The 249711-nt window shown below is 36.0% G+C and overlaps 1 protein-coding gene and 1 pseudogene across 1 annotated transcript; one reads left to right on the top strand and one right to left on the bottom strand.

The window, feature by feature from the left end:
• Positions 1-15563: 15563 nt before the first annotated feature.
• On the bottom strand, positions 15564-249214 carry WDR70 (WD repeat domain 70). The gene is made up of 18 exons (XM_074357233.1): positions 249068-249214; positions 248906-248971; positions 245756-245839; positions 239374-239494; positions 232455-232650; positions 205956-206015; positions 200340-200473; positions 177228-177381; positions 161360-161436; positions 107597-107771; positions 59948-60047; positions 57042-57126; positions 55453-55591; positions 37489-37589; positions 35801-35880; positions 33948-34064; positions 31773-31935; positions 15564-15738 (listed from the first exon to the last, which is right to left on the bottom strand). The coding sequence occupies exons 1-18, from the start codon at positions 249090-249092 to the stop codon at positions 15651-15653; spliced, it is 1965 nt and encodes a 654-aa protein (XP_074213334.1). The 5' UTR covers positions 249093-249214; the 3' UTR covers positions 15564-15650.
• Positions 200956-204698, top strand: LOC123617507 (nucleotide triphosphate diphosphatase NUDT15 pseudogene; annotated as a pseudogene).
• Positions 249215-249711: the final 497 nt, after the last annotated feature.

Below are 249711 nucleotides of genomic sequence, written 5' to 3'. Positions count from 1 at the left end.
CAGCAAATGAATATGAGATCTTGTGATGCAGCAGGGAGCTGGAGGCCCTTAATGCCAGGTGGAACTTCTTCATAGCCAGATTGTAGGGAAGTGGGCTTGGGGGTTCTCTGGGAGAATGTGCCCCCTGGAGGAAGGGGAGCTCAGGAAAGCATTTACCAAGAGAACAGGCAGATTTCCCCAGTGTAACAACTGGGTCAGGTATCCCAGTACACACCCACTAAGTATTAAAAATTTGTATTTTATTTTGGCAAGTAACACACATTAAAAAATAAAGCTTTTATAAATATTTTGCAAACAAAATCTTCTTAGGATTGCCAGAAAGCTCTAAATATCATTGATTTAATTTTATGGTAGGTTGATTGCAATTTGTGTTTGGGTTTGGTCATGATAAAGTATACAGAAATTCCCCGCATAGATGAGTGAGTTGCCATTGGGCAGAGGTGATCTAAAAATTTTCCACTTTTGGTTTCTCTTCTGATTTCTGGTTCCATATTTGGTGGTTTTAAATGAATATGGTACTACTCTATTCAAACAATTTTCCTTTTAGCAGGTTAGGAATCTAAGTCACTTATGGTCTAATTAAATTGTTCTTGGAAATGTGAAATTCATACCTGAAGATAAGGGAACAGATTTAAAATTGAAATATTATAATAGGGGACTAACAGTTGAAAATAAATGGACCATTACACATTAGAAATAATAATAATAATAGTAATGCTGTGTGAGGCACATGAAAAAATACTCAGTATCGCTAATTACCAGAGAAATGCAAATCAAAACTGTAATGAGGTATCACCTCATACCAGTCAAAATGGCCATCATTCAAAAGTCTACAAACCATAAATGCTTGAGAGGCTGTGGAGAAAAGGGAACCCTCCTACACTGTTTGTGGGAATGTAGTTTGGTGTAGCCATTATGGAGATTCCTTAAAAAATTAAAAATAGACCTACCATATGATCCAACAATCCTAATCCTGGGCATATATCCAGAGGGAACTCAAATTCAAAAAGATACATGCATCCCAATGTTCATAGCAGCACTATTTACAATAGCCAAGACAGAAACAACCTAAATGTCCATCAGCAGATGACTGGATAAAGCAGCTGTGGTATATTTATCCAATGGAATACTACTCAGCCATAAAAAGAATGAAATAATGCCATTTGCAGCAACATGGATAGATCTGGAGATTGTCATTCTAAGTGAAGTAAGCCAGAAAGAGAAAGAAAAATACCATCTGATGTCACTCATATGTGAAATCTAAAAAGAAAAGAAAAAAGAAGACACTAATGAACTTATCCACAAACAGAAATAGACTCATAGACATAGTAAACAAACTTATGGTTACCAGGGGAAAGATGGTGGGAAGGGATAAATTGGGAGTTCAAGATGTGCAAATACTAACTACTATATATAAAGTAAATTAAAAAAACAAATGTCTTCTGTATAACACAAGGAACTATATTCAATATCTTACAGTAACCTATAATGAGAAAGAATATGAAAACAAATATATGTATATATGACTGAAACATGCTGTACCCCAGAAATTGACACATTGTAACTGACTACACTTCAATAATAATAATAATAATAATAATAATAATAATAATAATAATAATAATAATAATAATACTGTGTGAACCAAACCAAATAGATTGGTATGTGAACATTTTACAACACCTGCTGGACAGTGATCAGGGGGGTTAGGGCCACCTGGATCCATGGCCTCCACAGAAACACGAATCCACCAAGTTGTTCCAAAAGCCAAAATCTCTCGCCATCCTCAAAGCCCTGGTTCAGGCCACCTCACATCTCACCTGCATTACCACAACAGACCCAACTGGTCCTCCAGCATCATGGACATTCCCCTCTTCCAAACCTACCACCTCCTATTGTAATGACTTGTCTGTCTCAACCAGAGACTTTGTCTTATTTTTTGCTGTATCTGCAGGGCCCTGCATAGAGTTTGGCACCCAGTAGGCAGAAATAGGGAGAGAAAGGAGGAAGGGAAGTTTTCTTCAGCTATTTTTCACTCTTTAGTATCATGTCAAACAGTAGCATATAATTGTGATATGTGGTACAGCAACCTAGCTTTATTTAACTCAGAAGATGCTCACTTAAGCAAAGAGGAAATAAGAATGTGATACCTAAAGATTTCGTATCATAAGAGAAAGTCCAAAATTGAAAGATGCAGCAAATGCATTTATAATAGTCATGGCCACCATGTTATCTCTTTCTTTTAGACTCAACTATTGAAGGATTTTTTAATCATAAAAGCATAGCATCAATTGTCTAATAATGTATTAGAAAATTAAATATAAACTTTAGAAAGCCAGTCTGTAGCCATTTCTCCTATAATATCTCATTTCTGAAAATTTATGTATCTTTCAGGTCTCAGGAGTTTCTCTTAAAAAGAGATAGACCTTGATATCCAACAATGTGAATATACTTAATATAACTGAACTGTACACTTAAAAATGGTTAAGATGGTAAATTTTATGTTACATGTTTTTTATTGTAATAAAATAAATGTCAAAATAAGTATATAGAAAAAGATAGATGGTCCTCAACCACCTTCCTTCTTCAGAGGTCCTTGTAATGGAGAAAGCTGGTGCCAACACAAGATAAAGAATTACAAGGGGAGAAATTGAGATGGAGCCCATACCCTTGATCCTGGCACTCCATTGTCTGGTCTTGGAACAGCTGTTCCCAGGGGTAAGTAGTTTCTCTCTAGTTGTTATGATCCTATACTGCCAGGATATTCATTCATTCAGTAGACATGTATTGAGTGCCTACTATGGAAGCTCTGAGGATATCATTAAAACATAGTCCGCTCTTGACTTACTCTAAATCCAGACTCTGGTGAGTGTACTGCCAATATACTTGGAGTTGTAGGTGAAGCAGGTGCTTGCTAAGGCACAGCATGTCTGTGATCCACCAGTCCTTAGCAACATTCCGTCACCTGGCCATGAGGTTAGGGTGGCCCCAGGGGTGCCCACGCCTGCCCGCAGCTAGAAATGCCCACCTCTTTCTTATTCACTTCCAGGTATGACAGCATCCAACGCCTCCTTGTTAGTTTCCTCCTTGCCATATCGTGCTCTCACTGCAAGAGATCCTGGGCTTCCTTCAGGAAACAAAACAAAAGCTGTAGGCAAAATGAATAGTGGAGGTGAAGAGCATCTGTATATGCCCAGAAGGCAAGGGAATGTAAACATACGCCACTGCTGTGTTTCCCTAAGCCCTGAGTCTTCTACTTTCTGTACCCCTGAAAATTCACCAAAAAGCAGTATTTTCTTATCCTCAGGCTGGCTCCTGGGAAAGGCACTTATTCATGTATCCCTAGCATTCCCAGTGGATTGGTGGGAGTTAGATTAAAGGATATTAGACCCAAAAGCCAGCTTAGAGTCAAGAAATCTCACTATACAGTCAAAGAAATGGAGATTAAAACAGATTAGCAAATTTTCTAAGCTCACAGCAAATTATTGGCCAAGTCTAGACCGGAATTCAAGTCTCCTGACTCCCACCATAATCTATGCCCAGCGTGAGATTGCTGCATTAAGAGAACAGAAGTAGACTATTCAGTTATAGCTGATCCAATTTCAGACTTTGGTCACATAAAAGTCATAAAAGGTTTTCCTGGTCATTTTAAACTTCTTTTTCTGATAACTCTGGATTAAGGTAATATTGGCAACACATAATACTCCATGGATTTAATATAGAAAGGTGGGAGGGGCTACCAGGAAGACCACCACCCTGGTGATTGAATCATATTCCAGTTCCAGGTCTAGTTCTGCCTGGGCCATCGAGAGCAAAGAAATGGAGAATGTCAGCACCCAATTCAAGAGACCCCTATGGGCAGGCACCACAACCAGTCTCCTTGGTGAGGTCAATCAACCACGTAGATTATGCAGCGGCCAGTTTGAAAAGCAGGACCCCAACCTTAAGTTCAGTTCTCCAGGTAATGGAATGAAGTCGCTGTTGGCTCTAGAAGACATCTCTGCATCTCAGCATCTTCATGAATGAAATAATTTTTTGTGAAAATCAAAAGATAAAGTGACAGCTATTATTACATTGTATCTAAGTTTAAGTTAGCACACTTTTTATCTATATTACTGCTGTCATACAGTACCTTTCCTCTTAAGAACTCAAAATACAGAGTGCTCCTGTATGACACCACTTATATGTGGAATCTAGAAAACAAAACACTCTAGTGAAAATAACAAAAAAGAAGCAGACTCAGATAAAGAGAACAAACTAGTGGTTACCAGCGGGGAGAGGGAAGCGGGGAGGGGCAAAATAGTGGTAGAGGATTAAGAGGTACAGACTATTATGCATAAAATAAATAAGTTACAAGGATGTATTGCACAACATAGGGAATGTTTGTAGTACTTTGTATTAATTATAAATGAAATATAACCTTTAAAAACTGAAATCACTATGTTGTGCACTTGCTAACTTATGTAATATTGTAAATCAACTGTACTTCAATTTAAAAAAATGGAAAAAATGGGGTGCTTCATTTTGCAGTTAGAAGAATAGAGTATCAAAAGGTTGCAGTGGGGCCAAGACTGAAACCCTCCTTGGGTCTTCTCAGATCAAGTCAGCCATTCTCTCTACTCAGTAATGCCATCAAGGTCTTATGGGCACTTGAGGTTCCAGGTTTCCCAAACGTACTCAAGTTCATCATCTGAAGGAACATGAGGTGTTCCTTCTTCAATTGTGTTTCATGAGGCTGAGTCCATGACCTCCTGACCTCCTGTTTCAGAGTCACTCAGGACACTGGTTACAAATGCAGATTCCCGGGCCCTGCCTCGTCTAACGTTTTAGATTCAGTTTCTTCTGATAGTGGATCACTCTTTTATGGAGAGAACATATACCGGAAGTCAGGTCTTAACCCAGAGAACCTCCCTCCAGGCAACATTCTTTCAGCAGCTTGTAAGATACCACAAGCTGTCAGAATGGGCAGCATGGAGAAGGATATATCCCCGATGGCATTTTGGATTCTAGAAGGGGCAAGGGTCCAACCCCTATTTCCCAGAGAATGACTGCTTCGACAAAGGGCTGAGCGAGAGGTTAGCAATGCAGCAATGGCCACAAGTATGTTCCACCCAGACAGACGCTGCCCCAAGCACATGACTTACACCCCAGTCATGGGTTTGACTTTTGCGGGATCTCTGGTCTGGCATTTTCTGAGACCAGATCACTCTCCCTGTATCTGAGGGTTAATAGGATATTTATCAATAATGCCCATAAAATGCCACCTTGGGGGTAGAGAAACTCCTGACCCCAGGGTCAGCTTAGCCACACCTTATGTCTAGTTTAAGTCTAGTTTAAGTCCCTGTCCTTCGGTTTCTTTAGAAACAAAACAAACACTCTCGCTGCCCTGCCTCCAAGGGGCACGGCCAGGAGAAACAGGCAGGACTTGCAGAAAGCTGAGTGCTGCAGAGGAGAAGCCTCAGCCCACCCTTGGATGCCCCTGTGGCGTCCACGCTCTGGAATTTAGGTGCCACCCTCTCCTGAAAATCAAAATGGTTCATACCGTGGGCCTTGCCAAGCAGCATGCCCAGGAATAGAACTGATGGGAAGCCAGCTGCCCCTTCTGATCCCATACAAGGCCTTCTGGCACGTGAGCACTTGGCCCCTCAGTGCTCTTCCTTCAGCACACTCCAGTTCGGCACCCTACTCCCCACCCGGGGCCTGGAGCCCATGCGGCGCACTGCCAACACTGTTGGAACCCACAGGAGCCTCTGCACACCGCCCTCAAGGCAGCCGGCGGGCCGGGCCCTTCTTCCCACCTTCTGCATCTCCCCATCAGGCGGTCCCGGGATGTGTCTTCATCTCTCCTTTACTCTTTTCAAAGCAGGCTTAAAATTCTCGGTGGTTTAAAAAAAGAGCGCGGGAAGGGGGGGGGTGGGTTGGAGATCGGGAAGACTAGATTCAAGAGTGATTACACTCAAAATCCTCAAAATCTAAAGTCTTTAGTGAGGCTTCCAAATATTTGGATTCTCCAATGCCTGTTTCTAAAAGAACAATCTGAATTTTAATTGCATGCTTCAGTTAATGAAAAGACTCCAATATGACTAATTATAGCTGAGAAAGTTAGTAAAGTAAAATGGAGAAACTCATTTGTTTTTCTGGATTGCATTTGAAAGACATGGGTAGGATAATCCAGATCTACCTCTGAAAGCCACTCAGAGGCCGACAGAAGGCCAACCAAGCTGAGAGAAGATTAGTCTAGAGCTGATGGGAAACTCATTTCAGTTAGGCCAAATTTATGTCACAGTAGAGTGATTTATGCAAACTCAATGGTGTATCGGCCCCCTGCACAACCAGAATAACTGTCACATACTGAGCCTTGTCTTAGCCATTGGTTAAGTCTTTGTTCTTACATTAATTATCTTATTTAATCTTGACAACAAGATTAAGTTAAGTATTAATGTCTCAGTTTTATAGATGGGGCTCAAAGAAGTGAAATAACTTGCCCAAGGTCACAATACATGGCAGAGCTGGGGTTCTAGGATAGGTCTGTCTCATTCCAATTAGTGACCTCCAAGAACAGTGGAGCCGAAGGAACACTGGGCTGCCTGCAGAGATCTTTGTTATGGTCCCAGCTCTGCCGTTAGCAAACAGTGTGTCCTGGCACAAACGGCTGCCCCTCAGGGCTCCAGTTTTCTCACCTGTAAAATCTGGGGCTCACAGTAGATGGTCTTTTACATCCTTTCTAAGTCTAACAGCCTCTAATTACAGCTTGGCTCTGTCACATTATCCTAGTGACCTTCTGTCCTTTTCTCTGAATTTTATGACACATGGCTGGTCATAACTATAACTTACAGGATGCTCAGTCCTTGATCTCCTTGGCCTCCCACTTACAACATTGTTCTTGTGGGTAAAATACAATCTGCCTGACAAGTGTCTGCTTTGCTACAGCCCAGGCTAGGACGCAGTCCCCAAGGCACATTGAGGCAAAGGTGCGGGACTGCTTGTCAGATGTCTCCAGAGATAAAAGCAGTAACATCTGCTCATTGTGCTGTTCTGTCTTATTATTTACAGTCCTATGACCCTCAATAAAGGGGAAAGCTGACTATACATAAATTAAAAGAATATTATTGATTGCTGTTGACTGTTTATAATGACAAGATCTTGGAAGATGCAAGTAAATCCAGGCACAGCTAGGTTAGGACCCCACATCTGGCCCTGAGTAGATTCATGAGTCTCACCTCCAGGCCACACATTGTCTGGCGAAAGAGAGGTTCCTCACGCACGACACTTTTGGGGTTCAGCCAGCCTTGGAGCTGGATGAAATAAAGAATGTGGCCACTGGGGCAGACCAACAGGAGGAAGCCTCGGGTCCTAGTCTAGTTTCCAGCTTCCAGGTGGGCTATGACTGTTGATGGGCACTGAGCAGGTAGGGATTTCCAAAGTACGTTACACATTTTTGAGGTGAAGAAACAGATCTGCAACATGTTCTTCAGGACTTCTTTTCTCCAGATCAAATAATATGTATGGCAGGATACAGCATTTCCGAGAAATATCCCGAACCAGAATATCTGAAAAGTCTGCCTGCTTCTGCTAGGACGCTGCTGAAAAGAGAAGTGATAAGAACACTCGTGCAGCATATCGTTGTTTGCAGAGTGCTTTCTCACTTTGATCCTCATAACAAGAGTCACCGAGGCTCCAAAGAGCTTCTGTAACTTGCTCAGTCTGGGATTTGAACCCAGGTCTCCCGACTCCAGAGCTTTTCTCTATGCTATGTGTCTCTGAATAATATGATATTTCCCCCAAAAGAAAAATACCTCATTATTTTTAAAACAAAATGAGGAGAAGAAAAAAGTCTATGTACTTTAGAGGCAAGATTGCCGCTGGCCACTTGTCACAGCTGACCTGCTGTTTCTCATAAAAAAGAGGCAGCAGGGTCAGAGGGAAAGACCGCATGACACCCAAAGAAACGAACATGGTACTTTCAATGCTTTGGAAAAACAGGGCAAACAAGAAAAAAGGGAATATCAAAATAGTATATGAGAGACGCAAAAGAGAACTTTCCCATTTTTCTAAATTTGGAGGTTTTGCACATACTGTTACGACCAGCACCATGAGGGTCATTGAGTCGAACGTGGCCAACAGTGAGGCCAATAGGAGGTTGATCAGGGTCCCTGTTGGCATCATGGGAAGCTGAATCAGACAGGACCAGGGCCACCCAAGACAATTCTAGCCAGATCTTGGGGAACTTCCACAGTCAATGACAACCCCTCAAATATGCAGAATCAAATTCTTCTTGATTGTGGGGCTGATACGGATTTGGGCTTGTTTTCTAGGAATGTGCCCGTCATGTGCATTCAGTGAAATACTAGTCATAGATAAACACAAAAGCCAACAACTATATTACCATTTCATGGTTTGCAAAGCCCCTTCCTCTCATTTGAGCCATAAAACACCCCTCTGGATACAGGCTGGGTGATTAATATCGTCCCCATTCCACTGATGAAGAACCTGAGGCTTACCGTTTATATGACTTCCCTAAACTTCACAAAATTACTGAATAGCAAAGGAGAAACATGAACCTAAAACTTCTGACTTCATATTTCATGCAATTTCCTAGATACCAGCCATACCACTGGTTAAGACTCCTTGACTAATGTAGTAAATATTCTTCCATCATATGTTTATCTTTTGCCATGGCTGATCAACTTCAGAGATCTGAGGAGAGGCACCAGACATCTGGTCTTAACTCTGTCGGGCAGATCTGAGGAGAGAGTCCAGTTGTCAGCCACCCAGGCTTCAAAGTGACTCATGAACAGCAAAACCATCACTGTTTATTCAGCCATTGGTGTCTCAGAATACAGAAGGAAGGCTGTGAGGAAGACTTACTCACAGGCTCACAACCTCATGAAGACTTTGCATTAGGAGGCTACGGTGCTGGACATCTGTCTGTCTCAAGGATCCACGTGTGGAAGCCACAGCAGCTCAAGGAAACCCTGCCAGCAAAGTCAACTGAGGAGAAAACAACTGAGGAAGGAACAGCTCTGCTAACTCAAGTTTATTACAATTATTACAATTATTTCCTTTGGCTAAGATCTCTGGGCTTGTCCCAAGCAGTTCCTGACAGTCTTCCCATCCTAGAGAATAAAATGTCCCCTCACTCCCATTCCATCAAGAAAAACCAAAGTGGGGAGGGTATAGCTGAAGTGGTAAAGTGCATGCTTAGCATGCACGAGGTTCTGGGTTCAGTCCCCAGTACCTCCTCTAAAAATAAAATAAATAAATAAAACTAATTATCTACCCCACCCCTCCCCCAAAAATAGAAAAAGAAAAGGAAAAGCCAAGTGACTTCACTGCCTTAAAACATATTCTTAATAAGTCTACCCAATATACTCAAAATATAAAATGAATTAGCTGCATTAGAAATCAAATTAGTTGTCTATTGCTGTTACAAATTACCCCCAAACTTAGTGGCTTAAAATGACAACCATAAGTCCATACTGATGGTTGAGGCCTTGACAGGGATGGGGTAAGGTGAGGGGAAGATGAAAAGATTCCAAACTTTGATGTTGAACCTTGAGAGTCCTGCGAATTCGTTCTCTCTTCCTGGGCCCTTAATGAGTTGTGATAAGGAGCCTTGTAAAGCCATCACCTGGAACCAAGCATAGCTTACATCTTGCTGCTAGGCATATTCATTTCCTAGGGCTGCCTTAGCCAATTTCCACGAACTGGGGGGCTTAAAACAACAGAAATTAAGTTCCTCACAGTTCTGGAGGCTAGCAGTCCAAAATCAAGGTGTCAGCAGGGCCATGTCCCCTCTGACGGCTCTAGGGAAGGATCCTTTCCTTGCCTCTTCCTAGCCTCGTGGTTGCCAGCAGTCCTTGGGGTTCCTTGACTTGTGGCCACATCACTCCAGTAACTGCCTCCATCCTCACATGGTCTTTTTCCCTCCATGTGTGTCTCTCTGAGTCTCTACATGACCTTCTTATCAGGACAACAGCCATTGGATTTATGGTCCATCCTAATCCACCGTGACTTCATCTTAATTTAACTAATTACATCTACAAAGACTATTGCTAAATAAGGTCACATTCTGAGATTCTGGGTATGTATGAATTTTGGGGGGACACCATTCAACCCAGTGTACTAGGAATATTTCCCAGAATCATCTTTAGCATCTCCAATTGGGTATCCACAGATAAGAAAACTACCAAGGTTGCAGTGAGTCATTCTCATAGCAAAAACAAGTCATTCTTTTGACCTCCCCCCCGCCCCATAATTCCACTTTGGTAACCAACTCTACGAAAAGAATCCTAGGTATATAAAGAAACTCTAGGTATGGAGCTAAAGGCAAAGCAGCATTGCTTATAATAGCAAATTTGAAAACAACCTATATTTCCAATAATAGTAGAAGAAACATCTGTATAATGGACAACTAAGTAGCCTCTAAAATTATATATGAGGTTGGTAATAATGTAGAAAATTTATGTTTATTTAAAAAGTGAAAGACATACCATATTTTAGTAAATATTATTACAATAATGTGTTCAGAAGAGAAAATAAATCTCAAAATCGTTCATAAAAGAAAAAATGGAAAGAAATTCATCAAAATATTAGCACTATTTGTATCTGAATGGCTGAATATCTTTTTTCTTTTAAGTTGTTCCAATTATGCTTTTGCAAAACAAACAAACTGACAACTTATTGCTTAAAATGATAATAATCATTCACTTTTCTCATTAATCTGCAACTTAGACAGGGCTCAGTAGAGGCTGGCTCATCGCTGCTTCATGCAACAATAGCACTTGTGATTCAACTGGGACTGAAGGATCTGCTTTTTAAGATGACTCAATAACTTGCTGGTGCTGACTGTCAGCTGGGAGTTCAGTTGGGATTCTTGGCCGGGGGCCTCAGTTCTCCAAGTGGGCCTCTCCATGGGACTACTTGGGCTTCCTAACAGCCCGGCAGCCAGTTTCAAGAACAAGCATTCCAAGAGAAAGGAAGGAGAGACTGCAAGTTTCTTAGTGCCTGGGCCTGGTGACCAGCACAGCACCACTTCTGCCATGTTCTCTGGGTCACGCCAATAGAACACAGAGCATGCTCAGATTTAAGGGGAGGGGATCTCCTTGATGGGAGGAACACCGAAGAACTCGTGGCCACCTTTAATCACCATTACAGATCAGTTTTGACCCCTAATACAGTCTCCGGTAATTCAGGAAACTACTTACAATAGGAAACTTCTCTTCTGTTTGCCCTTAAAGGCCCTTCTCTACCTACAGACCTCTAGAGACACACGCACACACACAATCTCATCTTTAGGCACTTTGCTCCTTGTCTGTTCTTCTCTCTGTTCTTTGGTGAGGGTGGTAAGTAAAAACACAGTACTGTCCTGGTGGCTTGGACTACGCCCCATTCCAGACAGATACTTTTCAGTGGTGTCAGCAACCGTCCATTTCCTGATCTCCTTGAGGACACACAAGAAGACTGGTAAATGGATGACGTATATCCCCTCTAAAGGACTCCTGACCCTGGCTCTGTGTATACATCTAAGCAGGCATCTCTTCCTCTTACCGTATCTGACTCTTGGGTTATCAAACACAGAAGACCTCACAGTTGCCTGAAATAGTCATATCGATTCTTAAAATCTTTCCCAGATTGGCACAAGTCTCATAATATGTGCTCTTATATCACATAAAGAAGGGCTCACCTATAAACAACAAAGTCCTAATGTATAGCACAGGGAACTATATCCAGTGATATGTAGCGACCTGTAATGAAAAAGAGTAAGAATATATATACATATATATACTTCAATTTGAAAAAAGTTAAAAAAAAAAAAAAAGCACTCACCTTTGGATGCTGCATACATGTAACTGTGAGACTGATATCTAGTTTTTAATGGGACAGAAGGCTAATAATCTTTCAAAGAATGAATATAGGATCTGACTTCAAAGCAGTAAGATTAACTGCCGAAGATTAAATGTGAGCCAGTGTGTTAAAAGCTTTTAGTTTAGCTTCTTTTGCATGGTATTGGGTGTGTTGGTATGAATGTGTTCTGGTTTTCAGGGCTAAATGGCCCAATTCTACACAGTCCTCTTGAGAGATGAAGGAGCTGCTAGCAACACCTAACATTCCAGAATTTAATTAGTGCTAGAGATCTTCTCTACAGAAAGCTGTATATGAACATAAGCAAAGTGTGCTTTGTACTCTGAGGGGGTTCGCAGCCACCCTGTCCAGGTTAAAACCCTCATGCTATCAATGCCTCAGATCTTTCGTGACTCAGGACAGATGAGTGCATAAAGATGTCAGGGTGGCTTAGGTCTTGTTGGGCCACGCCAACAACAGCACAGACACCTATTTACAATCCTGCTTCTTCCTCGAGCCAACCAGTTACCTGTGAATACCGCAGTTGCCTGTGTAAATCCCAACAGAGAAAGGCAAAGCAGCCTGGACAGGGACCAAGCTTCGGTATTAATAATCCTCCTTCCCGTCTGCAAGGCAGAAGCAATTCTCACGCTTCATTCTCTTCCCATCACTTCTTCTCCCTTTCCTCTGCCAAATATTCAATGAGCACCTTTTTAACCCCTTTCACCAGGCTAAGATCTAGGAATACAAATGTGCATATGGCTGCTCTCAATTTATTAAACAAATTCATTGAATATTCACAGAAACCAATGTGCTTTAGTTTTTACGATTTACATCCCCTTGGAGGAAACAGACACACTCAGGCCCACAAGCCATGCACACGTACACACTTGCAATGCAACATAAAAGAAGGCTTTAGTGGAGAGATACATAAGCAACTCTTGAGGCAGAGGAGGGCGGAAACAGTTGTCGGCCTGGGGGGTCATGGAAGCTGCTCGGGGAAGGTGGTATGGTCTCCATGTTCAAAAACCAACAGGCAGACCAGGAAGGAAGATGTGACAACATAGTCAAGGGCATTCAGGTGCCCCCGAACATGGTACTCTCCAAGTTCAATGTGGCTGCACCTCAGAAGTATGTGGGAGACAGTAGGAGTTAAAGGAAGAAAGACCAGGAGAGACCGAAACCTGGGTGTCCTAAGTGCCACCCAAATGGGTCAGATACTGACATGGAGATTCTGGAAGGCTCTAAGCAGAGGAATGGAATGATAGGTTTGGGTTTTAAAAAGCTAATTCTGACAGCAGAATAAAAAAAAGATGAATTAGACGAGGGCCAAGTGAACCACAGAGTTGGGAGTGAGGCTCCTGAGAGGTCCTGGTGAGGATGAAAGAGGGCCTCAGTTCCAGTAGGGGTGGTCAGCAAAGAGATGGAGGTCAAATATGAGAGATTCAGAAGACAGTGTGGATGGATGGGAACTGACAAATGATTTGGATGGGAACTGGAAAATGATTAAAAGAGGTGGGAGCAGGGGTGATGGAGGAGTCATTATTATAACTTTCAGGTTCTTTATTTGAGCAAACAGAAATGTAGTTGACCAGGATTAGGGATACAAGGTTGTAAAGGGTCAGAGAATTGAAGCCTGAGGGGCACGAGGAGTGGGAGGCCTGCAGAATCACCATCCTGGCAATAAGATGACGGTCAAACACGCTCCTGCTCTTTGTCCAGTCCTGGATCTAAGGTCCTTGCTCACCAAAATCAGGATTGGAAATCCTTATGTGTATTCTGACAATCTTGTGTGGAAAAAAATAATTTTTCACAAAACTCTCTCGAATGAGACAGATCATCTCAAGCATGAAAATGGCCACTTGTGGGTAACAATGAGAAAATCATCTTCGTGCTAAACTTGCCTTTCTCTCCCCTTACATCATAGCAGACTCCGCCAAGACCACTATGATCAAGTGTTCGTTCCTCCCTCCAACCCTCCATGGCAACGTCTGGCTGTGCAAGACGAATACTTCCATATGGTGTGATATTTAAGATGGGAAAAAACATGAAATGCTTTCAGTAAATTTTATCCAAGAAGTAATAAATTTACAAATCCTAAGCAGCTGGAACAAAATATTGGCCTGTAATTGATTTTGGAGGAACTGTATTTCACCAAGAATAGGAAATTGGGGACAGTAATTTGTTAATTACTGTTGTTCAGAGAGACCTTGGGTGTCTTCATACATTCCCCCCAAACTATCATCTCTGACAGATTATGTGATGTGTTGGACTTCTTTCGCCTCCTCTGTAAAATGGGGTTAGCAATTTTACCTATTCATGGGGTTTCTGAGAGGATTAAACGAGCTAATGTAGGTAGAGTTTAGAACAGTAGTCGTCAGACAGTAGGCACCCAACCCACGTCAGTTCTTCCTCTTATTACCTATTAAGCTCAGTGACAAGGGGAGGGGAACGGGAGAAGGAAAGGACAGAAAATAGTTGACAAGAAGGAAGATTTTTAGGATTTATCAATGAAGAATGCCCACTGTCACCTCAGAACCATAGAGGCAAAAAATGCTGTGTGAATTCAACTGGTTGTTAGAAAAGATTCTGGGGGAAGGGCGTGGGGTAGTGTGTGAAGTCTGTAGAACCAGGAGCTTTCTGACATATTTTGGATCATCATTCTCTTTTATAACTATTTAATTCACTGGGACAGATGAGAGCAGGAGGGCAGAGGGCAAGCGTATTAAAATACCTGACTCGTCCAGCGGGGACTATTTGACATGCAAAACCTCCCCCAGGTGTATGTGAAATCAGGGAAGGGAAAGGCAAATTAAGCACGAAGACGGTTTTCTCATTGTTACCCACAATACAAGTGGCCCTTTTCATGCTTGAGAATGAAATAGGATTTTATCCTATTGACTCATTATTACTTTGGACAAACAGCCAACTTTTGTTTCAGTTTTCGAGTCACAAAAGGACAAGGATCTTTTAGAATGATTTTTAACGTCTTCTACTTACGTCGCTTTTACGTTCACAAAGCATTTCTATACCTTTCTAATTTAATACTGTAAAAGTCAGGCAAAGTTGGTATCATTACCTCTATTTTAAAAGAGGAAATATTTAGTGTATATTTACTGTCTCAGGTACTACACTAAGTGCTCTACAAGGATATTTATCTAATCCTTCTGACAAACCTACGAGGGTGTCCCTATGATCATCTGAGTCTAGAAGACAGAAGCTTAACTCTCCCAAGGCGACCCAGACAGTAACGAGCAGACCCAGGATTTGAACCCACATCAGCCTGCCTTTAAAGTCTTCCTCCTAAATCCTAATTACTGTTTTCTGCTGTTGAAGGATAATCAGATACACGTTCTTTCCTAGTATGGCAATGCTTTCAGTCTGAACTCAGCCTAATTGTTTACAGTCGTGTAAACAGCTGTTGTGAAACTATACAGAAATATTAACCGTTTTGATGCCTATTTCCTAGAAAAACACTCGAGACAGATGTACGTCTCAATGTGCATCCCCCTCCCCTAAGGTTGTAAGACTGTACAAGACCAGTAACTGTTGAATAAAGTTTCAAAATACCTTAAATACTTGGTAATAGGCCAAGAATCTGCTTCTTATTTACTTATAATACAGTTTAATAGTTGTAGGTAAGAAAATGTAAGCACAATTTTAGTGGAAGGTAGCTGCCAATCTTTTGAATGGTTCGATAATGCAAAGAGCAAAACCTGTTCATAAAAATGTATTTTTATTTCATTAAAAAAAAAAAAACTTCAATATCCCTCCCCCTCATGCAAATAACTCTCATATGAGAGTCTTCAAATTTTACGTTTTTTCCATTCTGGCTCATTCTTTGTTTCTTCGTCATCAGATTCAACTTGGGCAAACATGGTTTTGGGCTGAGTCCTGAAAGAAAGTTAAGGGAAAGAGGAAAAACTTAGTCGGCAAGTGTTTATCAGGCTTCGCTTCTCTCAGCAAGTGGAAGCACATTTGGGGACTCAATTATACCTCAATTATTAGGTATTATTAAACTTCTGGCAAAGAAAAGGATAATGCACATTTAATTATGTTCAAGTTCTTTTAAAGGTTTTCCTTCTGCGGCAGACTATGTATGTTGTCCTTTCCTTAAACAAAATGAAAATGTATCAAATTCAGTGGAATCTTATACATCCATAACCACCCTCCACCCGAACTCAGGTTAACCAGGACCGTGTGGGAGGCTAAACTATAGTCACCAAGCAAGAATCTACATGATCTCTATTTATAACTCTCCGAATGTTCCTAGACTTAAGTAGCCCCAATACACATGATTATGGTGCACATGGATAGGAGAATATGAGTCAACAGTTTTCTTATCTAATGAGATTAAAATAATAGATACTATATATAGCAATTTGGGCACTGCCAACAAAAATAAAAAACAAAACAGACAAATGAACATTCCCTCCACCCAACACCCAGATCAATGCTTGGAAACGTCAAGCATTTTAGGACATACAACTGAGTATGACTGCAGTAATACTGGCACACAGGACACCAAGCAATCTTTGTATTAGGGCCTGCTGTGCTTTGTAAACATACTTGGTTCAATGATATTCCTTTTTACACTGTTCACACAGAAAATAATTCCAAGAAAATGTCAAATGGTTATAATTTACTTTTGGTCATGATTTCCTTTTGAAAACAGCTCCATTACATTATGAGAAAACATCCAAAACATTATATCTGAAGATGATACATGTTAGCTTACATCTTCATTTAGAGTTCAATTCATTATATCAAAGTAATTCCAGAATGGTAAAAATAATGAAAATAATTTCTTTTATTTAGCAAGTGAAATAGGGTTAAAGCCTTATATTACTAACCAGGTGGTTGCCGGCGGTGGGGGTGGGGGTTGGGGGAAGAAAAGAAATACGTGAGGAAGATGAAGAGGTACAAACCTTCAGGTACAGAATTAATGAGTGATGGGTATAAAATATACAGTGTGGGGAACAGGGTCAATTATGTAATATCTCTGTATGATAACCGCTGGTAACTAGGCTTATCATGATGATTACTGTGAAATGTACAGAAATAGCAAATCACTATGTTTTGTACCAGAAACTAACATAGTACTATTTTAGGTCAATTATACTTCAAAAACAAAGAAACAAATAAATTCACAGAAAAAGAGATCATATTTGTGGTTACCAGAGGCAGGGGATGGCGGGGAGGGGGAACTGGATGAAGGCATAAAAGGTACAGACTTCAAGTTATAGACAAATAAGTACTAGGGACAAATGTACAACATGATAAATATAATTAACACTTCTTTATGTTATGTATGAAAGTTGTTGAGAGAAAAAAATTCCTGAGGGTTTTCATCATAAGGAAAAAATTGTTTTTCTAGTTCTTTAATTTTGTGTCTATACGAGGTGATGGATGTTCATTAAACTTACTGTGGTGATCGTTTCATGATGGATGTAAGTCAAATCATTATGCTGTACCCCTCAAACTTACACAGTGCTGTGTGCCAATTATAACTCAGTAAAACTGGAGGGAACAAAACCTTTGTATTACTTCTTGCTGTTTCTCTATTATCCTGGAGAAGAAGTATAAACCACCCACAGTCCATGCTGATGTTGTTGTGCTGATGCAAGCCATGTACTAGAATTCCTCAAGCACAAGTTAGTCACAATTCCTGTCTCTCCAGTTACCTACCTAGAGAGCCCAACCTGTCCCCATTTACAATTCAGTTGGTTAAATTTCTTTTTGTCACTTCAAGACACTGTTATGACATCTGTAAACAAGTCATAGCTCTAACATTTCCAAAGCCAGCTGCAGAGTTTCATAGGTCATGAATTGCTGAATTACTAGAAAGCAGGACCGCTGGTCTCTCACATGCTGCAAGGCAATCAGTGCGCATGACGTCTTTCATCTTCTTGCAAAGGTACTGACCACTTGGGTACAGACCAACCCGCACAGGAACAAATTTGTCTGGTTTAAAAATCCTTTGAAAGCCTGAAGCTGTGAGGAGTCTCTGAGCTAAGCCTCAGGTTGGGGATCCATTCCCAGTTTGGCACTGATTTGCTCTGTCACCTGGAACAGGTGTTTCCCCTCAGGGGCTTGGTTTCCTCCTCTATCAAATGTGGGGGTTGAATTTGATTAGTGGGTCCCGAAGGACTAAAGGCTCAGAGCAGACAATGCTGAAGTATGTGTTTTTAACATTAATTCAAGTATAATACAGACAGAAAAGTGCATGTTTTGTAAATGTACAGGTCTCTGGATTTTCACAAACTGGACATGCCATGAAACCAGATGAAGAAACAGAGCATGACTGGTAGCTCCAAAGCCCCTCATACTCCCCTCCAGTTACTAAACCCCCACCCAGAGTAACCATATCCTGACTTCTGGCCACAAAGGTCAGGCTTGCCTGCGTTTGTCCTGTCTCTGGGTGACGCCTACAGTGTGCACTATTTTGTGCCTGGTTTCCTCCATTTAGCATCATTCATGGTGCTGTGTGTAATGAGCATGTTTGCAACAATACATTCCAAAAAATACAAAAAAATGAAGGCAATACTGTGCATTTTACCGTGAGTTAAAATGTGTTTAACTTAAATTACTATCCTTTATTCTGAGATAATGTTCTTTTATTTTGTAATAAAATGTCTTGAAAGTTAAGCATCCGTAGAATTAACTACTTAATTTCTAAGGGGATAAAAAGAACACAGTCTTCTAAAGATACCTGGTAATGCTTCATAAGACACCAGCTTATCAACTTGAGTTGCAATGAGACTTAAGTACTAAGAAGGTGTAGTGCTGCTTTTTTGAGAGTATAAAAAAAGAAATTGAATGACAGGTCACAGGAAGAAAACCTAGAGCTTGAAAAGGCTATTTCATTTATGGAGTTACTTTTTTTATAATCCACCTACTTCCAAAAGTATTTTTAGTAAGTTGGTGGCTAACACTGAAGGGCAGGGAATCAATGGAACCATTTAACAAGGGGCAAAAAGGAGTGATGATTGCAAAAAGGCAGGGGGGAACATTTTGGGGGAATGGAAATACTCCATTATCTTGATTGAAGTGGTGATTACACAGGTGTATATATTTGCCAGGACTTGACATGGGTGCATGTATTTTATTACATGTAAATTACAGCTCAATAAAACTGACTTATAATAAAGAAAATCAAAACAAAACAAATGAGTAGAAGGTCGAGAACAAAGGAATGAAAAGGTATGTAACTGAGTATAAAATTTAGCACTAAATTTCCTAGCAGCCAAGACTAAAGAAAAAAGGAAAAAGATTAGTTTTTCAAAGGAAATACCTTTATCCCCCCAGCACTGAATTCAGCAAAATCCACTGAATAAATTTTTACATCAGGGTCACTCAGACTGTCACTTTCAATTACCAGACCACAACAGTTTCCTTTTCCTCTCCAGATATTTTAACTTAAGATATATCAACTTGTTTGGAAGGCAGAATGGTCTTCGTTGTGAAGCTCCATGAAATTTATTTTAAATTCCACTTTTGAACTAATAAAAATGTTGTCAGCAAAATCACCATATTATGTGTATGCAACATCAAATCATGACAATTAGCTTTCATGTTCCACTTAGCATTTAACAACCATGCTTCCCTTCCCCAAATTGCCAAAACCAAGGCATAAACCAGTGTCCAAATTTTCCTAGCAATGCTTGCTTACCACTTTTTCTTTCACTTTGTTGGCCAGGTAGGGAGTAACTGAGTTTGAGAACTGGGTTTCTTTCAACAAATTGTGCTGGGGAAATTGTATATCCATGTGCAATGAAAGTGGACAGTTTATCTTACACCATATACAAAAATTAACTCAACATGGATCAAAGACCTAAACCTAAGAGCAAAAACTATAAAACTCTTAGAAGAAAACATAGGGGAAAGCTTTATGACATGGGATTTGGCAATGATTTTTTCAATATGACACCAAAAGCACAGGCAACAATAACAAAAATAGGTAAACTGGACTACATCAAAATTAAAACCTGTGCATCAAAGGACACAATCAACAGACTGGAATAAAGAACTGTCATTTAGTGGGTATAGAATTTTAGTTTTGCAAGATGAAAAGAGTTCTGGAGATTGGCTGCACAACAATGTGACTGTATTTACTAACACTACCAAAATGTACACTTAATAATGGTTAAGATGGCAAATTTTATGTTATGTGTATTTTACCAAAATCTTTAGAAAAATGAAGAACTAGACTCTTGTACTTGGGAAGAAGGAAGAACAAACAAACCCCCTTCCTGGGTAAAAGGTAGGCACCTTGGAAAGGGCCTTGGCCTCCAATCTGGGGCCATGCCTAGAACAGTGCTTCTCAAATCATCAGTGGTGCAAGGCCAGTTTTTGTTTTCTAATTGCGAACCTTATGCAGAAAAATATTTCTAGAAAAATAAAAAGATTATAAAATACAGATTCAAATTTTTTTTATTAGATTCAATAAATGCAAAAAATTGCTACAGCATTTTCGGAGCTTATCTCATCAGCACTGGCTGGTGGACCACACCGTGAGTAGCATCTGCTGGCAGCTCCATCCCTCCCCGAGCTTGGGAAAGAAAGGACTCAAGCAGGGCTCTGAAACCATACTGTAAGAATTTGTCTTCTTAACATAAACTTTTACACATGATGAGCTTCCTCCAACTGTAAGAAAATATTCTTCACGTCTAGAGAAGCTGTGTGATGCTACTGAAGACCTGGTGAAGGAATGAAGTCCGAGGCTGCACTCTCACAGGCCCCCCCCTTTAAGGAGCAGACTAATTCTCAGAAGTTCAGCCTGAGAGGTGATGTGGCCCACAGAAGGAAGTTCCCCTCGTTCCAACCCATCTGGCCCCCAAAACCAAGCCTCTTACGGCACAGTTTAGCACCTTCCACAAGAGCTGTATGCTGTTCGCTGAATAAAGACTAGGTTCTTCAAAGAATATTATTTGACTTCAGCACAATGAATATCTCTGCCTCATCTGGAGAATGCCGGTACTTTATTGAAGCAGAGGGAGAAAAATACAGCTTTAAATCATGCAGCTATTCTTTCTTGTCAGCGACTTTTATCTTTAATTTTATTTTCAACAGTTTTTCTTTTGAGATTTGTTTGGAAATCCATATATGAGGAAGACTCAAAAAATTTCAGTTCAGGATTATTTAGGGCATTTAAAACAGATTTCTTTAGTCACCACTTTTCAAGACAATGAAGAACAGGGATGATTAGGCAACTTCTAACAGAGTTAGGAATAAAACCAGGAGATTTCTTCCCTGGGGATGGCCTGGTCTGCCCTTGGCATAGAAAACTACCATAAAAATAAATCAGCAATGTCAAGCAAGAGTGAAATGACACATACAAAAAGATAAAATATTTTGAAAACACTTAAAAGCTGGTCCAGAAATTCCTACCTTTAAAACCAACAGGAAACCGACAAATAGCAAAAGTCCTCTAAGTCCCAACTAACCCAACTAAGTCACTGGCCACATAAAAGGGATCCCTTTCTGGGCTGCTTGAAGAAATGGAATTTATACACTGCTCTTAACACAGGCACTTTTGGGTGCTTCCATAACAAAAAGTAGGAACAAACCAAACCACATGGGCACTGAAGCCATGGCAGCAACTCAGGAAATACACGTATAAATAATGTGCAAGAAATATATTCTACTGCTTGAAGAAAGCATTCCCATTACCCACCCATTCCCTGTCTTCTGTTTAATCAGTTCCTCCAGAATTCTATTATCTCCTTTCTCGAGAGACAGGAAGTTATGAGCTCAAACTTACAGACTCACGGCAGATTTATCTCAGTTGCACAAAACAAAAGCCTATAAAGGGAGTGACCTAAAGAAAAAGGAGGCAAGGGGAACACCCACTGAGCCAAAGCGTCATGCATGCCCAATAGGTTAATGGGGATGAGGTAAGCCTCACTGAGACCCAATAAAGTACCCACCTGATTGAAATCAGCTTTATCCAGACTATTTATTTTACTGGTTTACTGTCCACACATATCCATTTTTCTAAGTCTTAACTGAAAACTTAAACTTACAGGAGGCTGATGTGAAACTTGTATTTTCCAGTTTGATTAACTCATTTGGCAAATAGTAAACATTTTTCACTTAACTATGTGTCATCTTGTTTACCAGAGTTACCAGGAAAAGGCGAGCAGATTAGATAGCAACATTATTATTACTGCTAACCACTAAATAAACTAATCAGAGGAGGGCTGAGGATTTTTTTTGTTTTATTTTAGCTTCAGTAAACTCTGCATTTGAGTAATAGCTGGTATTTCATAGAGTAACTATAAAAGCTTAAGCAAATGTCTTTCTCAAATCTATGAATTCTGAATAGCTAATACTTTATGCTGATTCATTTTCCCCTTGGAACATTTTTTAAACTGAATTCTCCAAGTTATTTGTACAAAGTGAGTCTTTTCCAGCAACTGTGTGTTATAGAAAAACGACAGAAGCCCAACAGAAACCAAGTCCCACTTTCAGTGTTTCCATTCAGAGGAATTCTGTGTAGAAGAGTCAGTAATGGATAAAAATTCTCCCTGCAACCTTCTAGAAGGGCACTGTTGGCTGCACTGTTTGTGTAAGAGATTCTAAGTGTCAGCAAGGCTGTCCTTTCTCTTCTGACCAAGCTCGAACCTAGGCTTTCCACACTCTCCTCGAGTGCTCAAGTGGAGTGAAGCCTCAAAATGTCTCTGGCTGCAATGGGAAGCCCACAGGCCAAATTCTTCTTAGTTATGGATATTCTTCTGATACGATTCATTCAAAAAGCATAAAGCAATGCCAAGGTAACAGAATGAGTATGAGAGGAAATCACTTGTAATATTTAGTCATCTGTATGTGACTATAAACCACAAGCTTTTTTGGCTCAGGGCCCATGGTTTATTATGAAGGAAAACCTCAAAGTGAAAATCAATTATAGCCATGACTTGACAATCTGACACACTTGTTAACCCTGTTAGAATGAATACAGTCCAGATGAACTTTGACCCAGTCATCACAATCGCAGAATTATTAAGATTAAATAAAGGCTTGACCAAAAGATTCCACTTGAAATGGTCCCTTCTTTCTGGTGAAGAGCTAATCAAAGATAATTTTTTGAAAAAAATATTAGGGATACATAAGAAGATTGAGAGGCAACAAGATTTATCTAGATAAAGAATGTTCTATCTTGTTTAGGAAATGAACACATAATATTTTGAAAAATAGATAAACATATCTTAGACTCACTAAATAGGAGATAGTAAGTCATACTGCTTGTGTGAGAATTCAAAGACTGGGTGAGGGTGGGGACAGGGACATACATGAAGCCTGTGGAAATCAGAAAAAAAAGAGAAAGAGGGAGGAGAGGGAGAAACAACCAAAAGTACCCTCTAAAATCACCGTTAGTTACTTTATCACTAAATGGGTAAACAAGTTAGAATGATTAAATCTTTGAAGAGCACACAGGCCTGAGGCAGCCCAGGTAATGTCAGGTAAGTCCGTGCCCTAAGCCCACATTTATAAACTATGTAACTGTGTGCCACAATTTCTATCTGAAAACATGTATGAAAGCTGGGCATTAGTATAGCCCTGCTCTCCTACTTCACAGATGGGGAACCAGTGTCACTGAAGATAAGTGAATCTCAGAGTGGGAACTAGGCCACAGGACTTCTGATGCTCAGTCTAGCATTCTTCCTGTGTGCCACACGGGCTCACACAATAATCTTATCAGCTTCACTATTACTCAGCTTTTCTAGTAGCTACTATCAGTTGCTTTGTGATGAGAAGCAGTACACTACAGTAGTCAAAAGCAGAAGCTTGACTCTGAGGCCAGACTCCCTGTGTTCAAATTCCAATCTGCCCCCTGCTACCTGTATAGCTCTGGTCAAGTTATAAGCCTCAATTTCCTCATATGTAAAACTGGAACAATAGTACCACTTTCCTCACAGGACTGTTGTGAGGATTAAACAAATAATATGTATAAAGTTTTTAAACCAGTTTGGTAAGATTTAAGTATAATAACAGTGTCATTATTACTATATACCTCGCTTTGGCTATCAGGTGTTCCTCATTTCATATTTTTAAAAAGTTGCATGGAGAATATATTTGATAAAGTAATATATTTATTAAATACAACATAGCAGCTTGCTAATATTTTTTAAAAAATCCTGGGGGAGATACTTTTCTATGTAAATAATCTGTCTTCAGTATGACTCTCTATTATCGAAATAATCTACTCTGTACATGTGAATTTTCATAAGGGCGAATCACTTGTGGTTTATTTTAAATAATTACTTTTGTATTATGACCAAACTTCAGTGTGCAAAATAATCACCTGGGGAACTTCTTAAGATGCAGATTCCCAGCCCCAATCTCTCAGTCTAATTGAATTGGGATGAAGACTAGAAATCTGCATTTTTAACCCTCCCACTCCCACACTCGACTCTGACACAGACAGTTCACAAAATCACTTTGAGAAACACTGGCCTTCACAGAGGAATGTGGTGGTTAGTGATATTGGTCACATAACTATATAACAGGGGGGGGAAAGTTATATTTTTCTCTGCAGGTTTATGTCTCTTCCTGGCACAAAATAATATATAACTCTCACTCACTCAAAGAGTATCCTCTTTAAATATTGCCTACTAACTCAACATGACTTAAATGGACCCTTTATAGACGGGGATGATATTTTAATACACACACACATATAGGACACATATCCTGTATCAGACAAGACATGCACGCTGAAAATTAAATTGACTGAACCAGCAATAATGGCAGCCTGCCTGGCAAGAAAAGTGACCACGGCTGACAGAGCTGTCAGGCTGTCAGGCTACTGGCTGGGGTTCAGGCTCCCACACACAACTATCCCTGTTGATGTGTAAGCTAATAGCATTCTGGATCTTCATCCTGCCCACTCCCCAGCCAGCTCCTTTCCCCTCCCTCCAGCAGCATCTTTTGACAAGAAACTGTAATTGAATCCACTCATGGGTAGCTAAACAAGAGTCCTCTATAATTCTGCAGCGTTTTCAAACTTTCATGGCTATTACATTGTGAGTGCCAGGAATGAGACTTGAACAGGAATGAAACTTAGGTTCAAAGACTCTTTGTTCTCATCACTGGAGAATAAAGGTTCAAATGTGTCATGTGCAAGCAGGTAGATCTATGTAATATCTAAGTGTGCTTTTCTGCGATATAGCAAGATACAGTAAATCTTCATTTCATCACTGACACAAGTCAATTGCAGTGAAGAAAAACAACCAGACACACATTCTCAATTACAGTGACCTTTATGAAAAGATCCTTTTAAATATTAGCTTCCCTTCAAACACTTTGCCACTTGGCAGTAAACAGTATACTCTAGCAGGTGAACACAGGAGAAACTGCGCTGCAATTCTGGCTAACAAATTACATGCCACAGACAGACAGTGCCCTGAACTTAGTATGCAATGTAAGGTGACAAAACTGAGTAGAAGGAGAGGGATAGGAGCCAAATGCAGCTGCAGCAGAAAGGTGTATATTAAGAGAGGTCACAGTCCTCTCTTAATGAAAAGTTCATTAAATTAGGGATCAAGAGAAATGAAGTCTAATTGTAGCAGCAACCATTGTGACCATTAAGTCTCTAAGTTTTAGTCTCCTCACATTAAGGCAAGGATTTGACAATACCTGCTGCAGCACATTATTCAGCTGCAGATAGAACTAAATCAACTACAATGCAGGACAATGCCATTAGGTAACAGTAACCAATAAACAAAAGCAATTTCTGCTTCAATTAATTCTACTTAAAGAAAGTTGAAAAACGGGATGAATTTTTCCCCAAGAAAAGATTAATTACCAAAGCAGGCTCAGAAGAGTTAGAAAATCCATGAGGGAATGGAAAAGAAAGAGAACAATTGAGGAATTACTACCCACCCTCCCCTCCACAAAAGTATCAGACTTTGACAGTTTCAAAAGTGAATTCTATCAAGTTTTTACCAACTGAGTAGATTTAATGGTAGCAAAACAGTTTGAGAGTACATATAGAAAAGGTAAGCATACACAATTTTTATGAGGGAAGTCTGGCACCTGACAAAGAACAAACCATAACCCTGTGAGGGTCATACCAAAGATGCAAGGATGATTCAATATTAGGAATTTTGTAATGTAACTAATCATATTCATTGATCAAAGTAGAACTACACAGACATACTTCCACAGAGATACAACAAAGGAATTCAATGAAATTCAGCATCTATTTCAGATGAACACACTGCTGGCCTCTGTATGGTGTTATCTTCGCATGGGATGCTCTTCCCTTGGATATGTGCATGACTCATTTCCTCATTTCATTCAAGTCAAAGATCACTCCAGGAGAGGTTCTATCCTGATCACCATACCTAAACACAGTGCCCATTTCTCTCCCTGATTACTCTATGTCCCCTTGTCCCTATTTCAGCTTTCTTCGTTGCACTTACTACCATCTAACATTTATGGATTTACTTGTCTGTCTCTGTCTATTGGAATACAGGCTCCATAAACAACTTAGAACAATACCCAACACATTGTAGGTGTTCAATAAATCTTTGTTGAATAAACAAATAATATAAAAAGAGATGAATTTAACATCTTGCATGTGTGTGTTTTCAAAAGGTGTCATGCCTTATGAAGAAACCCATTAAATTGAAAATAAAATTGCTGATAATTTGACTTTTTTTCCCATCTATAGAAAGGGCAATTCCGGGGTGGGGGTGGGGGGTGTAGCTCAGTGGTAGAGCGCATGCTCAGAATCATGAGGTCCTGGGGTTAATTCCCAGTACCTCCATTAAAAAACAAACAAACAAACAAACTTAATTACCTCCACCCACTAAAAAAAAAAAAGAAAAGAAAAGAAAAGAAAGAAAGGGCAGTAACATGTTTTAACGTAATCCTATTAAAAGTTCAAAGCAGGAAAAGGATGTGCAGTGTCATTGTTATTATTTAACATTGTTCTGGCAGTACTAGTCAATATAATTAGGTTAAGATAAAGAAATAGCAGGTATAAAAATTGGAAAGGAGAAGATAAATTTTCATTATTTGCATATGGTATAATTTTATGCTTGTAAACCCCTCTAAATCTGACCACATTAAAATATATTTTCCTTCACATGGGGAAAAATGCCATAAAGTAAAATAAAAATGACTGACTGGGAGAAATATTTGCAATACATGACATACAAAGGGTTAAGCTCCTTAATATAAAGAACTCTTACAAATCAGTAAGAAAAGGGCCAATCAACCAAAAGATAAAAGGGTAAAAGACATAAATAGAAAGTTCACAGGAAAAAAGGCTTTCAACATATGAAAAGATGTCTAAAAATGTAAAAATTCAAGTGTAAACTACAATGGAATACAAACTTTCACCTATCAGATTGGCGAAGATAAAAATACCATATTCTCTTAGCAAAGAGGAGGGGAAGGAAGCACTGACACATTGAATAGGATAGTTAAAAACTCTCTTTGGAGGAAATTTTGGCACTTTCTATACACATTTAAAATGTAAATACCCTTTATCAATGGCAATTCTATTTGCACATGTGGACAAATAAGTATGCCCAAGGATATTAATTTCAGTATTGTTTATAATAGCAAAAGCCTGAAAACAATGCTAATGTCTTTCAATAGGGTGTTGTTTTAGAAAAGTATAATATATCCATACAGTGGAAAATATCAAGAAAGTATAAAGCATGAGCTAGACATGTACAGACGGGTCTGGTCCAATCTCCCAAGTAATAAGGAAAAAAACCAATAATCAAAAACAAAAACCAGCTTGTAAAACATGTTATATGCTTGTTTTTAAACAATGAATGTATCTACACATGTCTGCTCATTTATACATGGACTCTGCCTCAAAGGAAATACAAGAACCTGTCAATGGTGGGTAGAACCGTTAGTGGCAGAACCAAGGAACTGTGGATTAAAGTGAAAGAGAGCTTTCAAATTTCTCTTGTCTACTCTTTAGCACTGCTGGATTTTTTTTTTAATTGTGTGCATGTATTACTTAAAATCTCAGACATGAAAATTACCTTCTCTAAATAATTATTTGTCAGAAGTTAGAACAATAACCTGAAGGTTCTAAGGCCAGGTTCCTGGCTTGGTAGATTCTAGCAATAACTTGCTATCCAGCAGGTTCTAAAAGTTGTCTTCTTGGTGTCTCATTTTCTTCACTGATAAGTTTGACACCTTTCTATGAACTATATATTGCTAACATCAATCATTAATCAGCAAACAGCATTATCTCAGTATTTGTGGAGATACCTCAATGATTTACTTAGTGTATAAATATAAACAAATCTATTGGAACAGTTCACTATCAAAATGATACTATGTTTGGCAAATTTTAAACCATTGCTCTGTTCACTCTTCTTTCCTCAGCTAATTTTTGGTATGCTTTTAAATAAGTTTTTTGAAATACAAAAAAACTCTTAATAATAATAGAAAATAACTACTTCTTAAAAACAGAAGTGTCAACAGAGGCATGATCTATAAGCGTATCTGAGTACCAAGGATGTGTTGACATACATTAGCTTATACATACACAGATTCTATATAAATGAAGGCTAAATGCACACTATTTAGCTGGCCAGACTTGACACAACCCTCCAACTGATTATTCAGAGATGTTCCATCTGTATTATCTGGTTATTAATACATGCTGTGAACACCCACCAATGACATTACATAGTGAAGTCTGTTCTGCTACAATACATACAGCAGAGGATGTGGTGCTCCCCACCAGATGCCCTCAAACCCCATCAGCATTTTTCTGCAGGCTGCTTTCACTGACAGCAGCAGCAGCACCCATCTCTGTCAGAGGGCTGTCAGCAGGTTGTTAAAGCCCTGGAGAGCTGGAAGTGCCGGAAATGTCTCCCCCAGTCCTACCTCCAGCCATCACCAACGACCAACAGATGTTGGAGTGGAAGTGCTCTGGTTACTGTGCTGACCAGGGTCTCCAGGGTTACCCTGTGGGACTAAGCCAAAGTGATCCTTCCTGGCACCTTGTTTGATACTGTACCCTTGCTTGGCATAAATCATTTTTATAAGAGTCTTTATCCCAGGGTCTGCTTCTAAGGACAGCATGTTTTTCTTTGATGCAAAGTAGCTCATAATGAGCAGCAGATAGGGGACTGATATTAGTATAACATGTAAGTTCAGTTGGTTTCTAAAGGATTTTTTCCAGTATATAAATGGTTTGAAAAGTAATCAGGGTCCAGATTTCTCATAACTGAAGAGAAAACTTTTGCAATGTGTAAAAACATCAAGAAAAAAGCTGAATAACTTCCAACAATACAAAAACACAAATGTACAAATTTATTCAGTGTTAGTAACTGCAAAATACTGGGAACAACCTAAACACTCGTACATAGGAGAGTGGTTGAATAAACCATGGTACATCGACACAATGGAGCATGATGCAATCACAAAAAGAATGAGAATGAGCTCTACTGAACTGATGAAGAGCGATGTCCAGAGCATACTGCTAAATGAAAAAAGGCAAAGCTCAAAAGAGTATACCATGCTACTCTTCATGTACAAAAGGAGGGAATATAAGAAAATATTTATTTGCTCATTTGCACAAAAGAAGATAAACCAGAAATGAAAGGGACTGATTGCCTATAGCGGTGAATGGGAAAAGGACTGAAAGGGGCTACTGGAATGGGGGGAGCAGGGATAGAGAAGGAGTGATACTTCTCTGAGTTTATCTCTTTTAAAGCTCTGACCCCTAGCACCACAGTAATATTTCACATACCCTACACACCCTAAAAAACAAAAAGAAATATATATAAACACTAAAAATAAGCCTAACTGCATTTTCAAATGAGTAACATAATCACACTGATGAGAGTGGAGAAGAAAAGATATAATCTAAGTAACTATGAAAAACAGTATCATAACTAGACATGGTAAGGATAAAAAAACAAAAAGAATGATACACAAATGCTATAACCTAGTTAGGGAAAGTGTTTCTCACAGGTGGTTAGCAATTCTAAAACTGCTTTAGGTGTATATTGGAATCGAACAAATAAGTAAACGTATTGTAGATAATATGAGCTGCATTTCTCACTATTAGAGAAAGAAGCTACAAATATGGAAAGGAGAAAGGTTAAATGAACCCTGTGGTACAGGACTGAAATCAGAGGCACCAGTTTAAACTCATGGTGTTTAAAAAATATATACAAACAGATACATACAGAACTATTATGTGTGTATATGTGTAGGTTAGTACTCATACATACATATCTGCACTTTGTCAGCTGAGAGGACTTAGAAGCAATGAGCACATCTAGCACCAACCTCCTGGTTTCTAAACATCATTCTCCAACAAAAAGGAGCCAAGGCTCCTTGGAGAAGTGGTTGATTCTAGGACTGTGGCAAAAAAAAAAAAAAAAAAAAAAAAAAATGAGGAAGAAGAACCTGGAATATCTTATGGTGTCAGAAAATAAGGAAGCACTAAAACTAACAAAAAAAACCCCCAAAACCCCAAAACACCTTTCTGAAAGGAAACAGGAGCCATTCTGAAGGAGATTCCATTGGTTAAAGTGGGAACAAACTAAATAATGACAGTATTGAATTTTAGTCCATAAAATAAAGTATTTTAAAGTCCATACTGACATTAAAAAAACTTGAAAAAGAAATAAATGTGGAAGAAGGAGTAATTCTTCCTTTCAGTAGAACTCCAATTGACAAATGCAGGAAAAAAAGAGGGAAACAGAAAATCACCACTAGGCAAATACCATGGTAATGGCTGCTGCCAGTAAATCTACCCATGGATGAGAAAATGAGAGAGCAAAAGTTTAAGGACAGACAGGATTTGCATGGTCTTAAAATATCACCCCCAAGAAAGTTATCAATTCAAAATGGAATGACAGTAACTTTACAGTGGAGAAACTTGGCAGATACCACCTTAACCAAGTGATCAAAGTTAGCATCACCAGTCAGTCCTTGATATAATGCACTAAGAAGGATACAATATCATTCCTGTGTAATTTTTGCCAAGAATGCATAGTTTTATTCCAATCATGAGAAAATAATCAGACAAACCCAAGCTGAAAGAAAGTGTACAAAGTAATAGAACAGTGTTTACTGAAAGCATCAAGGTCATGAAAGATGAGAAAGAATGAGAAACCGCTATGATTGGCAGAGACTAAGGAAAAGTAACAACTAAACGCAACATGGGATCTGAGACAGGATCCTGGAACAGAGAAAGGATATTAGTGGGGAAACTGGGAAAATCACATAAGGTCTGTCTGTAGCTTAGTTAACAGTATTGCACCAATGTTAATTTCATGGTGTTGCTGATTAATTGTACCATGGCTATGTAAGGTGCTAACGTTAGGGGAAGTTGAGTGGAAAGTTTTCATGAACTCTCTATACTGTTTTTACAACTTTTCTGTAAGTCTAATATTAGTTTAAAATTAAAAATTACCCCCCCCCCAATTCTACGCTAGTGCCATTCTTTACTGTAAATGTAGCTGGTTTGGCTTTAAGAACCACTACATGTTCACCTCTGTGAAGCTATCTGAGGGAATCTGAGCAGGCAGGCTCTATTCTGCCTATGTAAGTGTTACTTACAAACAAAAGTCAGTCTTTCATAACAGACCTACAAGCTGCTCCCTTTCATTTGCTTTTCACCCTCCCTAAGATAATGCATATAGGCAGTGGTTTGTATTTTTTTTTAATCACAGGTATAATGGGTTTCACACAATGGGTTTATACTAGGCTATAACTGATGGAACTGGCCTACTTTAAAAATTTACAATTTTACAGCCTGCAGATACAAACAAATGCCTTGGTTTCAGGACCATGAGTACCTGGCCTATCTTTCATGCTCAAGAATAAACAAGACATGGAGAAGTCAGAACCTCAAAGCAGCCATTGTTATGTTCTTCCCAAATCATTAAATGTAATCATTTTTCTGTTTTAAAAGGCTGTCTCCTTACTTGGAATATGCTGGAGACACCCAGTACGGGTTGTCCTCGGCTGCTTTGGCATGCCGCAGAATGGCTTCCCGGGGATTGCTGTCATCTGTCTTGTCCAAAGCAATGTTCTTCACAATGTACGAGGACAGAGTGCCCCCGTGGGTTCCAACCCGGCCGCCACGACCTGTTCCAAAGGAGAAAAACCAAGTCAGAAATGGAGTGAGCACGTATCTTGTGTACACTGGACTTACCTGACAAGTCTGGGAATCCCACACTGCTGGCTTCCAAGAAGGCCAGTTAAACAAATGACAGGGTAGGGCCAGACATTCAAGCTTTCCTGATTTTTGTCACTGACTGAGGACTCAAGGATTTGAGCACTCTGGGGCTTCTACAGACTTTGGTTTGAAGCACATAAATCTCTAAGTAATTGGGTATCATCCTTTCAGCTTTTATTTATAATCACAACCAGAGTAGGACATCACCATTCCTCAACTCCCCCATAACATTTTAAAACAGAGATACTTTAAATTACACCTTAGCTGCCTAATTTACATAATGACACCAATGTAGGAAGAATTACGAATAGTTTGCTATGCATATGCCTTAAAAAATTCCTCAGGTATGAACATCTGAAATTTAACTAACAAAAATAACCAATATTTGCTAGATGCTATTTTAGTTTTAAACAATATATCTTAGGGCTTGCCACCTTCCAAGTACCCTGTAGGAGAGAAAGCAAATAGGATGAACTGACCGAGTCACATTATTTTACCAGAATATAATTGCTCCCATAGACAAGAAGCTCTGTACGGGCAGGAATTTGTTCCCATTGGACCCTCAACAGCTAGCCTGGTTCCCATTACTCAAAAGATGTATGACTTTTTAGGAAGATTAAGAAAAACAAAAAACACCATACCACCACACATAAAGCCAAGTAACACTAAAAGATTAATTTTACGAATCAAGATAAGAAGACTAAGGCAGGACATAATTGCCGAAGAATCTGTATGACCAGTAATCATTGCAGCACTTAGAGGAAGGAGAGAGCCCTTCAGGCCGATGTGGTGGTGGGGAGAGGGTATTTAGGAAGCGATAAATCCAATTTGGGAGAACTCAGAAGACAGAGAAGGTTATTTTCAATGAGCAGAATGGTTTAAGTACAAAAGCACAGAAAGAGGAACGTTCAATGGGTATTTGAGGGCAGAAGTTAACCAATAGCCATATCAGAAGATCAAAGGAGGAAAAAAGTGAGGTGAAACCTCACAAGTGGATTAGAGTCAGCCTGAAGAGAACTCTGAATCTCTGGAAATGCAACTGGACAATGTAAAGCTTGTGAAGATTTGAGGGCAGCAGCAATGCGAAAGCTAGAGGGATTGGGAATCAAAGCTGTGTGTAAGATGAATAAAGCTAGGGTGGTGAGGACAGAGAGTAACTGGGAATAAGGTGCCTAGTTAGAAGAGTTTTTTGATAATCCAGGCAAGAATATTATTTAGGAACTTTTGATTAGGCTGACGGCAGAGAAAATGGAAAAAAACCTGAGATTGGTATATGAAATATTTTCAATGCTGAAGGGGCAGGTAAGACAGATAGAGGTCCAGAACTCAGGTTCGGATGAATAAACAAGTCAAAAGGTAGAAGCTTGTGAACCTAGGACAAATGGACACTACACAGGTAATAACATAAAATGAGATCCTACGAAAGGTATGTGCTGTATGATAGCCAGTGCTGTCTTGCTTTCTTCTGGTACCTACTTTCTTAGAAAGCCTGTGGATTTTTATTCATTTTCTAGGGAAATAGGCAGCTCCATTTTATCAGCATAGAACTAGATGGCCACTTTCTGCCTTGTGGGAAATCGAATCCAGCCTCATATTCTGGTCAAAGTACCCAACGCTGTATATTAAGCCAATATTGAGAGCAGTGGTTAACACTAGTTCCAAGAAGCCAGAGTTCCACTGAGGTCACCTAAAGGCTCTAGTTGGAGGCGGAGCAGACAGGGCTCCAGGTTTCCTTTCCAGGTTGGCACGTCAGCCCCATTTTCATCAGTTTTATGCACTGGGTTTCTGCATCAGATCTTTGAGCAAAAAGTTCTGGTGCTAAAAGATGTCTGAAAACCCTAAAAGATCTTCCAAATTCTGTATCAATGACCCCACATTGCCCCCCAGCCCCTCTGCAGGTCACCAGCAGGATCACAGTCACCTGGGCCTGCTACAGGAGGTTCAGGCTTGTGTGACTTCAGGGGATCCAGTCTGTCCTTCTCCAGTTGTTTCCTTGTACTCCGTTGGCGGGGCTCACGGAACATAGGCAAGGCATGAGCTACGAGAAGTCATATTTGAAAAATTTCATTACGATAATAACCCTTCCATCCAAAAACATAGCTAAAGCATGACTAACTGAAGATGAAGTGGAAGTCATAATGACAGCCTTCATCTAATAATAAAAGACAGTCTTACTGCAACCAATTAGCCAATTTCATGTGAAACCAGACTCATTGTTCACCTCTCCTGGCAGCTAATGGCACTCAGGAAATACTGTCAAATACTGTCATGGAAACATCAGTGAGGCTCCCCATCTCCCAAACCATGGGTAGCAGTTAAACTTAATTTCTGTGGTTTTGAAAAGAAACATTGGGACCACCTCTTTTCTTTTCTTACAGGACCCAAATGTGAATAGCGCCAATAGCTTGCTTGTCAGACCTGAAGTTTCCTCAGATGCCTCACAAACACTGGAATCACTTCACACGTTTCTGAAATGTGACCACCTCTCAGGAGGAGTTGACAACACGAGTAACCGGAAGGGAGGAACACTTATCCCACTGAAACTGGGATAAAGGTTGCCTTGAGTGGAGGGAGGTGCCTGAATCTCTTGACATGGTGACTTGATGGGGACTTATCCCTTCTTCTGTATGGTCGACAAAAGAATAAAGATCAAAGTGATACTTATCTAACTGCTGTGGGTTGTTTGTCATAATTAAATTTCAGAATATAAAAGAGTATACAAATTTAAAAGGGAAACAGTGTGACATTCTGGGGGAGAGGGAGAACATTATTTGGGGAAGAATTAAATATCTTTTTTTTTATCAAAAAAAGTACCAAAATAATTTCCTTGAATGTTTATATGCAAAGTAAAACATCTTTAAGAGAGAAAACTGGGGGAGAGATAAAGGGAATTTATACTATGAATGACAGAATGTCTGTAACACCTCAAAAACACTTCTAGTGCCCCCCATCCTCTGCCCCTACTTTCAGCCTGGACCAGGACCGTATCGCTCACTAGTAAAATACGCCCGCCTTGAGTCAGGGGAGCTGAAACACAGCCACCCATCACTCTGTCAGGCAACATGACACAACAGTATTTTTAGGAGGGGGAAAAATAGCTTTTCATTTCAAACGACTGCAGGAATTTAAGTAGGCCGCATGTAATCACATGAGCTAGACTGGTTATGACATCGACTTTTAACACTTCTACTCTTGCAAAAAGTGTCATGGGATCTCTTTACTGATCATAAGCTCCAAGGGACTTTGTCTTACATGAGACCCACCACCAGGGAGAGAACCCAGCAGTGCAGCGCCCCCTGGGCTTTAGACTGAGCCACTGATAAAGTCCACAAGGGCATCTGCTAATGACAACTGCTACTGCATCCAAGATCTCCTTCCCAGTCGCTACCTGTGACAGGTCTGAGACTGTGACTCTGGGAAACAAAAACTAGTCAGATTAATGAGGTTGTGTAACAAACCCGGGAGAAGCTGCTCTGTCTTGGTAGTTAATTTTACATCTGAAGGTCTCACTGGATCAGTCTACCACATGGCCAGAGAATTCAGGCTTTTCCCTTTTGGGCTGAAAAGTTACATGAAATAACTCTGTCTCTGTGATGAGTCACAGAAGCTAAAGGGGTTAGCTATTATGTGACTTGCAGTCCTGCCCACAAGAATGGGCTATTTTGTAATACACGCCTGAACTCTGAGGGCTTCTTCTGTTTCTAAAGCCATGAGACCACAACACACCAGAAGAGAAGACAGATGCGTGATGGACAGACTGTGCTAACAACTTACGGGTGATGATGTAGTCCTGGGTTAGAGTCTCTGCTTGTTTCGCCTTCCGCTGGGTTTTAACGACGCATAATTTTGCTCCCCTGAGGTGAGTAAAAGCAAATTATTTTCTTTACTTGGTCTTAAAAGTCTATCTCAAAAGTATTAGGTACTTTTAGGAACACACTCTGTGCACACCATTTTACCGAGTCCTTGACTTTCTAAGGAATGATAACAGATGGAACCCTCAGTGATAAGAGATTAAACATACAGGAAAGCAAGTCCGTGAATCAGTGGAGAGGTAGCTAGGCAACAAAAGGCTTGTTTAAAAAATCTATAGAAATAACCTAATATTAAGATCTTAAAGAGATATCAATAACATGAAGCAACTTTTCACCCTAAAGGTCATAGGGCTCAAATTTTAGTTTATGTCTCAGATGAAAGCAACCTGGGTGGTCCACATCCCAAGTGGCATTTGTCCACATCCCAAACGGAAGAGTACAAGTATCTGGAATTGAGTCAGCTTGGCAGTGCTGCCAAGGGGCTACAGCCCAAGCATATGTGGGATTAACCAGAAGTCTACTTAGAACATTTCACTTCTCCTTAGCAATAGTAGCCCTATCAGGAGGAACAAATACAAACAAGCAAAATTTTTAAGTAAAGATTTCAAAGATAGTGCCTTCTACAGGGTGCTGTCAAATGGGGTTTACTATTTTTTCAAGTTAAACAGACATCTTCCCATTCTAATTACACTGGCATTTTTTATTTCTTTATTAAAAAACAAAAACAATCCTACTTGTTTTTGAAGACTACAACATGTAAATTTATTTTATAGGGCAAAGGTTCTAACTCCAGAAAATTCCGGAGGAAACAGGACTGTCTGCTTCTATTCAGAGCCAAATAATGGCCAATAAATATTCATTAATAGAGGATGGGTTTCTTTTCCCCCCAAAGAATGTGGGACCTCAAAAAAGGTTTATGGAGGAATCAGTAAATTTAGTATGTGAATTTTAATACTAGCTAGTCATGGTTTACTCTAAAGAACAAGCTAATCAGTCACTGTACCTTAAGAGAGAAACAAAACCATCCTTTTTTTGGGGGGGTGGTGACACGTGTCCACCTTTGTGCCCAAGGAAAACAGAAGTAATTGAGGCACTGCCTCAAGTGAAGTTTTTGGGCCCCTGAAACATGTTGGTATGATTAAATCTGGCATTTAGGGTGGACAGGGGTTGAAGGGGAAAGTACTTGTGCTGTCCTCCTTTGCTGGCCGAGAACAACCCTGCCAAACATCCAAACTGGTACCTGATAAAAGCCCAAACAGAAAGGGAACAAAATGGACTAGCTGTTTCTATTTCCTGTAAGTGGTCAGTTCCCCGCTTTGTTAATCCCTTACATGTATCACTGCTAATGCCACTGTCCAGGGTGGTATGCAAAGTGGGCAGGACTTTTTCCCCCCTTGCACTCAACATTTCAGCTAAAGAACTGCAAATCCCCAGGAAACTTTCACTTTGAATTCTGTATGGATCAAGGGAGATATCCAAATCCTCTTTAAAGCACAATACTAGAAGTTTGAGGCTTTACTCTGTGCCAGCTGCATTTTCTAAAAGGGTGGATCCCCATCAAAGAGGGAAATAAATAAAAGCAGAGGTGAAAAAAAAGCCCTCCCCCCAGTTGTTGTCATCCATCTAAAACAGGCAATACTTATGAAATACCTCTGACTCTTGTTGGGGTCATAATAGACTTTAGCCAATCCATTTCCGGTCCCCACCATGATCTGGTTCAGCTTTGGATGCCACAGGCAGCGGACAACACTCTGAAAAGGAAAGGCATGCTAATCAACTAAAGAGATAACATATAAATGGAAAAAATCCTGCTGATACTTTGATGGCTAGTTTACTAAACTGAATATCATGGGGATGGCTACCTCTAAACTTTTAGGACATTTTCTTCTAAACCATGGGGTCGTGTTCCTGAGGTTAAGTTTCATTCCATCACTTATTATCTGTGTGATACTCTAAATTTAAAAGATGCTCCCTCCCTGACATCCCTCTTCTCCTTTTCTGATACCCTAGAAACCACAAAGTTAGGCTTTCCCAGCTTCACTGTCATGTGAGACTGGCATTGTGGAATGCTGGACCCACATTACTCAGTTCATTTTACCACTGAAGCAGATTTAGATCTCAGTGTTTCATGCTTTTACACACACAATATGCCCCTCTGGACAGCATATTGAGACCAGGTGGCTATTGTTTTTAGTTTACAAAGATCTAAATCTCATAAAGCTTTTTAGGAACAACACACATTTGCAGGTGTTGAATAATATCTCCCTATCTATGAGATAAGCCAGTAGGATAATGCAGAAGTAGACAGAGATACAAAATACAAAGACTTGAATGAAAAGCTGTTTATGAGAAGGTTCACTGGAAGTTATGATCCTTTGAATTCATTACTAGTAAGAAAAATAAGTGGTGCTCTGGGGTCAGAAAGAACCATGTAGTTCTCAGTGAGAACTACAACCTGTTTTTAATTTTTGCTGAAGTAAGAGGGCAGAGGTGGAAGGGACAGCAAGGACAGAATTAAGTGGAAAAAAGATGAAACTAAGGTTGGTAGGCAGAAATACCACACACATGGATCTGCAGAGCTCACTCTGATATTACAAGAAATGAGTGGAAACATTAATTCAGTGTTCATTGGGAACCTATCCCGTGCCAAACAGCATACAAGGACTAAGGGGAAAATGGTACAACTAGATATTGCCGTTTTATGTTCTAATACTAAAATGCAAATCATGGAATTTCTGTCTCCCAAATCTATCCTGGGCTGAATTTCTTTGGTTTCTTCTCCCCAACCATCCAGCTCTTTTGTTAAGACAGAATATCTGGGAATCTCTGTAATCTCTTTTGATAGAAATTCTGGCTCTCACCTGACTGGCAAAAAAATATGCATATAGTTAAATGGCTACAAATCCTTCTCTGAGATTCCTGAGAAACTAAGGAGGAAATATAAGAGTCTGCAGAACGTCTAATTTATGCCTGACAATACTCTAGAAGATGGTTCTTAACTCTGCACCACTGAGGAGGGTTGAGATGTTCTACTGAGAAAATCAAATCAGAGTGGCTGTGCTTCCCCTGTCGTTGGGGGAAAACTAAGTTAAAAGGGCAGGTTTTCACAATTTTAAGTTTTCTTTCCACAATTTTTCTTAAACCTATGGTGCCTGCTACCCAATGTCTGCTAGCAAGTGCTAGAAGATGATAAAACATATACACTGGTGAGTGAATATTAACAGAAAAACTTGAAAATAGTAAATCATATTTTTAGTAAAATATAAAAATAGTAAATCGAAGTTTGACTTTTTGTGTGTGGGGCTGTCATCAATTTTGTGCATATGCTCATGAAACTTACTTTATAATGCATACATATAAAAAGTCTTATTTTCTCCCAATAACAATGTACCTGGTTGGTTAGCTGAAATAAGTGTATCAAAAGTTCATGGTCTGCAAAGCACAGCCTGACCACCAGGAGCTCAGCCAGTAAGACTAATTTGAGAACCATGCCTTGACCACTGGAAATTTCCAAATAGTCAAGACCAGGTATATGGAAATATGAGAAGAATCATAAACATAACTTTATATCCTATCTAGAATAAGTCCATCCAAGCCAATAATCATTGCCTCCAAGTCTCCGCTTAAGTGTCATTACTATCCAGATCATCCTATTTAAAACTGCATCCCTCAAATTCCCTTACTTTCTTTGTTTTCATAGCATGGATCACCTTTCAACGTAATATACAACTTATCATTAATTATGCTTACTGTCTGCCTTCCCCACTAGAACATAGGCAGATCTTGGTCTGTTTTGTGCAGCTAGATTAGTGTCTGGTACTCAATAAATGTTTGCTGCAGGAATGAATTAAAAGTTATAGTTCACCCAAACCTAAATGGATTGCTTTACTAGATAGTGTGAGACAATTTTCAAATTAAAATCATTACTACCTATGAGGAATAATTTGATTTCTCCAAATCAGTATAATATTCAAGTACCCTATAAATACAGTAGGGTTAGTTCCCTCCTAATATGGTCCTAAAAAGAGGGATGTGCAAGGACCAGAGAGCATGAGAAGATAGTGAGAGGGGCTTTCAAGGGCCTTCAGAAATCTCAGCTACCCACACACAGTCCCAAGACAATTTTTTAAGGACATAGTATTAAAGTTATTTCTCTTCTTTGGTTCCCTAGAGGTCTGGCTAAGCAGTCTAAGATTACTGATTCTCAAATATGTGTTCAAGTGAGCAGGGTGCAGAATTGGAAAGGATCCACAGTGTAGGCCTGGTAAATTCCAAGACACCCAGCCAAATAAGCAGTTTCCAGGGGCAGCAGGTTACTGTTACTCTCTCCCTCTATGCCGAGGGTGTAAATGTTAGAGAGAGGCAACTGCCTAGGCCAAAAGACCAATGTCAGCTTACTTTCCAGGGAGTCTGAGCTCAGGGCAGTGCACCTCATCCCGTTCACAGTCTTTACTCTCTAACGCCCTTAGACAGCATAAGTTCTCATGAAGAAGCACATTTACTCTCCTATTCACACAGAAGCAAGGAGAAGGCAAATGAGACCCCTTGAACTAAGCAGTCATTCCAGAGCTCCATCCACTGCAGTGGTGAGTCACCAAAGTGGCCAATGAGGGCTCTGGGAGCAGTCTGACTTAGGCAAAAGATCGTTAAGGCTCAATTACCCTAAGACTGGTTATTAATCAAATACTACAAGGATTCCAAAACATGGAATGAAGAAACAGAATTCAAAGTCAAAGGTGGGTGGGCTTTTTTTGTTTATTAATATTTATTGTGTGTGTTTAGCTAACCTCTATAAACTTTGCAGTTAATGCGGCTCCACACTTCGTCCTGTCAAGGAAATGCATCTTATAGCAGAGAGCTGGCTATCTGCCAAACCAAACAATCCCTGAGACAGCAGCAAGGCTGGGGAGCAAGCAGAGCTTCACGCTGCTAACTTGTCAAACACACATACTGGGTTTTACTTAACAACAATGGGACACGTGCCTGCTAGAAGAAGCCCAAGGAACCATCAGAAGACAGATGAGCTGTAACTACTTAGAAAGAGTGCATTTACTCAATCAACCATCCACCAAGGACTTCCTCCATCCTCTGTTCTTGAAGAGGTACTTCTGTAGCTGGGGGCTTGCCACATTCAGATTTACTGAGTGATGATACAGCAAATGAAGGGTAGAGAGCATGTCTGAATCAAAGGACCAGAGAAAAATGTCATAACATGAGGTCTACATGAACCAAAGGGAAAGCCTTCTCATTATATTATGAGATTCAAATGACAGAAGACCACTGTGGTGCAAAGAAATAGATTCCACAGTCAGTCTGCAGAGTTTAATATACTGATTTGCTTACTTAAACTGATAAAGTGTTTTATTCTTACACTAATCTACTTCATTTTACCAAAGCATGAGGGACCTGCGTCGGCTTCCCCTAGCTGCCTAAGTGAACTCCATTTTAGCATAAAACTAAGTTTAGTTTTCTAAACCAAAGCCTACTGTCATTTTAGATAATCGGGCAGTGCAGAGCAACCACAGTCTGCCCCCCAAGTACGTAGCTCTAGCAGCAGCCACAGAGCGTCAATAACTGGGGGTTGGAGATCATAAGCAAGATGACAAGGCGTTACAAGACTTTCATGTGCTCAACACAGAGATCTTTCTTCTCTGCAGAGACCAAAGGAAAAAGAGAAGGGTGGGTTAGGGAAGAAGAAAGCACTATGTGTACAAAAGACAGTGTCAAGATTCCAAAACAGGAATTTGGAATTTACTCCTTAGCAAAAGTAAAAAGGCCACCAAAAATTCCAAGTAATTTATTTCTGTGGTATATCTGTTTACTTTAAGTGAAATCATGGAAGCAAATAAGGAGAGGAGAAGGAAACCAATGAGAGAAACGAATTTATATTTTAGGACATGGAAACTATTAGGTATCTGGAACTTCATGTTATTAAAGTAATTGAATCCTCTCAACAATACCACAAGATTAGTTATCTCACACCCACTTCACAAGAAGAAACTGAGGCTTGTAGGAGGCTGGGTAACTTTCCCAAGGTCACATAACTTGTACACAGAAGAGCAGGGATCGGCAAGGAGGCTTTTCCAACTCCAATGCTTGTTCCTTTAGACTACCTAATTATGTGAAGTCCTATTTTAGAAGTTGGGGAGGAAGGGATGTGGGAGATGTAAAATCATTTCTAAACTCACCTAACCCAGAAGTAGAAACCTTAGCAAGTTTATATTAAAAAGCAGATGGTATTACTAAAACCATAAAGGAAAAAGCCCACCACTACCCAGTTCACAAATGTTACTATAAAAGAAATCAATGCCTGCGTAACATCTTAGGAGTCTGTAATGCACATATCCAAACACTACCCTTATTCTACTTTACAAGCTAAAAGAAGCCCAACATCCTTCATAATTTTATATCTTAAACATGATTATGATGAAACACCATTTCCTGATCCTTCCCAGCTGCTGACCCACACTGTAAAAGAAACTCCATCTGGTTTTTTCATGTTTGGTTTTTGTCATATAGTACAAGAATGAATAAGCTAACTCGGTGATTCCTCGGGAGAACAAGTATTTTCCAGAATTTTCAAATAAGGAGCCTTACACCTGTCTGTGAAGGAGAGCGTCACACAGTTTTGCAGACATCCTCCAGACTACCCACTGCATTTGAAAGGCTGTGTGTATACTGATGCCCAAGGCTAAAAACTCAGATCAAGATGTGAGTCCAAAACAAATAAAAAAGAAGGCAGATGAAAATGGAAAGGTTACTGGAGGGGAATTTTCTTCAGATTTCCACAAGCCCAAGTTTTATTTCACAGAGAAAGAAAAACTGCTTTCCACATTAAGATACTGAGCCAGGGAGGTAGAAGAGTAAGACAGGAATTCTTTGAACTTTTCCAGGCTATTTGTCCTGTCCTCCCATTGCCTTGCTTTTCCCACACCTGGACTGTTTTGCAGCAGGCATGGGCCATCGGGCTTAGTCTCGTTCCTCTAATGTTCAGGATGCAAACCTGATGAGTAGGCCTTAGTCTACAATAGATAAGACTCCTCAACACCCACCTGATCTCCGTGGAGACATCCCTTAAATAAAAACAATTAAAGGCATTTTCTCTGCTCTTCTAAGTGAGCACTCACCTATCCTTTTTCCCTCCTCCACATTCCTCCAACTCTAAGGACGTTCTCCCACAGGGCCAGACTGTAGCAATTGTCACTTTTTGCTGGAAATCTCAATCTTCCTTCTTCCCTGCCCCAAATAATTCTGTTTCTGATAAGTCAGCTAGAAGCCCAATAGTGAAAGGAACAAGCGCCATGGCACCTTTATAAATGCAGGGGTTGCCGCAGAAAAACCAAACAAGGAAAAGTGTTGCTCTATACCTCCATAAATATTTGGTACAGATGCACAGATCATACTTTTTTAAAAACTGGCATCCAGTTATCAAATTATGTCCCATCAAACACATGGAAAATGCATTTATTAAAATCAGTTTATTTACAGCCTCTGCTTTCAAATTAAGGTAACTGCTAAAGCAGCAAAAATCTGGAACCTGGTAATTGTCCTTGGCACAAAATGAAATCACATCTGTATCTGATAATGAACTTGCCTAAAGAATTTCATCACGAGAAAAAGTTCTCAAGAGAAAATGGAAGGTCTCTTGGGTAAGAAAATTAAATACAATTTTCTTCATCTAATTCAAAACACTAAATGTTAGTTTGCTCCAACCTGCTATTTGAGAAGAATTTACAAAGGCAAAGAAAGCACAAATAATGACTGAAGAAAATCTGGTAATTATTCTTATTAACAACAGTCTGGCAGCAGGAAACAAACAGGAGGCTGGATGCTGGGGTCCACGTCAGTGAGCGACATCAGTGGTGGGTCATGAAAGGCAAATACCCCAGAGGCCCCGAACCACAGTGATCCCTTAGAAGCAGCTCTCACTGGAGGCAGGCTCCCAGAATTCAAGTAGAACTTCCTACTGGTGGGCAGAGGATGGATCAAGTATGCCAGGATATAGAGCCCCTCAGGCTTGAGAGGGGCCTGGGGCACTGGAACTTCATGCAAGTCAGTTCTAGCAAACAGTAGCCTTCTCTGTTATATCATATACTATCGTCTATAATGAGGACCAGGTTGTGAAAAAGCTTAGAAAGCACTACTGAAGCCATCTCTCTCAATCATATCTGTACAGACTCAGAGCCCTTTCCCTTCTTCATTTATCCATAGTGCAACAGAGATAGGCATAAAGAGCATGACCATAAATCTCTCCCTTATATGAATGAACAAAGCACAAATGGATAAAACTTTTAAATCCCTAACTACTGGATAAGAAATAAATTATGATCAGATCTCAGAAATCATCAAGTATGTAAAACAAAAAAATATATATATAGGAAAAGCTCAATCTTCGAAGATAAACTATACAGGAGTGTAAGGCACTATTTGTCTTAATACAGTATATGTAAAGATGTCTTACAAATCATACTCTTGTATTTAGCCCTTTGGGGGTCTCATAACCCTTCGTCCTACAAGACATAGCATTATCTATCACTCCAAAAAAGGAACACTATCCTGGGACATGTGTTAATTATAGAACTTTTTCTTCCCCACACTATATATAATTGTGAAAGTTTGGCTAGAATTCCAACAGAACACCTGGAAAACTTGTTACCAAAGATCGTTCATCAAGTTCTGGTTGGGACAGGAGAAACTGTCAAAGAAAATCCTACAAAACAAAGTCCTTCACTTGGTCTTCTACCAATGGGATGTAATAGGGTGCTGAGGTGAGACGATGCAGCACCAGCCACTACTGTACTGTATGTTTATACATTATACAAAGAATAGTGTGTCGTTTTGAACACATTTAAATACCTACAAAATCAAGTACTTTTTTGATATTTTATAGAGTCAAGTATGTATCTCCTTCAGGGTTGTATTATCTAATGCCCAATTCTTCATCCAGTTTCACCACTCATGGCAATTATGTCTATACAAGGAAGTACAGATATATTTAAATACCAATTAAATAAAACACCAAACTCTTGTGTAGAAAAGGAAAAAAAGGTTCTAATTAATCAAAAGGGAAACATTGACTGTTTCTACTCTTTTGAAGGACTAGAAATAGAAGCAAAACAGTAAACAAAACATTTCCTTGAAACTGCTGACACCAAGTAAGTAGTAGATGCCTCTTAACACTGCATGTTGCAGGTTAAATGACACTAGAAACATGAATAAACTACTTTTTTTGAATAAACTATTAAACTGGACAAGCCCTCCTTTTAATCCTCATTCATCTGCCTTCGATGATTTATAAAACCTGAAGCAGTATGTGATAGGCTCTTCATCTCACTGTAACTCCCAAAACGAGATTACTCAAATAGATATTTATAGGAAAAGACATCTCACCATTGGTTTTGAAATAGTGATTTCAAATACTGATTCCTACAGTAAACATTACCTCAAAGAAGAGAATGTTGAATAGAGAATCAAAATAACTACACCTGAATTAAGGGTCTACTGGCTAAATTCATAAATTGTTTTCTTTAAAGAGACTGAAAATGAGGACGAAATAAAATAATAAGCACATCAGAATTTGTCTTCTAAGGAAGAATAATGATTACACTTTTGATAAAATATAGTGACAAATTCCAACTAATAATATTTACTTCAAGCACAGTGTATTTTACAAAATAGATCCAGGAAACAGATCATATTCATTAACAGTATAACCACCAAAACAAATTATATTCATTAGAGTTTTAAATTACCAGTACTTTAAGCATCTGCAGTAAATTTGTTTCCTCCACTGAACTCAAACACAGCTATTTTTAGTAAGTCTGAAAAAGGATCATCTCAAGTTTTAAAGATGCAGACAATTAAAATCTGTACTTCTTTCATCAAATCTAAAAGAAAACATATTTATGCTCTGAAATTCCAAATTAATTAGAGAAGCATTAACAAAAAAGAAAAATAAGAGAGGATGGTATGAAATAGGCCATTATAGTAAGTCCCAATAAGAATATACTAGAATAAAATATATCAAAAGGTAAAGCAAAATTAACAAATACATTTTTATCAAACACCTACTATGACATACATTGTGCTGGCCTTTAGGAACAATGCCCTTACCACCCACATGGCAATGAGGAGACCCTTACTTCAATTTGGTCACTGGAGAATATAGAAATGACTGACAAGACTGTGTCAATGATAACTGAAGTGCTGAGAAAATGTGACCCACAAGGAAATGTTAAAACAACAACAACTAAGTCTGGTTTGCTTAGACAAGATAAGACAGCACAGTAACTTTATAATCTTCAAGGAAATAGAGGATGTTGACCAGCTGTTCTCCAATTCCTTGAGGACTAGAGTAAAGGATGTGGGCTCTAAGCATGAGAATGTGAGGCTAAAAGAAAAGGGGAAAAAAAAGATTTGATGGTAAGGGATTTCATAAACAGAAATGAACTCTTTAGGGAGACTATAAAATCTTCTGTTAAAAGTTTACTTTTCATATTAGGATAGTTGAGCCATAGTTCTCAGGTGGGCAAGAAGGTGGACTCTTGGAAAGTAATATTGAGACACTGAGCAAAGTGCTCCTGATGCCAGATGGCAGCTAATAAAGAAAAAGCCAGCAACTCTGCCTGTGGCATAGTTATGCCAAGGGAACACATCACCAGAGTAAGAGAGGTGACTCACACTAGGATCAAGGCCATTACTGTATTTCCCACAATATGAATGTCCCTACAAATGTGCAGCCATCTTAGAAGCTTCCTCTTAGGGACATCTGCTGCAATTTATACTATTTCATTATTTATTTCATATAGTGTTTTCCATCACTGTTACAATTTTTTTGATTAAAAAATCTCCCAGTTCCGTGTGAGACAGAGGGATCACATTCCATTCAGTCTCTCCCTCTGAATGCAGTTATAAAACCTAAATTTGAGGATTCTGAAAAGCAAGCAGTCCAGAATTCAAAGAAAGTATCACTGAAGCAGAGGTGAGTTTACTATTTCCCCAATTCTGGTACTCAGACCTCTCCCTCCTCTCACCAAAAACAACCTGTTAGTAACAAAATAATCAAAGTTTTAAATAAAGACAGCATCAATCTAACTGAGATTTCCTTTGGCCTCAGGCTTCAGTATGGCTTGGTATAGCACTGTTACCGATCTCATTTCTTCTTAAGTATAGGAATTTTATTCATTATGAATTTTTTGCATTAATTTTTATTTTTTATAATGTTGCATTAAAATGTTAATTTATCTTGATTACTGAGTTTTTTGGGCCTCCTTAAATTTTGTACTTGTGCCTGACCCTAGTCCTGGCCTTGCCTCAACCTATATCTTACTCTATTATACAAAAATTAGCTCGAAATAAACCATGCACTCAAAATAAATCACATAAAACTTCTAGAAGAAAACAGAGAAGAATATCTGTGTGACTGGGGGTCAGTTAAGAAGTTTTTAGATATGACACTAAAACTACATTCTATAAAAGAAAAAAACTGATAAATTAGACTTTCTCAAAATTAAAGTACTTTGCTTTGTAAAAGACCTTGTTAAGGGGGGTAGAAAAAACAAGGAACAGATTGGGATAAAATTTTTATAAGTCACATATCCTAAAAAGAACTTGGCATCTAGAGCATATAAAAGACTCTCAAAATTAACAGTGAGAAAACAACCTTATTTAAAACTGGGCAAACAACTTAAACAGGCACTTCACCAAACAAAATATAAAAATGAACACATGAAGATACTCAACATCATCAGCCATCAGGAAAATGCAAATTGTAACCGTGATGAACTACCACTTCACATGCCTATCAGAATGTATAAAATTAAAAATGTTAACAATACAAAGTGTTGGTGAGGATGTAGAGCAAGTAAAAACACTCACACACTGATGGGAATGCAAAATGGTATTATTAATCTGAAGAATGGCTTGGCAGTTTCTTATAAAAATATACACTCAGCCCATGACTCAGCAAGCCTACTCTTAGGCATTTACCCTAGAGAAATAAAAACTTATATTCAAACAAAACCTATATATGAATTACTACAGCAGCTCTATCCATAATCTCCAAAAATTAAAAACAATCAAATGTCCTTTAATAGATAAACAAATTGTGCTAGACCCATATAGTGGAATACTACACAGCCATAAAATGTAACAAATTATTGATATGCATAACAAACCTGTATGAATCTCAAAGGATTCTGCTGAAAGAAATTGATCTTAAAAGGTTACACACTGTATGAGACCATTTATATGATATTCTTGAAAAGCCAACACTATAGTGATGCAGAACACATCAGTGAATATCAGGGATTAGAAATGGAAGGCAAGGAAGTGGGTGAGAGTGTGACCATAGAGAGAGAGCACAAAGGAGATTTTGGGGAGTGATGGAACTGTTCTGACCCTGTTGTATTGATAGTGACTACAGGAATCTAAACAAGTTTTAAAAAATTACAGAACTGTACACTTTTAAAAGTAATAAAAGAAAATCAGCACTAAACTAATTCCTTTCCTTTTCCCTAGGTAAAACATTTTAAGACTTGATAAGGTAGATATTAACAGTTAAACCATCATGAAATCAGTGGTTTCTTTCCTCTTTACTCTCATGTGTCTACAGATGAACACGCAACTGTACTCTTAAATCCTGAGAACTACTGTCCTGGAACATCCATAGCATGATACCTTTAGGTGCAATGAGAATCAAGAATTAATTTAATTAGGTCTTACCAGCCCCACCCTGGACACTGAGGCTGACTTACTAGAGACTCCAGCCGAGTTCCAGTTACTGTTTAAATTGAACTCTGATTTGCATGCTGCTGGCTTTAGGAAATCCCCAAAAAAGGTTTAGTAAGTTAAATCACAAAAGCAGTAAAAATGCAATATTGTTTTTCATCATAGCCCAATAGCATCTCTGTTTGTATTAAAGAAAATACTCCTACAGAAAGTAGCAGTGACTGATCACTGTGCTTCTTGACAGTAAAATAACCATGCTGAAAGTTAGCTCATGACCGTGGGGAAAGGCAGTGCTAGAAAAAGAACCATGTGACTGCTGTGTTGGCAAATTTACACTAAAACTCCAGCATCTTCTACTTACTCCCAAGTTTCCTATCACATACTCATATATCTCAGAAGACCAGGAAACACCCAGAGCTCACTTACCGTGTCTTTCTGTTCTCAACTAGCAAACGCTCCATAAACCTATGTTGAGTCTATTGTCTTATCATTTGGCGGTGGGAAAACTGACAGATTTTATTAAATACAAGCATGTTAATCAGGATCCATCAAGAATCTATACTGTTTAATCCTCCTAAGAAAGTGAATCACAATAAAATATCATTAAGCTGATACTGTTTTATTCAAAATAATACATAATTCAAAGCAACTGCTATTTCCTTGCCAGCCAGCTGCCTGATTGCTATTTAATAAAAATCACATAATGGAAAGCTAGTTAACTCAAAGCCCATTTTTTTCCATCCCCTTGTGCTTCACATTAAAAAGGTTTCACTGTATTTTAGAAAACAGATAAATGCCAAATATAGTCTTTTTTTCAAGTTTATTTTCAGTTGGCATTTGCACTGACAATAGCTCAAGTTCCCTCTGTGTACTATTTCTTACGTGATCCTGACTGGGCAAAGACACTGCTGGACCCCTTCATTTCTAGAAAACTTTTAAAGAGGTGCACTTCGGCTTGAGCTGGGACTTTATATGAGTGGGACAGATCATTAGCCTATTTCCAGTACAGAATGGAAGAACAGATGAGTTCCTCAGCATATTCAGAGAGAAGCTTTCACAGGCACAGCTTCTTTAATTCATTAAGTTTGAAGCAATTTCCCAGATTAGTTATATCTGTATTCAAATATGAAAACAAAGATACATTCCAAAGCCAATTCTGAGGACCCCTGGAATAGCCATTAATTTGAATGACCTTTCTGCTCTCCTTCACATGTAAAAATAATGGGGGAAATGACTGTGTGTCTGAAGACTCAGCACGTCCTTTACACTTATAAATTAAGATAAACAGCTAGATTCATGAAGGATCTATTATTTCATGGCCCCATTATAGCCATTTATTCTTTTTCAATCTGTTTGGATTTAAAATATTCATATTCCCTCCTAGTAAGAACACAAAAACTTTTTATGTGAAACGCAAGTGGTAATCCTTTCATTTTATATGTTATATGTCATTTTATATGTTAACACATAAGCAACTTTTTTGGACATCAAAATTCATTAATTTAAGTATCTGGGAATAATCTATGGGTGATGTGATAAGATATGATATTTAATTTCTCAATGATCTCTTGTTAGTTTTTTAGATTTAATATGTACTACTTTTATAATCAGAAAAACTCAATTAAAATACAAAAAGCTAATCTGATGTAGTCCTCACTAAAATATATATATGAAGAATGTATGTATATATCAAGAATTAGATCTTACAAGGTGAGGAAAACTAATGTGAACTCAAGTTCTCTTCAGAACTTCACCTAATTAAATAAAGAAGGAAACAAAGTTGGTATTTTAATGGAAATTTTTGCTTTTTTTTTTTTTAAGAAATCTCTCTCTTTTTGTTACATAATATGGACCTTACCTTCTCCTCAGTATATGAAGTAGGCTATCTCTGGAATTGGACAAATAGGTCTGAAATAACAAACTTTCCCCTCCTTTTGGTAAATATACAAACTGTAACTTAACATAATTTTAACAATAATTATATACTTTTCAACCAATACTTATGATAATAAGGGGCAAAGATACAGCCTGTAGGTAGTTAGGTAGTAAGTAGATAAATAGATAGAGATAGATAGATAGATAGATAGATAGATAGATAGATAGATAGATAGACAGACAGACAGACAGACAGATAGACAGACAGGTAGATAGATAAATTTGGTAGAAAAACTTCAAATTTTCTCTCTCTTATAAGGAAAGGCCAGAATTAATATTAAAAAGAAATAGAAAAGTCATTATTTATAATTTACTTTCCTCCATTTGACAAAGATGAAAATAACTGATAAAGTTCTGGGAAGGCAAATCCAGAATATAAATACTTTCTGTAACTATAGGGTTGGTTCTGTGAAAAAATTAATAACAATTTTTCAAACTGATAGAAAACACTAATATTTGACACTCTTGAGTTTTCTTTCTGAAAGAACATAAATGAGGTGTGCATAATCCCAATTTCATACCTCATAGGGAAGGAATATTCCAGAGAACAAGTAGCGGTAGAAAGAAACAAAAATCTAAGAAAATCCTTGTTCTCTGCTATCTATTCTCTTCAATGGTTAAAAAAAATGTTCCTAGAGATAATCAAATATGCTTTAGATAATCGCAAATGAATCTTTTTTTTCCTTTTCGAAAGAGTTGTACTTATCTTTCTTATGTTGGTACTAGGATTCTCAATCAACTTTGAAATGCCTAAGGCAGTCTAGTTGAAAATGCTACAGCAAATTTTCTTTCCCTTCCCATCAGTGGCCAAATGCTAGATCAGTTGTGCTAAATGCTATAGCTATGTTTTAAAAATAAAGGTTTCGCTTTTTTCTCTTTCGACCTCACTTTTGTTCAGTCAGTGTTTATAGAAACAGAAGTACCCAAGCAAACAAACAAATCAGAAGAGAAGTCAGGATCAGGTGTGAAATTTCTGACTTTTTTCCCTTCCACTTTTTTTCTTTGCCCAAGGGAATGTCTGTTATCTCTTTTAAATTACTCTTTTAAAGCAACTGAGGTGAAGAGGCCATCATCTTAAATAATACCAGGTCAAAACAACTTTATTTCACTATGCTTGGGTTAGAGAGTATAAATGGTAATATGCTAGTACAAATGCATAAACCATGTCCCTTGATTTATATTAGTGAAAAAGGAAATTCTATTAGTCATTTTTCAACAAATTATAGTTTGGTGAAAAAAATCACTAAGCTATTAATAGTTTAAAATGTTATTTCAGAGCATTTACCAAAATAACTGGAACTTTGTAAAGGTTTAAACATTTCTCTGTTTCTTCTAAACATAATTATTCCTTAAAATATTCATATGCAATCTCCAAATTACATTTTGTCCATTCTTTCTCTCCTGTGTTTTTCTCACATAAAACAGAATAATAGAAACCTTTTACACAATATATAAAAAGTCTAGGGTCCCATCTCATACAAAAATAAAAGTGAGCTTGTAAATTCAAAATTCAAGTCACACTCTGGAATTTATCTTAGAAAAGAGGCTAAGCACATTACTCAAATCACAAAGAAATAGATGATAAATGAGGATATGCATTTTTTTAACTTGAAACAAAATTGGACTATAAAGGAAACATCTAAAAATAATTTTAGCAAAATTATAAAATGTGTACAAACATCACATAGTAAAAATAGTAAATGTTAAAGAAACATTTGTCATCTAGTGAAGAATGTTGAGAATCTCTACATTGAATAGAGAAAGACAATTTTTCAAAGCATATGACAATGCAGAGTGTGTAATTAAAACCATCTTTTAAAGTTTGTTTCAAAAATAAATATGGAAAATGTAATTGTTGTAAATTTAATAGCCATTTATTGTGAAGATTGGAGGATAGTTTTTAGTTATTAGGAAATTAATTTTATAGATTGTTAACACCTCCTAACAGAAAACAATGTTTGGCTCCCTACATATGTTGACCTAGGCATTCCAGAATATAACTATCTAGGAGTTTATTTGGTTTCAGAAAAAGGAATGAGAAAAAAATATAATCAGTCATACTTTACTGAAGAAAATGGAGACATGTAGGATAGACATAAAGCCACCTTGGCCTGCCTGGTCAAATAAGCAAACAACTAAATGTTGCTGTTAAGAATATGAGATGCTGCTTTTTATCAAATTAAAACTCATTATAGCAGAGTGTGGTATTTCCAAAAGAAATGACATCATGGCTTTTAATGACAAAACACAAATAAATAAAAGAGGTGTTATTGGCCTTTCTAGTAAAGTGTCCACCCTCTTCATCCATTCCAAAGAATGAGTTTGTTTATTTTCTTACATTCCAAGAAGACTTAAAACTTGAGAAAAGAGATCAAAGGGGCAGTTTAAAGTCCCTTTAGCATACCATTCTACAATATAAACAGAAAGCAATGCTGTCTGATGTTAACAACCAAAAAAAGACAAACAAATCCTCAATCAATGATTTAAAAGGCCACATTAAGGTGTGGGGTTTGTCCCTATTTGAAGTTCCCTCTTCATCCATTAATTAAAATGGGTCTCAAAGTCTGTTTCCTGACTTTTCTAAGATAATTCAATACATGGTATATTCTGTCTACTTAATGTCCTCACTCCCTTGTTTGCTTCTCATCACTTGCTCATCCCTTAAATGCTCCAGTTTCCTAGGGTTCATCTTTCTCTATCCTTTATGCCTTTGCCGTGACCAAACTAGCCAGCAACCAACATTTCAACCATACACTATTAGTACTTCTCCCCAAATTGTGCCTTCTTTCTTCTGAGCACCAAACTCATCTCCCCATCTGCCTTCTGAGCATCTCCACGCAGAGGTCCTAAAGGTACTTCAAGTTCAACATATCAACAACAGAACTATCTTTCTTCTAAAACCTGCTTTCTTCTTTGTTTTAATCTTAGGGAACACTGACCCAGTCTCCTAAATATAAACCTCAGCCTTCATATACAAATGAATGCCACATCCTGTAAATCTAACCTCCATACCTCAGTAAAAATTAACTTCTAAAACCTAGATCTGAATGTCTCATTCCTCTGCTTAAAAGGCCACAAAATAAAGTCATCTTATTATTATGGTATACAAGGTCAGTTTACCTTTCCATTTCTAGATACTTCTCTCCTGCCTCACTCTCCCAAGACACATCTGTGCTCTACAATATGCATTACTGGCACTTCCCAAGTATACATTCACGCAGTCAATAAACAAGCGCCATCTACATGCCAGGCACAGTTTTAAGCATCAAGGATATCGCAGTGAATAAAATAAAGTTTCTGCCCTCATGGGCTTACATCCTGGTGGAAGAAGACAGACAAAAACAAGCAAATATATAATAGACAAGGTGGTGGTAAGTGCTACTGAGAAAAAGATGTAGCTAGGAAAGCAATTTAGAACAACACAACAAACAGCGTGTTCCGCACAAGTAAGAAATCCAGCATATTTTTAAGACTGCAACCATAATTCTACACCCCTTAATTTATTTACATTTCAGTTTAAATTATAATTTAAAAACACAACACCATGAATAACACTGAGATGTATAGTCACTGAGAGGCATAACAAAACACAGCTTACTTCTGGAACAACCAACTAAAACAATAATTTTATTTTTTGAGATTAAAGTTGAGAAAGTCAAGAGTGTTTTTCTTTGATTCTGGTGTTTTAGTTGGCTCCTGGATGCACCCTAAAAAAGTATTATTAGTGCTGGTACATTTCAAATTATGTCATGAGATTAGAATCTGTAAAACTTAAGGACTCATCTAGAATTAGTCTCATTGTTAGTTCACTGCCTCTAACTATACCATGGTTTTAAATTTAAGGCCTACAAATTAAGACTCCATTGTAATACTAGAATATTAGAGACAGGAGCTTTTTGCTGGTGATTAAAAAAGAGTTGTTCAATTGTCTGAATCATTTAAGTACATAATATGTCTCAACTGTTCACAAAGAGCTGAAACAATTGGAGAAACCTACATAAGAGCACTGTTTAAGATATAGGGTGTTACTAAAGGATTTGACAACGCGCCAAAGAAAATTTGCACTGACATTAAATGGCCTGTTTCATACTCAGAAAATAACAATGATTTGCTTCAGTATCTAAATAATAATACATACTTTGAACGACTTTAAAGGATCTCAGATTTTCCTCTGGGAATCTTCACTATTATTGTATTATATATGGCTCCAATCTTGGGACATGAATTAATGAATGCATGCATGCATACATGCTGGTATTTTAGTGCTTACATAAATTTGTAAAGAAAACTAAAGGGCTTTTTTTTTTTTTGGATGTATTTAAGTTAAATCTGAAATGTTTTAAACTTCCAATAACTAAATAGAAATTAAGTTCAATGGAAGCTAAGTCTTACTTTTTTTATTTTTAATGAAAAGTACTGGGGATTGAACCCAGGACCTCACACATGCTAAGCATGTGCTCTACCATCGAGCTCTACCCTCCCCACTGAGTCTTACTTCAAGTGACAACTCTGACAGGGAGGACTCTGTCAAAGTTTTCAAACAATGATACATACACTTCATCACATTCTCAGGGCATAATGTTTCACTTCTGCCCATAATCCCTGAATCCTCACAAACAAGCACATTGTGGCAAGTTCCTTTCTGTGTTCTACATGACGATCAGTTTCTCCTCTCCTCAAATTGGTTGGCAGAGGGGGTAAACATCCCAGGCCCAGCTGAAATTCTGACTAAAGTGTGGGCCCACAGGAAATATTGGGTCAGGGGAGAGAGGAAGGTAGTTAAGCCAGTCTGCAATGTACTAATAATTCCTGTGTTGGAGAAAAAAGCAGCTACTACTGCACTGTAAGGGCAAGGGCTTACGCTCTGTTTAAAAGCCAAAACCAAAACAAAGACGGCTAAGAGGCAAACTTGACTTCATTCTCAAGACTGGAAGAAAAGAATATACATACCGCATCTGTGATGTCTATTTCATATACCCTTTGGAAAGTCCTGCGCTCAAAGAAAACAAGTTTGCCGCTGCCACATCCCCTTTGAACAGATGTACCGGTGACAATCAGTTTATCATCTGGACTGAAACAACAGTCAGTCCTACAGACAAAAAGAGTTTATAAATACAGGCTTATGACCCCACAACAGTGCAGCGATAATGAGTGAGTTAAATAAAATAGAGCAACATCATTGTAATAAGACAGAACTCTCATATAGGGCTTATAATAAGTCAGGCACTTACATTAATTCACTTAATAATTCTATGAAGTAGATACTATTATTCCCATTTTACTGATGAGGAAACTGAGGCAGAGAGAGGTGAAATAAACCTTGCTCAAGATCACAAAAGTAAGTGGTGCAGCTGGGATTAGAACTTGAATAGTCTGATTACAGAATCTATGCTCTAATTTCATAGATTATAATATCCTTTAATGCAAATAGAGTGTGGGAAAAACTCAATACAGACATTGACAGTGTCTATACACAAATAGACATTGTATGACTAATGTCTAAGCAGTGATTATTTTGACCAGTTTTGGAACTGTTTTTTACCAGCACCACCTCTCAAGTAATTTGAGTTTTGTCAAGTCAAGGACCATGAAATGAGGAGCAGGCTGCACCGCTGGAGCCTAATTGATGGCTATGATTCAGCAGCTCTTGTGATTAGAGGTCTGGCCACCTGATTGTGAATAATCTAAGACATACCCAAAGACGTTATGTCATTAGCATTACTTGCAGCAGGCATAACAGCTCAAAAAATTCTCATCACCTATAAATTCATGTTTGTTTGTCCATCTGTTTGTTTTAACAGATAAATGCCATGGGCAGCAGACCATGTTAGAGTTAGTGCTCTGATATTACACAGCTTCCTCCATCTGATGCTTCCATTACCTTCATGCTTTCCTTGTTGGTCATGATTTAACACAGATGTGAAATTTTATTTCTACCAAAATAGAAAATTTTGCTTAGGCACTAACTGTACAGCTCAGAGGTCAAATCCCAACGTAAGCTGCCTCAGAAAAATCTTTAAAGCTTCGGTTATCAACTTAGTAGAATGGATAATAGGGTTCAGTGACTTAGAGCGAGACAGTTTCAGTAGGTGAAAGTTACCGAATTATTGACTGGAATGATGGTTTAAAAAAAAAGAAAACGACATATAATAATATTCAGTAACTATGAAAAATTGCTTTTATGGTATGAAGATTCAAATTTTAAAAGACAACAAATATGTAGGCCCACCTTGTCATTTATACACTTAAAAGAACAGTTCAATCCTTTAAGTATTTTTACTCCCACAAGACCTGTGTGTGCATACAATATACACACACAAACCCATGAACACACACCATTTCAACATCAACAATAAAATTTTAATTCTGAAGAATGTACAAAGAAAGGAAAAATAAAATGCATCTTTTAAAAAACCTATTTCACTCTTCAAGTCCCTTTTCTAGAAGATCTAAGACATATAATACAAATTAACATGAAGATAAGGAAATTACTTTTCCATTCTCTTATGCTTATCAAATATTAAAAATATGCTACTTACATTGGGAACATGGTGGGAAGACCCGAGGCTGAAAAGAGTGGCTTATTAAACTGTCGGATATCCCATAATTTTAATGTATCATCACCTGATACAGGAATAAAAGAGGAAAAAAAAGACAGAAAATAAATTTACCAAAAAGAACCAATTCCAAGTTCAGAGTTTGCTAAACTTAGTGTATAACTATAAGAAGGAAGAAAGGGAGAGAGGTGGGGAGGGAAGGAGAAAGGAAGGAGGAAGAAGGGAAGGAAGGAGGGAAAGAGATGCACGTAACATGTTGTACTTTTTTAACTGGGGAGCTTGAAAGCAGCAGTTGGGAGAATAGTAGAAAGACACATGATAATGAATTGGCCTTCTAGAAATTACTTTCCAGATTGCTGTAGCATCTGTAGGCTGGAAAGAACCCTGGAGAATCTACTCTAAAGAGTGACTTTAGAGCAGATGGTAGTTTCCCAGGGGTATACTTGAGCATAACCTGACTTCTTAAGAAGATATTAATTTAACAACCATCCAGACTGAAAGCAGTTCAATTCATAACAGATTCTTTTTCCCACTAGTGTGTGGGTGAAACCATCCATTAACATTAATGAGAGTGAACCATGTGCTTCCCTTCCCTCCAGTGTAACTCTATCTGTGGCTATCAGTCTTCACTTTGCTGGGGAGTACAGCTTTTCCAAGCCATTTAGAGAATAATGAATATTCTTTAAAGAATCACTTTTTAAAAAATATTTCTATAGGGCTACTAATTCCTGACCATAATGAAAGCCAAAACTCATATAAGTAACGTCTTGCTGTTCTTTCTCCCCAGTGTCCACAGCTGAGACCTGCCTCAACCCCTCGGGTCCAGTAAGGAATCAGTATCAGATGCAAGTGAGGTGAGTGGAGAGTCCAGTAAAAACCCCCATTCTCTCCCCAGCGACCCTTCCTCTGAAGCCCAACTTTTGGCAGGTGCACTAATCCACAACTGGCTGGATTAGAGACCTGCTTATACTTGAAGAACTTTTTAAGACTCACCTTTTTGCTTTTAGTCTTGGGGGGGAAAAAAGGTTACATATCCTCACAACCTTCAAACAGTAAGAAAACATTAATCTGAATTAAACAGTTTAGCTAACCGGGCAGTTTTTGTAGCTAGCAGGAGCACCTTACGACACCCTGGGGGCTCTGCTAAACAGACAGACTTCCATCTGCCATATTCTATAAATCCAGGAAGGAACATGATGGAGTACAGTGTACATGTTGTGGACGACATGTTACCCAATAGCCATTACAGAATGGAAAGGGAAGGTAAAAATTATCACTAGAATGGCTTTGCCTGAAATGGAGTTAATCCTATACCTCTAAGGCAGTAATAATCTATTGGGTGAGGGCTAGCCTATTTCAGAATCCTCTGGAAAGAATTTTGAAACTACATTCCCCTGTTACTCCCCTGTTCTCTCCCCATTCCACCTCTGAGATTCGGGTATATCACTCTAAAGATGCAAGAGTGAATGCGAGAATTTCCAATTTATCATTTGAAAAACCTTCCTAGGGGATTCAGATACACTCTTGGGGTAAGAATCACTGCTTGTAAGTGAAGAGTATAGTATATAGGTTTAATTAAGAGTCCTCTTAGGACTCAAATAGAAGTTTAGAATTGATGAACCAAAATGCATATTTTATACATATCCACCTTTGCCGTGTATACCATAAATAGAAAATACATAATTAAAAAAAAATCAAAGCACATGCACATGTAAGTGAGGGTAGTTTGGGTGTAATACACAAGGCTTCCTTGGAAGAAAGAGACCCTGAATGGAGTTCCCAAGAGTAAAAGGACAGCCCAGCTGAGGGGAAAGCTGTGCCAAGTCTATGTTCTCCTTACCTCCACTACCCTCCACACCAGGTTGTAAATTTTTTCAGGAAAGGAGCCCTATCTGTCATGTTCACAGTTTATACCAAGAACCTAGCACAATGCTAGCTCAGAGTAGCTGCTCAATACACAGTAGTAAAGTGAGTGAATGACTAAATGTAGTGTTGCTAGAGTAGTCTGGCCTACGGAATAAAGACTACATGTGGGAGGAAGGTACAGCTCAAGTAGTAGAGCACGTGCTTAGCATGCGCAAGACTCTGGGTTCAATCCCCAGTACCTCCTCTAAAAGTAAATAAATGAATCTAATTGCCCTCCCCAAGTGGGGGAAAAAAAAGACTAAATCCTTTATGGAATATTAAAGGTCATCTGTGACATGGCTCAAATCTACCTACCCTGATTCCCTTCTCTCCTTACAAAAGGTCTACCTGAAGCTCCTCAGTCATGTCCCATACTTCCCCTTCTTATGCTTTGTTCATAGGCTGCCCTCACTAGCCTCTTACTTCTTCTATCAACGTACAACTTATCCATGTGAGAAAGGTTTAGCAGAAAGTTAGAAACAACCTATATTCAACTACATGAGTGTGGATAAGTAAACTTAGAATACAACCATGCAGAACTATGTAGCTATTTTTTAAAAAGTCCAAGTATACAACTTTTTTAAACTGAATTTAGTATTTGAACTGAAAAACAAAAATTCAATGGTCAGCAAATAGAAGAGTTTGAAATGCTAGACCCAAAACTATAAAATGATGCACAAAAAATACAGAACATCACTACAAAATTTCATAAGGTAGAGGCAAAGGTCATCCTTTGGAGTCTCCAAACACTGATGGAATTTGAAGCTAAAATAAAAACTTAGGCAAAAAAGTACATATAGTCTAAATTTTACTTGATACTTTTTAGTAAAATAATATTGCTAAGTTGGAAGTGCATTTTAATGAAAAAATCAGACTGGCAAAGGGACATTAACAATACAAAGTGTTAGGATATTAGTGTGACATTTGTTAGAGTTAAATATTTCATAAATAGAAACACATCAAAAAGAAAGCTTTCAACCTACCACCACGAGAGGCAAGGACGTTACCATCATAGGAAAAAGCCACGCAAGAAGTGTCTGTGCCTGGGTCATGAGCTTGTTTATAGTGGAATTTAGGATGAACCTGTTTGTGAAGACAAGCGAAGTGTTACCATTTCATATGAATTCAGATAACATTTCTGTGGCAAGAATGTTTTACTTTATCACCCAGAAAATGATAAACAGCTATATGTAAAATATTAATTTCACCTGATTATAGTTTTCTTTATTCTGGAAAAAATTTCAGAAGGCTTTTAAAAACATCCATTTGCTTTAATAAGAGAAAAGAAGAGATAAGTTCTAGTAGGAGATATTTTTCAGACTGCCTTAGTAAGCTCTGAGCAACACAAGACTGGCACAGCAGTTAGTTTTTATCATATTTATAAAAGTACTGGAATCATTTCCTGTAGTTATCTGAAGAACATAAATTACAAGCGAACATTATTAACTCAAAAATATCATTGTATCCCTAGTATAGGCCAGACATTGTGCATATGGTTGTAGGTCTTCAACTATCTTTTTTTTGTGTATATATATATATTTTTTTATTGAAGTATAGTCAGTTTACAATGTTATGTCAATTTGTGGTGTACAGTATAATGCTTCAGTTATACATGAACATACATATATTTGTTTTCATATTCTATTTCACCATAAGTTACTACAAGATATTGAATATAGTTCCCTGTGCTATACTGTATAGACTTGTTTATCTATTTTATATATGTCAGTATCTGTGGTCTTGAACCATCTTTAATGTGCTTGTAGGATGATGATGATGACAGTTAACCCTTCCACAGTGCTTACTGTAATCTAGGCACTATATCCTTTACTATCTTGCCTATTGGGCAATCACACTACAATATTATCTTCATTTTACAGATTCGGAAACTGAAGCACAGATTATCTTGTCCAAAGTCACAGTTAGTGGTTAAGCTAGGAGTTTGAACCAAAATGTCTGCTCTCAAACACTACACCATACTCCTTCTCTACTGATATATGTCAGTAGTCTATTTATTTCTAATGTCACTTCTGAACAGTTGAAGGCTGATAAAAGTAACTCTACCACACTAATCCTGCCACCCAGTTATGATTCAGTAACCAGAACAGGCCAAAGTACCAGGGAGTCAATTATCCTAGATCCACCAGGTTGGATAATTCCACTGTGAATGGCCAGGGTAATTATTAGTGATGACAGCATGTAGGTCTCTCCTAGGAGCCATGGTATAGGAATACAGGTGACCTCATCTCCAACAGTCTTGCAGCAACCCAAACAAAGAATCAGTCACAAAACAGAGCTCACACATGTTAGCCTCCCAACAATATCCTTGATACTCCATCATTGAGCTTTCACCTAAAAGTTTCTGGTAATGAGGAGCACACTACAAAAGCAGGTGTTTTTTGTTGTTTTTTTTAATAACTTGTACATATTGAGTTAAGAATTTTCTCTCTCTTCTTCTGGGTGAGTCTTAAGTACTTATATTACAGACAGTTATCACGCTTGTACTTTTCATGGATACAAACAATCCACTGATTCATCCTTTTTTTAAAATTGGTCATCAGTTGTATGGCAGACACAAGGGTTAGCAGGGAAATACAAATGTGCAGAGATTAACACAGCTTCTCTCTCTCCTCAGAAAGTTGACAGTCCCCTGGAAGGATATGGATAAGCATACAGAGTGACCAGTGGTCCAGTGGGGAAGTGTAGAGTAATGAGCACTAAAGAGAGGTGCTTAACCCAAACTCAAGAAAAGGGGGAAAAGAGGGGCAAAAAGAAATCAGAGACCCAGCGGACAGAGTGTTAGCAGATGAAGCAGCAGGACACAGGGACAAGAAAGAGTATTCCAGTCAGAGGGTACTGCATTGTAGTAGGCAGAATTTTGACCCCCATGACCTCTGCCCCCTGGTGTCATGCCCATGAATACATTACTCTACATGGCAAAAGGGACTCTGCAGGTAAAATTAAGGTTACTAGTTACCTGACCTTAAAGTGAAAAGATTATATCCTGGATTATCCAGATAGGGCTGAAGCAGTCACATGAGTCCTCAAAAGCAGAGCTTTCTCCTGGCTGAGGACAAAGAAGGAGGCCACAGAGACATGACAGAAGAGTGAGGCAGAGAGACTTTAAGAATGAGAAGCATTTGACATGCCGCTATTGACTTAAAAGATGTGTCAAGGAAACAGGGATCTGAATTCTACTAAAACCAGTGAGCTTGAAAGAGGGCTCTGAGGCCCAGATGAGAGCCACAGCCCAGGCCAATGCTACTGACCTTGAACACCACAGGTCTGAACCGGGCCCACTTACACACAAGCTTTTCTCAATAACTACGTAGTACAGTACTACACGATCTGTGGTTGGCTGAACCCACAAATGTGGAATCGTGGATACAGAGGGAAGACTGTAAAGTTATACATGGATTTTCAATTGCTCACAGGGTGGAGGGAGGGAAGGGAGCTGTGCTGTGTCATCGCCCCTAACCCACCATGTGTTCAAGGGTCAAAAGTACTTCAAGTTTAGACTGGTGAGACCCTAGGAAGAGAATCTAACCATACCACGCCAGGCTGCTTACCCAAAGAAACTGTGAAATAATAAGTTGGTGGGTTTTTTTAAGCCACTAAATGTGTGGTAGTAATTTGTTATAAAGCAACAGAAAATCAACACGTGCATACTGATAGGCCTGAAGGTAAAACAGCTGGTTGATTCAAAGAACTAAAAGAACTTAACCATGGCCCTCGTAGGCCATGTTAAAGGCTTAAATTTTATTCTGAAAGTAAAAGGAGCTGCTAAGGGAGTTTACAGAGGAGCAGTAATGTGACTACGTTTGGTGATTTTTAAAGGATCATTCTGGACACGTGGAGAATAGATTGAAAATATTTTTTATTCCTCAGAAAAGCAAAACTCCACTACCAATCTCAATAAGGAAAATATGCCACTTGGTTATATTTCAAAAAGCCACCAACTACTAAACTCTAAATAAAGCTTTTGAAAGATACTGTAGTGGTAACAGTTTACCAAAAAGTCCTATACTTCCATTTGGCCTCTCAGTGAAATTAACTTAAGTTTTTTGTTTATTTGTTTTAAATGTTTTATTCATTTTTAATGCCAATAAATACATATACACAGCTAAGCAGAAGGAAGACCCATCATTTCATGAGATATGAGTAACAGAGGGTGGTAACAGTAAAAGGAATACTGGACCATGACTAGGAGATATGAAATCTGGACTTAGTTCAGTCAAAAACTAGCAACATGACTGGGGACAAATTATTTAGCCTCCGTAGATCACAACTCTACCTTCTGTAAAATAAACAGATTGAACTAGATGATTTCTTAGGTCCTTATAGGTCTTTGATTCTTTAGGGAACAAAGACAAAAACTGGTAAATACATAATATTTTATAATTTGACTAATCAATGTGTACTTTTTACTATTAATAGGACAAAACAGATCATAAATACTAATATTCTAAAATATAAATACACACACATATATAGATGTATACATATACATATACCAGGCAGGTGCGATAAAGAACCTTAAAAGGGGTAGAATCCAAAGGAATCATATCATATACACTTCAGCACGAGCCCAAGAGCAAGTAGGTAGTTCCATTTCACTTGAGACTTTATGTCAAAAATGCTCCTCGATTATTAACTTGGCTTTAACCAGTGACAAAAGTTTATTCCAATGAAATAAAATAGCCAGAGGAGATCTTAAATTTGCACAAAACATCAATACTTGAACAGTTCACGGTGACAAATACCCTCATGCTTTGAAAACAAAAGTCAATTTGACTGAAAAACACTTCTGGCATAATGTGGGCAATCTATAGCTCCAATTCTTCCTTCAATTCCTTTCATAATCAGCCCAGGCAAAGAACATTGTTCTTCACGGAAGTTGAGATTATTAACTCCTTTATATAAGTTTCCTGTTCTTAGGAGCACCTTATATTATGATTTGGAGAGCATCAAGTCTCAAATGTTCATAGTGATGGAAAATGCAAGCACGAAAACCTGGAGAGTTGAAGGTCCTCTCTGGGATTATGCAGTACAAACTCTCAATGGGTAAAATTCTCCTTATACCCCTTTTTAGCAGATGGTCATGGGGCCTCCAGCAGCAGAGAAATCATTACAACACAAACTACATCAGTCCATTTCTCTGGGTGGCTCTAATTGGCAACACCTTTCTTAAACTGGGTCCACGACTTCCTACTTTTAACATCTACTTATGAGTCCTGGTCCTGACTTCTGCAGCTATGCTAACTCTAGTTTCTCCTCTCTAATAAAGTCTGCCAAATTCTCAAAAAAAATAGGATGCCTTGCTAAAGTCTTAAATCCTAAATAGTCCAAACATTCTATGGTCGTACCAACAGCCAGTGAGGTGACATAAAGCAGCTACTCTGATCTCATTATCTTTCCATTGCTCTAGTGTGTATCTATCAATGCAAGATGAGACAGCCCTTAAAGAGTCAAAACATGTTTTATAACTAATGAAACAGTGGAGTAAACTATTTTAAATGAGAGAATTTGCATAAATTGCTGGGCTGAAAATAGGGGAAATTTTAATGGAAAGAATACTGGTCCCAGAGCCAAGCCAGCTCGACCTAAATTTTATTGCCAAGTAATATTCCATTGTATGGGTGTACTACATTTTATTTATCTATCCATCAGTTGATAGACACGTAACGCTGCTTTCTTTATTTTTCTCCTTCATAGGGGTGTCTTGCTCTCTCCCCAGCCTCCTCAGGCTTCCCACCTCCATTTCCCCTTACAGGCCTTTCCCCAAGAAACCTCTTATATGTTTAATCCTTGGTGTCTGTTTCTCAGAGGTCCCAGACTATCACAAATGGTGCCTGGAGTGATTCAACCACATAGGTGGTAAGACAAAAATCTAGGACTACCTCATTCACTGCCTGGTAGGTAAAGATGACATTGTCCTAAGTGGAATAAAGCACAGACACTCTCTGGCACTTAGTTGTGGTCCAACTGTATTAGATTTCACTGGAGGTGACCTAAGAAAACTTCCTAGTACAGGGGGAATCTCCTTGTGGGAAAGATGTTTTAGGTATTTAAAAGATACGGGAGGAAGACGTCATCAAAGACAATAGAGTTGGCTGGTTACTGCTAAATCATTATCCCTGCAGAGGGATAATGAGAAACTGAGGACCATTAACCGTTAAAGACTAAGTGAGAGAGCCACGTTAGTAGCTTTCAAAGGGGCCCTCATCTCCTGCAGTGGAAGAGCAGACACAGCTGAGCAACAAACAAAAGCCATGGTAGCTGGATTTATAGAGCTCTGAAGACATTTAAATGCTCAGCCAAGGCAGGCCTGTTATTCTAAGGTGAGGGCTCTAGTTGGGAAAACCTGAGACCCTAAAACAAAAGGATAGGCTATTTGGATGGATGCCTTTAAGATGCGGGATCTGCAGGTGCCTCTGAACCCTCACAGCCTACAGCGGTGACCCACCCTTGCCTAGGAAAAGCTAGAAATTCCTTTGTGTTGGAAGATGCTACAATATCTCCTCCCCAACAAGGCAGCAGGTAACTTCTCTTAGGACCTGCCCCTACCTCCTCTCCTAGCTTCTAGGCCAGTAACTAGTGTTGAATCCCAACATTACTCAGCTGGAGAAGTAGCTGGGCCTGACAAGGGAGGAAAGAGATTACACACCAAAAGAGATGCAAGAATTAGCTAGCGGCAACTGGCAGGAATCATGAAGTACCTTGAGTGTGGATTTCTGAGGATGTTTAATCAAAGGAGTTTTGATTAGCAGGATTCATTGACTTGGAGGCACATTTCTAAACAAGGACCACAGAGGGTGGGGCAAACTTGCTGCAAGGATGCTACACAGACCTGGAAAAGTTATGGCCAATGTTGAGTAAAATAAAAACACCCCAATTGTCCTGGCAGACAACAGAGAAGGGAATAAGATTGCTGGGGGAAGTGGGCATGCTGGAATGGATATATTGTTGTCAAGCCAGAAAAATACGGAATATTATTTTTCATGGGAGGGCCCAGAAGAAATACCATTCACCAAGGCCATCAGGAATACACAGATGAGAGGGAGCCAGCATCACCAAGAAGTTGAGTGGCAGGTCTCCTCTGCAGCCCAGAGCCAAAGTCACAGAGCTGGGCCATTAATATCCATGGGCATAATGAGGTCCAAAGTAATAAAAGCCAGGTGGCAGTTCTTAATTGCTAGAAGCCAAAAGGCTGCAATTACTACAATGACTGGCAAGGTCAGAGAGGCAGCCAGGGGGGCGTGATGTGCAGAAAACTGTGGAGATGGTTAATAGAACATGGCATTCCCAGGAGCAGAAGAGATATGCAGACAACAAAGGTACTGCTTAATATCTACAATCAAAAAGAGAGATAAACGGAGGAGCAGGAAGCCAAGGGCAATCACCCCAATAAAAAGTCAGGATCCCTTGCTCTGTTCCAGTATTTAAGCCTATTTTCAGAGCAGTAGCCTACTGACTATCAAGGTGGCCAAATTCCTAAGAGGAAAGAACGTGTTACTCAGTGGGGCAATAATTGGGTCCTAGTCCTTCCACAAAGGAATTGACTTAATCAAGGAGTGGTCCCAATTGTAGCCGCTGTGCTGAGATATCACCACAGCTAGAGCAGATTAATACAGCCTTGGGTGGACTTAGGCTCAAGGAATTCCCACTGGCCTGGCCAAAGCTTTCTTAGAACTGTGCTGCAGTCTGAGATTCTTCCTAGCCAACCTTCCTTCATTCCTTCCCTCTTTTCCTTCATAGGGGCCAGACCTACATAACCATCTGATACTCTCTAGGCTCCCCACCCACTTTTATCTTTCAGGAGTTTTGGCAACAAGTCTTTTACACATCTAATGCTGCTTTAGCATCTGCTTCTCAGAGAACCCCAACTAACAGAGGACATTAGCAAACAAGATATAAGCAGAGAACTGTAAAGGCCTGTACATTGTGACTTGCTCTCTTGCTGCTTTTGGAACCCAGCCACCTTGTGAAAAAGCACAAGATACTTTCTGTAGGACCAGAGACATGTGCCCAGTCATCCCTGTAGCATCAGCTGACATCTAGCCAATAGCCAGACATGCAGATGAGGCCATCCTAGACCATCCAGCTCCAACTGAGTTGTTAGTTAACTGCAGATGCAATAGAGAACCCAGGAGAAATCAGCCAAGTCAGTTCAGACCAGAAGTACTGCCCCACTGACCGAAAGAATCATGAGAAATAATGCTTGTTGTTTTAAGCTACTAAGTTTTAGGGTAATTTGTTATGAAGCAGAAGTTAACTAATGCAACACATAAAGGATGTGAACAGTGTCTGGCAGATAGTAAACATTATATAAGTGTTTGTCATTATTATAAGTCAGATGATACTATGGGAGTATTAATAATGTTTTAAGAAGATTAATTCTCACTCCCCTGCCCTAGCAGTCTACCAAATAATATCCATCATAAACTAGTCTTGCAACCCTATAGTTAAAATTCATTCAACTTTATCATGTCTTATATTTTATATAATCATTACATTTCTCTCTTGCCTTTTTGCATTTGCCTGTGAGATCAAAAGTTCTCTCTAGTAATGTTTCTTAATCCTTGCTGTGGTTGCTTGAGACAACCATTGTCTTTAGGTAGCTGTGGTCTGTTTCCAACCATTTGCAGCCATTTCTTCTATATATTCTTTGGCACTAAGACAGTAATTCCAGAAGACCGTATTAGAGTGAGAGAACAGAAGGCTTGGAAACAACTCATCCTTGGAAGACCCAGAAGGGAGGGTTGTGTGTTTAAATTGTTTTTCTTTATGTTAGTAGATGAGAGCTCTTTCCCCACATTTCTGATCCTTTCCTTCCAGTAGGTCAGCCTCAGATTATTTCTTTCCCAGGCACATCATCTCAACTCTAAGAGCCCCAGTGAGTTTCAGAGTACAGCATAATATGTTATGCATCACATACCATGGTGCTTACAAGATGAACATACTTAATAAATACAGCAAACGAAACTCTGAACTGAGCATGTTTCAAAGAAACAACATATTTCACAGCAAGTTGACAGTTTCCAAGTTTCTAACTTTTTAAAAGATGATAATTATGTTCCAGCCAAGATGTTTTCCCCTTCCCTCATTCCTTCCTTCTCTCTCTTCTCCCTCCCTTCATTTTTTAAAAGAAATAATTTAAAGACAAAAGACAATGATATCTGAGACAAAGATTTCTGAAAAGTCCATTCATCATCCCTCATAAAATAAAAGTGCAACAATAAAATTTTCAGAATCCACGTTTCCAATGTCAACCATCTTTACTGAGGATCCATTATACACACAACACAGAGATACATAAATGAAGAGACGATGTGGAATTTTCTTAAAATGATTCACAAGTTGGGAAAGGAAAAGAAACACTTAAGACCTCTTATTCTTTCATAAAATTCTTACTGCATCAAGTATAAGCCAACTTTAAAGGGCATCAAAATGACTAAGAACTGGCCTCTGCCACACTAGGGAAGCTCAAGGGAAGTGGGGAGGGGAAAGAAGGGAAGGAAAGAGGGAGGGTGAGAAAGAGTGAAGAGGCGAGAGTGAGCATTTATGACCAGGGCTGAGCTCTCCAGCAGGGTTCTCCGCTCTTAATCCAGGTTCACTGCTGCAACCACTGTGATTTCAGAAAACAGCTATGACTTAGCATTTATTTTTCAACTGTATTTGGCAAAGAGACAGCCCAGCCTTCATTCATAACTGGACAGTGTTGCAATTACATGCCTGTTTGGTTATCTCAGACCAGGTGACTACAGCATTTAACTACCCAGGGCTGTCTGATGACCAGCTGGAAGCTGCAACTGCAGGAGGAAGCTCAGCCACTGAGATGTGTAAGTCACCGGCAGAACACAATGCCACTGCACTGGGATCTTCGGGCTCCCCGGGAGCTTGCAACTTGAAATTCAAGGTGTTTACTTTAGTCTATAAAACAAACCCCTTATGGCTGAGGCACAAGTTACCTTCACATTAATCTCCCTCCTTATAAACTGAGCTGAGCCCAATCGGTATACCAGTTAGGCATTCAAGATTTAGGCTTCAGAAACCTGAATGCAAGAAAATGTTAAAGCCCTACAGAAGACCCATGCTTTTAGCAGGCATGAACTGAAGCTTTGGACTTGAGACCCCATTTATAACCTTGAGACATCATACAGAATCATTTAAAGACACAGATATTATTTTATTAGAGCATTTAAGTATCTGGTATATTTTACTGTTGTGATTTTAAGCAAAGTATAATTTTTACTGGGGAAAAAAATGAAGTAATACAGAATCTCATATGATATTTTGTAGGTCTCCAAATGAGGATATCACCTAAATCACGAAGAGGAATGATTTAAGAAGAAAGTCCTTCCAAAGAGACGGCCCCAAAGCAGGGTTTCCCAGAGGATGTTTTGTGTAACATTTAGATCCGGGGGTCGGGTGAGAGGTAGGGGTCACTCTATAGCCAAGTAAGCCTGGGAAACTAGTTTATTTGCATACCATGGCCCTGTCTTGAAGGTTCACAATGCACATTAGTATATTAAAAGCCAGAGTCTTTTAAGTAGTAGTCCTAGAATAAATCAACTTCTCTAACATTTCCAAAGCTTATTTGACTATGGAACCTTTTTCTTTTTTTCTAGAAAGTACTTACTAACACGAATAGAATTAACATTCTCTGGACCTTAATTGGGGAAATATGTATTTGGAGAAAGGGTTAGTAAACTCTTTTTGGAAAGGCCAGGCAGTAAATATTTTAGGCTTTGATGACTGCTGCAACTGTTTGCTTCTGCTGTTACAGCATGAAAGCAGTCACAGACAATAAACAAATAGATGAGGCTGTGTTCCAATAAAACTTTATTTACCAAAAGAGGCGGCAGGCTGAATTTGGCCCACAGTTTGCACTTCTTTTTTTTTTTTTTTTTTTTCACAGTTTGCACTTCTGATCTAGGGAGAACAAAAATCTTGGTGAAAGGCACTGTATTTGTAAAATCACCGTTCCGTAACCTATAGGGCTTCCTCCTGATTCAACAACAGTTTTAGCGTGTAACACTACCGGTGGTGGCAATAGTAATAACAATGACAGGCACACTTACTGAAAGCACTGCTACTTACTATAGTAAAACATGTATTTTCTCATTTCATTCTTAAAACAAGTCTCTGTGTATGTAATTACTATCTCACTTTACAACCAAGAAAGCTGAGGCTTAAAAAGGTAAGCTACCCAAAGATACACAACTAATAAATTGTCAGAGCAGAAATTCAAACCCTGATCCTAACTCCAGGAACTGCACTCTTCACTAAAACACCTCTTTTATTTATTTATATATGTATATTTATATTCTCTGCCCTGTTTTACCAGGCTTCTTTTGGATTTGTATAGATTATTACAATAATAGCTCTAAATGAATTGCCTCTCCTTATGTTCCCAGAAAGGGCAGGAGAGAGATGGCTAACATAAAATAACTGTTTTCTTCTTTGAACTACATAATACATTTTTCACACTATCAGGGATTTCTGGAAAATATTCCATTACAAATTCCATTCAAGGCAGAAACTAGCAGCCTTTTATCCATACAGGGGCAGTAAAAATCACAAACATCAGTCGTTTTTCACCCCCTCTAGTTCCAGTCAGTGGGACCTGGCACATGGCAGTAACAGCTGACATTTATTGGGCATGAACTACATCAACACTGTCTAAATACTGTCCTGAGTGCACAGTACTTGTTAACCCCTTGCATCTCCCAACAGCCATGTGAGATACATACTATCACAGCCCCACTTTCCAGGGAGGGCAGGGCGATGCAGAAAGGTAAGGTCACGTGCAGAGCAGAGTCAGGATTTGAACCCAAGCAGCCCGGCTGCAGGGCCTGCATTTTTAACCACCAGTCTGCACGGACATAGTTGCAGCTCTTCTGACCTGAAGCTCCCTCCACTCTGACTCCCATATGCAACCAAAGTAAGCCTGGACTCCCTGTAGCACCCTTGCTCTTCCTTACTAGGCCAGTCCTCTCCCCAACCACCAACGGAATCTGAAGACGAAAGATGGGAAAGTGCAGTAAGAGAGTGAAGTGTGGGATAGTGGGTGAGCACTACACCAGTTTCTGGAAAAAGATAAAACCACTATCCACGACTGAACCTAATTCCAAGTCACTAGCTAAATTCAGTTCATAAGCATAGGTTGATTAGCCTTTACTCAAGAGGATCACACTAAGAGTCCCTGAAGTAATTTAAAACTTGGTAAATAACACAAGCTACAACCAGCAGTGAGGAAAGCCTACTAGCGCTGTGGCTCTCCTTAGCTGCCCTTTGTATGGTGTTACCTTTTCTCCTCCATCTTTACTCTTAAGCTTGGGGTAACAGGAGTTAGGATCTTAGACTTCTATATCACATAAAAAAACACAAATGTGAACACAAGTGCAGCTTGCAATTCAGCTCTTTAATTGAAGAGGAACTTGAAAGCCACTATGCCAACACCGGAAGCACAGAGCGGTGGAATGACCTGCCTAGACAGGAGGGAAAGCCCAGCGGTCCCCCCTTTGAAGTCCAGCTGCCTGAGATTCACTGGCAGCCGACCTTCAAAGAGAGCCGATGCTTCCTTCCCTCAGCCTGGCCGCCAAGCTTCCCGGGCAGCTGGGCAGATTTAGCCACTCTCTGCCCAGCTGTCTGTGAACTCTGGCAGCCAGTTCAAGTGAGGGATAGAGAGGTGGTGGAGCAGGGAGAGGGGAGGAAGAGAGAGCGGTGGTGGGAGGAGGGTGGCGGGCCCAGTGGCGCCAGGGCAAAGAGGATGCTGAGTTTTCTTGGAGCCAACCTGATCAATGTCGGTCAAAAGACAGAGCTTCCAAGGGCAGCACAATCCAGCTCTACTACAAAGCAACTTTTGAGTGAGCAGAAAAATTTCACATACTTTCCTTCAAAAGCTCAGTGAATCTCAAATATACTCTTCTAAAGACGGCCCAGTGTCTGCAGAACGCAGTGCAATCTCTACACAGGGATGTAGGGGACAAAACTAAGGTCAAGAATCAAAAATGCACAGTCCTTTGCTAATTTTGATTTTCCAGCAGTGTGAGTTTATGCTTCTTAGGGACTTTTGGGGTTGTTTGCGGAGTTTGTTGTGGCAACCCTTCTGTTCCCCTGGAAGCCCATAGCTGAAACCACTTATCTGTTTCTGCGCCTGTGCAGCAGATGCTTGGAGAAGACTGGCTCACTTAACATAAACATCACCAGCATGTTGTTATGTTTATCCTCTGGAACCATATGCTTGGGAAAGAGAACAGTGTGTGTTATCAACTGCAGGTGCAAATGGGATGTAGAACAGTTCTACTGGTGACAACAAACTTCCAAAAGAAGTCTAACTAAGAACAAGATCTTAAAGCTGGTAGAGTGGGAGGCTATGAAAGTGACTGACATATAGAAAAATGGAAAGAAAAGAATTGATGGGTTATGAATAGAGGAGTAAATCATCAATTCTGCATTTCAGATGGAGTTCCCTGGCAGGGTGATGGAGGAGAGGAAGACTGGAAGCCACAGGAAAAATAATGATAAATTTCGTGAAATCTTTTCTCTAGTTTGTGTACAGTTTGGTCAGGAAAGAAGCGTATGGATGAGCCTGTACTGCGCACCATGACAATATGAGGGCCAGACCGAGCATTCACATAGACTACCTACTAATAAGTCTCTATTTACAAACACACCCTATTCCTGCTCTTTAGATCTCTCTAAAGCTGTATGACGCAGCAGCCAGCATTAAGTACAGTGGTATCAAAGACATACAATCCCAAAATTATCTAACTTCAAAAGTAAAAAACTAAGTCTACAGAAGAAGCACCAATTAATATTTGCTGAAATTAGTCCAACTGTTTATTCATTCATTCTACAAATATTTATGAAGTCCTTGCCATGTGCAAGGAACCATGCTAGGTGTTACAGGTAAGTAACAGATCAATAAAATGGCTCCTTACTCTCAAGGAGATCTGCCTAGAAAGGGAGGCAAACATAAAAACAACTATTTGCAATGCACTGTGCAATAAATAATGGTAGTATCTACAAACTATATAGTAAACCCACAAAATAATGGTCAACTCCACCATGTTAGCATAATGGTGATAAGTTGGGAGTGGAGGAAAGAGAAATCAGGTAAAGCCTGGTGAAGATGCTTGACTGTGGTTTTTGAAGGTTAAGGAGGAGATCACTAGAAATACAAAAAAAAAAAGTTACTCCTCTACAGGACTCAGAATATAAAAGACTCAAGTGTGAAACAGCACATTGCTTTTGGAACTACAGGTTGTAGATAATAAAGAACAGGTCAACAGCACATAAGACTGGAGAGCTGGAGGTCAAATCATTAGTGGCCTCATGTGTTCTATAGAGATTTAATTTGTACCCTATGGAAAATACTGAGTCCCTGACAGGTTTTAAGGACAAACAAGTAATATGATTGTATCTTTATTTTAAAAGATGACCCTGCAGCAGTGGGAAAAATAAATTGGAAAAGGGGGATGAGTTAAGAAACACCTGCAGTGGTCCAGGTAAAAGCAGGTGGGGCTTGCAGCTGGGTAATGAAGGAGTATGTCTGAGAATCATCTAAGTTGTAGTCAGTGACTTTGGTATGGGCAGTTTCAGTGAATCTGTGAAGTGGACACAGCAAATATCATGTACTCTGATCAGAAACCTGACAATGAAAGAAGGAAGAGTTGGACAAGGCTTTTGTTAAATCAAGTAAATAAGAAGCAGAAGCTTGAGCATATTTTCTAGGAGCCAATAGGGATAAAAAAGGATACAAACATAGGAAAGGGAGTATAGAATTAGGTCTCAGAGGGAGCAGGAAGAACGTGATCAAGTGCACAGGTGGAAGGATTAGTAACTAGAAGAGAAAGACCTCTTCCTTGGAGACTTCAAGGAAGGAGGCTGAGAGACCAAGGAGGTATGAACACAGACACATTTATACATTTGAGGGCAAGAAGTCTGACAATGCCCAACCTATTGTCCTTAATTCTCCATATTAAGGAGAGGAGATAACTGAGTAGGAAGTAGGGTATTGTAAGATGGACCAGAGAAAATCTAGGCAAGTTTGAAAATACCCAATGAGATGAAATGATAGTGATAACTAGACAGGGAAAAGGAGGCGATTATCAAAGGCAAGGAGGTCCAAGAAGAAAATGTATATTGTAAATCTGGAATGGCAGCAACTTGAAAACCTGTGGATTTTATTAGGTTGGTCTTAGAGCTAGAGCAAGGAAACAAAGGAACAATACTGCTGTGGTTGCCCAGTAGAAAACAAAAAATAAAGCACAGTTTAAAATCTTGGTAAAATGTATACTGCAGAAATTGAATAATCTTTTGTGTTTTCTCCAAGGACTATGCTCCAGAATTAACTGATTTAAATTTGCGTTTTGGCCCCAAAAGTCAAAGCTGAGGTCAACGTAATGCAACTTTAACTTGATAGCCCAATTACAAAAATACAACTCTTTCCCCTTTTTAAAATGTATTCTTTATTAGAAAAAAAAATGCCTTCACAACTAAAAATGGTAATATTAGTATTTTGCTTATTCTCACCATAGTATTAACTTACTTCAAAAAAAGCAAGAGTTTCAATTTCACTCACTTAAGAAAGACATTTGAAGCAAATGTCTATTGGTTGTCTCCTAGGTCCCTGGCACTCTGCCATGCTTACAGGAACAGATACAAAAACACAATCCTGCCTTCAAGATGATTATGCTCTAATTCACATTCTAAATGTTTAAATAATTTTTGTTCTTACTTGTTAAAAACTTATTTAGTTCCTTGTTTAAAAATGCCTTACATTTCTTTGTTCATACATTTGTTAATGATCCTGGTGATGTTAATTATCCTGGTGTTTCAACTAAAACCACAAAAATGAACATTGACCAAGTAGTGACTGTCAGAGAAAAACTTATTTTTAACAAGTATTTTCATTTATTTTTTAATCTGAAGGAGAGAGAATATGGAAGAAATGAATAGGAATTTATAACAATCTACAGGCATTCAAGAAATTAGGGATTTCCAGCTTCTCCTAATAAACTAAAAGATCTAACATCTCTTATTTCCATCACATTACAACAAAAGGCTAATGGAGGATGTATATGGAAAAACCATTCAGTTTTCATCTGTGTTCTTCTTTTACTGTTTACAAAAAAACCCTTCACTTCAGACACTTCTGGTCACCAAATGTGTGGCGAATTTTTTCCATGCCAAGCAATTCTCCATAATGCCAGCTCAGTGCCCCACAATTTAACCCAATTCTGACACTACCTGGAGGTCAAGGCTCAGCCCTACAAGACTGCCCCCACCCCACGCCCACTTCAGGCATCAATAAAAGTAGTAGGCCCCCAACTTCCTTGGGTTCCACTAATTTGCTAGAGCAACTTTTAGAACTCTAGGGAACAGTTATTTACATTTACCAATTTATTAAAGGATATGATAAATGATACAGATGAACAGCCAGATAAAGAGACACATAGGGTGAAGTCTGGGAAGGTTCCAAGCACAGGAGCTTTTGTCCCTATGGAGTTGGGGTACATTACTCTTGTGGTACATAGATGCATTCACCAACCTTGAAGCTCTCTCAACCCCATACTATTGGGATTTTTATGGAGGCTTCTGCATATAGGTATGACCAATTATTAACTCCATTTCTAGCCCCTCTCTTTTCTCTGGAGAAGGGGTGGGGGCAAGCCAGAAGATTCCAAGCTTCTAATCATAGCTTAATCTTTGTGTTGACCAGTCCCTATCCAAGAGCCATCCTAGAGCCCTCTAAGTCACTCACTGGAACAAAAGATGCTCCAAGTACTCTTTAACACCTAGAAATGTACAAGACCCCTGTGTTAGGATCTGGGGATGAGGACCAAATATATATTTCTTATTATAAATCACAATATCACAGAGGAGAAACAGACTGCCTTAAGGTAACATGACAAAAGAAATTGTCTTAATTTGAAGTAAAGAAGATGAAACTCATTCATTAGTAAGATATCATTAAATATAAACACAGGGATGCACTGAAAACATTTTAATCAAGGCAGGGAGTTCCCTACTTTAAGAAGACAAGTATGTTTTGGGAATGGACACAAACCAATCTTTATTAGGGATCCAACATTGGGATCAAAAAATAATTCTTTCAGATATTCAGTGTTTATCTCTACCTTGGAAATCATTTACCTAGCTGTAAAACTGTGTTATCTCCATAAGCTCAGAATATTATCTTAAATTCTTCTTTTCATCTGAGTTTTAATGGAAAAATATTGAAGATCTGCTATTTATCTGTATGTCAAATTCTGAAAAACTATCCAGAAGTGCATTTGCTCCTAAGACCCTTTGCACTATCCAAAGGTGGCAAGCACAGAGGTTAAGCTTTGGCCCAGGGCAGTGAGCTGGATACTACTTTGACATAGGGCCAAAATAATCTACTGCTACCAGAGGGTAGAAAACCCTCTTACCTTCTGCTTCCTGCCCCTTCTAGGCAAAGGTCAGATGTCACAGAGAAAAGTGAAGGACAGGCAACTTGTTCTCACCCAAGACCCCCTACAAACACAAAGCAGCATTTGGTGGCTATGAAGGCAAGAGGAAGAAAATCCACACATATTCTAGACCCAAACTCTAACAAAGAAGCCACCTGTCACATGTAGCTATCGAGATCAAGAAACATGGTTACTGTGATTAAGGAACTAGATTTTAAATTTAATTGTAACTAATACAAATTTAAATAGCCAGATGTATTGAATAGTAGAGGCCTAAATGCTTCAGTTAAAAAGCAAAGATTATTACACGAGATTTTTTTAAAAAGACAACTAAATACCTCTGTAAAAATCCACTTTGGCTTAATTTAAAAGTAAAGGAATGAAAAAAATAACATAGGCAAATACAAATCAAAAGAAACCTGGAGTAGCTATATCACTATCAGACATATACTACTAGACAAAGTAGATGTTCTAAAGAACAAGAAATATTGTCAGAAACAGAGAAATATTACATAACGATGAAGAGGTCGATTCAGCAAGAAAACAATCCTAAACATGTATATGGATCCAACAAAAGAGCCTTAAAATACAAAAAGGAAGGAAAAAAGAGAATTGAAAGGAGAGAAACACACACCTATAATTACATTGCAGATTTCAACTTTCCTCTTAGTAATTGATAAGTAGACATAAAATCAGTAAAGACTGAGCTATCAATCAACTTGACCTGATTGTCCTTTATAGGACACTCCTTCCCCAAACAGCAGAATACACTTTTGGTTCAAGTGTACATGGAACATTTATTGAGTTAGACTATTTTCTGAACCAGTAAACAAATCACTAGTTTTAAAGAACTAAAATCATACAGAGTATATTCTCGGACCACAATGGAATTAAAGTACAAATCAATTAACAGAACAGAAAAACAAAATATTTGGAAATTATACCACATGCTCCTAAATAATCCATGGCTCCAAAAAGAAATCAGAAGGGGAAATTAGAAAATATTTTTAATTCACTAAAAGTAGAAACACAAAATATCAAACTTTGGGGGACGAAAATTATTCTGGACTAATGTTTGAGTCCCCTCAAAATTCCTGTGTTGAAGCCCTAACCCCCAGTGTGATGGTATCTGGAGGTGGGCCTTCGGAAGGTAATCAGGTTTAGATCAGGTCATGAGGGGTGGGCCCCCCCGATGATAAAACTAGTGTCCTTAAAAGAAGAGGAAGAGAGATCAGCTCAACAACCATAACTTGCTGCCTCCGTGCCTTCCCTCCTGCCATGTGAGGACACAGCAATGAGAAGGCTGTCATCTGCAAACTGGAAGGAAGGTCCTCACTAGGAAATGAATCTGTCGGCACCTTGACCTTAGACTTCCCAAGTCTCCAGAACCATGAGAAGTAAATGTGTGTTGTTTCAGCCACTCACTCTGTGGTATTTTGTACAGCAGCCCGAGCTCACTAAGCCACAGATAAAACAGTATTTAGGGAAGAATTTAAAAACTTTAATGCATATATTAAAAATGAAGAGAGGTCTCAAGTAAAAGTCCTAATAAGCTTTCACTTTAAGAAATTAGAAGATGAGCAAATAAGAAGGAAGAAAATAATAAAGAGTAGGAATTTTAAAAAATTTTTAAATAAAAAATTAGAGAAAAAATCAATAAATAATTAGAATCTGAAATTTAAAGTAGTTACAAAAGTATCAAAAACATGAAAATCAAATAGAAATCTGTATCAAACTATGACTTCTGTGATTTATAAAACAGAGAGATTAATCAAAACAAAACTGGTAGGGGTCACAAACAGCCAGGAAATATTACTAATCTGTTTTCTACAAAAGCGTCTACCCTAAAACCCATATATATTTTGCTGAGGAATTAGAACATAGTTTTTTCCCCTCAAGAAACTGAAATAATAGTCTACTTTCAGTTCATTTTTGAAGAACTAGCTAAAGGGAAGATGATGGAATGAAATTTGTAAAGATCATTGAGATTCCTCCTACTGACAGAATATATGCTTTGTACTAAAGAGAATCTTCTAGTATAGAGATCAAGAGTTGACTGCAAAGTGTCTAGTCCCCTTTCTCAGTCTCTCCCTTTAAGAAAATGGCCTTCCAGCAGCATGTGGGAAGAAAAAACTGAAAATAAAATTTCAAATATTTCTTTTTATCTTAAAATAAAAGAAAAATCATGCCAAAAATCACTCCTGGCAAATGGGTGGGAGAGGGCCAGTTGCTAGCCTATCACTCTTGTCAAAAACCCAGATTTGGGGCTAGTTGTGGACTTCTATATTACTCATTAACTCAATCATTAATTCATCCATTCCCTAAATACGTACAGCACCGAACTGTGGAGCTAGGGCTTGAGAGATGGCAAGTGTTTAGGGGAACTCATTGAAGTGTGGGAGGAGAGCTCTACCGGTCTCACCCAGGCAGACAGAGAGGAGGAAGTGACTAATTCTAGGGGGCAGGCATGTTTTTATAGAGGTAAGGACACATAAGGAGGGTTTTGAAGGCTAACTAGGAGGTTACCGGGCAGAGAAATGGGCTAAGTACACTCTAGGAAGAAGGACAATTATTTCCTAAGGCAAAGAGTGGGAGAGGGCAGAGCATGCTTACAGATGAATGGCAAATGTCTGGTATGGTAGCCTAACCCTCATGCTGTCCCTTCTCACTGTTATTTTGGATTAGAGAGTTGGTTATATTTGGATTTCCACTGAAAAAATACCCTCTGTGAATATATAAATTTTATTTAACTAGCAGCTAAAATATTTAAAAGGAAAATAAGAACATATGTATCTGTTTTCCATTTTTATTGTAAAACAGAGATAGTGTGCGAGCATTAATCTATAACCATGTTAATCAATTTTCATAATTTTAGAGGCTGTTATCTATGTTCAATTAAAAACAATGAGTCACCTAAACAACATAAAGTTAACATGTTTAGGCTTCCTATCATTTCTCTACATGATTTTTAGTCCTAATTCCTTTTCGAAAAGTTATCCCTTGCATATAAATACACTAATTACATAATGACGGAGAGGAGTCAGTGTGTGACATGATTAAGGTGTGAATGCCATGGTATTTGTCACAGAGAGGGGTCAGAGTGAAAATGCAGTAATTTATTAAAGAAATAAAATAAAATGGTATCCTTTTACATTTGAATTTGAAGATGCTATCATTTCAGTGTAAGACAGACCAGACAGCTGCTGTTGCTCCATATCAGCACCGAATTTGGCTCCTCAATTAATGAACTTCTACTGTAAATGAGACCTGTGTTAGGTCCCTTGGGGAGCAAGATAACTCCAACAGGGTCCCTGACCCCCAAGATCTCCCAGTCTTGCAAAGGAAACAAAAATGTATACAACTATGAATAACAAAGAATGAAATCACTATTAAGGTTACAAGGTATAATAATCACCATAAAATAGCATTTATTAAGCGCTTACTATGTGCCATACCCAGGTTAAGCACTTTATTTGCATTATTCTATTATATCTTCATAAAACTCCCCATATTACAAATGAGGAAACAGGTTATATACTTAGTTAGAGCTGGGATTTAAATCTACAAAGTCCAAATCTGGAGCTTGACTTTTTATCTAAACCTAATACAAAATGTTTTGGGAAAGCAAGGAAAGGGACAATTATTTCACTCCTAGACAACTGGTTAAGATCTCACAGAGAGACACCATTTGAGCTGGGCCTCAAAGGGAGAGTGACTTCATGACCAAAGGTGGGGAGGAGATACTGAGGCTGAGGAAACTGCCTAGTCGAAGGTGGGAAAGTACATGGTCTGTTTTAGAAACATTACCCAAACTTATCTAGTTAGAATACAGAAACGTTAAAACAAAATTTACTGGGGTCAGATTACCAAGGGCCTAATGACAGGGCACAACCTGAACATTCCTACCAGATGGCCCTGTTGCAGTGGTCCAGATTAAGGGACTTGGACTCCAATAAATATCTTGTCCTCAGGGCTACATCACTTAATAGACTCAGAATTTTTTTTTACTACCATGCCGACTTTAGTACAAGAAATGAATCTCCAAAGCAGTATAAGAAATGAAGCAGGAAAAGGATCTATCCATAGATAAAAGATTCTCTCTTTCCCCTTTCAAAGCCAGTGGTAAGTAGCCAGTTAACTCCTTTAACACTTTGCCCCTGGAAAAATAAAGCACATTCTGTTGATTGATGTTCTGAAAGCCCTCAAGAAAGTTGTTGAAGAAAATGCTGCTGTTTCAAGATAGCATTAAAAAAGAGTGGGTGGATGAGCAGTGAAGGGAATTATAAAGGTCAACTTCTTTTCCTTCTTAAAATAGGGAGCAGAGACTATGAGACAGAGTATGTGAGGGAACAAATATGTGTATGGTTTTGCCCTTAAATGTCTGCTCTCTAGTCCACACCAAGTGCCCAAGAGCTCATGAATGTACAGGGCTTCAATGATCTACCATGCAAATGATCCCTGAATTTTAATCTCACTGTATTCCATAAGTTTCTCTCAAGCAAAGCCTTTTATGTCTAATGATACTGTGCATTTCCACTTAAATTATCATCTTCTCCAATCAATATTCCTAGAACTAAACTCATACATTTTTACCCATAAACCTGCTCCCAGCCCTGATTTCCTTGCTTCAGTTTACCTACAACACCTTTTTTTTCAGTCACTAAGCATCATCTTTGGCCCTTATCAAGTATCCCTTGACATAATCCATTTCTCATATCCAATATCTCCTTTTAGTAACCACATGGCCTACATCCTCTGAGATGCGAATAAAAGCTGACAATGATATAATAAGTAATATCAGCCTAAATGTATACAACTGCTTCACAGTTTACAAAGCACTTTTATGTGTACTATCACATTTCCCACTCACAACAACCCAGTGACACAATTAGAAAAGGTATTTTTATTATATCCATTGTCCAGGTGCAGAAACCACACAGGATCAGAAAGGTTAACTAACCTGCTCAAGATCACAGGTCTGACTTCCCATAATGTTCCCCTGCTTCATCCTAATTGTTATAATAATTTAAGGTAAGGAGAGATCTCCTTTCTCTCAGCCCAACCACCTTGTATAACCCCACCAAATTAATCTTTCTAAAACTTTTTGCTGATTATGTTACTTCTATGTTCATAGACCTTTAGGAATTCACACTGCAACATAAGAAAGTAAGTGGGTAAAAAAGTAAGAAAGTAAATAAATAAATAAATAAATGAACAAAAGAATGAATGAACGAATGTCTAAAACCAGATATAAAGATACTCATGTTCCTCCACAGTCTGGCCCAAATCTAGCTTCTTGGTCTCACTTCCTACTGCTCCTTTTGCTCTAGATAAACTCGAATGGACATTACTGCTTGGAAAGTTTTCTTTTTTCCACTTTACATCTCTGCCTGCCTGAGCTGCTCTTTCCTTAGAAAGCCTGACTCTCTTCTCTCTGCCTGCTTGGTAGTTATCCTGTAAATCTTAGTCTAGATGCCTTTTGCTTCATGAAGCTTTTCTAGTGTACACGCAGCACTCTTTTTTAAATACCTTGTTAAAATTTTTATTTGATATGAATTTTACAAAGTTGGATACAGAAATACGATTTTGGGAGTTTATCACTGAAAATTCAGATTGTTTAGTTTTATGTCATTTCTAAAGATCATTTAAAAAACAAAAACCACATGATCATCTCAATCAATGCAGAAAAAGCATTTGATAAAATTCAACACCCATTTATGATAAAAACTCTCGCCAAAGTGGGTATAGAGGGAACATATCTCAACATAATAAAAGCTATATATGACAAACCTACAGCCAGCATAGTACTCAATGGTGAAAAACTCAAAAGCTTCCCACTAAAATCTAGGACAAGACAAGGATGCCCACTATCACCACTCCTATTCAACATAGTCCTGGAAGTCCTAGCCACAGCAATCAGGCAAGAGAAAGAAATAAAAGGGATCCAAATTGGAAAAGAAGAGGTAAAAGTGTCACTATATGCTGATGACATGTTACTATATATAGAAAAACCCTAAAAGGTCCACACAAAAGCTACTAGAGCTGATTGAAGAATTCAGCAAGGTAGCAGGTTACAAAATTAACGTTCAAAAATCAGTTGCATTTCTTTACACTAACAATGAATCAACAGAAAAAGAAAGTAAAGAAACAATCCCCTTTAAAATAGCACCCAAAGTAATAAAATATCTGGGAATAAATCTAACCAAGGAGGTGAAAGAATTATACACAGAAAACTATAAACCATTGATGAAGGAAATTAAAGAAGACTTTAAAAAATGGAAAGATATGCTCTTGGGGAAGAATCAATATTGTTAAAATGGTCACACTGCCCAAGGCAATCTACAGATTTAATGCAATCCCTATCAAATTACCCAGGACATATTTCACAGAACTAGAACAAATCATAATAAAATTCATATGGAACCATCAAAGACCTAAAATTGCCAAAGCATTACTGAAGAGAAAGAAAGAGGCTGGAGGAATAACTCTCCCAGAATTCAGACAATACTATAGAGCTACAGTCATCAAGACAGCATGGTATTGGTACCAAAACAGACATATAGACCAATGGAACAGAATAGAGAGCCCAGAAATGAACCCACAAACTTTTGGTCAACTCATCTTCGACAAAGGAGGCAAGAATATACAATGGAATAAAGACAGTCTCTTCAGCAAATGGTGTTGGGAAAACTGGACAGCAGCATGTAAAACAATGAAGCTAGAACACTCCCTTACACCATATACAAAAATCAACTCAAAATGGATCAAAAACTTAAATATAAGACAAGATACAATAAACCTCCTAGAGGAAAACATAGGCAAAACATTATCTGACATACATTTCAAAAATTTTCTCCTAGAAGAAATAAAAGCAAGAATAAACAAATGGGACCTAATGAAACTTACAAGCTTCTGCACAGCAAAGGAAACCAGAAGCAAAACAAGAAGACAACCTACGGAATGGGAGAAAATTTTCGCAAATGAAACCGACAAAGGCTTGATCTCCAGAATATATAAGCAGCTCATACGACTCAATAAGAAAAAAATACACAACCCAATCCAAAAATGGGCAGAAGACCTAAACAAGCAATTCTCCAAGGAAGACATACAAATGATCAAAAGGCACATGAAAAAATGCTCAATATCACTAATTATCAGAGAAATGCAAATCAAAACTACAATGAGGTATCACCTCACACCAGTCAGAATGGCCGTTATTCAAAAATCCACAAATGACAAATGCTGGAGAGGCTGTGGAGAAAAGGGAACCCTCCTACACTGCTGGTGGGAATGCAGTTTGGTGCAGCCACTATGGAAAACAGTGTGGAGATTCCTCAAAAGACTAGGAATAGACCTACCATATGAACCAGGAATCCCACTCCTGGGCTTGTATCCAGAAGGAACCCTACTTCAGGATGACACCTGCACCCCAATGTTTATAGCAGCACTATTTACAATAGCCAAAACATGGAAACAGCCTAAATGTCCATCAACAGGTGACTGGATAAAGAAGATGTGGTATATTTATACAATGGAATACTACTCAGCCATAAAAACCGACAATATAATGCCATTGGCAGCAAGATGGATGCTCCTGGAGAATGTCATCCTAAGTGAAGTAAGCCAGAAAGAGAAAGAAAAATACCATATGAGATCGCTCATATGTGGAATCTAAAAAACAAAAACAAAAACAAACAAACAAACAAAAACAAAGCATAAATACAGGACAGAAATAGACTCATAGACAGAGAATACAGACTTGTGGTTGCCAGGGGGGTGGAGGGTGGGAAGGGATAGACTGGGATTTCAAAATTGTAGAATAGATAAACAAGATTACACTGTATAGCACAGGGAAATATACACAAAATGTTATAACTCACAGAGGAAAAAAATGTGACAATGAGTGTGTATATGTCCATGAATGACTGAAACATTGTGCTGAACACTGGAATTTGACACAACATTGTAAAATGATTATAAATCAATAAAAAATGTTTTAAAAAAAAAAGAATTCTTTGCTGCAAAATTCTCCAAATATACTTTGCTGCTAAGTTTGGAATAAAAAATAAAGTGAAAAGCTATTTTATGCTAGGAAAAAAAAATCATTTAGCATCTACTCACAATGTTAATGATGAAAAACAAATTAATATCTTAAAAGTAAAATTCATTAGGATAATGAGAAGTAAAATTCAATAGGATCAATGCAATTTATAAGAGATAAAACTTAAAAATGGCAGAGAAAATTCTTGCTCTGAATTATATCTTTTTTTGTTTTTTTGGATGTGCTATATGTAACATTTTTATTTATTTATTTTTATTCAATTTACTAAACTAAAACAAAAGCAAAAGCAATTCACTCATTTCTCCTAACCCCTAACCCCCTCCTCTGCAACCAGCAATCTGTGCTCTGTCTATGAGCTTTTCCACACATAAGAGAGATCACACAGTATTTGATTTTCTCTGACTTATTTCACTTACCATAATGCCCTTGAGGTCCAATTGTTGTAAATGGCAAGATTTTATTCTTATTTATGGCTGAATAATATTCCATTGTATACATACACCACAATTTCTTTATCAAAAGAATAAAATACATGAAATAAAATCTTAATATTTGAAAAATTGTTACTTTTCTCTCCATAAAGAAGATACACTTATTTTAGCTATAATTCAAAATCCTATGAATAACAAAGTCATAGGAAGTGCTCAACTTACAGTGTTGCTTTGTTCAAAGCCAAAGAAATTTTTCAAACAACTATTTTTCTCATTAACTCCAGATGACAAAATATTGGTAAAAAGTACTAAGCATGTTTGTTGATGTTTTATTTTAAAGTGACTTCTGACAATTTAGCTAATGGTAGATTACCATGAAAAGAATAGCTCTCTCTGGAAAATACCATTCTAAAGAAAAAGTTATTAACTAGTTCAAGTCAATATTGGGATTAATCACATTGATATTCTAAACTATGGCATCACACTTTACAGTGGAGTGGCTTCAAAAATTTAGATGAAAACAGAAGGAAATTCAATATGCCTCAAAGACACGGTCTTTTAGGAATAAAACCCAAGAGTTCTTCATACATTGTGATATTATGACCACCTTAGTTAAGCAAGTAAAGGAAGCAAAGATACTGAAGAATTTATTAGGTACATCCTCCCAAAATAAACATTTTTTGTTTGATCTATATATTTACTAGTGAGCTTTTTTTTTTTTTTAAGTATTGAGGACTGGGGGTAGAAAACTGGAAAACTAATTTGTTTCCATGATACAACTATTTTATATTTTTTAAACCTCCTCTCTTTTATACACATTTCAGTCTGTCAAATAATATTTATCGAGTGCCTCAGACTCAGGAAACTAAAATATAACTTCTTTTTATGAGAAAAGCACTGATACATTTAGCATTTCACGCCACACAGTTAATATATAGACATTTGGATACAGTTGATATAGGAAAGTGTGAAACAGGAAAAATGGTCAAATGAGTTCAAGAGTGTCACAGACACAACCCAGAATAAAAGACTAAAAATTTATTCTACTGATCAGCAAGGTTTTTAAAATAAATTTCAGTTGTTCCTAAACTCATTTTAACCTAGGGCATAGTTTAGTAAGGCTAGAAATATCACAGGTTATCAAAAGGCAGAGCTGTTGTTTTTCTTTTATAAATTATGAGCTACCTAGAAGAACACGTATCAACTCAGGTTTCAGAGAAATTTCACAAGATTCAGGCAGCCTTATACTGGACATATCTGGTTACAGTCTGTATAGTATCATAACAGTCACACGTTAACATAAAATGCCACTAGAAAAGACCCCACCTATTTCTCTACATTTTCTGCAAGTATTTGGTAGCAACAACCACAGTAACAAAGCTCTAGCCTTTTTATTTAAAAAAGCTGGAAAGGGAATTACATTTTATTTTGTCTTTTCATGACTAAAGGTTAAAATATCTTAGAAAACCTAAAAATTACTTCCCAAAATGCCTAAGGAAATCATGAAAAATTGAAGGTTGATAATTTTGAGGGAAGAATAATGTTCATTTTCTAAAGGAAAATAATGTTTTACCACTTATCTATTTAACAGAAGTAAGAACTATCATTAGAGGTTCAAAATACTTCTGGGTTTACTAATTAATTGGCAAATGAGATTTCAATCTCTTTAAGAAAACACAAAACACTCTTTAGGAAAATTTCATTCTCTTATTGCTCACCAAAAAACAAATGACCTCAAAAAGTGCACAGACATAACTCAGGTCAGTTCTGAATTGTTTCCATAGTTTGATCTGGATCATAGTATTATAAAATAACAGACCTAGCAATAGTATTTAGACAATAAATACTAGTTGAATTGAGGATGCTGCATTTTCTCTATTTATGATTGAACTGTTTTCACAGTTTGATCTGGATCATAATGTTATGAAATAATGGACTGTGCAATAGTATTTACGCAATAAATATTAGTTGAATAGAGAATACTGGGTTGTTTTCTGTTTACAAACATCTGATGAAGTTAATTAGAAGTTGGCGGTAAAAAACTGAAGACATAAAACATCTAGAAGTTAAGTTTTTACTGCTCTTTCGCTGTATGCTTTCTTTTTCCCTATACGATGCTTCCTTTTACTTCCTTTGTATTCCTTAGATAGAGGACAAAGACTTTTCACTTCCAGTACTTCGTGAGACAGTATAAAATACATGCTCATTGTGTACTCCTAGGAATTGTTCCTCCAACAGGGTTGTCTTTTCTGATTCTAATTATACTTCCCCCTTTTCTGGTTGTCATGAGCACCTGGCATGTGTCTTCTCTGGACAGTTTCATGTTGGAAATATTCTCTTTTAGACCATTTTAAATGGAACTTCTGGATATAAGATTGTAATTTATGATCATTTTCAACTCTCTTGGTGCTCCTGTTTTAAATCTTGGCAAGAGAGATCAAGATTATCATGCCAAATATAAATAATAAGATGAAGAATATAATTCTTATTTTCTAAACTTAAAGAATTTAGTTAACTATTGTTTTCAGTAGTAAGACAAGGGCTGGAGAAAGAAAGGAAAGAAAGAACTTATTTGGGAGGGAAAACTAAAGCTAATATTAAGAGGAACAGAAGAGTAGACTGGGTAATACTGTGGGGAGGTGGGAACAGTGAGCTAAGAGAACTGAACTGTAAAAAAATTCATCACCAGTTAGGTGATCTTGAAATAAATACTTATTACCGTTATATAAATGTAGAGTTCATAATAAATGGATACCTACTCCAAGTAAACAGGTACCACACTTTTAGCAATCGTGCTTTCAAAACTATAGGTGTATTTAAATTAAGTATTATACTGAGTTACTAGATCTAGAACATTTAAAGTAATCTTTAATTACGCCTCCACCCTCACCAACCTTCTCTGACCATAGGATAGTCCTTTCTAAACTAGTTAACATCTAAAACCATTGACATCTAAATGCTACTATAGAACAACAGGAGTCATTTTTCAAAAATAAGTGTTTCAATGCTCACTATCTACAGCAGAGAAGTGAGTCTGAAGTTTGCACTTACTTGAACTAGGCAGTAAGGGGCAGGAGAATCTGGAAGAGAAATTCTAAGTATAAGGAAGTGTGATATGAGCAAGAGAAACAGAAGAGAAAAGGCTGAAAGTCATGTTCTTCAGTGGTTTGTGGTGGTAGTAGAACCCGAAGAAAAATAGCTCAAAAGACCCACAGTAATTTCGTTGTGATGAATAGAGTACTGGGAAACAAGTGAATTGTCAATTATGCTAACTCTGGGAAACAGGCTATGTTTAGGGAATGGCCTACAAACACTCTTACTCGACTATCCTCTGGTTAATAAAAGGTAGCATTGCAGAGAATTTTAAGGATATTGCCCTATACCTCATCTATTCACGTGAGCATGGACTTTTGGACTTTTAAAATTCATAGATCTCGCTTAAATCACTGATTGAAGAAAAATTCCATTTTTTCAAGGGGACAGAACAGAAAAGGACAAACTTGTTTCTTTGTCTCCTTTAAATGGTGGTTTTTTCACTTCACACAGTATTTCCAAATTTGGAAGGACAATTTAAAATTTACTGAAGTCAAGAATAAGTGCTGCTTTAATATCAAAAGGTAAGTAATACAGAGAGCAAGTATCTGTTCAGAGTTTAAATCCAAAGTGTGACCTACTTTTAAGACTTTATAGCCTAGGGGAGAAAGTCTTTAGATCTAAATGTCAGCATGTTCTTTTAAAATTATTATTGTGATTATTTTTAACTCCATCATTCTCTCGATGGAAAAACCACACAATACAGTCTATTTATCAAAGACTAGTGACTACCACATCAGAAAGGCTAAGACACAGCTATAGAAGAATTATCATGGAAATACAAAATATATCAACACTGACAGCTACTGTCAGGAATGTTAGCTCCCATATTCTAAATAGCATTAAAGATTAAAATAACAGGTTTTTCAATGTTAAATAAATGGTATAAGTATTTAAGATGTTTTTAGGATTTTTTTTCCCGAATAGATGAAGACAAATTAGTAAAAAAAGTTCTTGTTTTTCAAAGGTATGTTATTACCATCATGAAAATTCTCTGTAAGTATTCTATAACAAAAAAGTTTAAATAGACATTTCAGACACCAAAGAATCAATATCACATAGAAATGTCCATAGAGACTCAAAGAAAACCATGATACAGTGGTTGAAAGCAGTGCTTTTGGAGCCAGACAGATCTGGGCTTCTTGGCTTTAATATTTCTAGTTTCACACAACAGGCAAGTTATTTAATGTCTTTAAGCCTTAGTTTTCTCATCTGTAAAATGGGAAAATAATAACAATTTCAGTAAGCTGTGGTGAGAATTAGATGAAATAATAAGTGCAAAGTGCTCAAACACACTTCTGGTACCCAGGAAATGATCAACAAAAAATAGCTTATTTGTTTTGATATGACATAGGCAATTGGAAAGTAGATAAATATTGAGAAAATGAATATTGAGAAACTGCAATATTATTAATTCTCAGAATATGCTAACCAGAAGTCAGGAGAATATTTTAAATCAAAGGAGCAAACCACTTCATCATCCTGATCACCATCAAAGAGTGTTGTAGAAACCAAGCCAAAAGAAAGTGACTACCATCAAGGAGCTTATAATCCAAAACAGATCACACTGCCATCAACTAACACGTAAAAAGGCCAGAGACACCGAAAGAGAACTGCCAACAAACTCAGACCAGAAACAGCTCAAGAGCCAAGAAAGTGAAGGAATAAAGACTTACAACATTCATGCATAAATAAAGTTCATAGATCAGAGTTCCTGGATCAGCAAATGAGGCAGGAGAAGTATTTAGAGAGTAGTTTTTTCACTTCCTCCTGTCTCACTAGTAGCCCCAGTGAGCAGCCTGGCTTTCTTTTAATAGACTGCTAACTAACTACAATAAAATTTTGAGGAAAGTTTTCACGAGTCTTCAGAGATGGATAACGATGTCCACATCCACCAGGAAAGTGTCATGGTCATATTATAAGGATTAAAATTGCTTCACTGAATCTTAATTACATGATCAGAAAGTGTGAAGCTATAAGGAAGTTTTTCAGGTTTTTTTCCATCATCTTGGTATGATGATTTTTTAGGGAAAACTTACTCCAATAGGCAACCAGGGAAAGAATTTCAAAGGCTCAACACAATGACGGTGTTGTTCATTATTCAAATGAATACACTCTCTGGGGTTGTTTTTATGTTCTCCATTTCTTCCAAATGTTCTAACTTACTCATCCCTTGGGCAGCCAGTGAATAGCTTAATTTTGTTCATCTGGCTTATAAAAATCCATTAAATTAAAATAGATTTTTTTCCTTTTAAGCACTATGTATATTAAATTATTCTAGAAATATTTAAGGGTGATTAATTGAAACTAATGTTTTAGTCTTACTCTTGAGAACAACAAATTTATTACCTTCTGAAGTTGGACTGTCAGTTATCACTTTCCCTTGAAAGCAAATTACCTATATAAATATATAGCTCAAATAGATTCCAGTAACTGTCAAGAACAGAATTGATTCTATAACATACCAATTCACAAAATCTGGTCTCAGATCACAGTTATCAGTGTGAACTTTTTCCTGTAAGACACATACCAGAGAGACTCACCAAGAGGAAAAGGTACAGCAGACACAAATGGGTTTGAGAACTTGACATACTAAAATCAATCAGAAAAACAAACACAAATAAACTTCTGAGCTGATATAAGAATCAAAATAACAATATCTAGCATTTTATAGAGAGTTTATTACCTGGCAAGCACTGCTCTAAGCACAAACATTACACATACATATGCATACACATACATACACACATATATTTACATATATACACACACACATTCACATAGTCCTCCTAACAAGCCCAGAAGTAGATGCTGTTATTATTTCATTTTATAACTGGAGAACTCCTTACAGCCTTTCCTTCTCCCTCCACTTCCTCAGGCAAATCTCCCTGCCTTGATGGGTGGCATGGGCCTTCAGTTACTCACTCTAGTAAGTCACTGTGTTTCCCTCCTCATACACAAACATGTACCAAGTCATATGTGGCCTACATATCCTAAATATCTAATTCCCTTCTCTGGATTGGTCTCCATTCTCCCTCCACAGACTTGGTTGAGTCCATCATCATCTCTCATGTGGGACTAAACTAACCTGAGACCTCTCAACTGGCCCCCGTGCCTTAACTGTCTCTTGCCTTAATTTCCTCCAATTTATGTTCCATATAAACAACATAGTGATTCTCCAAAAACTTAAGTCTGATCATACATTTCTCTTGCTTACAGCTATTTACTGAAAGAGAAAAAAAAAAGCTTCCCTCTTAACATCACCCCACTCAATGCCACCAAAAGGGGCATGGCAAGTCACTGTGTGGGGTAAGGATACAGACTCATTTTAAAAAGTAAATTCAATCTACCCACTGTTTCTGTAACACACAGAGTACAAACAGTAAAGCTTAGCTAGCACTATTCACAATAGCCAAGACAGGGAAGCAACCTAAGTGTCCAGGAACAGATGAATGGATAAAGAAGATGTGATATACACACATACAATGGAATACTACTCAGCCATCAAAAAAGAATGAATACTGCCTTTCGCAGCAACGTGGATTGACCTACACATTATCATACTAAGTGAACAAAGTCATACAGAGAAAGACAAATATATCACTTATATGTAAAATCTAAAAAAAAAATCAACTTATTTATAAAACAGAAACTCACAGACATAGAAAATAAACATATGGTTACCAAAGGGGAAATGGGGGGGGGTATGAATTAGGAGTATGAGATTAACAGATACATACCACTATATATATAAAATAGACAAACAATAAGGATCTACTATATAGCACAGTGAACTATATGCAGTATCTTGTAATAACCTATAATGGAAAAGAATCTGAAGCTATACACTTGAAAGTACCACAATATTGTAAATCAACTACAGTTAAATTGAAAAGAAAAAAGGTCTGGGTAGAGCTGGATGGGGACAGAAGAGGGACTCCTGGGGTATTGGTAATGTTCTGTACCCTGATCTGAGGACTGGTTATATGGCTATGTTCCATTTGTGAAAATTAACTGAGCTGTATAGATAGATACAATAGGTGCTCTTTTCTATAGGTACACTATAATTCAATAACATTTTTAAGAGAAAAAAAAAGAAAGTAAACTTTAGCAAATGTTCTTAGCTAACTGAAAAAATAGAATATGTATTGGTTTTTAAAACATTAAAAAATACTCTCCCATAAGATAAAATAGAAGCACTTGGCTTATCTTTGTAAATGGGGAAACCCATACCAACAAGCAACTGCTATCCAAATCAAACACACACACACACACACACACACACACACACACACACACACACACACACAAATATATCAGTTTCAGGTTTGTGCAGGAGAGTCATTTTCTCTAAGAATGTGGATTTAGGGATATAGTAGAGAATTTTTTATTTTTTGGCTTATCATGTCTTATTAAACAAAAGCATTCTTAATTTATCAATACAAAAATAATGACTACCATGTATTTTGCGATAACTTTAAACTGATATTTTAGTGAAATGTCTAAAATATCTTTCTCTCTATGAAATACACATTTTATGTGTGGGAAAACATCCACGCCCCATACAACTATCTTTAGTATCTCCATATGTTTTAACTCATAGCATTTGGAAAGTTTGCTCTGCTACTAAATGGTTTATAGACAAATCTTCCTCATTTTAAAAATAAAATAGCAAAATGTCATCTGACTACTAGATCTAGTCAATGACAAAGAACTCCATTTAAGTTATGGCCATTTAAACTTAGCAAAATGTTTTAATTTTATGCCATTTCTATAATCTTGATTCACTCTCTCAGTAATAGAATATATAAATCATAAATGTAGTACAGAATAAACTATTTCCATCAATGAATGATGAGTCATTACTTAATGGTCACAGAGTGTTTTATGGGGTGATGAAAAAGTTTAGAAACTAGAGAGAGCTGGTGGTTGCACAACACTGTGAAACCACTAAATACCACTGAATTATACATTTTAAAATAGTTAATTGTATGTTATATGAATTTTACCTCAATTTAAAAAGTATTTATAATTTTTAAATACACCAATTTTTAACTAAGTAAACAATAATGTGCTGTATAGACATAGAATTATGCTGTGTAGACATGAGAATTATGAGAGTAGTAGGCAAAAAAAAAATGAAGTTAGGGAAATAGACTTAACTAGAGCAGGTCAACTGGATTAGTATGGGTGGGATTTCTGGGGTGAACTACAGGAATCTGAGAGGTAGTCTTGCAAACTAATTTCGGCAGCCTTTCAAGACACCAGCAACTGAGTACATTCTAACCACAGGTGATTTCTGGTGGCATACCATATGTCTTCAAGGGCTTAGGCAGAAATGCCAAGGCAGAGAAAGCATCTTTTGCATCCATCTGCCTCCCGTTCTAAATCTCTATAACTCCCCTTCCTCTCCCTTACCATTCAAGTGCCTACTGTATTTATTATGACCTCTGGTCACTCAATGCCCCAAACTATTTCTTCTTCTTCAGTCAAAGATTCTGTTTTTTAAATGTAAGCTCTAATTATATATTTTAAAGATATTAGCCTTGCCTACCTCACAAAGGTTGTTGTGTAAGTCAAATTATATTGGGGACATGCTGTAGAAGTGTTTTGCAAACCCTGGATTCTAACTCATTAGTGGGTCATAAAATCAATTTGGTAGATTAGGACCAGTACTTTTTTTTAAATGAAATCAAATGGAATGGAAAAAATGTCAGAGTGCGTTGCACACTGCAAGATTAGCAATTGCTATGGTAAACGATTTCAGTTTTGTGTGTGTGTGAGACTGTGCAAAGTACGTGTGTAGTGAGTCACAATGTAAAATGTAATTTACGGTGAGTGAAAAATACACAGCTTTACAAGACAAGTAAGTTTTTTTTTTCCTCTCTGTTATATTTTCAGATTGAGAGAGTAAAAAAACTATTTTTCAGAATAAAACAAGGTTACCACATGATGTACACAGCAAGTGGTTCCTTAACCACCTGTCCCATGAGCATCAGTGTTTTCTACCCAGGATAAAACTTTTACAGCAAAAAGTAAAATTCTTTATCAGACAGTTTAGAGTGAAAATAATTCTTTATATAATTAACTATAAGTAAAGTTAAACAATAACTTTAAAAATACTTCTGAATTAAGATCTGATCTTTGCATTACTCTGTAGGATACAACTGAAAGCCACAAAAACTCTGATAAGGAATGAAACTGGTAAATATTTAAAACATTCTGAACTGCTGAGATTTAACAGAATCTTGCAATGCTCTTTAATTCGGGCTTCACGTTATAAAAATAAAAGTTTCTGAGAAGTTTTAAGAAATGTGTTAAGGCTTGGGTAATTAGTAGAAGAAAGAAAGAAATGAAAAACAAAACAAAACAAAACTGAAGATTCATTGTAGCACCGGGAGTTTTGGAGCTCAAATCATCACTGATTATATCACTTCTCCAGTTGCAATGAATCAAAGAGTAAGCTAAAACAGAACGCATGCAGACCAGAGAACTGTTTTACACTTTTGGCTCGGACACTACTTTCTGTATATAAAAAGCCCTACTAGTGGCTCTACTGAGTGAACATTTAACATTTACTATTGTGTTTATAATGGTTGAAACAGTAATGTTTGGCCTCGTCAGCTTACAAAATAAATCATAGCTGTCCTGAAGCTGAGCAACAGCTCAGGAAATATCTCTCCTAGAGAGTCATCCCTTATATAGGCTTTCTAGAGACTACAGTCATCCTGCAGCGTCTGACCGCTGTAGATGATGTAACAGCCTTATCTAGACAACTGCAGAGAACTTTATTCGTGCTATAGAAAACACTAAAAGTCTTTTTTTTTTTTTAAGAATTAAGGAGCATTTTCGCTATGTTGCCAACTGATAGAAGATAATAATGAAAGTAAAATTAGCTGTTCAAAATTAACTAAAATAAAACAAAATCAAAGCAGGTTTTCATGCAATCCAAATTCTCAACTTTCAGATAGCTTACTTATCATTAGAAAATCAGGCACCATGAAAGGGAATGATCAATGTGTTTTATGGAATTATTTTCCAATTAAGTTAATCTATATTATACCAATGTACAACTATTTAAAAAGGTATCATTTAAAATACTGTGAAAAAATTACCTTCACATTAAATTTTACTCATTTGTCAATTCTAGTTTCAAAAGCTCTTCAGAAGATAAAATCACTTCTGCCACTAACGCCCTCATCCAAGAAATGACCTGGACGACTGCAACAGCCAGCCCTCAGCCAGTCTCCTGTCTCCGCTTTCTCCCCCTACAGTCACTCTCCATGCTGAATGGCCAGAGTGATTCTTTAAAAGATACAACTTGGATGATGTCATTCTTCCCCTACAATCTGTCTAATGGCTTCCTGTTACCCTCAGAAGAGTGTTCCCACTCCTTTACACAGCCTCAAGGCCTTACTGATCTGATACCCTCTCACCCCAACCTCTTCCCACACCTTGCCCACTCTTCCCTGGAAAAGAAGGTAGCTTATTAAGCTGACTTGTGAATGTGGGGAGAATTAACTGAGAGTGCTTGGCTCAGCCCTTCCTTTTTCCTTCTTGGTGCAAGCTTCCCTTAGGGGGTTATTATCCTCTGCGTCTGCATGCCCTGAGTTTTCCAGGGCAAGCCCGGCTGAGCAAATCTGTCCAATTCCAGGAGTTGGTCAGGAGGCATATCCGCCTCTACCATCTGTAACAAAGGTGGATTTTGACTTTCATCTGTCATGCTTTAGTGATTAGTCTTATTTCTTAATTTGTTTAGAACCCACATAGGGAGAAGGGATAATAATTATTAGGGCCACTAAAAACCCGAACACACTGAAATAAACACAGGTGCAAGGCACACTTATCTCATATGCAAGTACAGAAAGGAACCCAGAAATGTTCATCTCTGGGTAGTGTAGTTACAGGTGACATTTTCCTCATATCCTTTTCTATTTTGGATAAATATTTTTACAAATAACTATGGATGACTTTTTTAATCAGAAAAAAAAGCCAAAATAAATTTTCTTTTGAGGCATGAAAGAGCATAAAGCCTGAGACAAGGTTTTCAGAGGAAATTATGAGCTATGTCTTGGATACATGTCTAATAAAACTGAAAACAGAGTTACAAAATGGCCAACCCTAATTAACAAATGCTGATAAAAGTATCTTACCTTTTCTACAGACATTTCATACTTACTTTCACTTTACTATTTTGGCTAAATTCAAGTCATCAAATAGTTACAAAATTACATTAGTCTCTTGAATCCATATAGTCCCTCTGGTCTATTTATTCAATATAAATGAAAATAAAAGATTATACTAACCGCTTCCCTATGATGTTTATATATTTGACTCCATAACAGCAGCTCTTATATTTTAAACTAGAGGTTTTTAGTTCATGATTTCCTTTGTTTCTGGCCTAAATATCAACACACATCCATAAATATTCACATAAGTTTTGCACTCCTGTCACACTGAGGGAAAATTCTTCTACTTTTATTTATGAGTTACAAATGTTTTTAAAATACTAACTATTCTTTGTAAGTAACTCAATTTTAATTTTTCTTCAGGCTTCCCTGAGCAACTTTGATCAGTATACAATCATCTAAACCCAAGGATTTTTTCACACATTATTTTGAACAGTTATATTTTTTTCCTTCTATATGTTAATGTCTACAACACCAAGGCAGTGCATAAGTTTCGCCTTTTTAAGGATACTGTACAAAGTCTATATTTCAAAATTAGAGTATGAAAGCAAGGATTCTGGGGGCATACAATTTAAATACCTAGGGTGCAGATAAATTAAACCATTGAAATTTAATTCAACAAATACTTATATATGCTTTGCATACTAGTGGATCCAAAGGAAGATAAGAAAAAAATCCTTGTCTGCAAACAGCACACGACAGTGACACACAATCTTTTTTGTCCTTGGCCAACTTAGGCAGGGTAAAAGATTACATACTTCATCTATTCCCATTTCCAGTGGCAAGAGAACTCAGGGTTTAAAGTTCCACTGTAAACACAGTTTTGAAAAGACTATAATCCAGTTTAATAATAAGAGTTAAGAATCATTTACTTTTTAAACAGCTTTATCAAAGTATAACTTAATACCATAAAATTCACCTATTTTTAAGTTTACAATTTAACAATTTTATTAAATTTACAGAGTTGTGCAACTATCATCCAAATCTAGTTTTAGAGTATCACCATCATAATCATTCATTTTTGAACCATAAAGCAGCAAAACACAGCAATTAGGAGTATAAGTTCTAGTGCAGAGCCTGGCTCCACAGTCTGCATGGTCTTGGACACGTTTTGAACCTTTCTCCGCTGTGCTTTAGTTTTCTCATCTAAAATATTTGGTTACTGGTAGTACTTACGTCACAGTATTGTTCTGAGAGTCAGATGGATTAACATAAGCACTTAGAACAGTAGCTAGCACCAAGTATATGTTCAATGAATGTTACCTATTATTATCATACACTTTAAATTTATTTATTAGAATACAGTAGGTTAAAAATATGATTGATGCAAATCAGCTTCGATCCACACTGAAGGCTAAACCAAATAATCTGTAAGAACACATTCACTTAATAATGAAGCTTGATTAACAGTAATTTAAAATTTAAAAACAAGAATAACAGCAACTAAAAACCAAACCAATTCAAGATAAAACTTACGATGCTCTGATAGCATCTGTTCATCCATTTACTCAACAAATATTAACTGCGAGCACAAACGCTATGCCACGTTCTCAGGCGCAGGGAAATAGCAAATAAGACAAAAAGTCTCTGACCTTATGAAGCTGAAGGGCAGACAAAATGAATGAGCAGGCAAATGAAAAATAAAACAAAATAATTACACAGTGGTAAGTGCTTTAGTGACAATAAAACAAGGCAATGGGACATAGAAACAGGGGCAGGAGAAAGCCAGGGTATTACTCCAGCCAGTAGTCTAGTCTGGCTCTAAAACCAGCCTTCTTAATCTATATTCGCAACTACTCAGTGGCTTTGTGGTTCTCTGAGATGACATCTCACCAGAGGCCAGAATGAGAGGTGTGCAGCCACACCCAGGGCTGTAACCACGGCAAAGGCCTATAGGCAGCAAGGATAATAAGCACAAAGCTACAAGGTGGACAAGGCCTGATGATACCTGGGGAGCAGAAAGAGGCCAGCTTGCTTGGAGTTCAGCGAGCATGAAGGAGAATAGCAGCAGATGAGGTTGAAGAGGTAGGCAGACAACAGACTGCTGCTTTATTTCACTATTTGAATCACCCCTTCCCTATTCAACAACTTGAGCCAATGGTCAGTCAATAACTGGATATTTCTGCAGCCTGGGGAAACTCACCATCACCCTGGGCCAAACTATGGCAAAGCATGCACCACTTACTAAAAAGACGAGATTTTTAAATGGAAGATTCATTTTTTCAAAACATTTGACCTAATTCTGTTATGTGAGTATCTTCAGGGTTTATACTCCTAGATAAACAATCTTCTAGTCCATAAACATAACATCATGACTGTGCAAAAGCATCCCAGAGGGAACGGCGTCTGAGCTGGTCGTCTTCAGCGGATGAGATCTCAACCAGCGATGGGGACTTGCAGGAGAGACAGATGGGGCAGAGTGGTCAGAACAGGAAGAGGCACCAAAGCAGTAAAGCAGAGGATGATCATGATGGAACAGAGCACACCCTAGTCTGCGGTTAAAAAGAAGTTTTTCTATTCGTGAAGAAAGTCTGGGAGACACTCAAAGGTTGGTTAAAGACAAAGTGAAAGACTGAAGTTTTCAGCCTGAGGAAATGTGAACTATTTTCAGTACGTGGCCAGCACTGAAGCAATGATTATTTATTTAACATGATTTAAACTGGGGCTAGGTATGCCAGAGAGGAGGGACAGAGAAGGGAAAGGCTATCCAACAACACAGGTTAGAGGTAATGAAAGTCTGAAGCAGTGTGAAGGCAAAGGAGATGAAATTGAGGGGGCTGATGAGAGGGACACTAAAATATAGAGTTTATAGGAGACAGAGGATACTCTGAAATTCTAAATGGAAACATAAAATAAGAAAAATAGCAAAGTCAGAAGGTAGAATGAGTTCCAAAAGAGATGAGGAGTTGTGTTCTGGGTATTCTGAGCTTAACATCCTGGTAGGCTTGTTTCACAGGCAACTGAATGTGCCTCCGGAGTGCAGAAGAATGTGTAGGATGGAATTAAGAGGAACAGATTCAGTTGCTGCAAGTAATGATAACTGAACTTAGTTCATCTCCTTGACAGGAGACTAGGAAAGATAATGTCCTTCTACTCTAATATGGAGACAGTGGGAAACATAGACAGTAAAGGAGGCTGAGAATAATAAGAACAAAAAGGTAGATTGTCACACACATGTCCAGGCTGCCTCACTGCATTGAGTTGAGAGAGCAAGAGGGAATTTGGCAGAAGAGTTGTTTCAAAGAGTGATTCTGTCAAAAAGGGGAACAAACACTGTAAAACGACAGCTGAATTTGGTGCTTAGAAAGACTTTTACTTTTAAAAACATTAAAAGAGATTGCACAACGTCTTCTGATAAATCCTCAAAATACTAATTTTCCAGCTTCTCCAGAGCCTTTGAAAGCAAAGTGTATGGGGTCTCTGTTTTGCTTATTGTGGTATCTCCAGCACCTAGAATAGTACTTGGACCAGCGAAGGTGCTCGATAACTTTTGTGGAATGAATGATGTGATCTCTCTGCTTTCCCTTCACATCAGCCTCTCTTGCTCTTCATTTCCTTCCCTATTGAGCTAAGAATCCATGATCTTACACATCTTATCAACATTCTAAATTATACGGCCCCAGTGTCCTTCTATTACATGTTTTCTATTTGTCTCTCTCTCCGTGAGTTTCTAGGATCTTCTCCATAACCCTGGTGTCCTAAAATTTCATGATGCATGGTTTGCTGTGAGTCTTTTTCATTCATTTTGCTGAGCACTTGATGAGTGCTTCTTCCCATCTTTCTACCTGGAAAATATTTGTTTTTCAGTTCTGTAACTTTTTTTGGTGGGGTAAGGGTAGGGCAGTAGTAACTATTCTTACCTAATTGCATCCTCTCTGCTCTACATTTCAACTTTCTAAAACTTTCTGGTCAAATACTAGATCTTGAATTGACCTTTAAATCTATTTCTTCTTTCTCACTGTGTTTTATTCTACTTTCGAGGAGATTTCCTTGACTGTATCTTTCAACACTCCTATATTTTCCAAGAGCTCTTTCTTGAACTCTAAATCTTCAAAAAAATTTTGCAGTATTCTAATTTAGTTTCTTGGCTGCAATACTCTCTCTTTTCTCTCTGAGAATATTAACTATAGGATTTTATTTCTTGAAATAGTCTTGTTTCCTGCATTCTCTCTCTCTGAGTTTGCTTTAGTCACTATATTAAGGATTTCTTCAAATGTCTTGTGATGCTTGTCTGTCCGTTAATGTATAAGTGTAAGGCACTAAAAAGCTGATTAGAAACTCTATGTCAGGGGTCAAAATCCTCTTCCATAAAGGGTCAGACAGTTAATATTTTAGGCTTTGAAGGCTATATAGTCTGTTGCACCTACTCAACTCTGCCATTTTACTGTAAAAGCAGCCACAGATAATACAAAAATGAATGAGCAAGCATGTTCTAATTGAACTTTATTGACAGAGACTGAAATCTGAATTTCACAGAATTTTCATGTGTCACAAAATAATTTTCTTATTTTGATTTTTTTAAAAAATCATTGTGGTAGGCAGAGTAATGCGCCCTAAAGATTTCTACCTCCTAATCCCTGGAACCTATGAATATGTTATCTTACCTGGCAATGGGGAATTAAGATTTCAGATTGAATTAACATTGCTAATCAAGTGATCTTGAAATAGGACAATTATCCTGGGTTATCCGAGTAGATCCAATGTAATCACAAGGGTCTGTAATAGTAGAAGAGGGAAGCAGAAGAGAAGGACATAGTACCGCGATGCAAAATAACTCAGCTCACTGTTGCGGCCCTTAAAGATGGAGGAAGGGGGCCATGAGCCAAGGAGCGACAGTGGCTTCTGGAAGCTGGAAAGGGCAAGGAAATGGATTCGACCTTGAAGCCTCCAGAAAGGAACACAGTCCTGCCAACACTCTGATTTTTAGTTCAATGAGATTTCTAATCTACATAGGTGGAAGAGTTTGTGATATTTTAAGCAACTAAGTTTGGGGCAAATCTGTTACAGCAGCCATAGGAAAACAATATAACCTTTTAGAAATGTAAAAACCATTCTTAGCTTGCAGGTTATAACAAAAATAGGTTATTTGGGCTAAATTTGGCACACGGGCCATCATTTGCTGACCCTGGTATAAGCGCGTGAGCCAGACTGCCTGGGACTGAATCCCAGTCCTGCCGCTTAATAACCATAATTTTGGGTAGGCAACGCAACTTCTTTTGGTCTTATCTTCCTCACCTGAAAATAATGATAGTAACACTACTTCCATCATAGGACTGTTGTAAGCATTAAATAAAATAGTACATGTAAAGTGCTTAAAATACTGTCTAACTCACAGTAAATATTCAGTAAATGCTATAATCATAATCATAATCATAGAAGGGGGGGGATGAAACACAGCTCTGCGTGAGGATTTTCACCTTACCTCAGCTTTGATTGGAATACAAAGTCTCTCTAACAGACCAACCTAGAAGTAATTCCTTAGCCTTGTGTGTTGGTGAGGGAAGGTGGGAAAAGAGCAGGATTCTGGCTGTACAGGGGAGAGGAGGGAATTGCTGGATAAGCCAGTTCATCTTTTATAGGCTTCGCCCAGCACAGCCAAGGTTTCAGCTTTCTCTAGTTAGCCAAGTCAGTTACCATTCATGCATCTGGTTTCTAGCTTCCAAGTTTCTTGACTTCTCTTTTCTGCTGTCATCTCCTCTCTAATTCCCTTCATCTGTGTGGATTCATGCTTTTTAGAATGTTTTTTCTGTCATTTTAGTGAGGTTTCAGGAAGGAGCAGAACTGAATGAATGCGTTTAACTTATCATATTTAATTGGAAGTCTTAAATTCAATTATTCTATTATTCCTGCCCTCAAAATACAAGGACAATAATCACCTATATTTAAAAGAAAACTTTTAGCTACCTTTCAAAACCAATATATTCTCACTTTAAAAAATGTTGCTTCCAACAATATGTGATCTTTTACAAGGGTATTTTAAATAAAACTTTAAAGCTTTCAGTAAAATAATTGACAAATTATAACTCAATTTCAGAGCCTGCAAGTAATTTCACAGTTTTGATAGTTTGTGTTCTGAATCAATGACAAACTTTTTTGAAAAGTGGGCAAAACATATGCATGTTAAAAACACTACAGAGTAAGTTCTATGTCAGATGTTTTCTCTTGAATGTTTATTAAACAATAATTATAATTCATATCTACTCAGGTACACTAACCAGTGGGTATATAACATTCTTATTTATTGATGGTGGTTGTATTTTGATTCACTGAATGACTGGCTACAGCAGGGACCTGCATTCTTATCTTCCTAAACCATAACTTTAGTCACCAAAGAATCTGTCAAACTCAAGATTCATAACATTTTCAGAGACATAGTTAAACAGCATCCTGAGATCTAACTTCCCAATTCTACAATAACTGTAAATTGCCTAGGAGCTATAAAGAAAGGAGGAAGAAGACCAACAGATATTAAAACCTGTTACTGGTAAGTCCTGTTGTGGGTGCTTTAAATACATTACCTAATATAATCTTCAAAATAACCTGACCAGGTGGATCATGCCCTATTTCATGAATAAAGAAAATGAGGCTGTAGAGAGCTTGGGAAACTCAGGACTGAGGGACAGAAAGTCCCAAGTAACTAATGTACAGTGTAATTGTAGGTCTCAGGCATCATTTACAAAATGTGCTCTGGAACTATATAGTAGATTTTCAGCCATTCATATATATTTTTCTAAGTTCCAAGTATTAGGCCTAATGAAAAAACAAAAATCTATATTTGAATTTTTAGCATTACTCTTTATATTTTTTACAGAGATACACCATTTTTTCTCAAAGGAAGACACCAGAATCATTTTCTAAATCACTTGATTTTTTTAAAATGTTTAAAAATACCACTTTTTCCTCTATAATGTCCTTCTCTCCCCCAGTCATCAATAGTTCACTGCTTTACTTAAACAACTAATGCTGGGTAAAAGCTATAAATTATTGTTAAGTGATCAGTCTTTGTAAAAAGAAGGGAAGATACCTTTTCATCATTTGCTCATTCTTAGTGAGGTGGCAGGTGCTCAAAAATACCAGGTGAAATGTTCCTTATCTAGACAGATAACTACTAGATACATGGATACAGATTTAGAGCTATGGAGTGGCTGATACAGCTTAGTGGCAGAGTGCATGCTTAGCATGTACAAGGTCCTGGGTTCAATCCCCAGTACCTCCATTAACAACAACAACAACAACAACAACAACAAAAACACAGACAGAGACCTATGGAGAAAAGTACAGAAAGACACATACAAGCCTTATGGGGCAAAAATAGGATAATGACAGTAGCGCCAAGAGGCAATTAATAAAATGGTAGTAGTAGTAGTAGTAATAATAAACTTTTTGAAAAGTATATATTGCATGTATATAAAATTATGATTCCATTTAAATAACAAAACTTTGAAAAAAGCCAAGTAGAACTATATCTGTTATTATAAGGTTGTTTATGTTATACTTTCAAGTAAAAAAAGCAAATTATAAATTATTTCTATATATATAAACAGAATGTTTTAATATGTGTGTGTGTGTGTGTATAAAATATTAATAAAGGGAAAGGTGTAGAAGGACATAAACCAACGAATCTTAACTCGGGTTATCTGACAGTGATTGGAGACATTTAAAGATCTCTGGAGCACTGGGTGCAAGCTACTGCTAGTAACTTTATTTCCTGTATTCTTTCTCCTTCACATCTGCTCTCTTGTTCACTGGGGGCTTATCTGCCTAGAAGCTTAACTCCTGGTGTGATTACCAGTTCTTGCTCCAGCTTTCTCTGACCAATACCAACGATTCTCTATCATAGCTGAGAGAATGTGAGCACTGATCAACCACAGAGCTGCAGAAATGTCTCTGCAGCATCTGATAGGCTTGATTGAGGTTTTCCTGATAAGGGTTTGTAGTGTGTGGTCATTTTCCCAAAGGGACAGCCCCAGAATCTGGGCTGGGGTCACAGTCCAAAGGAGCAGTAGGGGACAGTCAGGTGGAGTGGGTCAAGTTGCTGGTAGTACCCTACTGCCAAATCAAACTTCAAGTATTATTTCCTCCCATCACCTATGTCTAGGGAAGGCAAAACTCCATGAATATGATGGGTCCTCATGTTCCTGCCAAAATCTTAGTCTACAAATAGTGACTGCAATACAAGGGAGTACAGCATGTTCCTTCAGTAAAGAGTCTAACATAGGAGATTCTTGATAGATATTAAAGAGCACTGACACTGCTTTGAGCAAAGTACATCCAAAGAATTTGGTAGGTATTTTTATACGAACAGAAGAAGTCATTTGGTATTTTTTATAAGGTTATACATGCTGGAAAATTTTAAAAGGTAGAAATTATACATGAAAGAGACAAGAAATCAGTTTTTAAAAATCTACCTATGTTAATACAGATTATGTATTTATATACAATTAAGGCTGTATTAACAACTACCTCAATATCCCCTTCCTGATCTCTCTCCCCTCCTCTCTTTTATATCTCCATTGCATTATGTTTTCATATAACAAAGATAGTTATTTATGCTACTATTTTTAATGATTTCTTAGAAATACACTGAAAATCTCATTTTATGTTACCTTTTCAGAATAACATTCATTCACTCATCCATTCAACAAAAAGTTATTAAGGATCTGTCATCATTATTTGCTCTGGGAATACAGCAGGGACAAAATAGACAATAATCCTTTCCCTCATGGAACCAAAATCCTACTGGAGGGAAGTAGCCAATAAACATATAAAATATATGTATAGTATGTCAGATGGTGATCAATGCCATGGAAGAAAGTACAAGGGACACCAAGTGCCACTGGTGGGGCAAAGGCTGCAATTTTACATAGTGTGGTGTCAGGGAAGGCCTAGCTGAGAAGAGGAAATGTAAGCCAAGTACTGAAAGAGGTGAGGGAGAAAAGCCACGTGAACGTCTAGGAGAAGAGTGCTGGAGGCTAACAGGCTCAACGTAGGTAAAGGCCCTGAGTCAGGGTGCATGCTGTTACCTCCGCTTTGTCACCTCCCCTACTTTACTCCAACTAAGCACTAATCTCCCTGCTGTTGCTCAGATATATGCTGGTGAATGGGGGTGGTGAGGGACCAGGGAGGCAGTGCAGACCTGCAGAAGCTCCTCTGAAGTGGCCATCTTCTCAGACTGAAAGACAGCCTATCATCATGTGACTGAGAGGGATGCTGGGCAAACAAACACTCCTCTTGAGCAGCATCGCCCAACAGAATTTTCTGCAACGACGGGAATGTTTTCTATCTGTGCTGTCCAATAAGCAGCTGGTATGACTGAGGAACTGAAATTATTTTAAAATGAAACAATCCAATGTGGCAAGTGGCTACCATACTAGTCAGCATAATTCTAGAATAAAGGTAGGTCTTAAGAACATAGGAATTAATCACTGACAGACACCTTACTTCTAAGAAAACAAATATGTTTCATTTAATTTGCTTAAGCTCAAGTTGGTCTAATAGGGCTTCTATGATTAAACATGGCAATTATGGTAGCTTTACTTGTCACAAAATGTATGTATTAACCACTAGATGCCATGTAATTCTTCAGCTACTGTGTGGAAAAACTATGGTTTCTTACCTCAGCTTTAGTGTTTCCCTATAGATAATTATTGCTGAAGTAGTAGTAAGGAAAATTTTAAATCTGTTTTTAAATCAAACTGTGTTTCCTGCTAGCAGGTTTTTGCCTCTCAATTTGTCTTCAGGTAACATACACACATGCAAATGTAAAAATATGAAGGAAATATAATGAATAGGATGTGGTATAATAAGCTATCCTTTCACATCTTATTAAATTCTAACAAAATAGAATAAAAGACTATAATGAGCAGAATGGCTTAAAACTCTTTGAGGGTCGGAGGGGACTGGCATTCAAATAGCTTTGTCTTCTACAAAACTAGAAATAGGAGATATATTAACTATCTGAAGAGATATGCAAGGCCAATGTTTAAAAATTATACTCAACTTTATAAAAATATATGAGCTCTAAGAAAAAGGCAAATATATATACATATATACATACACATAACATATTTAGACACACACACATACACTATACCAAACACATCACTATTAAAACTTCACAAGAAAACTTCAGGTTTTAGAATTTCTATGTTTAAATCAACAGCACCCAGAGACGATGAAAGCCAGTTACTAAAAAATTTATTGCTTATTTAAAACTCAGTTTACAATTCAGAGGATTTTTAAAATCTCTGAGCTGTTATGAAGCTTTATGGGGTTTATAGTAGAGATGAAAACAGAAATAAAAAGATCTGACAAACAGAAAATACCAAAGATATTTCCAGCATTATTAACATGGATTCTTTTTTCCTCTATCATTACTTTTTACCTTATTCCAAGAAAAGTGACTAACTCATCTGTCTGAAAAGACAACTATTTTCCTGGGGCCTCTTTCAAAATGCAAATGCTTAATGGGCAATTTTATTTGAAAGAATATTATTTTTTATAACTTTTAAAAAGACCTAGAATGTAAGCTCTATGAAGGCAGGACTTTTTGATAATCTACAGTATTCCCAGTGCCTAGAATAGTGCCTGTCATATAGTAAGTACTTAATAAATATTTATTAAATTAATAATTTGACCAGAACCTTTTATTAAAATAAGATAACCAATCTGTATTAAAACATTAGTGCAGATTTTCATTTTAACATTAGTAATCTAGAGTCATTCCACTTAAAATTCTTGTCTTACCATCTATACATATAACAAAGCCCCTTTAAAGCTTACTGGTAATTCAAAGAATTAGCCAAAGGCTTTTATATTCATTATTTCTATGGTTACGGAATTCTACAATCCCTATCCAATTCCAAAATTTATTTATTCTAATAATGATCTAAAATTGAAAAGAAAAAAATGTGAAACATACTCAAATGGAATGTTGTGGAATGTCCAAACAAAATATTATTTAAATTACTACAGAAATAACTGCATAAAAACTGAAGAACCATCCTCATCATTTTAAGGTCTTCTTAAATCTTTAAAAACGTATTTTCTAGTTCTCTGCTTAGTCTCGTTTTATATTACTATAAAATCCTTCGCTATCAAAATCAAGTACATTGAGATGTCATACAATAAACCAGTTTGTGCTTTTTAAATTTTATACCAACAGATCTAGTTTATTTTAAAAACAAAATCTAATACGCGTCGGAAAATACCGAGCTGGAATGTTTGCTGAAATGCTGTTTACTGCAAAAGTCCCAATGTTTTATCAACTAACACTGAAGTTTAAATTAGGGCTAAACTCAGGAAATTGATCTTCATAATATTTTAACATGATGTTTGTCTTTATAAGGTAGTTTTCTTCCAAGAAAAACGGACTTAAATGTCCTTGACTTACAGTCAAATTTCGATCCCAGATCTGTATGCTTCCGTTCTGGCAGGCAGCTGCTATGAGGTTTCCATCTCTACTGTATGTGCACGTGGTGGGAATTACTTTTTTACCCTGCATCGTCCGTGGTTTAAACACATTTTTTTGCTTCTTTGGATTTTCAACATCCCATGTCCTCACAGTCCTAAAAAGAATAAGGAGATTTTCATTTATAAAAAAGAAAGTATTTTAAAATACAAAAGAGTCCAAAAACATTTTTCACCTTTTATGCATATAAATATAATGGTTTTAAACTTATTTAATATTTAAATGATATTTAAGCTTACTTAAATATTTTAAATAAAATGTACATTGTAAAACATTCTCCACTTATAAATGAGGTTATTCACTGAAATAAAGCGAACTATACAAATTGTGTTCTCATCAAATCAAATAGCAAGTGGCAAATTCTACTTCAAATCTATCAGTTATTAGTTCTGACCCTCTAAAGCAGTAGCTTCCAAACAATTCTCATCAGTAAAACTGTTGAGCATATACCTCCTACATACACACATTATTTTCTAAACAACTTGCATATGCTGATATACTGTTATATAACATACACCAGAAAACACACTGGAAAAAATAGGTTACTGAAAAAGAATGATGTCCTGCTCTAGGGCCCAGGCAGCATCTCATGCCTCTTGAGGAAGCTAAATACCCTGAGTTTTCACCAAGTAAGAAGTAACAGGAATCTAGAGCTGGGGGAGGGACAGTATACCCTTCTGCTCAGAGTCCCAGGCAAAGGAGTACTGCCACTAAGGGAGACTAGAATAAAATCTATAAGACCCAGAGAGAGAGAGAAGAAAATAATAATAATAATAGTAGTAGTAGTAGTAATAGTAGTAGTAGTAGTAGTAGTAGTAGTAGTAGTAATAATGATAGTAATCATCATCATCATCATCTTCAAAAAAACAAAGATGAGTTCTTGGCAGAAATCATCTAAGCCAAACCACTACAGAAAAACATCTTTGAAGTTCTGAAAGAAAAAGTAGTCAATCTAATATTCTACAGCTAGATAAAATACATTTCAAAATAAGATGAAACAAAGACTTTTTCTATGCCTAGACTTCTCTTACTGATGCATGGATGATAGACAAAGCTTACTGGGATATAACACATAATGAAATTCATCTCTTTAAATGTGCAGTTCTGTGAGTTTTGACAAATACATAGTTCTATCACTCCAGAAACTTCCCTTATGTTGCCTCATTATAGAAAACTTCTCTCCCCAGTTTTAACATTTGGCAATGATTGACCAGTTCTCTATTCCTATAGTTAAAAGCTTTATCCAATATTATATAACAGGAATCATACTGTATGTATCCTTTTCAGTCTGGCTTCTTTAACTTAGCATAATGTATCTGAGTTGTCGTTACATATATCATTAGTCCATTCCTTTTTGTTGCTGAATAATATTCCAGTACATGGATATAACACATTCTGTTTATCCACTTGGATTTATCCAAATGAAGGATACTGGGTTGTTTCCAGTTTGAGGTGGTTACAAATAAAGTCACTATAAATATTCAAATACAGGTGGGTTTTTGTTGTTGTTGTTGTTGTTTTGTAAAATAAGTTTTTGATTCTCTTGGCTAAATGTCCAGAAATGGAATTGCTAGTCATATGGAATGTGTATGTTTAACTTTATAAGAAATTGCTAAGCTATTTTCCAAAGTGGTTACTCCATTTTTGCATTTCCACCAGCAATGCCAGCAATGTATAAGAGCTCCATATCCTTATCAGCACTTGGCAGTATCAGTTGTTTATTTTTAAGCCATTCTAGTAGGTGTGTATAGGTATTGTGATTTTAATTTACTTTTCTTAAATGATACTGAAGATCTTTCCATGTACTATTTGTCATGTTTCTCTTATTTGGTGCAGTGTCTCTCCATATTAAATATTTAGTTGCTTATTTTCTTATTATTGTGTTTTGAGAGTTCTTTAGATATTCTGGATAAACGTTCTTTACCAGACATGTGTTTGGCAAATATTTTCCAAGTCTCTAGCCTGTTTTTTTTTTCATTTTTAATAGTCTTTCAAATAGCAAACATTTTAAATTTTGACAAAGCCTGAGTTATCAAATTTTTTATGTCATATCTAAAAATTATTTGCCTAAACCAAGGTCACAGAAATTCTCTTCTGTTTTCCTCTAGAAATTTTATAGTTTTAAGTTTTACAACAAGGTCTATGATCTATTAGAATTAGCTTTTATATGTGTTATGAAGTCAGGGTTCTTTTTTTTTTTTTTTGCATATGGATATTCAATTGTTTCAGTACCATTTTTATCTGAGCATTATAAAGCCTTACCCCTCATGAATGTTTGCTTGTCTCCGTTCACTAATGTTTTGCATAGTTAATATGCACAAAAAAGTTGAGAAATACTTCATGTGCCTTTTCTTTCTGCCCTTGGTTCTGCAACAATGGGGATAAATTATGATAGCTTCTCTTTTTTTTAATAACTGAACATCTCCAAATGTCAGATGATACTTTAGAATTATGATATGAAAGGCCCCACACAAGTACTATAAAGTATCATTATCATTATCTGGCTTGTTTAAAGTTCTTCATCTCTAAAAGTAGGACAATAATACCGACAATGAGGGGTTGTGAGGATTAAATGAGATTAGGGATGTAAACGTGTCTAGAACAGTACTTGGAACACAGTAGGCACTCAATAAATACTGGTTCCTTTCTGCTCTTCCTCTTAGACCATAAATTAAATATTAAAGTTAATAAACCCAATAACTAAGTATACTCCATTTGTTTCAGGAGATATTAGCAGGTTGAGCTAGTTATCAAAATAACAAAGAAAGAAGCTAACCTAGCATATAGATGGATGAAATATAAATTTACATAGCATCTGATGGTGACTAATTACACTATGGTTTTATGGCTCTGATTCTCTGAATCTGTGCCTGAAAAAATGGATGCTAAAGTGCTAGGCCATTAGGTATCTGTCAAAACATTTAACGCTGAAGAACACATATTTTGAAACTTGGAGTGAGATCTGGTCTTGTAAAATTAAAACTGTGTTTCATTACAAAGATTTAAAAATAGAAGAAGGATCTGCCTGGGCCTTTCTGGACACAAAATGAAAACACCCAGAAGACAAGAAAAAGACACAGGTGGGGTCATTACATTGCCCGAGGCACAAATGCTTTCTATCTTAAAATTTTGAATTCTTTCCAGATACGAGTTCTAAACTTTCTGGCATCTGCTGCATAAATGCATCACAGCATTTGGCAGAAGTCAAGGGAAGCATTAATTTTGTATGGAAATCACTTAAGAGATCTTGGTTTAATTTTTCTCGAAAGACTACACAGGCAAGTTGAGTGATGTAAGAGTCTGAAACTTGCTGGCTCTCTTGGCAGAACACATCCAACAAGAAGAACTTTCTTTTCAAAAATGCCCAGGTATTAAAGGTATTGTCCCATACAAATGGGGAAAATGTTCTAACTTCTATATAAACCCACAATCTTTAAACACACATAATTCACATTATGCACACTACATACACATGGTAATTGCAATAAAAATGCAGTTGCTTTCAGAAGAAATGTTAATGTTCTACACTTATAATTATTAAAATTCAGCTTTATGAAATCTAGACTTAGAGTAAGGAATGAATGCCACAATAAATAACCCCTTATACTTTTACATTTGTGGCCAATTGATTTTCAACAAATATGCCAAAACAATTTCACAGAAAAAGAACAGTCTTTTCAAAACATGATGCTGGGACGGTTGGATATCCATATGCAAAATGATGAATGTGGACCTTTACTTAACATCAGACAAAAATTAACTCAAAAGAGATCATTTTATGTTATGTCTAACATTTATATACATAAATGTAAAACTCTTAAAACATGACTTAGTATCAGGGCATGGTTCAACACTAAAAGCACAAATGATGAAAGGGGGAAAAAAGATTAAGTTGGACATCAACAAATTGTATGTGCTTCAAAAGATACTATGAAGAAAGTTTAAAGACAAGCCATAAACTTGGAGGAAATATTTGTAAATCATGTATCTGAGAAGGGACTGGTATTGAGAATATGTAAAGAACTTTACACTTAATAAAAAATAAGTGACCCATTTTTTAAATGGGCCAAAGATCTGAATACATATTTCACTAAAGAATATATACAAGTGCCTATAAGCACATAAAAAGATGCCTGACATCATTTGTTATTAAGAAATGCAAATCAAAGTCACAGTGAGATGTAAGATGGGCTCAGGGGTGTGTTGTACCACACAGAGAATATAGCCAATGTTTTATAATAACCGTAAATGTAAAGTAACCTTTAAAATTGTCTAAAAGGGAGGACAGGTATAGCTCAGTGGTAGAGCGCATGCTTAGCATGCATGAGGTCCTGGGTTCAATCCCCAGTACCTACACACACACACAATCCCCCCACACACACACACAAAAGGATGATTTAAAAAATCACAATGGGATATCACTTCATACTCACTAGACAGCAATAATCAAGAGACAGACAATAATAAACGTAGTGAGGAAGTAAAGAAACTGGAACCCCTTACACTTCAATGGTAGGAATGTAAAATGGTGGCCAGTTTGGAAAACAGTTTGGCAGTTTTGTAAAATATTAAACACAGATTTACCACATGACTCGGCAATTCTAATCCTAAGTATCCACTTAAGAGAACTGAAAACATATCCTCGTGCAACAACTTTAACATGAATCTTCACAGAAGCATTATTTGTAACAGACAAAAACTGGAAACACCCCAGTTTCTATCAACTGGTGAATGGATAAACAAAATGTTAAATTGTCATACAGTGGAAAACCACTTGTTTGGCAGTAAAAAAGAAAAAGGTGTGATACGCACTATAGTATATGACTTTCTTGAGGCTGCCATAACAATAACTACAAACTGGGTGGCTTCAAACAACAGTAAGTTATTTCTTTACAGTTCTGAAGGCCAGAAGTCTGCCCTCTCTGGAGGCTCTACAGGAGAATTCCGTCTTGCCTCTCCCAGCTTATGGTGCCTATTAGCACTGATTGGCTTCACTGGCTAATAACCACATCTCTCCAATCTCTGCCTCTATCTTCACATGGCCTCCCCCTGTGTGTGTCTTCTCCTTTTTTGTCTAAATATTTGTTATTGGATTTAAGGTCCACCTGGATAACCCAGGATGATTTCATCTCAAGATCCTAAAGAATTTTATCTGTAAAGATCCCTTTTCTAAATAAGGTAACATTGACAGGTTCCAGGAGTTTGATATGGAAATATCTCTGGGGGGCTACTACTCAACCCTCTACATACTACAGCATGGATAAACCTCAAAATGTATCATGCTAAGTGAAAGAAGTTAGACACAAAAACTCATATGCTGTATAATCCAGTTATCTGAAACGTGCATGAAAAGCAAATACATAGACAGAAAGCAGATTACTGTTTGCCTAGGGCTGGGAGTAAGAATGGGGAATGAGTAAATATGGATTTTCTTTAGGGTGATGGAACTCTTATAAATTAGATTGTTGTAATGGTTAACCAACTCTGTGAATATACTAAAAATCATTTAATTGCCCCATCCTCTCCTAGTTTTAGCTGGAATCAGGATAGCCGAACATCTCAATAAATTCCTAGGAAAAACCATAAAAAATTAAACATCTCTGAAAATCACTTTCAGAAACCTCAGATGAGAAAGTGGGTCAAATGGAATTAGATGAAATTCTCAATTTAAAATATATCCCAATATTCTTACTAGACAAAAATATGCCCTGCTCTTATAAACCAAATAACCCTAAAGCACTTTACAAAGCACTTTTTAAATCTTTTATTTCATTAAATCAAACAACAAGAGAGATCAGAGTCTAGTATGTAAATTAAGAAATAAAGGAAACTAAATTACACAGAGTTCTAGTCCAAGTGACCTGCAGGTGAAGTAGTACTCAACAGCTTCCTACCAACATTAATTTAAAACCTTGCACCAGATAGCAAATGTCCAACTGCTTAAAGGTTTGTGTATAAATAGGATATACAGATATAAATATATAATATATTCATTAATATATTATATATTTATATCTTAATAAGTGACCTTAAATATAGGAAGAGAAAAGGAGAGAAAGAGAAGGGAAAACTACATATTCAGATGTATATCCAAATAAGTCACAGCAGTAGATTCCTTTTTTTCCCTTTAGGCCATTTCACTTTAACCCATCATGAAGCTCATGAGAGAAGTAGTGCAGTGTTTTAAGAGAACACTCACAAATAGATGCTGAGAATTGTTCTACTCAGACTTATGGCAAAAATGCTTCACAAGTATTTCAAAAGACTATATGAAGACCTTCAAAGACCTAAAATTGTGAATCAGCATCTTCCAAACAGATACTCATTTTGACTCCTAGCATCACTATGTACATATAATAAGCTTTCAATAAAATTAAAATCTTATGCCAGATTTACAATATATATTATCATCATCTAGTTATCTTTCAGTACTCTTGTACTCTTGAATTCTCCTGAAATGTTCTTCAACATGATTTGCTCCCATTAACTTCTGTTGAGGCAATGAGCACTGTTCCTAGCTCCGAGGTAACAAAGATTGACTAGGACAGAGCCTTTGCCTTCATGGAAATCACAGCTTGGCTGGTGGAAATAACATACAAACAGTAAGCTATAGGACCATAATTCAACAACTATATATTAAATACTTTCTACAGGCTAGATATCTTGGTGGATACCTGAGAATACAAAGGTACCTGTTCTCCAAGAATAGATACCCTCATGGCGGAGATAAAGTGGGGAGGGGGGTGTCATCACATCATGAGGCAGCATCCAGAGAAGGGAAAGAGATAGCTCATTTGGAAAGATCTGGAAAGGGTTCCTCAGAGGTGTGTTTTGGGGGAAGAGTTGAGATTCTGCCAGTGAAATTCATAGTTGGGGGAGAGGGGTGAACTCTAGGAATTGGTGTAGAAGATGCAAAGATATGAAGGCTTGCAAAAGCACAGCTTACTCTAGGAACAAGAAGTTGTTTGCTTTGACAAGAGGACGAGGTGCTCAGCGAGCATGAGTAGAAGATGAGATGGCTAATAATTGTTGGCAATATCAGAGTGTAACGGGTACCCAATACAGAGTGTAAAGGGTATCTTATAAGCTGTACTGGGATTATAGGCTTTATACTCCAGGAGACTATGGAGCCACTAAATAGAGGAGTGACTTAAGTTATATAATCAGACCTGTGTTTTAGGAAACCACTTGGGATGGCAGTGGAGAAGACTGAGTGGAGGGGACAAGTCTTCAGGCTGCATAGCCCAGGTGAGCGACGATCACGGCCTGGGCTAAGGCAGTGAGGTAAAGAGAGTGTAAAAGAAAAACAACTTTGAGGAGGGAAAGGAGGTGGCGCCATTCATTCAGTCAGACAGAGTTGTGGAAAGTGTGATGTTAAGACAAAAGATAGTAATATTAAAGGAAGTAACAGCAGGTTAAGGTTCAGATATCTGTGTGGCAACCAGGTGGAGAATCTTGCGGTACAGGGCAAGGGAAAGGAATACAATTAGGAGTCATCAGAATGCAGACAAAGATACTGCGGGAACTGCAGAAGACAAATCTCCATGGAACAGATACTTAAGAAATAGGCAGCCAAAAGGAAAACGAGTGAGACAAAAGACAAGAAAGAGGTATGAGAGGAAGGACAGGGCAGTGTTAGGAAGGACAATGAAGAAAGTTTAAAAGGATGGTATGATCAAGAATGTCAGTTCCAAAGAGATATTAAGTAAAATAAGGAGTAAAAGGCCTTTATTGGATTTAACAGATAAAGGTCATAGATGAGGCCTGCAAGAGCAACTTTAGTAGAAGGATCGGAGCAGAAGTCAAAATACTATGGAATTAGGAGTGGGAAGTTAATAATGGAGAGACAGCAGTCATAGAGTGCTCCTGCATAAAATGCTATTTAAATACAGATAGGAATTGGGAGGGAGGAGATAAATTAGAAGCAAGGGATTAACAGATACAGACTACTACACATAAAATAGATAAGCAACAAGGATTTACTGTGTGGCACAGGGAACTATATTTGATATCTTGTAATAACCTATAACGGAAAATAATCTGAAAATACACAAACACACACACATATACACACAAATAAAACTGAATCACTTTGTGGTACACCTGAAACTAACCCAAAATTGTAAATCAACTATACTTCAGTAAAAAAAAACAGTAAGAGAAAAAAATAAGAAATAAAAAATACAGATAAGAATTGATAAAGCCTAGCTAGGGTAAAAGGATGCAAAAGAATGGAACTGAGGAAGAGAGGCTGAGGAGAGGATAGAACATTTGATTTGTCTCCTAAATGGGAAGAAGGAGTTATAGGGTAGATTTTGAAGAAGGGAATTTATGGCAGAAGGAATACCACAAGAAAAGGCCTTGAAAGGAATGGTGAATATAGTCTGATACAGTCATAGTGTGTGTGTGTGTGTGCATGTTGTCAGGGGGTGGAAGGTGTTTTACACATGTCTGGATGAAAATGGAAACAGGCTGGGACTGGATTGGGAAAGACCTTGCAAACCCAGCTGGGAAGTGTGCACAGTATTCTGTAAACTTTGGGAAGCAATGGAGATTCAACACCAAAAGAGGTTTGGGATCATGAAGGACAGGCCTGAACTCCTCTCCTAGGCAAGCAGTGTACCCCAAAGTCTGCCTGGACTGGTGCTCCAGCAACAGGACTTGGCCCATGGCTGCAGAGTGTGGAGCCAAGAAGGAATGAAGACAGTGTCCCTGACAAAGTTCCTAGACAAAGGAAAATGATGCTGTTATTAATAGAAATGGAAAATCTGAGAAAAGAGAAACACAAGAAAATGAAATTAAAATAGTAGAGATCCAGTGCTTCTAACCATATGTATTTCTGACCAATTGGAAATAAACACGAAGAAATCACTGATGAAAAACAACTCTTCGGGAGAAGGCACTGGGAACAGACAGAAGAATTCTGTCATCCTGCCACTGCATTTCTATGTACTTGATTGGGGAAATTCACAACCAATCCACCTGGGGTGTGCTAGTCCACTAATTAATTATTCTTATTATATACATCAAAATAAGAAATCACATGTGGATTTGACCTTAAAATATGGAGAAATAAGTAGTTGCCTATAATTACAAATGACTGTTTAATTTATGTTAAGAAGTGACACTAACTTCTGACAAGAGCAATACAAAGCCCAGTGGGTGGAGGTGGAGAATGGGGAAGATATGGAGGAAGAGGAAACAGAATATGGTAGTCAACACAGGATAAAGTGGGTATGACAAGTCTTACAGTAATCTGCCTCCACCCACCCTCTACCCTGGTGCTGCCAGGGCTCAACAGTATTTCTGGATCAGCTTCTCCCTGGATATTAGCAGGTGCAAGCAGGCTTTCCAACAGGCCACTGAAGTATGAAGGCATTATTCTTCATGATTACAGTCATTATACTTTATTTTTTTAAATGCCTCTGAAATACAATACATATATAAAATTTTTACTAAACCAAGTTTCAAAGCAGCAGCCTCCACATCTGCAAAACAGATTCTAAAGATAACATTTTACGTGCCAAAGAGTGATTCAGTGCAAATCTGAAAATGAGATAAATATTCTTTTGAAAGGGAATGGACAGTTCTTCCTGACTGAAAAGTTAAACAATGCTTAATGAAGTTGTAGAGTTAAGTAGTGAAGTCAATGTTATTTTAGAAGTTTACACTAAAAATAATGAACCTTTTTCAATCTCTAACAAATTAATCTACAACAGAACTCTAGTACCTGAAGGATTATTTCCAGAAATCATGAATGTCAAGATGTGTTTGATAACGAATTCAGAACACTTAATTAATAATCTGAATAAAAGCTAAGATTTGTACTAATAATCATGGTAAATAACATTTACATGCTCATAACAAAGTAAGAACTGTTCTAAGCACTTCATCATTTAATCCTCAACTCTGTGAAGAAGGTACTATTATCACCTCCATTTTACAGAGGAAAACTAAGGCACAAAAGGATTAAGTAATAATTAATGTCAATATTCAGATAAGCAAAATAATAAACTACTGTACCAACTGCCCTCTCATGTTTCATAGTGTTGTCTATATGGATCCATGAAAACAGGTAAGTTCACAATAATTTTTGATTAATATACCATAAATATTGATGGTTCAAGCAATAATTTTTAGTTGAGTAAGAATACTGCAAAACATCCATACCTATAAAGCCAGTGTAAAATAAAGCTGAATATAATTTATACTTTGTATCTTTTAGGAATAAGTAGTGACTCTGAAAGTCTCTCATAAAGTATATTATATTATAGAAATGTAGTCCTTACTATTTAAGAAAATAAATATCAACTTTTCTCTTCCAATGCAGGTGATCAATGAGAAAACACTTTCAGAAGGATACTAGGGTAAGGGACTGCATTTACTATAATTCTATCTCCTATCTCTCACACTTTCTCATCCTCCCAGACCTGTTACACATCTGTTCATAAGCCAGGCATTTTCCCCTTGAATAAGCTCTGTTAGACACTCTTTTAAAATACCTTTAGGGGATACATTTCCTGTGTGTAAGGAAGGAGAAACAGCACATAGAAGAATTAGCAGCAGCTGATGCACAATGGGGAAATAAACAATGTGAATCCAGGAAAAGTCTTAAAACTCACCACACATAGTTTAAAGCCTTGCACAGAGGTTATGAACTACTAGGATCAACAGAGTGGGGGTAACCATCCAAGCAGCTTTTTTGCCATCAGAAATGGGTCATTTGAGAAAAGGCACTGAGGGGAGACTCTGCCAAAAAAGTACTAAACACAAGGATAGCCTATGCTGAAAACAGGTTGAAAGTCAGCAGTTTCTCCAAATGCTCTCCAGTACAGAAAGAGTCATAAAGAGATGTTCACCATCTGCAGCATTACCACTAGGCATAATACTACTAATAAAAGCTAAACATTTATCAAGTCTGCATTATACCAGCACTACACTAAGGGCTTTACACATGTTATCTCAACACTGAGGGAGGTACCTATAATCATTCTCATTTTATATATGAGGTATGAGAAGTTGTGTAATTTGTCTATGATCATACAGTTAGTGGCAGAGTTAGGATTCTGATCCAGGTCAGACTGGTTGAGAAGTACCTTGATACCTAAAGGATAACTGTGTGTAGACCTCTGGCTGTATAATCACTGTATGAAACTGGGCCATATACTACCAAGCAAGCAGAGAATTCTTGGGTCATACTGCTAGATGTCTGACAAAGGCACTTTGAAAAGTACTGTTTACAGTATTGTTAGTCTAGTTTTCAGGGACAATCATTACACATCTCCCTAAAATATTAAAAGGTTTGATTTCATAGTTTGGTTTCACCTATCCCTACAGTTAGTCTGAATAAAATGGTCAGCACAACACTTCAATTTACTCCAGGAGAAGTGAGAACCAGAATACAACTGCTAAAATGATGCGTTCTATTCTGGTACATCCTACAGCATGGATGAACCTTGAAGACTTTATGCTAAGCCAGATACATTAGGACAAATATTCCATTCCACTTAATTGAGGTACCTAAAATAGATAAATTCATAGAGACAGAAAGTAGAGTAGTGGTTGCTAGAGGCTAGAGGGGAGGGGGCATAAGGAGTCATTATTGTTTAATGGGTACAGTTTCAGTATGGGATGATGAAAAAGTTCTAGAGAGGACCAGTGGTGATGGTTACACAGCAATGTTGAATGTTCTTAATGCCATTTAACTGTACACTTAAAAAATGGTTAAAATAGCAAATTTTATGTTATATATATTTTACTATAAGAAAATAACGCTCACAGCAAAAATAAATAAAAATAAAAAATGATTCATCCTTTGACTAAGTAGTGAGACCATCAAAGGTACTAATAAGGTAGACATTGCTTTAATAAATTTAAATAAGTAGAAGTTTTCATATACTTCCCCCACCCCTGGGAGTTGGCTAAAGTACTGTGAGATCTGGGATTTGGAATCTAGTGAATTATCTCCTCGCTTGTCACTTAAGAAGAGACAAGCCATCTAACAGTCAACAGCCAGTTAATGCAAAAAGATCTGTTCCTATTTGAAACAGCTAATATTTATCAGCTTATTGCCTTAGACTCTCTGCTGTCCAACTCTAGATCTATGTATAGTTTTGGGGGTTTTTTGGGGAGGGGTAAGAGGGAAAGGAGGTCTGTGAGTTGCCTAAAATAGTACATATGTGTAGCTTTTGAAGAAAAAGTCTGTAGCTTACCCTAGATCATCAAAGAGACCCAACAAAGGTTAAGAATACAGTTCTAGGTTAACTAAATTTTACTCCTGGCCAAAGTAGGACCTTCAGAGATCTGACTGTATATTTAGATGGCATTGCTTTGATCCTCTCTTAGAATGGCTTTTCTTGGATTTCATTTTTTGGTCCTGCTTCTGACTTACGTTGAGGAGTGCAACAAAAAAATAATAACATGAATACACTACAGAAAAATGATTAAGGGTGAGGACAGTGAATCAGATTTGCCTGTTTTTAAATCCTTTCCCCCCACTTACTATGTGATCTTGGACAAGTCACCTAACCTCTTGGACCTAAGTTTCCTAATTTGAAAATAATTACTTCACAGAGTCACTGTAAGGTATTGAATAAGAAAATACACATAAAGGACTTAATACAGCACCTTGTCCATAGTAAATGCCCAATTATCATAAATTTACTGTTGTGTTTATTGTGAGAATATTGTCTATTATCAGCTAGTGCTCCCTATATGAAAGCCCCTGGGGAACATTTTTCCCTCATACTCTTTTGAAAGGAAAAGCTCTATGTTTCATCCTGGGGATCCTGGGACTCTTAACTGAGCGTGTCTCCATCTTTGTTTGGATCACTAACAAGTTTAGAGCTGAATTAACACCCAAGTTTATCCACTGATCAGCAAAACCTTCTGAATAATTTTTGTGAACTAACTTTATCCCTTCACTCTTAACTTCTCATGGCCCTGAATGATTTATTTTTTATAATGCTGTGCTACTATTATTATTTTGAGCTTCTCCAAATTCTTTTTTGGAATGAGATAAGATGCATTAAAATAAATAAATTAACAAATCAACAGAAAAAATAAATAGTGCTATTATTAAGCTGTTGATAATTTGGGTTTAAAAAAAGTTACTTTCCTAATTCATGGGTATACTGACTACAAAGTTAGGAGAAAAATTTTATTATTTGGAATTCCAAAAGTAGGATCTGCCCTAGACCAGTTTAGACTCTTTAAGGAAAGCTGAAATCAAGAGTTATCAGTCAAAAAGCAGAACCAATCACCAGTATGGTGATAAGAACTTAATATGAAGAGTGAGGAAGCAAAGAGGGAGTGTAGCAACATGCTATCCCTTTGGGTGAATGCTTATATGTCTGAAAACAATTAATTTCTAGAATTCAATGAGGGATATTTCAAACAGAAACTACAAATTCACAGTAATGGGCTTAACTGCATCAATTTCTGGGGAAAACAAAAACAAAAAGTTTCCTGTCTTTAACTGTACTGAACCCACAGCAATGGCAGGTAATATCCAAGCTTACTTAAAGGTGTCTGTATTTTCTAACCCAGATGAATGGAAATGTGCCATAGCTGTCGTGTGTGAAGCAGATGGGACACCAAAGGGGCTGAGCTGTTGGCCAAAGACAAAGGGGGAAAAAATTCAAAATATAAGCCAAAGAAGACTTCCATAGCTGCTTGGCAATACAGCTTCTAAATAAACTATCTTAATTTGATTCACATGTAGTGAGCAGAAAATAAAGCACAGGGCAATGAAAAAATTTAAATGAATTCATTAAGTAGATAAAATTATAAAGCAGTTTCACTACTACATATGTTGATATCAGATACTATATTTACTACAGACATTATAATTCCATACATTTAAGAAGCTGTATATTATCTTGGGTATATAACAGATAAGAAACTAATTTTTGAGATGACTCAAATGTGCTCCCAAGTGTGACCTCTAAAGAATCAGTATGTTAGAATAAAAATCCAATAATTTTAAAGTAGTATATTACATGAAAATCCTCGGAGAGTAAAATTAAAATGGAGTACTAGGGCAATACAAGACAGAAGAAACTATGAAGACAAAGTAGAGATGATCTTCTAAAAAAAATTACTATAAAACGTTTAGGGGGCTTCTTGTTTGTAAAAGCTTTTGTCTATCACAAAAATTCCATTTTTGTGCCTAATCTATTGAAAGCTGTACGAAAGAAAATGTTACCACACTGGATTATTCATAATAATGAAACAAATAAAAGTTAATTTAGTGAAATTCAGATTTCTTTCAGACTATAATCAAATCTCTGTTCCAAATGTTTAATTTTTTCAAAATTGTTCTTTGTCAGAGTTGGGTTTTTTGTCCTTTGCTTTGCTCTTCTAGAATTGAAAATATTTTAATTTTTTCTTCCTTTCTTCTCTCCCTCCTCCCTTTCCCCTCCATTCAGTCAAAAAGTATTTATGGACCTACTGATAGGCCAAGCACTTCTCTAAGTGCTAGAAATACACCACTGAACAAAACAAACATCTTGTCCTTGTGAAGCTATTAGTCTAGTCATACATATTGATTCACTTGTTTGTTTCCTCATTTTACTATCTCTTTATTGTGTGCCTTCAAGGAACAGAGTTTGGAGAAATATTTATATTAGGAACTAGAGAAACAAAACTTAATGGCAATACCAGGATTAAGACTATGCAAGGAACAAAACTACAATGAAGTATCACCTCACACAAGTCAGAATGGCCATCATTCAAAAGTCCACAAATGACAAATGCTGGAGAGGCTGTGGAGAAATGGGAACCCTCCTACACTGCTGGTGGGAATGCAGTTTGGTGACTGTGGAAAACAGTACGGAGATTCCTCAAAAGATTAGGAATAGACTTACCACATGACCCAGTAATCCTGCTCCTGGGCATATATCCAGAAGGAAGCCTACTTCAAGATGACACCTGCACCCCAATGTTCATAGCAGCACTATTTACAATAGCCAAAACATGGAAACAGCCTAAATGTCCATCAACAGATGACTGGATAAAGAAAAGGTGGTATATTTATACAATGGAATACTATTCAGCCATAAAAATGGCAATGTAACGCCATTTGTAGCAACACAGATGTCCCTGGAGGATGTCATTCTAAGTGAAGTAAGCCAGAAAGAAAGAAAAATACCATATGAGATCGCTCATATGTGGAATCTAAAAAAAAAGAAGAAGAACATAAATACAAAACAGAAACAGACTCATAGACATAGAATACAAACTTACGGTTGCCAAGGAGGACGGGGGTGGGAAGGGACAGACTGGGAGTTCGAAATTTATAGATACTGACAGGCATATGCAGAATAGATAAACAAGATTATACCATATAGCACAGGGAAATATATACAAGACCTTGTGTAGCTCACAGCGAAAAAGAATGTGACAATGAATATATGTACGTTAATGTATAACTGAAAAACTGTGCTCTGTGCTGGAAATTGATACAACATTATAAAATGACTATAACTCAATAAAAATAATTTTTAAAAAAGACTGCAAGGAAAATTAAAACTTCAAATATGCTATATTTCAATGAGAATATAATGTGGGAAAGAGACATGGGTCAGACTCAGGTCAGGGCCCACGTACGGAAAGATCTCCTCAGTTCTCCAGGCTAAATCTATCACTTTTTCTGTGCTTCTATTGGGTTGAGTATGTTACACGTCTTGAATAAAACTTGTTATATCACATTATATTTTACACTGTGCATTCTTCGGTCCCATAGTAAACTGACATCATTGAAGAGTCCAGTTTTGTACATTTCTGTGTACCTTGTACCAAGAGCTGTGCCTTGCAAGTGAGCTCAAATAAGTTTACTGAACTTAATGGCGTTTAATTATAGGAAGAAAATTACCCAAAATGCTGTACCTTAATCATTATGGAGCATACAAACTTACTTTGATTTTCAATAAAACAGAAACATGAGATGATTTCCGGTCAAGAGGGCAGAGTGGTAGGACCACGAGCTCACCTCTCCTCGCAACTACAATGCAAATAGCTGAATGCTAAACAACGGTTGAAAAGAAGACTGGAACCTAGCAAAAAAGATCTTCTGCAACTGGAAACATGAAGATGGAACTACAGCAGGACGGTAGGCGGGACGCGCTTGTGATATAATTGGGCCCCATACTCCCTGGGTGGGTGACCCACAAATTGAAGAACAGTAATTTGTATAGGCCCTCCCACAGGAATGAGAGCTCTAAGCCCCACATCAGGCTCCCCAGCCCAGGTTCTGCATTGGGAGGAGAAGGAGACCCCAGAACATCTGGTTTTGAAGGCCAGCGGGGCTTGGCTCCAGGGGCCCCACAGGGCTGGGGAAAACGGAGGCTCCATTCGCTTGGGAAGCATACACGGAAACTTGCGTGTGCCAAGTCCAAAGGTGGAGGAAATGATTTCATAGGAACCTGGGCAAGACCTCCCTGCTGGATTTGGAGGGTCTCCTGGGGATGTGGGAGATGACTGCAGCTCATCCTGGGGACATAAAAGCTGGTGGCAGACATTCCAAGAGTGTTCATCTACATGAGCTTTCTTGGAGTCTGACATCTTGATCAGATCATTAGCACTAAGACCTAGCTCCACCCAACAGCCTGTAGGGAAGCCTCAGGCCAAACAATATACAGTGTGGGAACACAGCCCCACCCATCAGTAGACTTCCTAAACCACAAAAGGCCTTTAGACACAGCCCTACCCACCAGAGGTCCAGGACCAAGCTTCACCCAGCAGCGGGCAGGCACCGGCTCCTCCTGCCAGGAAACCTGCATAAGCCTCTGGTCCAGCCTCATTCACTAGGGGCAGATACTAGAAATAAGAAAACAACAATCCCAAAGCCTGTAGAAGGAATCCACAAACACATAGAAAGATAGACAATATGAGGCAGTAAAGGAATATCTCCCAGGCCAAGGCACAAGATAAAATCCCAGAAGAAATAAGTGATGAGGAGATAGGCAATTTATCTGAGAAAGAGTTTAAAGTAATGATGGCCAAGGTGTTCAGAGAACTCAAAAGGAGTATAGATGCACAGAGCGAGGTTTTTAGCAAAGAGTTAGAAAATATAAAGAATACCAAGAGTTGAATAATAAAATCACTGAAATGAATAACAAACTGGAAGGAACCAAGAATAAACTAAGTGAGGCAGAAGAACGGATCAGTAAGCTAGAAGGCAGATTAGTGGAAATCACTATTGCAGAACAGAAAAAAGAAAAAAGAATTAAAAAAGAAATGAAGATAGTTCAAGAGAACTCTGGGACAACATGAAGTGCACTAATATTTGCATTATAGGGGTCCCAGAAAGAGAAGAGAGAGACAAAGGACCCGAGAAAATTTTTGGAGAGATAATCACTGAAAAATTCCCCAACTTGGGAAAGGAAACAGTTACCCAAGTCCAGGAAGCACAGAGAGTACCACAAAGGATCAACCCAAAGAGGAACACACCAAGGCACATAGTCATCAAATTGACAACAATTAAGGAGAAAATAATAAAATTAACAAGAGAAAAGCAACAAATAACTTATAAGGGAACTCCCCAAATCAGCTCATTTTTAACAGAAACTCTACAGGCCAGAAGGGAGTGGCACAATATATTTAGAGTGATGAAAGGGGAAAACTTATAACCAAGAATACACTATCCAGCAAGGCTCTCATTCAGACTTGATGGAGAAATCAAAAGCTTCACAGATAAACAAAAGCTAAAGGAATTCAGTACTACCATATCAGCTTCACAACAAATGTTAAAGGGTCTTCTCTAGTCATCAAACCATAAGAAAAGAGAACAAAAAGAAAAAGAAAAAAAAAAGACCTACAAAAGACTGCTTTGGCTGTTCAGGGTCTTTTGTGGTTCCTTATAAATTTTGGAATTGTTTGTTCTGGTTCTGTGAGGAATGTCGTGGGTGTTTGGAGGGGGCTCGCACTGGATCTCTGGATTGCCTTGGGCAGTGTGGCCATTTTGACAGCGCTGATTCTTCCAATCCAAGAGTACAAGAAATTTTTCCGTTTCTTTGTATCATTTCAGTTTTCGGAGTATAGGTAACCTCCTCCTTGGTTAAGTTTATTTCTGGGTATTTTGTTGTTTTTGATGTAATGGAAATGTTTATGCCAGTTATAAAATTCTAGTTTTTGAAGTGAAAAAAAAAAGTGAATGAAGGGCTGCAAATAGCAAAATATCCTGCTTTCTTATGGTGAGTTGTATTGTATTACATATATATAGGCTACATCTTCATTATCTATTCAACTATCGATGTGCACTTAGGATGGTTCCATATCTTGGCAATTATAAATAATGTTGCTGTTAACAGCAGGGTGTATGTATCTTTTTGAATTAATTCTTACTTTGTGGTTGGCTTTATTCCTTTGATATGTAAGTTTAAAAAGCTGAAGTTCTAAATGTTCTCAGAAACAATGAATAGTACATATATGTAAAGTTTAAAATATATGTGCAGTAAAAAGGAAAAAAAAAAGGAATGAGCTATCAAGCCATGAAAGACATGGAAGAAGCTTAAAAGACGTATTACTAAATGAAAGAAGCCAGTCTGAAAAGGCTACAAACTGTACAATTCCAACCAAACAACATTCTGGAAAAAACACAGCTATAGAAACAATAAAAAGATTGTAGTTTCCAGGGGTTTGGGGAAAGGGAGGGAGAGAGGAATGACTGGACAGAGCACAAGGGATTTTTAGGGCAATGAAATTATTCTGTATGATACTATAGTCATGGCTACATGTCATTATATATTTATCAAAACCCATTGAATGTACAACATCAAGAGTGAACCCTAATTTAAACTATGGACTTTGGTTAATAATAATGTGTCCATATTGGCCCATCGATTGTACCAAATATGCCACACTGATGAGGGCTATTGAGGGTAGGGGAGCATATATGTAAGTGGGGAGTGTTATTATGAACTCTGTATTTTCTGCTCAATCCTGCTATGAATCTGAAACTGCTCTAAAAAATTAAGTCTATTAATTAAAAACAAAAACAAAAACAAAAACAAAGAACCATGAGATGCACAGCCAAGAAATCAGTAAGTTATTAAAATTTCATAAATAGGGTTTAATTGTAGCTGAATGGTTAACTACTGGAAGACCGCTTCCACATGTTGATTACACTGTTACTCTGCAACTCTCTGATCTTCACATGGTCTCCACTAACAGTGGGTTCGTTACTCTTAGAACTATAAAATAAAATGACAATGGTCTGGTACAGAGCCTGAAAAAAAGGGCAAAACAAAAATCCTGACATGTTTATAATTATTCACATCATTAGCTTCATTCTTTCTCTCTGCTCTGCCTGTACTGATCCATTGCACCACCCTTCATGAAACTTCCCTTAATTCCATCTCTCCATTTCTCTTCCCTTCACCAATGCCTCTTTCACGTTTTCAAGAAGCTTTGCTTTTTGTCTCTGTCACTATTCTGAAACTAAATTCTGTGAGACCAGCAATAACTCCCTGGCTGCCAAACACTTAAGCACACCCTTCATCTGTCTTTTCCTTGAAGCTTTTTCCTCCTCTGCCCTTAAGTTCTCCTGTCTCTTCTGCTGAACCACATCTGACCTGTTTCTTTAAAGAGCTGATGTTTGAAAATTTTGCTATTTGCAGCAACATGGATGGACCTGGAAAGCATTATGCTAAGTGAAATAAAGGCAGACAGAGAAAAAGAAATACTGTATGATATCACATATGCGGAATCTAAAATAACGACGAATGAACATACAAAAAAGAGGCAGACACAGATTTAAAGAACTAGTGACTACCAGTTTAGGAGGCAATATAGGGGTGGGGGAGTAGGAAGTACAAACTAGTGGGTAACAGATAGGCTACAAGGATGTACTGTATGGCAAAGGGAGTGTAAATGGAGTGGAACCTTTAAAAATTGTATTAATTTTTTTAAAAAATTGTTTTTAAGTATTTTTTTTTAAAAGCTGGTGTCTGTCAGGGTTCTGAGGTAACTATACAAAGCCCTATGGCTTCAACCACCACTTACATAATGAATCTCAGGCCTAAGTTGACTATCCACATATCTATCTATTGCCTGGGATGCAATTCTGCATTTCCAACTACCAACCAGACGTGGTTTTCCCGTGGGCATCTAGAACTTAACATGTCGAAATTAGAATGTTATATCTTACCCCTCTCAGACTGGTTTCTCCTACCTTTCCAGTTTCACTTGGGAGAATCAGCATTAATACAAGTGCTCAAGGAAGTGGTCTCATTCACCCTTGACTCCTTCCTCTCCATCCCCATCTCTACAACGCATGTGTGGTTCCTTCTATCTAGAACGTCACCTTGCTTCATCGTTGTTTCTCTCTCCTCCTCTGTTCGCAAAAAAATGGCATCTCCTTGGAAGTCTTCCCTGACCTCTCTCTAATCATCATCAGTATCATCATCATCATCATCATCATCATCATCATCATCATCATCATCATCATCATCATCATCATAATGATGGACCATTTGACCCAGTCTGTTTGCTTCAAAGGACTGTTTACACACCATAATTATGAATTCAGCAGTGTCTTTCTCTTCCACAACTACTTCATACAGTTTTTAGTGAGCTACCTTGTTCACTAGTGTTCCCTAAAACCTAGCCCAGGGTGTGACACAGAGCACAGATCAGGTGCCAGTAACTCATGAGTGAATGCATATCCAATCAGATGCTAAGCTCCTACGAATCTCATTCTGAAGCATGCCTCATATCTGTGCCCTACTTCCAACCAAATTGCCGCCAGTGCTCTGGACTGGGCCACTGTAACCTGTTGTCTACACTGTAGAACTAACCCTGGGACTGAGCTCTCTATCTGTAGCCTAGCCTTCTGAACTATCAGGAGAGCGGCTTCATCAAATTTCTCATTTTTCCTGAAAAAAACATCATTTTTATGACAGAAGGCTATAGAAAAAAGTTCCAGATAGCACCCAAAAGCCTTCTTAAAAGGACGACAATAAACTCAATTTTCTAGGCTCTGGTCCAGTTACTTTGACTCGCCTTACATTAGATACCCTGGAAGCTGAGAAAGAATTGTTTGGTAGACAAAGCTGGAAGGAAGGGCTAACTTGCAACTAATTAAAAGCAAAAAAGAAGCAAATTGTTCTAATATCCTAAGTTAAAATAAAGCTTAAAGACTAAATAGCTAGAAGAATTAAGTGGTATACAGAAATAAAATACACAAAATTGGGATGGGGGAGGTGGGGTACGAAATTACATACAAAGGCCAGGAAAAGCATTGCTGAGACTATGACTTTCTGGAGCTGAGATCTCAATGATAAGGAGCTATATCTTGCCTTAGAGCTTACCAGGAAGAAGAACCACAAGTGAAAGGCCTTAATGTGTGAAAGAGCTTGCTTGGTGTTAGAACTGGAGAGAAAGGTGCTAGGCTGGAGTATTAGTGTGAAATGAGAAAATGTCAATGAAGTAGGTGGGAGCCAGATCATATAATCTAGATTCTATTCTAACCTGGTAAACCAATAGAGAATTTTAAGCAGGGGAAGGGCATAATCTGGTTTACGTTATAAATTCTAAGTGGAGAATTGATTAAATCATTCAGTCATTCAGTCCTTCATTCAACAAATATTTAATAAGTATTGGCTGTGTGCCAGACACTATTCTCGGCACTATGGATACAGTGGTAACAAGACAAGTAAAGCCCTTGTCTTCATAGAGCTTTCATTCTACAGTATTCTGACAAAAAGATAGCAAAGAGTCTAGTTAAGATGTAACTGTAGAGCCCACAGGAGAGATTATGATGGCTTGGACAAGATAGGTTACAGTGGAGAGGGGGAGAAATGGACAAATACAGGTTATATTTTAGAGGTGCAACAAAGAGGACCAGACAGGATAAAGGAAAGGGAACTGGGAATGACTCTCACATCTCGGTCTAAATGAACACATTGACAGTGTAATGCTATTTATTAAAACAGGGGAAAATATAAAAGGTACACATCTAGGGAAGAAAACCAAGAGTTCTATTTTGGTCAAATAGAGTGAGGTACCTCTTAGACATCAGAAGAGGAGTTATGCAGCAGGCTGCTGAATTTAGGAGCCTGAAGTTCTGTGGAGAGGGCAGAACCAGAGATGTGACACTAAGAGCTGGGCATAGACATGGTATCTAAAGCCATAGGATTTAGGAAGGGAGTTCAAATGGGAGGAGCAGCCAAGATCAAATACTGACACATTCTAACTGTGAAGGGTTGAGTAAAGGAGGAGAAAAAAAGCAAAGAATATTGAGAAGAAGTGATCAGTAAGGTAGGAGGAAAACAGTGAAATGTGCAGTGTCACTGTGGAAAGCCATGGAGGTGTGCTGCTAGGATCTTCCTTCAAGAAACCACTTGTCATTCAGTTGTAAGGAGTGCAGTTAACTGACAACCTCCAACTGTTAACAGCCTCAGGATCTGCTCAACTTTTAAGCCTAAGCTACATTCTTCCCAGGTCACCCCAGCTGATCACTGAGCAGACTATGGGTAATATGGCCTGACCAAGAACCCAATGCAGGCCTCTTTTAACGAGCAACTTTTGCTCCGGAGCTTCCAGTAGGATTGCCAAGGACTCTGTTAGATTTGCAGCATGGTCTGAAGTTCTTCCCTATCCAATTTTGCTTCCTCCCACTTTCTTTCACCGCTATTAAATCTTGGTCTGAAGACTGACCTAGCCAATCTTGCTTTCTTCCTCTTGTATCTCTCACAGGTAAGCCCTTCCTCCCAATAAGCCTCTTGTATACTTCTCCCTGCATCCTGGAGGACCACATTAAATGGTGACAAAAACCAAGAAGAATGAATGTTTCAAGAAGGAAATGGTCCACTGTGATGAGGGTTGCTGAAAAGTCAAGTAAGGAAAGGAGAGAGAACTACCAGTGAGTTTGGCAAAATAAGTCACTGAGAATCCTGAAGAGGGCATTTTCAGTGAAGCAGTGTGACTCAGAACTTAACTGGATTGGGCTGTGGGGTAAATGACAGAGGAAGAAGGAGCAGAGACTACAGACAACTAACTCACTCTGGAAGTTTTACTTATATAATTGCCAGCTATAACAAGTGCTCTGCAAGAATAGTAGTAGGACTTCAAAACGTGTAACAGAGGAACCTAATATAGAATGGGGAAGGTATATCTGAGGAAGCAAAGTTTACCAGAATAATGGAAATAAGAACATTCCAGGAAGAGGGAAGAGCAGGTGCTAAAGCCAAGGAGTGGGAGAGAGTTTGAGTTATTGGAGGACCAGAAAGCCAGCTGCTGTGGATGAGATAAAGAGAGCCAAGACCAGATTATGCAAGGTCATGTGGGAAGTGATAAACATTTTGGATCTTAGCCTAAAGCCTAGACATTTTAAGCTGGGACTTTATTTGTGATTTTTTTTTTAGAAAATATCACTGTTTGCAGTAGAAGAAAAACAGAAGTGAAAGACTTGTTGAGAGCTGATGGTGATTTGAACTTGGGTAGCTGAATGCATTCATTCATTCATTCAAATAATATTTTAAAAATGAAAGAAACAAATAGATTCAAAACGTATTTTCAAAGGTAGAACCTACAGAACTGGTGGAAAAGGGGTTGAAAGAAAGGGAGTTATCAAGGGTAATTCCTCGGACTCTGGCTCAGTTAAGAGCAGAACTAGTTATGATGCCCAGAAGAGGTACACCAACTTCTCAGGGGTCCCACAGGCCACATGTATCTTTTCTTGGTGGTACATGGAGTCTTTCCTGGCTCACCTCAACAATCACAACACCAAAGGACACAACTGTAAAGCACAACTGTATTACACAACACAGGCTTACACAGCATGCTTCTCTTTCAATGCTCAACTATGCCTGAGGGAATGGATTGCCTACTAGAGTTGGAATCTGATCATACATATTAATGATGCTCTCTTGACCTTTACATATAATTTTACACTAATTTCAGGAAAAGGCCATAATCCCTCAGTTCAGCAATATATTTATGGGCAGTTTTTGAAGTTGTTATCACTGGCTTTTCCTGGCAATTAGGAATCCTTGTTTAACATGAGCTTCTCTCTTCTTTCTCCTTTTATCTATAAGACAACCATTAAACTCCATAAACCAGATCTTAACACTCCTTAGCCTTGTTTTTCATTGCAGAGGTCATTCTTTTTGCTCCTGTAATTCTGAATATCCTTTACATAGAAGTACAACAAATGATCAAGCCCCTATCATCTCTGGGGGAAAAAAATCACAAAAAAGTACAGAAAAGAAGAATTTGAGTAAATTAAATACACTTAAATCACTAGGAGGAAGGAAGAAGGGGTATTTTCAAAGTTGCAACCAAAAATGTAAGGCATATATTTTTATATATATGAAACATTATAAGTGTTTCATGCTGAGTCAAAAGTAACTATTACCACAGTATACTCCAGTGAATTTTAAGTGTAATCACCTTCCAAAGTAAACCTATGTATGGGACAGCTTAATTATTCAGCAGGAAATGGTTCAATTTACTTACCTAAATGGACACATGGGCTTAATATAATTTACTATAAGTTATCAAATTTATTCCTAACCTCTAGGAAAGAACAGACTATTCCAATGACTCTTACATATTTTGGCACTGTCCTTAAAGATCATTTTGGATCCAGAGGCTTATCAGAGAGAACAATTAGTCTATTTCTGGTCAATTATAAAAAGCTATTTATTTACTCCAATCCTCAATGTTGTAACAATAATGCATATTACAGAATAGGATTTAATTTGTATTATATTATTACAGAAAGGAGCATATGACAATGTTCATAGAACAGGCAGCACTGTTTAGAAATTTTGGTTTTAAAATGACTGTTAATGTGTGACTTTAAATGTTGCTTTTGCCCAGGATTATATTCAAAATCAAGCATTCAAATCCACAAATATTAATCAAGCAGTATGTATTTGCTAAACACTTGGAGGAATATTAAACAGAAGCAAAAGATGAGTAATACAAGACCCCAGTCCTAACAGAATTAATGCAAACTTGGTGAGTTCAGGAATTAACTATCTTGTCAAGGTACAAAGATGAATTCAAAATCATCTGTGAGAATGCTCAAATATGCTACACTTAGCTGTCAAACAACAGCAAGGAAATAATTTTGCAAGGAGGAGACTTCACAGAAGAGGGGACATTTGAGAAACATCTTTAAAGAAGACTGAGAGTTCAATAATACTCCTAGACAGAAAGAAATAAAGAACACTGTCAAGGGGAAGGAAAAACTTGTACTTAGAAACAGAGGACAATCCTTCAGACCTACTTTACCTGATCTTACAGCAGCTTTTGATCCCGACCCTTCTCATATCCTTGACACATTCCCCTGGTTTTGTGACACTACACTCTGTTTTCTTCCTACTCTGGTTAATCTTACTCAGTACTCTTTGCAGACTCCCCTTTGTCTCCTACATAGTATCATTTCCTCAGAGTTTAGCCCCAGACTCTCCCTCTCCCCTCCTTTTTTTAAACAAATGAAAAGCCTTCTGTCTGGCTGCTTCATCTCTCCCCCATGCTTTCAATCAACATATACTCTTGACTCTCAAAGCTCTATCTCCAGAACAGGTAATTTGAGTTTGAGAGCCAAATAACTGCTATATTCTGGACATATCTTTAAAATTTCACAAGCACCTCAAACTTTACACTTTCAAAGTTAAACTGTCTTCCTCCCAAACCCTCTTCTATCTTGTGATGTCCTTCCACCTAAGTGAACCAGCCAGTCACTTGTCCAAGTCAAAACTTGGACATTATCCTTGACTCTTCTGTCTCCATCACACTCACCATTTATTCAGTCCCTATGTCCTGTCAGTTTTGCCTTTTACTTGAATTCATCTACTTCTCTCCATCCCAACTGGCTATTGTCCTGAGTGATATTCCCATCATCTCTTGCATAAATTACTGCAAAACCCTCCTAACTAGACTCCCTTGCCTCTGGTCTTGCTTCCCTCCAAACTACCCTCCACAATGATATGTCTCATTGCATCTTGCGTGACCTAATTCCTAATTACATTCTTAACTTATCTCTTGCCATTAGAATCTACATATTCCATATTTCCAGCCATACCCAACCATTTCTGTTGCCTTTAGGTCTTTTTATATACATTCCCATACATAAAATGCTATTTCTATCCTCATTTTCTGTCTAATTCCCATTCACCCTTTAGATCTAAAATTATATACCATTTCTTCAGGGGAACCATTGTTCCCCCACTGCTTCCTCTTAAGTTTCTTTTTTTTACTGAGGTATAATTGACAAATAAAACTGTAATATAAAGTTTATAATGGGATGCTTTGATATAAATAAACATTTTAAAAGGATTCTCATCATCAATTTAATTAACTATCATCTTACATATTTACTTTGTGTGTGGGGCCACAGGAGGAGGACACTTAAGCTCTACTCTCAGCAAGTTCCAATTATACAAAACAGTGTTGTCAACTACAGTCCCCATGTTACACACTGGATCCTGAGACCTTATTCATCTTATAACTGTAAGTTTGTACCCTTTAATCAACCTCTCCCTATTTCCCCCACCCCCAGGCAACCACCATTCTACTTTGTTTTTTATGAGTTCTTTTTTTTTTTTTAATATTCCACATATAAGTGATGCCATGCAGTATTTGTCTTTCTCTGTCTGGCTCATTTCACTTAGTAATGTCTTCCCAGATTTATCTATGTTGTTGCAAATGGCAAGACTTTCTTTTTAATGCTGATTAATATTCTATTGAGCATGTGTGTGCGTGGGTGTCTGTATGTATGTAAATATATATTTTTTCTTTATACATTTATACACATTTTCTTTATACATTCATCCACTGACAGACACTTAGGTAGTTTCCATACCTTGGCTATTGTGAATAATACTGCAATGAACATGTGTGTGCAAATATCTCTTCAGGATAAGGATTTTATTGCCTTGGGTATATAACCAGAAGTGGGAATGCTGGACCATATGGTAGTTCTGTTTTTAATTTCCTGAGGAACCTCCATACTGTTTTCCACAGTGGCTGCACCAGTTTACATTCTCACTAACAGTGTAGGAGTGTTCCTTTTTCTCCACATCCTTGCCAGCATTTGTTATTTCTTGTCTTTTGGATAACAGACATCCTAACAGGTGTGAGATGATATCACACTGTGGCTTTGACTTACATTTCCCTGGTGATTAGTGATGTTGCACACCTTTTAATGTACCTGCCCAACTGCTTCCTCTCATGTGTTCCTATCCGACTATATTTTAATTTGCTGTTTACTTGTCAGTATCTTCCTAGACTGTAAGCTCACAAAAGCCCTTGGCACATTGCCTATGCATACCCTAAGAGCTCTAAAACTATTTGTGCTATGGCTAAACAAATGATGAGGAAATCCTTAACACGTTTCATCAAAACACTGAGCACACATAAGATTTTAAAAATGGGTACAGGATGACAGGGGACTTCCTGCAGTTCCCCTTCTAATAAGGTCAACAGGACAGATAATATATGAAATACTACTGTAAAGAGACACCAAAAGCATTGAAAAAGATTATTTGAAAGAGGGTAATTCCATTCCATTTTCTGTAGAGTCACACTGTAAAAGGCATAGATACAAAGAGAGAAAAATCAAGCTCATTTTTCACAATCAATCTCAAGCACCCTATTTGGATCTATATGTGTATCTACCGATGAGTAGTACAGTTCAGTATATCATATTCACAATGATTATTCTGATTCAGCCTGGAGTTAAATAACAGTATACTATAGGCAGATAAGTGCATTGTAAAAAGCTTTCCATGATCAGAATGAAGGTTATAAGATTTACAGTAGATAACTCGCTTTATTGTGGTGTCACTCCCCCATGGATTTCAGAGAACAGTGTTTTTACTGCAGTGCACTCTGTTTGTTCACTGTGACTACTATCAACAAGCTTGAGAAAGTAACAGGACAGCCCACTGTATCATCAGAGAAAGGATTCAATTAAAATAAACAAGGGCTAAGCCCAAGTCAGATCTTTTTCATATAGAGAAAAACCTGTATTTATATAATTCAGGAAAAGGACCAAGCCATGGACTCACTTTCTAAACACCTGCACACAGAGATAAAATTCTCTAGAACACTGATAGAATCATTCACCAGACTCTTATACCATAAGGAGCCAGGTGAATTGATAGGTAGGAATAAACCTGGAAACCTACCAGAAAGAAAATTAGATTAAAATGAAAAAAATACTTTCATATGCACATACTAGTATTAGTAAGGTATCTTTCAGCAACCACAAAAACTATGCTGGCCTTGAATAGGTAAATAGAAACCAGACCAAATTACAGATAAGCTTGAAAGCATGCAGATCTTCAAATCCAAAGATATTACTGGGTGCACTTGATCCTTAGACTATGTGGCCTAGTTTTGCTGGATGACCCTCTAATTTCTGAAAAGTGCTACAGGATCCTCCTGACAACGACCTCTCCTAACTCTAGCATGGGAACTCTTAGCATTTCCGATGCGGATTTCAGAGACAAAGATAGAACACTGAGACCTGCCAAGGCAGAAAAGGATATCACTTTCAAAGGTTAAAAAAAATCCCACCCCCCCTTTTTTTCTGATGACTACCCAATTACACAAGCCAGGCATGATAACCGGGAACAGTGAAAGAAGTCTTCTACAGAAATGGACAAAACTGCCTGTTCAAACTCAGTGAAAAAAAAAAAAAAATGCATGGGACACCACAATGAAATGTATCTTTTGGAGGCTGCACACAGTATAGCTAATTTAGCATGAAAAAAATTTTTTGAATATAAAACAAAAACTTAGCCCCTCATTACATTATTAGCATTTCTTATCAGGGCCTACTTTTATAATATTAAAACAGCATAGCTTTTTGTTTTCTTATTTGACATAAGAGCATCAAGTTATACAAGAGATTTATTCTTAAAAATCTGTAGGCAGAACAAAATTTTGTAAAGTAAAACTCACTCTTCCTCTGAGAGCTATTATTAAAATCCAACCTATTGGATTGGATTTTATATATAAGCAGTGTATCTATATATAAGCATTCTCCTGAGACAACGATTTAGGTTATATTTTTGTGTACCACAATGAAAGTTGTAGTGTGATGTCCACTATTATGATGATCCTCATTTTCCACCTGCCCAGTTGATTTAGGTTTCAAGCATCTCTTGTCCATATCTAGCAATGGCAATGTTTCAGCCCTCTTGTTTATTTACAATTCAAAAATAATGTTTTCATTTTATATTCAAAGGAGAAATCTTAAAGCATGAATTCAAGAATGGAGTATTTGTTCAGCCTATGGGTTCTTCTAGTATCTTAGCTGTTGAAAGCATTTGCCATTGCTCATTACTACAGAGACAGTGAAAAAGAGCTACAGTAGGAATAGTCACAGTAAACTATTATTTGTGTTTGCAGACCCTGGGTTTTGTCATTGTTTCCCAAAAAGAGTCAGAGAAGTCTTACACTGATGCTCCTAAAACAGATCTTTCTCTCAGAATTCTTATATAATCAATCTCACAACATCTTTTTCACTCCATATACATGTTGGAGTTTTATACAATAACAGTCTTTGGATGTCTCTGACAGGTCTCAGGTGAACTAAATCCCAGATGAACTACAGAGCAGATCTCTACAATAATAAAATCCTCAGTATACCTGCCAACTTCAAAAACTATTCCCTTTATTTCTCACTATCAATCCCTGATTTAAACCAGGTAAAACTAGACTAACCTTGCATGACAGGCACATATTTGTGATTATTAACCCAATAGTCATTCGAACAATCAGGTGCCCAAAGTCACATAGCTAGCAAGAACCTTAAGTTGCCTGCATTAGTGAGTAAAAATGCATGATCTGTAAAGAATGTCAACTGTTTGTGTGCAAAAAAGGAATGTTTCTAAGACTGAGAAAAAATGCAAAGTTTATTTTAAAGTATTTTCAACAGAAATTCTATTATAACTGCTATGTAAATACTTATTTGTACCATGAAAGAAAGGTATTCTAAGCAAAGATAAATACAATAAAGGTCATTTTATTTATCCCAACTTGGGAGTTAAAGGAAAGAAACATTTATCTCAAATTTTCAGAAATAAAAACAAAAAGAGAGGTAACAAAATTTTACCAAATAATAGGTAATCAACAATACACTACTATGTCTAATTAAAACATATGATGACAAATTACTGTTTACAACATGAGGGAAATAAAACCTAGTTACACACTGCTACAAATATCTAATAATATAGAACTTAATTACATAACTTCATTAATATGAAGGATCAGTGGTATTAAACTACTATTTATCTGAACTTCAGTGCAACATTTTAGAATTCAAAAAGTAACATAAATTAGATTAATAGTTGTCACAGGTTGAGGGATGGGGAAAATGGGCAGTAATTGCCAATGAGTATGGGATTTCATTTTGGAGCAATGAAATTACTCTAAAAATTAGGTACATAAATGGTTGTACAACTCTTCAAATATACTAAAAACCAATGAACTGTACATTTTAAAAAGGTAAATTTTATGATATGTGAGTTATTTCTCAATAAAGTTACCATAAAAAGCAAATAATGCTGAACACTTTTATTGCCTATGTGAATTTAGAAAATAATTATCTATTCCAGGGTAATATGCAGAGCATATTCAAATCTTCTATCTGTAAACTTCTTTGTGTATTATTTTCTAGGAAATTATCTCCCTGAGGGGTTACTCTGATGCTTTAAATATCCACAGGCTTCTAAATAACTCTTTAAAACATAGAAATGACACTAAACATCGAATATTTTGACATCTTGACGAACCCATTTTTTTAAAGGGTTTAAATTCCAGTGGGCTACATAATATAAAGACACCTGTTTTCCTGGGAATTAGCAGTTGTAAATACAGACAACATAAGTAATTTCACACATCAAGCTGATGTGTAATAAAATAAATCTACTCAAGGTTCTTCTTTCAACAAGATAACAGACTCTAACGATAAATGACTACAGCTCATCTTGTTAAGATCAAAAGGGAATGACTTTTGCAGCAAAATATGCCTACCAGCTAAGCTATTTCACCAGCTCAGTTGCTAATGACACAAAAGCAGTCTTGCACCAAGCAGCAAAAAGAAGAAAGAAGGGATTCTCAAAAGACCTGATTTGTCAAGGATGTCAATTGCTTTGTAACTTTTATTTAGATTTTAGAGTTTTATGTAACCAGATGAATATTATCTGAATTGTGCTGACAACACAATAAATTTTTCCTTAACTTATAAGCTCTCTGCAGATATTTCAAATCCACCAAAACTAGAGCTATACTAACAGGTCCTTCTTCTTGTTACCTTCTAATATCAGAGCCAATATGCCACAACTGGGACATCAGGAAAGAGCAAGATGTATAAGACCATTTTCTGTGCTATCATATCATATAAATGTTAAACAAAGCAGTTCATTTTGTGGTGATGCTATTTCAGAAAGGCTAAAATAGTTTATTTTGTATTTAAATTTTAACTACAAGAGCTACTGCAAATGTTTATGCATAAAAACATGAGCTGCACTTACACTGCCTTTGAAATAAAACAAACATAATTAGAAAAATGTAAATGTCAACAGAAAAAAACTTTTCTAAAACTGTGATTCAGAAACACACCAAAGAAAAAAGATAAAGTGCTATTAGTAAAAACTATAACTAGCAGTATAAACAGGAAATTTTATTCTTTTTTATATCATAAATTTTATCATTAGCTCTCATACAGCTGTCATACCACTTGTAGCCTCACAATTTCACTAGAAGAGAAGAAAAGGAACCTTTTTTCTATGCCCAGTCTAAAGAGCTAAGGTTCCTCCAAAACTACCTAACATGCCCACATAACGGTTGATAGGAAACTTGAGTCTCAAAGTCACTGAGTAGCTTGTAGGTTTCAAACCTAAGTCTTCTGACTTTTCTAGAATGTCATCACAAAAAATAAAGAAAATTTTCCACTTGAGTACACAAAATCTGATTATCCATTTGGTATCATCTACTCAAATCTAGACCCCGGGACCATAAGTGCATTTGGGTCCCCCTCTATTCAAGGGGAACCTAGAGTGCCTGCCCTATCCCATTCCCTTCAAACGCCTCTTTCTTCTTTGCCACTGTTTCCTTCAGCCTTAATTCTCTAAACTTATGAGTTCTTTCTTCCTTTTCCACACTAAAACATTAAATAATTTTTATAGATGTATATAGCAAATGCACTTCCAACTTTAGATGCTATGTTTATGTTAAATCAACAGAGAGAACTTTTCTAGTTTATTACTAAAAAGCAATATGTCATAATATACACTATAATAATAAGAATTCTACCCACCAGAGGATTAAGCTTTGCCAATACAATGAGACCTGCTTTATAAAAATAACTCTCATAATGATATGGCCTGTTGCCGAGACCCTCCTACAGCAGATCCTGTCCTTGTTGGGGACAAAACAAGCCTTAGCACCATGCCAACATAACAGCTGCCAAAAATGAATTCTTCCTGATTCTGGAGAACCGTCACTCCATTTTCCTACCAAGGTAGCTAACCTTATCTACTGTGACCATGTTTTTTGATTAAGTATCTCATACAAATATTTTATTCAATTTTAATTAAATAGTTGTTTTATTAACATAGTGTGTGCCATCTCTATATCAATTAGTGAGGAAGACTTTATTTCTAAAGGAATTAAAAATATGGATTTATATGTTGACCAAAATAATCTTATCTCTCCATTTTCTATATTTAATTCTATTTTTCTAGAACTTTGAGAGAGCCTACAGAGGATACAAGAAGTACAAAATATTCCTCCTTCATGGCACTTTAAAGAGATAATTTTAACAGAGTTGAAAATAATTAGAAAACACTTAAGTGAACGGTACTACAAATTTCATTTCCTAATGATCTTTCTCCTGCAATAGCCATGAGGTAAGGCATGGTGAGTCTGCAATGGCCCATCATAGCCAAACTTCTTAGTAGATCTCCTCCAACAGTATGTATAATAGACCACCTCATGAAATTAAAGGAAGTATGACGTTGATATAGTAATAGTAAACATACACATGAGCCTGCCTGTCATGGATACATGTACCAACAACATGGCTGGCTCAGCCAAAGCCACTGCCTGACTAGATAAACTGCTTTGACTTGTATTTTTTTTCCCTCAAGATTGACTTCTCTAAGCTTTGCTCATATAATAAAATAAATGATGAATAGTTGGTGGGGTGGCCTGGGAAAGCCCAGTGACTCCAACTGTCACAAAACTTCTAACATATAGGACTAGTCCATTTTTTATAATGAACTACTAAAGCAGCTCAGACAGGTTCACTTATAATTTGAGATACGTAGTACTCTAGTTTGAATAAACACTATAGCAACTGGCAATAACTAAGAAACACAATTTCATGTTCTGCAAAGAGCATGTAATTTGAAGATGTGAAACAGCATAAAAGATAAAAAGGAAAAGTGTCAATCTGACAGACAGATAATAGCTCATATTTGGCTTACCAAACAATCTCTCAAATTTGAATTTAAATCAAGAATTCTGGGAAAGAGGATATATTGTAGCTTATAAACTGTACATCTTAAAAGAAGGAGCTGAACTAAATGATCTAGCTCTCGTTAAAATTGTGTAATTTCAACTAAGGAAAAATATATGGCACAACAGGTCAGAGAGAGGCCTTTGAATACAGTAAAAAAGGAAATAACTCATTGTAAGTCAGTGCTTAATCCATAATGGTTTTGAAGAATATCTGGCTCTGACCTAGTCCCCCAAACCACTACAATGTTAGTTTTTTACAATATTCACATCAAAAATAAACGTAGTGTCTGTACTTCTCTATCTTGAATTACATAAACTCATAATTCAAGCTATTTTGGGAAAACTTAGTTATTAATGGCTTTTCTCGGTTTTAAATTCTCTCCATAACTAGCTTTGCTTAAATTGGCCACTTAAAATATCACAATTTTGTTCTGCTATCAAAAGTGAAGTATTATAAAAAAAACCCATAAAAGTTATCTTTTAAAAAGTCATAAACATAAGCAATAAATAGAGTGAAGCAGAGGTTCATCAGTCAAAGCAAAACAAAATACATAACCAAAAGGAGTCAAAAAATTTTTTTGAAAAATTTTAATATAAGAAAAACAAAACGAGTTTAGTGTTATTAAAGAATAACAAGAGCCAATCCATAGTCTCCCAAGCTTTCAAAAAGCCTTATATATTTCTACTGATTAACACCTTTCCAGCAACCAAATAACACCGAAGTTAAGTATTTCTATACAACTTTATAGGAGTATGCTCTGGATTAATATTTGTTGTAGAGAGAGATGAAGGAGGAGGAGCATGGAGGAAGGAGAAGAGAGAGGGGAAAAATGGGGACAGGGAGGGGATGGAAATGGAGGAGTGATGAAAAGCAGAGAAGGGGAAGAATGAATGAGAAGCGGTAAGTGATGCCACGTTCAATACATCTTGCTTGAAGATAGGGTAAGAATACACATAATTATGAGAATAAGTATCCAAGGAGATAAATTATTGACATTCTAGCTAAGGGTAGGGTGGTGACAGATATAAGGGGCAAAAAAAGCAACAAAACCAGGCCTACCAGCCTAAGAATGAGATCCCTATGGAGCCACCTGCTTTTCTCTACCAAAGAATTAAAACTTATCTCTACAAATAACATAGATGTCTGGTAGATAAGGAAGAACAGGGGAATAAGCGTTCACCAAAAAGGGGTTATTAAATAATCAAAGGAAAATATTACATATACTGAGTTCAAAATAAAAAATTTAGGGCCAATAGATATTAACATGGCAACTATATGCAATACAGTAGCTTTAAATAGTAAACGGCAAACTGTCAGAAAATCTAAACAGATTACGTCATAGTAAGTCCTCCTAAATAAATGTCTAATATCTTTTTTAAATTTGACATTCAAAAGGGCTTTCTGTGCATCTAAAAATGACCGATATTCTTACAGGATGTTACTGCTAATGGAACTTGAACAGCCAATGCACTCGACATATGTAGAGTGAAACAGAGTGGTCATGCTAATTCTTACAGAAACTGTATTAAGAATATTATTGAGATATAAATATAATTATAAATTAATGTATATAATACATAATATATTTCAAAATAAACCCCAAGAGAAAATCTAAATTAGATGTTCACACAATGAAAATCTAAATAATTCATTTTTTTACTATATAGCCAACTCTTGTGGGGCAGATTAAGTGATGTAAGAATTAGTCACAGAAAATGCTTATTTAATAAGATACTCAGAATTATCATGAACCAAAATAAAATTCTTATTAGAGGATGCTTAACATTTGAAACTATATAGTTACCAAAAGCCCACTGACACTACCACAACTTTGAAACGTTCCTCTTACCAGTAAGATTATAGCACCTCCCACCTTTTGCCAAAGTGCATCTCCAGAGCAAGGCAATGATTTCATATTTCTATACAAAAAGTAGATGAGGAAGAGAAGGCAACAGGAAGGAAGGATCTTACAATTGCCCAACCTGTCTTGTGAGATAATTAAATGAGTTAATACATACAAAGTGTTTAGAAGAGTGCATCTGGCACAGAGCAAGCACTCAGTAACACCGGCTATTACTCTCATACAAATATAGTGTCTTACAGAAGTCTCAGTCTCCATAAACTATCTAAGAAGAATAAATAGCCCATATTTGGTAAACTCACAGTTGATCTCAGGGTCAGTGCCTTGCCAATGCTCTTCAAGGCCCATCAGCATTAATTACAACAGCTACTTGGGTGGTCATTAACATGAGCGATTTTGTTAAGCTTTTTAAAAAATGAACTTTATAAATGTCAAGCACTAGTTCTGCTGTTTTGAAACAACAGCTAACTTCTCATCATGCTGGCTAATCATATATTTCATTTCACGATATAAGTATTATGCACTACCAGATAGAGTCAATTCAACATAACTGATCTTTTCTTTTGGAAGTTACTCAGGTTGTGTCTAAAAACAAAACCGTTTAGAAATGATTCTAATGTATAATTTCATTTCAAAAATAAAATAAAGATATTAAGTCCTGTGAAACCCCTCAATAATATATACTTCCTAATGTAACACTAAGTTGGACATAAAGCAATTGGAAGTTGAGTCCAATCCTCTATAACATGCTCACCCTATGGACTCTATGAAAAAAGATTAACTCATATCATTACATTATATGTACTGATTATACTGTGGATTGGGTTGGGCTTTTCCTGGCAAATCATAATGGATTTACCGATGCATTTATTGCCTGCAATTCTAGCAGCTGCCATTAGGTGGTGCCTGCTAATGGGAGCTAAGAAGAGAAGTAAAGCACATGATAAAATTCTATAAACAAAACAATATTTTATCATGAATCATCATAATAAAATATAGTTAACTATTCACTATAAGATGAGGTTGGTTATATAAAAATATAATTTGAAATAATACAAACAATTCTCTACACATATTTAAACTTTGTTTATTTCTTTCCAATAAGGTTTTATAAAAATCTGTAACTGATAACCTAGAAGGTAACAGCCTAGAGTTTCTTCTGTTCACTGTTTGTGCTTGTTCTTGCCTTTCTATGACCATTTTAAGGCTTCTGGGCTTTAGAGTTTGGTATAAAATCCTACTGGTGCCTGGAATTACTTTCGTTTAACTACTCCCCCAGAAGACTTCTATTCATCCTTCAACTCTCAACTCAAATATTATTTCCTTTGTGAAGCTTCCCCTAAGCACCCAAACAGCTTACTCAAAATCTGTCACAGAGCTTGAGGCAGGTGGGCCTAAGAATAATCCTCAGTTAGCCCTCTATAACACAGTGGGCCAGGACACAAACATGCATTTTATGAGCTAGTAATGGTGGACTATGACCAAGATTAAATCAGCCTATAAAGCCAGCCAGTTCTTCACAGGCCAAGATCTGGTAGAGTCATGCTATTTTCCACAATAACTCTTAAACAGGTACATGACTTAGTATCTGTCTTTGGTGATGTTCGTGGAGAAAAAAAAAAATCTGAATGTATAGAGTATTTCACTAAACCAGGGGGAAAATTAGCATTCTTGTAGCATATGAAAAGTTCACAACAAATTAATTAACCAAATGAATCAATTCTCTGTTGTGGAAAGCTGTTGTTAAAGCAATATATCCATAATCTGTGAGAGATATAAACCTTTCCACGACACTAACAATAACAATAGTAACAGAAATAACTGACAAGTGCTACTATGAGAGAACACCATTCCAAGCACTTTAGGTATATAAATTCATCTAATCCTCGCACAATCCCATTTTACAGAAGACGAAGCAGAGGCATGGAGACACTAAATAACTTGCCAAAGGTCACACAGCTAGTAAATGGCAGAGTCTGGATTCAAACCTGCATAGTCCAGCTCCAGGGTCCATGCTGAGAACTACATTTTACTGCCTTGTAACTAAAAGAAATACAGAATATTTTTAAAGCCCAGCGAAAGACACAACAGTGAGCTTGTGATCATGTCCTATAATCAAAACAGGGAATGACTTTCACATGGCATGAAATATATTATACTAAGACCCAGCCTGTGCACATACCCACTTACCACTCAACACCCACACACAAATGAAACAAAAATTTTGGGAAACAGTACTACCCAGGACACAGTCTAACAACTTCTACATGACTTTATTTTGTAAAAAATGCTGTCGTGACCCAAAAGGGGTCTCACAGTGGAGTTCGGAAAACACTATACTACCCCAAGATCAATTTTACAATGCAACCATCTATTATGACGGAAGATACAGTAAACATGATACAGATGATTGGGGGATTAAAGCAACTAAAGCTAGGAAGGGAGTGTGGCATAATGGAGTTCATGAGTTCCAATCCCTACTCCACCTCTAGATGGATGTGTGACCCAGCTAGTCACTTCCTTCTTCAAGCCAATGCTGTGAGGATTAAGTGAGACAGAGTAGATAAAGCTACTGACCCATAACACATATAAAGAAACACTAACTCTTGGGGTTTATTCTGTTGGTTTAAAGTAACCTTCATAAAAGCAGAGGTTGAAGTTATTTAGAAATAGGAAATGATCCAGTAATTGACACTATGACTTACTGAAGACTCAAGCACCATCTTACCTGGAAAAAAGTTTCTCTTTCCCACTTGAGTCTAAACTAATGCCCACACTGAAAAGTAACTACAGAAGAACTATACTCTTCCATTATGGGATCCATGTCTCTTACAAATAGGGCTCCTTGTTCCTCTGAAGAAACAATCCAGCATGAGCCTTCCCCGTGTCCTTGCTGTAAAACGTAGTGCTGTGGGTGTCCAATAATCCCAGGAGACTGGGAAGCACCCTGGAGAGTAAGGACCATGTTGTATTCATCTCTGTGCATTCAGCTCAAAGCATGGTTCCTAATGCAGGCCTGGACCCATAACAATAGATGTAAAACAAATATCTGTTGAACTTCAGTGAAGAAAATTTGTTAGCTCTGGCCTGTGGAGAAAAGGTCTTCCAAATGCAAATCTATATCATCCGTTTCATTTCTGTATGACCCCTTTTTTGCCTCTTCTTCCTGCATTCCCACAGTAGATAGTTCTTCTGGTAACTATTTTTATACTACACACCGTTTTCACTCCCTCTTCCTAATCAAAGCCGATTTAGTACTGGCTTACTTCTCCGTAGTTCAGTTTTAGAATTGTTCTTCACATAGATAACTAGTATTTCTTGAAAAACCAGAATTAAATTAATGTAGCCTAGAGTTTTATTTTACAAATAAAGACACTGGTCCAGGAAGGGTAAGTATGTTGCCCAAGCTCTGACAGGTAGAAAGATGACAGATGAACTGATTTGTGGTCTAAACTTTGCCTTACATTAAAAGCAAACTTGGCCTTCTGTATTTTAGACAGATTTGGTTGAAGGGGGAAAAAAAAACTCAGAATGAAACTAAACTTGTACTGAGCACCAACTATGTGCCAAGTACTATGCTTTCTGTATATTATCATATTAAAGCTTGCAAAAAAACCTACAAACCTGTACAAATATATATCTGGTAAATTCCCTGGGTGACATGAATAAACACAGAGCTTTAAAGATATACATGGCAATTTCTCTGCCAATGCTTCTATACTAAACTTGCTAGACTATACTAATTAGAGAAGCCATTCAATACGAGTTGCTAAAAATACTGAGTTACATATTTTAAAGAAATCGAGTAAATACAGAACTTTTAACTGCATGCCACAAGTATAATTATATTAAATGTTAAGACAAAGAAATCCTTTAAAGGTTGGTATGGATGGCAATTTGACAAAATGCATTAACAGACATTAAAATACTCACACATCTCAAGCACAATAGCACAAAATTCTAAAATATTTACTAGCTCAGTTAAGAATATTAACAAACTCATTACAGGTTAGCATGTTTTATGAAAAATATATAAACAGAAATAAGTCTTATGAAAATACAACAATATTTTCCAAAGCAAACAAACAAAAATAGTAAGAAATGTGGCACTGTTCTACATTTTTGCAAATCACTTTAAAGTGTGGCTTGGCAGACAACAGTACTTAATACTTCTATATTCAATCTGTTACAACATGTTGTTCTGGTTAAACCACAAGAAGGGAAATCCATCACACAGGTATGCAATGGGAAAAAAAGGTCTGTTTTAATAGTCCTTTCAGATAGTTGTGGATATTCTTCAATACTACACCAAAACTTAACAAGTGGTAGCTTCTTAAAAATCAGTTACAATGTGGATGCTGAAGCCATGTCAACACACTTTACATACTCTTCTATTAAGTCTATACTTATACTTATGTCTTATACTTTGAATAGATCTTTTAACTGTGCATGATTTTGTAACATCACGCACTGGTCACTTGAAAAATCCTGGCCACTGCGCTATGCAAATCTTCAAAACGTTGACACATTTCATTAAATAACTGCCAAAAAAAAAACTCATTAATATGATAACCGATCTCATCAAAAACACTCTAAGTACTAAGAAGCTGTCAAGCTGAAAGGAGCATTTTAAAATTTCCAAAGTTCTATATTTTACCTGAAAGCTCAAATTTCATCATTGGGCACAAACCTGCCAATTGTTCTCATAAAATGATAGTGACTTTGTTCTTTTTTTTTAAAATAAAATGTCTGCCAAATACCCAGCCTGCATAATTTGTCTGTTGATAGTTCTTCAAGTGAAAATGATGTTCCATGAAAAAGAGCAGTTAGCTCACAACTCAGTCATGCATATGCCTTTCCTCCAGACAACCATCATACTTCGGTATGCAGCAGAAGTGCTTTCTGTGCCATTCCCATTTCATCATACAGAACAGCAAAAACATGCACTTGAGTGATAAGATTTAAAAAACTGATCATTTTTAGTGCTTCATCAAAAATAGTCTTAAGTAAAACTGACTTTTTTAAAAATTATGACTGTGTGACAGTAAATACAATAATTAGTAATGCAGCTTGGTACCACTGCCTTGATTAAGGCCAATTTTACCCACCACTGATCTGGTGTCATCAGTGCAAATGTCAACACAGTGAAAAAAGCCAAATTATGCCTTAGCATTTTTATGAAAATAGTTTTGACCTTATGAAGCAGCAAAAAGATCTCAGGGACCTCCAGAGGTCCTTGGATCACACTGTGAAACCTGCTGTTGCAAACCATTGTTTCATTCAACATTATCTCCCATAGTATGTTGTTATATTAGAGAATTTGCTACATTTATTTTATGTTATCCAATAGCCAATCCACAGTGCACAGTAAATACATTCTAATTGATGATGCTAGTTCCCTAAACTTAAGTGAAATTATGTGAAAAGGGCTCTGGAAGATTTTCTCAACTATGAGTTGAAGTGTTTGCTCTGCTCTAACTAGCTACCTGACCTTGAGCTAAGTCACTCCTCTCAGCATCAGTTTTCCCATCAGTAAAACTAGGTAAGAGCTGGACTGGCTCAGTGAGTCTCACCTGAGGGATGGGTAGCATATGGATGGAGATTAGATTCACTACAAATGATGAGCAGTGTTACAGACAGGAGTATGTTTCATATATGAAGACTCTACAGGCAAAAAAAAAAAAAAAAGAATCACTGACCTAACAGCATGAAAGCCATTCATTATAAATACAATTCTTAGAATATGGTTACAACTGCCCCCACCTTCACCTATCCAATTTATTCTCCATAGAGATGCCAAGAGATGCTAGAGTAATTCTTCTTAATGTAAATCTGACTGCGTCGCTCCCCACCCCTCACCTTTAAAATCCTTTAACCTCTTGTAGTTGTCCTTGGAATAAAATTCAAATGTGTTATTCAACATGGTCTGTGAGGCCCTGCATGAGTTGGCCCCCACCTACTTCAGCAAATTCATCTCATGCTGCTCTCCATCTTGCTCGCTGTGCTTTAGTGATGTTGGACTTCTCTCAGTTTCTGTAATAGGCATTTTAATATGATGCTTCCTCTGTCTCAGATGGCATCCCCCTCCTCTCTGCCTACCAATAACTATTCATCTTTCACATCTCAGCATAAACATCACAACCTCAGATAAGTTTTTACTGACTTTCCAGTATACTTTAGGTCTTCCTCATATATTGGTGTTTCACACCACTTTGTAATTATTTACCTAATTATTCATAAGTACTTTCAAATGTCTATCTCCTCATTGTTTTAAATTCTACAAGAGCAAGAACTGCTTTATTTATCCCCAATGTCTAGCTGAGCCCACGCACACAGTGGGTTATCAATAAATATTTGCTGGTTGACAAAATGGCTTTACAACAAGAGCAGAACAGAATTAAGGATGTTAAAAGTTGTGTGTTTGCAAAGAATACATTTTTCTGTGAAAAAAATTAATTACATAATGAGTTATGAAAAAGAATCATAATCTTCAGCCTATTTGGGACATGTAAGTAAAACTACCTAGGTAAGATAAAGAATGTTAACTACAACATAGTTATGTGATATATACCAGAAGCTGCCCTACCTTTGTAGTTATTCTATGCAGAGATAAAGCTATATAACCAATTTTTTGTTGGAAAGAATGTCATCAGTGAGTCTTATTTCCTCCATGAAAACACTGCAAGATTTAAGTGACCATATGAAGTGTCATTAAATAAGTCTGTGCTAGCTGTATTTATTGGTAAGTTATACAGCTTTCCAAAAATATCATTTGTTTTATTCAAATTAATAGAACACAGCCCATTAAGGAAACATGTATCAAAGGGAAGCTTAATAATTTATGAGATCTTTCTACTCTACAGTCTACTTGATTTTATTACTATTATAATAACAGAAAAGTATTATCAAGGGAAGAGTAAACTATTTTCACTTAGAGCCTTTTTAAAAAGCAGTAACAAAATTTAACATTTTCATCAAGACAAATTTTAGAAGTACCATCACAAGAAAGGATCGTTTATAAGACAGAAATAGTTTTACAAAGTCATGTAAACTTAGAAGATTTAGAAAGAAGCTGTGGAAAAGGGCAACTCATTATTCACACTTCCTAGCAAAGTGCCTGATAACTTGCCACCCTAACTTCATCAATTCTGTCAATGTGAAACTGAAAAGATGAGGTAACAACTTTTTCAAAGTTGGGAATGGATTCAACAGGCTTATACAACATAATAGAAAAGAAGGGATTCAAAAACGGTATACATCTAAATTGCCATGTAGTCACAGAAACATAGGAAAGAGATGGAAAGGATAATATAAAGAGAAAAATCACTTGTTGTAGCCAAGTCTTTCAGGAAAAGTCAGAGTCTAAACAAAGCATCATTTTACTTTTAATTATGAGTTTCAAGAAATACAATCCACAATATGGAAACACCTTTGATTCCCATTCCTTAACTAAGTTCAGCTCATCAGTTTTCACAAGAACACTACACTTCTTCATATACAACTACTCCATAAATGGCCAAGAGGGTCACCATACACTACAAGAGTACTGGTGTATTAATCATACATATAGATCTATTCAGTCACCCATGGACTGGACTGGCTATATAGATGCTACCTTGCCTGGCCTAGAAATACCCAGAAGAAATCCAAACTACCTTCTATCAAATCCTTGGTTAACCTCTGGATGCCAGTAAACAAGTATACTTTTCAACATTTGAAAACATCTACATTCTCCTATAAAAGAACAAATATTTTTAAATGGAACTGATTAGAGGTACTGATGAAATTAATGTTTTTCTTACAGATTTCAAGACAAAGAAAATACTAAAAAGCATCCTCCACAGTTTATAATCCCTACATAGAAATTATCGCTTAGCATTGATGTTCCCATCACCAAAACAAGTTACTGATTAATAACTGTGAAAAGTGTGCAAATAAAGTAAAACATAAATTTGGACTTTATCAAACTTTCTGCCAACATTTTTAAAGATGTGAACATCTCACCCTTGTTACATAGGCAACAGAGTACACATGAGCAACATTTAGTATAAAAATCACATAAAATTGTATCAAGGATAATGTGGTGTTAAATTCTGCATAATTCCTAGAGATACAAGATGAAGTTTTATACTTACCCATATGATAAAAAAAAATCTAAGTAAGTTGAAAGTACTAGAAAAATTATAAATCAAACAGGCAATTCAAGCATAACAAGAGCTTAAAAATTAAAATGTACATAAAATTAAAATGCTTAATTATAAATTACTCTTGCCTGTTCAGTAAATTCAACTTCCCCAGTAATATTCTGTTAGTTTATTCTGAATTACAAATATAAATGACATTATATCTCAACTTTAAAAGATGAATATAAAAGACTTTCTACATATTTCATTAATAACACTGAAAAATTATGCTGAAGATTTTTTGAAAAATTATGTATCAGGTTTAATAGTGAGCCAAACCATAACACCAGTAAATAGAATAATAAACTCATGCATGAAATTTCTCCTCTGAATCTAGTGCTCTGATTACTTTAGACCAGCATCTAATTACTTTCATTCACCATAAAACCAAAATACAATTAATAATCTAGACTGTTTTTGATGTGTTATTTTCAAATCACTTCAAAATAACTGATTAAATAAAGCCCTATTTTATGCTCTTACCAATTCCTAAAAGAAAACTAGTTCTAAAGCTCAAAATACTTCATGGTCCTCAATAACTGCTAACTTCATTTTCCAGTTAAAATACATTTCTAGGATTTTTGAGTTTCATAGCATTATGTTTCATGACAGGAACTGAGAACACTTACATTTTCCATTTAAAATAAAATAGATTACAAACAACAAATAAAATTCCATCCTCAATCTTCTGTGTAACAAATTAGCACACATAAAAATAAACTAACAAAAATCCTTTCTATATTTAAACATTATAATTCCGGCAATAACTTTAAGGATTCTATGACTGAATAAAAGGCAGAGACTGAAAACTGTGATGATCACACATTAACCGGAATGTTGATATTTAGAGGGCAACCTAAACCATAAACCCTAATTTTAAATTCTAAACTTAACCTCTTAAAGAATTTGTCCTGTAGCTCTGCAGTGGGTTATTATTATTATTTTAAAATCTTATAGACTTTTACCTACGGTGTGTTTCTCAATATAATAGAAATAAAATAGAGCTGAGTAAAAGGAAAGTATTTTGAGAGGAAGGAATTTATATGAACTAAATGAATTTGTAACAAAATTTTTAAAAGATGTACATTTTTCTCCTATTCAAGCCGACAGAAAAAGCTTGTCAGTTGAAACTAAATCAGACTAATACCAAAATGTGCACATCTTAATTAAAGCAGCAATTGAGAACAGATTTTCATTACTCTCAGAACTCATGAAGAAAAAGAACTTTAAAAAGTATCTGAGTAAACTTTGTCTTTTATTATAAGCACATTTCACCATAAACAGCAAGTTTGAATATTTTCAGGATTTAGGTTCTACTGACTGCTAAATCCTAATTAATTTTTGATGAAATTATCTTGAAGTTTGATGAAGTTTCATGTAAAATGTCTATTAACACATGCTTTAAAAATATGGACATGTTTTTAATTACTCACACAATGAAAACAAAATTGAAGCTATTAAATTTCTAAATGCTGGTAGCTCTTGAAAAATAGTTTAAAAAGCATCCTTACGGCTTTAAAATGAAAAACTATGAAAGTATATTAAAGAATAGACTTAGATAAAAGAATCAAAAAATTAAGTTGGATAAAAGCAATACTAGATAGTACAAAAATAAGATCTAAACAGTATATTTTCTTTTTTTTAATTGAGGTATAACTAATACAATGTAACAATATATTAGTTTTGAGTGTACAACACAATGATTTGATATTTGTATCGATTACAAAATGAGCACTACAGTAAGTCTAGTTAACAGCCGAAAACACTACATTTTCTGTTTCTGTAAGGGGATCACCAAAAAAGAACCATTAGGAATATAAACACCACCTTACTTATGCGGCCGCATGGATGGTACAAAACTCTGCCCAGAGCTAGAAAGTAAGCAAGAAAAAGTCTCCTAGTGGCCAGAGATGGCAAAAATTAATGTGCTTAAAAAATATAACTTCTACACTATGCAAATTGCTTATTCCTTCTTCTTCTGCATAAATTCTAAAAAGCCTGAACCACCCTAGCTCTAGACCCAGTCTACAGCTTATTAGAAGCAAAAAACTGGAGAAACTAAGGCACTTACACAGATTGTCACACCAACACCAGCAAGAAGTAACAATTAACAGGGGAAATCAAAAATAAAAATAGCAATCAGGAACTCAAAAAGCTGTAAATAGGCCTATATATGCCAACACTTTCTGAGGCATATTATACCACAATATAATAATTTATAAATGATGTTAAATTATATTTAAAGCACTTACAAATAACAAAGGAAGCCAATATATTTTTCAAGTTTCCCCCAAAAATAAGTAAACAGGAAAAAACCCTTTGAATTATAGAAACTTTACTTTTCTGAGATCCATGTGAATCATTGTTCCTTGGAGAATTTTATAATTATTTTTATGTTATTGATTATAAAAATTACGTCAAATCTGCTTAGCAGCCTTCCAGCAAAAGCTTGTAAACTCGGTGGTAAATTACTAGGTCACAATGATGATGCGTGGTAGAATACCCAAGTTCCTCTGGGACTGAAAAGTGCATGCTCTTTCTATTATGCCACACCAAAATTCATCAAAAATTTTAATTGGTATAATTCATCTTTATAAGCTGCAACCAAATTTTAAAACTATAATTTACTAAATTCCACCATGAAAAGCATTTACTAGTGGCAATCTTCATTTCCCAAAGTGTATTCCCAGAAACACTACACCCAGAGTGTAACAGGTATTGTTGGCTGTAGGAGAGAGAAGGGGTTGTATCACTATGTTTAGAAACTGTTGGTTTCTTTCATTAATATATTTTTCAGGATCTTTACTGGACTTTGTCTTTGGCACTATGACTCCAAGTCAAGGACTAAGGAACCCCTTCTCCATGGACACTCTACAGGTATGAGCATTACTAGGAACAGACTTAGGAAATCCTGATACAATCCCTGATCACTAGGTTCTCACAATCTAAGTCAGTACTGATACGCAGAAACTTAAAATATACTGAAAAAAAAATCCAAGAAAAACTTTGATTAAGTGGAGTGCAACAAATTAGAATCTTTATGACCCTTTTTACTCCATCTTCTCTTCAACTTTCAGATGAAAAATTGGTGGGGGGTGGGAAGGATGGCATATTAAGAAGATCCTCCCAACTTTTTATTTGGAAAAGCTTCAAAGCTACAAAAAAAGTTACAAGAGTAATAAATAAGCAGCCATATGTCTTTTCCAATGAATATCAAATATGCTAACTTCTATATTCTCAAACTCTCTCTCCATAAACACATACACACACAAATATACACTCTTTATTTTTTCTACACCATTTAAAAGTAAGTTGTATATCTCATGATACTTCACACCTAAATTCATCAGCTGGAATCTTCTAAGACCAAAGATATTTTTCTATATAACCATGATTTTATATAACATAATGCAATGATATCATCTGTATCAGTTAACAACTGGTGCATAACAAAACATTTTCAAAATTTAATGGCTTAAAACAGCAGGCATATATTACTGCTTATGCATCTACGAGTCAGTCAGGGTCATGGTTCTGCCCTAGTTGAGTCAACTCATGTGTCTGTGGTCAGTTCTGCTGATCTAGGTTGGGGTCTCTCACAAATCTGGGAGTTGGCTGACTGTAAGCTGGTCTAGAATAGCCTCAGCTGAGACAACTGGTGGAGACAATCTCCTCCACCAGATTTTTCACCCTCCAGTACAGCAGCCGGAGCCTGATCAGACAGCAATGCCATGGTTCAAGAGAGCAGAAGCATACAAGAACCCTTAAGAAGCCTATGCTCAGAGATGGCACACTATTATTTTTGCCATCTTCTGGTGGCCAGCCCAGATTCATGATGTAAGGAAATAATCTCTACCTATTAATGGGAGTAGCTGCAAAGTCACATTACAAAAGGCATGGACACAAGGAAAGATGAAGAACTGTGGCCATTTTTGTAATCCATCATATCACCTAATATTCAAATTCCTCAACTGTCCACAAAACTGTCTCTTTATTGTTGTTTTAGATTATTCCTTTCTTTCTACCTCCCTTCCTTTCTCCTTCATTCTTTCTTTCCTATTGCAGAATTCTAGCCCTCAAAGACTCACTTAGTACTTGGGAATCATTTTTCACAAATGCTTACAAATGTGTCTTGTGGCTATTTTGTGATATCTACCAAAAGTCTTCCTCTTTTACTTGAGTCTAGACCCATTTTCTCTTGCCCATTTTATTTTATTTTTTTTTTAATAACTAGGCGCTCTGCCATTTCCTACCTATTCTTCTATACTTCTTCTCTCCCCTGACTGTGGAAAGGGACATTACTCTGTGAAGTTTTGTCATCTCTTATTTTTGTTTTGTTTCTTACCTAATCCTGCCTGTTTTTCTGCAGTAACACACTGTGAAATGTTTGTGCGTTTCATTATTTTCCTCATCATTAACTGCATGTAGAAGCAGAAGCAGTCACAACAAATCTGAACAAATTCCTCTGTGATACAAATTCCTGGGTAAGCAATGGAAGACCTGAAAGGTGTATAACGAAAAACATCTGATTCACTCACCAGTATGTATACACAGAGCTCTGTACTAAGCTGTAATTTGATTAGTACAAATTTTCTGTACTAAGGACTTGGATTACACTTGTATCATCTGTACTCTCACTCAGTACACTACTACAGTTCAAATTATAAGATGCTCCATATCACATCATATAAATTTACAAATAGAAATGACTTCCTCTGGATAGCATTTTTATCTTCATTACCATCTGGTTTTCATTAACATTAACTTCCAAGCATAATGTAGTAAAAAAGTATGTAAAAAAAGTATGTAGTAAAAAAAAAAGTATTAGAGCAGATTTTATCGAAAGGCCCCCACTGAACTAATTCCTAAATGACAGGAATATTTCTTAACCCAGGATGAATTTCATAGTATCAGACCTAAGAATTCTGACGATGCCTTATCAGATGCCAGTTGTTCCTAACAATCCATGTAGTTTTCCAGTATGAAGGAAAGTAACCAATATACCTTGGATATTCATTTTTTTCCTAAAACGTATTTAGAATATTTTATAATGTCACATGATAAAACAGTCATTTCACAATTACACTAGGGTATAATAAAAAGTATCACCAATTCTACTTTGTTTATAGTGTTAACCCAGAGTTTCTCCAATAACAAAATTAAAATCTTTTAACCCTAATGTCTTAGGGTAAAAAACAAAAATATGATTCTTGATCCTAATTGCCTATTTTAAACAATGGAAGCTTTTGATCTCAAAAGATAATATACACACTACCTTGAGCTACTAGAGTAGATAGCTGGTAACTGTTCTTAAATATTGACACCTCAATTCAAGGCACATTCTTGCTTTTACAGAAAAACACTTCTAAGTACATTTACTCAAACTGATCCACATCAAGAAATATTTGAGGCCCCAAGATCCCATTTCTATGCTCCTTTACATCTCCTCCCCACTTCCTCTGTTCATATGTCCAGGTCCACTCACCTTCCTTTATGAGCAAACTCAGTCCAGATGCAATATTAGTACACTGAACCTTGTGTCATGGATAGTTTCATGAAAAAATTTTTATCAAAGTATTATCTTTTAAATTGCTCATTTACTTCTAAAATGTCTTCTAACTTTATTAAATACATTTTCTCAGAAAAAAAATCTGAGAAATTGAAGTCAGAAATAAAACAAACCTTGTAAAAATAATATTGATATTAGAAGCCTAGGTATGGACTTTAATTCACATTGTTGGATAACCTTAGAGGTTCCATGAGATTTTTATGTACAGCCATGTTTATGAACTTGGACATGGGTGCTGGACAACAGAAAAAGAGGAAAAGCTGCTGTACTTTAAGAAGCCAACATAAGCTTGGTTCCATAACCAAATAAAAACAACACACACACACAAAATTCTTTTACTTAATATAAAATTAAAATTGTACATAAAATACAAGTTTCCTAAATAGAGCAATATATTTTTAAATAAAAAAACAAGGTGATCACAAATGATTTACTATAAGAAAGCAGGGATGGTTTAACATTCTGTAATGTATTAATGTACTTCTCTATAAAAATGGACAGCAAAAAAAGGGCAAGATTATACCAAATACTCCACAAAAGCATCTGACAAAGTTCAACAGCTATGATAAAATTAGAAATAGAATAAAAATTCTTTAACTTAATAAAGTTATATACCAAATCCATCATACTGTTTTTCAAAAAATCTTAAAATAAGAGGTATTTAACCTAGCACACTGTTTTCCTTGTTTAGTTTTTGCTTAGGAATGTGGGGCAGGGGGCTGGGGAGGCCATACCAACCTCCAAGTTGGTAAGAGAAATGGAGGAAAATTCTCAGGCGTAAATATAATTTACCCCTGGCTGTGTCAGGCCATCCTCCAGTATAGCCAAAATGGCTCCACATCTCAAAAATCAATTAGTATTATCCAGGAGGTGTAAAAATCTACTCCTAACAACAGTGGACCTTTCACGAGCATCATCACAGTCAGATAATGTAGTACCATCATCACTGGTGTGTCCTACCAGAGACTCCAAGGTAAAGGGAAATTGTCCTGTCAATGGGGAACAGTACTGCAGAGTGTTCTTAAGGAAGTGAGTTTTTGTAACCTTTCCTTACACAGAAGGGATTTGTATCTTGTATGTGCATCTATGAATCAATCGCCATAATCTTTGTGACAACCACTCACAAAGTACCTAATGCAGTGGGTTCACATCTTGGTTCAGACACTTGGAATCATGTGTCCTTGGGAAAGTCAAAACTGGTTTCTTCATTTGAAATACATAATAACATTACTACCTACTCCATTGCTCAAGGAAAACATAGGATAAAGTGCTTATTTAGCACATGTAAAGTTTACTGCAAAGTGTTCAATAAGTGTTAGATATTATCTCAATGTTCTCTTGTTGGAAAATTTTAACAGTCTCTAAAGAGGTATTAAATCATTCCTACTGATTTTGACTTTTCAATAATATATGGTACAGATTTATTTAGTACTCTTCAATGGCTTGCCTTGTAATTACATTAAAATCCTAGCCAACTATACCCTAGCCTTCAACATCTTGTATGATCACTGTGTGATCTAGTCTCTGCCTTCCTCCCCAAATTCAATTACTATCATTCCCACCTTTCCTACCAACCTACAAACTGTCAGTAAAATTGGATTTTCTGTCCCCTAAATATTCTACATTACATTCACTTCTTAAGGTCTTGAATATGCTATTTTGGCCTGGAAAGCTTTTTTCCCTGAGGATGCCTCACATGCATGGTGTTAAGTCTCAATTAAAAGGTCACCTCTTCAGAGGTTTTCTCTGACTACTCTACATACAGTAGACTCTTCTATTCTCCATCCTTTTGTTTTACTTTACTTTATTCTTAATACTTATTACTACATAAAACTATATTAATTTATTAGTGTATCTGTACCTTGTCCATCTCCCAGCACTCACCTCCACTTGAATGTAAGCCCTCACGAAGGCAGAGACTTAGATCACACAGTATACCTGGCACACAGAGCACATATATATTTGTTGATTGAATTAGGCATCTGGACTGATCTCCTATAGCTTAGCCCACTGCTACTTACTACTCAGAGTCAAAAGCCAAGAAAAAGTCAATCAAACTGCAAACCACCTGAATTTATTAATGGTAGAATTAGCTAAAAGGTGGTAAAGGATATGTATAATGGGGGGGAGGGAGGAATCTATGGTTAAAGCCCATTTATCCTCACATAGAGTTATGGACAAAGACAGCCCAATTTGTATAGTATAAAAGAAATTGGAGCACATTTTCAAATGTATAACATACCAGTAAGTCAGTGATTTGGAAAGGGAACTAAAGAATTGCTCTTTTAAGGAATTAGATAAACTACATTTTATACCCAGTAAAATAATGTCATGCCTTAATACTTTACCCAAACTATTTAGAGGATTAACAAAGTTAAATAGGTTTCTTTATATCCTTTTCAAAATGATTTAAATGTTTATTGTGGATCACTGACCTCAGAATATATAACAAAGTTTCTTAAACTTATTTGATCGTGGAATATCTTTCTTCAGACTACTAATTTACATATCCTGGAAATCAATTTGGGAAAAGCTTCTGTAGACCTCATAAAAGTTACTGTGTTAGCGACTATTAGAGCCCACCATTCAGCCTGATCTTTAAGAGTTCTGAGAACAAAAATTTTCCTGTTTTTCCAATTGCTTTTATTCAGCTTAAGTTTTCAACCAGAGTAGCCTGGATCCTCTGTGCTTTTTGTTATTTTCTTCCAACATTAATATCAATTATGTATTTTCTTACCTAACTATACTGCATGAAGTCTCTAAATAGCTGTAGGCATCTCTGTCTTGTTTCCTATTTAAATGCAAGTAGCTTTAGTATTCCTATATATAATAAAGTATTTACTTTAAATTTTTCTAAATGGTTTTTATCAGGTTTCAATAAGTTCTTCCTATTCCTAGGAGTTTTACTAGGAAAGACTAATAAATTGTCAAATGTCAATTTTATTATATAATAAAATCATATGATTCTTTCACCTTTCATTTTTTTAAACATTTTTTTATTGAGTTATAGTCATTTTACAATGTTGTGTCAAATTCCAGTGTAGAGCACAATTTTTCAGTTATACATGAACATACACATATTCATTGTCACATTTTTTTTCGCTGTTAGCTCACCTTTCATTTTTTAAATATCAAATTATATTGAAAATTTCTTAATGGTAAAATTTTCTAATTGTAAAATATCCTTGCATTCCTAGAATAAACCTTACTTGACCATGGGATACTATTAATTTAGATTAGCTGCTAAAATTGGCTTCCTAATGCTGAAGTAAGGAATGTGACTTTAAACATACATAATTTAAGTATTTGGAAAGCTAATAAGACAAAGATAAAAACAAAACTACATAGTTACATTTATCAGGAATTTTAATCAAATGTATTATCCCATTTCAATCATATTCTGTATATTCCCAATTTTTAGTTCCTTTTAGATCAAGTTATTTTTAAAATTGCACTATAGATTTAAAATTATGTCTTTTGTCTGTTATTCTACAGATTAATTCTAGAAAACGTAAAATATCAAATGTGAACAGTAATTTTGAAAGTTAATGAGGCAGATTATAACTATCAGAAAGCAAAAAAATAGAGAACAAAATAATCTAAAAACAAAGATGTTCTTTTTATCTAAAATATAAGTGTTTCACCTAAATAACACCATCTATAGTTTAATTTATAAGATTTTTCATTATAATTTTCTCTGTAATATTACAAATAGCTCATTCTTATGAACTCTTAATACTAAAAATAAATCTTACTAAAGAGAGATATTTGGTAAGAAGAAAGAAGTCTTCCCCCTGGAAGATATTATAATTTTAAAGCAAAAATGAATAGAACTTGATAGATCTACAGTAATAGTAGGAGACTTCAACATACCCTTCAGCAGCTGATAGACTAAGTAGACATAAAATCACTTAGAGTATCTGAACAATACAATGAACCAATTGACATAATTGACAAAAATATATAGAATATTTACCTAACATCAGTAGAATACACATTCTTTTAAAATGCACATACAACATTTACCAAAGTTGATAAGCAGGGTTATAAAGCAAGCTTCAATAAATTTCAAAAAAAAAATCATACAATGTAACAATATAGGGAAAAGCTGCTCAAATATTCCCTATAATATCCTTAATCCTAAACCAAAAAACACAGTGCAAAAGAATCTTAATAACGATTTAATCAATTGTTTCAGTTATTACTTCAAAAAAACAATCATTTAAGCATCAAACATATATAAGCTACTAGATTTAGATGGAAATCAGCCTTTACTATAAAAAGTAACAAATTATTGGTCACAACGTTAAAGTCATTTGGGTCCATTTAATAGCATCAGTTTGATCCATTGTGCTCCCTAGCAAACTCTAGTGGAATTTATATCAACTCTCATTTTTATAGTTTCCATAAGTAAACCTTATACTGTCAGTTAAAGTCAAAGTAAAGTTAAGAACAAGAATATATAAACATCAGGATTCCTAACATTCTAACTCCTACTTTACTGGCAAGATGGCACAATACAGATGTTAAAGAAAATACAGAAATATAGAAATGTATAAGATGAATTATCAACAATACTCACGCGTCATTTGAGCAAGTCATAAATTCTCCCTTTATTTTGGGATGCCATGAGCCAGTATGAAGCATTGCTGTGTGACCCTTAAAAAACAAACAAATAAAGAAAAATATCTTTTAAGAATGTAAAAATAAACAACCAGAGGCTGATATATTATGCTTAAAAGTAAAACTTTTTAGTCCTCCCCAATGCACACTATTTTAATTACAAACTGATAATATTTTATCCCAGTTTTATTTCATAATATGATTTATTTCTTTTTGTTTATTTTAATTTTAATTCACTGTGTAATCCCTCCTTTTTAGTCCTCCCCAATGCACACTATTTTAATTACAAACTGGTAATATTTTATCCCAGTTTTATTTCATAATATGCTTTATTTCCTTTTGTTTATTTTAATTTTAATTCACTGTATAATCCCTCCTGCCTAGGAATTAGCGCAGTGCTTACATATAACAGATGCTTAATAAGGAAGGAAAGAGAAGGGGAAATGATAGCCTCTCATTAAAAAACAAATAAAAAGAAAAATCAAAACAAGAGAGACAATGGAAAAAGTCAGTGGAAAAGTATTAAGAAACACAGAAAGTATTTACAAATAATTAAGGCAAAAACAAGAGGATGAGGGAAAAAAACCCACTTCTTTAAAATATGTCAACAATCTTTTTTTCTACAACACATCTGTAAGAATATGCGAGAAAAGAAGAAACATTGTATTGAAAAATAGAATAATAAAAATTAAAAATTCACTGGAGGGGCCCAATAGAAGAATGGATATGTTGGAGGAAAGAGTCAGTGAACCTGAAGACAGATCAAAAGAAATAATTCAATCTAAACAACAGGAAGAAAAAAGAATAAGGGAAAATTGAGCAGAATCACAAACACCTACGAGACAATATCAAAAGATTTAGTATTCATGTTATATAAGACTCGGGAGGAAAGAGAGAGGTACAGAAATGTATTTGATTAAATAATTGCTAAAAACTTCCCAAATGTGGTGAAAAATGTAAATTCACAGACTTAAGAAACTCAGTGAATGTCAAACAAAATGAACTAAAAACAAAACACTAAATTAATGGAAGCCAGAAGACAGTGGGAAAACATTTTTAAAGTACTTAGAGAAAAATATTGCCAAGTTAAATGTACATAAAATGTACTTTGGAACTAAAGGCGAAATAAAGACATTCTCAGATGAAAGGAAACTAAGAGAATTTGTTACCAGTAGACCTGCTTTAGAATAAATGGTACAGAAATTTTAAAACTGCTCATATAATTCATATGGAAATTCAAAGAATTACAAAAAATGTTAAGATTTTATCATTTCAATAATATAATTTTATTATTAAAACTTATTATTTTATTATTTCAAGAAATACTAATTCAAAAATAATCATGTAAAGAAACAACAAAGTGGGAGGATTCATACTTCCCAATTTCAAAATTAACTACACATTAATGTTACTAGCAGATTTATTCATAAAACTTTGTGGTCAAAGATGTTTTGCCAATAGGACAGATATGCAGTGAAAGAGAAAGAAGGAAGAAGGTGTTTCAAGGAGAGAATAAACAACTGTGTCAAATACTGCTGAGGGTTACAAATTTATGAGAACTGAGGACAGACCATGAGATGTGGATGGCACGGTAACAGGGTGCCATGAACAGAGAGGTGAGTTAGGTACCCTTTAGTTCTGTGCACCTAAGGCACAAAGAGATTGTAATTAAACTGACTGACTCATAGATTAAAATCCATAGGATTGCCAGGGATCCCATTAAACTCTTTCCAAAACGGAAATGTTACTCTTTGCTTATTTAAGAAGAAAAGAATTTCTAATGCCAAGCAGTAAATAGGTATCTGATCTAGTTTCACCCCATTAAATACATCTGCCTCTGGCTCAGAAAAACAGCTCATGATTTTCAACAAAAGGAACACCTCAATAACGCCAAGACATGCCCTGCCTTCAGAGACTTAGATCCTAAACTGCCTTGGATTCCTCAATCTTGCACACTACTCTCTACTCTCATTTCTCCCTCTGCTTAACTCAGCTCCACCTCCACCTCCACTGTCATCTCTGGTCCCTTAATCTGCTTATCTCCCAGTCAGCTCCCACCCTCCTCTCCCACTCCCAGACTCAAGGATTCACCCATTCTCAGCACAGAGTGTGCTGCTCAGTCCAGTCCTTAGAACGGGACTCCCTGTGCTTTGTCCTAACAGCAATCCCAAAACTGACCCAGCCCATGAAGGTCTTGAGGGCGGGCTCCAGAAAACAAGTCTTTTACAGATATTTGTTGATTAGAGTTGAAATAGCATCTCAAAATATAAAGGATGTTTCTAAGAAGACCAAAAGAAGATGATCCCTATTACAGAGGACATTAAGATAAAATATGGTCACCTTAGTTGTAGAGTATACAGAATATAAAGATAAATAGTAGGTTAAACTGAAGAAATCTGAAAGACTATGAATGTTGTTTCTTGTTTATAAAGACAGGAGCATGACAAAGGCAATGGGAACGTTAAGTACCCTGTGTTAAAACAGTGACCAAAATTAGTCATAACAAAAATGAAGTTCAACTAAGGATTCTTACATGAATCTAAACAGATTCAGTACCATGGCTAACACTAGTGGAAAAAGTTTTAAAGTGACACCTATTAAAGGACAGTCAGTGACTAAAATACTTTTTCATCAAATAAACTAGGTTTTCTTTCTCCTTTATCTAAACATAGGCACTCCTTGGCAGGGGGGGCGGGGGGGGGCGGGCGGGTGGAATCCCTTCCTCTATTTAGCAGAATTAACTGGTAAGAGCCTAGTAGAAAGAATTAAGCATCTATTTGTTTCTCATAATATGCTAAACTGTGCATAAAGAGAGGATATTATCAAACCATGACTAACATCTGCTTCCTCTAACGCACATGCACACGCACAGAGGTGCTGATCCATACCTATTGGCCATACGTTTGTGGCAGCCTCATGACAAAAGCTGTAAAACAGCTGCCCCACTGCAGTGCCATGTGTAGTCACTGAATGAGGTGAGGCTGTGTGATCCACAAAATCAAAGTCTTTGGCCTGGTGAGCTAGCTAACAGAAGCAACTCCTATGAGAAATGAAATGCATCAGGGAACATACTGTGAGTTTTAATCCATAAGTTCTTTTTAGCCAGAGTTCACTCATAGGCTTTCAGGAATCACCAAACTTCCTGAAATTATTTTGCTGGAGAAAATATTCAATAGCCTGATTTGGGGAGCTGGCAAACTTTTTCTCTAAGGGACTAGATAGTAACTACTTTAGGTTTTATGGGCCACATGGTCTTTGCAGTAACTACTCACACTCTACCACAATAAACACAAAAGCAGTCATAGACAATAGTAAACATATGCATACACAGCTGTGTTCCAGTAAAACTTTTACTTACAAAAAACAGGGTGCAGGCTGGATTTGGACCACAGGCCACAGTTTGCTGACCCCTGCTCTAATCCATCACATTCTTAGTCATTTCCTTCTATGAATCAAGGACTCTGAAGTCCAAATCTTTCTAATTCCTAAGCATTCTAAAATCCATTTGAAGACATCAAAGAGACAGATTCATTCTTCTTTGATCTACTCAACTCCAATGACCTCTTCCAAGATATTTCAGCAGCCCCAACTACTGCTAACTCTGCCGTTACCACAAATGGTTCCTTTTCTGAAATTGTGAACTTTCTTTCAACATCCTAAACTTCAAGCAATCTCTCAGCATAAACCTGAGTGCCCATAAACATAAAAAGTGTCCAGAACAACGTTTATTCTGGAATAACTCCCTCTTCCCATCATTGTATTCCATTCAAATAACTCAGGCTCCCGAATAGACTCAAGAATATCATACAAATAAGCAGAATGACTGTCTGTACAAATTAAGATCTGGTAGCCCTTAATGCTCCCATGATTTTTCTAGTAATTTTTCTCTCACATCATCAATAGCTATTCTAAATCTTTCCTATCCTACATAAGGCCTCATCCCAACATCTCCCAACACAAAACTAGGAAATGACCTTGTGACCAGATGGTGACAACTTGAACTTCTTATGTAAGGCCCACCACCTATAAACATATTGCGTATGAGCCCATTCTTATTCCTCCATTCCCAGCGTAAAAATATCTTCCCTCCTTCCACTCAAAGCTCATTCCTGCTCTTATGTTTGATCTCTATCACTACCACCTCCTCAGGGACTTTCATTATTACGTATGTTTGGTTTTTGCAGAATGGTATTAGTTGTCTATTGCTGTGTAACAAATTACCACAAACTCAGGGGCTTAAAACACTTCCAGTCTATTACCTAGCAGTCTGAGACGTCAGAAGTCTGGTCACAATGTGATTGGGTTTTCTGCTCAGGGTCTCATAGAATAAAATCAGAATGTTGGTAGGGCTACATTCCTTTCTGGAGGCTCTGAGGAAGCACTCTTTTCCAAGTTCACTCAGGTTGCTGGCAGAACCCAAGCTCCTGTGGTTGCAGGACTAAGATGACTATTTCACTGTGTCTGTCAACTGGGGGCTACACTCAGCATCAAGAAGCTGCATGACTTCCTTGTCACATGGATTCCTCCACCTTCAAAGCCAGCAAATGAGAATCTTTCTCTTGTTCAAGCTGAACTAGACAAAGCCATGCCCAAAAACCCTGTAAAGCAATCCCTTTTTTATCCATAGCTCTTGCTGAAATGGCCAAGAAATAACATTCTTAAGCTTCCTAGAGGTTACCTGGTTTGATTGAAAAAGTCTGTGAGGCACATGCTTCGTTTCTTCAAAGAGTCTTTAGTGTAACTGAATATTCTGACCTATTAATCCTTCTGAGATTTTAGTAAAAGGTTACCCAGCCACACCTGGGCTTTTTCTCTATACCACACTTTCAGGAGTAATTTCTTCACTTACACATTGCCAACTGGATAGGCTCAAAATCAGCTAAATCATCTAGTACTAGCTCCTTTTTAACAAGACTTCTCTCAATTTACCTTTTTTCTTTCATTTTCTACTATAAGTAGCAAGAAGAAACCAGGCACTGCTTTCAAACATGTTGCTCAGAAATCTCCTTAGCTATAGCATATATCCAACTTCATCACTCAGGTTCTGCTTCCATCTTCAAAGCCAGGGACAGAGAATTCCCTGGAGTCAAATCCCTCCCACACTTTGAAATCTCTTTTGCCAGGAAGACCCCAATCCCTTTTAAGGATTCACCTGATTAGGCAGGATCCACTGAGGATAATCTTCCTTTCTTAAAATCAACTGTGCCAGACAATATAACCTAATCACAGAAATGTCTTATCATACTCATGGTTCACATCCACACTCAAAGCAGGGGGCAGGGGATTTTGGCAGTAGTGCAAAGAATCTTGGGAGCCATCTCCCAATTCTGCCTATAAGAACTATGTGTGTAGCTAGATTCTGAAATTACTTTCCATAGCATTGAACAAATGAGTAAATATAGTGGTAATGCTGAAAGCCAAGTTTCTCACTGTTGGAGAAGCGAAATAGAAATATGAGCGAGGAAAGGCTGGGAAGTTGGATTAGGATTGGATATATCAGTGTGAACTCATCATTTTTTCACATGTTTTGTTTTTTGGTTGGTTGGTTTATCCCCACAGCCCCAGCTGTGTCTTCTGAAATAGTCTAGAAGCAATAACACCTCAGCAGCAATGAACATATCCAGTGCCCAGACCTTGATTTGTAAAAGAATTCCCTATTCAAAAGAGCCATGGAACACTGGAGAAACGGGTAACATTAGAACAGGAAAAGTATAAGATAAGCCAGGAACATTTTGTTGTGTCAGAATGTACGAAAGTACCCCCAAAATAATGGTGATTTATCAAAAGGATAGAAACCAGTGTTAGAGAGTTTCTATTAGATAAAAAGCTCTGGAAATATTCAGAAATTGGAAAGAAACACAATGTATTTTAAATCACTGAACTTTTTAGAACTGTAAACCATCAGTTACAACTGCTTTAAAAAAATATATATACCTAGAATTCACAGTTTACAGTATTTTACTCCTTAGGAACAGTATTTACCATTAAAAGGGCGTGACTGAAATATTTAATCTCCAAATAATACGGCAGATTTTTGGAGTGGCTGGGTATCAGAATAACTACATGTTCTGTTCAAATATAAATAAAGCATTTGACAATATCCTTTTTTCCAGAATTCCTTATAAAACTTCTACTTTCCATATTAAAGTACACTTATGGAGAAATCGCCTACTAAAATGTCCAAGCATTCTGAGATCCCGAGCCTATCCTCTTTCATTTTAGCCAACTAATTATGAACTAAGTGGCACAGAATTGTTTTAATATTGAAAAGAAAAGGGTTGAAAACAAGTGTCTAAGAGTTTAAAGTAATAGAGAAAAACACTCTGACTGGAAGTATCATACCAAAATTCTGGTTTAGAATAAATGAGTTTTAGATGACAATGTAACTACAGTTTTTAAAGCATGCTTTTAAATAGTTTAAGGGTTGATTCCTGCTTATCCTTGTCCTACTTTCCTAATCACTTAAACTTGAAGAAATAATGTCCTATTTTCCCAAATAAAATAACCAGTAAATCCCATGAACTCCAGATAAGTGATCTTCATATTTTAAATAGCAGAACCTGATTTTGAAAGGATATCTTACAGAGAACTGAACAGATAAAAATGGCAAAACTGGAACTTCTCTGGCTGAAGGAGAAGGCCGCCTACTTCTTACTCCCACCTTAAGGTCTCTCACTGCACCCCAGTGCAGCTCCTGACACACTGGCACCCAACCCCAAGACAACAGAACATGTAAAATATGGCTCCAAGCAACACTTGATATAAAAGTTCTAGTGTGATCAGAAAATATGTTTTTCAGATGCTTAAAGAAAAAAAGACATAGAAACTGAAATCTTAATAGTGATTATATTTTGGTAGTATAATTATGAGTATTTGTTTTCTTTTTTCTTTTCTCAATTTTTATAGTCAACAGGAATTACTTTTAGAAACCCAATAAGCTATATTTTTTAAAGATGTAAGTATATTGTCCCTATAATGCATCGTGTTGCAGTACATACAGAAAAGGAAATTCTGTACCACTATAAGTAAACATTAAAAAAAAATACACACATACAACTAGACATCAAAAAACAAACAACCTGATTCAAAACTGGGCAAAGGATCTGAATGGATACTTTTCCAAATAGGAAATTTAGATAGCCAACAGGCACATGAAAAGATGCTCAACATCACTAATCACCAGGGAAAGGCAAATCAAAACCACAATGAGATTATCACCCGCAACCATCAGAATGGCTGTCATCAAAAAGAACACAAATAATCAATGTCGGCAAGGACGTGAAGAAAAGGAAACTCTCCTACACTATTGGTGGGAATGCAAATTGGTTCAGCCACTATAATATGGAGATTTCTCAAAAACTAAAAATAGAACTACCATATGACCCAGCAATTCCACCCCTGGGCATATATTAGAAAAAACCAAAAACACTAATTCAAAAAGATACATGCACCCCAATGTTCACAGCAGCATTATTGATAATTGCCAACGTATAGAAGAAATAGATGAATAAAGAAGACACACACAGACACAGACACACACACACACACACAATGGAAGACAACTCAGCCACAAAAAATAATGAAATTTTGTCATCTGCAGCAACATGGATGGACTTGGAGGGCACTATGCTAAGTGAAATAAGACAAAGAAAAACAAACACCGTATGATATCACTTATATGTGGAATCTAAAAAATACAACAAACTAGTGAATAAAACAAAAAAGAAGCAAACTCATAGATATAAAGAACAAATTAGTGGTTACCAGTGGGGAGACTGAAGGGAGGAGGGGCAATATAGGGGTAGGAGATTTTTTTTTAAAGGGTTATTATGGGATTAAATGAAATCATGTGTGTGAAACTTTTGAAAATTGTAAAGCACTATAGAATTTACAGAATCTTTCATTCAATTAAAAAAATTCCAATGACAGTTGATTCCTAGTCAAGATGGCACAGTAACAGGACCACAAGCTTGGCTCCTCTCATGACTACAACAAAACCACAAGTGACTGCTAAACTGCCACTGGAAAAAAAAAAAAAAAAGACTGGAACCTAGCAAAAAAGATCTTCAATAGGAAACATGAAGGGGGAACCACAGCAGGACAGGAGGAGGGGTGTGCTTGCAATATAATCAGTCCCCATACGCCGCGGGTGGGCAACCAACAAGCTGAAGAATAAGTAAGTCATAGAGGCCCTCCCACAGGAGTAAGAGTTCTGAGCCCCACATCAGGCTCCCTGCCTAGGGTGCTAGCATCAGAAGGAGGAGCCCCGAGAGTTTTGAAGGCCAGTGGTGCTTAATTGCAAGAGCAACACGGGACTGGGGTAAACAGAGAGTTCACTCTCCTGGGAAGCACAAAAGAATCTCGTGTACACTGGGACCAAGGGCAGAAGCAGAGATTTCATAGAAACCTGTGCCAGATTTCCCTGCTGGTTTTGGAAGGTCTCCTGGGGAGGTGGGGAGTGGATGTGGCTCACCCCAGGGACATAAAAGCTGGTGGCAGACATTCTGGGAGTATTCATCTACATGAGCTTTCCTGGAGGCTGACATTTTGCTTGTGTCATTAGCATCAAGCCCTAGCCCCATCCAACAGCCTGTAGGCTTATGTGCTGGGAAGCTTCAGGCCAAATATACTAGGTGAGAATGCAGCCCTACCCATTAGCAGACTTCCAGAACTCACCACAGATGCCTCTAGACACACCCCTAGACACAGCCCTGCACACCAGAGGGCCAGGACCAAGCTCCACCCAGCAGTGGGCAGGCACTGACTCCTCCCATTGGGAAACCTGCACAAGCGTCTAATCCAGCCTCATCCACTGGGGGAAGATACCAGTAGTAAGAAAACAACAATCCCAAAGCCTGTGGAAGGAATCTGCAAACACAGGCTGGACTCTACCCTACGCCCAGCTGGACCCTGGCCCTTGGGTGACCAAGAGGAGTGCACTGCTGGGATGCATAGGAAGTCTCATACAAAGGGTCATTTCTGCAAGGTTGAGAAACGTAACTAACCTACATAAAAATACAAATAGAAATTTAGACAGTATGAGGCAGCAGAGGAATATGTTCCAAGCAAAGGCAAAAGATAAAATCCCAGAAGAAGAAATAAGTGATGAGGAGCTAGGCAATCTACCTGAGAAAGATTTTAGAGTAATGATTGTGAAGATTATCAGAGAACTCAGGAGGAGAATAGATGCACAAAGTTTTAGCAGAGTTAGAAAATATAAAGACTACTCAAACAGAGTTGAAGAATACAATTACTGAAATACAATACAATAGAAGGAACCAATAATAGATTAAATGAGGCAGAAGAACGGATCAGTGAGCTAGCAGATAGAGCTGTCACAACCATAGAAAAGAAGAAAAAAAAAAAGAACGAAAAGAAATGAGGATGGTTTAAGAAATCTCTGGGACAACATGAAGCATACTAATATTCTCATTACATTGGTCCCAGAAAGAGAAAAGACCTGAGAAAATATTTGAAGTGATGATAGCTGAAAACTTCCCTAATCTGGCAAAGGAAACAGTCACCCAAGTCCAGTAAGCATAGAGAATTCCACACAGGATTAACCCAAAGAGGAACACACTGAGGCACATACTAATAAAACTGACAAAAATTAAAGATAAGGAGAAAATATTAAAATCAGTTAAGAGAAAAGCAACAAATAACATACAAGGGAACTCCCATAAGGTTATCAGCTGACTTCTCAGCAGAAACTCTAAAGGCCAGAAGGGAGTGGCACAATATATTTAAAGTGATGAAAGGGAAAATCTACAACCAAGAACACTCTACCCAGCAAGGCTCTCATTCAGATTTGTTGGAGCAATCAAAAGCTTCACAGATAAACAAAAGCTAAAAGAATTCAGCATCATTAAACCAGTTTTACAACAAATGTTAAAGGAACTTCTCTAGGTAAAAAAGAAAAGGCCACAACTAGAAACATGAAAAGTAACTGTTAGTGGAGGGTAAGAATGCAGAGTATCTGCAATGCATCTGAAATTAAGTGATCAGCAACTTATAACAATCATGATATATACGTTTCTATACCAAAACCTCATGGTAACCACAAACCAATGTAACTCTATAGTCATCAAACCACAAGAGAACAAAAAGAAGAAAGAGGACAAAAAGAAGAAAGAGAAAAAAAGACCTAAAAAACTAAATCAAAACAATTAACAAAATGGCAACAATAAGAATACACATATCAATAATTACCTTAAATGTAAATCAATTAACTGTTCCAACCAAAAGACACAGACTGGACGAACAGATACAAAAATAAAACCCATATTTATGCTGTCTACAAGAGACCCACTTCAGAGCTAGAGACCATACAGACTGAAAGTGAAGGAATGGAAAAAAGATATTCCATGCAAATGGAAACCAAAAGAAAGCTGATGTAGCAATACTTACATTAGACAAAATAGATTTTAAAATAAAGACTGTTACAAGAGACAAAAAAAGGGACAATCAAGGGATTGCTCAAGGGATCAATTCAAGAAGATGTAACAATTGCAAATATATATGCACCCAACATAGGAGCACCTCAATATACAAGGCAATTATTAACAGACGTAAAAGGAGAAATCGACAATAACACAATAATTGTGGGGGACCTTAATATCCCACTTACATCAATGGAAAGATCATCCAGATGGAAAATCAATAGGGAAATACAGGCTTTAAATGACACATTAGACCAGATAAATTTAATTTATATTTATAGAGCATTCCATCTGACAGCAGCAGAATACACGTTTTTCTCAAATGCACATGGAGCATTCTCCAGAATTGATCACATGCTGGACCACAAAGCAAGCCTTGGTAAATTTAAGAAAAACTAAAATCATATCAAGCATGTTTTCCAACCACAACGCAATGAGATTAGACATCAACTACAAGAGAAAAATTGCAAAAACCACAAACACATGGAGGCTAAATAATATGCTACTAAACAACCAATGGCTCACTGAAGAAATCACAGAAAAAAAAAAAAAAACTACTTTGAGACAAATGAAAGCGAAAACAATGATACAAAACCTCTGAGATGCAGCAAAAGCAGTCTAAGATGGAAGTTTATAGCGAGACAAGCTTACCTCAGGAAACAAGAAAAATCCCAAATAAACAATCTAACCTTATACCTAAAGCAATTGGAGAAAGAAGAACAAACAAAACCCCAAGTTAGTAGAAGGAAAGAAATCATAATGATTAGAGCAGAAATAAATGAAATAGAGACTAAAAAACCAATAGAAAACATCAATGAAACTAAAAGCTGGTTCCTTGAAAAGATAAACAAAATTGATAAACCTTTAGTCAGACTCATCAAGAAAAAAGGGAGATGGCCCAAATTAATAAAATCAAAAATGAAAAGGAGACTTTACAACTGACACCACAGAAATACAAGGGATCATTAAGAGGCTACTAGGAGCAACTATACACCAACAAAAAGAACAACCTAGAAGAAATGGATCATTTCTTAGAAAGAAAAAATTTGCCAAGACTGAAGAAATAGAAAATATGAATAGACCAATTACCAGTACTGAAATTGAACCAGTAATTTAAAAACTCCCAAAAAACAAAAGTCCAGGACCAGATGGCTTCACAGGCGAATTCTACCAAACATTTAGAGAAGAGTTAATACCTACCCTTCTGAAATATTCCAAACAATTGCAGAGGAAGGAACACTTCCAAACTCATTCCATAAGACTATCATCACCCTGATCCCAAAACCAGACAAAGATACCACAAAAAAAAGAAAATTACAGGCCAGTATCACTTATGAATATAGATGCAAAAATCCTCAACAAAATACTAGCAAATTGACTCCAACAATGCATTAAAAGGATCATATACCACAATCAAGTGAGATTTATCCTAGGGATGCAAGGATTTTTCATTATCTGCAAATCAATCAATGTGATACTCCACATTAACAAATTGAAGAATAAAAACCATATGATCATTTTCACCAACAGATGAAGGAAAAGCTTTTGATAAAATTCAACATCCACTTATGATAAAAACATTCCAGGGAGTGGGCAGAGAGCGAACATGCCTCAACATAATAAAGGCCATATATGACAAGCCCACAGCTAACATCATACTTAACAATGAAAAGCTGAAAGCATTTCCTCTAAGATCAGAAACAAGACCAAGATGCCCACTCTTGCCACATATTCAACATAGATTTGGAAGTCCTAGCCATAGCAATTAGAGAAGAAAAAGAAATAAAAGGAATCCAAATTGGAAAAGAAGAAGTAAAACTGTCACTGTTTGTGGATGGCATATATTATACATAGAAAATACTAAAGACACTACCAGAAAACTACTAGAGCTCATCAATGAATTTGCTAAAGTTGCAGCTGTATGCAGAAATCAGTTGCATTTCTATACACTAACAACAAAATAGCAGAAAAAGAAATTAAGGAAACAATACCATTTACCATCACAGCAAAAATAATAAAATACCTAGGAATAAACATACCCAAGGAAGCAAAGGACCTGTACTCCGAAAACTGTATGACACCGATGAAAGAAGTAGATGACAACATAAACAAATGGAAAGATATATCATGTTCTTGGATTGGAAGAATCAATATTGTTAAAATGGCCATACTAACAGGCAATTTACAGATTCAATGTAAACCATATCAAATTGCCAATGACATTTTTCACAAAGCTGTAACAACAACAAAAAAAATGTTAAAATGTGTATGGAAACACAAAAGACCCCTAATAGCCAAAATAATCTTGAAAAAGGAGAACTGAGCTGAAGGAATCATGCTCCCTTACTTCAGACTATACTACAAAGCTACAGTAATCAAAATAATACAGTACTAGCACAAAAACAGACATATAGATCAATGGCAAAGTCCAGAAATAAAGCCACACATTTTCGGTAAATTAATCCACAACAAAGGAGGCAAGAATATATAATGGAGAAAAGACAGTGTCTTCAATAAATGGTGATGGGAAAACTGGACAGCTACCCATAGAAGACTGAAATTAGAACATTTTCTAACACCATATACAAAAATAAACTCAAAGTGGATTAAAGGCCTAAATGTAAGACCAAATACTATAAAACTCCTAGAGGAAAAGATAGGCAGAACACTCTGCCATAAATGACAGCAATACTTTTTTTGAACCATCTCCAAATAAACAAATAAAAAATAAACAAATGAGACCTAATTAAACTTAAAAGCTTTTGCACAGCTAAGGATACCATTAACAAAATGAAAAGACAACCTACAGAATGGGAGAAAACATTTGCAAGTGATGTGACCAACAAGTGACTAATTTCCAAAATATACAAACAGCTCATACAGCTTAAAACCAAAAAAAAAGAGAAAAAAAAATAACCCAATCAACAAGTGGGCAGAAGACCTAAATAGACATCTCTCCAAAGAAAATATCTAGATGGCCAACAGGAACATGAAAAGATGCTCAACATCGCTAATCATTAGAGAAATGCAGATCAAAACTATAATGATATATCACCTCAGATATAGCCATCATAAAAAAGTCCACAAACAATAAATGCTGGAAAGAGTATGGAGAAAAAGGAATCCTCCTACACCATTCGTAGGAATGTAAATTGGTGCAGTCACTATGAAGGACAGGACAGAGGTTCCTTAAAAAACTAAAAATAAACTTACCATATGATCCAGCGATCCCACTACTGGGCATACATCCAGAGAAAAATATATTTCAAAAAGATACATGGACCCTATTGTTCATAGCAGCACTATTTACAATAGCCAAGACATGGAAACAACCTAAATGTCCATTGATGGATGACTGGATAAAGAAGTTGTGGTATATATACACAATGGAATACTCCTAAGCCACAAAAAAGAATAAAATAATGCCATTTACAGTAACATGGATGGAACTGGAACTAATCATTCTAAGCGAAGTAAGCCAGAAAGAGAAAGAAAAACACCATATGATAAAGCTCATATGTGGAATGTAAAAAAAAAGACACAAATGAACCTGTTTACAGAGCAGAGACAGACTCATGGCCATAGAGAACAAATTTATGGTTACTGGGGGGTAAAAGGGGTGGGAAGAGATAAGTTGGGAATTTGAAATTTGCACCTCTTGGGGAGTGATGGAAATGTTAGGTATCTTGATTGTGGTGGTGGTTTCATATGTGTATACATCTATCAAATTCATCATATTGTACATCTGAAATATGCACAGTTTATTGTACAGAGATTATACCACAATAAAGCTGTTTTAAAAAAAGATGAAAAAAAATCCAACAGAGTCCATAAAGTTTATAAAAATTTATACACAAGATTTTTCAGGAATCAGTGGGAAAAACTATTGAGAGAAATTAAGGACTGAAATAAATGGGGTGATAGCCTATGTTTAAGGATTAGAAGACCTAATATTGTAAAAATGACAGTTCTTCCAAAAATTATCTGTAGATTTAATGAAATTTCAATAAAAACTTCAAAAATTAAAAAAACACAGTGATATAAAGATTAGAGATACAAATTTAACAATATAACAATTTAACAGTGTAATTAGAAAGTCTTCTTTATATTTGAAGTATATAATATTTTATCATAATAGATTAGATATATTTAATAGTTTACTTTAATGTCCTATGTATTGAATTTTCCAGTGGAGCCACAAGTTACTAATTACTCTTGAAATCAGAAAAGAGGTTTAAAAGTTAAGAAAAAAGTGTCCCATGAAATCTGGTTCTTTCAAGTAATAATTCTTACATTTCTAAAGCTCATCACTCAAGCCAAAGACTACAATTAAGTTAAAAGTAATATTTCCTACACAAATGGTCAATTAATTACATTTGCTTCTGGGAAATGGAGAGAGTAAATATTAACCATGATTTTGAAATCAAAATAGAGATAATATTAGACAGGGTTGAGGGAGTTATAATATACAGTTACAATATATAGTTATTTTTTGCATATTGGTAATTAATTTAATATTTTAATTTCCTATTTTTATACATGGACTTATTTATATACCCTTGTCCTACTTTACTAATAATCTTACTATATGTACTATATATAAGCCTGAAACTGCAGAAATAGCCAGATATGGAACCAACCAGATTCCTTTCTTCTTGAAATTTTCTTGGCTAAAACTTCAGATTTATTAAGGTCTGGCATCAAGTCTTACATAGCATGATAGAAGGAGACAAAATTTGGGGAGAGAGGAGACAGACTCCACCATTTGACAGAGGAATGGCAAGATCACATTGTAAAATATCATGTGGAGTGGGAGATATGAATGCAGCCATCTTTGGAAACACAGTCCACCACAAACCTACTATGTACTAGGCTTTAGAACAAGAAGGAAAGAGAGTCTCATCAGTCTTTTCATGTAAAGATTTTTAGTGGGATGATGATATTTTAAAATTAGTATATATTAAATGATCCCATTTTCATTCTTCATGGAAATGCAACCCAGTCATCAAGGAGTCAAACCACACTAAGTCCACCACATTGTGAGAAAGTCCAAACTAGACATATAGAAGGAGAAATGAGGGTTGGAGGAGAGAATATGAGAGAGAGAAGTGGCAGGGGGAAGAGGAAGAGAGAAAGAGATGCAGATGGGTAAAGCACCAACTGTAAACCATCCGAGTGAAATCATTTTAACCTTACAACTATCCTAGAGCCTTAACTGACACTATGAAGCAGAAGAACTTCCAGGTCGATGTACAGAATTGTGATAAATAATAAATTACTTAAAGCAAGACACTAACTTTTGGGGTGAATTGTGGCAGCACAAACAAGTTATTAATAAATGTGTACCAAATTAATTAAATTCACTAAAATATTCTGTTTACTACTTACCTTGGTGTTGGCCATATCCACAATATACTGGTCTCCCTTTATACATTCCATTACTTCAAAACCGTCTCTGTCAATCACTTTGGCCTGAGAACTTCCAGATACAACAAGAATCATGTCTCCTGTGTTACTATACTGTAATGACTTGATCTGATGGCTATGCAAAAAAAAAAAAAAAAAGAAGAAGAAGAAAGAAAAGAAAATAGTCTGGTAAGAAACTGAACATGTTTATACTTTCACTACATTAAGTGTTGTCAGAAAAAAAAGTCATACAACTACACAAATTGATAATTGTACAAAACCAGAAACATCAACCTCCAATTGGCCCTCAACACCAGCGGATGTCCCGCTAAGCTCTCCTCTCACTCTCCAAAGCAATCTATTAAAGTCCTCTCTACGCACCTTCAATCTTCAACCCAGACAACTCCCCCTCTTTCAGCTATTAATTATTCCTGTCCTTTTCCAGAAGAAACATATAAAAACTGCCTCAACTTCCTCCCATCACTATTATAAACTTATCTGTATCTGAACTCCTCTCTTGCTTGTTCTCTTTGATTACAGTGGTGAAAGTAAACCTCTTCCTATCCAAGGCATATCTACTACCTATATTCTGAGACCCATCCCTTCTAGTCTCCTCAGGAATTTCTGACTATCCTCTCTCCTCTCCTTCATAGCTAAGCTATCTGAACAAGGTTTCATCTCCTCTCTTATTTTTCTAGCACTATGGTATCCTTCCCACCCTCACCACTCCACTAAAAGTGATCTTCCCACTGTGGCTGCAGTGAACGCTGTGGTGTACCATCCACATCAACCCTTTCAGGACTGAAATACTCATTCCCCCAGCTTCCAGGATTTGGCCTGCTGATGGCTTACAACTGAAACTTCAAGAATTTCCCTGAGTTGCAGAGAACTCCCTCACCCAAGGTTATGTTGCCATTCCAAAGCAGCCCACATTCAATGATTGGTCAATGCTCAGTAAAACGGTGCAGCCCTCTGTTTCAATCCTGAATATCTCAGAAGGGTTATTCTGGCTTCAGATCTCCCTTGTGGGAATCAGCTGAGGCTGCAGTTGCAACTACATGGCAATTCAGTTTCTCCATCTTCCTAATGCTGTTTCCCTTGCACCTTCTCTCATAGGAGTTGATCCCAGAACCATGCCTCAACAAACCTCCTGCATGCAAATTCTGAAGATTCAAAGTGTGTTTTAGGGGAACCTGACCTGAAAGAGTTGGTAGCAAAAGTAGTCCTATGAAGTCTAATCCAAAATGTGATTTTGGAGTGGTATCAATTACTCACTGGTTAGCAATGAGGACCCCATCTTTGGTGGTACATAGTCCCTGATATACTGCAACAGTGCAATTGCTAAAACTTTGTTGGTAAAAGGGAAGGCACAGCTGGCGTAATATTTCAGGCATTGGAGAGATACAGGAAAAGAGGTTATGAAAAGGTCTATGGAATTGGCTAGCTACTGCTAGGGGCAGCCAATACAATGAAGAAAGACAATGAAAGGTTAAGGATAATTAATCACCAATTAAAGACTACAGTGCAAAAGTCAGAGGGCTTATCTGGCAGTATATAAAAACAGGATTACTGCTCTCTGTCAGGTAATTACTAAGAAAAACCAAAAGCACTTGACATTCACATTTAAATCAACAGCAGCATACATTTACATGCTTGAAGCAGGGCTATGTTAATTTTCCAGATCTTTGTCTTAACGTAATCCCAAGGGATTGGGATCACCTGGACAATCCAAAGAAATTCATGCTGGTCCATGATCTTGATGATAGCATGTTAACTCTAACAGGTGAGCAACAAGTATCAACTACATTGGTGAGAAACATGCTCTCCAAGAGATGAAAGATAAAACCTAGAAAGATCAAGAGACTGAGAAAAAGAGATGTGGGGAAGATGCATGAAGATAGACATGTGAAAGTAGGCAGAATGGAAGTAGAGAGATGCAATATGTGAAGAGTTAACCGTCAAAACTGGGGAAAATGATAAAAGACACTAAACCAGAGGTTGAGTAAATACTATAAACCCCAATTGGGTAGCAGAAAACCAAACCCAGGCACATCACAGTAAAACTGCTGAAAGTCATAGACAAAGGTAAAACCTTTAAAACAGCTAGAGCAGGGGGAAAATTCCTTCAAAAGAGTAAAAATAAAACTAATAGATGATTTTTCCACAGAAGCAACAAAAATTCTGGACGATGCAATGATATCTTCGAAGTTCTGAATAAAAATAACTGCCTAGATGGAATTACAAAATCAGTAAAAATCAAGGCAAAATAAAGATGTTTTCAGAAAAATATAGACTAAAAAATTTGTCAACAACTGACTACACTACTACAAAGAGCTCTTCACACAGAAAGAAAATGATCCCAAATTAAAGCCTAAAGACACAATATGGCATGAAGAATAACAGAAAGCGAGAATATATAAGTAAATTTCAGTGTCTATTGGCTGCATAAAATAATAATATGGGAATTAAAATGCACATACACACACATGCCCATATATAAAATTGAAATACATGAAAATGACTGCAAAAGGATGGGAGAGGATAAATGTAGTTACATATAGTAAATGTTCCAAAGTCACTGCATTGGTTGGGAAGGAGTAAAAGAACTAATTTTTAATAAAATTTAAGTCTAGTATAAAAATATATGATGTAATCTTTACGGTAACCATGAAAAGAACAGTAAGAGACAATAACAAGCTAACTAAGAGGAAACTATATAATATTTTGAAAACTAACGCAAAAGAAAAGACAATAAAGGGGAAATCAGTCTGGACAAATAGAAAACAATGAATGAGATGGTCAACTTATGCTCAAACTTAACAGCAATTACATTAAGTATAATTAAACTAAATATTCCAATTAAAAGGCAAAGTTTATAAGAATGAATAAAAAATAAACTTTCACTTAAAAGGGACACTTTATACAAAGAGAGATAATGTTAAAGTAAAAGAACTGACTAAAAGAAAGCTGGTATATCTGCTAATAATAGGCAGGGTAGTAGACTTTAAAGCAAAGAAGATTACTGAAGATAAAAAGGACATTTCATAATGATGAAAGGTGAAATCCACCAAGATGATATTATAGATGTACTTGCACCTAATGATACATCTTTAAGTACATAAAGCAAAAAACAACAAAACTAAATGAAGAAACAGGCAAATCCACAGTCATACTGGGAATGTGACTTTTCTAGTAGCTGCTACTGTAAGCAAATAAAAAGATCAGAAAGGAAATAGAAGATTTGAACAACATAATTAATAAACAACTGATTTACATATGTTGTACCAACAACAGCAAAATACACTTAAGCATACAAATCATGCTTTAAAAATTGATACATACTGGCCTGCAGATATAGTTCCCAAAATGCCAAAAGTCTAAAACCACATAGAATATGTGCTCTAATCCTAGTGGAATTAAGTTAGAATGCAATTTTTAAAAATAATTTGAAAACCACCAAATGTTTGAAAATTAAGCAATACTTGTAAATAATCCCTAGGTCAAAGAAGAAAATGCAAGAGAAATTGGATACTATATATAAAATAGATAAACAACAATTTCATACTATATAGCACAGGGAACTATATTCAATATCTTGTAGTAACCTATAATGAGAAAGAATATATAAAGGAATATATGTGTATGACTGAAACATTGTACTATATACCAGAAATTGACACAACATTGTAAATGGACTATACTTCAATTAAAAAGAGAGAGAAACTAGAAAATATTTTTAATTGGACGATAATGAAAACACAATGGATTAGAACTTGTGACATTCAGCCAAAGCCAAAGTTAGAAGAAAATTTACACACTTAAATGCATATATTACCCCCCAAAAAAGTTTTAATCAATGATCTAAACATCCATTTCAAAAAGCTAGAAAAAAATAGTAAACTATATCCAAAGATCTCCAGAGAACAAAAATGGTAGGAATTATTTCCAATTCTTTTCATGAGGACAGAAAAATCTTGATACCAAAATCTGACAAGAACATTGTAAAAAGGAAGACAGCATGCCAATATCCCTTATGAACAAAGATGCAAAAAGTCCTAAACAAAATACTAGCAAATCAAATCTAGCAATATGTAAAGGAAAAATACAATACAATCAAGTAAGATTTATTTCAGGAAGGCAATTTGGGTTTAACATCCAGTCAATTCATGTGATTTTTCTACAATAATAAACTAGAGGAGGAAAAATAATTCAACTATTTCAAAAACCTTAATAAAAGACATTAAGAATATGAATGGGTTTGGGGGAGTGGTTTTTTGGATTTTTTAATGGGAGTACTGGGGACTGAACCCAGGACTTTGTGCACACTAAGCATGCACTCTACCACTGAGCTACACCCCCACCCCCCAAGAATATAAATAAGCCAAGTCACAGACTAGGGGAAAATATTCACAACACATGTAACTGGCAAACAGTTCCTGTCTAATAAATATAAAGAACTTCTAAAATACAACCAGTTTTTAAAAAATATAATGACCAAAAACACACTAAGAAGTAAGCAAAATAGGAAGAGACACTTCCCAAAATATAAGCAAATGCCCCATATAAACAGTAAAAGACATGGCCAATTACCAGACAGTGTAGAGGACCACAGTTACGAGGAGCAAGACCATGAGACTTCTTCATACACTTGAGGCCAGCCTATGGACATGATGCTTTAAGGATAGATCCCGACCCCACCCCAGCTATGGCCATATGTCAGAGTCACATGTTGTTAAGGAGACAAAAGGAAATCCTCAGAAGTACAAACTAAAAAAGGTACGCAACTGTTTCTAAGAATGGAACTGTTCTTTACTTCCCCATAGCACTTGCCACTATCTGTCATTTTGTTTGTTTGTTTTTAGTTGGTCTTTCCTCACCAGAATGAAACCTCCAAGGACAGGACTATATTTATGTCGGGTTCTATGCCCAAAACCCTAACACCATCAGCACATAGGAAGTGCTCTATAAATGCTTGTCAAGTGGATATAAATTTGAGAAAAATTCCACCCGTATACTGTTTGTGACAATATATAAACATTAAAAAGTAGGTTGTAAAACAGTATGTATAGAATGGTACACCTTACATACTATATAATGTATAGCTCCTAAATGTGACTTCTAGTCACAAATTTAGAAACGACTCTTGAAGTAAACTCCTCAGGTAAAAATCTTATTCACCATCCTAAAAAATAGTCTGTAACATTTTTCACACGTGGCAAAGTAAAGTATCACATCAAAGCGATCTTAAAGGTATGCTATCACAGGTGTCGTTCTCTTAAAAAAAGAAATCCCTAAACAACCACGAGTGGAAAGCAAATAATTAAACATCTTAAATAGATATTAATACACAAACTCATAAAGAATTCTGGTGGAGTATATATACACAATGTAATATGACTCAGCTATAAAAAAGAATAAAATATTGCCTTTGCAACAACATGAATGGACCAGGAGGGTATTGTGCTTAGTGAAATAAGTCAGACAGAGAAAGACAAATACTGTATGTTATCTCTCATATGTGGAATCTAAAAAATAAAACAAACAAATAAATATAACAAAACAAACACAGATACAGAGAACAAACCAATGATTACCAGTGGGAAGAGAGATGGGGAAAAGGGACAGAAAAGGGTAGGGGGCTAAGAGGTAAAAACTACTATGTATAAAATAAATAAGATATAAGGATATGATGTACATCACAGGGAATGTAGCCAATATTTTATAATAAATTTAAATGGCATATAATCAATAAAAATAATCAATCACTATATTGTTCAACTGAAACTAATATTGTAAATCAACTATCTTTAATTTTAAAAATTCTGGTGGAGAAGAACCAACTTAATAATTAAAGCTGAAAATATAAAATTTCTCTCTCAAAAATAAAAATGAACATTTTTTTTAAAAGCTGTCTTCAACTATAGCTTCCTTTATGAATGTAACTCTGTTTAAACTCCTTGATTTATCCTGACAAGCCAATCCCAAAATAAAATCAACTTTAATAATAAAACAATTTTAACAAAATTTTAGGCCATTTAGTCCAATTTACTTTCTAAGTCTATAATTTCAAAGCTGAGAAATAAATGGGTATTTCAGGAAAAAAGCTATTAACTCATGATAATTTTGTTTTCTAAAAATAGAATATATATAAAAAGTTAAAAATTTATGTGTGTCTAGCTAGGCCTCATCAGAATTTATTCTTCCTGATTGATTACCAAATCCAAATCAGATACTTACCAATGAACTGTGTTTATGTCTAGCCACCACTTACTAGAAACTGTTGCTCACAATTTATACTGATTTTTTCCTAAAATGCTGAAATTCTAGCTGATAGTTTTTGAAATATTTATTCTGCAAAAAGCCATTCTTAATTTACTAATTCAGAGTAGTGATTCCAGTGGCAAAGAAAATTTAGACAAAGATCTGAGTGGGCTCTAAAGTTAGAACATGTGACAGTGTGAGGAATTTCACCACAATACCCAATACTGAAATGTCAAGGTAAATGAAAAATTGAAACTCCCAAACCAGATGTTCATGAAAAAGGAACCTAGAAAAGCAAAGGCAAGGCTACTGCCCAGGGTCCTTCCTTCCGAAAAAAGAAAATCTCTCTAGCCTCATGACATCCTTTCTGAAACACTGGGAAGGAAGGAGCAAAATTCTGACCAGGGTCCCAAATTTAAATTAAGTCCATAAGGAGGCACCAATAATAATAAAATATAAAATTACTTGTTTGACCAAACATGTCAGTTGTCCATTTACTGCCTCTCAGCTCCAAATACACCCTTCACTGCCTGCTCTGCAAAAATGGATGGGGGCCCTTTAAATATTTTCCTATGCCAGCTGTCATGATGTTAAGTTTTATCTGTAATGCTCGATAAGTGACATTGCAGGAGAAAGAGGTTTTCCTCCCTGGGTCGTGTGCTCCTCTTGGTAGGTTCCTGCACCACACATGGCTTCTCCAGAGTCCAGCTCCTGCAGTTGGTCCAGCTTCTCCACTCGCAGGCTTCTGAAGTGCACAGTAGTCAGTATCTGGTAGCACCAGCAGCTTCCCCCAGCACCTCTCTCAGGCAGTTTTGTAGCAAAGTGATCTGGTGAGAGAGGTGTCAAGTTCTGCAGTCACAGCCCACAGCAACTTCTTTATCATTTAGTGAGCCACACAGCCTTGCCCTCTCAAATAGGGTCTGGATCTCCAACCTGGAGGCCTCTTTCTTAAATGTTCTATCTATACGCTAAGGGTAAGGCTGCTCCTTTTATCTGCTATTCCTATATTCTGTTGAGTTCCCTTTACTTTTTACTAGCCAATCCCTCATTACTCCAATCTCCTGTTATAGTTAGTAATTCTTTATAATAAGCTTTCCATGTTCAAATTACTGTCTGGTATCTCTCTTCTAATCAGCCCCTGGTATACCAAATCTCAAGCGATTAATTAGGAACTAAGAAAACTGTAGGCCATTTAGTCTAATTTTTTATACATGAACAAACAGATTAGATCTTTGATAATTAGAGAGTTCAGACTACTAAACCAAAGTCTGTAAAGTAATAGAGTGAACCAATAGTTCACAGGGTGTGTCTTTGTTAACAGTACTCCTATCTGGGGAGGGTCTTAATTTTTTTCAGTAAACATAAAGATCAAATACTTTAAGCAATAGCTTTGTCTTTTCTGGTGAATCATTTTTATTTCCAAAGGGAAATGAAAATCAAAAAGACACATGAAATTTAAGAAGATAGTAGTAAAAACAGTTCAGTGGCTCCATTTCTCTGGATATTTGCTCTACCAAACTGCTCTATTTACTTTTGGAGGGAAATACAAAATCTCAGCAAGCCAACACTAATATTCATCTTGCTTTTTAGCTTTATAGGACAAATTAACGTTTTCCCTCTGTCTCACTGTTTTTCACGTGCATTCTTTGCCAACATTAAAATGAAATGTTCAGCATCAAGCTCACCATTTCTGTCCCACTTCGCTCTTAATTCTGCTAGCCACAGAGTTAAAAGGACAGGATTAAGAGTCATTAGACACAGTACTAAGGAGAATTAAAGGGCTTGTTCAAGGGGTGTAACATCTGCTTCTCAAATTCCTTGCCTAAACAACCAAGATTCCGATCAAAGAGAAGAGAGGGAAAGCCAATCTGACAGTAAACTGGAGTCATGAGGAAGTGAATGTTCTCTCAGGGAGTAACTCTGACACCAGAGGAAGGCTTAGTGACATTGCACAATTCCTTCTGTGAAGTTATTCATGGGGCAAGTGGGAGTACATGAGTGTAAGTGGAGGGGAGTGGGAAGGTGAAGATTGAGGATCCTTTTAAGTAGTTTTTGCTCTGCTAGCAAAACAAGCTGGGACATGCAAGACAGATAAACACAGCTGTTTGGGGCTGTCACTTGGGGCTCAGGAGCCAAGGTGTCCTGATATAGTGAAAAGCGCACCGGAATGTGAGTCAGGAGGCCAGGGATCCAAGTCCTCGCTCTGCAGCTAACTAGCTGTGTGATAATGAGCAAGCCCTTCGGCCTCACTAGACTCAGTCTTTCCAGTTTCTTTCCAAATTAGTAGATGGAACTAGATGGCAGCACTAAGTTCCTGAGACACATAGTTCATGGACCAGCTTTATATCTTTGCTGAGTCCTGGTTTCCTCCACTGAAAAATAATACTTAGAGGACTGGGGTGAGGATTAAAAATAATACACACAAAGGCTTCTAGTACGGTATGTGAGACAAGTAGTTGTCACTACTACTACTACTTTATTTCCAGGTCTCTTTAAGATTATGAGGGGTATAAAATCTTGGTAGCTAGCTGTAATGAATACATTTGAATTGAATACACGGAATATTTCAAATCTGTTACAAGTTAGTATAAGTTTAGCATGTTTTAATTACTACTAACCAAAATGCTCAAGAGAAACATTCTTACATCTTTTTTATTTTTTTGTATCCACTCACAAAACTCAAGCACTATGCCAAATATAAATACTACTACATTCTTGAAAATGTAAGGCAGTAATAGAGAAAATGTACTTTCAGATTTGTATGCCATCTTACAATAGAATTTAATGAAATTGTCTGTTCCTTCCAAGTATGCGAAATATATTATTTAGTGTTGGTACCAGGTCAAGAAAGCAAGAGACATGAGACAGAATCATCAAAGGTTTCTGTATGAGAATATAAGAAAATACTGATTTACTCCATGCTAAAATAAATCTTCAGCTACTTCAACATTTTAGCTTTTACACTTAAGAATAGATTTCGAGTGCAAAACTAATTAGGAATATATCACCTATTGACTCAAATATACTAAAGTTTAGGAAGCTAGTAGTAACTTTACAAAATCATATTATCTGTCAAACAAAACTAAAGCCACAGAAAATTGCTATCCAGGACTAAATATAATTTTACTAAAGCCAATCAATAACTCTTTCCCTCATTAAAATGTATAGTCTTGTTTATAAATGTGATAAAATCACTCTACCACTCAAGTACGGCTTATTAGCTTCATGACTTTATATGATCTCACAGACAAGTTCCATGCTACAAAATAGGATAAGTCCAAAAGACAACAGACCTGAATATCTAAACAATACATTTTCATATCTTCTGAAGATTAAAGAATATAATGAAAAAGAGTCAACCAATGAAGAGGACTAGAAAAAGCTAAGTCCTTGTTCTGATTATTCCCAATAACTTCCTTTATGATAATGTTTATGTTGGAAATAACTCAAGGCTTAATTCTAATAGCAGAACAACAGGGGCTCAGCATGTAACAATGAATAAAAGGTGTTGAGGGAGCAAATAATGGGAGAGCCCTTGTTTAGAGAGGCTCTCTAGAAAAGCAGTATTCAGGTAGCAACCTAAGCATAAGCATAAGAAACTAACCATGTTTGTGAGGAGGGAGCAGGTAGCAGGGGATGGGGAAGAGTATTCTAAGCAGGAAAAAAAGTACTGTGTAAAATCCCTCAGACATTCTGCTAGATCACACTAAGAAAAGAGAAAAAATGGGCAGGAGTCAGATCAGGAAGGACTTTAGAAATCATAGCAAAGCATTTGAGTTTTAGTCAAAATGCGTCAGGAAGGTATTAAGGGGACTGAGCATGAATAGTGGGAGGAATCAGACTGCTGCAGTATTCTACGTAAGATTTAAATGAGGAAGCAGCTTGATTCATAATACCTAGAAACTGGAAGCAACCCAAAAGTCTACCAGGAAAAGGGAATGACTGCAAAGTGGCTAGAGGGAACTTTCTGGGATAACGAAAATGTTCTATAACTTGATTGTGATGGTGGTGATGGTGGCAACATGACTACACATTTCTCAAAACTTGTAGAACTGTACACTTAAAAAGTATTGCTGTATATAAATCATACTTGAATAAATATGACTTTTTTAAAGTTCATTTAAAAATAATATTTAATTTTTAAAAATTCATCAAAAGCAATAAAGAACTGAATTAAAACAGTGAGAAATTAGTAAAGTGGACTAATTTTAAGATATTTTCAAAGATTGTAGAAAAAATAAGAAAAAGAGAACTGGGTCAGAAAGAAGAAAAGGGAAATGGAGAAGAGATAGTAGACAATCAAAACTGGATATCAAGCACTTATAAAAAGGAAATCAGGACAGATAACAGCTTAAAAAGTAGTCTAAGTTTTTAGAAGCACAATCCAATTTCATGGTGCTAACAAAATCTTAAGTAATGAGAAGTAATACAGAAAAGATAATAACTTGTCAAAGTTTAGGTACTGAAATTCCTTCATGTTAAACAATAACTAAGACAGAAAAAGCCAATATTTACAGTGCTTTACCCAGTGCCAAGCACTGTGCCACACACTGTGCATACATTATTCATTAATCATTATCACAACCCAAAGAAATGAAATTGTTCACCTTATTTACAGAGAAAGAAACCAAGAGTCAAAGTGATTAAATAAGTTGCTTAGTCATACAGCAAATGAACTGGTTAAAGCAGAATTCAAACTCAGACTTATAACTCAGAATTCAAGTTTTTACCCAACATACATATAGACCCTGGACTATTGCTCAGTTGTAGAATTGAATTTTATATAAACCAGTCACTATTGAAAGGAAAGGCGGGGAAAATACTTCAATGGAAGTCTGGGAGAGTAATGAAATTTCCTTTTATCTCCACCAAAACTGACAGCTATGACACAAGTTCAGTGAAATAAGCAGAGAAGACATTGTATCATGCCCAATGGCTAGAACAATGACTCACCCATTCTGATTTCTACTAACAGAAATTTTTTTAATTTCTGAACCCAGGATTCACTCAGAAGGGTGAAATATTGGGTAAAGGTAGGTTTTTTTTCCTTTGAACTCTGGATCTATTTAATCAAAAAAAGAAACCAACAGATATATTCCAAGGACTATAAATATCATTTCAGAAAGTAGAACACATGGCTCAGCGCAGTCAATTTTAATATAAAATGAATGGAAATGATAAGATGCATCGCTCATCAGTTACCTTGAGATTACATGTCCTGTTTTTTGTTTTTCAAAATAGCTAAACATATCAACCTGAGGCTTGAAGCCCAATGCATCACAACAATGCAGAGCCAGAGATTTCAAAAATCGCCTGCTCCTTATTTGCCCTGAACTGACATGGTTTAAGCCAAACATTTTAGATTTTCCAGGAAAAGAAATCTTTATACTTCCTTTCTTTTTTAAAAAACTAGGCACATATTAGTGGAAATGGTTTTTTATTCCACACAACAGGAAATTTTTGCAGAAAAATATGAAAATATTCTATTATTTATAATTTATTTAATGAATAATAAATTCCTATTATATGCCAGGCACTATTCCAGGTGCTGGCATACAAGTAAACAAATATAAAAAACAGATCATGATTTCTGATAATGATAAGTGCTATAAAGAAAACAAATCAAAGCAATGGATAGAGTGGGTGGCAGTAGAGAGGTGAGGAGATGAGCTACTATTAACAGGTTGGAAAGGTCTCTTTGAAGAGCTGACATCTGAGCTGAGACACAATCCAAGAGGTCACTGGTTTTTAGTTAATAAGATAAAATTCACAAATTATGTAACTTGATGGCAGTTACAGACAGTAACAGAAACCCAAGAAATTAAGCAAAAAACCGTCCTTAAGCTTATAGAATTTTACAATGGAAAATATCAAAGGAGAAAATATATTCAGGTATATGGTGTCTACCAAAGAATTTTAACTGTGCTTTCCCACACCCCTTTCACCACATGTTAAACCTTTCTGGTGATGCACATGGTCCCACACTGAACTTCCTTCCTACAGACCATGTGAACAACCTCCTTTCTAGCTAGTAAACCACAAGACAGTCTTGTCATCTCCAGGATTGTTCTGATATACCAAGAATGACATGTGATTTTATTAACCTACTAACTTTACAAATGAAGGTATCATCCAAATTTTTCTTGCCTATTGGTGATATCCAAGATTAGCTGCAAATAAATTAAATCCTGTTGTGCAAAACTGAAGTAGCTAGATGGATTTCATATTCTACTTTGCTTCTCAAGTAGAGCCTAATCAATGATGCCACTGATGAATGATTATCTATAGGGGAAAAGTCATATTTGGCCTTATGGTTACTTACTCTAAGAGTTGCAAAATCTAATAGTTTAGAAAATAACATTACTACAGAAACTCATAAAGCAAGTTTACCAATTCATTAATAATTATAAAAAGTTCAATCAAAAATACTTTATTAACTTGAATTTCAATTAATGAGCTATTAGCCAGGAGAAATGAGAGTTACAATGATATGATTACTGAAATTTATGTAACTCTGCTTCTTTACACATCAACTCATACACAAAATCATGAATTCAGTTTTCCAAGAGGAATTTTTATCCATCTTGTTTCTTTTTTTAGAACTAACTGATAACATGAAAAACAAAAGAAAGCATAAATGCCTTAACAAAACACACTAATTTATCACACAATTATGTTAAATAAATGAACTACTATGCTGCATAAATATCAGTTGTAAACTAATTTTAAAACTTTATCTAAAAGCTAAAATAGTATTATTACTTCAGTTACCTGGCATAGGCAGTAAATAAATTGTTGAGATAACTAAGTCTTATAGATAAATGAATTTAAACAAATACAGACATCCTTGATGGTTTATGATGGCACTTACTCTGAACGGTTTTAATCCAACTGTGCCTTTGTGTAACATACTGATTAATGGTACAAGCTCTACAGTTAGAATGCCTGCATTCAAATCTCTGTTCTATCACTTACTGTATGACTTTGGGCTAGTTAATTAATCTCTCTAAGCCTCCATTTCCACATCTGTAAAACGGAGATAACATAAGAACCTATGACATGGGGCAGTTATGAGGATTAACTGATACAAAGAACTTGGCCAGACTCAATAAATGTTAGCTATGATAATGACACACATTATTATCATTACTTTTAAGTAAACAAAACATATCTTTGTTCTTGAGCAAAAAATAATAATAATAATTTCTGTATTAAATAAGTAATATATATACCTGGTGCCTAAAACTCAAAAGATATTAAAGGGCAAATAATTACACATTTTCCTCTCACCTTGGTCTCCCAGATAACCAGTTCTTTGCCCCACAGATAACTAATGTTATTGGTTTCCTGTGAACCTTTCCAAGAATACTTAATGCATAAATGACCAAATAGACTATATTATTTTTCCAAGCTTTTTAAAAAACTATATACTATTCTATACTGTGTTTTAACACAATATATTTTGAAGACTGTTCTACAACTTTTCCCAATTCCTTAGGTAGTGCATTTAATTTCAGTAATAATACATTCCTTTTGGTGGGAAAGCGGGTTTGGAGATCACTTTGTGATGACAAATAATTTTACTATAATATTATTTAACTGAGTATGAACATGTAACTGGGCTCCTTATACTAACAACTCTTATAAAACCACAAATTCACATTAAATTTAAAAGTAAATACTAGTCACTCCACACTCACAGGAATGATTATCATCAAAAAAGACAATCACATGTTAGTGAGAATGTAGAGAAACTGGAACCCTTATAATATTGCTGGTGGGAATGTAATATGGTGCAGTCGCTTTGGAAAACAGTTTTCAGGTTATTAGTATATTAAACATAAATTTACCATATGATCTAGCAATTCCCTATTTAGGTTAAGAGAGAAGGAAACATATATCCATTCAAAGACTTGAACACAAACGTTCATAGCAGCATTACTCATAATAGCCAAAAAGTGGAAACAATCCAAATGTCCTCCAAATGGTGAATGGACAAACAGAATATGCTCTATATATACAGCAGAATACTACTCAATCATAAAAAAGAATGAAAGTCCTGATATATGTTATAACATGGGTGAAATGTTATGCTCAGGGAAAGAGGCCAGAGACAAGAGACCACATATTGTATGATTCCACTTACATGACATGTCCAGAAAAAGCAAACCTATAAAGGTTAGTGGCTGCCTAAGGCTGAAGGTGGAAATGGAGAGTGACCACAAACGGGAATGAGGTTTGTTTTCAGGGTGACAGAAATTAGATTGCGGTAATGGTTGCACAACTCTGTAAGTTTACTAAAAACTACTGAATTGCATGCTTAAAATGAGTGAATTTTATGGTATATAAATTAAACTTCAATAAAGTGATTTTTTAAGTAAACACTGTAACAAAAGAATCAATACAATTCAAATTAATTTTAAGATGCTGTTTGCTGAAACAGTATCATAGAGAATGAAACAACTTCTTTATTGTGAGACCAAACTGCTATTTGCCACAGTCCTGTAACCTGCCATCAGGTCAAGTTAACGAATACCTGTTGCCTGCTTGAGCACGTGCCTACTTTACTAGGTTACAGTGATGACTCAGTTTTTCCCATCAATTGTCTCCTTTACAATGATCATGGAAACTCTATTCATACAACACTTTATGACAAAGTAAGCTTTCACTTGGTGCCATGCATCATTACATATGAAGGGTGTGTCTACTCCTTTGTCATGAGGCCATGGCAACTGAAAGTGAAAGTAGCAGTTGAGCCCAGGTGATTTTTAAACACAAAGATAAACAAATGCAGGCATTAGGGTTGTGTCAAATGATTATCAAAATGAAAAAAACAAAAATTTTAAATTAATGAAAAGAATTCATGAGCCCCTGAGAATATACCCATAAACCCCAGCTTGAGAAACCTCTCATGAGCAAAGTCTCAAAAGTTACTAAAGTATGCAGGGCTGTCTGACTTCACACTGAATGTTATCCATACACTGAGAAGTTTCAGTAAGTGCCCATTCACAAAATGGCTTTGGGAAGACAGTCCCTACAATGCATGACCAAAACAACCATGTCTTCACTTATAAATCTTTGATGGCTTCTGAAATAGAAAATTATTTTAACATTTATATGTCAAATAAGAATAGCAATTTTAACACAAGAAACACCTGATGAAAAATAGCAGCATTCATCTACTTAAAAAGGTTGAACATCTGACACAAATGATTAACAAACTGTTGAAAACCACATTGTATACTAATAAAAACTGCAAAAAGCTTTCTCAAAAATGAATGTAAATAATACAAAATCACTTAAATCAATACTTACTGTGTACAAAATTGTGTTGCATTTGACCAAAAAAAAAACACCTGATTGACTAAATTATCCCAGAAATTAAAGCAAAACACCTGGCATATAATCTCCAAACTAATCACTAACATGTTGATCTGTTAGCAGACCAGAAGTTCAGGGTAGAGGGATATTTTTCAACAGTAAAAAAGCTATTTCATTCTATATGTCCCATTGATTTTTTTTTTATGTCAAATACAGGTAATCCTTGCTTTACATGCTTCCAATATGCATGAATTTCAGTTACCATGGTTTAGATAAAGAATACCAGGCCCCAACAACATGGCTTGAATTTCAGTCACTATGGTATATTAACTGTGAGTAACTGTAAAGTACAAGCTTTGCTGCTAGCACTTCAGTCCAAAACTCATTACATAAAAAGCAGACGTGCATCCTGACCAATGACCAGTCACACCACTTCTTCCAAAGTCTGCGGCTGACCGGTCACTGCACATGTATTATTCAGTTCATGCACTGAAAGCAAAGTATGTAGCTGCGTTGCCTCCTTGTTTCCCAGGGATAAACCCATGTCACATTTTACAAAATGAATAATCGAAAAAGGGTTATTTGACAATGTCAACATTTTTAAATGTGCACCAAAGGCATTCATTTCTTGCTATCTGTTCTTGAGAAACACTCAATTTACACATATGTCCAATGAGGTATAATCACCTCATCATTTACTTGTAATAGTGAAACAGTGGCCACAACCCTAAAATCCATCAAGGGGAGAAGAGCTAATCAGCATAGTGTTTTTCAAAGTGTGTCCTCAGATCAGGTACACTAGTAGCACGTAGTTCTAACTAGTAGAACTTGTTAGAAATGCAAATTCTTGGGTCACAGCAGATCTAAAGAATTGGAAACTCTAAAGGTGAGGCCCAGCATTTGCATTTAACATTTTAACAAGCCCATCAGATGGATCTGATGCCTATTAAAGTTTCAGAACTAGGGTAAATTATACATAGTATGCTATGGAGCACTCAGAAAAGAATACAGTAGTATACATGTAGTGATACTGAAAATTTCCAAGCAATACTGTGAGTGGGGAAAAAATTATGGGCTAATAACCATCTGATACCATTTGCAAAAACAAATACAGTATATATTGGTTTTGATAGATATATTTGATATTTGTTAATACTTGATGGGAAAAAAACTCAAAGAATATACATGAAAATGATACCTAGGAAAGAGATTAAAATAAAGATGATCAAGGATGTATTTTAGTGTTACCTGTAATGTTTTAATTTCTGTATGAAAACAACTTATGTACTACTTGATTAATTTAAATGTTTTAAAAAGAAGAAAATAGAGTATCTAGCCATTTCTCAAATGGCCAGAAGATAAGAAATTCTTAATTGGGGCTACCTAAGTGATCGAAAACTTCTCAAAATTTTACAAGAAGTTTTACTTTATCTACATTTTTTTCTTCTTTTTTGCATAGAGGATTTGCATGAAGGGTTTGTGATCCCAAGGATTCTGATTCTTGAACCTATATAATTATTAAGAATCTGTGAGGAAACATATGGAAAGTAAAAAGTGACTAGCAGACTGGATCAGAGAAAATGTAAGTACTGATTTTCACTAAATGGGACAAAGGAAGACTTAAGAAACTAGAGATCCACAAATCTAATATTGATGCTGGGCAGAAGTCCAAAACAAACTATAAAACAGACTTCAAAATACCAAAAATGGAAGATGTATCAGAAAAGAAGTTAAACAACACAAAAGAAAAGCGTTTTTTAAATCTTATTTTTATACTGGTAGATCAAGAAAACATTCAACATCGTTCTTTTTAAGGTGTCCCAGGGGAGTGAGAACGAGGCTAAGAATATTACAGCATTGGATAAATTCATCAGAGGTGCCCAAAATCCAGAACACTTTACCTCAGTCTCATCCCTAAACTTAGAACTTCTACCTCCCCTCCTGAATGGCTAAGGGGGTCCTGTGTGTAAATATATCTTTGACATCCACTTATTCATTTATAATGCTGCCTCTTGGATATCAGCCAAATTCTGGCATCTGCTACTACAGGTGAGGAGATGGTCTGAAAGCAGCATATTGTGCTTTTCTATCTTCAAGACAGTCAACAAATTCCCTCAAGTTTTCTTGGCACATGATATAGGAAAAATATAGATGCGTGACCGTAAAGTTATGAAATAAGTAAGCACAGATTCTTACATGGGTAAACAACTTAATCTAAAAAGTTGTTCAATAAATCAATGTCAAAATAAAGAAAGGTTTCTAATGGCATACCGAACTCTGACTCTTGCCATATTTAACAAATATCGATTCAATGACAACTTACTGCACACTTAACAAATTTTTAATTGGCAAAAAAAAAACAAGGATTTGATCATCAGTGTATGAGATGTCAGATCAAAAACTGGAACAATGAGCTAACAAAATAAAGATAATGAAAGCGAAAGCAAAAAAAAAAAAAAGAAATAACTGCACTGCACTTTCTTCTTTAAAAATTTAATTTAAATTTAATACTATGTTATATAGACACCCATGTATGCACAGATGAATAAATTTAACAAAGATCATTTGTGGCCTGCAAGGCCTAAAATATTTACTATCTGATCCTTTGCAAAAATAATTTGCCAACTCCTGGTCTTGACTGGTAAGTCTTCCTCAAAAATACATTCTCTTTGAATTTGAGTATAAAAATCAAAGACAGTAAGAAAACACCCTGTAATATCAAATTTAAATTGGAACAGGAGTACAGATCAACAATTCTGAAACTATTTGACATGTATACTGGGCTTAAATAAATATGTAAATGGAGGGGTGGTAAGGGCCAGGTTTCTCACTGGAGGAAAGCAGAAGTTTCCAAGTAGGAAGAAGAAGGAAGGCTAGAATGAACCATTGTGTATTGGATGAGAGTCAGAGATTGCAGTATGAACTCATGTTTAGCTTAATATAAATACAAAAGGATACAGAAGCAATTATAGATATACCCACATACATGCATAAACTTCGTAGCTCTGTTGGCTGAGAAGGTCTAGAAGTAGTGACACCCCAGGAGCAACAAGCACATGGAGCACCTAGATCCTGTTTTCTGATGCCTTTCGGCTAAGAAGTATGGCTAATTCTAGGACTGGAGTAAAGAAAAAATAAGATGAGTCTGAAGCATCTGACAGTATCAAAAAATAAGGAAATACAAACAAATAAACAAACAAAAAGGCATGTCAAGAGCCAAACTGAAAGAGCTCATTATGGCCAGAGCTGAAACAATCTGAGCAATAAAATGAATAATACAGTGCTGACTTAAAATTCGAAGTATAAATAGCCAGTCGCCAATACTGGAAGAAATAAATTATTAAATAAATAAATAAATAAATAAATAAATAAATAAATGGAGACAATTCTTCCTTATAGAAAAATTCCAAGTAGTTTGTGTAACTACCAACCCCTTCAGGAAGCAGAGCTTAATTTTTCCACTCTCCCAAGTGTGAGCAGCATCTGTTGACTTACTTCAGAAGAATGGTATATGGAAAGGGGAGGAAAAAGTAACTTTATAATGAAGAAACCTGAAAAACATGATAGTATGTACCCCTGATACGTGATAAGAAGGGCATTTCATCTCTGTGATATTCAGCCCCAAACCCATAGCCTCAGTATAACCATGAAAAAAAAATAGTAAATTGAGGTACACTCTACAAAATACCTGACTAGTACACCTCAAAACTGTCAAGGTCATGAAAAACAAAGAAAGATTAAGAAACTATAAGAAACCAAAGGAGACTAAACAGACATGAAGACTTAATGTAATGTAATATCTTAGATGGGATATTAGTTTTTTTTAAAAAGTGAAATCCAAATAAAGTTTGGAGTTTAGTTAATGGTAATTTGTTGGTTTAATTGTCACAAATGTAGTAAGACATGGTAATGTATGATGTTAACAACAGGAGAAACTGGGTTGGGGTATATCTGAACACCAGATCAGATTTACAGCTTTTCTGTAAATTAAAAAATACGCTGAAATTAAAACTTTACTAAAATTTTTAAATGGAAATATCAATATGATCTTGTGATACAGACACACACATGTATCTGTACCTCTATCTCTTTCCACTGAAAAGGTCAACAAGCAATGATGCCCCAATATCAATGAACATGTGTAGCATCCAGATTTGGTCTTTAAACAACATTTCCACCAAAAAAACAGGTGTCCGTGGGGAAATACTCATTTTGGGACTCGGAAAGGAATGTAAAAGAAAGCCTACATCATGTTGTGCCAGAAAATAAGAAAGCTTTTAAAGACTAATGAGGTCATGTCAAAACTCATAGCAATCAGGGACTCCCACTGGCCAAATCGGGGATAATTTAAACATCAAAAAGAATAATGACTGCAAATGGCTGAAACACATGAAAAGTTTAAAACCATAAATACTGAAAATCAAAAAAGAAAAGAAAAAATCACCACCAATAACTCATTTATCCACACCAACACTCAAGCTAAAAGTGAGTAATAAAAGGAAAATAACTAAGCATTTATCCTGACTTTTCAGTAGAAACTATTTCAGGGGAACCAAATAATATCAGTTAAAGAAGAAAAGAATTATTTTAGAAGAATGACAGCAAATAAAAGCGGATGAAACAATAGAATTAGAAAATCACTTGCAGCCTGCAATGAAATAACTGATTCAAGTATAAGTTATCAACAGATGCTTATCTTATTAAGTGAAGGGATGACTAGAATTTGGATATTTACATGGTACCCAAGTATCTTCCCACAGAGTTATTGCCTATCTCAAGTATATAATATTAACTTTACAATGAAGAAGTCAGGTGTCCCAACTTGCTCCAGGGGTCAATCTTTATTGCTAGTCACTGAAAGTGGCAACAACCAGATAACACATGCCACCTAATGTGAAATAATATGGCTTATAATCAAGCCTTTGGACCTTCTATAGGAAATACTAGAGATAAACAACTTAAATGATATTATAAGAAAGCAATTAGAAACTCAGGGAGGAAGAACCTTATAAAGGACAACTGGACTTGTTTAACAAAGTTATGAGAAAGAAAATGATAAGGAAGAGTCAGTATACATTAAAAGATATGTAAGAGAGGCACAAAATAGATGTGATGTGTATCACATGACTGGGTCTATGTTTGACAGACTGGCATTAAGACATATTTTGAGGGCAAATGGAGAAATTTAAATATAGAAGGTTTATTAGAAATATTAAGGAATTCTAAAGAATTTTGTTAGAATAATGGAACTACATGTATCTAAGAAAATGTCTATAATTCTTAAAGATACATACAAGTATCTCAAAGTGAAAGCTATGTCTGTCTATACTTTTTTTAACTGAAATGTAGTTGATTTACAATATTATATCAGTTTCAGGTATATAACATGGTGAATCAATATTTTTATAGTTTATACTCCATTTAAAGTTATTACAAACTAAAGGCTCTGTCTCCTTGCGCTATATGATATATCCTTGTTTCTTATTTATGTTATACATAGTAGTTCATATCTCCTTAATCCCACACCTCTATCTTGCCCCTCCCCACTTCCCTCTCCCCATTGGTAACCACTAGTTTATTTTCTGTCTGTGAGTCTGTCTCTGTTTTGTTATATACAAACAGAATGTCTTTACTTTTAAATATTTCAAAAAATTACAAAAATAAATACAGAAAAATTTTTATAACTGTTAAATCTAAGTGAAGGGTAGATGGCTATTAATACAACACTTTACCTTATGTTTGAAATTTTTCCAGTAAAAAGTGAATTATAGATGAGTATACAAATAGATATAAAATACTCACTGAGTAAAAAAAAAAAATCACAAAAAACCAAAGTCACATTATTTGGAGATCAGGGACAAATGATGACAAAGCCAAACAGTTCTCATGATTCACATAATGTTTGCAATATTAGAATTTATATTAATTTTATATGAATTGTCAAGAATTCTTTTCCCATCTAACCTTTGATAAATCACAATTATATGTAGGATGCAACAATTCACTTATTGAAGAGAAAATAAGCTTATTCTTCGGCTTTTCTGCATTTTCAATTACAACAGTGCAGCAAATGACATAGTTTAGTAAATAATAGAGCACTGGCTTGAGACTCATGAGACCTGTATTCTATTCAGAACTGATTATTAAAAAGCACTGGACAGTCCTCAGTGAGTTAGCTTATAGTTGTAAAGGTAGAAGGAGAGCACGATCCCTATATGAATCAAGAGACTATCATGGGGGGGGAAAAGGATACAACATATTTTAAGCACATTTTTAAAAGGCCACCATACTAACTCAAGACAAATGTTCCTATTTTAAATTGTAAGAGCTAATTTAAATCCAGCCATCATAGGAGATACTCAATTTTTAATTTTTTCTTCCTTTCCAATTGATCATAGATCTGCTATGATCCACTTAGAGAATTCTCAAATATTTACTAGACAGCTTAAGAGTTATGACCTCAAAATTTATAAATCGATGATTTATAGAATATTTACCAGAGCAACTTTAGTCAACAAGGTTATTTGGCTAGATAACTGTAGCTGCCAGAGAAATCTGAGGTCTCAGACTCAATTCTGATCCACATACAGATATTAATTACACAAGCATTTATCAGCAAGTAAGCCCAAACAATTCATTTGACCTGTTCAGCAAGCCTGAGAAAAATCCCAGCATCTCTTTTAGATGCTCCATCATGCTTTCATGAAAGGTTCACTGGAAGCAAACACTCAACAGTCCAGAGACAGGAATTTTCTCCATATAGTTGATAGGATCCAGAGTTTACAGGCTGATATTAAGTTAAGCAAAAACCATCATACCTAAGAGTTCAGGTTGAAGGCAAAGTGAGATTCTTATACCCCATTCACACAAGAGTAGGAAACTGCATCTAAGTAATTCCAGCTAATCCATATATCTTGAACATTTTAAAATATCATCATTGAAAGCCATTTCTAACATACATTATCATACATTATACAAGTTAATAAGACAGCAGGTTCACCAAGAAAATCCATTTCTGATATCCAATATGCTACAAGATCAAAGACAGTCAAAAATAGAAATAAGAGGGTAGCTTATGACAGCAACACGTAAAGCCCTTTATGATATAATGTTACCTGATTTATCTGCACAGTGCAGCACTGACTAGCACTTGAGTATTGGTTTATATGTTGTACATATATATTTATATATATATATAATATTACACAGTATTTACTGAAGTGTTTTAAAATAAACCAGGCAAAGTAACAATTTCAAAATAAAAATATTTTTTAAAAACAACAAAAAATAGAAAATGTCTTTAAAACATAGGCTAATGAAACTAAAGGAAAAACAATTACTAAACTAAAGGAAAGAAATGTAAAAGGTACATTTTACTTTCATCTGAGTAACGAAGGTATTGTATAGTCATATAAATTTATTGCATTTTGGTAAAAATCATCATAATTGGAATTCAAATGACAAGAGCAGTCGGTCTTCAAACATGAAGATATTAAGGTACATGATACATACCATTCACAGGGCTGAAGGGATCTAAATGCCTTAAAAGAAGCATCCATTCCAGCAAAATCCCAAAACTTAACATCATAGTCATAACCTCCAGTCACCAAACGGGCACCTGAGGGATCCAAACCCAAAGCAGAAACCTGGTTTAAAAAAAACAAAAATTAATTGGAGAAAAGTTACTTAGAGTCTATTATTTCCTTTCTCTAACCCAACCTCCTACCTTATAGGTATTGGAAGTATAGATCACCAACTGTTCTTACTTCTGAAAAGCGAAAATGGACAACACCTCCTATATTATTTGACTTTGTTATTATGAGTATTATTTCTTTGAAATAAAGAAAAATATTTTTAATTTAATCTAACCATCAGCTTTACCCCAACTTATCTATCATGTACGCAGAATAGTTCATCATACAAAATTGTATGTAAGTACAAATCTTACAAACACCTCAGTTTTTTCAATAAGCAATTTTGAGGAAACCTTTTAAGATAGTTTGACTATCACTAAATGAAGAACATATGAGTCTAAAATTATCAAAATGAGGAATGCTAACTCATTGTCAACCTTAAATCTATTTAACGAAATAAAACAAAGTAGAAATTATCTTGCCCATATAGCTAAATGGCTCTGTACAGTAACCTTAAACAATTATTTGTAAAGCTGAGTTTATAGGTAACTAACCACATTATAATATCGCTTATACTGGTTCCACAAAATGTTTGCTTTCCCTTAGAACTTTTCAAGGTCAACTTCACATATAAAATCCAATGTGTCACTCACTATTCTCAAGCTACATTTGATATTCTTATCAAAGCAGTTAGTCCCTGGATCTACTGCCCTTTCAGAAGGAAAGAACTGCATTAGGAAAATTAAATATGATTACCATATAAATGGGACAGTAAAAGAATCATAATTTTATATAAAGGTAGCTACTATAAATCAATTCTCCAAAATAAATAGACTTGAAATGTTAACTGAATGTAATAGAATTACTGCAATTAAAACCAGGTATAGACAAAATAATTTATATTCATTTCAATTACTACCTGCAAATATGGATTTCAGAATAGAAGGGAATTATACATAAACATAATTAATAACTTATTATATGTTTAAATTAGACATGTACCCTAAGTGTGTTAAAGAATGCATACAAACGAGAACTGTCATTTTTATGCCTGAATAATGTGTCTTAAAACTTAAAACAATCAAAAATAAAAATAAATAAACAAAAGTTTTTAAAGTCTAAGAAGTGACTTCTGCTACGACCAAGTACAAACTTACTAGACTCCATGCCCACTCTAGCCTTCTTCTCTCTTGCTGAAAATAAAAAGGTGTCCCTCCTCCTGATAAGGCTAACCCCACCAGTGTTCATCTCCCTACAACGCAATTTGAAATCACAAATTCATTTGTGGCTTGTCTATTCTATTTCTGTCTTCCTCTCAAGAATGTAAACTCCACTCCTACCCTACGACTACTAGTCATGGTGGTGTGGAGCCATAGGGGCAGAGGCCTCGAGTCATGGCAGGAGGAATGGTGACGAGCTGCAGGCATCCTCACTGATTACGTGGCGAAAGGGATAGGGTTGTTTGAAGCCTGCAGTTTTCAACTTCCTGGGCATCATTTGAAGCTTAGGGTAAACTGGGAAGAATGTGCCCAAAAGAAAACCTGGGAAGAAACAGTTCTTCACTTACAAAATGCCCACTTTGCCTCTGTTGTGAATTCGTTCACTGAGAAAGAGATTTACCATTATGTCATTATACTAATAAAAGAAAAAATGGATGTGACTCATGATATAGAACCAAAAAAAAAAAGAGGAAAGTTGGAAGTGGATTCCTTGGGAAGAATTGCCTCTACTGGATAAGTTTTTCTGGGCATTACATTGGTTACAGGAACAAGGCTATGATCCTTGTTCGGACCATCTGGTAGGATATAAAGGAAATCATCCGTAAGTGGTCAAGAAGACTCCTTTTTTTTTTTTTTTTTTTAATTAAGACAAAATAAGGTCTGTTTAAGGAATGGGAAATATCTAATTTCAGGAAAACTCCCATTTCATCTAAAAAGTTCCAAATGACTGCCAGTTTATTTGCAAATTCTTAATAAACTCACCACCCTTTCAGCCACTGCTTCTGAAAATTTTCCTAAGATATGACTGAATAGTATTCAGACATAGAATATGTGATAAATGGTGAGACTGTGGTTAATCTGCTTTCTGTATTTCTCTATATTTACTATGCAGTTTGTCATTAGCAGCTTACATGGAATAGAGTGCAATAGAATTTGCCTTAGCATTTTAGTTCAAATTAAGAGCCTAATTAAAATGCTAACACAGTAAGCCTAAAGCAGAATTGATCATGTTTGTTGATTTTCCTCTTCGTTTTTATTTTTTTTAAATGGGAGGAAGGAGCAGTAATATTGTGACAGTCCTTGCAACTAGAGAGAATATCACAGGCATTTAGGGTGTATTTCCCAGGTTGGTTTGTGATTGAGAATCTAAACCAAGAGTAGTGAGAGATACTCTAGGATCTGTATCCTACCATTAATAGGTCATGTAAGTTTGGATTTCTCACTTAATATCCCTGAGATCTAGTGCATTTACATGTAAAATGAGGAGATAACAATATAGCAGTGGTTCTCAGAATGTGGTCTGGGAGGGTTCACAAGACCCTTTCAAGTCAAAGCTATTTTTACAATACTAAGACATTATTTGCCTTTTTTTCAGAGGCTACATGATGTGTGATATTGTGAAAAACTGAATGCAAAAAAGCAGATATGATAATCCAGCTCTCTTCTATTAAGCCACACATTAAAGAGATTTGCAAAAGTATAAAACAGTATCACTTTCCTCATTAAATTTTTTTGTTTGTTTTAGAAAAAGCTATTTTTCATAAAATTTATTTATGATAACATGTATCAGGTTTTTGGTATTTGTAAATCAGTTAATAAAAAATTCTTAAAATTAGAGAAAAAAAAAGGAGTGTAAGTTCCACGTGGACAAAACCATACATGTCCATCTACAGGATCTGCTGAACTACTTCTCAATCCCTGTGTTCCAAAGACTTGAAGAACACAGTTAATTTTCATGTGCATTTTAATCACACTGAAATAAAAAAGGAACTCATATAAATGTTGGTTTAAAACAATAGAGTTGTAAGAATTATTTTAATTTACATAAAAAGACTAAAATCTGATACTACACTCAAAACAGGTCCTTCCAAACACTGAGGGACAAAAGGCCACTGAAACTAGGTAATCTAACTCATTCTTAATTGGTTTCAGAGAAAGATCTTCATCAAAAGGAGGAAATGTAAAAAATTAATAAACAGAAACCTCAATTAAATGGAGTTGGGAGACCAGAAGGGGGAGCCCTGCGATGACAGTAGAGCCCAATAGGAAGAAGAAAGACCCCTCTTCTTTCCTTGTAAGGACTCAGTCAGTGGAAAGCCATGGACTCTGTTTGCTACAGCCCTCTCAACTTCCTTTTCACCTCTATAAAAGGATTCTCCTTTCCTTGCCATGCAGGAATTTGCACATGGCTCACCATGGTTGCAGACCCCAAACTATAATTCTCTGTGATCTCAAATAAACTTATCTTTGCTGAAGAAATATCTGGCAGTATATTTGTTTTAAGTCAACAGTAAGTATACTCAACAAATAGATATATTTCTCAATGGCAATGAGGAAATAAAGCAGAAAAACTTACAGATTAAAAACATAAATACACAATGACTCTCTCAAGAGTGAGTCAGACATTGTTTGGATATTGATTTTAACAAACTAACTGTAAAAATATGTATGGGACATTGAAGAAATGTGAACAATAATGGAATACTGGATGATATTAAATAATCATTGGAAAAATTATAGATGTATTGAAGATGTTCTGATTATGAGGGAGAGAGAAAAGGAGAGGGGGAGGAGGCAAAAGAGAGACATACCCAGACTTACCTCTTAGAGATGCATACTGAAACATTTACAAATGAAATCATGTGAAACCTGGAATTTGCTTTTAAACAATCTCACAAAGTAGGTAGATGGGGTGGTAGGGAGGGAGGTTTACTAGAAATGTAAAGTATACATGAAACAGGATTGGCCTTATGTAGATAATTGGTAAGGCTCAGAGATAAATATATGGGAATTCCTTTCACTATTCTCTATACTTCTGTGAATGTGTAAATATTTTTACAATAATTTATTTAAAAAAAAAAAAAAAGACCAGCCAAACAGTCACCTTCTTAATCTCTGACATATTTCCAAGAGGTTGAAATACACACAGGGCAAAGGCAGGACTGCAAAAAAAATTAGTTAATCTAAAAGTACAATTAGAAACTCTAATTGATTTTTAATGTATAAGGAATTTGGAGTTTTTTTATTATATATATTTTAAAGATAAAATTTGATTTGAAAAAACAGGAATATTTAAATAAAACGTATGTGAAACAGATGAACTATCTCTCGGTTGTAAAAGCCTCTGGATAGGAATGCTTCCTTCAGGTACTAACAGTCTATAACTTTTTTCCTTACTTATACTTAAAAACATGAAAATTAGTAAAATTCTTTCACAATTTCAAAATAAAAATATCAAAAGTCTGATTTAATAAAACATAGATATAATATCAAGAATTAAATGGAAATAATTTCTTAAGGCAGCAGTTCTTAGATATTTTGGTTGCAAGACCCTTTACACTACAAATCTTTTGAGGACCCCCAAGAATGTCTGTTTATATGAATTATGTGTAACAATATTGACAGCAAAAATTAAACTTAAGGCATTTAAAAATATTTACTGTTTACTTCATTTAAAATAACAATAAACCCAATGTATTTTAACATAAATATTTTACAAAAATTATACTTTCAATAGCAAAAAATTTAGTGAGAATGTCACTATTTTAACATCCTTGGCTATTAATTATATCATTTGTTTTATTTCTGGGCCTATTTTTATTGACATTTTCCCTCTCATTATGGGATGTATTTTCCTACTTTTTTACATGTGAGACAGTAGAAAAAGGTAGTTTTTTTTTAATTGTAAAGGGGAAGTAAGATAATTTTATTCTTTCATTCATTCACAAACTTCATTCAACTATCATTCATAATGGTTTTACAGTAAGATAAAATACTTTCAACTTATTCCTCAAAATTTTAATTACCAATTTTAAATAACATAAATGACAATATAAATATAATCCATTAATCTAAATAATATAATCAAGCCATTCATTAACTGTGTTATGTTCATTTCTTATCTCAACATCTACCTAAAAAATGAACTCAGGCCTTTTACTGATACAGAAATTAAGCTAAGGGTAATGAGAAATTTTCCCACACCATAAAAAAAGAAAGTATTTGAGTTTCATTTCTTTCTTTCACTTACAATGTTCCTATATCAAAGAAAGACTGTAACGCCAACAATAACAATGACAATAAGTGTTCCTGGTTTAAATGAAACGCAATGGCTATTTTGACTGAGCAGAAAAGTAATCTATTTTCCTTAATGTCCATAGCTTTATGATATCAGTTTATTGTGTAACTGATCTTAATACAAATGCATCTTATTACTTCACTTTTCCATAAGAGCCCTGTTATTGAGGGAAAAGAATCAAATTTTTGAAACTTACTGTTTTAGTGCCATGCTTTAGTGTTATCTCATGCGAGTCAGGGATCTTTTGGACAGGATTCTGAAAAAAGAAAATTCCATGACACTGATAAGTCATATAACATATTTGGGGAGAACTACATACTACACTAACAGGAAATGTAATTTTTAAAAATTGCATCACTAGCTTTTTAACACAAAACTGTGTGAGCATGTCTTATTTCTACACTTCTAGATGGATTGCAATTGGTCACTCTGAGCTGATAATAACTTTATCTTAAATCTCTAAAAAAGATAAATATAAGAAACTCTTTAGGTTGTATGAAACCATAAGGCTCTCTCAGTATGGAAAAATTTTTAAGTCCTCTTTACCCTGGTATTTGGACATACCTTAAAGTATTTATGTACTCAATTTATACTAGACAACAAAATTTATATAGGATATACCTTTTAATCCATAAAAGTTTAAAAAAAAAAACTGCTGTTCAAATGGAATTGAGTCATACACTGATTCGATTCACTAAGCCCTTATTAAAGTGAGATTATACCAGATGCTTAGTGGCATTAGACATAGGTCCTACTCATCTTCCCTCCCAAGAAGCATATGGTCTAAGAGGGAAACATCAATGACTCTACTTCAATATAATACATATATAATACATGCTATGTTAGAAAAGTTACAGACAGAGTAACTGAGGGTTAGAGAAGATGGATGCATAAATCAGACATAAGAGATCACAGTGATCATTTAAATAAGAAGTTTCATTATTCAGCCAATTCCCCTTTATTCAAGAGCAGGGTAATCATACTAAAATTCTACAGCCATTATAAATTCATGTTAGGATTATCTTGCAATCTACTTCATTAAATATGTGCAATCTAACAGACTTTGGTCCCTAACTTCCCTCATTCTTTAGGATCTTTGATGAACCAATCAATCACCAGCTCTTTCTATTTTATCTTAAATCTTTCCCCTACTATAGCTCCTTCTCCTCCGCATATAAACTATTAAAGTATTTCCCATATTAAACACACACACACACACACACACACACACACACATATATACATACACACATTCCCCCTATGTTTACTGCAGTGTCACTATCTTTTCCTCTACAATCAAGGTACTTTCACACTACAGTTTTCTACTTTCTTTCACTCTTCTACCTCTACCACTTTGGCACTTGTCACTTAATTCCTAATGCTTAGCACAATTCTTGGTACTTAAGGGACTCTCAGTAAATATTACTTGAATGAATAAATAAGTCACATAAGTGCCCCAGGACACTTTTCAGAACTTAACCTGCACACCTGACCTTTCAACAGCATGATAACTACTTAACTGTTGTTTCCTCCATCTTGAAACTATTCTTTCTTGGAAGGAAACGCAACAGCCTAGACAAAAAGCTAGGAAACTTAGGGTTTTAAAATCTAGCTCTGACACTCATTAAACCTGCCACAACCTTGGGAGAGTAATGACTCTGTTTCATCATTTGCAAACTAAGGATAATAGCACCTACTCCTTAGGTTACTGTGAAGTGGTTTAAAGCTCATAATACAGCAGGGAGGGTATAGCTCAGTGGTAGACTGTTTGCTTAACATACATTGAGGTCCTAGGTTCGACCACCAGTACTTCCATGAAAAACAAAAGTAAACTTAATTACATCTCCTTGCAAAAAAAAAAAAAAATTTTTTTAAGCTCATAATACAGAGTTTGACACAAAGTACATGCTTTATAAACGACAGCCACCAGTTATCCTAAGGCTTACCTCCTGTCTCTCTGGTCATTTATGTTAGTCTATTTCCAGGCTTCTCTTCCTCTTTATCTGGCTAATTCCTACTCACCTTTCAAGACTCAATTCAGATGTGACCTGCTCCTGGAAGCTTTTCTCAACATTTCAAATTCTGGCTTAAATGACCTTTCTGTGCACTCGCATGACCACCTCTCCTTGTCTCTATCACAGAACCTACCACAATACATCGTAATGTTTTACCTATCTCCCTCACACCACTCCCTAACCAAACTGCAAAATGGACACTCCTCAAAGACTGTGCATATATATTACCTCTGGGTCCCCAGTCCACAATACACTTGGTATATGGCAGACACAGACAAAAGTTTCTGGAGTGAATTAATGGCCTCATAAATCATATTAGATTATAATTTTTAATATATCTTCAAACATTAATGTTTATGTTCATAAAGAAAAACAGGTAGGTGCTATCCATCAGGTGAGCCTGGTGAGTGAGAGTCAGGGATAACTGAAGGTTTTCCAAAAGTGAAAACCTTCGAAGACCAAATGATTCTACCCCAGACTAAAAGCAGATGAAAAGTTACAAGAATAGAGAACTAAAGGCAGTTTTGTTTTAGATGGTTTGCATCTGAGAGGTGACTATAATACATTACCACCACAGATCAATGAAGAAAGAGATTAGGAACCAAGAGGCACTAAACAAAAATACTAACCTCATAGTAACCCAAGGAACTGCTAGAGAGTTTGCAGTTTATTTCAAGACAAAGACATCACGGTATAGAGTACTATCTTTTGGAAAGAACTACACATACCTATCTCAGAGATACCAATATTTCAACACAAATTCCAAAATAATTTAAAAGTTGAACAAACGAATTCTAGACTACTCCTATATTAAATTTTGTAAACCACTGACTGCTACCTTTGCAGCTGACAATATCTGTAAGAAATAAAAGCCCATATAAAGGTGCTAAGTACTCTTGCAAGAAACAGGAGAACAGTTCAAATGTTTTACTTAGAGAAGAATCTATTATCGTCTGTGTCTCATTTCATAACTAATTACTTTTTCATCACTCAAGAAAGAGAAACACTGTCACCAAAAGGAGGGATGAAAATTATTTCATTGAATTCAGTGCAGAATATGCCTATATATAGACAATTTCTGACATTCAAAGAAAAAACTTACAAGAACACAGAACAACTTAGTATTTACATTAGGACTGAATTAAATGTTTAAATAAATGCTGTTTACATTTAAAATAAAAGTTTTACTGGAAATCATGTAGGCATAACTCATAAAAAGCCCATATAATTGGCACAACTAAATCATCTAAAATAGTAGCAATCCATCTTCTGGTAGCATATTACTTGATGGTGACTGTTCTTTTTCCAGAACTTTTACTAATGACTTTTTGAAATATGGCTTAGTGTGAAACTTGCTATAACAGTAAAATATTTTCAAGATTTCCCTGCCAAGGGATGTCATAAACTATAAGACTTCAATGAAGTCATTTATTACCAAAATTCATAACAAGAGCTACAGTCTTAATGTAAAGGGGGAAAAGATACCAGTTTTTGCTTTGGTTTGGTTTTAAATGCCAACCAAAGGATTATTTCCCAGGCTCTTTGGTTTACCCCCAATAAGAACAATGACAGCAAACTGGAATAACATGAGCAATTCCATCTGATGCACATACATCCTTACAGTGTTTTCAAAAGACTTGCAAATCAGAAATAAACTTTCTGGGGTAAATTTGTCATAAATTTAAAAAGCTGTATATGTATAGTACTATAAGCCGTAATAAAAAGTCTACTCAGTAATAAGGATCTGCCACAAAGTGGCTAGGAGTCAGGGGAAGAATGGAGATTCCCAACCAGGAGTCTGAAAATGAGTGCTACTTCCTCCCAGAAACCATACCGGAAACAGTTATCAGTGCAGTACCACAAGCAACCAGAATTAGAGTCCATTCTGGTGTAACTGTGGAGATCCAGTAAGACTGACTTAAAATTAATTCATTTATTCATTCACTCGCTAATCACATATTCACTTAACAAACATTTATTGAGTATTTAAGTATATACTACACACCACATACCAGGAACTAAGTTATAGATTAAAAGTCCCATAACAGAGATTCTGCTCACAAAGAACTGTCAGTCAGTAAAGCAAAACAGACAGGTAAACAAATAAGCAAACTAAAATGTTTCAGATGCTGAGAGAAGAATACACAGGGTTCAGGGCTAAATTCCATTGTGTCTGGGGAAGTAGAGGGTAATTAGAAAAGGTTTCATAAAAGAGATGTTTGAGATGCCTTTGGAAAAATAGAAGTTCCTTAGGTGAATGTGGAGGACATCAAGGAGAGAATAAGATGACTCTTGACACTTTCTAAACTGCAAATATTTCTGCCTGGCTAGAGTTCAAATTGCCAGGCAGGAAAAAGGGGAAGGGTGTGTGGTGTAGGCTGTGTATGTGTGTGTATTTTTTTTTTTAAATGTTAACCCAGAGAGCTAGTTATGAGCCAGATAGTATACAATGTCAAGAATCTGAAATTTAAGCTTTGAGCCATGTAGAGTAATTTGACAAGATTTGAGATTTCAAAAAACCACCAAGGCATTCTGTACATCAAAAGACACAATTAACACAGCAAAAAAGCAATCTACAGAATGGGCTAAAATATCTGCAAATTACATATCTGATAAACTGTTAATATCCAGAATGTATTATTAAAAAAACTCCTCTGACTCAACAATTTAAAAAAAAAAACCTGATTCAAAATTTGACAATGGATTTGAATAGAGATTTCTCCAAAAAAGAAATACAGGTGATCAAGAAGCACATGAAAAGATACTCAACATCACTAATAACAAGGGAAATGCAAATCGAAACCACAATGAGATAACCACTTCACATCCAATGTGACAGCTATTATTAAGGGAGAAAAGAAAGAAAAACAAAATAAGTATTAGTGAGGATAAACAGAAATTGGAATGCTTGTACATTGCTGAAGGGAAATGGTGCAGCTGCTATGGAAAACAGTACGGTAGTTCCTCAAAAAATTTAAAAAATAATTACCTGTGATTCAGCAATTCCACTGGCATATATACCCAAAAGAAATAAAGAGTAGAGTCTCATAGAGGTATTTGTACACTCATGTTCATAGCAGCTTTATTCACAATAGTCAAAAGGTGGAAATAATTCAAGGGTCCATCCATGGATGAAGGAATAAATTGTGATATAAATGTATAATGGAATATCATTCAGTCTTTAAAAGGAAGGAAATTCTGACACTTGCTACAACATGGATGAACCTGAAGGACAGTATACGAAGTGAAATAAGCCACTCACAAAAAGAGAAATCCTGTATGACTGCACTTATCTGAGGTATCTAGAATAGTCAAATTCATTGAAACAGAAAGAACAGTGGTTGCCAGGGTTGACGAAGAGATGGAGATAGGGAGTTGTCATTCAATGGGTACAGAGTTTTTGTTTTGCAAAATGAAAAAGTTCTGGAGGTTGGTTGCACAACAATGTAACACTACTGAGCTGTACATTTTTAAATGGTTAAGACGGCAAGTTTTATGTTACGTATATTGTACCAAAACTTCAAAAAAATTTAATAGATATAACACACATAAATAAACAAAAAAGGTTAAAAGATGTATACCATTAAGCCTGAATACTTCTCAATGCTATAATAAATATTAGGTAAGCTTCAAAATAAACCATTTATCAAATGTTTAAAATCTTCCTCCAAAAATGTAAAGTTACGTGTCTAAAATATTGCAGGAAGGAAAGACAATTTCCTATCTAAATCTCACAGCTGGTTCCAATCCTTCAATTAGCAGTATTCCCAAACCACTTCTAAATTACCTTCAAACCATTAATGCCCTATTGCAAACTTCAATCTTACAGAACATTTCTTAGTAACATGACTTAAGAGTACACTGTTAAACAACTTTTTATATTTGTGTGAGGGCTGAGAAACTTAAAAAGGATAGTTCATTCTTATATTTTATAAGAAATCATATTTTTTAAATATGACACTAGCAATAAACACGAAGATAACAATTGTCTATGTTTATTTATCAGACAATAATGGCAAGTAATTAGCCAACAGGATTTATATCAAATGACACATCTACTTTCAAAGCTACCATGAACGTATGTTCTATCACTTCCTAACACCCTAAAATTTTATGAATACGTCAGCTCATTCTTATTTGTTCTCTTAAGTACAAAGACTTAAAATCTAGACAGGACTCTGAGATTAATTTCCAGTTGTAACCTTCACCAAGTCATTTAACTATATAGAACCTCAGCCTTTTCACCTGTGAAAGCAAGAGTTGGACTAGGTAATTCATGACATTCCATAATGACATGGCTAACCTTAAACTTACTCACATCTGGAACTATGAACAGTACCCTATGTCCTTCCCTGACCTCCATCCTCTTCAATTCTTCCCACATTGCTCACTACTGTGATATTATTCTTCGTATGTCATTTTTCACAGAAAACCTTCAATATGTCTCTACCACCTTAGCTAGCAATAGTATCGTTTCAGAGCACTTATACACTTATGTTTTAGAAATTTTCTTCATCTGTTGAATGTTGTTCCAGGTTACATTTAGAAAAATTAATGTTTTTTAAGAAGTTTCTGGTCAAAGGTTAAAAACTTTCAGTTATAAAATAAGTTCTAAAGGATCAAATATACAGCATGGTGACTACAGTTAATAACTCTGTGCTGTATACTTGAAATTTGCTAAGAGTTGATCATAAGTGTTCTCACCACACCAAAAAAAAAATAAATAAAATAACTATGTGAGGTGATGGATGTGTTAATTAAGTTGATTGTGGAAATCATTTCACAATGCATACATATATCAAATCATCACATTATACATCTTAAATGCATACAATTTTTGTCAGTTATACCTCAATAAAGCTGGAAAATAAATATCATTAAGAAAACAACAGAAGAATTTCATATGTAATCAAAAAGCAGATTGTTTCTTAAGAGATACTAATCTAAAAAGCCTAGTAACATTCTTATCATTTGCAGTGGTATTTATTTTTCATTTATTACTTACTAAGGTATGTATTAAGAGCCCATCCTTACCCACAGCATTAACCATCCTAGGCAGGGATGGAAAACCACAGAGGCTGAGCTTGCCAGAGATGGGGTGGGGGTAGGTACTATAACAGAATTAAAAAGGAACAACCTGGCTTTCTAGGACCCTTATAATGAAACTCTTCCCTCCCACTCCTTTACCCCCACCTAAAAGAGAAGGCTTTCTTTTACAACTACAAACGTAGGGGTAAATTTCACCAGCTCAGACTGGGGCCCCTGAGTTTTACCATTTGTCCTATTCCTAAAAAAGGCCCACCTTGCCAGTCACAACAATGCATACACCATTCTCATATCTTCACAAAATTTGAACTAATTATCCTCTCAAAGCCTTATTTCCTTAGCCACCTATCTACCAAGAATAAGAATTGGTTAAAATGATTCATTTGGGAAACAAAGTGCTTTTATAAGTGGAGTAAAGATTAATATAAGCCTCAGTCTGATAGCTCCACAGTTCTCACAGAAGCCTTTCTAATGCCTTGCACCTCAAAGTACAGGACACAAAGCAGCACCAGGGACATCACCCAGGAACTTGTTAAAATTCAGAATGTCAGGTCTCTCCCAGACACACCAAATCAGAATCTGCTTTTGGACAAGGTCCCCCAGGAGATTTAAAGTGTACATTAAAGTGTGAGAAGCAAAAGTTTTCTGAGATTATCACTTCACTGCAACACAAGTTCACCAGTCCTATTACAGCTTGGTAGTATATTGCCTGAGCAACATTTTATATCTTAAGATAATTTCTATAACCTTAGAAAGATATTCAACTGGAAAATCTTTTTTTTACTTTTGTTAATTTTTTATTAGCATGAAACAGGAAGACCTAATACATAACATGTTTATTTTATTTTTAAAATTGAAGTATAGTTGATGTAAAATATCACGTTAGTTTCAGGTATACAGCACAGTGATTCAGTACTTCCATTATACCTCATTATAGGTTATTGTAAGATAATGGGTATAGTTCTCTGTATTACATGGTATATCCTTGTTTTTCTTTTTTATATACAACAATTTGTTAATCCTATACCCTTTATTTGTCCCTTCCCCTTCCCTCGCCCCTTGGTAACAAGTTTGTTTTCTACATCTGTGAGTCTGTTTCTGTTTTGCATATACATTCATTTATATTATTTTTTAGATTACACATTAAATACCATAATTTATTTCTCTTTCTCTTCAACTGGAAAATCCTGGAAGTCAAATTTACTTTCCAATTTAGCAAAAAATCTTACTCTATAATTCAATTTTCCAAACTGCCTGGTAATATGGGATTTTTGTTTTCTAATTCATACAATCATTCATTCAACAGCTACTTAATAAAAACTTATATTGTTTTAAAGAGACAAGGCAAGAGCAGGACAAGAATCTGAACTGTTACTTACTAGTGGTAAGAACAAAAAATCTCTTCTCCTTAGAGCCTCTATTCCCTTAACCATTTACTGGATATAAATAATAAAAGTAGCAGCTTGCATATACATGCATACTATCAGCCAAGCACTGCTTAAGGCACCATATACTAAGTAATTTAATTCTAACAACTCTCTAGTAGGTCTTATCATCACCCCATTTTACAGAAGAGGAAACTTAGGCAAAAGGAGGTTAAGTAATTTGTCCAAGATCACATAACTGGTAAGTGACTAAGAAGGAATGTGAACTTAGAAGTCTGGCCCCAAAGTCCATGTATGTAATCATTACAACCTACTGCCTCCTCTACTAGCTTCACAGAGTTCCCGTGACGACCAAATGAGTTAATGTACCAAAACACTTTATAATCACAACCCATTCTAAGTAAAATATTACTATGAGCCTATGGCTATACAGGTTTTATCCTGAAAGTACACATTTGAGAAATTGTTTGAGACCAGGTATAAAATGCCTTGAGATAGAAAAGTTTCACCGACTTTCAGCACCTTAGATCTGCAGGGCAGAACTAATTCAACATGGGTTATGTACTGTAGTATTCTGAGTTATGTTTAAGATTTCATAACTGTCCTTTATAAAAAACTGAGTTCTTGCTTGGGCAATCTTTTTATATTTAGTTAAAGATGCACAGACAATACTAATTTTGACTATAAAAAATGTCAAGGTATCAGTCAAATTAATAAGAATTAATTTATTTAGGAAAATAAAAGAAGCTTGAGGCATAATAAATGTTTATTAAATTCACTTGGTACTGAGAAAAGGTCTATCTTAATCCTTCTGTACTACAGATCTTTTAAAAACCTAACACTGCAGAATAAATAACATATCTGATTTAATCTGATTTTCCATACATACAAAAACAAGTATATGTTTCACAACTGTGAAAGGTACATTGAGAATTAGAGACATCTCAAAAGCCAATCTGTACAGGTTTTGTCGCATTCATTCTACAGTTCTAGCTTTAGCAATTATACACCCTATTCATGCCACCAAATATGGAACAAACACATTATTAACACTTCATCATACTTTTCCTAATGTCTAAAGCCACCACCACAACAAAATATTTTAAATTGCTCTTGGGCATTTCTTGCCAAAGAACGGAAGCAGATTGCTTACTTGCCATCTTCTTACTAGTCTGTAAAATCCTTGAGGACAGGTACTAAACCTGATTTTATTTGCATCTTCAGTACTAGGCACAGGGTCTGACATACAGTATCTGCCCAAATATATTCATTCTTAACTAAAGATATAAATTGCCTAGTAATGATTGTATTTTAAAGAAAATAAGCATGAAATCCATGAGAAAAAAAAATACACAATCAGGGTTTGTACTTATCATGGTATGTTTATATACCCTTCTAAAATATGCAGACATATTTATTAACTATTTATATTTTACATCTACTCTTGAATATTTTCATGTATACTTTCAAAATAAAACATTCAAAGCCACAGACAGACTTACTATAAGCTGTACATAATAAAACCTAAGTGCCAGGTACTATGCTGAATACCAGGGATCCCAAAATAAGGAAGACACAATGCACTACTTTCATAGAGCTCAGAAACTACAGAAGGTGCACTCTTGTAAACAAGTAACTATTACAATTACAATCATTTATCATAGTTATGACAGGTACAATAATAGAAGAATGTCCTACGTCAAATCACAGACAAAAATTAACTTAAAATGGACCAAAGACCTAAATGTAAGTGCTAAAACAATAAAACTCACAGGAAAAAAAAACATAGGAGTAAATCTTCACAACCTTGGGTTAGATTACTTAGATATAACACCAAAAGCACAAGAAACAACATAAAAAAACAGATAAACTGGACTTCACCAAAATTTAAAATTATTATACTTCAAATTATACAATAAAGAAAGTGATAGGACAACCCACAGAATGAAAGAAAATATTAGCAAATCATATGTCTGAGAAGGGACTTGTGTCCAGAAGGCATAAAGAACCCTTATAACTCAATAATAAATAAATATCCCAGCTGAAACAGGCAGAAGATCTGAAGAGACAGTCCTCCAAATAAGACATGGAATTAGCCGATAAGCACATGAAAACAGTGTTCAACATCATAATTCTTTAGGAAAATACAAATCAAAATCACAATGAGATAACACATCACATCCACTAGGATGGCTATAATCAAAAAGACAAACAATAATATGTTTTGGTAAGGATGTGGAGAAATTGAACCCTCACAGAATACCAATGGGACTGTAAAATGATACAACTACTATGAAAAACAGTTTGGCAGTTCCTCAAAATGTTAAACAGAGTTATCATATGACCTAGTAATTCCACTCCTATACACTCCCAAAACACAAAAATATACATCTATACAAAAACTTCTAGACAAATATAACATCATTATTCATAACAGCAAAAGAGTGTGAACACCCAATGTCCATCAATTAATGCATTTTTACAATGTGGTATGTCCATACAATGGAATATTATTTGGCCATAAAAAGGAATGAAGTACTGATACATGCTACAACACAGATGAACCTTGAAAATGTTATGCTAAGTGAAAGAAATCAGTCACAAAACACCATTTACTGTATTATTCCATTGATATGAAATGTCCAGAATAGGCAAATCCATACAGACAGAAAGTAGATTAGTGGTTGCCAAAAGATGGAGGCAGGGCAGTGGAGGGAGAACAGGGAGTGAAAGTTAAAGGCTGCAGGGATGCTTTTAGGAAGGACAAAAATGTTTTAAAGTTAGATAGCGGTGATGATTGCACAATTCTATGGTTATACTAAAAACCACTGAATTGCAAACCTGAAAATTATGAATTTCAGGGTATTAATTATAATCTCAATAAAGCTGTTACAAAAATTATAAAATAATAGAGGAATATAACTAATGCAGAAGTAGCACAAGGAAGCAAGTATTCAATTCTCACTTTGTGCATCAGTGAAGGTCCTTAAAAGGAGAAAATGCACAAGCAGAAAAGCTAGATCCTGATAAATGAAAAGGTTCTTCCTTGATGGAGACAGATCTGTCACTATGTTACCCAGAGAGTCACTACTTACATAGAGACCCTATACAAGAGAATGGAGTTGTACTGAGTATTGACCAGGGTCCAGATAGAAGGAGAAGCATGTTGGAATGCATAAAAGGGAATTCATATTCAAAACCTGTTCATAGTTTGTAAGGCTGGGGCATGAGACAGTGTAGGAGAGACAAAAGAGGACCCTGAGAAGCAGAAAAGGTCACATCCAGTGGTAAAGGAAGGTGTAATGGATAAGCACATGTATTCTGGAGTAGATTCCCCTAGATTTGAAACCTGGCTCCACCATTTACTAACAGGGTAGCTTTGGGTAACAGTGCCTCTGAGTATCAGTTTCCTTATCTGTCAAAAGAGGATAACAGAAGTAGGAGGAGTAAATGAGTTATTTCACCTTAAGTATTTAGAATTTTGCTGCACGAAGGAAGTAACCACTTACTGTCAGTACCATTATTTGGTTCTAGATTTGAGTATACACTTGTTTCTTTACCATAAATCAAACAAAAGGGGATTGAAGATACTGAACTGTGGCTTAATAGTGAATTCCTAGTTTGTTATAGCATCACTTTTTATAATAGTAAAAATCAAGATTATGCCATTAACTCCTTGATTTAATCAACAAACATTTAAACCCCATTTATACTGTTCAAGGTTCTGTGGGATGCAGATGTGCATAAAGACTCACTGATTCCACACAAGATCAGTAATGAAATGGCAAAATAACCATCCAACAGCAGCCTGGTAGGCCACGTGAATCAACTTGGTGGTCTTGGCCTTATTTCAAATTCATAATTAGCTGCACTTCTGGTACTCAGCACAAATAGTATGAACAAACTGTCTCTCCAAAGACTGAGGTCTATAAAAGAATTTTTTTAAAGTACACTCTGTTAACACTGCTTTAAAATCTACTTATATGCTACTCTATCAATTTGGCACTCAAAAATATAAAATATATTCAAATGCAAACTTTATAATCTTGGTAACAGGGGAGTACCTAATTCCACTGAAAGACAAACTATATCAACTTTGGTAATTATTCATGATTTTGTAAAAATTATTTAAAAGCACTTTTTTAAAAAAGCACTAAGAAATCTTTTTCAAAATTGACATATGCAAATCTTTCACTTTCAACCATGTATAGAAGGGGTGAAAGATCAAGGGAGATATTTTACTTTCAAATACTGTGTTTATATCTACTAAACTGAAAAACTGATGTCTATTTCTATGGCTTCTTTAACATTTAGAAGAGTGTAAAAATTAATTACATGACCTTTGCTCTTAAGAATACTTACTAGTTGGGAAGATAGAAGAAAACAAAATGAGATCAATAAATAAAGTAGCTCAAAGTAAAATTTTAAAATAATAAAGTGAGAGTAAAAACTGGGGGGAAATTTAATTACATTGAATTCAGTTTTTTAAAAACAACATTAAGGTAAAGTGAAATATAACTGAAACAGAGCCAAAAGGTGAGGCTTATGTAGGAAGATAAAAAGAACTGGAAAGAAAAGAGAAATGAAGGAAAAGATAAAAAGGAAGAGGATTCCACATAGATAAATAACAAGTAAAGGACTCTGGGAGGGCCAATTACAAAAGTATTCATAGAACTATAAAGTGTAAATAATTTAACCCTCTGAACCTACGATCAAAAATATAAAGTGTGAAAAAAATTGCAGTGTTATAACCAGAGAGAGTTGGGGGAATAAAAGAAGAAGAAGAGAATTTCATTCCTTCATAGAAAGTACTAACGATAGTAAAAATCCTTGGGTAAAGGGAAAAAAAGGTTTTGAATAAGAAAGGGATGTGCCAAGTGATTATATGGAGAAATGAACAAGGGTTCTGTGAATCCAGAAGATAGGTATATGGCTATAATAAATAATAAAGGATACAAGGGAGAACATAATAACATTCTTTCATGATTACAAGAGAATCAGTCAATTGAAAAGGAGACCTAAATTTTCATAAAAGAGGGACATAAAAAAGTTTGATTAAAATATCTTAAAATGAATTTAAATTTTTAGACAGTTTATTTAATCTTTAACAAAACTTAAGTTATAACTACATCAAATCTCAGAATACACCAAATCTTAGAATGTGCAAAGAATGAATCAGGTATTATTACACACCATTGCTGGCTTGAAGATGAAGGGGCCACATCCAAGAACTGGGAAGCAGCTTCTAGTTCCTGAGAACAACCTCTGGCCACAATCACAAGGAACTGAACTCTGCCAACAATCTAGCTGAGCTTGAAAGCAGATTCTTCTCCAGAACTTCCAGAGAAGATTCCCACCCTATCCTGATTTTGAACAAGTAATCAGAGAATTCAGTCCAGCCTTCCCAGACTTCTGATCTACCGAACTGTGAACCAATAAATGTTATTCTAAGTCGCTAAAAAAAAAAACAAAATAAAAATACTATGGCAACTTTAACAGTACATAATAAAAATGCATCAGATCACCAAAATTTTCACCATAATAAACAGCTGTAAAATGGATGACATCAGCTTAAAAATTTTTTTCACTCATCTTGTAAAATAAGTCTTTGTTCATTTGGCTTGTGGTTATGTTCAATGATGAATTATGGAAAGCTTTGAATTAAAAACTTGAATTTTCTTACCATTTTATTTTCCTTAAAAAAAGGTATTATTTTATTGGAAGTTGGAAGTAATTTTTCCAACTAAAATTTATAAAGCATAAAATGGCATCACAGACTATACATGATCAACCTTGGCAGGAATATTAAGAGGTATGTTTTTACAAAAAATATTCAAAGCCTTCATGAATTTTCCATTCAAATCATTTATCAATCTTGTCAAATTTCTCTTTTTCAGTTAAGAACTGGTCCAACTTAACTAGATCCTCATCTGACAACGACTCTGGGTGGAGTGAAGGACATCCTTAACATCACTTCCACAGACTTAATGAAATTTTACATCTGCAAGATTTGCAACTCACTGATAGAAGTTTGCCAGAATTTAATGTTAAATACTTATATGTTAAAACAACTTGTAATTGTGGAGACTACAATCAGTCAGATAAAAGTACCCTCCTGTCTTCTTCATTGCACTTAACTATGCTTTGTGTTGTCTGCATAAACTAGTCCATCTTACCCACTATACACTAATTCCTGAGAATAGAGAAAATGGCCCATACTGGCTGTGTCATTCACATTGCAGGTGCATAAAATAAAAACTCCTGATCAGAGGCAGAAAGGACCCATGCTAGGGACTGTTCCTGGCAGCCACCTGAGAGAATACAAAATCTCACCTAGCAATGAGAGCTTAAAAAGGTCTGCACCCGTCTAACAAGGGAACTGTGGTAGAACCAGCCAGGATGTGTGAGAAGGGACTGTTACTCCTGAGTTTCTAAAGGTTAACTGTGACTAGATCAGAAGCAGCTCTGAGTCCATGAAATGTTTAGGGGAAAGAGAGTAAGTATAACCACAGCCAAAGATGGCCATGCATTCAACAAATATTCCTTGAGTATCTACTATGTGCCAAGCACAGGTCAAGCCACTGAGGATACAATAGTGAAAGAGACAGTGTTATTGCCCTTATGAAACTTAAATTACTATGAAGAGAAAGACAATAAACCAATAAAAATGTCAGCTAATGGAGCATCAGAATGCAGTGGAATGCAGGTGGAATATTTGTATAAGGTAGTCAAAGAGGCAACACTTGAACAAAGATCCAAATGAAACGAGGGCATGATGCGAAGCTCCTAGTGTTACTTCACGTAGAGGAAAGACAAAATAGAAAGGCTCTATGAGGGATCAAGCATAGCTGTTCAAAGAAAAGCAGAAAAGTCAACGTGAGTAGAGAAGAGGGAGCAAGACAGGAGTGGAAGGAGATTAAGTCAGAGAGATCTGCAGAAGCCAAGTCATGCAGAGCCTTAGAGGTCAAGGCAAGGATTTCTTAACATGTGACAGAAAGAAATTGCAAAGTTTACTGACAGGAAAGTAACCAAAAAAAGCAGGGAAGTGACAAAATCTGATATGTGCTTTTTAAAGTTTGGATTACTCTGGTGAACAGAGAAATAAACCTTATTTGACCTTACAGAGTTAAATTATAAAGAAGCCATCCTTAAAATTCCTGCCATTAAGCCTTATTCTATACAGTAATCTGTTACTGATTTTAAATGCTTAAAGACAGAAAATAAATTGTAAATATATTACTGTCAAATTCTCAAATCAGAAAAGAATAAAAAATTCACTCTACATTATTTTTTAAGTAATTTATTCCAGCATTAATCTCAACCTAAATCTCACCTGTTCCAGTGTGTAAGAAGACATTGTTTGTAAGATTCTTTTTTTCTGTCCACTGTAGACAGGAGACAGTTGAAAACAATGGATTCACGCCAAAAGCCAAAATGCTTCTATTGCCCCCTAGTGCCCATCTTAAAGAACGAAGACCTTCCCACAGTAGTTTGGAAACAGTAATGAACACATTCACTGGATTTTGGAGTAGAGCTTTTAGCATCCTCTGCTGACAGAATCTTGCAGGTGAAAGCAGGTGTAACTAAATTGCTCTGTTTTAAAGAATATTCATTTTTCTTCCAAAGTTAAAATCATTGTTTCCTAACATTATTTTTTTAACTTTTCTTTCTCATCAGCTGCAATTAAATTAAAATTGGTCATTAATCAACTATTGGTAATGATGATGAAAACGATACAACACGGCAATTTTAAGTACTTAGTATGTGTCAATTCCTACATTGTTTACATAAATCATCTCAATCCTCATATAATCAACTCCTGAGAACTGAAAGAGAGTTTTTTTCCACTTTTAATTCATCAAACTTTCCCTGTGCATGCGGGACAGAGACTGACTGATACAGGTGGTTGGCAATGATCAAGGCCAAGGGGATGAGAAGCCTCAGGCAAAAAGTCAGGGAAGCACAGTGGTGGCCCAAATTTGGACTCTCCACCACAGAACGTGCCAACCAGAGAGTCAGAGAAAGTTCATGGAAAACAGGTGCTCACAACTAAAAAGTCACTGTTACATCTAGCCTTTAGTTACAGTCATAAAAATGCAACTTCCAATTTTCTGTAGTAATAGGAAACGGGATAGCAAGGACAATGAAAATCCTCAATAATCCCAAAGTTTCCATTTGATTATGTTACAACTTTCTTTACCTTTAAAATAAAAAACAGAATTACACACATGTAATAGATACAGTTTAAAAATCATATTTCACCTCTTTCCTGACTCTACCTACCCCTTTGAATTTTTGTTCACTTATATAGCTCAAAGCAAAATAATAATAATACATCTTGAAATACTCACTAAATACTTCAAATTATTTAACAGTTGGTATAGTTTGACAAGGTTCAGTAATGGTTTGCATACCATTTTCATTTGCATCCTATTTGAAAGAGTAATTTTATTACCACTGTAGATAAGTAAAATTGAACAAAGGAAGAATGAGTGAAAAGCAGGCTTATCATCAAAAGAAATTATGATATACAACATTAACATTTCCAATCCAGTGACTTCAGCAGTAACACTGGACCAACTAGTAACCAGCAACTGAAGTAAATGCATATTTAAAAAAATTAGAGACAATCAGGTGGTATAGTTCTAACGTAACTACTCATATGTTCTCTCATAATTTTCCTTCGATCTCTAGTGCTATGAAAACTCTTTTTTAAAAAGTCTGTGACTAGAAGAGGGCACAAAGAACCATCAGGGTGACAGGAATGTCCTCTAACTTGTTTGGGATGGTGGCTACACTCGCTGTATATACAACTGTCAAAACTGTTTAAAATGAAATCTTAAGATCTGTGTGCATTATTATATATAATTATACCTCAGTCGAAACAATCACAATAGGTTTTAAGTTTTGTGAGACTGGTTTTAAGATGAGAAAATCACGGCTCTTTTTTTTTTTTTTCCTCATTTAACTGGTAGGTTCATAAGCAGGTATAGCCTATACAACTAAATTAATTAATCTCAACCATGGGTCACCTCTTGCAATTATTAAACTACTATGTAACTAAATTTTAGGCTTAGGACAAGGCATACATAATGGTGCTTACAAACACAGGTGTCTATTTGCATTTTCATGCTCATATTTCTTCTATTCACTCCTCTATCCCTACTTCCACTTTCCATGTAAAAACTAGAGATTGACATGTCAAAAAGAGAAACTCTCAAATGTCATAAAATGAAGTTTTCAATTATAAAAACCAAATACATTCAATTCCACTTGACAAATATTTATTCTATGTACTATAGTATAGGCACTACACTAGAAGTTATGAGTTTTAAAAAATTACTGTGCTATTTATATACAGATCTCTATACTTAAGGTCATTACAAAAGATTGCAAAGGCAGAGGCATTAACACAAGAATACAAATATTATGTCACAAGAAAAATAGTTTGTTTGCTATAGAAAGTAGAAAACAGACCTAGGAAGTAGCACGTACAGCTGGCATCTGGAGAGGATGCTTGGAGGAAATGGTCTCTGAAGGTTAGACAGAATTTAACAAGCAGAAACTGGAGGAGTGGGAAGGAAGCATTAAAGTTTTGATCAGTGTCCACTCAAAACTAGCAGACTCATTTGTCAGACAGAATTAATGGGCAAACAGGAATTCATGAGGTCTAATGTACTTGACAAACGAGGCCTTCTCTACATTAGCCTATTCTAATGAGAGATTAGACATGTCCTTGAAAAAATCTTGAACAACTGATAGAACCAGTGCTAAATGAGGAATGAATTATGTCTGTTGTGGAAAATGATAAAAGATAGCAGGGAGGAGGTAAAACTCCTTTTTAAAAAATGATAATCATAAACTCAATGAGGGAAAATTGCTTATTTTGTTTAGTCACAACTTGCCTCATTAAAGATGCACATTCTCCTAAATTAAAAGCATTTAAAATGTACTTTCTTTGTTAACATTTCTTACTGGAATCTTTTATCAAATTAAAACAAAAGAAATCCATGCCTATGACTCTATTTCCTTTATGAATGTTTCAGTGATCCTCTATATAAATGACCTTGACATATATGGCTGAAATTGACTAAAATCTTAGCCAAGACTACTTTTATGGAATCTTTCTTTAACAAAATGAGCCAAAAAGATTACACCTCATTTTGGAAGAAATAAGAACAGTAGAATAACTAAATAGCAAGATGAAACAGACAGGAATTCAAAGGAAATTCATGCATGCTAATATAGTAACCAAATCCTAAGAGTTTAAAGATTGCGTTAGTATCCATAAACTTTCTTTTGCTACTTTGGAGAAAGGCAGCTAATATGTTCACAATATACAAAATGAAATCAAATAATAGAATATACATATGTATGTCATATAATATTAAAGGACTATTCCATTACTACCGGTGAAAGCACCAAGCACTGAATATAAACTCATGCACACTACATAGTTCCTAGCTGGCTCTCTGCATCATCCATCCTTTGTAGTGGAAGCATTAAGTTTTAGCTAGAACCCTGGATTCCTAAAGTGAGTATTATATTTCTCACATAACAGAAAGATATGAAGTTCAAAATGAGTAGCTGTCTATCCGTTCTGCCTTCCTGCTGACAAAACTGCAAAAATAATGGCTACGGCTAGAGTGTTCAAGATGAAGTTCACACATTGAGGATAGCAGAACAAAAAGACAGCCTAGTTCTATGATATCCTGAACCTGAAACTAGTGATGGTCCTTTTAACTCTTGATTTCATCTATGTAAAAGAGGGGGAAAAAAGACTTCTGTCTTGTTTAAGCCACTGTTATTTTCAATTTTCTGTCACCGGCAGCCAAATCAATAATGTACTAACTGATAATGTAGGTTCACCACTTAAAACAGGCTCAGAGCTCAATGCCACTGGCTTCCAAATAGGGGAGGAAGCATAGTAATGTTAAAAGCACAGACAACCCAGATTTGAATAGTAACTCTACCACTTAATAGTGAGATAAGGGAGCAAATAAAGTTGGGAAAAAACTCTCTGTGGAAAAAATTTTGAGAAAGGTTTACTGATTATTTAGTGATTCTTATTCAAATTCTTTTTTGTACTGAAAAGGTTTATAGAGTTATTTATATTCAGATGGATCTCTCACTAAGATTACTCCTAATTTTTCATTGTTCCTGTTGTGAAATGGGTATCTCTTTTTCAATTTTAACCATTTAAACTGGACTCATTAATCTGTTGCTTTTTTAATATTAGTCTGTTTTGATTAGTCCCTTTTTGTTTTAGAGTCACATCAAATACAATATTCTCACTTCTTTCTTTTTAGTCTTGATTATTTCAGTTTGTTTAATTAGCAAAAATGTCTAGAATAATATAATAATGTGACAGTTACCATTTTTTATTCCTGGTTTTAAAGGGAATACTCTAATGCTGCTTAGATATGTATAGCCTAACACTGACTGGTGAAATGAAGCATGAATGAATAATTTAATATGACATTAAACTTCCGAGTTTCATTTTTAAACGTTTTTTTATTAGGAATCATAAATTTTATAAACTCCCTTTTTGTTATATATTAAAATAGATGATTGCAATGATAAATTCCAGGCGTCGTTATAAGGGTTCCACACATATTCATTCACTTATTCAATCATCCACACAAGTTGAGTGAAACTCACACAGCTTAAAAGTGAGAGAGCTCCGTCTGATTTCAATGTCCATTTCCTTAATCACTACTCTCTAGTACTATGGCCTCTCTATATCTGTATTTTGTCTCTTTTTATTGCCTGGAATACAATCATAGTAGTCCAGTCAATAGTGCAAGCTGGGAGATGACTTAAGTGGTTACTAATGTTGAAGTGGTATCAGATTAGCCTAAGGTGACAGCAATGGAAACAGAAATGGAGAGATCTGGTATCTTTGGAGATAGAGCTGATGAGAGTTGATAATGAATTAGAGGTTAGACATGAGGTAAGAAGGAAAGACAGGAATCAGTAATGGTGACTAGGTTTTGTGGCCTACATATAGCAAATATTTAGAACTGCTTCTTGTGTTTTATATTAACTTTATTTATGTACTTTTGTTTTACTTTTTTCATTCATTCTTTCTAATTTTTGCCTTCTTAGAGCGTTTCACTTCATTAAATCCTTCTGGGAACAAAGTAAATCATAAAAAAAAGTTTATGCACTAGTACTTAACATTTATTTTATATTCATATTCAATCTTGTTCTGTTTGGGTTTTTTTCTATATCTGTTCTAGATTTTTGAATTAAGATCATAATTGCCTTATAATAAAGGACTGCTGCTTGTAATCCCATTATTTGTTTCTAATGATGGGCATAGTTAATAATCAATGTGGAAGCTGGAAAAGAACAGAAAAGTATAGGGCAGAAATAAGCATTAACCTCACTCCCACAACACAGAAGCAAGTAACGTGAGGACTTTTTTCCACATGTATGTTTCATTTAAAATTCCAAAATCATACTGCCTATACAGTCTGTTATCCTTTCCTATTGCTACCGAAAAGTCTTATTAAACATGGCAGATGACTACATATTTTTATATGACTACACAACAATTTACTGGCCTTTCCTCCATTATTTTGTATTTACAGTATTTCAAATTATTCTAATATTTTATATATGCTAGTTATTTTCAAACTTCTTTAGACATAGAATCTGCAAGAGAAAGCTCTGAGCAAGCCTAACGCAACAGAGCTGACCTTGTTGAATATCGGTGTGGGACCCAATCCCACCATAACCACCCTCCGGGAGTATTCCATGGAACACATTCTGAAAACCACTATTATATGCAGTACTGATAAACATCTTTGTGCATAAAGCTTGTCCCAAATTTCCTCAGGATAGAGTCCCAGAAGTGATATTACTGAGTTTAAATGAAATGAACATTTTTAAGGCTCCTGATATTTAGTAATGCAGTTTCAATAATAAAAAAAATAAACTGTGAGAGCTACTGCCTCAATTCCTAGAATATCTACCTATCACAGCCCTTCACAAAATACGACAGTTATGATTTAATAGATATAATTCAAGATAGGCCTAAAAAGACATAAAAATAGGTGAGATTCCAAAGGCCAGGAACTTACCATCTCTCCTATCTTTTCTTCAGAAATAATTAAACACTAATGTTTCTAGAGACATCAACCTTCACATAGCGTGAAAGAAATATTTTTCACAAAATAAAAATCAAAATAAATATTACATCTAAGCCATTTGGGAGAAAGAACATTCCTACATAAATTTTATGTGAAAACCTCACAGTGGCTTCATTAGCACAGAGAAACAGAGGAGCAATTCCCTAATTCTTCTTTTTCAGAAACATTATTTTGTAGGATCCCATGTTCTTAAGTATCGATGAGGCATGATACAGATCATAACCTAACTTAGATAACCTATGACCCCAACTGTGACTCTTTAAGTAAGCAGGCACAAGTGGTTTGGGAAGAGGTGCCCCAGAATAACCTAGGGAACCTTTTCTTACAACACAGGTTGCAGGAGTTGAGGCAGGTTCACCCTAGTCCTATTGAATTGATCTCCTGATTACAGAACCTAAGAGTATATATATTTTCAGTTGTACCAAAGATGATTCTTACATTCAGATTAAGAATCACTGGTAAGTTCTGCTCAATTCTGTTGTGAACCTGAAACTGCTCTAAAAGAATAAAGTCTACTAAAAAAAAAAAATCACTGGTAAGTCTATTTTTAGTTTTTTAAGGAATCTCCATACTGTTTTCCATAGAGGCTGCACCAAACTACATTACAGTGTAGGATAGTTCCCTTTTCTCCACACTCTTTCCAGCATTTATTGTTTATGGACTTTTGAATGATGGCCATTCTGACTGGTGTGAGGTGATACCTCACTGTAGTTTTGATTTGCATTTCTCTGATAATTAATGATATTGAATATTTGTTATGGGCCTATTGGCCATTTGTATGTATAGCACAGACAAGTATATTCAATATCTTGCAGAAACCTATAATGAAAAAGACTATGAAAAGGAATATATGTGTATATATGTATGACTGAAACATTATGCTGTACCCCAGAAATTGACATATTGTAAACTGACTACATGTCAATTTAAAAAAAAAAAAAGCTGGGTTAAAAAATATTTTTAAAAATGTTTTTCCATTAATTTCAGTAATACTTGCTGAAATACTTAGCCACCCAAGTATGTAAACTTGGCTGCTTTCCTACTAAGCAGAATGTCTCTCTAAAAAGCCACAGTGATTTGCAAATTCCTGAGCAACAAAAAAAATCAAATTGTATTCAGGAATCCCCAGGAGTCATGTTTGCTGTGGTGGTTTATTTTCCCTCATCTAGGGAATGAGTACTATTACTTGCAATGTGACTTGTGTTACAAATAGTTTAATCCCGCAGCAGCAGGAAAAGGGATCGAAGATCCTAGAGGCAGAGAGACAACCCAAGTGACTACAGCAAAAGTATACGGGGGAGAAAGCAAAAGCCTGACCTTAAATGTTGAATTTAGAACACTGCTGGAGCTTAAATATGGACATGATTCACGAGTGGTTAAAACCTGGATCTGAAGTTCAAATGAGAGGAGGCAATGCCTCCAGTTGCTCTGAGCAAATAGGAGTCATGAGTACAGGAAGATGTAAGAAACCCCACCCTGGCCAAATATGAAATGAAAAGGTAGATAAGGACATATCCTCAAGAATGCTTATGGTTGGAGAAATGTAAGGAAATACGAAGCAGTAAAAGACACTTAGCAGAAATGTAAGCAGTACAAGTCAGCTCAGGCTACCATAACAAAATACCACAGACCGGGTGGCTTAAAGATCACAAATTTATTTTCTCACAGTTCTGGAGGCTAGAAGTCCATGATCAAGGTGCCAGCAAATCTGGTTTCTGTTGAAGACTTTCTTCCTGGCTTATAAATAGCCATCTTCTTGCTTTTATGTGCAGACTTAGCTCTCTGGTGTCTCTTCTTAAAGGGACACTAATTCTATTTGGATCAGGGCCACCCTATGACCTAACTTAACCTAGATTACTTCCAAAGAGGCTCATCTCCAAATACAAGTCACAATGAAGGTTAGGTCTTCAATATATGAACTGGGGGAGGGGAGCACACATTCATAACAAACAAACATAATAAAACTCATTCTCACATATCATAGTTCAACCTAAATATTACCTACTCTACGAACTACCCAAAATAGCTAAACACATCTTTTTCTTGTCCACAGCACACTGTGGCCTAGATGTGTGGTTGCTGTTGCTCCTGATTTTCCATGTGTGCTTAAAAAAAAAATGTTAGATGACGGTTCTACATATGTTCAATAGATAAAACTTGTGTATTTGTATTGCTAAAACCTATACTTTTACTAATTGTTATCTTTAATTTCTGAATTGTTTCTGAACAATTCTCCATTATGATTGTAGATTTGTCCATTTCCCCTTATAATTCTGTCAATTTCTGCTTTGATTATATTGTGTTAAAATGCAAGAGGTTAAGGAACACCAAATTTTCCCAGAGAATAAATTGTTTCTTTTACCATTAGGGAATAACCCTCATTTTGCTAATTAGGATTATAACTTAGATTATTTTGCCTTTACATTAATTTTATAATGCTAATCAGTTATCTTTTGATTAGCATTTTCCTGCTATATTCTCTTCTAACCCTTTTTTTTCCAACCTTTCTACATCATTACATTTTAGGTGCATCATTTATAAACAGAATATGCCTGAATTTTTTAATTCAATCCAAGAATTTTTATCTTTTAAATGGAAAGTTCAGTCCATTTACATCTATTATGAATACTGATATACAGCTGACCTTGGAACAACATGGGTTTGAACTGCATGGGTCCACTTATACACAGATTTTTTTTATAATAAATACTCCAGTACTACAAGATCCACAGTTGGTTGAATCTGAGGATGTGGAACCTTGGAAATGGAGGAACTGTGTAAATGGAGGTCTGACTATAAGTTATACTCAGATTTTTTTTTTTAACTGATGTGTAGTTGATTTACAATGTTGTGTTAGTTTCTGGTGTACAGCAAAGTGATTCAGTTAAATATGTACATATATATATCCTTTTTCAGATTCTTTTCCATTATAGTTTATTACAAGATATAAAATATAGTTTCCTGTGCTATAAACTCCTAATTTATCCATTCCCCTACTTTCTCTTTTACCATTAGTTTGTTTTTTTATCTGTTTCTGTTTTGTAAAGTTCATCTGTATCTTTTTTTTTTTTTAGATTCCACATTTAAGTGATATCATATGATACTTGTCTTTCTGTCTTACTTCACTTAGTACGATAATCTCTAGGTCCATCCATGCTGCTGCAAATGGCATTATTTCATTCTTCATCATGCTTGTATACTCAGATTTTTGACTGCTCAGAGTGCTGGTGTCCCTAATCCCTGTATTATTCAAGGGTTAACTGTATTTGTATTCATGCCTACCATCTTATTTCATGTTCTCTATTCACCAAGATTTTCCTCTGCTTCTTTTTCTCTTTTCCTGCCTTTTATTGAAATGACTGGGCTTTCTTCAATGGCATGTCAAGAGCATTTCAGTGGAAGTAGTATAGGCAATAAGGGGGTACATTTTCTGTACAGAATTTTAAAACAATAATAAAATCAACTAAAGATGAGACTACTTTTTATTATCACCATGTGCTGGCAATTCTAAAAATGTCAGTTCAGAAATTTGTTTTTTTGTTTTTTGCTATGATCAGTGCTGCATTTTGACAATATATATGTAAGCTTCAAATTAGCATATTTTATTACTTATCTTTTAATAAACATTGCATTCTACATGAAGTTAGTTTGGCAAGCTCCCAGTTATACCATCAGCATCACATACATTCATACATATACTCACCTACATACATTTTCAGATAACATTTTTAATGGTTCAGAATCATTCAAGCTTCCTTCAAGGGTAGTTTCATACCTCTAATCCCTGTTGTACTACACATTCTTGCATTTAAACAGTACATTCAAAATAAATAATGATTATAAAAGTCAAAGAAACAAAATGACTATCTTTCATTCTGCTATTCTTTCTATGCCAGAAAAAACAAGACTCCAGACTAGGTCAGCAGAATACAAAAAGGCAATGTTTGAAAACTCAAGTGTCTTCATCAAAAACACTCTAAAGCAATGGATCATTTAAGACAACATTTGCACTGTTTAGCCATTTTCTCTGATTTTTACAGAAAAAAAACTTTTGAAGCTTTTACCAAATACATTAGAAAATGATGAATTTTCTAGAGGAAGAGATTTTAGTAAAAAATATTTCAAGAACAATGATATTTAAAAGCCAGTAGAACTGATATCAAAGGAAAAAAGATATGGTCAACATCGCAGTTTCAGGAGTCTATTATAAAACTATACTTTAAATGAAACTGTCAAATTTATCCTTACGGTCCTCTTTTCCTAATTTTACATACACACATACATGTGTGCATGAAAAACTTTCTTTAATAAACACAGAATGACAAATTTGATATATTGTATATTAAACACAAATACGCAAAGAATGCCCATTTAGATGAAATCACTGACAGATTTGCCTAGGCTGTCAATTTCTCTTCTGAATATTACTATTTGTTTCAGTTCATAATTATCACTGAAAATAATTTGTCACACAGAGAAAGGTGGTATTAAAAAATTACCCACTCCATGATTCAAAAATATAAAGAACATCAATGCTTTTCTTTATATTTTTTCCTTTTACTATTTTGGAGGTCATACAATTTCTTTCTTTCTTTTTTTTTTTTTTTTTTTTTACCCTCCCCATACACAATTTATTTCTATTCTTTGGGCACCTACTCTTAAAATTGTAACTTGCAACTTGACTTAAGCTAATCTAAAGTTAACTAACATCTCTAGCTTCTTCCCAAATAATATAGCTTCAAAATGATAAACTGATTCCACTCTCCCAAGTTCCACATGATTGTTCACAGTAATTTTAGATCTACTTTATCTTTAAATCCCCCCAAACTTATTCATCAACATTAATTAACAAAATGTTTATTAACTTTTCAACACATTGCTTCCTGCTGTCCATTTATTATTTTGAGTTCTATTTCCTTACTCCTGAAGTATATCCTTTAGAGTTCTTTCAACAAGGGCTGTCAGTAGTAAACTCAGATTTTTTTAAAATTTGCTCTCATTCATGAATAAATGTCTAGCAAAGAAATTATCTCTACACTACTCTAAAAGATACCACTCTACTGAATTCTTAAATTACCACTGAAATACTTACTTCTTCCTCTTCTGAATCACCATCATCATCATCATCTTCTTCCACTTCTTCACCAAGAGGTGGAGGTAAAGGACCAAGGATATCTTCCTCCATCCGATTAACCGGTTCTTCCACCATTTTAAGGGGTAAAGGGGGGCCAATTAACTCATCATCAGAAGAATTAGAACTCTCTTCACTTTCACTGCTGCTCGTATCCCTGAAAATACAGAAACAGAAATTCATAGTCTTTGCCAAAACAAAGAACATACTCTGGAGATAGTACTGATTTCTCAGGAAATCCTGCCTCTCCATTTAACAATTGAGTTTTTCAAATGTTTTTATCTTTCTGACCTCAGAGTAAAGACTCATTTCTTAAACAAAACACAAAGCAAAAAACACAAAAGAAAAAGTTTTCTAATTTTATTAGAATATATTAAAATTTGAAATTTATTTTTAATAACCATTGAAAAGATTTTTAAGTAATAAACCACCAATTAAGAGGAGAACACAAGCAACCCAACAGAAAACCTTGCAAGAGACATAGTTCTTATTTTATCTACAGAAAAGAAAATATATGACCAATGAACCTTTGAAATAATGTACAACCATACTGATAACCAGCAAAATGCAAATGAACATTAAGTATATCACCACACAGCAATAAGATTGGTAAAAATAAAAATGTCTAACAAGCACTGACAAGGATGTGGAGCAACTGGAACAATTATACTCTGCTGGTGGGAAAGTAAATTGGAACTCTTAGAAAATAATTGAGCCAAATCTAAGATGAATGTGTACTTACTTAAAGACCTGGCAAGTCCATTACTAGGTATATACTCTAAAGCATAAAACAGGGGATAGCTATAGTGAGGTCTCTAAAAGCTTATTTTGTAACAGTATAGAAAACAGCAACCTGAAGTGACTAGACAATGGATAAACTGCAGTATATTTCTAAGTGGAAAACTAATATGCACTGAAAATGAATGAACTATAGATTCACTTGAGAGAACCTCAAAAACCTCTTGTTAAATAAAAAAAGAAAATTGAAAAAAATACATTCATCACAGCATTAATGACATCTATATAAAATAAGGAATCACACAAAATAATATATTATTTAGGAATACATTCATTATAACAAAATTATTAAAAAGAGGAAGGAAGGATAAACACAGAGGTTTCCCTGTGTTAGAGGAGCCAGAGAAAGGTGAGTAGACTACAAACCTCCTAGAAGAAAACACAGGCAAAATATTCTCTGACATAAATCTTAACAATGTTCTCCTAGGGCAGTCTACCCAGAAAATAGAAATAAAAGCAAAAATAAACAAAAGGGACCTAATTAAGCTTATAAGCTTTTGCATAGCTAAGGAAAGAAAACAAAGACAACCTACGGAATGGAAGAAAATATCTACAAACAATGAGACTGACAAGGACTTAATTTTCAAAATATACAAACAGCTTCTACGACTTAGTAACAAAAAGACAAACAACCTAACCCAGAAATGGGCAGAAGACCTAAACAACACTTCTCCAATGAAGACATACAAATGGCTAATGGGCACATGAAAAAGTGCTCAATATGGCTAATTATCAGGGAAATGTAAATCAAAACTACAATGAGGTATCATCTCACACCAGTCAGAAAGGCCATCACTAAAAAGTCCACAAATGACAAATGCTGAAGGAAGTGTGGAGAAAAGGGTATATATACTGTTGGTAGGAATGTAGTTTGGTACAGCCATTATGGAAAAAAGTATAGAGATTCCTTAAGAAACTAAAAATAGATTTATCCTATGATCCAGCAATCCTACTCCTGGGCATATATCCAAAGGAAACTCTAATTTGAAAAGATATATGCATCCCAATGTTCATAGCAGCACTATATACACCAGCCAAGACATGGAAACAACCTAAATGTCCATTAACAGATGACTGAATAAAGAAGTTATGGTATATACATATACAATGGAATATACTAAAATATATATATTCTTTTCAGCCATAAAATAGAACAAAATAATGTCATTGGCAGCATTAACATGGGTGGACCTGGAGCTTCTCATACTAAGTGAAGTAAGCCAGAAAGAGAAAGAAAAATAACATATAATATCATCGACATGTGGAATCTAAAAAAATGACACAAATGAACTTATTTACAAAACAGAAACAGACTCACAGACATAGAAAACAAACTTATGGTTACTAGTGGGGAAAGGTGGGGAGGTGGAGGGATAAAACTGGGAGTTCAGGATTTGTCGATACTAACTACTATATATAAAGCAGATAAACAACAAGGTCCTACTGTATAGCATAGGGAACTATATTCAGTATCTTGTAATAGCCTATAATGAAAAAGAATATGAAAAGGAATGTATATGTGTGTGTAACTGTATTACTCTGCTGTACACCAGAAATTAACACAACATTGTAATACAACTACACCTCAATTAAAAAAAAAAAGGAAGAAAGAAAGAAATATGAGTAGGGAGAAGATTTTAAAGCCATTGGTAAAGCTCTATGTCTCGCACGCTGGGTATTTGTTTCATCATTCTTTTTACTTTAAATGCAGGATATCTAAATTTTTATATGTATGACATACTTTATAACAAAAATTCTTTGTTTAATTACGGGGAAAAATGTCCCTGACCTTATGCTGTCCACAATCATATAAAAGAACACATTCCAGAAATAGTACATGATAGTTTATAGCATGCTAAGAGCTATAATAGACATATGTAGAGAAAGATTTTAAAATATACAAAACAATATTATTTGTTGCTAAATAAATAACAGAGATACACTAAAATTATAAAGAGATTTGTGAAAAAATTTAAATTTAGAAGGTTGAGGGAAAGGAGACAAGAAGGGAGACGGATGCAACTGAAGACAGTTCTCAGAAGTGTTCACTCCTAATGTAAAAGTGTACTCCTTAAGTTGTCTGCTGCATATAGATATCTTTCTGAAAGACTTAAATGCTTCATAATAATAATCTCATTTAAATCTTTCAAGTAATTTTTATTAAATCTAGAAAAAAAAGAAAACAGCAAAATAATCTGATTTGTAAGGAAAGCTGCCTAAGAAATATATCTTAAATACATTAAAACATGATCAAACACATGGGAAAATGTTTGTATGATGAAATGTGATATAATTAAGATTTTTTTAAAAGCATGATAATGAGAAAGAAATATCGAATCTAAAAAAAAATCAATATACATATAAAACATGAAGTCAAAATCCAAATAAACAGAGAAATATCAAATTTATTCAATAAGAAAGATATACCAAAAATCACAAGAAAAAAATACATAGCCCCAACGCAATTAAAATTATGTAAAAATTAACAAACTTTAAGATACCTCACTGAGGAAAAGTCATTTAATTTAACATTTCTCTCTGTCTATATACTTTTTTCCTAATAATAAGAGAGAATTCTTTTTAAGCTGTCTTAAACATTTTGAAAGCCACTGGCAAAAGGGCCTTTAAAAGTCTTTAACTAATGAGTATTTTCTTATTTTTTATTAAAAATGTGTACTGTCTTGAAGTTTTATAAAACTTCAAAAGATAATTACCTTTAATTACAGATCACTATGTCCATTCTCAGGATCAGTAAAGACTGCTTCCCGTAGTGCCAATGCATAGTACTTGTGGTGATCACAAAAGAAGTTACCACTTGCTTTTTACATCTCTGCGAAAACTAAAATCTGATAGTGTTTACTTGCTGATCTCTAGTTAGAACTGAAGGTCTTTAAAAAGAAAAAATAAGCTTCTTAGGACAAAATTACTATCTTTATCCTTTTTATCCTGTCCAATAGATAACCACCCAGTTTCACTACCTAATGTAAAATTAAACATTTAAATGGGAGTAAAAGAAGTCATCTAATCAAAGCTATGAAGAATTCCTAGCCTGTTACGTCCTTACGAATATAAACCATTTTAACTGTCTTTATTTCTTAGTATATAGAACAGAACACTACCTGGCCTTCTAATTTTTTCTTAAAAATAATTCCTAGGCAAAAAGGTCAGCAATGTTTTGTTTGAGTCCACTACCAATTCAGTCACTGACTTCAGTGGCCCTGTCAAAGTTACTTGATTTCTGGACATTTCCACGTGTTTCCTTATAAAGTGAAAAATGTTGGAGGCACTAATTTACTAGTGTTTTGAATAGTGGAAGTAAAAGTTGCCATACATTTAAGACAATTAACTAAACATTCAGTTGGAGCCAGATGGTTCCAATAATTCCCTGAACAAAACCATGTTCCCAGCACAAACACTGTTCCCTGAACTGGAGCTCTGGGATAAAACAACACAAAAGAACACTAAATTGAGCACTGAGATTTCTAAGAGCCATGGCAAAAAGGGCAAAGATGTTCTGAGTGTCTAATAAGAAAAAGTACTTAGAGAAGAAAGGAATTTTTTGTCCTGATGGTAAATTCAAGAAATAATTTATCAGATGCATACTAATATAGTAGAAAATACCTTGGATTACATCTTGTAGTCAATAAAGATGTTCTTAAAAGAGCTATTTTTAAAAACAGACTTCAAATTTAATTTAGGCACAGTGAAGTTATTTCATAGTAACATGATTCAATGCTTAGGCAGAAATGGCTTAAAGACTCCTATGATAAAAGCAAAATCTACAAGAAATACAGCTGATGTTAATACAGTCTCAGTTAAGCTTTTGACAGGACTATTCATCTACCATGGAATATTCATTCAAGGCCTTCTCAAACAGCAGTAAGCAAACTTCCATTCTTTGATCAACAAAATACTGGAATAAAGTTGTATTATTATATTTTTCTTGATGATTATTTATTTCATTATATTTTATATTGATGGTCTCCACTTAAAATTTAGACTTAACTATTTTTCAGCTCTACAATGGTGCGAAAGCAACATGCATTCAGGAGAAATCATACACTGAATTTTAAATTTTGATCTTTTCCAGGGCTAGCAGTGAGAAGAATGATACTCTCTGGGCAGTGATGCTGGGTAGTGGCAGCCGCAACTCCTAACTGGCTGTGCAATCATCGGGGTAAACAATCAACATACTTACAACCATTCTGTTTTTCGCTTTAGTATAGTATTTAATAAATTATATGAGATAGTCAAAATATTATCATAAAATAGGCTTTTTGTTCTATGACTTTGTCCAAATGTAGGCTAATATAAGTGGTCTGAGCATCTTAAGGTAGACTAGCCTAAGCTTTGATGTTCGGTAGGTTAGGTATATTAAACGCATTTTCGACTTACAGTGTTTTCAATTTTTGATAGATTTATCTAGACATAAACCCATCACAAGTCAAGGAAGACCTGCAATTATAATCTCAACAATAGTTCTGTAATTTTAATCACTAATAACAAAAGTAATGCTGGGTTTTGTTATATCAATAAAATTTATTCTCAATACCAATAGTGCATGTTCTTTATCTTTGGGCTTTCAAGTTAGTATTGCAACAAAATACAGAAGCAACAGAACTACTGAAATTTTTACAATTTTCAATTAATGGAATCATTTGTTCGTTAAAATCTTAGCAATAAGATAAATTCCCAAAAACACAACAGTAGTCTTTTGATACCTTAAGTCATCCCAAAAGTAAGAAACTGAAGGTAAATAGTAAATGTTCCTCTTAGGAAAGGGTTTTTTTTTTTTCCTCTATCATATTGAAACCCATATTGTGAGACTGATAACTGATATAAAACCAAAGACAACGTTAAGCTGAATTTTTTGACTAGCATATAAAGAAAGGACACTCAATAGCACGGGTTGGCAAATTCTGGCCCGCTGTTTATTTTGTAAAGAAGGACTGAACACAGACAAGCTCATTTGTTGATGTATTGTCTATGGCAGAGTTGAGTAGTTGAAAAAGAGACTATATGGATCCCAATGCCTAAAATATTTACTATCTGTCTTTGATAGGAAAAGTTTGTTGAATCCTGCTCTTTACTAATATATGCAGATACTCATATGCTTTAGAGCCTAACAGATGTTAGGGTTCTGTTATAAAAAGGAGAATAAAACTTGTACATATTCCCCTCCCTAAAAAAGAAGCTACAGAAAAGACCAACACCATTATGGACTGATACTCTGCTCAACAGCCTAGCCTGAGATACCAAAGAATGCACCAGAGAAGAGATATACAAAAAATGAAATTACACAGTATAAATGACATTTTGTATATTTAGGTATTTTATGTTTCTCTATCATGAACAGAAAAAATTTCAATCCCATGGTAAATTCTGCCATGAATAGTCTATGGAACCACTTTGACAATTTAAAACATACCTAAACAACATTAGAATTTGGGGGGGGGGGTGGTAATTAGGTTTATTTATTTATATTTCTAACGGAGGTATCCCCTGGGGTATCTTGCACACTAAGCATGTGCTCTACCACTGAGCTATATCCACCCACCCTTAGAATACTTGTATTATTCCACCTAGATTTGATATCTATATACCTGTTTATGTTAAAGTTCTTAGTAATTAAGTTACATTGTATTAAATTTCACTTTAAAGAATTTTAATGGCTGCTGTTTCCTATAACTCAGTAAACTTTATAATGTGCCTCTACTTACATTCTTTATTACCTATTTCCATAATGGATTCTAGTAAAAAAGGTTACTATGAATACAGAATTTTGGGAAAAAGGAGAAAAGACATAAATGGCAAAATGAAGATTAAAATAATTACAAACTTGTCAATATCTTTCCAACTTTACACAGGCAAAAGGCATAAATTTTAACACTACATCTAGAATACGTTAGAAAAAGTCAACTGATTCACAATGTGACAAAATACTTTTTCATGGTCCTAAGGATACACAATTGCCTAAAATAGGAGAAATTATGCAAGCTTTAGAATCAGGAACTTTGCCTAAATTATATTACGAACATCTAAAAATGACAGTTTAATAGCATCCTTTAAAAGAGACAAGCACCTGGAAGATGATTTAGAGCAATCTCTGGCCACATTTGAGCCTGAAGATGTTGGTTCAATATCTTCATTTTGTCTTCTTAATTCTTTCTCTCTGTTCATTTCTTCCTCTTTTTCTCTTGCTTCTGAAAAGATTTTTTAAAATTTTCAACAGTTAAACTTCAAAATTTGTCATTATTGAAAAGGCTGAAAATTAAAGTAGTCACAAAGAGATGTGTTATCAGTAACAGCAAAAATTATCCATCTAAATGCCCAACACTGAGAAAATAATTGAATTTACTGTACATCAACATAATATATAGTCGATAAAAATAGTGATGGAAGGGGGTCAGTACAGCTCCGTGATAGAGCACATGTTTAGCATGTATGATGTCCTGGGTTCAATCCCCAGAACCTCCATAAAAATAAACAATCAAAAAATAAAAATAAACATAAATTTTTCAATATAAAGAACAAAAAAAAATTTTTAAGTAATGATGGAAAATGTACAAATCTGGGAAAATATTAACAGATAGGCTAAGCAAAATTAGCATGTGAATAGTATATGAATCATGACTGTACTATGTAAAAAGATGTGGCAAGTAAAGTATATTCAAAGTTAAGTTTTTTGTTATTGTTGTTGCTATTGTTTTTTATTCTTTTGGGTAACCTCACTTTTTATTTTTAATGTTTTAAAACATAAACTTAGCACTTTGCTCCTTTCTGAATTTCCCAAACTGTATTTTTGGTCAGAGACTTCCTTCTAAAATTATGAAAAAATATCAATTTCATTAAGTTTTCAGGATTGTTTACCTTAGAAAGACAAAAAAAAATTTATCCAAGGGAATTTAATCTTTCTCCTATGATAATCTCACTCTATGGTTGTGGGGCACACAGGAAGGAAATTAATTATACGAATAGTCTGCTTCTTAACTGCTACCATCCTCAATAACCTGAGATAATCTGAAACATTTTTTTAATTTAATAATGAAGAATAATACACTCAACATTAAGCAGTATCAAAGGGCACTTATTAATTGGAATGTTGAACTCTTCAGTCTTGTTGCTAGGATAAAGAGGGTGAGGAAAAAGGAGATAGTCAGCAAGTGTCAACAACTAGTTTTAATTTCAAACATGGAAGATAAAACTGTCCAGGAAGGGGTAAGGCATAGCTCATTAATTTTTGGGGAGGCTCTCCACTGACCTGACATGGGTCAGGAGTCAACAATTCTGCACTCTGATGCTGGAGGAGGTTGAAACAGTAAGAAAAGAATAACATCCAAATTTAAGAGCTTGCTGGGCTTCTACCCTCATCCTGCTTCTCCAGTCATTCCCTCTATACTCTCCAGGGTGGAGTCAGGGTGGGGGTGGGGTTGGGGTTGGGGGAGCGGCCACACGTGGACTGCAGGCTCAGATCTTAGGGGCAGTTCTGACCCTAATGAGGAACCAATACTAAGGCATATATTATTAGCCACCTACATAAAAGCCATTTCTCCCTTTTTTCCTTGCTAAGAAAATCACAGTTCTGACCAGATAACAGGCAGCTCTGTGCTTCAGGAGATGCTGGGCTCCTCCCTGCCCAGAAAGAGTAAAGTTTGATTCCAAGTCAGCCATACTGTTCTTGCAACGGCTGTTTCTGGAACTGATGTGCCACACTAATATTGGCCAATAACGGGTGAAGGGTATCAGCTGGAGGTACATTTGAGAAAGGTTTTCTTACTCCTAAAGTTACACAAAAGTCTCCTTTCAACCTGTAAATGTATGGTCAACTGCATTTAACAAATTTAGCTGACAGAATTTTGAGTCATGGGACAGTCAGCTTAGGAGAAGCCAACACTCTATAAAGCTGGCAAAGCAGAAAAAGAGGAAAAAACTGCATGTCCTTCACGTCAGGACTCAGAAGATGGAAGAGCCCCATTCCAGAGTTCTTGTCATGGTGTGATACTAAATTTTTTTTATTTGAGCCATTTTTAATTAGGTTTTTCTATGTCTTCTTTGCCAGTAATCAAAAGCATCTTAATATCATCCTTAATTTAACAAAAATAATAGCAACTAATACTCACACGGAGCTTATTATGCTATGTACTAGATACTGTTTTAAGCATTTCCTATAAATTAACTCCTTTAATCTTCAGAAAAATCCCTGAGATGGAAAGTTTTTTTCTTTAGCTTTATTAAGGTATAATTGACAAATAAAATTTTAAGATATGTATAGTGCACACCATGATGATTTGATATAAATATACATTGTGAAAGAATTCTCCCCATTGAAGTCAATAAACACATACATCATCCCACACGTTTATTCTTTTTTTTTTGATAAAAACATTTAAGTCTACTATCTTAGCAAATTCCAATTGTAGAATATAATTGAGGTAGATACTATTACTATCCTCACTTTTCAGTTGAGAAATCTAAGGGAGAGAAGTGACAGAGCTATTACGTCACAAAACAGTGAAAAGAGGCTCCACAGCTGTACCTTTCCTTGATGTGACCAGACTCTCTAAAGACTAAAATTACCCAATGAGTACCACCCACCTTATGAAACAGTGAGCCTACCTCTCTCTCCAAAGGGCCACGAAGTACAGTACTTAAGTCACCAGATCATCTGGAAACTATAACCCACTCACCTGACTAACTAGAGTTCCTCTCCAGTGGACAAATACTCCAAACTACTTGCCCCATCTTAGAGAAGCATCTGACTTTTTAATTTAAAATTTAATTCTTTTTTACACTAGTAAGGATTTTCTATTCAAAGAGGTTCCTGCTGTCACCTGCTGCCTCATTAAAGCAAGAAGAAAGAGTGGGGGCACATTTTGAACTAAAAAAATTTTTTCCTCATTGTTGACTGAGGACAAAAATCAAAATGAAACAGAATTCAATAAACTGCAGCTCCCTGACCAGGGGGATCATTTTTGTGCATTTTTACCAAATGTAGGACCAAGTAAAATGCTCTGCATATTCCCTTAACAAAAGTGAATTAACCTACTCCCCAACACCTTGTTTTATTCTTCCAAGTATCTCATTTTATTGTTCTCTCTCTAATTTCAGACAGTTACCAACTCTGGACAGGCATTTCTGTAAATGCACTGCATACGTATACAACTCTCCTCCAGGTTAACAGCAAACTATCCAAAACTACCATGTCCCATCTGAGCCAATTCACACACCTCGCAGAATCATATGAATGTAATTTAGCATCTGAAAAGCTCATTTTCATTATATCATTATATTGCAGTCATTATAGCAACCACTTAACTTAAAGGAAGAAATGAGAGTTAAGATAAAATGTAAAGGACGGGGAAGCTATAGTTTAAGTGGTACAGCGCATGCTTAGCATGCACCAGGTCCTGGGTTCAATCCCCAGTACCTCCATTAAAAAAATAATTAAATGAATAAATCTAATTATCCCTCCGTCCAAAAAATAAAAAGTATAGGAATTAAAACTAATAGAAACATAAGCTAGAATTATTTGTTTAATCATGGTATTATGTTTTTACCTATGGGACATAAACTTTGCTAAATGTTTTTGCTATTCTAATTTAAAACAATTTACTACCAATTTTATGGAAATTTACATTTAATTTTAAATGTTTAAAGCAAAAAAGACTAGAAATGAAAAATAAGATGAGAACACTTTATCTACATTAGTTACTATTCTCCGTTCAATATTTACAGATGTAACTATTACACACTAAGCTCTGTGTGACGCATCATAAGTATAAAAATGAAGAACAAGGTTGTCATCAAGACATGAACAATAATAAAGTAAATTTGTAAATTTTTTAAGTATTACAAAAATACAAAGGCAGGGAACAATTATGATGCCCAGAGGAGTTCTGAAATAATACCTAGAAAAGGTAAAATATGAGGTGAGGCTTTAAAGGATGAGGTAGGATTTAACTAGGTAGAAAGACTACTTCAGGTAAAAAAAATTCTTAAGCTTTTCTAATTCCTAAAATGTAAGGGACAATTTTTCTTTTCAAGATCATTAAGTCATCCATTGAAATCATATTAAAATCCTATCTCAATCATTTTTTCAAATAGTTCTTTCCAGACATGTAGCAGAGAAGATTCACAATCTATCTAAGGCATGGCTTCACCCCAAATAAGCATTTTCAATAAAAGAAATTTTTCTTCCCCATGTGTCTCCTTACAGTATGAGTTCTATAAAAGGGTCTATGTCTTTCAAATGTCCTACACCTACTTATAGCTTTCATGAACACAGAAAATATTAAAAAAAAAAATAATCTGTACCATTATCATTTCCTGATATTTTACATATTTTATTGGAATTTTATAGTAATTCACCCTTTCTATTAGAGCATTTAACAACCAAAATTTCATATCCATATACAAAGACAATTAAACATGCTATTAAAACGGGTGAAAGTTCTTATTTTCCTCAAGTCTGATGTCAATGCCCAGGAAAAGACTCCAGTACCAATCATTAGATAAATAATGCCCATATCAGAATTTTTAAACTTTCTTTTAAGAAAAGAAAGTCAAACTTTGGATTCTTATGCTTAGATCAGGGGTAGAAACAGTAGTCCAAGTCAAAGGATATAATAATAAACCAAGAAGGTCCAACACATTTAATTCATTCACAAATATCATAGGAAAACATGGCCTTGAGATAATGTTTCAAAATTTTAAAAATATAATAACTGTCTATTGGAATTCCTGTTAGATGCCAAATGCATACATATTTTATTAAGAAAAATGATAGGATTTATATGTGGTATTTATAAGTACATCACCGTTTAAAAAGTCCTATGCCCAATCCCTTCAAGAATCGTCTAAGGGAAATCTTATTATCATAGCTCTAAGAACAGATCGGGAAACTGAGGATCTGAAATTTGAAAATCCATCCAATTACTCAACTAGTGGAATGTGGGGCTGACTTTTAAACCTGGGGCCTCCAACTCCATACCCCAAGCTCTTTAAAATGGATCGTGCCATTTTAGAACATTCTCCAAAGAGGCAGGATTTATTATTTAAAAGGCAGTACTGCAGTTCTAAATTCAACTCAATCTTCACAAATATATATTGAGAATCCATCTTATAAGGCATAGTATTGGGGTCTATAAAACTCACTTAGGTGAATAAGGCAATCTCTGTTCAAAGCATTTTGTATCATATGCTAGAAGGTAAATACAAGAAATCTACACTATAATAGTATAAGCATTCACTAAAATATTTAAAAATTGGAAGTGTTTAACATATTCATATATATGCCAGACAGTACAACTTTATATTTCATTTGATGATATTAAATTATTCAATATTTTTAGCTGCATTAACCATATATTGGTTAAGATTTTTCCAAGGATCCCTTTCTCTTAAAGACATACTAAAATATTTATGGGTGAAACGATGTGTCTAGGATTTATGTCAAAATAATCTGAGAGAAGCAAATGGAAATAACACTGGCCATAAATTGTTACAGTAGTTAAATCTGTGTGACAGGTATATGGGAGTTCACTACTGTACTTTTGTATGTGTGTGAAATTTCACAACATAATCAAAGTTTTAAAAAAAATGCATAGTATATGTAGACAGCTGTCTTTTTCACCACAAAACACACACACACACACACAAAAACTGTTATTCTTCCAAAGACCAAAAACATTTCACATCAAGCTCACTTTCTAAATATGAGATACTACTGCTACACAGTTTCTATCATTTTAAAACCAACAATGACAAGTACTGAAACAACATTCACTTGAGTTTCCCCAGGAGTCCTGTCTCTGCTAGGTTTCCAGCTCCTTTTGCTCTATCAGGTTACATCTATCCCTTCTCCAGTATAAGAATGATCTGAATCAGATCCAAAGAAAGCAGTAAAGGAGTCAGTCTCCTTTGAAGACCCTGAGGTGGTACCTAGAATTGTCGACCACCAGATATCAAACCAGACAGTCTGGAAGTTAAGGCCTTCATTAAATGTCTGAAACAACTCATTACTGCAGGGATTCAAGAGCAGCAGCCACATTCACTGTACATCTCAATTTTCTATACTGTCTGGGTCAACAGTCAGTGGTGTACACAGCTCTGAGAGCCACCTCTCGCCCAACCTTCCAAATAGTGGTTCCACTGTAAGCAGGAAAGAAAAAATGAAATGATAACCAGAAAGAGGAGGTAGAAGAGGTAATAAAGAAACTGCTATTCTGACTCTTATAATTTAGGATCCTTGTTTGTTCACAGCTCACACTTCTAAAAGATTTTAGCACTCAGACCTTCTTAACCTGTTTATCATCATGTTTTAAAAAAGAAAAAAAAAAAACTCTTTGCTTCCAAAGGAACCAGCACATGTGGTCTTTTAACAATTCAAAAATTTTTTTCAGTCTTATAATTACTGGTAACACACTTGCGTAAGCTGGATACGGTAAAACAACTGAACTTCTTACCCAGTGTTTTCCGACTTCTTTCCACCGCTGTTCTTCGAGTTTGTTCAAACATTGCTTCCAAATCAAACGTGCGAGCTTTTTTCCCTAAAACAGGAATAAGTAGCAGACTGTAATCTTCTTAAACTAAGTTGGCCAAACTTCAGGTACTCAATAAACACTTACTGATTGATCAATAACTACGTAGTCTATCTAACTTATAGTATGGCTACAAAACAACCATAAAATAGCAATGAAGAGTTTACTTCCCAAGGAATTGTTAATGATAATCTTACCACTAAATAACATTAACCAGCCAACTTTCCCATCCTCCTGTTCATCTAGACCCTACTCCTTGAAACTACAAAACTAGTGTGCTAGGCAGAACAGAATATTCATACACTAACCCATGAAATCTGTGAATATATTACATTATGTAGCAAAAGGGATTTTGCAGATCTAATTGAGGTTATGGACTTTTAAATTGGGAGATTATCCTGGTCAGCCCAATCTAATCATAGAAGTCCTTACAAGCAAAGATGAAGAATAGATATGGCAGAAGTCAGAGATCTGAAGCTTGAGAAGGACTGGAGTTAATCTGAAGATGAAGGGAGCAAGAGGACAAGTAATGCAGGTATCTAAAAGAGCTAAGAGATTCCCATCTGACAGCCAGTAAGGAAACAGGGGCCTCAGTCCTAAAACCACAAGGAAATGAAATTCTGACAACCAGAAAGTGCTTAGAAGCAATGCTGTATTTGCTTTTACTACCATTTTTTAAAATAACAATACCAATTTTGTATTGGCAAGAATATGGTACAAATGGCTTTCTTACACAGTTGACTTTGGTATAAATTGAAATCATCTTTTTGAATGGCATTAAGACAATATGTATCAAGAGGTTCTAAAAGATATACCCAATTTTTGCTACTTTTTAATACTTATGTTTTTTATCAAAGTAGTCCCTTCTTTAGAAACATACCCTATGGAAATTGTATAAAGCTCCTACAAAAGGATATAAAAGGGTTATTTATAAAAATGTTCATTTTAGTATTATTGACAAAAATTAGACACTATGTGTGAGAAGTTTAAAATATTACAAATTATGACACTTCTATTCACTATTCAGCCATCAAAATCATGTTTTGGAAGAGTGTTTTATAATATGGGAAGAGCCTCAAGATATTAAGAATTAAACAAATTCTGTATAATTAAGAATAATATAAAATTGTACATACATATGACCTTAATTTTCTTAGTAAATACACAAAAGGAAAAACTGAAAAACAAACTAACTTTTAAGTCTTGATTTCTAGATCATGAGACAATGAATGATTTTAGTTTCTTCCTTCTCATTTATTGTGTTCTTTAGACTTTCCTGCTGTTAATAATGTATTACTTTTGAAATTACGGAGAAAGCTATTTAAAAGAACTGAAACAGGACCTAATAAAACTTACAAGCTTCTGCACAGCAAAGGAAACCATAAGCAAAACAAAAAGACAACCTATGGAATGGGAGAAAATTTTTGCAAATGAAATTGACAAAGGCTTGATCTCCAGAATATATAAGCAGCCCATACGACTTAATAAGAAAAAAAACAAACAACCCAATCCAAAAGTGGCCAGAAAACCTAAATAAGCAATTCTCCAAGGAAGAAATACAAATGATCAATAGGTGCATGAAAAAATGCTCAATATCACTACTTATCACAGAAATGCACATCAAAACTACAATGAGGTATCACCTCACACCAGTTAGAATGGCCATCATTCAAAAATCCACAAATGACAAACGCTGGAGAGGCTGTGGAGAAAAGGGAACCCTCCTACAATGCTGGTGGGAATGCAGTTTGGTGCAGCCACTTGGAAAATAGTAAGGAGATTCCTCAAAAGACTAGGAATAGACTTACCATATGACCCAGGAATCCTGCTCCTGGGCATATACCCAGAAGGAACCCTACTTCAAAATGACACCTGCACCCCAATGTTCATAGCAGCACTATTTACAATAGCCAAGACATGGAAACAGCCTAAATGTCCATGGACAGATGACTAGATAAAGATGTGGTATATTCATACAATGGAATGCTATTCAGCCATAAAAACCGACAACATAACACCATTTGCAGCAACATGGATGCCCCTGGGGAATGTCATTCTAAGTGAAGTAAGCCAGGAACAGAAAGAAAAATACCATATGAGATCGCTCATAAGTAGAATCTAAAAAAAACACATAAATACAAAACAGAAACAGACTCATAGACACAGAATACAAACTTGTGGTTGCTAAGGGGGAGGGGGTGGGAAGAGACCGACTGGGAGTTCAAAATTCATAGATACTGACAGGCATATGTAGAATAGATAAACAAGATTATACTGTATAGCACAGGGAAATATATACAAGATCTTGTAGTAGCTCACAGCGAAAAATATGTGACAATGAATATATGTACGTTCATGTATAACTGAAAGATTGTGCTCTACACTGGAATTTGACACAACATTGTAAAATGACTATAACTCAATAAAAAATGTTAAAAAAAAGATAAAATAGCATACACAGAAAAAAAATTAAAGAACTGAATAAAAGAACTGAAACAAAAATAAGTACCATAATACTACAAAAGCATACAGTACTTTTGTGGACATGACCACCTAGAAGATAGTAAATATCTCAAGGCTCAAGACGTACCACAAAAAAAGAATATACAAACGAACAAACAAGAGATTGAAGATTCTGGAGTACAAAAACTGGAATCAAAAAAAAAAAACATTAACTATTACAACGAACTATTATATCACGAACGGCCTATCTATTGCCAAAAGGGCCATCTCATTACAGACCACAGTGAGTGGTTAGCTCTGAGTCTCCGGACGCAGAGAAACTACTCTCTCCATCAACCAACACCCTCCATTGCGTGGGTCACAAAGCAATCCTCCTCACTAGCCTTCCCGTAAGTGTCACCTAAGCCGGTCCCAAGAAACAGGCAGGAATTAGAAAAGTATGGGGAAGAGAGTGTCTAGAAATTGCAAGATACACACACTACAGCTAAAGTAATCAGGACTTGGCACAGCGGAGGGTGCAGAACACAGGTAACGCTCGGGCCCCGCTCCCAATCTGCGGCTCGTAAAACCTCTGCAAAAGGAGACAGGACCACGCCTAGGGCAGTCACTCACCGAAACCCGTGAAGCCCATGGTGACCGCTAGCTGCGGGTCCGGTACCGAGGCGTCTGAGCCAGTCACTGGAACAGGAGAAAAGAGAATAGGCCTGGTTAGTGCGGCGCCCCCCACGCCGCTGGCCCGGCCCGGCCCATTCAGCCTGCGCTCACTGAACCCACCTTCACTGGGCGCCGGGCGCTCCATGGTCGGCCACCCGCCACGGAACTAGAGACAGCCGCAGCCCAAACACCTGCCGAAGACTCCCGGCAAACCGCGCCGGAAGTATCGCCTGGGAGCGTCAGCGTCGCCTCCAAGCCAAGAGCGGCGCCTTCCGCAGAGGGACAGCGGCCTCCTTAGCTGCGCCGCCCTAGCGGGCTGGAGGAATATAAGCGCCGCAGAGGCGGTCTTCCAATTGAATCCACTTGAAAGAGAAGTGTTATCTGGAGTTTCTGTAACGCTTTTTACTGAGCATTCGCTAAGTAAGGACATCTTTGTTACTTCTAATTTTTGGCAATTATGAATGAAGCTACTATAAACATCCATTAGCAGGTTTTTTATGGACATAAGTTTTTCAACTCCTTTGGGCAAATATCAAGGCATGTGAGCGGCGAGGATATAGCTCAGTGGCACTGTGTGCGCTTAGCATGCATTAGGTCCTGGGTTCAATCCCTTCTACCTCCATTAAAAAAACAAGAAAAAAAGAAAAGAAATAAAAATAAAATGTCCACAGTAAAGCCATAATATTATTAATTTTACTAAACCTTGACCCCTGAATACATGCCTTTTGAATACACTGTGTAACAAAAATGAGAAGTACCCATAA

The sequence above is a fragment of the Camelus bactrianus genome, chromosome 3 (assembly GCF_048773025.1).
Source record: "Camelus bactrianus isolate YW-2024 breed Bactrian camel chromosome 3, ASM4877302v1, whole genome shotgun sequence".
NCBI lineage: Eukaryota > Metazoa > Chordata > Mammalia > Artiodactyla > Camelidae > Camelus > Camelus bactrianus.
The sequence above is the reverse complement of the archived record's forward strand: the minus strand, read 5'-3'. Positions and strand labels throughout refer to the sequence as shown.

Bases quoted from the DNA above. Each gene is read 5' to 3' on its own strand.
- WDR70 (XM_074357233.1), bottom strand. From the start codon at position 249,092: ATGGAGCGCCCGGCGCCCAGTGAAG. The intron at 248,972-249,067 runs GTGGGTTCAGTG...CTCCTGTTCCAG, and splicing joins GCGCCCGGCGCCCAGTGAAG to TGACTGGCTCAGACGCCTCG. The intron at 161,437-177,227 runs GTAAGTAGTAAA...TTGTTTTTTAAG, and splicing joins TGGATATGGCCAACACCAAG to GGTCACACAGCAATGCTTCA.